The sequence below is a fragment of the Triturus cristatus genome, chromosome 5_1 (genome assembly GCF_964204655.1).
Source record: "Triturus cristatus chromosome 5_1, aTriCri1.1, whole genome shotgun sequence".
NCBI lineage: Eukaryota > Metazoa > Chordata > Amphibia > Caudata > Salamandridae > Triturus > Triturus cristatus.
The window spans coordinates 52,574,627-52,818,419 of NC_140587.1; the positions used below are offsets into that span (position 1 = coordinate 52,574,627).

At 47.6% G+C, this 243,793-nt stretch overlaps 1 protein-coding gene across 1 annotated transcript; it reads left to right on the plus strand.

The window, feature by feature from the left end:
• The first annotated feature begins 75,994 nt into the window (after nucleotides 1–75,994).
• Nucleotides 75,995–234,609, plus strand: LOC146830149 (butyrophilin subfamily 1 member A1-like). The gene is made up of 6 exons (XM_085604019.1): nucleotides 75,995–76,088; nucleotides 105,175–105,318; nucleotides 112,442–112,537; nucleotides 118,129–118,260; nucleotides 119,650–119,793; nucleotides 233,162–234,609. Exons 2-6 carry the CDS (start codon nucleotides 105,297–105,299, stop codon nucleotides 233,659–233,661), a joined length of 894 nt encoding a protein of 297 aa, XP_085460145.1. The 5' UTR covers nucleotides 75,995–76,088; nucleotides 105,175–105,296; the 3' UTR covers nucleotides 233,662–234,609.
• The last annotated feature ends 9,184 nt before the right edge of the window (nucleotides 234,610–243,793 follow it).

Below are 243,793 nucleotides of genomic sequence, written 5' to 3' on the forward strand. Positions count from 1 at the left end.
CTGGGTTATGAGCCCTAGTCAAGCAGTAACCATAATTCTAGTCATGGTAAGAGGCAAGCAAACCCTGAATTAACCTGTTCACCCTCTGGTAGCTTGAAACAGAGCAGTCAGGATTAACCTTAGAGGCAATGTGTAAAGTATCTATGCAATACTTCAAACAGTAAAACAGTGAAAACACCACAGAAAAAGATTCCACACCAGATTACAAAAATGTTACTTAATTTACTAAATAAATTAAGATCAAAACAACCTAAATCCAAAAATTAGAACTTGAGATATGAATTTTTAAATAATAAACTGTAAAAAAATACTTCGAAGGAATCGGCCTCATTCACAAAGGTAAACTTAGAACTGAAGTTTAAGTTTAGACCTAAAGTCTAACTTTACTAGTAGTAAAGAAAGGCAACACAGCAAGACAAGAGTCCAGCAAAGAAGCAGTCCAGCAGAATGGCAGTCCTTTAGCAGCACAGCAGTCTTTCTTCCTGGCAGAGTATTCACAGGTCCTGAAGTGTCCTGAAGTGGTGGTGTCTGAGGTCCAGTACTTATACCCAGTTTGACCTTTGAAGTGGCAAAGACTTCAAAGACAGGTCTTTGAAGTGCACAGACATTTTGTCCTTCTTGATGCTGCTCCAGACTCACTACAGAGGGATATGCAGCCATTTGTGAGGGGACAGGATGCACTTTATTCTGGTGTAAGTGAGGCTGGGTCCAACTACTCCCTCCCATCCAGCCAGGATAGGCCATCAAGTCACACCTAAGCTCCCATTGTCTGTGGCGGTCTAGGGGGAATGCACAAAGCCCAGCTGTCACCCTCCCAGATATGTTACAGAGACAGGCAGCAGGCACCAAATGGCTAAAGTAAGAAAATGCCAACTTTCTAAAAGTGGCATTTTCAGAATTGCAAGTTAAAATCCGACCTCACCACAAGTTGTGATTTTAAATTGTGATTCCAGAGACACCAAACTTAAAAAGTCAATCTCTTCACAATTGGGAATTACACTTATAAAATGTAATAAGTTAATCCTAATGTTATCCCATGGGAGAGATAGGCCTTGGAGTAGCAGAACATGAATTTGAGAGTTTTTCCCTACCAGGACCTATACAACTTTAAAGTTCATATCCTACCTTTTAAATACATTACACACTTCCCTATGGGCTGTCCAGGACCTACTCTAGGGGTGACTTATATGTATAAAAGGGTAGGGTTTGGGACTGGCAAGAGGTTTATATTGCCAGGTTGAAATGGCAGCTTAAACTGCACACGCAGGCTCTACAATGGCAGGCCTGAGCCATGGTTAGAAGGGTACTTAAGTGGGTGGCATAAGCAGTGCTGCAGGTCCACTAGCAGCATTTAAATTTCAGGCCCTGTGCACATGTAGTGCACTTTACTAGGGAAATGATTACTAAGAACCCTTGTTGGGTTCAACTATCACCGTCTGTTGTGGATTATTAAATAATACTCCAATCAAAAAAATTCAAATTTCAATGTCTTTAAATTGTAGGAAGCGTCTCTTTGGTAGGCCTGGGTGTAAAATTCCGCATCGCTCTCGGAGTCTGCGGAATTCGGGAACTTCGCGGAATTCGGGAACTCCCACTGCAGAGGTCCTGATATATTCTGCTTTACGCCTCTTGTGGAATTTTTTTCCAGTTGCTGCTCTCGAGTCATGTATTTGCACAGGCTGATGAGTGAGACTAGTCCACCCATTTCTCGCTTGCACCCATGAGATTTTCTGGCCACCCGAAGGGTCCCACGAGACGTGCCAATCCTGAGATTTGACACCCACTAGCACAGCTTCAGTTTGCGCAGGAAACATCCTTGTGAGAGCAGATTTTCTCCTCAAGAAGCCGCTAAATATACTTGAAAAGACATTTTCGAGTTATTCTTCTCCAACGGACTACTCAAGTTGTTTTTTGGTGCAAGGAGCCTTCTTTTATTTGACTTTTATTTTCAACAAGGATGAAGTGCCCCAGAGACTCCGACTTCCTGTTCTGGTCCAACAGGCTCCTCCCAGTGCTTTGTTCATCTTCTGGTCACTTTTCATTTGGATTTGGAGCTGAAAGGATCACTCTCTTTGTCTGCTGCATATACACCATTGAATTTAAGGACGGTGGGGCCGATTCACAAAACTAACTTAAGACAAAATCCTAAACTTACTACTTTTGGTATTCACAGAAGTTAGGATTTTGTCTTAAGTTTGTCTTAAGACAAACTTAAGACAGACTTAAGACAGACTTAAGACAGACTTAAGACAGACTTAAGACAAACTTAAGACAAACTTAAGACAGACTTAAGATAGACTTAAGACAAACTTAAGACAATATCCTAACTTAAGTCTTTCTTAAGTCTGTCTTAAGTCTGTCTTAAGTTTGTCTTAAGTCTGTCTTAAGTCTGTCTTAAGTTTGTCTTAAGTCTGTCTTAAGTCTGTCTTAAATTTGTCTTAAGACAAACTTAAGACAAAATCCTAACTTCTGTGAATACCAAAAGTAGTAAGTTTAGGATTTTGTCTTAAGTTAGTTCTGTGAATCGGGCCCTTAGTTTTTGTGATATCACAAGTAAGTTCAAAAACTGTTGTCTAAAGGTGTTGTTTATTTGATAGATGGCATTTACCACAATGTATTTGTACGATGTTTAAAATTCATTGTGGTGGGTGGCCTGCAGTTTCAGTAGAGCCCTAGTTATTTTTTGCATTTAATTTTTCTTCTTTTGTAAAGGAAAAATGTTGCACAGTTTAGTACATTGTCTCATGTTTTTTAATATATTTGCAAAGTTAATTTATGTGGCCTAGTCTTCCAATGGTCCACCCAGCCAGTAGGCCCACTACTAGGCATGGGTGCACGACACAACTGTTTCTGTGGTGCCTGTGAAACATCATTTAGGCCAGGAATGGCATTAGAATAAAAAAAAATGTTTAACCAATTGGGGGTACTTCACGTTTATTTCTTCAAAAAGTGTATAGGTGGGGTAATATATATTTGATGCCTTTGGAGGATGTGTGTTGTTATCAAATTTTACAGCTCAGTACATTTTCATTTTTGTCATTGTTGAATTAATGCTAGTGTTTTCTTCTGTGTTACCATGCTACATTTATCTGGCCAGTGTATGAGTGTGTTTGCCATAGGCCACAATTTGTGTTTGTTCTTCATGCCATTTGGCCAGGGGCCATTTTGTATAATCAGTGTCCATTGGCCTGCATGTGCTCTTTGTTTTCCATGCCTCCTTGCTTGTTGTTTGACCATGTGCCCAATGGCCAATCAGTGTAGTCAACCAGTGTGCTTTTTGCTATAAACCTGCACATATTCTTTGTTGGTCATTCCACCTTGCTTGGTGTTGTTGTTTCCATGTGTGGCAGGTGGTCATTTAGTGCAGCCATCCAGTGTGCTTTTGCTATAGGCCTAAATGTGTTCTTTGTTGTGGCCATGCCTTCTTGTTGGTTATTTTTGTTTGACCATATGGCAAGTGGCCATTTTGTGTAGCTAGCCAGTGTGATTTTGCCATAGGCCTGCATGTGTTCTTTGTTGTCCATGCCTCCTTGCTTGGTGTTGTTATTTGACCATGTGGCCGACAGCCATTTTGTTCAGCCAGCGAGTGTGCTTTAGCCACAGGCCTACATGTGTTCTTTGTTGTGGTCAGGCATTCGTGTTGGTTGTTGTTGTTTGACCATGTGGCCAGTGGCCATTTTGCGTAGCCAGCCAGTGTGTTTTTTTCATCAAAAAAAAGTTTTCATTTTCTTTTTTTTATTTCTTTTTAATTATTATTTATTTTTTTACATATTCCCACCATCCATTATTACTTTGCCTGCTATAGGCACACAGCCACACAACAACATTCAATTTCTAAGGATTATCCAATTTCCACCTGCACCTCCCTGACTGCCATTTGTGTCTCCCTAGATGATGCCCATAAAGCAAACAGTTACATATGTATGTTGTTGTTATCAATCCTGATTGCAAATGAAATATTATATTATGTTGGTGCGGTTTGACTTTGGAATGGATACACTATATTGTTGTTAATTATTTATCTTTGTCTGTACTATTTAAACAACAACAATTCCACATTTCAATAATGTTTTTCTTGCTTGTTTGCTTTTAGGCAAAGAGAACAATTGATGGACAGAATGCAGAACAATGTCATACATTCACCCCAGTACAGAGTTCTGGGCCTAAATCCATTGTTTTTTTTCTAATGCTTAGAAAGTGACCAGTGAAAAGAACCAGCTTCCCATCACTGGCATGTCAGCCCAAATCTTTTTCGGGCAATGTTGTGTGTCTTCCGCACCGGCCTTCGCGGAGCAAGCTGGGAGCAGAACTGCTTTATCAATGGCCCCACCCTAACCTAGGCCCAAGCCCATGTCTGGCATAGAGACAGCCATTGCAATCATGGCAATGCCGACAAGCAGAGACTTTGAATTGAATTTATCTCTTTCGCAAAGTAGTACCCAATCATTGCCGGAAACTCAGCTAAGCGGAGAACAGCAGCCACAGCCAGCAATAGTACATCTTCCCAAAGTAGCAGCAAAACAGGAGAGTGAGCTTAGTGCTGAGCAAGTAGAAACACCTCTTTCAGAAGATCCATTGGCTTCCATATCTCCAGCAAGAAAAAGTAAGGGTACACCACCATCTTCTTTAAGCCCCTTCTGTTGATCTTGATGTGGATTGGAACCCCCCTCAGTCTGCAACATGCCAGGAGAGGCAAGGGAGAAAGAATGTTTCAGAAAAAGCCTTAGAGTTATGGATGAAGAAGAGGAGGATGATGAGCCAGTCATCACCATGGACACTACACCAGCTCCAGAGGACCCCAACATTATCCTTCCTCAACCTGCTCCGAGGAATGTGGCACTGATACCACAACCACCGCCAGCTCCCATATTTGCAAGGTCCCTGCAACCTGCATCAACAACTAGCTCAGTAGAAGTACACACTGTAATCATGGACATGCCCACCTTCTACCATTTCTTCAGGTATTGACCTCCCCAGTTTGGGACTTCTTTATGGTTAGCAAGCAGGAGGATAGCATTGTCATATGCTCCATTCGCCATGCAAGTGTTCGACGAGGTAAGCCTGGTACAAACTATGGTATTGGAAGCCAAACAACCCACAATCCGCTGGGAAGCTTACCTTAAAAAATATGCTGCAGGTGGTGTTGGTAAAGGTGATGATAGCAGGGAATCTGCTCTGATCATGTCGGAAGGCGAAGGTGATGAGGAAGAAGAGGGTGACGTCTTTATGCAAACAACTCGGTCCCCTGGAGTGTGCTAGGATCACCCACATCTGTTACGTTGAAAACGGCACAAGACTCAGAATCAGATGGAGACACCACAGCAACAGCATACAGTGACTCCCCTGACACGCACATTGAGCCTTCCACCTTCTTCTCTCCAGAAGCCGCCTGTGTCAATGGCCCCAGAAAAATAAAAAAATTCCAGGCTACTATTACTTCTATGTTTAGGCAGGAGGGGCAGTACGAACATGACCACCCATTGGCACGTTTGTACAGCGGGAAGCTGGCTAAAATGTTTGCTTTGTGCGGGAAGGTTCCAAGCCACAACTATTTTGCCAGAGTTTCTGTTCCCTTGCTCATCACAATGTCCTGGCATTGGTTGAACAAGCTTTGCATCAGAATGCTGTTCACACTATCCAACTGACAACAGACATGTGGACCAGTTGCCAAGCCACTGATTACACGTGTATCACTGCACACTAGCTTTCTTTTGTGGAGGTTAGAGAAATTATATCTTCATGTTTGTGCTCTGATTACATTTTTAATGGTGCCTGGAAGCATGCAACAGCAGCCATGTTCGCCATGGAGAAATTCCATACAGCTGCAAACACCTTGGAAGACCTTAACAGCAAGGTCTTTGAATGGCTATGACTCAGAGGGCTTAATATTGGATTTGTTGTCATGGACAATGGCAGTCATATATTTAAGGCCTTGCCAGATATTGTTTATTCAGGTTCCTGTGTTTGGCACACTGCATCAACATCATTGAACAGGATTTTCTCAAGAAAGCAGACCGAGTCAGCAACTTACTGTCCACCTGCATGGGAATCTTCACTCATTTGTGCCATTCTTTTAAAGCCGTAAAAGCAGTTAAAACACTCATACAGAATGTGCCAACACATTGTAACTTGACCTATCACATGTTGCAATGCCTGTTTGGGCAGTACAGACCAATCCATAATTATGACATGCAAGGAGGGGATGCAATTGGGAAAGGCATGATCATTGAGATCAACAAATGGGGCCTTGTTAAATGCCAGTTAGAGATGCTGCTTCCTTTTGAGGTTTTCACACGAGAAGTCAGCAAGTAGGACAGTAAGATGGACCAAGCTATCCCATGGTTGCATATGCTCAGGAACAGCTAAAGAATGTGTCTGAAATGTAGGCAGCTGTGGACAAGAAGAAAGAAGCACATGAGTTGGTGGTCAGTTTAATCCTTCACTTGGCTGATGATACAAGGCTGCAAAGAGACATTGTGTCATCCAAACATTACATTTGTGCTACAATTCTTGATCCACAGTACAAAACATTTCTGGCCACTTTCATTCCTTTTTCCAAAGGGGATGTTTCACAATACAAGATGTAGTTTACTGGGGTAGCCAGCGACATGGAAGAAGATTGAGTGGAAATTAGTGGACTACTCCTGGCCAGAAGTTCTAGGGGGGCTGTCTTCATCTTCCAGAAAAGGCAGTCCTGTTGTCTCACAGCAGCCAACACCAGCAACAAGACCACCAGCAAAAACTACAACCACAGAAGCATCAGCCCTAACGTCTCAAATGGCTTGGTTTCAAGTCGCAGGTCTTAAGTTCCATGCAGAGGAGAAGGCAAAAGAGGTCAAGCAAGTTGTTGCACCAATGATTTTTCAGAGAATGGTCCAGGAATATCTGGATTACCCAACCGAGGTCTATGCACATCAAAACCCACTGGTGTATTGGTATGGGAAGAGGCGCCATTGGCCAGTGCTCAGCAGACTGGCAATAAAGTATCTGGCTTGTGAAGTAGTCAGTGTGTGCTGAGCGTATGTTCAGTGCAGCTGGTGCAGTGGTCACAGTGAGAAGGACCAGCCTCTTGCCTCAAAAAGTGGAGAGATTGACCATGATCGAAAAGAACCAACACTTTATGCCACTGATTTACACCATGCCTGAAATAACACAGGAGGAGGTTGAGGGTAATTGATCAGACCCAGATCATAGTAGAGTTAGATGACCAACTTCTGAGTGAACCTGCAGAGTTTGATGACAAACACTTCTCCCCTGACTGAGTATGCCTGGGCCACCATAGAACTTTCTATCACCAAACTGCTGTGCCAAAAAATAAAATGCATACAGCTAGGGGAACATTATATATTTTGTTTGTTTCTGTCTGACTTATGCAGACCCACCGTTTTAGGCACATATATGGCCGGATTGGAGTCTGACCAGTGTGCAGTGAAGAAGCCTTCCCCCATTCCCTTTAAGGACATTGGAGAGACAATGCCTGCCTCCATCCCTATCCTTATTCATCCCTTAGAAGAACGGCCCCAGAATGTTCGATTTACAATGGCTACCCAATGAATGTTGCATACATCACAGGGGAGTGATAATTGTGTACCACCGTGCTAGGTTTGGAACAGGTAACTATTGCACCAATGAGTGAAATATGAGTTATTGTGAGTGATGATTCATGTGTTGGCAAACAGTGAGGGAGGCTGTTCAACTGTAATTTGTAACCTTGATTGTGATGATTTACAATGTTTGTTGCCTGATGAATGATAACTTTTCCTGATGGTGATTGGCCCTTCCCTTTTAACACTTAGCGTGATTTGCTTCCCGGGTCCACTCCTTTGTTTGCTGGTTCACGCTCTTCAAAGACCAGACCAGTCTGTTTAGTTAACAAACACAAATCTACACAACAAAAATTGCTGAATGTTTTTCTTCTTGTTCATCAACAGCAGTGCAATACAGCCCGATTTCTCTCATTTGGGTCAGGAGACAGAATGAATTGTGCAGATGTGTTACTCAGAGTCAGGAGTATAATGGGAGGATTCAGGGCGGTACTACCTCAACAACAGCCAGAAAAAGGAAGTTATCAACTTCAGGGAAACCCTCATGATGATGATGACGACTCTAAGAGGCCTACTCAGCTCTGTGGAATGATGAGAGGTACATTAATTTGGCAAATGCACTGCTGGTGAGTGTGTGTGCTGGCTCCAATTTTAAACTTCTTTATTATGTGGTCAGGTTGGGGGGCTGTTGTTGTAAGTCACTGGAGACAGACATGTGATGTGACATCATAACAAGATACATGCGCTTTGCTAAATGCTAGGATGAAAGTCGTGAGATTAAATAGCCCGGTACATGCAGCCACTTGTGATTGGTTGTAATTTGCTCTCACTTAGAAGTGCTGCCGCATGGTATGGCCTTGAGATATCTGCACCCAAGCTCCTTGCTGCAGTGCTGTGCTAGCGCACTCGCCTGTTAGCCACAAACCTGCCTAACTGCTGCATTTCGGGGGTATCAGACGCCCGATGCCACGACGCATCTCCCTCACCTACCGATACAGCGTAAGGCCGCACGGCGCAGTAGATGCATGCAAGATATTGTAGACGCAGGAAGAAGTAAGCGGTATAGCGACCCGACGAGCGCTTGCTCCCCTGCTGGGCCCTGTAGCGTATGAGTGAGAGAATGTGATGTTCTGGGTGTTTCTAAGGGCAACGGCGACTTCCACTGCACCATCGGGAGCAATGTCCGCATTGCCTCCAGTACGCATGTAGTACACCCATGAACGCGACACTTAAAGGGATCATCTCTATGACCCTCGCAGGCGGCTGTGAGGGCTTCTTCAGTAAAGAACACCGAGTGTATCGCCGAGTCCTGTACCTGACTTCAAGATGGCGCCTGTTGCGATTGAAAAGGGATTCCTCTGTGAAGCCTGCAAAAAGGACCAGGGAGAAGCATTGACTATCCCACACATCTCAGTTGATGAGAAGAGGCCCCAGAAATCTCACCTCCTGACCAGACTGAAAAAGACAAGATGGCGCCTCGGGACTCCGGTGATCTCCTTCGAGACGACGGTGAGTGGGGACTCCTTGTAATTACCCAATGGGCCCATAACTATCTCTTGAGGTGGACTGGACTTGCCCCTGTTACCATAGAGCTTTCTCCTTTCTCTAAACAATTACTGATTCCCGCCCGCGCCTGACCCCAACATGGCACCCAGGCTGCTTTTGCTTAGGGCAGGACCTTACGGCTCTCTCCAACTGGTGACCTCCACCCTGGATCAACTTTTAGTCTCCTGGTTGACCATAATCTCTATCCATGGAACTGGCCTGTTTTTTGTAACAACAATAAGGCTTGCACAACACTCAGCGCCTGACCCTAAAATGGCTGCCACTGATCTCACCTGGACAAGCCTCGTGGCTGAAAACCCCCAGCGTCAGAGCTACAGTGATTAATAACCTCGAGCTATCCCTGTTCATCACCCTATGCCGGCAGAGTCCAAACCGCATGGCCGATTCCCGGTGGAGCTGCTCCGACAGCTATAGGGGAGACTGGCTCCAGCACACCGCTTTGGCCATCACCTACCCAGCCGGTTTTCGGACATTTGTTTTGTCTTCTCCTCTGCTGCTGTCTCCTTCCTTTGGCCTCCCAACTCTCCCTGATCTGTTTGGATCCTGCTTCTCGTTTTCGCTAATAACTCCTGTACTGAAGTATTCTTCCTCTTACCCCTTTACTCCACCCCCTTTCTCCTTTATGCTCCATTTATCCCTCCTCTTTGCTCCTTTCCCGTTGAGACCTAGCTGTTTGGCTGATGCCCGGTGGAGCTACGCGATAGCTAAAGAGGAGATAGGCTGTAGATTTCCTCCTCGGCCGTCTCCTTCCTAGCTGGACTTTGAGCAGACTCTCCTTCATCTCTCCATCCTTTCTACCTCCTACCCCTTTTCCCCACCCCTTTACCCTTCTAAGCTCCATGTATTTTGTCTTCTACTCTCTTGAAATGTTTTTCTAGTAACTGATGTAACGTGCAACTGATGTAATTTTGTAATTTAATAATAACTAATGTCTGTGGGGCCGAAGGACTGTTCACAATGCATTTAACTGAACTGTGTCATACTCATTCCTTCGTTCCCTTCCACAAAAGATTGATGATGTGCTGCTCATCGCCCAGATGAATGTTGTAGTTGTGTAGTGTTTCTCTTTGTCACAACATTCCCCAAATCCCCAATCACATCAATTCATCAAACACCTAACCTTCTTTCCCCGATTTGTGTGATTTATTGAGGTGTGACTTTATTTGTACCATTTATGGGTCACACACTTGGTGTGGCAGATGAGGTGATATCGACATCAACTCACTGTGGGATCTTCTTTTTCCTGAGCAATAGCCCACACTTACCCCATTTACCCACCCACACATAAAAGTGATCCATATTTTAGATATAGACGCACCAGATTTGTCAGCATCATCATTCAAGCCATGTGTTGCATAAACACTTAACCTTGTCCACTCCAGACTTTGAGTCCACTTTTCCTAACTAGAGGATTTTGTAACTTTAGGTTTAATTAAATAATTGCTCCCCATTGCTCAGAAGAAGTTACTATTGCTATTGTTTGTTATATTTTCAGGTATTCTTTGTTGTGTCATGGTGGTGGTAGTCTAGTTACGGTCGCAATCTTTGTAAAGCTATGATATAAATATAGCCCACTAACGTTTTTCTTTTGTGGGAGTGGGGCCTCGCTTGCAATGCTTTCCATGTTAGCGCACAAGCCCGCCACCATTAAGAATAAGAACGGCACCTTGGGAAACCCTGCAGTAACTAAGGTTTTAGAAGATTGAGAGAGGAAGCAGCCATTGATTAATTATTCAGGTAAGAGAACTATGGAGTGAAGTGAACTAGCGGAAATGCACTATAGCATCTGATAAAGACGTACACAGGTTTCATGAACAATTTGGAACTAAGAGTTAACAAAGGTAAATCATTTGTGTTAGTCACAGGCGATAGACCAAGGAAAATCCTAAAATGGAATATTGAAGGAAGAATATTGGAAGTAGCGGATTCATTTTCCTATCTTGGCGTTCTCTTTGATCACAAAAATACCTGGCAAGCTATGGTGGATAACAGATGATATATGATGGAAAGAAGTATAGGGGCAATGTCCACATTCTTGAAAAGATTGGGAACAAGGCCAGTGGAGGTAATCAAAAAGATCTACGAAGCAAAAGTTACATCTGTTGCAACTTATGGGTCTGCTATTTGGGGAATTGCCAGTACGCAGGCTTTGCAACAAACTGAGGACTGTTTCTGGAAGTGCTTGTTGGGCCTTCCAAAGTCTTATTCTTCATATATCTGTCACTTGGAACTGGACGTTCCTTTCATATCGGACCTGAGCCATATTGCTCCCCCACTTTTGTGGAATTCGGTGTGGAGAAGGGAAGATTTAACGTTCATACATGAGATACTAAATGATTTATTAAACCTTGATGGCGTAGCCAAAGTTAAATGGTTGCAATATATTAAAAATAGTTTTTATTCGGTTGGGCAAGCCAATCTTTTCGATGATCCCCTTGCATGCAGAGCTATATCAAGAAGCAAGTTGAAGGGCCTTCTCTTGGCTAAAGAGAAGAATTTACAAAATGACCTTAATGCTAAAAAGCCTAGGGCCAATTTATATCTTCTAGCACCTAGACAAAGCATACAGGACTGCATGTACCTGAACTTTGTGGCGAATCTTAAACATAGATTTCTATTAGTCAGATTTCGTATGAACTTTTTTCCACTAATGCTGGGCTATCCCCCTAATAAATTTTCTATGGGGGCACTCTTACCCTGCCCTTGTGAGTTATGCTCATCCCAATGTGACCTTAATTTTCTATTCTTTTGTAGATTTTATTGGGAGGGAAGGAAGAGATATATATTGCCACTCTTGCACAGAATGAATTTCAGACAGTATCGCCCAGCTTTATACTTTTTTAAAATTCTTCCGGATCCTTTTACATGCTTTTGTCTGGCTTCCTTTATACAATGTGCTCTAAAAAGGAGGAAATTGACTTTGTCATGAAAAACTATTTTGTGCCTGCTCTTAGAGTTTTTTTTTTTTTTTAAATTATTTCAGCTTGACATGACATGCAAGAGCACATGGTTGAGGAATCATGGCCATCAAATCCAAATATAAGTTTGCTTTACATATATAATTACAACAACAGAGAAAACAAAAAACAAAAGATTTACTTGTTATACCAATTCAAAAAGGGCGCCCATATCCTTGAACCCCTCTCATGCCTCTTTTTTCCGCTTTTTAGAAACACAGCTGATTCCAAATTATGAAGGGCGAGAATTCTTGCTCTCCAATTCAAAAAGGTTGGAGGTGACGGGTTAATCCAATCGGAGGTTATACACAGACGAATTAAAGACATTGCAATACAGAGAAGAGCAGATTCAAAGAATGGTCTATCAATGCATAGGTCAGTCTCGCACCACATTATTACTAATTCAGGCGAAAGTGCTACCTGAATTTTAAGTGAATTATTAATAAACAATTGGACATCTTGAAGAAATGTATATAATTTAATACAGGAAAAAAACATGTGTAAATCATTGGCTGCCGCCAGACCGCATCTTGGACAACCCTGAACACCACTCCCTCCCCATTTTGAAATTTTGGCTGGAGTAAAATATAAATCGAACAGAGCCATATAACTTTGAGAACGTAGACTCCCAAAAATCAATACAGCATTAGACAGATCCAGTGCATGAATAATATCTATACCTGTTTTACCAAATTTACCTTCCAATTTTGCCTTCTGAGAGGAAAGATCGTCAGGAAGGCCTTTTAATAAATTTTGATAAAGGGCACTTATTCGAGCCTTCCTTAGAATGAGTTCCATAAGAGTATTCTTAATAAATACATTAAGGGTGTTATTAGAAAGGCGATCTATATAGCTACGTAGCTGCAAGTACTTAAAAAAGTTACATGAGTCCAAAGCATACTTATCTTTTAAAAATGCAAAAGAGGCCAACTTGCCCTCATAAAGTAAATCGCCCAATGTAAGAATACCATGAGATCCCCACCTGATTGTAACTGAGTCTTGAAAAATTGAAGGTAGAAGCCTAGCAGCGGCCAAAGGAGTATAGAAATGTATTTTGGGTATAGACCATTTCCGACATACCTTCCTCCAAACTGAATACATAGCTGCAATAACCTTAAATTTAGTTTTTTTGTAGTAGCTCGGTTCAAGAACCTTCAGAAGAGACCCCTTGGCCTCTTGTCCTAAACTAATCTCAAAAATAGAGGGACTACATGACAAAGGAAGTGAACCTCGTGGGCCAAAAAGTGGGGGGGCCAGATGCTGAAGTAAAGCAGCCCAGTTATATAACAAAAGACTAGGGACTGACCACCCACCTCTATCCAATGGGAGGACCATCCATTTGGCGGCTCTACGAGGTATGCGATAACTCCACACAAACCTATTACAGCATCTTTCTGCACTACTAAGACTAGACTGAGAGAATTCAAGAGGAATGGTCCTAAAAATGTACAGAAATTTCGGCAAAATCAGCATCTTTAATACATTCCTCCTACCAAATATAGAGAGATGTAAGTTGTCTAACCTACGTAAGGTGGAGTTGGCGGTGTCTATAATAGGTAGAATATTCATATCAGGTATCTGTTCTACTGCTTCCGAGATTTTGACCCCCAGATACATTGCAACCGGTATTTCCATGGGAGCCATAGTTGATGATTGAATAATCTGGGTTTTCTGCACATTAAGTTTGTACCCTGAAAGTCGCCCAAAAGAGTGCGCAAGGGTCTTAATGGCCGAAAACGAAGATGACACAATGCTAGTTATAACTATGATGTCGTTGGCATATGCTAGCGCCTTAAAATCGACCACATTGATCTTAACAGGTAAAATCTTACTAGAAAGCTCTAATTTATTTAAAAAGGGATCGATATAAAGAGCAAATAACAAGGGCGAACAGGGGCAGCCCTGTCTTGTGCCCCTATTTATCTCAAACGGCCTTGAGAGTGTACCTGAAATTGACAAAGTTGCTTGAGGGGCAATATAAAGTGATTGAAGGGCATGTACAAAGTTAGGGGAAAACCCTTTCCAGAAAAGAACCCTCCACAAAAAATCCCAGGCAACCCTATCGAACGCCTTTTCGGCGTCCAACAGGATTGCTCCGAGGGGGGAATGAGTAGTTTGTGCCCAATCCAGAAGAGCAATAACGCGGCGGACATTGTCCACTGTGTCCCTTCCGGGAATAAATCCATGTTGCCTAATAGAGACTAGGGGGGGTATAACCAAAGCAAGTCTAGCCGCCAAGATCTTTGAATAGATTTTACTATCCGTATTTATTAACGAAATCGGGCGAAATGAGGCGGGATCCAACTCAGGTTTGTCTTTTTTTTTTAAACAAAATAATAGATGTATAACACCAAGAATCTGGAATAGTCCCAAGCTGGACATCTCTTAGGGTCATTAAGAGGTCCTCCTGAATTTCTGAACGAAATGTACTATAGAATTCCAATGGAATAGAATCAGGACCTGCTGCCTTACCACTAGCCAGTGAATTTAGTGCTAATTCCACTACATCCCATTGGATTGGGGCAGCAAGAACCATATTTTGGTGGTCCGAAATTTTGGCTGTATTGAGTCCCTCAATAAAAGCAGCAAATTCGAGATCTATAGTATAGGAGGTGACTTCCTCGGTGTATAAAGAACGATAGAATTCTGAGAAAACTGACAAGACCCCTGCAGAGGTCTCATAAATAACCCCCAAAGGATCCTGAATCCTAATAATATGGTTAGCTAAACCACGCTGCTGAAGGCGCTTGGCAAGGACCTGCCCAGATTTCTCACCATACTCGAACATTGTCGAGCAGTACCGCAGATATTTAGCCGCTAGATCTTGTCCAAAAAACTCAAGCACTGAGGCTTTGATTCGTGCAACCTGTGTCTGAATTGGAATTATATCACCACCCTCCCCAATCGTACTAGTAAGTAGGATTTCAGCACTACGTAGTTCGTCAATCCGATCCTTAGTATGATCCTGTATTTGCTTCTGCCGAAAAAAAGAGAAACTTTTGGTCTCCCCACGGACAGCAGCCTTGAATGAGTCCCAAACTATATTACTAGGGGCCGAGCCTCTATTAATATTTAAAAATTCAATTGCCCAAGGCCTCATATGATCGAGATAATTTATATCAAGTAACAGTTTCCGCTCAAAAGTCCAGGGTCTTGGGGTTCTTACAGCAGCTGTATAGTGCATTTGATAACCAAAGGATTGTGGTCTGACAAAATTCTAGGGAAGATTTCAATTGATGAAGTGAATGCCAACTGATCAGCCACAAAAAAATAATCCAAACGGACCATTTTCTTATGGGGGGCAGAGAAATAGGTGGAGCCGTCTTTATCTTTGCAATAACGAAACCATAAATCAGTCATACAGTGTTCTTGCACAAGGGCTTGCAAAGCTCTATATACTCTAGGTTTTGACCAAAATAAGTCTGCCCTCCAATTAAGTTAAAATCAGCTGACAAATTAATATTGAAATCCCCACAAAAACAAATAGGCTGGGGACATGAGGCCAGTTCGATATTTAGAAAGTCTAGTGGTACAGGATCGTCCAGATTTGAATTATAGACAGTACATACTGTCAGGGTTGAGCCATTAATCAAAAGCTGTGTGATTGCCCACCGCCCCCCCAGCATCTTGACTGCATCTTGAACACGAGCCTATCCCACGTTTCAATAAAATAGCCACCCCCTTATCATAGAGGTCTGATGAGAACATACTATCAGATCAAAACCAGGAATCTTGAGACGATCTCTATTGTTCCAAGGGACATGAGTTTCCTGCAAACAGAGTACTTCTAAGTGAAGAGCATAAATGACCTGTACAAATAAAGCTTGCTTCTTCCCATTGTTGAGACCGCAGACATTCCATGAGGCAATAGAGATTTTATCCGTTATCATTAGGAATTTTAGAGAAAGACATCGCAATTTTAATTCTCCGATTTAAACAAAAGTTGCCTTGATTAAGAAAATAAATGTCAAGCTTATCTTTTAAATGCACCCTGAACCCACCCTCCCAGCCCCCCCACGCCCCTGCTAACCCACCCCACCCCCATACCCAAACCTCCCCCAAAACAAGGCAGGGATCGAAATCCCGGTGATGGAAAAGCCGGTATAAGCAAGGACCCCCCCCTCCCCCCCAGGAGTCACTGCCCAAGGAAACCAAAAAAAAAATCTATTAGCTAGAGAGAAACGAAAAGATGCATCATTATAAGATTCGAAATATCAACAAATACATTATACATTCATTACAGCGTGCCCAAATATACTTTAGCTTGAATTTCAGACTCAAAAAATCTGGTCTGGCCTTGAAAAATAGTTTTAAGTTTAGAAGGGGATAACAAGAAAGCTTGTGCCCCCTTAGACTGAAAGGGAGCAATCAACTGGCGGAGCTGCCAACTCCGCTCTACTGTAGCTGGACAAAAGTCCGGTCTAACAAAGAACTGACAGCCCTTCCCAGACCTTTGCCTATCAGGCCTGGCCAGATCATAAAGTCTTTCTCTAGTTAAGAAATTATGCAGACATATTAAAATAGCGCGGGGTCTATTGTCAGACTGACCAAGACGCTGCTTTAGTTTGAAGGGAAAACGGTGGGCACGCTGGATCTCCAGCCGCCAGTCCCATTCCTTCACCTCTGGAAATGCTTCTGTAAATAAGTCGATAACAAACTGACGGATGTCTAGACCCTCCATGCCCTCGGGAACCCCAAATATTCTTAGATTATTTCTTCGTGCCCAATTTTCCATGTCGATCAGTTTCCCTTGAATGTCAACCCTCTGCGACTGAATTGATTCTATGGTGGATTTGTGAGTCACTAGATCGTCTTCAAGCGTAGAAATCCGAGATTCCGCTTCAGTGACCCTAGAAGCAATATCCGTACAAGTCTTGATTACTCTGCGCAGAGAGTTTTGGACCCTGCGACACGCCCCTTGCGCACGGGCGCTCTCCTGATGCGTCTCCTCACGGTGGGCCATTATTGTTTGATAAATTATGGCCAATGAAATTTCCCCGAGAGGGCTGGCCAGATTTAGGTTCCAGAGGATGAAGCACTGGGTCTTGAGAGGTGCCTTGGGGAGCCAATGAACCAGTATTTAAACCTGGGTCTATAGGGACCACTAAAGGTACCTATGAAATTCAAAGCATCGTTGGTGCGCCAGTCACCAATATCACTACCCTCATCCTCTGTCCAATCTTTATCTAATCCGACGTCTTCACCCGAAGAGCCCGTATGTTCGGAAAGTGAAAAAAATGTATCGCCATCTATGTCGACATCAGCAGCTGCAGGGGGGATGGAGGTCTGCGACAAAGCAGTGTGGAGAACATGGGGGCCAGCCATTTGTGAACTGGACACAAGGGCTGATGGAACTACATCTCCCAGCACCCCCTGCGATGGTAATTCCAGACCTAAACCCTGAATGGCCTTTAAACAGGGAGCTGACTCCACCAAAGTGCCAGCCGGTTGCTCCACTCCGCCATGGGAAACCGTAGCTGAAAATGTACCACCTTCAGTGCATCCAGACAACAGAACGTGAGAGGGAGAGGCAACAACAACATCCGCAGCCGGGGAGCCGACTGCAGGGGGAGCAGGAGGAAGAACAGAAAGTACCATTACAGCGGGGCTGAGATTCCCCCCGCCGGCCGAACTCACCCACGGCTTAAACATTGCTGGAACCGTGGCTGGGGGCTTGGAAGCTCTGCTAGCTGAAGTGGTGGCCACCTGGGTCTTTTCGGAAGCATCTGTAGTAGGCGCTGACACCGAGGGTGGTCGATGAGGCAAAGCTACCGTCTGTGCCCCTGCCGCGGACTTCGCAGTGCCCCGAACCGGTGCCTGCGCGTGACCCTTTGGAGGCATCCTGAATGTCAGACCAGGCCGACGCGGCTGGGAGCACCGCACAAGACAGTTCGCAAATGAACTCGCACCCAAAAAACGGCACACCAAGATCCGAAATTGAAGGTCGCGGCGTGAACACCAGAGCCGCCACAGCAACATCCGTCAGGTAGGTACCACGCGATGTGTAGATAGGCAGCTCCTGCTGGGGGGAGAGAACGCTAGCACCGGCTCACTCGGCCATGACGGTGGCCGCCATCTTGCCTTCCTAGATTTACTATTCCTAACTTCCAGAGTTTTCATCTGCTTTCTTTTAACTATTTATCTTTTTTTATCATGATGTGTAATTTAAATTGTATCTATGGATATAATGATCAATGTAATGTATTTTATCTTGTATTTATTTAGTATACTTTTTATACCATCGCTCTATCCGTTGGCGAAATAAAGTGAAATTGATTGATTAAACTAGTTTAGTTAGTAAGTAAGCAACTAACTGCTACTGATGATAAATAATTGTTTATCTAGGTTGCTGAAGGCAATATAAGTCATAGCAGCTTACCCCCTTAATGGTCATGATAGTTACAGAGGGTAGTAGGACAAGGGTATAAAACTAACTATAACTAACAGGTATACACTGCACAAAAAGGCAGCAATGCAAAATAAAAGTAAAACACAAAAAACTACTTAAGGCATAAAGTATGATAAAATAATGTTTCCCTTTAATATTTAACAACAAAAAAACACCCTCTCCTCCCACAACAGGCCCACCCCTCTCTCCAAACAAATCGCCCCATCCACAACCAATGCCCAAAGGAGAAAACTGTCCAAAACGTCTGCAAAAGCCCGGTCCCAATTCATTTCCCACACTCTCCAACGACAACAAAAGTCCATCCCACCAAACAAAATCCGTCTTTCAAATCAGTCCATCGGCTACAGAAGGCAGTGCTGGAATAGTTGGTCTGAATAGGGGGGGGCAGCAGTGGTGGTGGTTAGGGCCCCTGACAGCTGGCAGCAGTGATGTACTGGCCGGGAGGCTGCGGCTAGCTGGATGTACTGAGGCCCAGGGCAGAGGCAGATGCTTCCGCCTCCTCATACCCCAGGAGCTACCAGCTGCCAATATTCGGCCTGGATGGTCTCCAGCCTCTGCCGCCACAGCCGCATCGTTAGCGCCTGCTGTTTCAATGGTGGTGGTGAACCAGCAGGAGTAGCTATATCAATAAAAAACAAAAATTAAAAAAACGAATTGTAACTCATGCTCTATGCAAACAATTAAACAGTGGGTGGCTGTTAGACCTGGCATCTTTGGCGTCGTTTCCCCTGAATTTTTGCCTCTACCTCCTGTATTTTTGACGCTATGCTGGATTTCGTTTTTGCTGGTTTAGATGCTTTGGGCACTTTGCCACTGCTGATCAGTGTCAAAGTGCAAGTGCTCCCTAGGTAAATTGTTATATTGATTGGTTATCCATGATTGGTATATTTGTTTCACCTGTCAGCCCCTAGTAAAGTGCACTGAATGTGCCAGGGCTGGTGATTCAAATGCTACTAGTGGGTCTGCAGCACTGATTGTGCCACCCACAGGAGTAGCGCTAAAATGATGTCTTAGGTCTGCTTGCAGTGCCTATGTGCAGTCCAGGACTGCCATGTCGACCTGGCCAGTGCAACCACTGACCAGGCCTTATCCTTCCCTTTCTGAACATGTCAGGCATCCCTATGGTGGCCCTAGGTACCCCCCTGGGCTGGGTGCAGTGTATCTGAAAGGTAGGGCATGTACTGAGGTGTGTAACATGCCCTGGTAGTGAATTACAGCCATTTTCGTTTTTCACTGCTGAGAGGCTATCTTGCCCATAGCACAGAATGGGGGAGGCTGTTTACATGCCTATCTTCCCCTAAAGGCAAGATAGAAAATCCAAGTTTGGTATCTTTGTGTTCAGAATTTAATTATACATCTTTTTAGCAAGATGGTTTTAAATTCACTGTGTGAGAATAGCACTTTTTAGAAAGTAGCTATTCTCCGGTTTAACCTTCCTGTGTGCCTGTGTGCAGATTGGCTGACTGGTGTCATGTGATGGGCTAGGTGGCTCCAGGAATCTGGATGAGTCAGCAGCAGGGTGAATAGGGAGATCTGCTCTAGATGGGTGGGAGGAGTAGCCCCTGGGTTTGAGTAGGGCTGCCTCTGCCAGCACAATGCTGGCTCCACCCCCTGCTGGCCAGGCTGAGGACTCTGCCTCTGCCAGCACAAAGAAGGCTCCACCTCCTGCTGAGCGTCTAACGAACCTGCCCCTCACTCTGAAAGGAACCAGGTGCTCCAGGGCAGAGCACACCCGGGAACTGGTTTGAGCAGGGGAATCCCCCCACTGAAACAAAGAGAGACAAAGACTTGGAGGGGTATAAGAAGAGGACCCCAGACACCTAAACTTTAGATCACTGTGGAACTAAGAAGGAACCTCTGCCAAGGAGAAAGCTGGAAGGAACTGAAGAGGAGAAGACTGCCTGCTTGCTGTTTTGCTTTGCTGCCAAGGAGAGGGGAAGGACTGTGCTGTGTCCCCTTCTTTTGATTCTGATCTCTAAGGGCCTGAGGAGAGCTGGCTCCCTGTTAAGAAGTCCCAGGAACAAAAGGACTTCACCACCAGCTCCCCTGGAACTCTGCTGAGGGAGTTTTGACCTGCCTTGGAGTGCTTGCCTAGTCTGGGGGGCCTCAGGAGGTTGTTTTGCTGTGTTTGGGAGCTGGAAAGCAGAAGCGTGAACAAGAGTAACTGGTACCCATCGCATCATCCATTTGAAGGACGCATCATCCGGTTGCGAGTCGCAAAAGCGAGAGTGCGAGAAGAATTTCATTGCGGCGTCATCGCAGCACCCGGAGTCCCCGCATCGTCCCGGTGCGTGAAGATTCCGGACGCTGCGAGGGTTGTCGCAGAACCAGTTTGCGGGCCGCACCAATGCCGTTGTGTTAAAGTATCCGGTCGCTACGTGTGTCGACGCGGAGTCCCGTCCCGTGGCACATCGAGGGTTGTGGCGCCAGAAGTCAACGCCGCGCATCGCGCCCCCTCGAAGAGCGTCGCTTCATACCTGTGCGTGAAGCTTCCCCCTAAGAAACCTACGCAACGAAAGCCAAAGTCATCGCATCCTCCCCCTACAGATCGGAGCCGGCGCATCCACCTCTGCTGCGTGAAGCAGGGCTGCTGCAAAGCCTCCCCAAGGTCTCAGGAGTATCGCATCGCCTTTGCCATCTTCATTGTTATAGCTTTTGGGAACCTTAACTCAACTACAGGTACTGTTGGGCACGAGAGTGTCGCATTTTGTGCATTGAGAGTCGCATTGTGCAGGACACTGATTTTTACATCCTGGAGTACTTTCTGCAAACTCTTGAACTATCTTTAAAGTAACCTTTTTAATTGTATGTTGTTTTTTCTGTAGTATTTGGTCTTGTGAAGTTTTAGTAAAGATACCTTATTTTTCTAAATCTGGTGTGAAGTAAATCTGTGGTGTTTTCACTGTGTTACTGTGAGTGTTGGTACAAATACTTTACACATTGCCTTTGATAGCCTAGACTGCTCAGGCCAAGCTACCTAGAGGGTGAGCAGGGGTTATCTTAACAGTGTATCCCCCTTTCCCTGACTAGAAGCAAGGGTCCCTACTTGGACAGTGGTACCTACCCTGCCGACTAGAGACCCCCAGATCTAACATTGGTGGTCAGCGGTGAGGATTGAACTTGTATTTGTACTTGACCCACAGTAATTGCTGTACATCACTAGGAGAGCAGACCAATACGCAACCACATACTGTATTTTTGATTCTATTTTTGAGTAACTCTTCAAGAGCATCATGTCTCAGGTGGCAACAAGTGAGAGGGCAGAATTGGAGTTTTCCATTGAGGATCTTTATTCGTACAAAGTTGAGGATCTCAAGCAATTCTACAAAGACCTTGGTTGCCCTGTGAAAAGCGGATCTAGAAAGGATGTGCTACAGAAAGCCTTGAAGGCCTGGTGGGAGGCCCAAGATGGAAATGATGCAAATAGGGGGGATGGGTTTAAACCCAACGATTTGCCTGTTAGCAACCCAGGCTCAAGGGCTGGCAGCTCCCATTCCAGTAGGGGTCTCACTCCAGAGGAGTTGGAGGAGAATCAAAGAGTGAGGAACCATGAATTGGAAATAATGAAGATGAAAATGAAGCAATTAGAAGTAGAGAAAGAAAAGGCGGCGTAGGAGAGCAAGAATGCCCGTGCCTTGGAGGAGAAGAAATTGCTTCTGGCTCATGAGTTGAGCATGAGAGAACTGGACATCAAGGCCAAGCAGGCGGAGTCCGGTTCCAATGGTGGCAGAGCACAGCCAGTGCAGGGGGGTAAAGTATATATCCCCAAGGATTTGGTACAGAATTATAATAGGAGTGAGGATATCTAAGCCTGGTTTACCTTATATGAAATTGCGTTGAGAATGAATGGTGTGCCTGAACAGCATTGGGGGGCGGGCCTGTGGAAACATTTTGAGGCTTCTGGGAGGAGTGCTCTAGAGCCCTTGGAATTAGCAGGTACCATGACCTATCCCAATATGAAGGAGGCCCTATGTCTCAGGTATGGACTTACTCCAGAACAGTATAGACTGCAATTTAGGAACTCCAAGAAGAAAGAGTCTGAGACTTGGATGGAGTGTGTGAATCTGTACTCGCGCGCACTGGAAGGTTGGATGAAGGGCAGCAAAGTAACTGATTATAAGGGGTTGTTACATTTAATTAGTTGGGAGCACTTGAGTAGTCTATGTGTTCCAGAGCTGCGCCAGCATCTTTTAGACAGCAAGCTGACGGACCCCATTGAGCTTGCTAAGGAGGCGGACCGCTGGACCAGTACCTGGGTCCACAGAGGAATTGTGGGTACCATAGCCAAAGGTGGGCAGGGTCCCCAGCAAAAGAGTGGGGGGGACAAGGGTAACCAAAAGGAGTTCTCTAAAGGGCCCCAAAACAGTTCCCAGGGAACAGAGTCCCAACCCCCCAAGCCCAAACCGACCTGGCCCCCTAGGGGCAGGTGGGACCCCAGGGGCCCACCTACCTGCTATCACTGCAATGAGGTGGGACACATCGCCCCTAAGTGCCCCAAGAAACCTCCAACACCCACAGGTGCTCCTAAACCGGGTTTAGTGAATGTAGCTTTGGGGGAGGATTTAATTTCTAGTCAAGGGGCGGAACCAACAGTTATGACCCTTGTCTCTTTAGGAGACCAAGAGATGGTCCAGGAAACCTACCTGCCCGATAACACTAAGAAATACGGGCAGTGGGTGACCATCAATTGGAGGAGGGTGGAGGCTCTGAGAGACACGGGAGCCAGCGTGACATCCGTGAAGTGTCAGTGGGTGTCTGAAGAGCAGGTCATTCCCAATGTGCTTCACCCAGTAGTTGCAGCTGACAACTCGGTGCGCCTCTGTAAGGTGGCGCAAGTTCCCTTTGAGTGGAGGGGGTTCTCAGGTCTCTTGAAGGTTGTTGTGAGTCCATCCATGCCTGTAGACTGTCTGCTAGGTAATGACCTGGAGAGTTCCCCATGGAAGGAGGTGGAACGCCAGGCTCACATGGAGATGTTGGGTTTGCCTGAGTGGATCTGTGTGACCACTCGGTCTATGGCAGCCAGTAGGGGTGATTCAGCAGACCTGGAGCCTGAAACAGTGGCCCAGGAACCTGCCCAGAGAGGAAGGAGCAGAGGGCGTGGGAAACCCACCCCCACCGTTCCCACGGTCCAGGAAGGAGCAGAACCTGAGGGGGATGCCCTGGAACCTACAGGGGAACAGGTGGCCGAACTGGGGAAACTACCTGAGCTGACCCATTGGCAGCAAGAGGGTGGTCCCTCCAAGGAGGAGTTCTGCAAGGCGCCGGAGGAATGCCCTTCTCTCATTGGTGTGCGGCAGCAGGCTGCAGATCAGGCAGCAGGTGGAGAGTCCAAGGATCATCTCATTTACTGGGAGGATGGGTTACTTTATAGTGAGCCTAAGGTCGCTGAGCCCGGTGCAGCCCGTGTGCTGGTGGTACCCGAGCGCTTCAGGACCTTCCTAATGGGTCTGGCTCATGACGTGCCTCTCGCAGGACATCTGGGGCAAGACAAGACCTTCCAAAGGCTTGTCACCCACTTCTTCTGGCCCCAGATGAGGAAGCACGTTGGTACATTCTGTAGGACTTGCCAGACTTGTCAGGCAAGTGGCAAGAGCGGAGGAAAGTGCAAGGTACCCCTCCAACCCTTTCCTGTGGTGAGCACCCCTTTCGAGCGGGTGGGCATCGACATTGTGGGGCCACTGGACCCCAAGACAGCCTTAGGCAACAGGTTCATCCTGGTCTTGGTGGACCATGCCACCCGGTACCCGGAAGCTGTCCCTCTCAGGACAATCACAGCACCCGTGGTGGGCCATGCATTGATGGGGATCTTTTCCCGTGTGGGGTTCCCCAGAGAGGTGGTCTCCGACCGGGGTACCAACTTCATCTCTAGGTACATGAAGTCTCTGTGGGAGGAGTGTGGGGTAACGTATAAGTTCACCACTCCTTACCACCCTCAAGGAAACGGGTTGGTTGAAAGGTTCAACCGAACTCTGAAAGGTATGATTATGGGCCTAGCGGAGCCCATGAGACGAAAGTGGGACGTCTTTTTACCATGCCTGTTGTTTGCCTACAGAGAGGTGCCTCAGAAGTCCTTAGGGTTCAGTCCCTTTGAGCTCCTGTATGGCCACCCTGTTAGAGGACCTCTCACTCTGGTGAAGGAGGGGTGGGAGAAATCCCCCGGGAAAACCCCCCAGGATGTGTTCAGCTATATGCTGGCCTTCCGCAACCAGACACTGCGCTTCAGGAAGCTCGCCCAAGAGAACCTTGAAGCCAGCCAGGAAGAAATGAAAAGATGGTACGACCAGAATACCACTCTGGTCGAATTTCAACCTGCGCAGAAAGTGTGGGTGATGGCGCCAGTGGAGCCCTGTGCGCTCCAAGACAAGTGGACTGGGCCATATGAGGTGGTGGAGCGCAAGAGCGAAGTAACCTACCTGATTAACATGCAGACTCCCAGGCAGCCCCTGAGGGTCTTGCATGTGAACCGCTTCAAACCCCACTTCGAGAGGTCTGATGTAACCATGCTCCTGGCTACAGATGCTGGAATGGAAGAAGACAGTGACCCTCTTCCTGACCTCCTGGCAGCCAAGGAGCAAGACGGGTCAGTGGATGGTGTGGTCCTCTCGCCCACCCTGACCCTAGAGCAGCAGAGGGACTGTCGCCAGGTGTTGGGTCAGTTTTCCTCCCTGTTCTCCCTGACCCCAGGTGTCACCAACTGGTGCGTCCATGATGTGGACACTGGAGATAGTCTACCTGTAAAGCAGAAATTCTACAGGGTAGCTGACAAGGTCAGGGCCAGCATCAAGGAAGAGGTTTACAAGATGTTGGCGCTAGGGGTAATCTAGCCCAGTGGTCTTAGTTCCAAAAGCTGCTGTGCCCGGTGCCCCCAGAACTCCGGTTTTGTGTGGACTACCGTGGGCTCAATGCGGTCACCAAGACTGACGCATACCCCATCCCCAGAGCTGATGAGCTCGTGGATCGGTTGGGAGCTGCCCAGTACCTCAGTACGTTTGATTTAACGTCTGGGTACTGGCAGATCGCCTTAACTAAGGGGGCCAAAGAGAGGTCTGCATTTTCAACGCCAGAGGGGCACTTCCAGTTCTGAGTTATGCCCTTTGGATTGAAGAACGCCCCTGCCACATTCCAGAGACTGGTCAACAAGGTACTGTCCGGGCTGGAGGAATTCAGCGCCGCATACCTGGATGACATTGCTGTGTTCAGCTCCACGTGGGAGGAACACTTGCAGCACCTCTGTGAAGTGTTGAATGCGCTGCAAAGGGCAGGCCTCACTATCAAGGCCAGTAAGTGCCAGATAGGGCAGGGTTCTGTGGTGTACTTGGGACACCAGGTAGGGAGCGGCCAGGTGGCGCCTCTCCAAGCGAAGATTGATACCATCCTGGCTTGGGAGCCCCCCAAGACCCAGACAGAGGTGAGAGCCTTCCTAGGACTCACCGGGTATTATCGCCGATTTGTCAAGGGATATGGCATCATTGTTGCCCCCTTGACGGAGCTGACTTCAAGGAAGCAGCCCAGGAGAGTGAATTGGACCGATGCCTGTCAAACTGCTTTTGATGCCCTGAAAACTGCCATGTGCATGGCACCGGTGCTCAAGGCGCCTGATTTCTCCAGTGAGTTTGTAGTGCAGACAGATGCTCCAGAGCATGGTGTGGGAGCGGTACTCTCACAGATCAATGACGAGGGCTTGGACCAACCTGTAGCTTTCATTAGTAGGAGGCTTCTTCCCAGGGAACAGAGGTGGAGTGCGATTGAAAGGGAAGCTTTTGCTGTGGTCTGGGCTCTGAAGAAGCTGAGGCCCTACTTGTTTGGGACTCACTTCCGGGTTCAGACAGACCACAGGCCCCTCAGATGGTTAATGCAAATGAGGGGTGAAAACCCAAAACTGTTGAGGTGGTCCATCTCCCTACAGGGAATGGACTTTACGGTGGAACACCGTCCCCGTACAGAACACGCCAACGTTGATGGTCTGTCCAGGTTTTTCCGCCTTAGCGATGAGAACTCCCAAGAGGGTGGGTAGTTCTCCCCACTTTCAGCTAGAGGGGACAGTTGTTAGACCTGGCATCTTTGGCGTGGTTTCCCCTGACTTTTTGCCTCTACCACCTGTATTTTTGACGCTATGCTGGATTTCGTTTTTGCTGGTTTAGATGCTTTGGGCACTTTGCCACTGCTGATCAGTGTCAAAGTGCAAGTGCTCCCTAGGTAAATTGTTATATTGATTGGTTATCCATGATTGGTATATTTGTTTCACCTGTCAGCCCCTAGTAAAGTGCACTGAATGTGCCAGGGCTGGTGATTCAAATGCTACTAGTGGGTCTGCAGCACTGATTGTGCCACCCACAGGAGTAGCGCTAAAATGATGTCTTAGGCCTGCTTGCAGTGCCTATGTGCAGTCCAGGACTGCCATGTCGACCTGGCCAGTGCAACCACTGACCAGGCCTTATCCTTCCCTTTCTGTACATGTCAGGAATCCCTATGGTGGCCCTAGGTACCACCCTGGGCTGGGTGCAGTGTATCTGAAAGTTAGGGCATGTACTGAGGTGTGTAACATGCCCTGGTAGTGAATTACAGCCATTTTGTTTTTCACTGCTGAGAGGCTATCTTGCCCATAGGACAGAATGGGGGAGGCTGTTTACATGCCTATCTTCCCCTAAAGGCACGATAGAAAATCCAAGTTTGTTATCTTTGTGTTCAGAATTTAATAATACATCTTTTTAGCAAGATGGTTTTTAAATTCACTGTGTGAGAATCGCACTTTTTAGAAAGTAGCTATTCTCCTGTTTAACCTTCCTGTGTGCCTGTGTGCAGATTGGCTGACTGGTGTCATGTGATGGGCTAGGTGGCTCCAGGAGTCTGGATGAGTTAGCAGCAGAGTGAATAGGGAGATCTGCTCTAGATGGGTGGAAGGAGTAGCCCCTGGGTTTGAGTAGGGCTGCCTCTGCCAGCACAATGCTGGCTCCACCCCCTGCTGGCCAGGCTGAGGACTCTGCCTCTGCCAGCACAAAGAAGGCTCCACCTCCTGCTGAGCGTCTAACGACCCTGCCCCTCACTCTGAAAGGAACCAGGTGCTCCAGGGCAGAGCACACCCGGGAACCGGTTTGAGCAGGGGAATCCCCCCACTGAAACAAAGAGAGACAAAGACTTGGAGGGGTATAAGAAGAGGACCCCAGACACCTAAACTTTAGATCACTGTGGAACGAAGAAGGAACCTCTGCCAAGGAGAAAGCTGGAAGAACCTGAAGAGGAGAAGACTGCCTGCTTGCTGTTTTGCTTTGCTGCCAAGGAGAGGGGAAGGACTTTGCTGTGTCCCCTTCTTTTGATTCTGATCTCCAAGGGCCTGAGGAGAGCTGGCTCCCTGTTAAGAAGTCCCAGGAACAAAAGGACTTCACCACCAGCTCCCCTGGAACTCTGCTGAGGGAGTTCTGACCTGCCTTGGAGTGCTTGCCTAGTCTGGGGGGCCTCAGGAGGTCGTTTTGCTGTGTTTGGGAGCTGGAAAGCAGAAGCGTGAACAAGAGTAACCGGTACCAATCGCATCATCCATTTGAGGGATGCATCATCCGGTTGCGAGTCGCAAAAGCGAGAGTGCGAGAAGAATTTCATTGCGGCGTCATCGCAGCACCCGGAGTCCCCGCATCGCCGAGTGCGTCGAGCATCATCCCGGTGCGTGGAGATTCCTGACGCTGCGAGGGTCGTCGCAGAACCAGTTTGCGGGCCGCACCACTGCCGGTGCGTGAAAGTATCCAGTCGCTGCGTGTGTCGACGCAGAGTCCCGTCCCGTGGCGCATCGAGGGTTGCGGCGCCAGAAGTCAATGCCGCGCATCGCGCCCCCTCGAAGAGCGTCGCATCGTACCTGTGCGTGAATCTTCCCCCTAAGAAACCTACGCAACGAAAGGCAAAGTCATCGCATCCTCCCCCTACAGATCGGAGCCGGCGCATCCACCTCTGCTGCGTGAAGCAGGGCTGCTGCAAAGCCTCCCCAAGGTCTCAGGAGTATCGCATCGCCTTTGCCACCTTCATTGTTATAGCTTTTGGGAACCTTAACTCAACTACAGGTACTGTTGGGCACGAGAGTGTCGCATTTTGTGCATTGAAAGTCGCATTGTGCAGGACACTGATTTTTACATCCTGGAGTACTTTCTGCAAACTCTTGAACTATCTTTAAAGTAACCTTTTTAATTGTATGTTGGTTTTTCTGTAGTATTTGGTCTTGTGAAGTTTTAGTAAAGATACCTTATTTTTCTAAAACTTGTGTGGAGTAAATCTGTGGTGTTTTCACTGTGTTACTGTGAGTGTTGGTACAAAAACTTTACACATTGCCTTTGATAGCCTAGACTGCTCAGGCCAAGCTACCTAGAGGGTGAGCAGGGGTTATCTTAACAGTGTATCCCCCTTTCCCTGACTAGAAGCAAGGGTCCCTACTTGGACAGTGGTACCTACCCTGCCAACTAGAGACCCCCCAGATCTAACAGTGGCACAGTAGCAGTACATTTCTGGTCCATTAAGGCCTTTAGAATTTGATGTGATTAGGAAGGTCAGAGGCCCATTTTTTATCTACACATGCCTCACATAAAAAGCACTGACTGTCTAACTGAAAGGAATTAAACCCTTCGCTGCTAGGCCTTTAACCCCCCTGTGCTAAGCCTTTTTTGGGCTGTTTGGGGTAGTGCGCGCTTAGGCCCCTGTAACGTTTTGACCACATAAGGTATCCACGCCAAATTTGCGTCCTTTTCTTCCAACATTATGGGGATTCTAAAGGTACCCAGGGTTTGTGGATTCCCCTGGAGGGGTCCCTGAAATTAGCCAAAATACAGTAAACAATAATTTTTTGGGGGAAAAATGGACAGCAAATGAAAGCGCCTGGGTTTTTCTCTGCAAATGGTATCAAAAAAGGGTTTGTGGAGCTGAAATCACTGTTTTCCCAGCTTTTAGGGAATGACAGACTTTTGTCAGAAAACCAACATTTTTTACACAGTTTTGGCATTTTTCTGGGACATAGCCTTTTTTTGCTATTTTTTGTGCTTTCAACTTCCTCCCAGTTAATGGTAGAAATGGGTGTGAAAGCAATAATGGATCCTGGGAAGTTATACATTTTAGAAAAGTAGATACAATTCTGAATTCAGCAAGGGGTCATTTGTGTAGATCCATCAAGGTTTCTTTATAGAAACTAGCAGTTAAATATAGGAAACATTGAAAATTAGTTGGTAAAAACAGTGTTTTGTGTCAACATTTTTAGCTGTAACTTCTTCTAATTATGACAGCTCTTTGAAAGCAATATACCGTTACATCCGCTGGACCTTCCTGGTTGTGGGGATGTATATTACTTGTAGGTTCACTAAGAACCCGACAAACCCAGAGTCAAAAACTGAGCAGCAATTTGCAATGGTTTTTTATTATGTTCCGGGTATATAGCAATTATTGTGGGAAAATGTATACATGGAAAAATCGGTATGAAAGCCACCTATGTATTTCTGAAATGGGAACAAATTATAGAGTTTAGAAACAGTACATATTTGCACATTTTCAAAATTAGGAATACTCAATCTAGCATGAGAATTATCGGTCATTTTTCAAAAAGACTTCTTTTTTACACAATGTCTTTCATTTGAAAGTCAGAAATGTATCAAAAATCAATAGGTAATAACAGTTGCTTTACAAATCTGAATTACCCTAAGTCTCTCGATAAAAATGGTACCTCACTTATGTGGGTAGGCATATCGTCCACGACAGGAATTGGCTCAAAACCCAACGTGAACACATCACATTTTCACAATGAAAATGTACCCTTTTTTTGCGAAGTGTCTAGCTGTAGTTTTTGAACACTAGCTCTGCCGGCACCTAGGGAAACCTAGCAAACCTATACATTTTTTAAAACTAGACACTCAGAGGAATCCAGGATGGGGAGACTTGACTGCCTACCACCAGGTTCTGTTACCCAGAATCCCTTGCAAACCTAAAAAATTGTCCAAAAAAACAGATTTTCCCCACATTTCTGTGGTGGAAAGCTCTGGAATCTGTGTGGATCCACAAATTTCCACCCACCCCGCGTTCCCCAAAGTCTTCCGAGAAAAATGGTACCTCACTTGTGTGGGTCGGCCTAGTGCCCGCGATAGGAAACGGCGCAAAACACAACGTGGACACACCTCAATTTCGCAGAGAAAAATGTCCCTTTTTTGGCAAAGTGCCTAGCTGTCGTTTTTGAACCATAGGTCTGCCGGGACCTAGGGAAACCTAGCAAACCTATCAATTTTTTAAAACTAGACACCCAGGGGAATCCAGGATGGGGTGACCTAGCTGCCTCCCACCAGGTTCTGCTACCCAGAATCCCTTGCGAAATTAAATAATTAACCAAAAAAACACATTTTCCCCACATTTCTGTGGTGGAAAGTTCTGGAATCTGCGTGGATCCACAATTTTCCACCCACCCCACGTTCCCCAAAGTCTTACGAGAAAAATGATACCTCACTTGTGTGGGTCGGCCTAGTGCCCGCGACAGGAAACGGCGCAAAACGCAACGTGGTCACACCTCAATTTTGCAGTGAAAAATGGCTTTTTTTTTGCAAAGTGCCTAGCTGTAGGGTTTGAACCCTAGCTCTGCGGGCACCTTGGGAAACCTGGCAAACCTAAAATTGTCCAAAAAAACACATTTTCCCCACATTTCTGTGGTGGAAAGTTCTGGAATCTGCGTGGATCCACAAATTTCCACCCACCCCGCGTTCCCCAAAGTCTTCCGAGAAAAATGGTACCTCACTTGTGTGGGTCGGCCTAGTGCCCGCGACAGGAAACGGCGCAAAACGCAACGTGGTCACACCTCAATTTTGCAGTGAAAAATGGCCCTTTTTTGGCAAAGTGACTAGCTGTAGGGTTTGAACCCTAGCTCTGCGGGCACCTTGGGAAACCTAGCAAACCTATACCTTTTTGAAAACTAGACACCAAGGGGAATTTAGGATGGGAAGACTTGACTGCCTCCCACCAGGGTCTGTTACCCAGAATCCCTTGCAAACCTAAACAATCGTCCAAAAAACCACATTTTCCCCACATTTCTGTGGTGGAAAGTTCTGGAATCTGCATGGATCCACAAATTTCCACACACCATGCGTTCCCCAAAGTCTTACGAGAAAAGTGGTACCTCACTTGTGTGGGTCGGCCTAGTGTTCGCAACAGGAAACGGCGCAAAACGCAACGTGGTCACACCTCAATTTCGCCGAGAAAAAGGACCCTTTTTTGGCAAAGTACCTAGCTTTCATTTTTGAACCATAGGTCTGCGGGCACCTTGGGAAACCTAGCGAACCTATACATTTTTGAAAACTAGACACCCAGGGGAATCCAGGATGGGGTGACTTGACTGCCTCCCACCAGGGTCTGTTACCCAGAATCCCATGCAAACTTAAATAATTGTCCAAAAAAACACATTTTCCCCACATTTCTGTGGTGGAAAGTCCTGGAATCTGCGTGTATCCACAAATTTCCACACACCCCGCGTTCCCCAAAGTCTTATGAGAAAAATGATACCTCATTTGTGCGGTTCGGCCTAGTACCCGCCAAAGGAAACGGCGCAAAACGCAACGTGGTCACACCTCAATTTTGGAGTGAAAAATGACCCTTTTTTGGCAAAGTGCCTAGCTGTTGTTTTTGAACCCTAGCTCTGCGGGCACCTTGGGAAACCTAGCAAACCTATACATTTTTGAAAAGTAGACACCCAGGGGAATCCAGGATGGGATGGGGTGACTTGACTGCCTCCCACCAGGGTCTGTTACTCAGAATCCCTTGCAAACCTAAAAAATTGTCCAAAAAAACACATTTTCCCCACATTTCTGTGGTGGAAAGTTCTGGAATCTGCGTGGATCCACAAATTTCCACCCACCCCGCGTTCCCCAAAGTCTTACGAGAAAAAATATACCTCACTTGTGCGGGTCGGCCTAGTGCCCGCAACAGGAACCGGCGCAAAACGCAATGTGGTCACACCTCAATTTTGAAGTGAAAAATGACCCTTTTTTGGCAAAGTGCCTAGCTGTAGTTTTTGAACCCTAGCTCTGTGGGCACCTTGGGAAACCTAGCAAACCTATACATTTTTAGGTCTCGCCTATGCGAGACCCTAGTAAGGGGCTCCCAAAAGTGCTCCCAAAAGTGGATTGCATGGCGAGCACGCGCACAATCACGTGCATCGTGACGCCGTGCAATCCGTTTGGCATCGTACTTCAAAGGGTCCGCTCCCCCGCCTGGAATGTGCTCCCCCGCCCCCACCAAGCGCGCGTGCCACGCTTCGCCGGTTTTGTCTTGTTTTTCTTGTTAAACGAGCACCCTCCTTCATGTCCCTCGCTACCCCTTCCTCATGCCTCCATCACATCTCAGCTGCCCGCTGCTTCCTATTCAGCTTTACTCCTTCATGCAGTCACGTCCCTTCTGAATAACTCACCTCTACAGTCATTCCTTCCCTGACACCCTACGTCCCCACCAGAGCCAACACTTCTACAGACCATTGCACTCTCCTTCCTTTCCTCCCTCCTGCAGCCCCTTTCATCAGCAGTACCAGCCTCCCTCCCTGTTGTTGCTGGTTCAGCTGCCCAGTACTGCCCTTCCTGCTACAGTCAGCTGCCACCTTCGTCCTGCCAGAGCTCATGTCAGCAACAGGCTAAGAGATCAGTCTTGCATTTTAATTGGAAGGTAGACCTATCCGCTTTGCCAATGTTTGTTTATATTTAACATTGGCTGCCGATGTTTAACCCACACTAATTAAATTCTTATAATTAATGGTCGACACATCTTTAAAACTTTGATCACGTTATATTATTTCTGATATATTTTATCTACTAATTAATGCGTTGCTCACTCAAATTTTCTCTTTTCCTATGAAAAGTTACACCAAAGGCTGTTTATGAATATGCTGTAATTCCAAGTGCACACTTAAAATTGTTCAAACATGCACTGGCTTTGCCAAAGAGGAGAGGTATCAAAAGTTTTGTAGTTTTAATTTCCTGTTCACCAGTCAGTGTAAAAGGTCACAAGATGTCACTTTCACTACTGCTATTATTGTGCAGTAATTATGCCACTGGCAGATTCATTATCTGCGTTTTCTTGCACTTCTTCTACATACAAAACACAGTAGTACTGCGTGTGGCAGTGAGTTCAACGAAAAGAAAGGCCCTTGCAGTGCCTGTTGTATTATTTGTTTGGATTGCATGTTTACTAATTTAATGTACTTACTTTTATTAAAAGGGTCATCATAAGGGGTGGCCAGACTGGATATCATGTCCCGAGACCTGTGTTTTTCGGGACCCAACTTACTTTTTTTTTTTTTTAAAGCTTTATTTAGTTTTGAAGAGCATAACAATATAAAAATATCGGCTGTGCAGTCAGTTAATAGCCAGTACGGAGATACAACATGACACTCCCCTCTCATAAACAAAAAACAGCACATTATCAAGGCATCGGACCATAGAAAGACCCCAACCAAGAGCCCAACACCCTCATCCGCCTGAACTCGTAAATGAAAAGTACGCATTCAGGACCCACCATTCAAGCTCAGTGGTACCCCCCTATCTTCGGCCCATATCCCCCAATCCAGCCCACACCTATAGAATACAGCCTCCTAACGCCCAATAGGGAGGAAGACCAATCAATCAATCAATCAATGACACTTATAAAGCGCGCTACATACCCGTAGGGTCTCAAGGCGCTGGGGGGGGGGGGGGGGTGCCGCTACTGCTCGAACAGCCAGGTCTTCAGCTTCTTCCTGAAGGAGAGGTGGTCTTGGGTCAGGCGCAGGTCGGTCGGGAGGGAGTTCCAGGTCTTGGCGGCCAGGTAGGAGAAGGACCTTCCTCCTGTAGTCGCTCTTCGGATGCGGGGGACGGCGGCGAGGGCGTGGTTGGCTGATCGGAGGTGGCGTTTGGGAGCGTAGAAGTTGACTCGGCTGTTGAGGTAGCTCGGGCCTTGGTCGTGTAGGGCTTTGTGTGCGTGGGTGAGGAGGCGGAAGGTGATTCTTTTGTTGACGGGGAGCCAGTGAAGGTCTCTCAGATGTCCGGAGATGTGGCTGGTTCGTGGGATGTCGAGGATGAGTCTGGCTGAGGCGTTCTGGATCCGCTGGAGTCTCTTCTGGAGCTTGGCGGTGGTACCGGCGTAGAGGGCGTTGCCGTAGTCCAGTCGGCTGGTGACGAGGGCCTGGGTGACGGTTTTCCTGGTCTCGGTGGGGATCCACCAGAAGATCTTCCGTAGCATGCGTAGGATGTTGAAGCACGCCGAGGAGACGTTGTTGACTTGCCTGGTCATGGAGAGGGAGGAGTCCAGGATGAAGCCCAGGTTGCGTGCATGGTCTGTCGGTTTGGGTGCGGTGCCCAGGGCGGGAGGCCACCAGGAGTCGTCCCAGGCGGAGGGTGAGGGGCCCAGGATGAGGACCTCCGTCTTGTCCGAGTTCAGTTTCAGGCGGCTGGTCGTCATCCACTCGGCAACCTCTTTCATCCCTTCGTGCAGGTTGGCTCTGGCGGCGGTGGGGTCGTTGGTCAGGGAGAGGATCAGCTGGGTGTCGTCAGCGTAGGAGATTATGCTGAGGTTGTGTTTGCGTACGATGGCCGCGAGGGGGCTCATGTAGACGTTGAAGAGGGTGGGGCTCAGAGATGATCCTTGAGGGACGCCGCAGATGACTTCGGAGGCCTCTGACTTGTACGGTGGTAGGCGGACTCTCTGTGTTCTTCCGTCGAGGAAGGAGATGATCCATTCCAGCGCCTTGTCCTGGATTCCGATGTTGCTGAGGCGCCGTACTAGGGTGCGGTGGCAGACCGTGTCGAATGCCGCGGAGAGGTCTAGGAGGATGAGGGCCGCTGTTTCTCCATTGTCCATCAGGGCTCGGATGTCATCGGTGGCGGCGATGAGGGCGGTCTCGGTGCTGTGATTGGCTCGGAAGCCGGACTGTGAGGGGTCGAGGGATCCGTTCGTCTCGAGGAAGGCGGCCATCTGCTTGTTGACGGTCTTCTCGATGACTTTGGCTGGAAACGGGAGGAGCGAGATGGGGCGGTAGTTTTTGAGGTCGGTGGGGTCCGCTGTTGGTTTCTTGAGTAGAGCGCTGAGTTCAGCGTGTTTCCAGCTCTCAGGGAAGATGGTGGTGTCGAAGGATGTGTTGATGATGTCTCGCAGGTGGGGTGCGATGACAGCGTCGGCCTTGTTGAAGACGTGGTGAGGGCAGGGGTCGGTCGGTGATCCGGAGTGGATGGAGTTCATCGTGCGGATGGTGTCTTCGGTGCTGATCGGGGTCCAGGCGTGGAGGGTGGTGGTGGGGGGTGGTTGTTCGGTCATGGTGTGCGTTGGTTGGTTGTAGAAGCTGTTGTGTATGTCCGCGATCTTGTTGTGGAAGTATGAAGCGAGGGAGTTGCAGAGGTCTTGCGATGGGGTGATGTCGTTGTTTCCTGCGCTGGGGTTGGAAAGCTCTTTCACGATGTTGAAGAGTTCCTTGCAGTTGTGTGCGTTGTTGTCCAACCGGTCCTTGTATGCTGTTTTCTTGGCGGCGCGGATCAGCTGGTGGTGTTTCCGGGTGGCAAGTTTGAAGGAGGTCCTGTTGTCCGGTGTCGGTTCCTTTCTCCAGACTTTCTCGAGGGCTCGGCAGTTCTTCTTGGAGCTCTTGAGTTCGTCGGTGAACCATGGAGCCTTCTTGCTGCCGGGTCTGCTAGGCGGGGTCCTCAGTGGGGCGAGTTCGTCCGCGCAGTTGCTGATCCACTTCGTGAGGTTGTCGGCGGCCTGGCTGGGGTTCGCTGAGCTGGCAGGAGGGTGCTGGCTCAGGGAGGTGGCGAGCTGGTCTGCTGTGATCTTGTTCCAGCTTCTGTGGGCGGCCTGTTGCTGGTGTTGGTGGGTCGTCGTTCTCTTGAAGGTGAAGTGGACGCAGCTGTGGTCCGTCCATTGAAGCTCTGTGGCGTGGCTGAAGTCGATGTCTGTGCTGGAAGAGAAGACTGCGTCGAGTGTGTGTCCGGCGAGGTGGGTGGGGGTGGACACCAGTTGCTTGAGTCCCAGGTTGGCGAGGTTGTCGAGCAGGGTGCTGGTGTTGCGGTCGTTGTTGTTCTCTAGATGGAAGTTGAGGTCTCCCAGGAGGATGTAGTCAGCGGAGGGGAGGGCATGCGGGCTGACGAAGTCGGCGATGTCCTCGCTGAATTGTGTGCGTGGTCCAGGGGGTCGGTAGATCAGGGTGCCTCTGAGGGTGGTGTTCGGGTTGGTGTGGATCTGGAAATGCAGGTGTTCGGCGCTGGTCAGGGTGTTGTCGGTGCTGGTCGTGAGACGGATGGTGTTCCTGTGGATGATGGCGATGCCTCCTCCCATCTGGTTGGCGTTTCGGTCCCTCCGGACGATCTTGTAGCCCTCTGGGATAGCGATGGCGATGTCGGGAGCTGAATAGGCGTTCATCCAGGTCTCCGTGAGGAAGGCAACATCAGGGGCTGTGGCGTCTAGAAGGTTCCAGAGTTCGATGGCGTGTCTGTGGACGGAGCGGGTGTTGAGCAGGATGCACTTGAGGTGGGTGCTGCTGGTGTTCGACTTGGCGGGTGCTGGTGCGAGGCTGGTCCGGATGCAGGAGAACTTGCAGGCGTGGCAGCTGAAAGGTCCGTGGGTACGTCGTGGAGTGGCTTGATGGCATTCTGGGAGTCGGCCGGTGTTGAGTGCGGTGAGGGTGGCGGAGGAGTACGACAGGCGGGTCTTCATGGGCCAGGGGTCCTGGCGCTGGTCGCGATCCGGTCACGGACGGGCGCAGACGGGCTTACCTTTGGCGCGCCTTCGGCGCACAATCGGCGCGCCCGCTGCGCGTGACCGCTGCGCGTTCGCACGGTCGCCATTTAAAGGCGAAGTGCGCGGGTGGGCGGAGCAGCTGGGAGCGGGGAGGGAACAGAAGAGAAAAGGGGCGGGGCTAATGGCGGTGGCGGGAAGCGGGAGCGGGGAGGGAGAGCGGAGGGCGGCGAGGTAGGCGGGCAAACAGGAAGGAGACAAGCACAAATGCACAAATGGAGGGCAAAACACGAAGAAGAAACGGTACAAAAAATACAGGCAACAATGCAGGTCAAAACGGAGGCAAAACAGTTAACAAACGATCATACGGCATACAAAGAAAACAAGCACAAATTTCGGTCAAAAACCGGCGAAAACCAAAGGGGAGCGCTCAAGGCGGCAGCGAGGCCGGCGCTGAGGCAGAAGGCAGGCACTGGGGCACACGCAGCAGCTGGTGGCCGTGCGGCGCGGGGGTGTCCCACAAGTGGGTCACCAGAACTTCATGGCCCTCTCACGCCCACCCCAGAGGTGCAGCGCCGGCGCCGAACAGACTACCCTACTCCCGTAGGCACTATTCCGGAACTGGATCGCGGTGGGGAAGAGCTCGGAAGGGTAGCGATATAGGTCTTGTAGGGGCCCCAGATATCTTTGGGACGCGCCACTGTGGGGAGGAGACTGGCGTAGATCTCGCTATTTGTGCTGCAATAAGCCATAGAGGTGAGCCATGTCCCGGCCGTGGGGACCGTTCTACCGCCCCAATGTTTTGCCACCTCCCGCTTGGCGAGTAGCAGGCCCAGGGAGGCAAGCCTGCGAACATTCTTAGGGAAATTTACTGTGTAGCCCAATAAAGCAACCTCAGGAGTGGGAACCAGTGTGAGCCCCAACATAACGCCAAGGATCTCATGTATCTGCGTCCAATATGATTGCAGTTTGGGGCATGTCCAGGACATGTGCGCAAAGTCAGCGTGTGGTGCAGAGCATTTCCAGCATGTGTGTGGGCGCGCGGGATCAATGGTGTGGAGCCTATCAGGGGTCATGTAGCAGCGGCGAAGAAATTTATAATGGAGGAGCTTATGTCGACTATTGAGTGATATCGCGTTAGTGACTTTGCAACAAGCGGTCCATTGTTCATCCGTAATCGGCCTACCCAAGTCTGTCTCCCAGGCCGCTCGCAATCGGCCATCCACACATGGAACCAGGGCTGCACATGCCTTATAAAGCTTAGAAACCATATGGGCACCTGTGTCTTTGTCAATGAGGAGAGTTAGGGGCTCGAAGGATGCAGGCTCGAGAGGGAATCCCGCAATGTCCGAACGAGCCGCACAATAAAGCCGGCGTAAGACAAATTTGTCCATGAACGTGGCCTCACTGAAGCGCGCCTCCTCCGAGACAGAAAATATCTGGCCCCCAGGGCATAGGTCCCCGATCCTGGTGAGATGAAACTTAGTTAAAGTACGCAGCACAAGTGTCTCCCCCGTGCCTGACAGCAACCCGGGGTTGGGGAGTGGAAGAGAAGAGGAGTAGAGGAGAGGCTGGGCTAGATAGCGAGTAAGGCGATGCCATGCCCAGCTGGTGGTGGACACCGTTTGAATATCTACTGGGTCCCGGGCAACCCCCTTGGGCAACACAGCCGCCAAACGGCCCGGGAGAACGAAATCCGCCTCGGGACGAAGGAACGGAATACGCGCGTCAGGGTGGTACCAGGCATAGGCGTGCGCACACTGAGCAACCAGATAGTATAAATACAGAACAGTATAGTGTCATCTGCGTAGAGGGAAGCAAGCAAGGGACCCGTCCGGAACTGGAGACCCCTGTGGAGATGGCGCTCTTGGAAATGCCGGATCAAGGGGTCCATGGCCAAAATGAACAGTAGCGGTGAAAGTGGACAGCCCTGCCGCGTACCACGCGTTAGAGAGAAGGGACAAGACAGCGTACCATTGATACGCAAACGGGCCGTGGGGCGGCTATACAAAAGCCACGTGGTAGCAAGGAAGTTCTCCGGCATGCCCATACGTTGCATGACGGAAAGGAAGAAAGGCCATTCTAGGGAGTCGAAGGCCTTCTCGGTATCCAGGAGGACCGCCGCAGCAGGCGTGGCCGGATTAATTCTATGCAGAACCGTGAAAAGCGTCCGCAGATTCAAAGACGTAGAGCGACGCGGGACGAAGCCCGATTGGACGGGCGAAATGATGAATTCCATCAATTGGGAGAGCCTGTTGGCCACTATCTTGGCCAGGATCTTGTAATCAAAGTTTAAAAGGGAGAGGGGCCTATACGAGCCACACAACGTTGGGTCCTTGTTTGGTTTTGGGAGCAGAACTATTACCGCTTCGCTAAGGGTCGCCGGAAGAGATCCGCGCTCCAGCGCCTCCGCATACACCTCTATCAGCTGTGGAGCCAGCAGATCAGAAAAGGCCTTATAAAAATCCCCGGAGAAGCCATCGAGGCCGGGGGCTGAGGTCCCGCGAAGCACCTTAATCGCCCCGCGCACCTCCGCCACAGTTATAGGCTCCGCCATGAACTCCTGCATGCCCTTATCCAGGAACACAAGCGCGATCTCCGACAAGTAGGCCGCACGAGAGGCTGGGGATTCCCCCAGCTTGGTCGTGTATAATTCGGAGAAGTAGGTCAGGAATTCGTCTCTGATCTCGGCGGGTGTTGTGCGGAGCGAACCATCTACGCCCCGCACCTCAACTATTAAGGACTTACCATACAGAGGCCTCAGAGCGCTTGAGCCAGCGTGCGTCCCGGCCTGTCCCCCTCCCCATATCTACGCGCCGTCTGGTACTTCCCCAGATACAGAATCTCTCTGTCCGCTGCCTCCCGGAAGTCAGTCAGGAGGCAGAGCCGCCTAGCGGACACGTCACCAGCAGGCTCACGCTGTGCTTCAGCATCAATCGACTCTAGCTGTGTCTCCAGTTGCTTAATGGTCGTGCGCAGCGCCTTTAGGACCCCAGCATGTTTAGCTATGCAAATCCCCCTGATATAGGCCTTAAACCCCTCCCAAAGCATGGCCCGAGAGTCTACAGATCCTGTATTAATCGTGAAATAGTCCTCAATCGCCTCGGAAATCTCGTGGACAAATAAGTCGTCCCGCAGCGCCCTCCCAGGGAATCGCCATTGTCGCTCAAAACCCTCGGGGCGCGGAACATCCAAGCAGAGCGACACAGGGGAGTGGTCTGAGTACGTTCTAGGGAAAGTAAGTAGCCCACGAAACCAGGGGGACAGGCCCGGGGACAGCAGCCAGTAGTCAATTCTGGTCCAAGAGAAATGCGTGTAGTCAGTGGTGTTCGGGTTGCGCCTGCGCCAAACATCAACTAGAGAGAACTGGTGACAGAGGTCCAGAAGTGCGCGCCGCGCCCTGGGCTTGGACGGAGCAGCCCCCGACGTGCTGTCCAAACTAGCATCCAGCAATAAGTTAAAATCGCCGCCAAGAATGAGGCCTGCCGGTTCAAGAGTTGCAAGCTGGGCAGCCAGCGCATGAAAAAATTCCGGGGAATCAGTGTTAGGAGCGTACACACATACCAGGATGATCGCATGACCCATTAACACCCCTCGTACTATGCAGTAGCGTCCCTCTGAATCCCCCCTGAACATCTGGCAGTGAAACGGGACTCTCTTGTGAATCAGCACCGTGGTGCCTCTGGCATAATTGCTGAAATTGGAGAAGTATCTATGGGCGCCCCAGGAAGCTGCATAGCGCGCGGGAACAGAGGAGTGTAAATGCGTTTCTTGAAGAAAGGCAATGTCAACCCTATGCCGATTCAAATAGTGTAGTATCTGCTTGCATTTTCGTTGGTTGTTCAGGCCTCTGACGTTCCAAGACATGAGTGAAAGGCCAAGGGGGGCTTCATGCAAGCCTATGTGTACCGACGCTGCCATACCACTAGCAATGGGAGCAAGAAATCAGAAGCGTCTCCGTGTATCCGCAAAGTTACAATCTGACCAGCCATGTCAAGAATATCAAAACACCCCACCCCGTCCCCCCTCCCCCCACCCAGCCACATCACGCAAACGTGAGGCAAACCCCAACCTGTGGAAAAAAAACGAAGCTCCAAATAGCAATACCAATGGTGTACAAATAGACAAAAAATAAGCATTTTGAACCAAAAGTGTTCCCGGCGGTGTCAACCAAAGGGGAATGGCAACGACCCACCGCCGACCCAGCACCACAGAAAAAGCAATGACATAAAAAAGTGTTCCAAACTTCCCCATTGCAAACAGTCAGAAAAAGAAGTCTAAAGCTGGGATGCGGGTACCGACTCAGCCGGGCCCAGAGCCGGAAAACAGGTCCTGGCTAATCGCAGATCCACTGCGCGGAGGAGAGCGTCCATCTTCATCACCCCCCGAAGGGCCCCTGCGTGGCTTATATGTTCGGCAGAACTCCTGTACCGCAGTAGGATTGTCAAAGATCCGCGCTCGGCCATCAATCTCAACCCGCAACCGGGCAGGATAAAGCATACCATACTTGAGGCCCAGGTTGCGGAGCGCCGCATTCGCCCCAACATATTTACGCCTGGCCTCCTGGACCATGGCGGTAAAATCTGGGTAGAACGAGAGTCTCGAGCCCTGCCAGGTGATCTCGCCCTTCTCTCTAGCCAGCCGCAGGGCTGTGTCACGGTCTCGGAAGTTCATAATCCGGGCGATCAGTGGGCGAGGCGGGAGCCCCGGGTTAGGTCGCGGCCCCAGGGAGCGGTGCGCCCTCTCGACCACAAAGCCTGGTGTAAAGGAGTCTCTCCCAAAAATGTCCGATAACAATTGCACCACAAAAACATCCAGCCTGCCGGTAGCCGTGGATTCCGGAACCCCAGTGATTCGTACGTTATTGCGCCGACTGTGCGATTCCAAGTCCTCGTTCTTGATGGCCACGTCCTTTAGTATGCGCTCCAGTCGATCTAAGCGCTTGGTATCCTGCACTGCGCCATCTTCCACCGCCGATATTCGAGCCTCAGCCTCCACCAAGCGCTGATCATGGGCCTGGATCTTGGCCCCCATCGTTTCTAGCGTTTTGTTCAGGGCATCAAAGCGTCCATCGAGGGCCCTGAATCCAGCACGCATCTCTTGAAGCCAGTCAGGGGATGGAGCACCGGCCGCCGGGTCAGAGGACGGGCCCCCAGCAGGAGCCGGCATGTCCGGGCGATGTTCCGCCGGTTGATCGGGTAGCCTTTCAAAGGGCAGAGTCTTCTGCTTTGGGTCCTTCCGCCCCATGCCCCTGCACGGCCGGACAGCGAATCGCGGGTTGGAGGCCACAAGGCGGCTTCAAGGCGCTGTGACGACGGCTCAGGAGGATGGACGGATCTGCCACTTCTTTGGCCCGTAGTGCGGGCGATGCAGCGGCCCCCGCAGACTCCGGCCAGCCCCAACCACGTGGCACACCAGGCCCGGGCACCGACACGGGCCGCGCTGTATCAAGGCGACTTCTCCACGCCCAAAACCAGGGAGCGCCTTCACGGGGGCCCGAGCCCCGGACCAAGCAGAGAGGGCGGTCAGTGGAACGTCAGCAGATGCGACCAGGCGACCCAGGGCCGGGGAGAGGGAGACCGAACGGCGCAGGCCGCAAATCACAGGAGTCACCAAGCGAGGTCCCAGGGATGGGGGGCAGAGGCGGCCCGGGCGCTAGGACCAGCACGGAGCCCCCTCAGCCCACCCCCGCCGCCAACCAGCCGTTCCGTCGCCCCCCCCCCCCCCAGGCCCCTAGACCAAAATAGCCCGGAGACCCCGAGAGGAGACAACGAGAGAGGCCGCGACCGCGGCGCAGAGCAACGGCCAAACGCCCGGTCAGCTCCTGGCCAGCAGCGGCGAGGGGGGCGAAGCAGACCCCCACCAGACTGCGCTCCAGCGCTCAATACCCCCCCCCCCCGGCTCCCCCCCGGCCACCCGCATCACGACCGGCCGCCGCCGCCGCACTAACCTCCCCGGCCACCGAGTCAGGCCGCCATCTTGGTCCTCAGGTCCGTCGGTCGCTCCGGGCGCAGCCGGGGCCAGATCGCTACTCCGGATCGCTCCAGGGCCACAGGAGTTTCAGCGCCGGGTCCGGGCAGCCACCGCCCGCATCAGGAGGCCGGGAAAGACAGTATTAGCGCTGAGTCGGCTACGGAGCTTCAACACCGCGCGGCCATCTCAGCCCGCGGCTTGGCCACGTCCCGGGACCCGACTTAGTTCAACTAAATCTATTAATAGATATTAAAGTGCAAGTCTCCTGCACTTCTCTCTTTGGATCAGGAATCCCTCAAAGCAATCTTCAGACTAATACCTTCAGGGAGACAAGCCTGACTTTTGCAGAAAATGCTCGGCTGCACATGCCTCGCACCACAACATTTTTCCACTACCTTATGCTTCCTCACCAGTGGCTCCTGCTCCTCCTGCCACCACTGCTCTCCCAGGTCGTATGCCATGTTTCCAAACACTCTGCATACCACAATTAGGCCAAGACAGCACTCTGCAAAATTCAAAAAGTGCGCCAGCTACTCTCACGCGCGTCTGGCAGCTCAGTTTGTGCAGCTTTTAGTTTGCGTTCCAAACCTCTCCCTGGCTTCAGTCCCCACCTCTATTCATTTTTTTGACATTACACCGGGCAACATACCAGACCAGAGAACTAACTTCCCCATTTAATATATTGGCACTAGGCGCCATGCTGATAGACGAAATAATGCGCTAATCCTTCACTTTTATATTCAAAAAGGTAGATTAGCGGGTAATGTTTAGGCTTTAAACGTGTTTACTTAGAGCACACATTTACAGCAAAATACTTCTTCAAGATCAGGGATAGTTTATCTCCTTGTAAATAGCGGCTCACTAAAAGCTATTTCGGTACTCTTTATAGCACATATTATTATTACTACTCTCAACTGTACTAGGTTTATCACTGTAAAGAGGATAATAATCTGAGTGAGCCCACGGAGATTAAGTGATTTGCCCACAATAACAGGATATTCAGCAGATGCTGGGAATCAATCTGATTCTCAGTTCGGCAGCTCTGAGATTGTGGCCTATATTAATAACTAACTTATCAGAAGATGAGGGCTTACCTCTATTGTATATAATATAGGGCTGGAAACCCGGCCATTACTTAGCCATTTGTTGGAATCTGTCATTCTGCTTTACTGCATCCTAAATGGCCACCAGATCCCATGCGTCACTCCCGTTCATTACTTTTCATTGGTGTCCATTCGCTTGCGCATTCATTAAAGTGCTATTTAATTGAAGTGCTATTTTTTTTACACGTGTTGCTGCTTCCCAACCATCACTTTCCATGTTGCTGTCCGCTTCACTCCCTCACCACACCCCCAATCTTGCTTGTTTTGTTTTCATTGGGATAGTTGCACTGCACACAATTCAACAACTAATCATTCCAATCCAATCCACATACTTCCACTACACACCAAACCGCAAAAGAAAAACACATTGCCATATACAACGCCAATAACTCTAACTCTCACAAATGCGAGACCTATTGCATTGCAAATGCTTGTTTAAAACTAGATACTCAGGGGAATTCAGGATGGGAAGATTTGACTGCCTCCCACCAGGGTCTGTTACCCAGAATCCCTTGCAAACCTAAAAAATTGTCCCAAAAAAACAAACTTTCCCGACATTTCTGTGGTGGAAAGTTCTGGAATCTGCGTGGATCCACAAATTTCCACCCACCCTGCGTTCCCCAAAGTCTTACAAGAAAAATGATACCTCATTTGTGCGGTTCAGCCTAGTACCCGCCAAAGGAAACGGCGCAAAACGCAACGTGGTCACACCTCAATTTTGGAGTGAAAAATGACCCTTTTTTGGCAAAGTGCCTAGCTGTAGTTTTTGAACCCTAGCTCTGCGGGCACCTTGGGAAAACTAGCAAACCTATACATTTTTGAAAACTAGACACCCAGGGGAATCCAAGATGGGGTCACTTGACTGCCTCCCACCAGGGTCTGTTACCCAGAATCCCATGCAAACCTAAATAATTGTCCTAAAAAACACATTTTCCCCACATTTCTGTGGTGGAAAGTTCTGGAATCTGCGTGTATCCACAATTTTCCACCCACCCCGCGTTTCCCAAAGTCTTACGAGAAAAATGATACCTCATTTGTGCGGTTCGGCCTAGTACCCGCCAAAGGAAACGGCGCAAAACGCAACATGGTCACACCTCAATTTTGGAGTGAAAAATGACCCTTTTTTGGCAAAGTACCTAGCTGTAGGTTTGTGAACCCTAGCTCTGCCGGCACCTAGGGAAGCCTAGCAAACCTATACATTTTTTAAAAACTAAACACCCAGGGGAATCCAGGGTGGGGTGACTTAACTGCCTCCCACCAGAGTCTGTTACCCAGAATCCCTTGCAAACCTAAACAATTGTCTAAAAAAACACATTTTCCCCACATTTCTGTGGTGCAAAGTTCTGGAATCTGCATGGATCCACAAATTTCCACCCACCCCGCATTCCCCAAAGTCTTACGAGAAAAATGGTACCTCACTTGGTAAAACACAGGTGACCCCCCTTGCAAAACCAGATCGTTTTGAGATAATTAGTTGTTTGTTTCTACAGCGTGAGAATTTCGGCACAATATTGCAAGGAAAATGTGACAGACATTTTGACGTTTGCAGGACATTGTGGATAAAATAACTTTTTGGAATTCACAAGAGAGACATCACCATGAACTCCCATGGGTTTACAACAATATCTACAGTTGGTAGGTTATTCTTAGATGGAATATACACCTTGGCAGAGAAACTAAAAAGACAAAGATTCCTGCACAGCCATCTATTCCTCAAACACACAAACATATTGGTTGGATTTCGCACGAGGGCGAGTGATGGTTCAGTATATAAAATTTTATTAACAAGAGATTTCACAAAAATGAAATGCACTGTCAATAATTAAATGGAAAAAAAACCGAACCAATGACTCGCAGCTTGTGAGCTGTAAAGCCACGGCAAGGCACCAACCGCTTTACAGGCCATTCACACACCTTTCATACGTGAGACACACAAGACTATTCACACCACCAGGCACAAATATAACACATTACAACAATCACAAAAAGGGACAAGGTACACCCTGCTTCAGAAAGACAAATATTACTGCACAGCCATCTAATCCTCAAGCCCACACACATACTGGTTGAATTTGGCATGAGGGTGAGTGATGGTTCAGTATATACAATTGTATTAGCAAGTGATTTCACAAAAATGAAATGCACTGTCAATAATTGAAAGGGTGAGAAACTGAACCATTGACTCACAGCTCGTGAGCTGTAAAGCCACGACAAGGCACCAACCTCTTTACAGGCCATTCATACACCTTTCATACGTGTGACACATACAAAACCATTCATACCAGCCGCGGGCCCATCACATTACAACACTCACACCAGCAGACAGCGCCATTCAAGGGCCCATCACTTTCACACGCCCACATTCCTGACACAGCAACCACACAAGCTGATGGATTGGGTGGAGTGGCACTCAGCTAGCAGTGTGTGTAGTGACCAGCAGCAAGTCACTACACGCACACCGTCAGCCAAGCGCCAATCCACACACACCGCCAGCCAAGCGCCAGTCCACTCACACAGCCAGCCAAGTGCCAGTCCACGCACAACGCCAGCCAATCGCCAGTCCAGGCACACCGCCAGCCAAGCGCCAATCCATGCACACCGCCAGCCAAGCACCAGTCCAAGCACACCGCCAGCCAATCGCCAATCCATGCACACCGCCAGCCAAGCACCAGTCCACGCACACCACCAGCCAAGCGCCAGTCCATGCACACCACAAGCCAAGCGCCAGTCCATGCACACCACCAGCCAGGCGCCAGTCCACACACACCACCAGTCAAGCGCCAGTCCAGGAACACCACCAGCCAAGCACCAGCCCACGCACACCGCCAGCCAAGCACCAGCCCACGCACACCACCAGCCAAGTGCCAGTCCACACACACCACCAGCCAAGCCCCAGCCTACACACACCACCATCACATTTAGGATTTTTTTTAGACAAAAATAAAAACACAAACTAATTGCAAATAGATACAAATCTACTAACACAAAATCTGAAACCAAATACATTGCACTAATGCCAACCTTGAAACAGAATCACATTTTTTAAAGAATACAGACCAGGCAGTTCACTTTACTACTAATGGATGCTCCCAAAAATTATTTTGCGTGTGGTATGCTCTAAAACAAGCAGGGACACACAGCCCAGGGTTAGAAGGACACTCGGGCAGTACATACGAGTCTCCTTCCGCGTACCTCTTCGCCAACAGACTCTACATCTCCTAATGGGAAAGTCTTTTGAGGATGTGGGAGGAATGAAATCAGAAAAGTGGCAATCTTTCAATCGAGCCACATCCTCCACCACTCCAACTCTAGGAACACTTGCCTGTTCTACAACAACAAGGCTGCCTATCACCTCTGATCTACTCTATCAACACCACCCATGTGCTTATTGTAGTCTAAAATGCACACAGGTTTGCGCACTTCAGAAATCTGACCCCAAACAGCCACAGGTGAAGTACTCTCATCATGGATGGTAGTCAGCATGTACACATCCCTCCTGTCCACAAATTTCACAGCTAGTAGTTCATCACTACGCAAGGAACTGCACTGTTCCCTCTGAAGTTTTTTGCAAACAAGCTCTTTTGGATAACCTTTACGGTTAGAGCGGATTGTGCCACACGCAAAAGTGTCAACTTTGAACAATTCCTTAAACAATTGCACAGCAGTGTAGAAGTTATCAAGGTACAAATGGTGGCCTCTGTTAAACAGTCCTCTAGCAAGATCCCACACAATTTTCTCATAAACTCCAAAAGTGGACGGACAACCAGGGTGGTCAATAGTGGAATCCCTACCAGTGTACACACGGAAATTAAAAACATATCCTGTCCTACTCTCAGACAACATATACAGCTTAATTCCATAGCGTGCCCTCTTGCTAGGGATGTACTGCCTAAAAACCAAACGGCCCTTGAAAAGGACCAAAGACTCATCAATAGATATTTCTTTCCCTGGAGTATAGATCTCTGAAAATCAATCTACAAAGTGATCAAGAACAGGCCGAATCTTAAAAAGACAGTCACATTCAGGGTGATCTCGTGGCAACGCCAAAGAATTATCAACAAAATGCAGCATCCGTAGCAAAAGTAAATACCGATCACCAGTCATAACTGCAGGAAATATGGCCGTTGCCATCAAGGGACTGGTAGACCAATATGAAGCCATGGACGGCTTCCTTATCAAACCCATCAATAAAGTCAAACCCAAAAACTTCTTCATCTCTTCCAAATTTGTGGGAGTCCACCGAGTAGCTCTAGAGTGGGGCCTAAGTTTGTCACTGTTGTCCCTCAAAAACTGTTCAGCATACAAATTAGTCTGCTCAACCATCTCACCCAAAAATACATCATCCATAAACAACTTAAAAAACTGTATAGGCAAAAAATGTTCACAATCCACTCTACACCCTGCATCATCACTAAAGGCAGGCAACACCGGCTGCACCATGTTTGGATCAACCCAGAGTCCAGCACTTCCAGTAGGAAGCCTTGCAGCCTCAGGCTACAATCCAGATGCCTCTTGCACCATCGGCACAGCAGTATCCTCCTCTAAAACAGGCACTTAATCCGCACTGAGAGTAGCTTCATCTGCACTGAGAGTACCTTCATCATTCGATGATTCCATGTGGCAAGAAAACTCACTGCCTGAATCTTTCCCTCCCTCCTCTCCCTCAGACGCACTGTCAATCCTGCTCAGAGGAAGATTCAAGAAGCATACCAACCACCTGCTGAGCAGTCATTCTACGGCTAGCCATTCTGCTTACTAATAAAAGTAACTTGTCAAACAAGTCAACAACAACAAACACTTTGAACAGTAAGTAATAAACAAAATGTACCTTTATCAGAAATACCTATATACTCCAAAACGATACCACTCACTTGCAAGAAGCAGCTAAATTCACCACCACCACCAACTCTGCACAGACACAGTATGGATCAACAATATGCCACTAAAAAAGAAAGAGAAATGAAAATTACACATAAGACAATGCAAAACACATCGCAAAGAATTCCATGCACAAAACACTAACTAAATAAGCTGCCATTATGACACCACTTACAAAAAAATGCATCCATACATGACAAAAATACTAATTTGGAGAAAATACTACAACAATGTTTTTCTTACCAAAACTGCAGAACACCACTGTCGAAATCGCAAACAGGAATCAAAAGCTTTACACTAGAATGAAAAGGAGAATAAAACATTACAATCACATATGCAAATAATGCACCAGTCCACACACAATCCACCAGCCAAGCTAAGGGGTAGGTGGGCCTAAGAGTATAAATAAAATATTCACTCCCGTAAAAATGGAGCAACCCTTGCCCTTGAGGCCACTCCCAAACACAAAAATAAAAGATGGCAGATGGGCCTAAAAACATACTGCTATTCTGCCACCCAAAGAGGGCGGAAATGACCACAATCATCCTCCCATAAAGGGGAGCGACCCTTGTCCAAGGGGCCGCTCCCCAACATAAAAAAAAATACCTAGTGGCCCTACAAAAAAACAAATCAGCCGATCTGCCCCTCAGGGTGGCAGAAACGGACAAATGAATGCTTACCAAATGGGAGCAACCCTTGCCCAAGGGGCCACGCCCCACAAAAAAATCCCTGGTGGTCTAGTGGGCGATCTAGCCCCCTGCGGGGCAGACACAGCCACAAATAATGACCCCAAAGGAGAGTGACCCTTGCCCAAGGGGTCACTCTCCACAAATAACTCCCTGGTGGCCTAGTGGGCCCTACATTAAACGTGTATTGGCAATGCAAATCGGTCTCACTTTTGGGACCTTATATGTACTTAGCTATGCAGCACATTAGCCTGCGCCCTGAAACATTTGCTGTTCTTTGACATGGAGGAAAAGCAAGCACCAAACTGCATGACACGCCAAATATTGGAACACACGGGGAGAAATATTGCCTTTCAGCGGGAAATGGTATAGTCCAAAGCTCTGTTTTTAATATAAAATCTGGGCCTTCGGTGGTCATATCACTGAAAATACAAGATTTAAAAAAAATATTATTGTCTATGGGTGCTCATGGAAGACAATTTCTATGGACGGAAAACTAGAGAATGCTGAAGTGATTCTGCTACTTTACTGTCCTCTGCTGCATTTTTGTTTTAAAATAAAGAAAATCTGCCCCCCCAGGGGGGCAGACAACGCCTTAATTACATTGACCCCAAAAAGGGGAGTGACCCTTGCCCAAGGGGCCACTCCCCACTACATCAAGTTAAATGGCCAAAGGGCCAATTTTGAAATTTTAAAAATGTCAAAAAAGTAAGTAAATAGTACCCCCCAAAAGGGGGAGTGACCCTTGCCTAAGGGGCTGCTCCCCCCAAACAGTAAAACATGGTGCCTTTTAAAATAAAAAAAATCTCTGGAGTCTAGTGGGCATTCCTGCTGCACGATCGCACGATCGTGCAGCAGGAATGCAACAAAAGAGGCATCGAGGGAAAGGAAAACCCTTTCCTTTCCCTCGATGTCTCTTTTAAAGAAAATCCACTCCCTCCCCAGCCCCAAAACTCACCTCTTAGTTCACCGACGCGCAGGAAGCAAATGGCTTCCTGCGTGTCGGTGATCCAAGGGAACCCTCAATGATGTCAGCGCGCCTCGCGGGGGCGTGGGGAGGTAGGGGAAGGTCTTCCCCTGCCTTCACCTGGAAAACAACCCCAATCGGATGCCCACGGGGGAGCGCCAGCACTTCCCCCGTGGGTGGGTGTCATGACGAGCTGGGCTCGCCATGAGCACACGGCGACTGTGTGCCATGACGAGCCCAGCTCGTCATGAGCGCTGAAGGGGTTAAAGTAGAATAACACTAAATAAAATGAAAAAGATTTGTTTTTATTTTTTTCTCTTATAGGCTTTACTAGTTAAAAACAAAACAAAGACTTTGTGTGGAAAAATAAAAATAAATTACCTCTCATTAATGAGCAAGGCATTATGCACTATGGAGTAGAAGGTATTGCTAAATCAATAGAGGTATGCTAGCCACCACATTGCTGGGGCAGCTGTAATGGACAATTATATAAGTTTAATTCCAATGGCCCTGCTCTTCTTCAAATGCCTTTCAAATTCTACTCTGACTCTATAGAGGCAGATTGGTAACAAATAAGATGCTACATCACAGACGGCACGTATAAAATGTGTATGTCCTGTCTGCTGTAAGAAGACAGTGGGGAAAATGATGCACTACACTACAGGGAAAGGAACAGGATATAGAGATTGTATTTGGCACATTCGGCACAGAGTATTCCATCCGTCAAACATGAAATCAGGCACTTCGTCCCACTGTACTCCATGGCCTCGTCCTCCACATCAAATTATTTCCAACAAATTAATTTTCTTGGCAGTAAGGAAAGGAAACTTGACTTCCTTTACTGTCGGTGAAGTTAGAGGGATTAGGTAGGTAGGCAGTGCTCTTCTTATAGAATAGCAGGGTGTCACTGATCATCCTCATATGCCTAACTTTTGGCTTATTCAGTCACTGTGGTTGACAAAAGTCAAAAGGGAAAAATTTGAACAGGCATAAACCTGTTATGGGAAATCTTTGAATCACTTCACAAGGCCATAAACATGAGGCACATGCCAAGAATGGATTTTTAAATTTTTTGGTAGGCTGGGACGGAAGAACTTATGAAAGAATAAAGGAGTGAAATACTAAGAGGTGACTGAGTAGGTGAAGGGAAACACATCAATGCATTTAACATTTTGTAAATGCTGTATTAACTGAACCAGACGCACATTGCATAGCCAACACTACAGTCTCAAATTGAACCATACTGCACTTAGGTAATGGGTGGCACAATGCCATGGGCAGAGAGAAGGTGATTAATGATAATAGGTGGGATACATATCTGCCTCACTTAACAAATAAAGTAAGTTAAGGGAGTGGACCAAAAAGGCCTTTGGAATTTGATGTGATTAGGAAGGTCGGAGGCCCATTTTTTATCCACACATGCCTCACATAAAAAGCACTGACTGTCTAGCTGAACGGAATTAAGGTAGAATAACACTAAATAAAATAAAAAAGATGTATTTTATTTTTTTCTCTTATAGGTTTTCCTAGTTAAAAACTAAACAAATACTTTGTGTGGAAAAACAAAAATAAATTACTTCTCATTAATGAGCAAGGCATTATGCACTATGGAGTAGACGTTATTGCTAAATTAATAGAGGTATGCCAGCCAGCACATTGTATACTTTGCTACTCTCTGCAGTCTGCAGCTGGAGCAGCTGTAATGGACAATTATATAACTTTAATTCCAATGGCCCTGCTCGTCTTTCAAATTTTACTCTGACTCCATAGAGGCAGATTGGTAACAAATAAGATGCTACATCACAGACGGCACGTATAAAATGTGTATGTCCTGTCTGCCGTAATAAGACAGTGGGAAAAACGATGCACTACACTACAGGGAAAGGAACAGGATATAGAGATTGTATTTGGCACATTCGTCACAGAGTATCCCATCCGTCAAACATGAAATCAGGCAGTTCGTCCCACTGTACTCCATGGCCTCGTCCTCCACATCAAATTATTTCCAACAAATTAATTTTCTTGGCAGTAAGGAAAGGAAACTTGTCTTCCTCTACTGCAGGTGAAGTAAAAGGGATTAGGCGAGTAGACAGTACTCTTGCTATAGAATAGCAGGGTGTCACTGATCATCATTATATGCCTAACTTTTGGCTTATTCAGTCACTGTGGTTGACAAAAGTTGAAAGGGAAAAATTTGAACAGGCATAAACCTGTTATGGGAAACCATGAATGAAGTCTTTGAATCACTTCACAAGGCCATAAAAATGTGGCACATGCCAAGAATGGATATTTACATTTTTTGGTAGGCTGGGACGGAAGAACTTATGAAAGAATAAAGGAGTGAAATACTAAGAGGTGACTGAGTAGGTGAAGGGAAACACATCAATGCATTTAACATTTTGTAAATGCTGTATTGACTGAACCAGACGCACATTGCTAACACAACAGTCTCGAATTGAACCATACTGCACTTAGGTCATGGGTGGCACAATGCCATGGGCAGAGAGGGGGTGATGAATGATAATAGGTGGGATACTTATCTGCCTCACTTTACAAATAAAGTAAGTTAAGGGAGTGGTCCAAAAATATAAATACCACCTACTTTGAACCATAGCTTTCACAATCATAAAACCAAATAAGCGAAGTAGGTGAGCATGCCCCTCTCTAGAAGAACTCTCCTGTTTGTTAATCCAAGCAAATATGAATTCATTTTTTCATTCTTCTATATTCACCCATTAATAGCCACCCTGATTGAAGCTTTACTTTCTGTCATCCAGCCTTTCATCAAAATTTCCAATCTATGTTATCCATCTATATGTCCATCCATTCGGTATCCACACTTTCACCATCCTTACACCCATCCATCCATTTACCCAAAACCCACCCTTGCATCCTTTAACCCAACCACGCATCTTTTCACCCATGAACCATCTCACCCATCCTTTCTTATAACCTTCCATTCTTTCCCATTTCCATCAAGCCATATTTTTTATCGTTCTTTATGTTTTCTGAGTTGCAGATAGAAGAGACCATAAGAACTCAACCACTGCTGTAGCTGCTGAAGCTTGGAGTTCACAATCATGAGTCTCAAGAGTCACAATGCCCTTGTGGCTAGTGAGTATAACAGTAATTGTTCGCAAGCAAGTAATTTGACTCACCATCGCATGTCCCTGCCACCACTGTATTCCCCCATGCAACCACCTCCGCAGCAGAACTGGCCCCGGCACTGGTGGTCTGTGTGGCTAGCAAAAAACATTACCCATTTTTTAGATGCAAGATAGGCTAGCCATTATTTTCTCATCAAAAAAATACAAGTGCAACACATCACTGCAATTTGGTTAGCGGTATCTGCTATCAAAAATTTCACTTTGGGCATTTTGTTGGTTGACAAGGTTAGAAAAGCCAGGTAGTCAAGCCAACCAAAAACTGTTTTTAAATGAGGGGGGAGAGCTATAGACTATGATGATGATTCACTGAAGCTCAATAAATGGGTGGAATAATGGTCAATGAAGGACATATGGTTTTGGTTAACAAATGCAATGGGACCTCATACTTTCCAGCCATGGTGCATAGTCATGTTAACTGCTGATATACTGTATAAATGAATTACAGCACAACATTGGGGGGGGGGGGTCTATGAGCATGGCCACTCTCCTGTCAACTGTTGAAGCATGAGCAATAAAAAGTGATCCTTCTTAAAAAAAACCATGAGTGGTGAATATTATAATGCTATCTGACTTCGGCCGACGATGTTCACAGTAGACAATAGAGTACCAAAAATCTGTTCTTAGTCTTACAGAACCGCAATATATTTAGGGGAGAGAAAAAGTTTGGTAACAAAGCAGAATAAATCTATAGACTAGTACATACAGGAGAAAGTCAGGTACAGAAAAATATATGAAATATGGTAAAAAGGATAATGCAGGGATAGGAAGAATTAAGCAACAATTGGATAGAATAGTTAAAAAAAGGAGACAGTATAAAAAAAAACAAGGCAAAATTCAAAGTAGTGTAATAGTGGTCATAGGTAAAACTTAACTAAATAACAAATAATCGACCTTCTGCAGTGGTGCTGGTGGACAGCACCTCCTTGCCGGCTCCCAGACCCGCATCCAAGTTGTCCTTCTTCTTTTTGCCCTTGGATGCTGATGTAAGAAATAAAGAGGATACAAAAATAGATTAGTGGTTCAGTTAATCTCCCCAAAACTATATTTTGACAGGCAAACACAGTGGCATTACACATTTCTAAATCAGATTGCCTATAGTACTAGCATCAACTATCGAGTTTACCATACTAATCTTAAAATACGTATTCCAAATTTCATTAACAAAAGCTACAGTTAGAACTAATGCATAGCAATGAATGATCTTTGATTCTATTCTCCCTTCGCAGCGGAAGAAATGGACTGACTCAGTCTCTAATTTTTGCATTGCATAGATGCATACTGCACATCACTGTAAGAGTGTTTGAGACTGTACGAGCTACATGAAGAAAGTCAAAGAGTACGCTAACTCACTGATATCACAAATTCACTATGGTGGTAGGAGGTCAGAGGAGTCTGCAATAGCTTCTTAAATAATCAGCCAAAGTGAGCGCCCTCAAGTATGAATAAGTAGCGCCAAGCACCTGGCTAGCTCATATTACACCACATGATATTTTTAATGTAAACTTAACTTACCTCTGAGTGTTTGCACAATGCTATTTGAATTTATTTTTTAGCATTGTAGAACACAAATACCACAAATAATTACTCATCGAGCCCCACAATCTCCATGCCTAGCAGGCCCTGCTCAAGGTCTATGATATCCACCCATGGTCCATCAACTGCTGCTGTCTGCGCTGGACCGTAGTGTGCCGATGCATCCACTACCACAGCAGTTGATGCTCCCACAGGGGGTACCAGCTTCCAGGTCTGCTGCCTCCTGCCAGTATGGAGGGGAGGTGGGGCTGCTACGTCAGCCTCACATAAAATAGCGCAGGGCTGCATCCCTTTACGGTGCCACCGACTGCAAGGTAGGCGCTATGGGATGTTCAGGGGGGCCTGTCACAGCCACTCCCCTCCTCTGCCATGGTGCTGGGTGGGGGGAATAAAAGTAAAGAATCAGGAAACTAGGAAGAAATTAGGAGGTATAGGGAAAAAATGGAAACGTACACACGTCACAAAAAACATGAAAAAATTGACCAAAAACGTTAAATACCCAAACACAAAAACACACACTAATAAAAAAATAAAAATGAGGGGTAGATAAGTTTGATTGAGAGAGGACTGAAAAGATTAGGTAGGGATTGTAAAACAGGCCCAGTACCACGAACAGAACAGAAAACAAGAGGGCCGTGCCCATGCGAACCGTGTGGTGCCGGTCCCGGTCAGTTTCTGATGTGAGAATGCACTTCACAGGCTGCATGCAATGTAAACATCATTCGAACAGGAGAGGCCAGCAGCTCCATCCACTCGGCGAAGCGGGCTCCATGAAACTCATGGCTTAGGGCTTTGAGTGGCATTAAGAAAAAGGGGTTTCTTCCACAGCTTGCCACTGTTCACACATGTATTTCCCCTCCTTCCATGGTACCTTCTTTTCTTCCTCATTACTTTCTTCTTTTGTCTCTGTGAGAATGACCAAGTGATTTGCTCTTGGTGATGGGTGGCGACCTCCCTTTATGAATAAATGAATGAAGACGTTTATAGAGCATACAGCTACTCAACAAGAGTGTCCCGGCGCTAAAAAAACTCCCCATCAACCCAACTCATGCCCCTCGCAGCGGGAAACCAGGTTTTAAACTGGTTCTGGAAGATGGCTAGGTCAATGACAGAATAGCTAGGTTTTAAGCAGTTTCTTAAAAATGGCTAGCTGGGTCACAGTTCTGAGAGACAATGGAAGCAGGTTCCAGACCTGGGCTCCCAGGAACCTAAAGGAGCTGCCGCCTGACCGAGCACAGTGTATTCTGGGAACAGAAGCCAGGCTCAGGGTGGATGATCTCAAGGTTCTTGGTGGCACGTATTGGGTTACTCTCCTTCTGAGGTAGCCCGCGCCTCTCCCATGCAGGGCCTTCAAGATAGAACCAGAGCTTTAAACCTAATCCTTTTTTTTTACTGGTAGCCAGTGTAAGGTCTTGAGGTGTGGGGATATGTGGTTCCTAGGCTGAAGCATAAGAACCGCTCTGGCGGCTGGGTTTTGGGCCACCTGCAAGCGACTGAGCAGACATTCAGGAAGGCCCATGTACAGGACATTCACATAATCCAGTCTAGAAGTGACCAGTTTCATGGACCACGGTCCTCTTAAAATCAAGTGGCAGATGTGGAAGAAATGTTCTCAGCATACACAGGAGGCCAAAGCAAGTGCCTACTACCGACTGGACTTGGGCTCTCATTGAGAGAGTATCATCCATCATGATGCTCAAATATTTTACCGTCTATTGCCCAGAGAGAGGAGATGACATATCTTTAGGCCACCAGTGTCTCCAATCTTCCGTAGGTGGGGAGCCAAAGAAGATAATTTCAGACTTCACCGATTACATTTAGACCTCAGCCACTTAAACACCTTCATGAGGAGGCAGATTCTAATCTTTTCACCCTCAAAGTCCACTCCCCTATCACAGGGTAAAAAGAAGCTGAGTGTCGTCGGTATATGAAATTATTTAAGCATCATACGCTTCCGCTAGTGGCACCAGAGGGGGTATATATAAGTTGAAGAGAGTGGGGCTCAGAATAGACTCCTTCGGAAATCCGACTTTCAGACCAAGGATAGACGCCACAAAGGGGGGAGTCCACACCTCCTGACTTCTATCCTCAGTTAGGAAGGGAGCCATTTTAATGCAGAGCCCTCAATTCCAAGTTCCCGCAACCTGTCCAGGAGCCTGTCATGGGGAACAGTATCAAAGGCCACTGACAGGTCTAATAAAATGAGCATGGCTTTTACCACCCAGATCAAGCTTCTCCTTGATATGTTCCGAAACCTCCAGCAGGGCTGATTCTGTACTATAGTTGGCTGTGAAGCCCAACTGGCTAATGTGCAAAAGGTTATTCTTTTCAGCACAGTCCGAAACAACCGTATTCACATATTTCTCCAAAACCTTGGAGAACGCCGGCAGCAGTAAAATGGGCCTGTAGTTTGCTGACACTTTGGGGTCAGCTGAGGGCTTCTTGAGCAGCGGGAGGATTTTAGATTGTTTCCACAAAGAAGGCATATGGCCAGCGGCTAACTAAGAATTAAGTATCTTGTTTACCACAGGGTTTAAAATCGTGGCCACCACAGCCAGCAATTTTTCAGGACAAGGTTCGGAAGGGGAACCAGAATTAAGACCCGTAATAATATCAAGGGATACTTTAGGTTGCAGCCAAAGATACTGCAGGAGGACAGGGATTTCTCCAGATGGAAGCTCCGCAGTAGGAGCTAATTGGTCTGCATGGTCATCTGGAGACCCTCTTGTGAAAGACTCCTGAATAGTCTTAATTTTTTCATGAAAGAAAGTCGCTAGTTGGTGCGTCCATTCAGGAGAAAGAGGGAGAACCCTGACCAAAGATGATGGGGCCGAGAAGGCTTTTACGATTTTAAAAATCTCCTTATCTTTATTGCTAGATGACTTAGTTTTGTTTTGCAAATAGCTTTTTTTTGCCTCGTGAACTTTAGTATAATGGGACTTCAAGGCCAGTTTGTACTCGTGTTTATCATCAGGATTGAAGTTTTTCTCCATTTCCTTTCTAAGCATTTACAATCGCTTGTACTCATTCTCAGCAGGTCATTAAACCAGGGTGCTGAAGATCTGACTTTCTTAGGAGTAGGTGTCAGCAGTGGAGCTAGTAAGAGTGCATCCCGCTCGGGGTTCCCTGATAGCAGGGGTGGGGGGGGGGGGGGTGGAGGATTCCAGTGCCTCCCGTAAAGCAGATGATGAGACTCGCTGGAAAGGTCTGAACTTGCTTTCCATTTCATTTGCAGGAGTCTGGCCGACCCTCGCCAAACTAGACACCCTAAAGCTGATAAGGCAGTGGTCGGACCACACCAGAGGTAGAGGCAGATACACTTCAAGCTCTAAATTTGAGAAAATCTGGTCGAGGGTGTGGCCCATTTTGTGTGTAGGATGGGAGACATAGGGGGCAAGGTTAAGGACTGAGCGAGACTCAGACAGGGAAATAGCCTCAGACTCTGTGGGTATGTCCATATGGATGTTAAGATCATCCAACACTAGGCAGTGACCTGGGGCGCAATCGCCTCATTAATGAATTCAAAAATGAGCCCGCAGGGCCAGGGGCCCTGCATATCAGGGCACCCGCCAAGGAATGCTGCACTGATAAGGAGCAGTGAAAGCCTAGGCATTCTGCGCCCTCCAGCTCTCCTACGTGAATAGTGATGCAGACATATTCTTGATTAAAAATAATGGCTACTCCCCATCCTTTGTCAATCGGGCGGTCCTTCCTAAGAACCTTAAACCGGGGGAATAGCTGCTGCGAGGGTGGGGTTTGAGAATTGCAACAGCCAACTTTCCGTCAGAAACATTAGGTCAGGAAGTGAATCGTGCAAGAGGTCAAAGACCTGAGATTCATGTTTCTGCAAGGAGCATGTGTTTAGCAGCAGAGCCTTGTTGTGCCGGCAATCACGGAAGGACTCAGGTAATGGTTAGGTAAATGCGCGTTTATTAATTCCGCTTCACATCCAGATCATGCGTACAATAAGAGCCCACGAGGAGCGGCGATCCTGCTCTCGCCGGCTACGCTCTCCACTCTGTCTCGCCCCCCTCCGCGTCACGGAGCCGCCTGCCCTGATAGGCCGAGGCGTCACGTGACACAGAGGGCAACGAGACAATGCGTCTCTATGGTCAAGAAACACTAGCATGTACAACATCTCCCCCCTCAACAATATAAACAGCAAAACAGTATTCATGTCATAACAAAATCTTCAAAGCGCTTAGGCGCCCTAACAAGTCTGGTAGGCCTACTGGGAGTAACAAACCGAGGGTGTCCCTCAGAGCATGAACCGCTACTACATCGGGTAGAGTCCTGGGCACCCTGGATACCAGTACACTCTTGCATGGACTTCGTTCCACCCCTCCCACCGGATCCACACGCCTCAAATCGCACCTCTTCACGACAGGCAGCTTCGCCTTTGCTAGCTTTATCTATAGGCGAGGTGTCCAAACATCCATTATCCTCCCTCACACTCCTGTCCACAACCTCATTCTCTTGCCACTCTAGTACGCTATCGTCATTCCTGGCACCACTCGCACGGCTTCTATTCAAAATGATGTTTTCCTGGCCTGCTTTGAGCTTGACGATGTCGTCTTTGCTTCGCCATCCTCCACCTTCCAAGCACACTGCCCCTTTTCTAACCTCCTGCACACATACAGGGGTTTGAAAGGCTGACTCCCCCTTCATCACCTTATGCGGCTTCTTTACCAGCACCCAATCTCCCTGTTCCACGTCCTTTGCTTTAGCTCTATTCACTGTATCAGCGTATCGCTTGGCGCTCTCCTGTTTGGCCATGATACGCTCCCTGACTCTTAGCGTCTCCTCTTGCACGACCTCCGTGTCCTCTCTTACATCGTACCATTTGTTGTATTTGGGAGTAAGCTCGCTGGTGCACCTCCTCCTCCTCATCAGATAGAAAGGTGTGTGGCCTGTGACTGCATTCGGGGTGTTATGGTAAGTATGCACCTTGTCCGCAAGGAACGTCTTGACATCCAAATTGGACGCAACGGCCAGCTGGATGCCCTCTTTAAGGAACCTGTTCATCCTCTCCACCGGCCCGTTGCTCTTCGGGCTGTACAACGGGGTCTTCTCCTGCTTGATCCCTGATTTAGCCAGAAAATCCGTCATCTTCCTGGATACGAGCTGTGTGCCATTGTCGGAAACCATGATCTTCGGCTGCCCTTCTTGTGCGAAAACTTTCCGCAGCACCTGAATCACCCGGTCAGTGGTATCTTCCCGGACAAACTTGTAATGTATCCACTTGGAGTAGTAGTCTGTGATCACAATGAGAAATCTGCAATCCTCCGGCAGCAACGTGAACGGACCCGCGAAGTCGATGGCAACCTTGCTCCATGGGCCAACCGGAATGTCAACCCTCTGCAGTTCCCCTCTGCTGGTCTTCCAATGCTTGTCCGCCTTCAGACACTGCTCACACCGGTCTATGAAGTCGCAGACGTCGCTGGTCATCCCCGGCCACCAGTAGTACATTTTCAGCAGATTCTTGGTCGCGGTGCTGCCAGGGTGACCCTTGTGGGCAATCTTTATCAGTTTTCCCCTGAGGCCTTCCGGGGGAACGAACAACTCGTGCCGTTTCAAGAATCCGTTCTCAAGAGTGAGCTCCGCGCTCACCTGTTGGAAACTTCGGAGCGAACCTTGTAAGTTCCGAACAGGAGGCCAGCGGGATGTCATGTGATCCAACATGGTGCGGAGAACCATGTCCTTCTCCTGAGAAGCAAGCCACTCCTCCTCTGAGATGGAACCCTCGCACATCGTCGTTGCATCCACCAGAGCCACCACACACTCCGCATCATCGAGGGACACGTCATCTTCCACCGCCACTGGCACGCGGGACAGGCAATCCGCTCTGCAGTTGAGGCCACCCTTGATGTGCCGGATCGTGAAGTGATATTCCTGCAGCTTGGATAGCAGACGCAGCAGCCGCGAGCTAGCCTTCCCATTTCCACGGCCCTCGCCGGCCATCATGTAAATCAGGGGTTTGTGATCCGTGACGATTTCGAACATCTTGCCCCACAAGTAGTTCTTTAGTTTCTCCACCGCCCAAACACAAGCGAGCGTCTCACGCTCGATGGTGCTGTAGTGTTTCTCGGCGTCGCTTAAAGAGCGGGATATGAAGGCGATGGTGTTCTCTTTCTTCCCTTGAAACTGACAGAAAACCGCCCCAATGCCTTTTGCACTGGCGTCGACAGTGACCACATTCCGCAAGTCCTTGTTGTAAGGTTGCAGCACCGGTGCCAACGCGATGCCCCTCTTGATGGCCTCGAACGCCGCGTCCTGCTCCGCCGCCCAGACGTACTTCACATTCTTCCTCAGCAAGGCCCTCAGTGGTTCCACAGTGGTCGCGTATCCCTGCAGGAACTTCGAGTAGTACTCGCTGAGCCCCAGGAAGGACCGCAGGGCGTCCTTATCGCCAGGACATGGGGCTTCTCTGATCGCTTTCACCAGGTCATCCTTGGGAGCAATACCATCCGGGGTCAGGACATGCCCTAAGTATTCGATCTTGGTCTTCATAAATTTGCATTTGTCTTTGGAGACTGTCATCCCCTTCTCGCGCAAGATCTCCAATACCTTGCCCAACACTGCCAGGTGCTCCGCTTCATCCTTAGTGTGTATCAATATATCATCCTGGAACGCTTCGACCCCCTCCATGTCACAGAATAACAGATCCATCAACTTCTGGAACACCCCCGAAGCAGAGGCGAGTCCGAAAGGCAGCCGGACATACCTGTATGCCCCGAACGGGGTGACAAACGTGGTTAGTTTTTTGGATCCGTCGGTGAGGCATACCTGGTGGTACGCAGATTTCAGATCTATCAGAGTAAAGAACCGGGACCCTGACGTAGACGCCAAAATGTCCTGAATGTTGGGCAGAGGGTGACAATTGACCAGGATGTTTTTATTGAGGGATCGCAGGTCCACACATAAACGGATGTCTCCAGTCTTTTTCTTCTTTGACACGACAATCGCGGACACCCATTCTGAAGCACCGGCACCTTCTATCACACCTTCATTTTCCAACTTGTCCAGCACGGCCTTGAGTTCCGTCCTGACTGAGAGAGGCACGGTCCTGACTTTGTGTTTGATCGGCACAGCCCCTTCCTTCAGCTGTATGTCGTGTACGAAGCCTTTTACACGGCCTACTTCCTTTACGAAGACTGAACTAAATTTGGCAATGACTTCGGACAACCCACCCAGCTCATCGTCTGCCTGAATAGAGTTGACCCAGTCTGCCCGCAGGACTATGGGATCTGCTGCCCCCGGGATTAGCATCACTCCCAACTTCGCCAGATCCTTCCATCCTACAAGGCTCCTCCCCTTCTCGGCCACGTAAATTTTTGTAGTGATGGCCCTCCCCTTGAAAGTGAGTGTGTCAGAAAAATAACCTTTCATCACTATGTCCTGCTCCCCAAATGCTTTTGGATTCACATCCGTCACACGCAACTGCACATCATGCCACTTCGCATCAAACGTTGTGTCCGAAATTAAGGTAATAGGGGAACCTGAATCGGCTGTAAACGGCAGCTCTACAGTGCCGATCATAACGGAGCCTATGGGCCCCTTCACTCGCCCATCTTCCGCATCAATAGAGAGTACAATATCCCCAATCGCCTCGAGATCACCTTCGCTTACAGAACTCACTTTCACACTGCTAGTGACTTCCTGGTCTTGCACACGGCAGCGAAATGACCCAACCTTTTGCACCTTGTACACTTCCTACCAAGCGCAGGGCAGGCCTTGCTGTCCGTCAAGTGATCCAGCGCCCCGCACCTGAAGCAAGCGAGCGGCTTCCTACCCGCCCCCTTATCACTCGCCCCTCTTTCGGGAGGCTTCTGGGCAGACCTGCTCCTGTCCTGCACATAAAACACATTGGCAGCGTGGCTAGTACTAGCAAGTTCTTTTGTGGACACCATAGATCTCTCGATGGCCTTTGCAATCGCCACCACCTCCTGCAGCGTAGGATCACGGCACGTCAGTAACCTCTCCTGCACTTTTTTAGAATGGCAGTAGAACACCACCTGGTCCCTGATGTAAGTATCAGTCATGCCCGCAAATTCACAGTCCTGGGCCAGGACGCGCAAGCAGGCAATATATTCCTCTATAGTCTCCCCCTCTTCCTGCTTCCAAAGAGCAAATTTGTGGCGCCCCACCATAATGTTAGTTTCCTCAGCATATTGCAGCTCTAGCCTCTTCACCGCCTCCTGGAACACATTGAGCTGACCGGTAGTCCCGGGCAGATTTACGTACACGGGCAAACTGTCGAAGAATTCTTGCCCAGCCTTCCCCAGCAGTCCGAACAAAAGCGCCTTTTTTCGCTCCGCCGCATACCCTGCGCCATCAATGGAAACAATATAGTTCTCGAAGGCCCTCAACCAGCTCTTCCACTTCATGCTCGGCTTGCCGGGAACCTCCAGGAAGAGAGGCGGGACACAGATGTTGCTATTGTGCGCCATAGTGAACGAAGCACACTCCCCACAGTCGTAGCACGGGAAGCAGGCACCCCTATGCAGCGGCAGCACCCCAGGACTGGCAGGACCCGAACACAATGGAGAGGCACCAGACAGGGCTCGAGCACCGCCAGGCGAGACCCTGCAGAAACCGAAAGTACCTTGTAATCAGGGCTGGAGGACGCTGCAAGCAGGTCAACGAGGCCAGAGGGGGGGGGGGGGGGGGGGAGGGGCCACCAGCACAGAAAGGCTCCGGGAACAGCAACGGCAGGCAGGGGCACGTGGCAGGAAGACGAAGCAAGCGGCCAGAACGGCCGAAGGCAGGCAACAATACAGGCACCGGAGAATGCAGGGAGGGGCTTCAGCAGCAGATGCCCGCGTGGGAAGGCTCCGCCTCACTCGGCGACCGCAGCGTGCAGCTTCAGGGATCACACGCGCCGCTCCCGCCGCCGTCACCAGGTCACGGAGAGTCACTCGTGGGCCATGACATCAGAACCCTCGTCGCCATTTGTTGTGCCGGCAATCACGGGAGGACTCAGGCAATGGTTAGGTAAATGCGCGTTTATTAATTCCGCTTCACATCCAGATCATGCGTACAATAAGAGCCAACGAGGAGCGGCGATCCTGCTCTCGCCGGCTACGCTCTCCACTCTGTCTCGCCCCCCTCCGCGTCACGGAGCCGCCTGCCCTGATAGGACGAGGCGTCACATGACACAGAGGGCAACGAGACAATGCGTCTCTATGGTCAAGAAACACTAGCATGTACAACAAGCCTTGAAATTCCCTCCTAAACAGGCCTTGTCGCAGCCCCCAGCAACGTAAGCTGCCCGCATTGGAGAACTCTTTTCACTTCGAGTTGGAACCCAATTGCAACGCGCACATTTAAAAACAGCTCCCTCCCCCAGATCCGCGACATTACCTGAGCAATGCCTAGTTGTGCCAAGACTGAGAAGCGTAGCACCGTCGTACTAAATGCCTGGCTCAGGACCCCCGGCTGAACATGCAGCATGGCCAACGCTGGACGCCTCCGGGACGCTGACGGACGCGCAGCCCCTCTGCTTTAAAGCATGAAGACAAGAGCGCGCCCTATCAGAAATGGCGTTGCTCACCATCCAAAATCGAGTGGAGAGCATCAGAAACTGCTTAGTGAGAACCCGGAAATAGCAGTCCCCACCTCGCAGTTCACAACATATTCATCAAACAGTAGTAAAACAACGCACTGTCAGATATATAATAAAAAATTAAGATTCGGACGAAAGGTTAAAATGCAGGTTATCAGGGTGAGGTTTTAAGACACACGTGTAGCAGTGAGGAATGCAAGTAAAAGTTAGACTGAGGCCAATTCATCCGCGCAGCGCCTCTGCTTTTAAGCATGAAGACTAGAGCGCGCCCAATCATTATCATTTTCTTTGTTCAGACTTCTGCGCTCATTGTTAGCCTCGATTTGATAATCCATTATCCAAATGTTTAGGTGTGTCTTGTGTTCTTTGCACATGATGTGTTATGCCCTCTACTTGGGCGTCCGCTCCACATGAGAAGGTCCATCTGAACCGAATCTTGTTTTCATTCAGGGTCTTGGTCAAGGGTCTCCGTTTCTTGCACTTCTCTAAAGTGGACTGGGACACGTCTTGAAGCAGAATCAGATGAGAAGTGAAGATCCCTTGGTGCTTTTTTAAAAATGATTTTCTTTTGTGGTTATTAGGGTAGTTTTGTCTCTGGGTCTGTTGATATTTCATAGACTCCTGGGACATACTCGGTGCGCCTGTTCCATTGTAAATGTAAAATTGATACTTGTATAGCACACTACTCACCCGCAAGGGTCTCAAGGCGCTTGTACGAATACCGCTGTGGAACCCATCCTGGCTTTCCCTGTGAGGCGTCCACTCCTGGGCACCCCCAAGGTGGAGGCCAGGCATCCTTAGCGTTGTGGGGGCCGTTGTGGAGATTAAGCAAGCTATTGCCCAGAGTTGCAGAGTGGGACTCCATGATTGGAATAGGCACCGAGGCGAGAAATATCAGGTCCGTGGAATTTTTTGAGCCCAGGACCCGCCGAGGCGGGGAATTGAACCCTGGTCCCGGGCTAGACCTCTGCATCAGGGTCTGCCGCTCTAATCATTGAGCCACACTTCTCCACCATTCTGATGACACATGGCCAAACACCATTTGAATATGGGCAAGGATGTCAGATTTCTCCACCCCCTCTCTTGTGTTATGGATTCTGATGTTATCTCTTCTCGCTCTATTCTCTAAGTCCCCACACTTTAGTTCCAACAAGCTAAGTTGTTTCCAGCAATGTTAATTTGTTGAAGTTCTCCGTTGTCTTGTCAATGAGTTCTTGCTCAGATGTCTCAGTTTAAGCCATGCATGTCCCAGTCTGGCCCACTTCAGTTTCATTGTTATTGCTCATGGAAGCTCTTCTTCATATCTTCCTCTTCTTTCACAGGTCTTCTTTCTATTCTTTTCTGAGATTCTGTTGACATTGTTTGAGGTCCTTTTTTGGGAGGTTATTCTAGTCTTTTATGCAGCCATATTGATTGCACTTCCTGAGTTCTCATTAGTTCTGTTGGTTTGCGTTGCTCTTTTCTTGTGTCAGAGTCTATCTCCATGCTGTCTTTTTTTAGGGTTTTTCTTAGACCTTCAAAGCTCCATTGTAGAAGGAATACCTCTTTCCTGGAGTTTGTGGATTGCACTTGTTTTAATCTTTGCTGCTGTGCTTCCATTGTTGTTCACACCGTGCCAATAGGTACTGCACTGGCATTCTGTTTGGCACTGTTTCAGTGAGAGTTTCTGGGGAGAATGCCTTGAAATGTATTTGCTCTGTTCACTTTTCCCCTTCTACTTCACTGTCACAGGTTATTGCAGAGTGTTATTGTGCCTAACTTCTCTAATCTCTTTCCAACCCTAACCAGGATATAAGCAGGAGTCTTAATTAGTGCTGTGTCTGATCCCCCTAGTTGCTGTCAGACTCGAGGGCCTGGTCTATGTTTGGGGCTTATGCAGGCTTCCAAATCCTGTGCATGGGCCTTTAAGTCAGGGGTTGTTATGTCCTGTGGTCCCAATTCCCATCTCTGTTTCCACTGGGTTGCCAGGTCTCGTTTGTCATATGCAGAGGGAGAGGCTGGGGTGATCCTGACCACACTTATTTCGTGTCACAGTAACTCTACGGCTGCTCCAACGCACTCACTCAGCAGTCATTGCTATTTTGGATCTGCCTCGGGGGGTTGTCCTCCTGTTCTGCTCATTTTCAGAGAATGCCCAGGACCACACCCTGTTCCTCCTAGGTCTCATCAGCGTACACGTAAAGCAGCTGCCCTTATGATACCATTAATTTCACATTAAGGCCTCCACATCTGGTTTGCTCGACCAATGGTTCATAAGCTCATAGACTCATGTCTACCACACCCACTCAGAGCAGGCATTTTAGCTGCTGTGTCTCTGTTCCCGGTGTGAGGGCGCTTTGAGAACGTGTGGCCTTGCATAGGAGAAGTGAAGGCATAGGGGATGTGGCGGAGTATGATTTGGGGAGGTAGTTCGACTGTGGCCTAAGACAGAAATTGAGGGTAGACCAGTGGGTTCATGGATCCTGAGGTTGGGGAGGAGGGTGTGAGAGTTTTTTGTGGGAGGTGAGTGCTTCAGCTGCTGATGGCATGCTGCATTGAATGACGTGCTATGGGATCAGGGAAATGAGTGATCTGGGAACCTTTGTGCTTCCCTTAATCTTTAACTACCATCTAGCAAGTGAAGTTGTGTGTGTCCATTATCTGGATTGATGGCTTTCAGTGAGTGGGTTGTCCTTGGTTGTCTGATTTAGTTGTTTGTGATGGAGGTTGTTGTGGATGATGCTGGATTTGTGGCTTGGGTACTGGTTTGAGTTCCTTAAGTGCTGGCAAAGTGGTGGTTATTGGATATGGGGGGCTAACCGTGTACTGTAGAGCATCTGGGAGTAGGCAGATTAGGATGGTACCGGCGTCAGAATAGTGAAATGCTGGTCTTGGGGTGAGTTTTTACCAGTGGGATTGCAGATGGGTGGCATCTGGGTTGACTCTCTGGCTAACTGATCTAGTTGTGGTCTCTATACTGGAGCTGAGGGCCCAGTAGTTGGGAGTGGTCAGTTGTTATAGTCACCTGTATCCCAGTAGTAGTTATGTTCACTCTGTGAATGTACATGGGTACATGGCAATGCCGGTCCCTAACAGCTAGTGGTGAGTTGTTGCTTGCCCAGAGAAGGTGGAGAGGAGGAATGTATACTCATTGGCATTTTTTAGGCCCTACGAGTCCCAAACAGGTAGCACACTTAACCTGCCCCCCCTTACCTGGATGTCTAAAAGGTTATCTTTGAATAGTAGGGAAAGACTTAGGAGTCAGGTGATGGATCAATTGGATTCCAAACCAGTGGGACTAATAGAAGGCCTAGCCCCTGGATCAATGAGAATCATGACCCCTGGACCAATGAGATCTCCCAACTGCTGGACCAATGAGAACCCTAACCTCTGGACCAAGGAGAACCCCCAACTGCTGGAACAATAAGAACCGCAGCTCCCGGAACAATAGGAACCCTAGCCCTGGACCAATGAGAACCCCCAACTTCTGGAACAATAAGAATCCTAACCCCTGGACCAACGAGAACTCTAACTCCTTGACCAATAGAAACCCTAACCCCTGGGTCCAATGGTAGCCCTGGCTCTAGTTCATGAGTCATACATATTCACCTAATTTTGAAATGTGTATGGATAAAATCTATCCCCTGCGGCCAAACGCCTGTACGTGCAGTTTAGAAGTAACACACTACTTTTAAGATCGCTTACTTCCAGATAAGACAAAACTGGCTCATCACCAGCGTACTTTCTGTCCGCAGATAAAAGAAACGGAAGATTACTTCTTATTTTGTCCTAGATACACTCTGCTGCGTATGAAATGGATAATTGCAGTATGCAAGCTAAAGGGTGTAAGGCACTATTGGGAGGCACTAAGAATTTTAACAAGCATTTGCAATGCAATATGTCTTGAATTTATGTGAGTTTAAGCTATTGGCATTGTAAATGACAATGCGTTTTATTTATGTTTTAAAAACAAAAACAAAAATAAAAGGCAACCATACCTCAACACACTGGTGGCGCACAACCCAGGCTTCCCCCCAGCCCTGCAACCACAATCCTTCCCTGGAGAGAGGGACGATACCGCACATTTAGCGACCTCTTTGAGGGTGATAAGTTAAAAACCTTCAATCAATGCAAGAGAGAATACCGTGTACCTGAGGTGGCTAGATTACTGCAAAAAGAACAATTGATGGACAGAATGCAGAACAATGTCATACATTCACCCCAGTACAGAGATCTGGACCTAAATCCATCGTTTCTTTGCTCACCATGCCACTCCAGTTTGGACCCAGCCATATTCAAATCAGTCTTGATCCTGTGCCCAATGGGAACAGTCCCGCCCATACTGCCAGGCCAGGTCCTCCCTGGACTGGAAACAGGCACCCTAGGACCGGTTTCGGGCTTTCAGCCCTTATCAGCCAGGATAGCTTGACTCCAGTGGCATGGACAGCATGGGATTCATGTCTGGGCATACCCGTCCCACTCGGGGTGACAAATGCAAAAAGAACAATTGATGGACAGAATGCAGAACAATGTCATACATTCACCACGTTATCTGGGCTAACATCCATTGATGGATTCAACCCAGATCTGTGACTGGGGGTGAGTGTTTGCAATGTTTAGCAGTCCGTCCATTATCTCCTTGTGTTTGCTTTGTTCGCCCTAAATTGGCAGGGTATGCCCAGAAGTGGGTCCCTTGCTCACTTTGCCACTGGATTCAAGCTAGCCTGGCTGATGAGGGCTGTTAGCCCGAAACTGGTCCCAGGATGCTTGTTTCCGGTTCAGGGAAGACATGGCTTGGCAGTTCGGTCTGTACTGTTCCCATGAGGCACAGGGTCAGACTGATTTGCATATAGCTGTGTCTGAACTTGGGTGGCAAAGTGAGCTAAAGAACGATGATGGATTCAACCCAGATCTGTGACTGGGGGTGAGTGTCTGAAATGTTCAGCACTCCATCCATCATCTCCTTGTGTTTGCTTAGATTACAGTACTACCAGATCCGCCACTGGCTACACACACCACTAAACACTCAAAGGGAACTCAGCCTTTCACCCCCTTTGAAATGCTAGTGCACGCATACGATGGCTCGCGGGGCTTGATCTCCCACACCTATCAAGTACTATAGCACTCCACCCCGGCTCGATCCCACACATACCAAGTAAAATGGCAGACAGATCTCATTAGTGAGATCACCTCAAAGCAATGGCAGCAACTATGGCGCGACATACCGAAAATATACAAAAGCCCGCCCCAGTGAGAAACCGCGTACAAACTCAGGACGAGTTGATACTATACCCCCAATGCTTACACAAGATGTTCCCCACCTCCTCACCTAGTTGCTGGCATTGCCAAGCTGCAGAAGGGAACTTTTCACATATATGGTGGACCTGTCCATTCCTAACCCTGTACTGGAAGGAGGTGTTAAGCCACATCAAGGGCACTGTAGGCTTCCCCATACCCAGTATCCCCACTGTGACTATCCTAGGAATCAGGCTCTTGACGCTCTCAGCTATAACTCATGCGGACTGGCACCTCATCTCGCACATGCTTGGAGCTGCCAAACAACTCATAGCCCTTTATTGGAACAAGCCAAGTGCGCCGCCCATCCCCCTTCGGTTTACACGGCTCTGGCACACCATGGCGATGGAACTTCTGACATCCCGAATGACATGCACCAAACCTAAATTCCAAGTACATGGCAGCCTCTGCTGGACTACTTCTCTAAACTGGAACATATATGCTTTACCCCACCTAAGCTACGTGCCCTCCAATGATAAGGATGCCTTGAGACCCTATGCTTGAGACACCCCCCTACTCCCTTTCCATCTCTCTCTGTCCTGTGTTTCTCTCTTTCCTTGTTCTCCATTTTTATGTTTTACATTACAGCTACTGGTGAGCTGGTTGATTACTTAACTACTAAGATGACAGAAACGTGATGTATAGTAAAGATGCCATTACCGAAACTGTGTAATCAGATGATGACGGCTGTATGTTATGGTGAAATCTGTTCATTAATCTCTCATGTGATATAAGATTGAAAACTTTAATAAACAGATTTGAAAACAAACCCATGAGGGGCTCTAACATTGATAGTGAGGACCCCCACCCACCGGACAAGGACAAGGAAACAGCCCTCACAGTGTGGACCTTTCTACAGCTTATGATGCTGTGGATTAATCAACACTTCTGCACAAGCTTGAAAATTAGGTGGCAATGGCAAGCTCTCCTATACCCTACACTCAGTCTCACTTCATAAACCCAGGAGGGTACCCTTCCAAGGCAGCAGGAGGTAAGCCAGTACACTGGGTTGCGTGAAAACCTAGTAAATCTGCCCCTTCCTTTATCTGAATGAACCACTCTTCACATATAATGCCTACCAGTGTGAGGGACTACCTCCTAGCCCTTGTGGCCTTCATTATCTTATGTAACATTTCCTATACATTTGTTTACACAGTTACTCCATATTCTCTGTATTATTTATGTGTGTGTGATGTAAATCGTTCTCATACTTTACAAGATGAGTAGCGCTATTAAATAAATTAAATAAATGTGAGATGAGAGGCTAAAGAGAGATGAGGGGCACCATGGGGCAGTGGCTATGAGGAAATCTGTGGAGAAGTGCTCTACCGGGGCTCAACACCAACAAGCATTGGCATAGCCAATAGGTTTCGCCTTTGGAGCCTTATAAGTATTTAGTTATGCAGTACAATATCCTTGGTGCAACATCAACTGTTGCATGGCTAAACACTTATAAGGTCCCAAAGGTGAGACCTATAGGCTATGCCAATGCTTGTTTAATTTAGAACATTCTACCCTTAGAGGGTGAGTGAAGGGGAGGATGGACAGATGGATTGCAAGTGTGGGTGGATGGAAGGACGGATGAGGGAAAGGATGGATGAGTGAAAGGATAATTGGAAGAACGGAGGGGTGAGAAACTGGTTGGTGAGTGAAAGGGAGGATGGATGGATTAATGGATGAATGACAGGGTGGATGGATGAATGAAAAAGGATGGATGAGTGAAAGGGTGGATGGATGGTTGAGTGATTGGGTGAAAGGCAGAGCAAAAGGATGGATGAATAGATGGCTGAGTGAAAGAATGGGTGATGAAAGTGTGAAAAGAAAAATGGCTAGATTGAGTACAAGGATGGATGACAAAGGATGGATGAGTGAAAGAATGGATGAGTGAAAGGGTGGATGATGAGTGAAAGGGTGGATCAAGAGAAGGATGATTGAAAGGATGGACGGCTGGATAGATAGATGGATGGATGGATAGGTTTGGAGATGGATGCATAGATATGGATGGGCAGAAGGACGGAATGGTGAAAGAGTGAATTATAGATTAAAGAATTAATGAAAACAGAATGTAAAGATGAAATTGTGGATAACAGCAGGTGGATGAACGGATAGATGTTTGGATGGATGACAAGAGAGCTCTTCTGGGGAGGATCGTAGTGACTTGTTTCGTTTGCTTAATGCCATAACAGCCTTGGTTCAAAGTGGGGGATATTTGAATTGTCTGACTACCTCCTTGGCTAATGCAGTCTGTAGGCAAGACCTAAACAGGACCTCTCGGATTAGACTGGCTGCTGCCACCACTTCCGGAGTGCCCACCACTTTAAATGTATTTCAACAAATTCCAGTTTTCAACCATTCATGCACAAAGTTCGGAGTCTCGTGTACAGCAGTTACGCAGCATCAACATGTCAAACCGACGTGGAGGAGGAGCGTGTATGAAAGACACAGAGTGGGCTGATGGTGTTTTTAAATCTAAATATTCCAGAGCATTTGCAATTTCTCCAGCTCGCCCACGTGACAGCGCAGGTTGAAGCACCCAACCGTCTGCTGGGAGCATCTCTGTGAGAACCAAGGAGAGGCGTCAGTAATGCAAATGGCATGCAGCGGACAACCGTTCAAAAACAAGGTCACCTTTTCAATAGAGGGGCTTGGATGAAGAACGCTAGTGGAACAAGAGAATTTATTAACTATGCAGTACACCGAAAATGAAATATTAACTGGAGAAGTGCTTCACAAAAAGGGTGCCAATACATTCACTGCAATCCAGCAAGAGCGATAGAGACAGGGAAAATATAAATACAAAATGTAGAAAAGCTTCAGAGGACAGTTATGTAGCAGTAGAGTATGGGCATGGAGCAAGCCTAGCCCTGTGGTGTTGCTACAGCAGGTAGTAAAGAGGTAGACTGGGTGTGCTCCACATTCCTTAGCTCCCAAAATTGCGTCACTGAACTGAAAATTACTCAGCCTCCCTGCCTGACCGAGAACAAAGACCCGACAGTTCAAAAAAGAAAGGTCACAGCTTCAAACACCACAAGTGATTCTTCTAAGCAGGGAGCGTGCATACCTGAAGAAAGGTTTCTGAAGACGTCCCCTGAAAGCGCTCTTCTCGAGCAACAAAATAACAGAAGCATGAGTGACCTTTTGGAATCCGTCAGCTCTTTTCAAGCACTTGTGCTGTGGCGGCATTCACCTTGCGGGAGCGAGCAGACGCGCGCCCTCGCTAATTGGAAACAGATGGCCCCTGCGCGCCGCTGCTCGCTCCCGCAAGGTGGATGCCGCCACAAGCACGAGTGCTTGAAAAGAGCTGACCGATTCCAAAAGGTCATCTCCTAGAGCAGCGCGTGCGATTGCAAAGTCCATCAATGGTGCTTTGTCTCCTTTTTGTCTCCAAACTCTATATACAATTTTTGATAAAGGAATTGGTGAACGGAGACTATAATATATACAATTACGCTGATTCTCAGTTCATTTTTCACCTAGATCACTCGCCTAGCACAGACACTTTTACAATACCACAAGCTTCACTGCTCGCTGGATAGAACTAAAACACCTAAAATTAAAAAAGAAAAGACGGAAGTAGTCTCGTGCAGTAACATTTTTCCTGCTTGGAACTCATATTGCTGGTCCAGTGTTTTAGGCCCGCCCCTTTCTCTCTCAATGGCGGCAAAAAGCCTTGGGGGTAAAGATAGATGGGAATCTTTCAAGGCAGTGCCAAGTGCATCTAAATACTAATTACTGCGACAAATGCTGAGGAAAGCTGCTCCTTTTAGGACCATTGAAGCTCGCAAGATGATGGCTATCGCATCCTTGTCTAGATTGGATGAGACAAATAGGGCCTAGCCCCGCCCAGCACCAGTGGCCCGCCTCCCCCAGCATATGCCTATTGGGGCCTCCCCTCCCCAAGGCGCGGCCTCTCGGGAGAGATGGAACAGGGGGGGTAGGAGGCTCCGACGGGTGGCCACTAGAGAGCTGCCCTGCTGATGTCACCCTGCGTGGGACGCGGGCAGCGGCATATCTGCCGGTTCACTGATGGCGATGAAGAAGGAAGCAGCAAGGCTGCTCTCTGGGGTTCCTAGGCGCGCGCATCACACCTGTGGTAAGAAAGCTGCCCTGGCTCCTAGTCAGACGACGAATACAATTTAAAGTTTTACAGTATATATACCCCAGCGTTCAAAGGCATGTTTGATGGCCCCTTCTGGCTGGAATCTCCTGCCGATGATAACTCGCCAGAGTTGGAGGGTCTTTCCTTTAGTAAACTTCTGAAGACATGGCTTTTCAAACAAGCACAGGAAATGAAAATGTAATTTGTAGCGCACATTACTACCCGGAGGTGTCTAGCGCCCAGCATGGGTTCTAACCCTCCGAAGAGCCTGTAAACTATCGCAAAGAGGCCTTTGGTGAATGAGCGCGTTACAAGTTTAAGAGAGCCTTCACCCTCTCGTGCCTGTGTGGGCCTGGCTTACCTTGCCCGCTCATGCAGCAGGCCACGCCTCAGTGGCGTCACTAGGGGGGTGCGGGGGGTGCGGACCGCACCGGGTGACACCATCGTATGGGGTGACACCAGGGCCGCCGTGTTCGAAAGTTTATTATGCTTTTGAAGCACCTGCTGCAGCGTTTCTTTCCCCCATCAATTACCAGGCCTCACATAAATGTCAAGATAACTCGTGTGATTAATTATCTTCCTGGAGAGAGATCAGCATTTTGTATAGATGAGGTTTTGACTTTTATGTGAAGTTAGTGCAGCGGGTTAATGTGCCTGCTGCAAAGAACGTGTACCAAGTAGATTACAGAGTGCGTATGATGTAAACAGATCTGCAGGTTACTGCTTTCCAAAGAGACATCCTTTTGTTACTTGCAATTTATAACTTAAAGTCCTAATATAGGATAGTGAGCTATTAACTTTCATCCTAGAACTGCATACACACCGCAAAATATACATTATTAGAGCATTGATTAATGTTGCAAAAAGGGTTAATTTGGCTAGAAATCGATTCTTATTTTTAAAGAAAACTCCCAACTAGGCTGTTTCTTTTTCGACTCTGAGTTTGTGCTTCTCCACATCAAGCACTCTTAAACTATACTGCCTACCAGTATGGATGACATGTGACTCCTACACTTTTAGTCCTTTGGCTTATGTAACATTGCCTATACACTGATTTACACACGTATGATTGATTGTCTCTGTGTAATGTGTGTGTGATGCAAAGTGCTCGGACACCCTAAACTGGTATGAGTGGTGCTGTATAACTAATTCAATGCATCTGAGAGGGTGTGGTTATGGAGACTTGGTCACTGTTAAAGGGTGCTAGTGAGAGAATCCGAGGTGGAGGTGGTCATTGGGGGGGCGCCAACAAACATTGTCGCACAGGGCGCCACCAGCCCTAAAGCCGGCCCTGGGTGACACCAATCTGGTTACGCTGTGTAAGTGTAACACAGCTCTGCAGCCTTGCCTCTGACTGCTTTATAATCAGGACTCAGAGGAACAAATACTGCAGTGCACGCCAGCGCCACGCACTCACCACCTACTAGCATAGTGGTGATGGTGCGATGCGCGGCAGTGGCGTACCCAGTTTGTGGGTCCCAGGGCCGTCAATCTTATAGCGCTACCAATGACGGCCCTGGGCCAGCCCCCGCGCTGTGCTCCTCTGACGCGCACCATCACCACACGCTTAGACTGCGTGAAGACAGAGACAGTCTCGACAGGGGAGGGCTGCTGGGCGATTTGCAGAAGCAGAACCCATACGGTAGGGGCCCAGCCACCACCACAGTGAAGTCTTAAAAGGTAAGATGTTTCGTGTAATCCAATCAGGCTGCTCGTAGTACCCGGAAGACCACACACACTGCAGTTACAGTTCATGTAACATTACAGTGATTCACCTGGAGTCAGCTTGGATGCCCCTGGGAAGAGATGCATGCATGAGGGCTGCTGTCTGACAAAGGCAATGTCACCCACTCACGAGTACCCCTGCATCCACCCACTCACAAGTACACCTGCATCACGTGCTGATAGGTACTGAGAAAGGTCAGGGCGGTTGCGCCACTGTGCCATGCACCTCTTGTTATTAAACTACCCACTGTAAAAACGTCATGAAATGTATGCCTTTTAAACATAAACACCGCATACCTAAGGGGTTTATGGCGTGAGTAACCACATGCATATAAGGATTTTCCAGCAAATTTCAAGTCAGTTTATTTACTTTTGCTGGACCTATTAAAACGAGCGTTGACAAAGTCAGCAAGTCTGACTAGAACTTGCTAACGTATGTAAACAGAGGCATGCATAAACAAACACAGACAATGTATGTGGTCTCTCAGTGGAGCATGATTCTTTCTAGGTCACCCCAGACTGGACATTTTTTTATGCAGTTTTTTTTATAGCGTGAAACTGTCTCAAGGGCATTAGTGCACTTAACAACAAAACCATACTACGTACACATTTTTTCATTTTTTAAGCAGCGAAAGATTAAGTGATTTGCCCACAAAAACTGCTAAGCCTATACAAGGATTCAACCTCTGCTCCCTAGGTCAGCAGCTCAGTTCTACTAGGTATTCACCCCAACCCCATCATGTGGCAAGGCACTTGCACTGTAAACTGAGGAACAAAAAGAAAAGCAGCACCAGATGTTTAGGACAAAAAATCCAGGGCACAGACAAAAATACAAACAGAAAGTGACAGGTTACACAGAGGCACCGCACAAATAGTCTGTCTGCATTTGTGTTTCCCTACCTGTGGTTGCATGCCTTAGCAGCAAAGCGTTTCCCAAACTGTGGCTCAGGACCCACTGGAGGGTCGAGCTTACTTTTGGTGGGTCTTGAAAGTTAGTCCGAGCAATATACAAAGATGCTTGTAAATTCTGTATTTATCTTGTCACATTTCCTATGCTTCAAAGATAGAGGACATAACCTGACATTTGACTTCTGACAAATTGCTTCTTATGTTTTTTTCAACGTGAAGGATTGGTATTTACAAACTTCTCTCACGTTGTGGTCAGAGAAAGTAAAGTGAATTATATGACAATATTGCCAGGCACAGGGAGTGCGAAAGGGAAGGCTATCATTTTTTGTAACCCACAACAAAATGTAGATACCTGTAAATTAAATGTACACATTCACCTGTGAGAAAACCAAGCACAAAGCCCATTTAGTTCTGAAGAGTTATGGAAACACAGATTTAAATCGGGTTAAAACAAATCAGAACACGCAACTCATTGATGCACAAATGATGAATGGTCACAGAAACCCAAGCTCCACACATCATCATTTGTCACCAATATAGTTTTATCAGTAAAACTGAATGTCTGTGCAAATTTAGTGGCCATTTCAATGGGCAAACTAAAATGACACCCAAAGAAAACAAACAATAAGAATGGGGTTTTGTGACATCTCACTGAGTGCAGTGGGCACAGTGTGGTTTGGTGACATAAGGCCACAACAAGGAAGCATTTTATTTTCGGAGATGAGTCCGTGTGCATTGGGACGTTCAGCTTTAGAACATGACGGATGCCAAGCATATAATGCTGCATGTCTGCACGTGCCTCCACAATAAAGCAACATGTTATTGAGCAGACATTGCCTCTGGGAGTTTTTTGGTGCCCCACGGTAAGACCTTCCTCCTGATGACCTAAACAACATGAAGAAAAAACCTTCAGCAAAAGGCACAAAGTTTTTTATATGGCTCAATACATACACGTGGGCCCTCTTCCCACCCCTCGGTACTCACTGTGGTTCATGGGGTTATTCTCAGGTGATGCCACCAGGTGCAGGTAGGCGGTCCAAAACCCTTCTATGGCCTTTGTAAATAGAGGACCTACATTTACAAACGTTACTAAGGATTCTGTATGGTTCCGTTATTTGCCAACTGTGTCCACTAGTGGACTCGGAGCCGAGGAGGTCCATGCTGTAAGTCGTGATGGGGTGACACCATGAGTTACCCGCACCGGGTGACACCAACCCTAGTGACGCCACTGCCACGCCTTACACCCCGTACTGCCTCCTGTCCTTTTCTTCACACAGTCACCATGGTATCGGGTCGGATCATTCTGCTTTTCACGCTTATCACACTCCCAGAAGCCTGTATTCAAGGCCCGCTGGTGGCTTTCGACAAACAGGAAGAAGCTAACTTCCGGGCCAGCGTCTGGCTTCCCAACACGATTATTACCCAGACAACCACTTCAGTGTGTATATTTTTAGCTCCAGGGCCCCCATGGTTTACCGGCTCGATTGCACCCAGCCTCTATCCAAAGTTTGCTCTTGTTCTGCTCCAGTAGAGGAACCCCCAAGACAATGTCTTAGAAAAGCATACATTGTCCTAGACCTAACACAATTAATTAGTGTAAAAAAATTAAAAAATTTAAAAAATCGATCATACACATGCCCCACTATCAACATGGCTATTGTTTTTGGTGTGTTTTGTTGATACTCGAAGTTGTCAATTAAGAGGAGCTCCCCCGATGTGCATGGAATGTACCCGCCCACTTCGGAGCACCCACTCCTGTAAATTCATGTCACACTTTAAAATTGCATCATCTTGGCATATTGTGCGTCAAAGCTTTCTTTCTTCAATAAAGAGATTTGCTCCTGAAAATTCAGGGGTTAGTAATACAGAACCTTGGGAATGGGCCCGTTGTGCGTACATCATACAGGTGCAAATAAAGCCTGAATTAGTAACAGTTCATGAACGATAATAACTTTACACGTGCATTAATTATTGCTTTTATGCAGTTGGAATGCGCCCTTAATGTGACTACAGCTTTGGCAATAAGACCATACTTTTTTTGCAATATATTTTTGTCTCAATCCGATCTTATTGTGGAGAACGCGAAGACCCGTCAAATCAAAGATGGGCGTCATCGCCCCAGTTCACAAAGAGCATGACCTTTAGTTATGCAACTCATCCGTCCTTGCAGCCATTGAATCCTTCGGCCTGTGCACCTCCCTGTGAGACATCTGCCCCGGGGGAACTTATGAACTGCAATCCAGGGACTGCTCTGCCTCAATGCTGCCAGCCAGACTTGGCACCTGAAGCCCAAACGTGGCACTGCGGATCAGATTGCAGAGCCCAGTCATAAGTTAGGGCTCCCAAGGTTAAACTGTGACCCTTCAGCAAGGTTGGGCCAGATCCCTGCTAACAAGACGTGCTCAGCACACATGAAGAAGTCAGCTGCATTTACAAACCTGGCACGCCACCAAAAGGTTCCACCCTTGAGCAACCTTTCGGTTGCCAGCTGCAGTCGAAAATCTAATTATACCCGACTTGAGCACTTTACACAGTGCACTTGGTTTAGTCTGAATGTCAGAGCAAAGCTACAGCTGCAGCACAAGGCTAGGGGAGATTTTAGGATCAGACAATAGCCAACAGAAGCACGAGTGACCTTTTGGAATCGGTCAGCTTTTTTCAAGCACTCGTGCTTGTGGCGGCATCCACATTGCGGGAGCGAGCAGACGCGTGCACGGCCACGCTAATTGGAAACAGAGGGCAAAAAATCCGATTGGCTGCACTCTGCTCGTCCTACCAGCGTGTTACCCCAAGGAATTGTGGTCCATGAAGTAGCGACGGCGAATGCGCCTGTGCCAAAGTTTTAGGTGAAAGTAAGTGTCGCATTAGCCATCCCTGGACACGTGTTTCGAGGTAGTTGCCTCTCGTCAGCAGGGAGTAGGTATGTGTGTGGGGTTGCCGCGTAGTCTGCCAAAAAAGTATTCTCAGGTAAAGTACCACTCATGGCACGCAGGTGCTGGTCCAGGGCTCGTCAGCCCAACCGGCTCAAGGGAGCCTTAATAGAAAAAATCCGTTTGGCCGCACTCTGCTCGTCCTACCAGCGTGTTAGCCCAAGGAATTGTGGTCCATGAAGTAGCGACGGCGAATGCGCCTGTGCCAAAGTTTTAAGTGAAAGTAAGTGTCGCATTAGCCATCCCTGGACACGTGTTTCGACGTAGTTGCCTCTCGTCAGCAGGGAGTAGGTATGTGTGTGGGGTTGCCGCGTAGACTGCCAAAAAAGTATTCTCAGGTAAAGTACCACTCATGGCACGCAGGTGCTGGTCCAGGGCTCGTCAGCCCAACCGGCTCAAGGTAGCCTTAATACAAAAAATCCGATTGGCCGCACTCTGCTCGTCCTACCAGCGTGTTACCCCAAGGAATTGTGGTCCATGAAGTAGCGACGGCGAATGCGCCTGTGCCAAAGTTTTAAGTGAAAGTAAGTGTCGCGTTAGCCATCCCTGGACATGTGTTTCGAGGTAGTTGCCTCTCGTCAGCAGGGAGGAGGTATGTGTGTGGGGTTGCCACGTAGACTGCCAAAAAAGTATTCTCAGGTAAAGTACCACTCATGGCACGCAGGTGCTGGTCCAGGGCTCGTCAGCCCAACCGGCTCAAGGGAGCCTTAATACAAAAAATCCGATTGGCCGCACTCTGCTCATCCTACCAGCGTGTTACCCCAAGGAATTGTGGTCCATGAAGTAGCGACGGCGAATGCGCCTGTGCCAAAGTTTTAAGTGAAAGTAAGTGTCGCGTTAGCCATCCCTAGGCACGTGTTTCGAGGTAGTTGCCTCTCGTCAGCAGGGAGTAGGTATGTGTGTGGGGTTGCCGCGTAGACTGCCAAAAAAGTATTCTCAGGTAAAGTACCACTCATGGCACGCAGGTGCTGGTCCAGGGCTCATCAGCCCAGCCGGCTCAAGGGAGCCTTAATACAAAAAATCCGATTGGCCGCACTCTGCTCGTCCTACCAGCGTGTTACCCCAAGGAATTGTGGTCCATGAAGTAGCGACGGCGAATGCGCCTGTGCCAAAGTTTTAGGTGAAAGTAAGTGTCGCGTTAGCCATCCCTGGACACGTGTTTCGAGGTAGTTGCCTCTCGTCACCAGGGAGTAGGTATGTGTGTGGGGTTGCCGCGTAGACTGCCAAAAAAGTATTCTCAGGTAAAGTACCACTCATGGCACGCAGGTGCTGGTCCAGGGCTCGTCAGCCCAACTGGCTCAAGGGAGCCTTAATACAAAAAATCCGATTGGCCGCACTCTGCTCTTCCTACCAGCGTGTTACCCCAAGGAATTGTGGTCCATGAAGTAGCGACGGCGAATGCGCCTGTGCCAAAGTTTTAAGTGAAAGTAACTGTCGCGTTAGCCATCCCTGGACACGTGTTTCGAGGTAGTTGCCTCTCGTCACCAGGGAGTAGGTATGTGTGTGGGGTTGCCGCGTAGACTGCCAAAAAAGTATTCTCAGGTAAAGTACCAATCAGGGCACGCAGGTGCTGGTCCAGGGCTCGTCAGCCCAACTGGCTCAAGGGAGCCTTAATACAAAAAATCCGATTGGCCGCACTCTGCTCTTCCTACCAGCGTGTTACCCCAAGGAATTGTGGTCCATGAAGTAGCGACGGCGAATGCGCCTGTGCCAAAGTTTTAAGTGAAAGTAAGTGTCGCGTTAGCCATCCCTGGACATGTGTTTCGAGGTAGTTGCCTCTCGTCAGCAGGGAGTAGGTATGTGTGTGGGGTTGCCGCGTAGACTGCCAAAAAAGTATTCTCAGGTAAAGTACCACTCATGGCACGCAGGTGCTGGTCCAGGGCTCGTCAGCCCAACCGGCTCAAGGGAGCCTTAATACAAATAATCCGATTGGCCGCACTCTGCTCGTCCTACCAGCGTGTTACCCCAAGGAATTGTGGTCCATGAAGTAGCGACGGCGAATGCGCATGTGCCAAAGTTTTAAGTGAAAGTAAGTGTCGCATCTGGAAACAGATGGCACCTGCGTGCCGCTGCTCACTCCCGCAAGGTGGATGCCGCCACAAGCACGAGTGCTTGAAAAGAGCTTGTTGCAGGGATTCTGCTTATGCGCAGAACTATGCGCAGGAACTCAGGCCCTCAGTGAATTGCGGTGTACCAAAAACTCACCTCAGAACCCAGAACCCCCTATCCGGCCAGCATCAGAGTCCCATTCGTTATCCGAGGTTTAGCTCGGCGGTCCCAATGTATAGACAACCCAGAACAAGCGACTTAGTATATTTCTCAGGAATGGTGGGAATCAGAAACACCTTTTCGTAATTATTCTCATACCAGTCCACAACAGAATAAACAGAGACACGGGAAAAGTTTAAAGAGTTTATTTTATAAACCTTGTGTCCTAATATGCAGCAGTTTGGCTAACATTAGCAGACAAACGATTAAAATCAAAACCATCAGCATAGTTACAATACCATAGAAAATTAAAGGAGTAATCATACTAAAATGACAGTGGCTCTAGGCCACCTTCCTTTCTCTAACACACTAATAGTATTATTAGACTAATAAAAGGTCTCTAGGCTTGAATGGGGAACCCCATACCGTAAATATCAGCTCAGAGAGTTCACATCGCAGGATCAGCTATGCTCTGCTCCTAGGAACGCTCTTCTTCCGAATGTAATGAAAAACAAGCAACACTGCAATATTAAAAGCACTCGACTTTCAGGTATTTGCAGCTGCGTCCGTGTTATGGCTAAACTAGTGGGCCGATCAACCTGAACTCAACAACATGCACCATCTAGCGACCCAGACTGTTTCTGTTACACTGTGTACAGACCAAGGTCGCTATTCACTGTTTAAGATGTTAACAACAGACAGTTCTCATGTGAAGCAAAGTCGAGTAAGCATTTCTCAATTCTAATAACATGTGACTACAGTGTCGTGTGCAAAAGCAGCAAAAGCGGCAAGATGGATTTCTAACATTTAACGCGGTTATGCTAACTTAGCGTTGTACATAGGTAGATAACGATCTTCACTACAAGCTGACCAATTCCAAAAGGTCATCTCCTAGAGCAGCGCATGCGCGCTGCCTTGGCAAGACCTAAAAAAGATTCTCGCCCTAGGCGCGACCGACTCTAAAGTCGGCCCTGGCTGTAGGACTCACCCTCAATCTTTCATTAGGTTTTTCCCCATACACGCCTGGTACTGTGTACACTTGTGTGTGTAAAAAACATTCTTCTAGCGCCTGGGCCTGTTCTGTGAGGAATTGAAGCTTTTTTCTTGATGACATTAAGCCTGGACCACTGGAGCCCACTTTGTATTTTCATTCCGAGGGATGAAAGCTTGTTTATAACTACCCAAACTACAGCTCTTCTGTGCGGTTGCGCAGTGCGCACTGCTGCTAGAGACATCCTGGTATGAGCAATGTTTCACAAATCCCAAGTAGCCCCTTTACCTGTGTGACACCTTCTATCAGTCCTGGCCTTTTAGCTAAGGGCCCTTTGTGTTCTGGGATATTAAAACCCATGCCTATAATGTAAAAAACAAATCTAGGAATCCTGGAAATGCAGTGCACCGTTAGCAAAAACTCACACCTGGATGAAGGTGCCACAAATCATATTGTCCTTTTGACAGCTTCTGTTGATTTTGTCTAGTGAAACAGTCAGGCACAGTTTTTGAATGGATGGATCACTTTCTAAACTGTAAAAAGCGAAAAATATTTTGCTATATGATTTTCTGCATTATTGGAAGCCAATGCGCTATTCAGAGTAGGAGAGCCGGTAGAGACAGCTTTCAAGTGCAGCTGCTGGCCTCAAAATGTTAACAGATGGCCATTTGTTCTCATCGGAAACACATGGGCATGCTGACATGGCGTCTCGCGCAGCACCATTAGAATCCCCCAGGGTGGTGGTTCTAAGATGAGAACTTGCTCCTCCTCCATTGATAATGTCCCAAGAAGAGGCAGAGTCTGAAGGGAAAGCATGCCGCGTGCTTGTGCTGCTGCCCAGGCTGAACACGGGCTTTATTGTGAATTATTTGGCTGCACATGCAAGAGCGTCTGCAGTGTTTGGGAACGTATGTTCTTCTTCCCTATGTAGCGCTTTTGGCTAAATAAAAAAATGATGGGGACGTCGACTTCCATCAGTTTCCCCCTACTTAGACCTTAAGCTTATGTGAAAAATGTGGCCGTAGAACGGCATTCTGCCAGGGGCATAGGTTGCAGACACGTTTTCTGCACTACTTTTTGGCAGATGCGTAAATAATGTAGCATGGAATTGCACAGATCGGAAACCCGTCTTGATCGATGCATTCGGCCGTGGAAGCACAGGGCACGGAGCGCTAGGGGCGGCACACAGCACATCAACATAGCTACGGGAGAAGACTGGTTCTCGGGGCTCCGGACACGGTGTTGAAAATAGTGCTCACAATTGTAAATAACACATACCATGAAACACTCGAAGAAAGGGGCCAGTAGCCATGGAAGGATCCACATGATGACATGGCTTTCATAAGAAGGGACTAAAAGCCTATAAACCAATCGGAAGGCAGCATTTAGAAAGGACAAAGACACAACCCAATGAAAAAGATGGGCAGAGCTTCTACGGAGCTTCCACTCCATACTGAATACTGCATGCCTTGCAAAGCGAGCAGCGCATGTGCGCTGTCGCTATAGGCTCGACCTAAAAAGTGATTTGAAGGAAACTCTAGTTTTTGCATTGGCACGCTTCCTACAGAGGGCTTGGGTTATTAGATTGAAAAGGCTTTCTTCTGGGAATTTGTAACTTCTCATGATTTGAGAAGCTATTAATCCTATAAGGGTATACAATAAATCCTCCTAGCTATTGTGAGGCAGATGGAATGTAGTGGGTTATTAGATCACGTTGCTATTTATCAATTGCAGAGCTGCTGAGAATAGTGTATGTCCCTTAGTGATTACTCTGTTTTCATATTAGGTATTTATTATGCTACTGATCCATTGTATGCATTTTATCTGGTTTTAATTAACTGATTGCGGACGTGTTATACTGGCACGAGACCTCAGACTCTGAAAAGTTCTGACTGGTGTGGACTACTCAAACAACTTGGCGGCTCCTACTTAGTCCATTTCAGTACTTTCTAGAGGTTTTTGTTGTTAACGTTTCGCCGAGTCTGAGGAAGTCATGCCATATAGGTCCTATTTGATGCCTAGATATGTGATATTATACCTGTATTTTTTAATGTTTGAAATTTTAAAGTATATTTATTTGCACTTTGCACTTTTATGGTCATTTGACCAAAATACATTTTCTTTGGAAAGGGTGCATGAAATCTTTCTGATGGCATCAGTTAGAGCTCATTCAAAAGTCAATGTTTGCAGATGGAACTGCTGATGCAATGTTCGTCTAAGAACCCAGACCTGGCATCTGGAACACCAACATAGGAGCTCATATCATGGGACTGACTGCTCCCGGTCAAAGAAACGATGGGTGTGGCCAAACACATGACAGGTGACACCCACAGTACAGACACACCCCACTCACACTCAGAGTCAGGGCAGTGCATGATCACCACACTCACACTCTGAGCCAGGGCAGTGCATGCTCACCACACTCACACTCAGCACCTGGGCAATGCATGCTCTCCACACTCACACTCTGAGTCAGGGTAGTGCATGCTCTCCACACTCACACTCTGAGCCAGGGTAGTGCATGCTCACCACACTCACACTCTGAGCCAGTGCAGTGCATGCTCACCACACTCACACTCTGAGCCAGGGCAGTGCATGCTCACCACACTCACACTCTGAGCCAGGGCAGTGCATGCTCACCACACTCACACTCTGAGCCAGGGCAGTGCATGCTCACCACACTCACACTCTGAGCCAGGGCAGTGCATGCTCACCACACTCACACTCAGCACCTGGGCAATGCATGCTCACCACACTCACACTCTGAGCCAGGGTAGTGCATGCTCACCACACACACACTCTAAACAAGTGCAGTGCATGCTCACCACACTCACACTCTGAGCAAGGACAGTGCATGCTCACCACACTCACACTCTGAGCCAGGGCAGTGCATGCTCACCACACTCACACTCTGAGCCAGGGCAATGCATAATCACCACACTCACACTCTGAGCCAGGGCAATGCATAATCACCACACTCACACTCTGAGCCAGGGCAGTGCATGCTCACCACACTCACACTCTGAGCCAGGGTAGTGCATGCCTAGTGCATGCTCACCACACTCACACTCTGAGCCAGGGTAGTGCATGCTCACCACACTCACACTCTGAGCCAGTGCAGTGCATGCTCACCACACTCACACTCTGAGCAAGGACAGTGCATGCTCTCCACACTCACACTCTGAGCCAGGGCAGTGCATGCTCACCACACTCACACTCTGAGCAAGGACAGTGCATGCTCACCACACTCACACTCTGAGTCAGGGTAGTGCATGCTCTCTACACTCACACTCTGAGCCAGGGCAGTGCATGCTCACCACACTCACACTCTGAGCCAGGGCAGTGCATGCTCACCACACTCACACTCTGAGCCAGGGCAGTGCATGCTCACCACACTTACACTCTGAGGCAGGACAGTGCATGCTCACCACACTCACACTCTGAGCCAGGGCAGTGCATGCTCACCACACTCACACTCTGAGCCAGGGCAATGCATGCTCACCACACTCACACTCTGAGCCAGGGTAGTGCATGCTCACCACACTCACACTCTGAGCCAGGGCAGTGCATGCTCACCACACTCACACTTTGAGCAAGGACAGTGCATGCTCACCACACTCACACTCTGAGTCAGGGTAGTGCATGCTCTCCACACTCACACTCTGAGCCAGGGCAGTGCATGCTCACCACACTCACACTCTGAGCCAGTGCAGTGCATGCTCACCACACTCACACTCTGAGCAAGGACAGTGCATGCTCACCACACTCACACTCTGAGTCAGGGTAGTGCATGCTCTCCACACTCACACTCTGAGCCAGGGCAGTGCATGCTCACCACACTCACACTCTGAGCCAGGGCAGTGCATGCTCACCACACTTACACTCTGAGCCAGGGCAGTGCATGCTCACCACACTCACACTCTGAGCCAGGGCAGTGCATGCTCACCACACTTACACTCTGAATCAGGGCAGTGCATGCTCACCACACTCACACTCTGAGCCAGTGCAGTGCATGCTCACCACACTCACACTCTGAGTTAGGGCAGTGTAGGCTTGCCACACTCACACTCAGAGCCAGGGCAGTGCATGCTCACCACACTCACACTCTGAGTCAGGGCAGTGCAGTCTCACAACACTCACACTCAGAATCAGGACACTGTATTGCTCACCAAACTCACACTCTAGGTGAGGCCAGTGCAGGCCAGGGTTGACTTCAGGGCGGGTGGCGCACAATGTGACTATGTATGTTGGCGCCCCCAATGACCTCTTTCTCCATGAATTCCCTCACTACCACCCTTTAACAGCGACCTTCAAGTCTCCATAACCACTCTCTCTCACATGCTTTTCTTTTGTTTTATAGCATCACTCATGAGTGTAGGGTGTCAGAGCACTTTACATCACACACAAGTTACACAGAGACAGTCAATCACATCTGGGTAAATCAGTGTACAGGAAATGGTACATAAGACAGAGAGCTACAGGGTGAAGGAATCACAAGTCATCCATACTGGTAGGCAGGAGAGTTTAAGAGTGTTTGGTCTGGAGAAGCACAAACTCAGAATTTAAAACGTAACACCATGGGTAAGGGTTCTCTAGTAATAATAAAAATTGATTTCTCCCCTTTTTGCAATATTAGGATAATGAAATACTGGGAAAAATCTAAACTATACCTTGCAGTTTCCACGCAGCTGTTTGACAACAGTTCTTTATTAGGATGTTAATTTCTAATTTGCAAGTAAAACAAGCATTGGCATAGCCAATAGGTCTCGCTTTTGGGACCTTATAAGTATTTAGTTATGCAGCTCAATATCCTTGGTGCAACAATATCAACTGTTGCATGGCTAAACACTTATAAAGTCCCAAAGGCGAGACCTTTTGGCTATGCCAATGCTTGTCTCTTTTACGACCAGCATTCGGCTGAGAAATGTGCGGGTCAGTAAGTCAGAGACAACACATTGGTTTCATCAGTGAGCCATAAGCCAAAACAAACATGGCGATTGCAGTATGAACATTAATTCTATTCAAGTCTCTAACTTTATCGTAAACTCAGAAGAGAACCGAGCGTCTAGAAAGTCAACCGATTGTATCAATTCAGAGACTTACTTCCGGGTGGGCGGGGCGTGTGTCTGATCATTTCAGGATTACTTATGCGCTCAGTTTACCGCCATAATGGGGTGCTTTCCGCCTCCTAATAGCCCAATTTATCAATATGACAAACCGCACAATGGAGGAGAGCTGGCGTGGAATAAAGGAAAGGGGTCGTTATGTGGCAATATCTGAATGTTACAAAAGGTTTCAACCTCTTATCCGACCTATCACTCTTTTATCACCGGTAAGTACTCACAAAAAATCTTTTTTTATATATGTGCATCAACAATTCCCCATAAGCAAAAACAACTCATTTTCTATTAAATTTTTCCTTCTTTTGTTTTTTTATTTATCAAAATTGTTAATTTTTCGTGTTTGTCTTTTCTGTATTTTCTCTTTTTATACTCAATTAGTCATAAAACATTTATATACATACAACCATTAATGTGAACATTATACACATTATTGTCAAATCACAATTGTTGGACAAATGAGAAACCCCCAAATAACGCCATTAGTTCTGCATTCTCACCTCGCATACTATTCATACATCCTAACAGATAGACCACACAAAAAAATAATCAATAAAATACACATCTGGAAAGATCATATAGGATACATATTTTTGGTGACTTCCCAAAATCGACTATAACAAATATAACATCTATTTGTATGTCCTCCTTAGTTTTTTTCAGTTGATCCTTGAAAAGAGTGCCCAGATGTGTCGTAGCTGGTCTACGTACGTTTCGGTGTAATACATTTTAATATCACCTTCCTCAGGACCAATAAAAAAACATTTCTTTGATTCTATACAAGGGGGCTTCTGTTGTAGGCGGAACGCCTGAAGTTATCATGTTCACACGACCCTGCAATCTCCAAAGAGGCGGGTTATCTGAATGTGACTCCCCATCAGGAGATTTGTCTTGTAGGGGAGTTCAAGAAATTGCTTTCAAACTAACAAAGTCCTTATACGCTGTGCTTCAACAATTCGAACCGCGTTCAGAAGCAATCACAGGCGCTGATGCACTTTGAAAGCAAATATGTGATCTGAGGCACATGATTTACAAAGTGGGGGCTTGTCGTTTATGAACTCAGGTGACATTCATTCTGACATAAACTGAGACGGTTCTGTGGAGTCGTTAACATGCTCCCTCCCTCGCGCTAAGGCGTGAGGATGATGCTTTGATTTTCAAAGAAAATATTCTCAGATTTGTTTGTAAAAAATACATCTCCTGTGTACCTTCTTACTCGCAAAATGAACCACAAAAGGCATCAAAAAGCCTTACGCGTTACCTTGGGAATTTTACAAGCCAATTGTTGCTGCATGAGATTGAGTGCGCGTTGTATTGTCTTGTAATTGCATTTATTTAGCCCTTACTACCGCCAGCCGGTAGCTTGCTACCCTCGAACTATGGCTATTGCTATATAGAGTGTTAGACGGACCGGGAGGGTCGGCCGAGGACAAGGGGAGAGGTCTCCGGGGAGAGCCGTCTCCAGTGATCGTACCGACGAGTAACTTCCCCCCCACAGATGTACACCACACAAAGATAAGGTTTCGACGTTCTTTATAAGCAATCTTTAGGTACGATAGAATGGTACAAGGTGGTCAGGACTCAGGGGTCCCCTCGATTCTAGTCTCTTGGTTGGGAAAGGGGGTAGCGGGACAGTCTTGTTACCAATCTGGTAGCTGAGATGGTATGATGGATAGCTCACAATCCTCGAGCTCGGCGTTCTAGATGGACGGGCCGCGGCGGCGCCAGCAGGTCCCGGTGAAGGTGGTAGTTACAACGGTCCGCGGCAGCGCCAGCAGGTCCCAGTGAAGGTGGTAAGTACAACGGTCCGCGGCAGCGCCAGCAGGTCCCAGTGAAGGTGGTAAGTACAACGGTCCGCGGCAGCGCCAGCAGGTCCCAGTGAAGGTGGTAGTTACAACGGTCCGCGGCAGCGCCAGCAGGTCCCAACGAGGATGGAGGATGCAGAAGGCCGCGGCAGCGCCAGCAGTCAGGACGATAGTTCGCAAGGCAGGGCTACGGCAGCGCCAGTAGTCCGTCAGGGTTGAGTTCTTCACGGTGTCTCTCGACTCCAGGATACAACTGCCTTCCTGCTCTGGAGCTGCCCCAGTTATAGGTCTGGCGCCCTTTGATGTCCGGACCCTCGCACTTGGAGGTCGGGAGGTCCGGGATGAGGGAGTCCAGACACCCAGCAGGGGGGTGGAGCCAGCGCCCGGGGGAGCTGGGGGGCGATCGGCACCTGGCGGGGGAGAGCCATCGACACTTCTTTCTCCCATCGACCTGCCAAGTGGTCCGTTCACCTCCTGGGTGGATGGTGGTGCCGGGATGTCGGGGCCTGGCCAGGCCCAGGGTTAGGGTCGAGCTGAGGCCACGCGGCCTCGTGGTGCAGTGTCCAAGATGGCGGCCGGGCCGGGCGAGGGAGCCGGTAGTGGTTCGGCCCCATGATACAGAGAGGTCCGGGGGCAGGAGTCCCGTCTGGGGACGGGGTGCGGGTTGTTTCTGTGGGTAACACCTGGAGGGCCGGGGCTCGGGCCCTGTCATGCGGGGAGGGAGCAAGCCCTTAACGTGGCCTGTCCAACATAGAGCGACAACCAACAGAAGTAAAATTGCATCTAATTTCTTCACAAGTAATACAATCAAAAATGTTTGGCTAAACCCTCAGTTCCATGAGTCAATCAATTCAATCTTAAGAAATTATATCTACAAATAACAAGCATTGGCCGTGTGGCCGTGAAAGTGGGATGGCCGCGAAAGTGAAAGTGATCGCGATCGCTATCGAGCACGGTGATGGCGGCTGCGCACGGGCACGCTCGCGTGCACGCAAGCTTGAGGCCACCAAAAGCCTGCAGTGGCACTTTCAAAAGTCGCTTACTAAATGTCTCGCAGAGCAGCGCATGCGCTGGCTCAGACGAGACCTAAAAAGGATCTCTCCAACAAACGCAGTAGCCCTCTGAGCTATTTACATTATATGCACTTCTGAGATCTGCATGAAACACGTTCTTTGTAGCAGGCATATTAACGCTCAGCGCTACTTTATAATGAGTAAAAACTTCCACTAGACTCAATCTCTCTCCAGCAGGTCCATTAATCACCAGAGCTATCTTGACATTTTCATTGTTGCCTGAAAATTGCTGAAGACCAGGAACGCTGCATCTGGTGCTTTTAAATCCACTATACATTTTAACAACACAGCGCCCCCTGAAGTTAGCGCCCTGTGCGGTGGCATCAATAGCACCATCCTAGAGCCGGCCCGTGGTGCAGGCTCACCACGCTCACACTCTCGGTCAGAACACTGCATGTTCACCTAACTCAGAGTCAGGGCAGTGCAGACACACCACGCTCACACACTAGGTCAGGACAGTGCATGTTCACCTAACTCAGAGTCAGGGCAGTGCAGACACACCACGCTCAGAGTCAGGGCAGTGCATGTTCACCTAACTCAGAGTCACGGCATTGCAGACACACCACGCTCACACTCTAGGTCAGGACAGTGCATGTTCACCTAACTCAGAGTCAGGGCAGTGCAGACACACCATGCTCACACTCTAGGTCAGGACAGTGCATGTTCACCTAACTCAGCATCAGGGCAGTGCAGACACACCACGCTCACACTCTGGGTCAGAACAGTGCATGTTCACCTAACTCAGAGTCACGGCAGTGCAGACACACCACGCTCACACTCTTGGTCAGAACAGTGCATGTTCACCTAACTCAGAGTCAGGGCAGTGCAGACACACCACGCTCACACTCTTGGTCAGAACAGTGCATGTTCACCTAACTCAGAGTCAGGGCAGTGCAGATATACCATGCTCACACACTAGGTCAGGACAGTGCATGTTCACCTAACTCAGAGTCAGGGCAGTGCAGACTCACCATGCTCACACTCAGAGTGAGGGCAGTGCATGTTCACCTAACTCAGAGTCAGGGCAGTGCAGACACACCATGCTAACACTCAGAGTGAGGGTAGTGCATGTTCAACTAACTCAGAGTCAGGGCAGTGCAGACACACCATGCTCACACTCTAGGTCAGGACAGTGCATGTTCACCTAACTCAGAGTCAGGGCAGTACAGACACACTATGCTCACATTTTAGGTCAGGACAGTGCATGTTCACCTATCTCAGAGTCAGGGCAGTGCAGACTCACCACGCTCACACTCTAGGTCAGGACAGTGCATGTTCACCTTACTCAGAGTCCGGGCAGTGCAGACACACCATGCTCACACGCTCAGAGTCAGGGCAGTGCATGTTCACCTAACTCAGAGTCAGGGCAGTACAGACACACTATGCTCACATTTTAGGTCAGGACAGTGCATGTTCACCTAACTCAGAGTCAGGGCAGTGCAAACACACCATGCTCACACTCTAGGTCAGGACAGTACATGTTCACCTAACTCAGCATCAGGGCAGTGCAGACACACCACGCTCACACTCTTGGTCAGAACAGTGCATGTTCACCTAACTCAGAGTCACGGCAGTGCAAACACACCACGCTCACACACTAGGTCAGGACAGTGCATGTTCACCTAACTCAGAGTCAGGGCAGCGCAGACACACCACGCTCAGAGTCAGGGCAGTGCATGTTCACCTAACTCAGAGTCACGGCAGTGCAGACACACCACGCTCACACTCTAGGTCAGGACAGTGCATGTTCACCTAACTCAGAGTCAGGGCAGTGCAGACACACCATGCTCACACTCTAGGTCAGGACAGTGCATGTTCACCTAACTCAGCATCAGGGCAGTGCAGACACACCACGCTCACACTCTTGGTCAGAACAGTGCATGTTCACCTAACTCAGAGTCACGGCAGTGCAGACACACCACGCTCACACTCTTGGTCAGAACAGTGCATGTTCCTCTAACTCAGAGTCAGGGCAGTGCAGACACACCACGCTCACACACTAGGTCAGGACAGTGCATGTTCACCTAACTCAGAGTCAGGGCAGCGCAGACACACCACGCTCAGAGTCAGGGCAGTGCATGTTCACCTAACTCAGAGTCACGGCAGTGCAGACACACCACGCTCACACTCTAGGTCAGGACAGTGCATGTTCAACTAACTCAGAGTCAGGGCAGTGCAGACACACCATGCTAACACTCAGAGTGAGGGCAGTGCATGTTGAACTAACTCAGAGTCAGGGCAGTGCAGACACACCACGCTCACACTCTAGGTCAGGACAGTGCATGTTCACCTAACTCAGAGTCAGGCCAGTGCAGACTCACCACGCTCACACTCTAGGTCAGGACAGTGCATGTTCACCTTACTCAGAGTCCGGGCAGTGCAGACACACCATGCTCACACGCTCAGAGTCAGGGCAGTGCATGTTCACCTAACTCAGAGTCAGGGCAGTACAGACACACTATGCTCACATTTTAGGTCAGGACAGTGCATGTTCACCTAACTCAGAGTCAGGGCAGTGCAGACACACCATGCTCACACTCCAGGCCAGGACAGTACATGTTCACCTAACTCAGCATCAGGGCAGTGCAGACACACCACGCTCACACTCTTGGTCAGAACAGTGCATGTTCACCTAACTCAGAGTCACGGCAGTGCAGACACACCACGCTCACACTGTTGGTCAGAACAGTGCATGTTCACCTAACTCAGAGTCAGGGCAGTGCAGACACACCACGCTCACACTCTTGGTCAGAACAGTGCATGTTCACCTAACTCAGAGTCAGGGCAGTGCAGACATACCACGCTCACACACTAGGTCAGGACAGAGCATGTTCACCTAACTCAGAGTCAGGGCAGTGCAGACACACCATGCTAACACTCAGAGTGAGGGCAGTGCATGTTCACCTAACTCAGAGTCAGGGCAGTGCAGACACACCATGCTCACACTCAGAGTGAGGGCAGTGCATGTTCAACTAACTCAGAGTCAGGGCAGTGCAGACACACCATGCTCACACTCAGAGTGAGGGCAGTGCATGTTCAACTAACTCAGAGTCAGGGCAGTGCAGACACACCACGCTCACACTCTAGGTCAGGACAGTGCATGTTCACCTAACTCAGAGTCAGGGCAGTGCAGACTCACCACGCTCACACTCTAGGTCAGGACAGTGCATGTTCACCTAACTCAGCATCAGGGCAGTGCAGTCACACCACGCTCACACTCTTGGTCAGAACAGTGCATGTTCACCTAACTCAGAGTCACGGCAGTGCAGACACACCACGCTCACACTCTTGGTCAGAACAGTGCATGTTCACCTAACTCAGAGTCAGGGCAGTGCAGACATACCACGCTCACACACTAGGTCCGGACAGTGCATGTTCACCTAACGCAGAGTCAGGGCAGTGCAGACACACCATGCTCACACTCAGAGTGAGGGCAGTGCATGTTCACCTAACTCAGAGTCAGGGCAGTGCAGACACACCATGCTCACACTCAGAGTGAGGGCAGTGCATGTTCAACTAACTCAGAGTCAGGGCAGTGCAGACACACCATGCTCACACTCAGAGTGAGGACAGTGCATGTTCAACTAACTCAGAGTCAGGGCAGTGCAGACACACCACGCTCACACTCTAGGTCAGGACAGTGCATGTTCACCTAACTCAGAGTCAGGGCAGTGCAGACTCACCACGCTCACACTCTAGGTCAGGACAGTGCATGTTCACCTTACTCAGAGTCAGGACAGTGCAGACACACCACACTCACACTCTAGGTCAGGACAGTGCATGTTCGCCTCACTCAGAGTCAGGGCAGTGCAGACACTACCACGCTCAGAGTCAGGGCAGTGCATGCTCACCATGCTCACACTCTAGGTCAGGACAGTGCATGTTCACCTTACTCAGAGTCAGGACAGTGCAGACACACCACACTCACACTCTAGGTCAGGACAGTGCATGTTCACCTCACTCACACTCAGTGCAGAATCCATATGTTCACAGACTGGCTCTTGGGTGACTCACTTCCTGGTGGTGATCTCCATGAAAGCTTCAGTAGTTATAGATTCCTCTTCTTGCAGGAAATATCCTGGCAGACATTATGTTGTGCTTCATTTGCACACGTGGTGTGTTAATTCAACCTGTTAATACTAATTAATTGTTTCAAAACATGTCATCAAAACTAAACCACGTAGCCTTTGTGCAACCAGAGTATTGTGCTTTTATTCCCTCATGGATAGTAAATGTATATATAATAGTGCAGACGGTGCAGTGCTAAAAAATAGTAATAACTTGACTAAAAAATGATGATACACATGCACATTCAAGGATGTCATAGAGCTACATGGTGAACCAAGTCCAAGCAGTACGCCTTCTTTAAAGGCAACTGTCAAGAGAAAGCCCTTGAAAATATGTTGACATGATGTTTCAACCCAACGCTCTCATTCCATGGGTTTCATCAGGACAAATAACATGTGTCTATAACATGGAGAATAAAATGATTTTGCCTTTAGGATATGTGCATAGGACTGAGCTGTAGGTCACCTCTCACCTGTGTCAGAAAGTCATAATGGGTTGCATAGCCCACAGTGATTCAAACTTAACTGGAGGAAACTTAACTGGTGATTTAAACTTAACTGGACACCAGGGTGTGCAGTCTGAAATGAATGGCCAGTGACTGTAATTAAAACTGACACAGTGCTATGCGACTGTGTATCATCTATGGAAACAGCTACATAAACCCCTATGTCAACTGGTTCATAGGCCAAGTTTTGTCATAAATGACCGTCCAAGCCACTTCTCAAGTGGAGTTTTTTTACAGACTACTGAGGCTGAGATCACCTGCTCCTGTGTGCTAATGTAGAGTCAGTACAAGGAATCTATCAGCACCATGGCCCAGCCACTAAAAGACTACAGATAAATGGGGCTATGCATATTTCTCTTACGAGCAGTGGCGGATGGTGACATTTGAAAGCGGTGGGCGTAAAACAATTGTCGTACTTCACTTCGGCGAGCGAGCCTAGCGAGTGAGCCTGAACCACTTACGGGGATTCGGGTGGGTTCTCCTCCCGAGAAGATTTTGAAAAAAGAGTTGGCAAATGGTGCATTTTCAAGCAAATTTGAAAGTGCAATCCCACTATTCGGACTCCTGCCTCATATTCCCCACACGTCAAACTCAAAAGCTGTATGCAACAACACAAGATGGCCACCACCTATTGCATGAGTGAGCTTATGGGCAGTGTTTCTTAGAGAAATGACACCGTCCTTTAATCAACACAGCTCAGAATAACAGCAACCTACCACACACCGACACAAACCTCCAGCCTCTAGTACTTGGCAGCACCTAATTTGTGCCTGGCCAACGGCAGTCATTTCTGGGGACCAAGAGTTAATTCTTTCATCATCATACGTTGACCCTGGGAAAGAAAAAACTTATTGAGAAAGGGAGTGAATGAATGGGAGAAAGACAATGAAATGGCAATTAAGAGAGAAAGCAGGCAACACGAGTGAGATAAATGCACAGAAAGTGGAGCTGGAAGAAGGGGGCATCAGGTGGAATCGGGTCTAGGTAGCCCTGGCACTAGGAAATCACAGCATACGTATCACCCGTTACCACAAATGGCATTTCTGCAGGGGAATGACCACGCCTACTGTCCTCCGAGAACTGTATGCCCTATACTGTAAATGTGTGAAAGGTTACATATTGAACACATCAGAAGAATTATGTTTTATGCACAGTAATTGAGGCATCGCAACATTTCATACAAGTTCAAAATCAGACAAAATTCAGCCGATTTCGATATACTAGTGAGAAGACTCCTCAGTGGCATGACTCACGATTGCAATAAGCAATTCAATGAAAACATTAAAATTTAATTTGTGCAAACACAATCACAACTGTGAAGTGCACTGATGGAGAACTAGATCCAGGGAAATCCAGCCGCAGGATTAAGTTATTTATGGTCATTTTTCTCACGGCCTTTCAAAGGCCCCAAAAGCGCTCCCTAGCCACAGAAGCTCACAGCTTGGGCTGCTCTTGGAAAGTGTACCTGCCTGGGCTCGCATGGGCATATAATTGAAAGGCGTGGGAGTGGAAAAAAACAGGGAGCTCACGAGAGCGTGCACTCTTCAGACTCCTGGGCGAGCCTTGAACATGCGATTCAGTAAAGCTCACTAGTGTCACCCATAAAACAGTCAGCGGTCACTGTAGTTCATAAATTCACCTAATGCAGCAATGTTAACATAAAGATTCATGCTACTGTGACTGTCGCATACGTTCACAAATTGAATCAATCATTGGAAACCTTGGCACTGTGTGGGCAGTCCTGCAATGCCGGTAGCGTTGTCATGCCATACCTGGGCCAAATATTGCAGAATATCAAGAGAACATAACATATCAATGGGCATGCCAAAATACACATTTTAGAACAAATTTATAAACGCACGCTGACCTACTTATAAAGAAACAAGGCAAGTCTAAAAACAAACAAAGAAACATTTGTAAAACATTCAATTTTTCACTGCTGCTGCTGCGTCACGTCACTGGTAGGCCCTGGCCAGGAGGCCAGGGCCTACCAGTGACATGATGCAGCAGCAGCACAGCTGCAGCCACATCACTTGCAACAACACAAATTAATTTATAATTATTTATATGTATAATAATAATAAATATTAGCTCGTGTAGCAGACTCCGTACGTATACGGTACTCAGTACTACACTGTCGAGTGTGTGTTGCAGAGCACTGTGGTGTGTCCCGACGTTGATCCTTTTTCCACAGGCCCCGAGCCGAGTAGTGGCTGAGTCAGTCTGACTGCCTGTGCTCAGCGGGCCTCTCAGGTCGATGCGATGTTGGCGATGGCAGTGGCACCGTGGCACACACTGCTGAGCAGCAGCAGGGGAGGGGGCTTGTGATGGCTGACTCTCTCTCACTCGCTCACACTCCATCTCTGTTCTGTGTGCAACTGCCAATGGAACGTACGACTACCCATGAACGGAGGGGAGGGGAGCACCCCGAGCAGAGAAAGCAGGGCTAATGACGATGAGTCACAACTCATGACCATGTCCATGACCACCAATCACTGCACGGCCTTACAATAAAGCCATGCAGTGATTGGTCAATATGCCCCCTATGCTCCTGGACATGCCCCAGCCCCGACTTGACTAAAGGAGCCAATCCAGGCACTGCTATGCTAAAGCAGAGCTTGGATTGGCCTGCGGCAGGAGACCTTGCTGCTCCTTAGGAGGCTGTGTGGCTGCGGCTTCAGTAAGACTGCGCATGTCGGGCTGGCCAGGGAAAGGCACCCGGCCAACCCGACATGCACATTTTTGCTGCAACGTCTCAGGGATTGCAGCCGCAAGCCAAATTGCTCCAACAACTCCCCTCCCCCGTGAGTGACGTCATGAATGGCATGCCTGCCCGCAGCTGAGAGACAGCTGACTGCTGCCGTGCTGCCGTGCCGCGGGCGGCTGAAATTTAGTAAAACTTAGTCCTGCTGCTGGTGGACCCCTGGGGGCAAAATAATCAGTGGGCGATGCCCCAATGCCCATATAAAGTAACCGCCACTGCTTATGAGTCCCAAAATAATGCAGTGGTATAAGGGATTATGTAAGACCTGGGGTCACTAAGCCCTAAGGGGGTAACGTGACTCGAGCGGCTGGGCACCCAAAGGCTTATGTGTAAAGCGACCATACAACACACACATCCTCTGAAGCAGGAGATGCACACAATAAGGGACGCCACACAGTAGGATTTATGCAAAAGACTCAAGTTTATATAAGCAGTCAGATGTAAAAGCAGTTCATTAGAGGCAAATGCAGTTCATTAGATGTCAATGGCATTATTTACATCGTATAGCATTTGATTCACCAGCATTTCATAATGGTGCCCTAGGCAGTACCTGATTACATCAGCGTTATAATCACCAGCGATTCACTATGGGGCAATAGGTCACACTTGTATACCTTAGCACCAGTGGCAGGAGCCCTCCTTTATAGGTTCCGTGGTAATATCTGGCGCACCTGGGGGAGCGTTAAACACAGCGGTTAATCCTAGCGCTGCGCTCCTCCTCCCTCTAGTATTGCTTTCTGCCGTGGGCACCCCGCGTAGCGACTAATGATCAGCGCGGTAAAATATAGGACTGGGAATCGTAGCGCCACACCTGGGAACTAGTAGTGACTCAGGGCAGACTTCGCGGGCCTACCGCGACTCATGGCACCACTAGCGCTTCCGTGCGAAATCACAGCGCTTCTTGTAACACTCAGGCATGGGCACTTTCGAGCAGAGCCTACAAACACAGCGCTACTCGTAACAAGCGAGCCTTGAACCCTTTTGAGCAGAGCCTATGAACACAGCGTTACTCGTAATAATCAGGCATAGGACACTTCCGAGCAGAGCCTACAAACACAGCGCTACTCGTAATAAGCGAGCTTTGAACCCTTTTGAGCAGAGCCTATGAACACAGCGTTACTCGTAATAATCAGGCATAGGACACTTCCGAGCAGAGCCTACAAACACAGCGCTACTCGTAATAAGCGAGCCTTGAACCCTTTTGAGCAGAGCCTATGAACACAGCGTTACTCGTAATAATCAGGCATAGGACACTTCCGAGCAGAGCCTACAAACACAGCGCTACTCGTACTTGACAAGCCTCAAGTAGGCGGTCCACTGATACGCAGCAGTCTCCAAGGAAGGGGGCACTCCCTCGGAGGGGTGTCAGAGTCTCCGGTGAACGGGGGGAACTCCCACGGAGGGGAACCAGTGTCGTAGGGTGCGGTGCCGCTCCCGATCTGTAGGGGGCGCACCGGGTCCGTCCCACGCCTTCCGGGGAGCAGGGGGGTTGAGTCCCCGGACTCCGCAGTCGATACCTCAGCGACGGGGGACGGTCACGGCCTCTCACACCTCCGCCAGCATCTGCGACGGCAGCGATGGGGCCCCGGGCTTCTCCGCGGGCCTCGACGTGATGATGGTGCAAGCTTTCGGCCTCCGGGCCGCGGCGGTGAGCGCGCTCTGGTCCCCGCGTCAGGGGGGTGGGTCAAATTAAGCGGGAGCGCTCAGCGCTCAACGTGGATTGATGCAGGGGATCTCAAGCCAGGTCCGGGAGCGCAGGGGTCACAGCGCTAGTACCTGGTTGATCCCCAGCAGTCCAGCATTCAATCGTAACGTGAAGTTTCAGCATTCAGTTTTGGCATAAAGTTTCAGCATTCAGTTCTGGCATGAAGTTTCAGCATTCAGTTCTGACATAAAGTTTCAGCATTCAGTTCTTGGGGCGCAGATGTCACTGGCGCCCTTGGGGGGTTCTGTTCCTTGGGGTTAGGGACTGAGTTGGTGACTAGTTCCTTCCTAGTCAAGCTTAGCAGATGGCCCCTGGGTTCTCCTATCACTGGGCTAGATCAGTGGGCTGTACAGGATCCCTCACTCACTTAAAAGGCAGTACCTAAGTCCTGTCACTTTCAGAGGCATAAGTCCCTGGCTAGGCCCTACCGCCTAAACTCCTGCGTGGATTTTCCCCAGGTCTGCTTTACTCCCACTGGCCAACTGACTAGAAAATGTTCCCTCCCTCTGTTAAGTAGCCCTAGGTCAGGTGACCTCTATCCAAGGCGGCAAAAGTAAAAACCACACCTCCCTTCTAGAAGGTTCCAGCACCTTCCAGGAGCTTCCCCATTCTACCTATGGGACAAAAAAGGCGGGCTGGTGTCGCAACATTGTTGTGGGGTTCCAGCCAGCTCCTGGCAGCTAGGGTGCTACTAATAAAGACCACTCCGCAGTAGCAGGGGCCTGTGGCAGCCATCTTGGGAGAAGGGAGCACCTGCACCTTAACACTGATTGGCAATGAAAAGGCGCCCGGAGACCTAGGTCCAACATAAAAATTAAGGTGGAAAAAATGAGGCGCGATCAAAAATAGATGGGGAGACCACCCTAGGGCTGACAGGTCTAACAGATTACATGCAAATACACAAAGGAGTACAAAAGTAGCCCTAAATACAATGTATTCGCCTGAGGTTGCAACCAGATCTGAGAAAGCACCAGAAGAAGATAGACTGGCGAGCCCTTCTGACTCCTAGTGATCAGTAACAGTCAGCGGGCTAGCCGCAAACCAGATGTGTGGTCCGCCATCTTTGTAAGAGCAATTGTCTGGTACCTCAGCGTCTCACAGACCCCAAGATGGAGTGGATGCCCCTCACAGCTGTAATGACAATAATTAACAGAAGTGGTAGGCATCAATTCCTTGGACCTCTTTATTGCAGGGACCTCATCCGGGGAAAAAAACTGATGCCGAGTACCCTACATCACCATTCAGCTCAAGAAATTCAACCATAATCTGTTCATCTTTCCAGCAAAGTACAAATACAAAGGGGCAGATTTATCAATTATTCACGCAGCGCAGCAACCCACCTGTGCTGCATTAAGGACAGGAATGTACCGTATTTAATATACGGTGCCTTCCTTTCCTTTCCTTTCGCTGAGGCACAATGTGCTGACTAATGACAACACAGGCACCCTCGTGCCGTGATGTAAGGGGGCCTGCGACGGCGCAAGGGTTCCTGCGTTGCCGACAGAATAGAATGCAGCACATTTAGAAAGATGAAAAAACTAGGAGAAATAAATATAAATATATTTCTCTTCGTTATGATTCAACTGCAGAGATGTAACATTTTGATGCATTCTCAGGTCTACCAGTAATGGTAAATCTAGGAATGAGCCAAAATCCATGGGTGGGTGCGTGAGAACACCTACGCTCCACCCATGAAATGTTTTCCTGGGGCAGAGTAACGGAACGCAGCGATTTGAGATGTGCGGTGTTACTCTAGTATTATCCACCCACTCAGGGCCACGCAAGGTGGCCTTGCTTGACTTGATAAATCTAACTTAGTAGTTGCATTGCCCTTGCGCCACCTTGCATGGTGCAAGAGTGATGCAACTTAATGCTTAATCGGCCCCATAATGTCCATCTGTCTGAAACCATAGATGTGCAATGCTAGTCACTTGATCATACAATATCAGCTTATTTCATTGCATGCTCAGGATAGCCATATTATGTAAATGAAATACATCAGTAAGTCCCAAAGATGTCTCCATTCTCTTATTGTAATTTATTGAAAAATGTAATAAACGTTTTTAATTTTACCTATACTTTACTATTGGGAGATTTCCACCCGACTTTGGAGTCTCCCTATGGTAAAGTGTAGGAAAAAGTGAAAAAATATATTTAACTCGCAAAAAAAGCAAACATATTTCATTTTTATATTTATTTAAATCATAAAACAAACAAAAAATCTTTAATTATGTTAAATATTTTACATTAAATACAAAATATTAACACAAGGTTAAAAATGTAATTTTTTAATCTGCATTAATAATTATAAAAAAATGATGTATGGAGTTAATTTTAAGTCATTTAATTATATTTTAATAAAAACTAGTTGATTTATAAATGAAAAATGATTGTTAAAATATTTCTTAATTAAATGATAAATGTTTTATTTTAAGAGATTTTTAAGATTAAAATGTATTTATTTATATTTTTAACTATTTTAAATAATTTCGTTAAAGTTTATTTTTTTTCTGTCCCACCACTATTTTCTATGGGTAGGTGTTGCAGTGCCAGTGGTTGGCCATGTGTAGTGCTAGACTTACTCTTGCTCTGAGGTGGAGTAATTTGCTACTGTTCTGGGTGCCTTTTTGGTTGTAGTAAGAAGTGCAGTTTGGGAAAAGCGATGGGCAAGCCTCTCCCTGATCTTCGCTAAACCCATCCTTACTCCTTCCTAAACTTCTCCCATTTAGTAGTGCATGCACCCCTTTTCCCAGCAATTCCTCCCCATGCCTCCCATATGTCCTACTCAGTAGTAAGCTTAGATGTGTGAGGATCTACCCGCAGAAGAGATAGGAGAAGTGGAGATTTACACTCTTGGGTTTGTGAAAGGCATGCTGTGGTACTTTAGCAGTACTACTGCAGTACTTCTAAACGTACTACACAATAAGGTTTGTGAATATGGCCCACTATCTGTCTAGTTTTTATAATTGATGAACATGGTGCATACAGAATGTATGTATCCTTGAACAGTGCAAGAAGTGATGGATGGAATGCTTGAATTCATCTCAGCTGCTGGCAATTACTTGGGGCACACCCCAGTCCATTGTTTCTTTTGCCCACCATGCCACCTCAGATACTAACCAGCCATATGAAAATAACCTTGGTCCTGCTGTAATAGGAACAGCCCAGCCCCAACTTCCAGATGAAGTGACCTCTGAACCGGAATACAAGCAACACCAAACCAGTTGCACCTGAGTTGGGGCTCATAAGCAGAGTAGAGCTTGTTTTCTGCGGCAGATCATTTATCCTCAGTCTGATCATCTTCTCCTCCCTTTCTCTCTCTCTGTCGCCAAACACACACTCATGCACACACACACAGTCCACTGTGACACATGACTTAGGAGGAGTACAATTTATCCTTAGTTTGATCATCTCTCTTTCTCTCTCTCTGTCACACACTCACGCGCACACACACACTAACACACAGTCCACTGTGACACATGACTTAGGAGGAGTATAATTTATCCTTAGTTTGATCATCTTCTCTCTTTCTCTCTCTCTGTCACACACTCACACACACATACTCACACACAGTCCACGCTGACACTACTTAGGAGGCAGATCATTTATCCTTAGTTTGATCATCTTCTCCTCCCTTTCACTCTCTCTGTCACCAAACTCACAAACACACACTCATGCACACACACACAGTCCACTGTGACACATGACTTAGGAGGCGTACAATTTATCCTTAGTTTGATCATCTTCTCTCTTTCTCTCTCTCTGTCACACACTCACGCACACACACACACTCACACACAGTCCACTGTGACACATGACTTAGGAGGCGTATAATTTATCCTTAGTTTGATCATTTTCTCTCTGTCTCTCTCTCTGTCACACACTCACACACACATACTCACACACAGTCCACGCTGACACTACTTAGGAGGCATATCATTTATCCTTAGTTTGATCATCTTCTCCTCCCTTTCTCTCTCTCTGTCACCAAACTCACAAACACACACTCATGCACACACACACAGTCCACTGTGACACATGACTTAGGAGGCGTACAATTTATCCTTAGTTTGATCATCTTCTCTCTTTCTCTCTCTCTGTCACACACACACACACACACACACACTCACACACAGTCCACGCTGACACTACTTAGGAGGCAGATCATTTATCCTTAGTTTGATCATCTTCTCCTCCCTTTCTCTCTCTCTGTCACCAAACACACACTGATGCACACACACACAGTCCACTGTGACACATGACTTAGGAGGCGTACAATTTATCCTTAGTTTGATCATCTTCTCTCTTTCTCTCTCTCTGTCACACACTCACGCACACACACACACTCACACACAGTCCACTGTGACACATGACTTAAGAGGCGTATAATTTATCCTTAGTTTGATCATCTTCTCTCTTTCTCTCTCTCTGTCACACACTCACACACACATACTCACACACAGTCCACGCTGACACTACTTAGGAGGCATATCATTTATCCTTAGTTTGATCATCTTCTCTCTTTCTCTCTCTGTCACACACTCACTCACACACAGTCCACGCTGACACTACTTAGGAGGCATATCATTTATCCTTAGTTTGATCATCTTCTCATCCCTTGCTCTCTCTGTTACACACTCACGCACACACACACACACACTCACACACAGTCCACGCTGACACGACTTAGGAGGCATATCATTTATCCTCCATTTGCTCATCTTCTTCTCTCTCTCTCTCTCTGTCACACACTCATACATACACACCCTCACACACAGTCCAGGGTGACACATGGCTTATGTTGGGGTGTTGTCTGAAGCTTCACCACATGCACACACTCTTCAGGAGGGAGATATGGAGGTTATTCTAGGCTGTTTTCTGCACACTCGTCATTTCCCCCTCACACACAGATTGCACAATACCACCATCAGCTCTTTCTAAGTGCCTGTACCTGTTTTTATAGAACCCTCCCAGAGGCTGCTCATCAGATGCAGCTGAGACCCGAGTGCCTCTCACAGCTTCCTGCACCTCTGAGTATCCTGAGCATTAGTGGAGGCTCCGACAGCACCAAGGAGAGATCACAGAATGAATCAAACTTCACCTGCAGGTAATTCTGATGCAATCTCTCAGGACAGAGGTGATTAAACCTGATATGAAGGCAGTGGTTAGTGAAATGCAGTCTGGACAGGGGTGTTGAAGGCCCCCTCTCTTATCTAGTAGTGCGTCGGATGCAGTCTGGCAACTGACGGATCACACTTAATAGCAGCACATGCAATGCAGCAGACACATTTGCTGGACTGTGTAGGCAGAAGGAAGGTAAAAACTGTGTAGGGCCATATCAGCTATCACTGGGCTGCTGCTTCGTTCGTCCCCTGTGCTGGTGCTCTAATTAGGATTCCTTACTCGACGCACATCCTAGCACCAAGGTGCAGAGGTGTGTTTGTGTTGTATAGTGTAGTATATGTACTGGAAGCATCCCTTTCCAGTACAAATTCCTGTGCCTACACAAACTCAGAAGGATGACACGCATTTGGACTAGTTCTGTGTCCTGAAGCGCACATGTAATCTGTAGATGTTATGCATAAATAAATATTTTCTCCTTGTTAATTCCTGCTTCAAGGAGATATTAGCTTTATAATCAAAAAAACAATTGAGTGTGCGACCAAAATTAACGTTATAGGATTTGTCCCCCAGGCTCTGGAGTTTCTGCAAGCGCCATGAGACCTAGCGATGACATGCGCGCTATATAAGATTCTCTGACTTGACTTGACTTGGGTTGATCCACCCAAGTAACGCTCCAAGAACCCCCTCTTAGTGCAAAGCCGCACAAAGAGCTTTTGGCACTGAGAAAAGGCTTCGCATGGTTGCACTCAGCGTGGCTCTGCGTGGTTTAGTAAATACAGTGTAACACTAGGCAGCTCATTGGGCTGACTGGAGTTAGGAGTTACATGGGTGGAGAACGGGTGTTCCTGTGGCTCAATCAATATATTTTGATGCAAATCCAGATTTACAAAGACTTGCACACCTGGATTTACACCAGAATAGTGATCCTGAGGCATACCAGTTAGAAATATCTTTATTTCTCCTCATTACTTCCTCGTTCCATGTGTGCTGCCTTCTGGAGCACGCATAAAAAGTGGAAGATGCCTTTAAGGATTGTTTTTGTTCGGGAAGGTGTCTCTTACTGCACAATAACAATCCTGCCAGTAGTGCAAGCCCCCTTGCACTATGGAGTAAGGGTGCCTGCACTGCTGCTATGCAGCACACAGTGCGCCAGTACAAGAAGACAGCAGAAATACACCACATATGTGCAAATATTGAGAGTGAAAGTTGCATTACATGAAAAAACAGTAAATGTGCTCCATAGATTTTAGTAGTGATCTGCACAAATATCGACTCCACAATATTCTCTAAAAAAATATCGACAAGGTAAAACAAGGTAAGCAGATGTTGGGTTAGAACAGCAAATATGTATTTCTCTATGTATGTTTACCTTGATGATATGTTGGTAGCTGATGATTTGCAGTAGATGAATATATGTGAAGGCCGAGATCCCTGCACTCAATATCTTCATACACAGCCACTGACAATCAGTGACTAAACTTCACACTCAGTTAGAGAGCAGTCAATTCTTGGTGCACATTGAGTGGCAATGGCAAGTCTTTGCACTCACTGAGAGGCAATGGTCTGCGACTGACACACACCGAGAGGCTATGGTCAGCACTGACACACACAGAGGCTATGGTCAGCAGTGACAAACACTGAGAGGCTATGGTCTGCACTGACACACACCGAGAGGCTATGGTCAGCACTGACACACAGAGAGGCTATGGTCAGCAGTGACAAACACTGAGAGGCTATGGTCTGCACTGACACACACCGAGAGGCTATGGTCAGCATTGACAATCACCGAGAGGCTACGGTCAGCATTGACAAACACAGAGAGGCTATGGTCAGCAGTGACAAACACTGAGAGGCTATGGTCAGCACTGACACACACAGAGGCTATGGTCTGCACTGACACACACCGAGAGGCTATAGTCAGCACTGACACACAGAGAGGCTATGGTCAGCACTGACACTCACTGAGAAGCTATGGTCTGCACTGACACACACCGAGAGGCTATGGTCAGCATTGACAAACACCGAGAGGCTATGGTCAGCACTGACACACACAGAGGCTATGGTCAGCATTGAAAAACACCGAGAGGCTATGGTCAGCACTGACACACAGAGAGGCTATGGTCAGCACTGACACTCACTGAGAGGCTATGGTCTGCACTGACACACAGAGAGGCTATGGTCAGCAGTGACAAACACTGAGAGGCTATGGTCTGCACTGACACACACTGAGAGGCAATGGTCAGCACTGACACATACTGAGAGGCTATGGTCAGCACTGACACACACAGAGGCTATGGTCAGCATTGACAAACACCGAGAGGCTATGGTCAGCATTGACAAACACCGAGAGGCGCAGTATCAGACTCCGAGAGGCTATGGTCAGCACTGACACATACTGAGAGGCTATGGAAAGCACTGACACACACAGAGGCTATGGTCAGCATTGACAAACACCGAGAGGCTATGGTCAGCACTGACACACACAGAGGCTATGGTCAGCATTGACAAACACCGAGAGGCTATGGTCAGCATTGACAAACACAGAGAGGCGCAATGTCAGACACCGAGAGGCTATGGTCAGCACTGACACATACTAAGAGGCTATGGTCAGCACTGACACACACAGAGGCTATGGTCAGCATTGACAAACACCGAGAGGCTATGGTCAGCACTGACACACACAGAGGCTATGGTCAGCATTGACAAACACCGAGAGGCTATGGTCAGCACTGACACACAGAGAGGCTATGGTTAGCACTGACACTCACTGAGAGACTATGGTCTGCACTGACACACAGAGAGGCTATGGTCAGCACTGACACTCACTGAGAGGCTATGGTCTGTACTGACACACACCGAGAGGCTATGGTCAGCACTCACACACAGAGAGGCTATGATCAGCACTGACACACACAGAGAGGCTATGGTCAGCACTGACACACACCGAGAGGCTATGTTCAGCATTGACAAACACCGAGAGGCTATGGTCAGCACTGACACACACAGAGAGGCTATGGTCAGCACCGACACACACCGAGAGGCTATGGTCAGCATTGACAATCACCGAGAGGCTACGGTCAGCACTGACACACAGAGAGGCTATGGTCAGCAGTGACAAACACTGAGAGGCTATGGTCAGCACTGACACACACAGAAGCTATGGTCTGCACTGACACACACCGAGAGGCTATAGTCAGCACTGACACACAGAGAGGCTATGGTCAGCACTGACACTCACTGAGAAGCTATGGTCTGCACTGACACACACCGAGAGGCTATGGTCAGCATTGACAAACACCGAGAGGCTATGGTCAGCACTGACACACACAGAGGCTATGGTCAGCATTGAAAAACACCGAGAGGCTATGGTCAGCACTGACACACAGAGAGGCTATGGTCAGCACTGACACTCACTGAGAGGCTATGGTCTGCACTGACACACAGAGAGGCTATGGTCAGCAGTGACAAACACTGAGAGGCTATGGTCTGCACTGACACACACTGAGAGGCAATGGTCAGCACTGACACATACTGAGAGGCTATGGTCAGCACTGACACACACAGAGGCTATGGTCAGCATTGACAAACACCGAGAGGCTATGGTCAGCATTGACAAACACCGAGAGGCGCAGTGTCAGACACCGAGAGGCTATGGTCAGCACTGACACATACTGAGAGGCTTTGGAAAGCACTGACACACACAGAGGCTATGGTCAGCATTGACAAACACCGAGAGGCTATGGTCAGCACTGACACACACAGAGGCTATGGTCAGCATTGACAAACACCGAGAGGCTATGGTCAGCATTGACAAACACAGAGAGGCGCAATGTCAGACACCGAGAGGCTATGGTCAGCACTGACACATACTAAGAGGCTATGGTCAGCACTGACACACACAGAGGCTATGGTCAGCATTGACAAACACCGAGAGGCTATGGTCAGCACTGACACACAGAGAGGCTATGGTCAGCACTGACACTCACTGAGAGACTATGGTCTGCACTGACACACAGAGAGGCTATGGTCAGCACTGACACTCACTGAGAGGCTATGGTCTGTACTGACACACACCGAGAGGCTATGGTCAGCACTGACACACAGAGAGGCTATGATCAGCACTGACACACACAGAGAGGCTATGGTCAGCACTGACACACACCGAGAGGCTATGTTCAGCATTGACAAACACCGAGAGGCTATGGTCAGCACTGACACACACAGAGAGGCTATGGTCAGCACTGACACACACCGAGAGGCTATGGTCAGCATTGACAATCACCGAGAGGCTACGGTCAGCACTGACACACAGAGAGGCTATGGTCAGCAGTGACAAACACTGAGAGGCTATGGTCAGCACTGACACACACAGAGGCTATGGTCTGCACTGACACACACCGAGAGGCTATAGTCAGCACTGACACACAGAGAGGCTATGGTCAGCACTGACACTCACTGAGAAGCTATGGTCTGCACTGACACACACCGAGAGGCTATGGTCAGCATTGACAAACACCGAGAGGCTATGGTCAGCACTGACACACACAGAGGCTATGGTCAGCATTGAAAAACACCGAGAGGCTATGGTCAGCACTGACACACAGAGAGGCTATGGTCAGCACTGACACTCACTGAGAGGCTATGGTCTGCACTGACACACAGAGAGGCTATGGTCAGCAGTGACAAACACTGAGAGGCTATGGTCTGCACTGACACACACTGAGAGGCAATGGTCAGCACTGACACATACTGAGAGGCTATGGTCAGCACTGACACACACAGAGGCTATGGTCAGCATTGACAAACACCGAGAGGCTATGGTCAGCATTGACAAACACCGAGAGGCTCAGTGTCAGACACCGAGAGGCTATGGTCAGCACTGACACATACTGAGAGGCTATGGTCAGCACTGACACACACAGAGGCTATGGTCAGCATTGACAAACACCGAGAGGCTATGGTCAGCACTGACACACACAGAGGCTACGGTCAGCATTGACAAACACCGAGAGGCTATGGTCAGCATTGACAAACACAGAGAGGCGCAGTGTCAGACACCGAGAGGCTATGGTCAGCACTGACACATACTAAGCGGCTATGGTCAGCACTGACACACACAGAGGCTATGGTCAGCATTGACAAACACCGAGAGGCTATGGTCAGCACTGACACACACAGAGGCTATGGTCAGCATTGACAAACACCGAGAGGCTATGGTCAGAACTGACACAAAGAGAGGCTATGGTCAGCACTGACACTCACTGAGAGACTATGGTCTGGCCTGACACACAGAGAGGCTATGGTCAGCACTGACACTCACTGAGAGGCTATGGTCTGCACTGACACACAGAGAGGCTATGGTCAGCAGTGACAAACACTGAGAGGCTATGGTCTGTACTGACACACACCGAGAGGCTATGGTCAGCACTGACACACAGAGAGGCTATGATCAGCACTGACACACACAGAGAGGCTATGGTCAGCACTGACATACACTGAGAGGGTATGGTCAGCATTGACAAACACCGAGAGGCTATGGTCAGCACTGACACACACAGAGAGGCTATGGTCAGCACTGACACACACCAAGAGGCTATGGTCTGCACTGACACACAGAGAGGCTATGGTCAGCAGTGACAAACACTGAGAGGCTATGGTCTGTACTCACACACACAGAGAGGCTATGGTCAGCATTGACAATCACCAAGAGGCTATGGTCAGCACTGACACACAGAGAGGCTATGGTCAGCAGTGACAAACACTGAGAGGCTATGGTCTGCACTGACACACACCGAGAGGCTATGGTCAACATTGACAATCACCGAGAGTCTATGGTCAGCAGGGATACACACTGAGAGGCTATGGTCTGCACTGACACACACCGAGAGGCTATGATCAGCATTGACAAACGCCGAGAGGCTATGATCAGCACTGACACACAGAGAGGCTATGGTCAGCAGTGACAAACACTGAGAGGCTATGATCAGCACTGACACACACCGAGAGACTATGGTCAGCATTGACAAACACCGAGAGGCTATGATCAGCATTGACAAACGCCGAGAGGCTATGGTCAGCACTGACACACACATACAAATAGACATTGCCCAACTTTGAAAAATACCAAAGTTTCTTTTTCAGCCTTTGCAGCAACTGTTATTCAGTGTTAAGACTTTGAAAACATTCATAGACACAGTCCAGCTTTGGCACACACACTACGCTACAGTGCACAAATGTTACATACAGTGAGTAACAGTCCATCCTTATATATGCAGTAAGTGGCAGTCAAGATGCAGCACACTCAGTGAGGTATAATGCTGAATTGGTACATGCAGTAAGTTTCAGTCAAGACATTGCACACACTGAGGCTCACTAGCCAGTCTCTGTAGAAACACTGAGTGACTGACCTATCTTGCATTAAACTGAGACTTACATCCAGCCCAAACACTGGGCAAACCCTCACAGATTCTGTTCTCGCACCAATACACACTGATTTTTCAGGGTTCTCAGTAAGATTCATTGATCAATCTTGGCATGCACAGAGAGCCGATGGTCAATCCTGGCAGGTACTGAAAGGCACTTTCAGTCTTTCCACACACTGGGACTCAGTGACTGGTCTTGTCACACACTGAGACTCATGGATCAGTCTTGGCAGACACTGAGACTCAGTGACCAGTCTTGGTAGACACTGAGGCTCAGTGACCAATCTTGTCACACACTGAGACTCAGTGAACAGTCTTGGAACACAACAAGACCAGTGACCAGTCTTGGCACACACTGAGACTCAGTGACCAGTCTTGGCACACACCAAGACCAGTGCCCAGTCGTGGCACACTGTGAGACTCAGTGGCCAGCCTTGGCACACACGGAGACTCAGTAACCAGTCTTGGCACACACTGAGACTCAGTGACCAGTTTGCCTACACACTGAGACTCAGTGACCAGTTTTCCTCAGTAACCAGTCTTGGCACACACTGAGACTCAGTGATCAGTCTTCGTACACACCGATATTCATTGGAATGACTTGACACACACTGAGGACATTACAAGTCATCCTATGATCTGTTATGTAAAGTTAAAGACAGGATTCTGTGATTTCCTCTCCAGGTGGCCCGGAGATACCTCGCGTAAGGATGCAGGCAATAACCCTGGGAGCGATGGTTGCATTCAACACATTGATAAACATCGTGCTCTACCGGCTGGGTAAGAAGTGTTGAGTTGACTTTCAGACACCCTAAGACCCCCCCCCCCCCATGGCATGTGAAAGGGCCTCTCTGCCTCAGGTGGTTGTCTGCCTCAACAGTAATGTCTGAGTCAAAGCTTTGTCTTAAACATTGCTTAATATTGCACATTCTGCTGGATGATGAAGATGGAAATGCTGATGATGATGAAGATGATGTTGATTAAGTTTTCCGAACGCTGAGAGTTGCAGAAGACTCCTGAAGGGGTCACCGAGGTCGGTAATGGATAATGATGATGATGGTGATGATGATGATGATGATGGTAATGATGATTATTAAATGTTCTTAGTGTTGACATTTGTGGAAGAATCCTGAAGGGGCACCATGTTTAGTGATGATGATGATGATGATGGTTATGATGATTATTAAATGTTCTTAGTGTTGACATTTGTGGAAGAATCCTGAAGGGGCACCATGTTTAGTGATGATGATGATGATGATGATGATGATGATGGTGATGATGATGATGGTTATGATGATTATTAAATGGTCTTGGTGTTGACATTTGTGGAAGAATCCTGAAGGGGCACCATGTTTAGTGATGATGATGGTGATGATGATGATGATGATGGTGATGATGATGGTTATGATGATTATTAAATGTTCTTAGTGTTGACATTTGTTGAAGAATCCTGAAGGGGCACCATGTTTAGTGATGATGATGGTGATGATGATGATGATGATGGTGATGATGATGATGGTTATGATGATTATTAAATGTTCTTAGTGTTGACATTTGTTGAAGAATCCTGAAGGGGCACCATGTTTAGTGATGATGATGGTGATGATGATGATGATGATGGTGATGATGATGGTTATGATGATTATTAAATGTTCTTAGTGTTGAGATTTGTTGAAGAATCCTGAAGGGGCACCATGTTTAGTGATGATGATGGTGATGATGATGATGATGATGGTGATGATGATGATGGTTATGATGATTATTAAATGTTCTTAGTGTTGACATTTGTTGAAGAATCCTGAAGGGGCACCATGTTTAGTGATGATGATGATGGTTGTGAGGATGGTGAAGATGATGATGATAATGGTGAAGATGATAATGATGGTGACGATGATGATGGTGATGATGATGGTGGTGATGATGGTGGTGATGATGGTGATGATGATGGTGGTGATGGTGATGATGATGGTTATGATGATTATTAAATGTTCTTAGTGTTGACATTTGTTGAAGAATCCTGAAGGGGCACCATGTTTAGTGATGATGATGGTGATGATGATGATGATGATGGTGATGATGATGGTTATGATGATTATTAAATGTTCTTAGTGTTGACATTTGTTGAAGAATCCTGAAGGGGCACCATGTTTAGTGATGATGATGATGGTTGTGAGGATGGTGAAGATGATGATGATAATGGTGAAGATGATAATGATGGTGACGATGATGATGGTGATGATGATGGTGGTGATGATGGTGATGATGATGATGATGATGGTTATGATGATTATTAAATGTTCTTAGTGTTGACATTTGTGGAAGAATCCTGAAGGGGCACCATGTTTAGTGATGATGATGGTGATGATGATGATGATGATGGTGATGATGATGATGGTTATGATGATTATTAAATGGTCTTGGTGTTGACATTTGTGGAAGAATCCTGAAGGGGCACCATGTTTAGTGATGATGATGGTGATGATGATGATGATGATGGTGATGATGATGATGGTTATGATGATTATTAAATGGTCTTGGTGTTGACATTTGTGGAAGAATCCTGAAGGGGCACCATGTTTAGTGATGATGATGGTGATGATGATGATGATGATGGTGATGATGATGATGGTTATGATGATTATTAAATGGTCTTGGTGTTGACATTTGTGGAAGAATCCTGAAGGGGCACCATGTTTAGTGATGATGATGGTGATGATGATGATGATGATGGTGATGATGATGGTTATGATGATTATTAAATGTTCTTAGTGTTGACATTTGTTGAAGAATCCTGAAGGGGCACCATGTTTAGTGATGATGATGATGGTTGTGAGGATGGTGAAGATGATGATGATAATGGTGAAGATGATAATGATGGTGACGATGATGATGGTGATGATGATGGTGGTGATGATGGTGATGATGATGATGATGGTTATGATGATTATTAAATGTTCTTAGTGTTGACATTTGTGGAAGAATCCTGAAGGGGCACCATGTTTAGTGATGATGATGGTGATGATGATGATGATGGTTATGATGATTATTAAATGTTCTTAGTGTTGACATTTGTTGAAGAATCCTGAAGGGGCACCATGTTTAGTGATGATGATGGTGATGATGATGATGATGATGGTGATGATGATGGTTATGATGATTATTAAATGTTCTTAGTGTTGACATTTGTTGAAGAATCCTGAAGGGGCACCATGTTTAGTGATGATGATGATGGTTGTGAGGATGGTGAAGATGATGATGATAATGGTGAAGATGATAATGATGGTGACGATGATGATGGTGATGATGATGGTGGTGATGATGGTGATGATGATGATGATGATGGTTATGATGATTATTAAATGTTCTTAGTGTTGACATTTGTGGAAGAATCCTGAAGGGGCACCATGTTTAGTGATGATGATGGTGATGATGATGATGATGATGGTGATGATGATGATGGTTATGATGATTATTAAATGGTCTTGGTGTTGACATTTGTGGAAGAATCCTGAAGGGGCACCATGTTTAGTGATGATGATGGTGATGATGATGATGATGATGGTGATGATGATGGTTATGATGATTATTAAATGTTCTTAGTGTTGACATTTGTTGAAGAATCCTGAAGGGGCACCATGTTTAGTGATGATGATGGTGATGATGATGATGATGATGGTGATGATGATGATGGTTATGATGATTATTAAATGTTCTTAGTGTTGACATTTGTTGAAGAATCCTGAAGGGGCACCATGTTTAGTGATGATGATGATGGTTGTGAGGATGATGATGGTGATGATGATGGTTATGATGATTATTAAATGTTCTTAGTGTTGACATTTGTTGAAGAATCCTGAAGGGGCACCATGTTTAGTGATGATGATGATGGTTGTGAGGATGGTGAAGATGATGATGATAATGGTGAAGATGATAATGATGGTGACGATGATGATGGTGATGATGATGGTGGTGATGATGGTGGTGATGATGGTGATGATGATGGTGGTGATGATGATGATGGTGACGATGATGATGGTGATTAAGTGTTCAGAGTGTTGCGAGCTGTGGAAAGCTCCTGAAGGTGGCGCAATGGCCAGTGATGATGATGATGTGTCCGAAAGGGCCGCCGTGAAGAGCTGTAGCGGATGAAATGTACAAATGCTGTAAATACCCGCGCTGACGCCGACTGACTGAAATGAGTGCACACATGTACGGTGGGGCCTGGGGGACAAAGTCATCTCTGAGAAATAATTTTTACAACTAAATTGGCTGAAGAGCCGACAGTTATGAAGTGTCACTCGTGAAACAGGACAACACTTGTGTTGTGTGCCAAGCAAGCCTGACCCTTCCCAGGGACGTCCTGGGCCTCCCACCCCAAGAAAACTTTGGAAACACTGGTAACAGCGCAATGACCTCTCCTATCCTTATGCTTGTGCTTGACCCTGCGCAGTGCTCTGCTGCCTTCTTTGGCTAGGTTCATACGATACAGATACTACATACACACAGACTGACATGCATAGATACATACATACATATACATACATGCACGCGTACATACATGCATATATACATACATACAAACTAAATACGTTTCTAGAGTGGGCTCACATTGGTCTAGGTTTTGTTATTTTAAAAAGCAGGTGCAGGTCTTGCATCACGTGGAAGAGGACGCTCAGAGCAAGTGGCTTCCAAACACGGGGACAAGTGTCCTCTGCGCACAGCCATCCTTCAGACGCCTCTGAGCAAACCCTGTCTCTGCGAGAAGAGGGCTTCAGGTTAACAGCCCAACAAAGATGGCTGGCAGAAGTAACACACTAAACACAAGCAGAACTACGCATCCAAGCAGAAGCGCAGGCAGCAACATGTGCTTGATCCGACACGCCAGCAGGTTAGGGTTGGTAGATTAGCTATGGTAGGTTAGATAGGTATGGTAAGTAGGAGAGCTATGGCAGGTTAGGTCAGTAGGTTAAGTATGGTAGATATGGTAAGTATGCTAGCAATGGTACGTTAAGTGGGGTTAATTAGCTCGCGTAGGTTAGATAGGTAGGGTAAGTATGAGAGGTATGGCGGGTTAGCTTAGTTGGTTAAGTATGGTAAATACAGTAGGTAGATATGGTAGGTTTGCTAGTTATGGTAGGTTAGGTGTGGTGGATTATTTTAGGTAGGTTAGATAGGTATGGCAAGTATGAGAGGCATGGCGGGTTAGGCTAGTAGGTTAAGTATGGTAGATACAGTAGGTAGATGTGATAGGTTTGCTAGTTATAGCAAGTTAGGTCAAGTATAGCAAGTAAGGCAGTTCAGCAAGTGTAATTGGGCACAGCATGCAATTCGGCCAAAATATGCATTGGCTGCAGGCATGTACTTTCCTTTACAGGATTTTTCTCCCTTGCCTTCTTCCCACCACTTTTAGAGATTTTACCTTCCCATCAATATGAAGGAAATGGATTGACTCCTGTTCATATAATGAAGCTGATTTAAAGGTTGACGGACAGTCGGTGGCTGAGGACACAACCTCTGCCGTCTCGATGGACCGCCACCTGTCAGATTTAGAGATGAGAGCCAACCCAGAGAGGACCTCTTACCTTGAACAGAGCCTCTGTCATGCAGTTGCTGTTAAGGTACGGAAGGTTTTGTGCACGGCGCCGTTCATTTTGATGGCCATCTACCAAACTTTCAACATTATTTTATCCCAAAGTGGGAGTCTGTTTTTGAAAAACAAAAAACAAATGAACCCCACAGCCTGGACGTTTTCCCAATGGGTGTGAGCGTCATTACTGTCTCTTCTGTGCCACACCACCAGGTGGTGACAGAGAGGGAAAAAAGGACATTCATCTATCCACTTTACAGAGTGAGGACAGTGGCATGCCCTTTCTCTGTGGCCCCCTCTCCCTCGGGCCGCCGGAGGAACCTTTCCAACGCCAGACTCAACTGGGGCTCGACTGGTGGAACCCCTACAGCCTGCCCGTCTCTGAATGAGGGCGCCACAATTGAGCCCTCCGAACTCTATATCAGGCCATATTTTTATATTTTACCAGGTCTTAGTTTCCTGTGCTCAACACTAACAAACTTTTTACAACTTATTTAAAAGCACAGAATGGAGCTGAGTTCAGAAATACAGAATGTGTGTATCTTGTGATGAATAAGAAAGACGCACAGTATTAATAGCGCATTGAAGCTAAACATGTCTAACACCCTGCTATTGCGCTACTCGAGGGGGGAAAGTGCTGAAGTACTTCTTGTTTATTGTCAGTGAAGTAAATTAGGGCCCTGCAGTTTGGGCCAGAAAATAAATTCACCCCATCCTTCCTCACTTACTCCGATGTGTTTTCTCTCCCTCCTCTCCGCTCCCTCCTGGTTCTATCCCCCTGCAGTGGAGAGAGAAGTATTCTACAGCCCCAGGGCGCAGAGCTGTGCTGGTCTCCAACATGAGGCTGGAGATGGTCCAGGGCCTTCCCAGAATCCTCCGCTCTCTCTTCTGAAAACCTCTCTGTGCCTCCGTCCAGGTAAACAGCTTTTCATTCTGTTTCAATGACTTATTTCTCTCTATCTCTCTTAAAACAGCTTTTCCTCCCTTATTTCAACATGTCGTGGTACATGACATCATGTGGCATGGACTGGCCTTCATGTATGTCTGAGTTTCATCATGTTAGTGAGCGTCACTGTGGGAGAGTAGATGCTGAAAGTGAGGGCAGTGGTGTTGCTGACACAGGGGCGATTTCAACGTGGGTTGTGATGGTAAATGCATTCTTCTTGTTCCTACGGAATGCAACTTTTTAACATATCTGATTTATACCAGTGGTCCAGCAAGAATGTCAAGAGGAAACAAATAGCTACAATGCAGGGCAGTAAGCCCCTCACTCCCCTAGGACCCGGTGCTACTACACCTGCTGCACTAGTGATAGGTCCTTTCTCAATCTCACACTCTCATTCTCTCTGCTTCCTATGTCTCTTCCTCTATAACTATTTATCTTCATCTTTCTTTCCCTCCTCCCTCACTTTATCTCTATTTACCTGTCTCTCTCCCCCTCTGTCTCTCTGTATCTCCCCCTCCATCTCTCTGTACCTGTCACTCCTTCTTTCATCCCTCCCTCCATCTCTCTGTACCTGTCTCTTCTTCCTTTCTCCCTCCCTCCATCTCTGTACCTATCTCTCTCTCCCTCCCTCCATCCCTCTGTACCTGTCTCTCCTTCCTTCCTCCCTCCCTCCCTCCATCTCTCTGTACCTATCTCTCTCTCCCTCCCTCCATCTCTCTGTACCTGTCTCTCCTTCCTTCCTCCCTCCCTCCCTCCCTCCATCTCTCTGTACCTATCTCTCTCTCCCTTCCTCCATCCCTCTGTGCCTGTCTCTCCTTCCTTCCTATCTCCATCGCTCTGCACCTGTCTCTTTCTCCCTCCCTACATCCCTCTGTACCTGTCTCTCCTTCCTTCCTCCCTCCCTCCATCTCTCTGTACCTGTCTCTCTCTCCCTCCCTCCATCCCTCTGTACCTGTCTCTCCTTCCTTCCTCCCTCCCTCCCTCTGTACCCGTCTCTCCTTCCTCCCTCCCTCCATCTCTCTGTACCTGTCTCTCTCTACCTCCCTCCATCCCTCTGTACCTGTCTCTCCTTCCTTCCTCCCTCCCTCCATCCCTCTGTACCTGTCTCTCCTTCCTTCCTCCCTCCCTCCCTCCATCTCCCCGTACCGGTCTCTTCTCCCTTCCTTCCTCTCTCCCTCCCTCCATCTCTGTACCTGTCTCTCTCTCCCTCCCTCCACCCCTCTGTACCTGTCTCTCCTTCCATCCACCCTCCCTCCATCTCTCTGTACCTGTCTCTCTCTCCCTCCCTCCATCTCTCTGTACCTGTCTCTCTCTCCCTCCCTCCATCCCTCTGTACCTGTCTTTCCCTCCTCTGTACAGTTTCCCAGGACAACCTTCATGACAGACGAGGACGTCTCCCTGGACAGAGCTGCACCTGTGTGAGGAATGAACCTGGAACACAAGATTCCTCTTCATGGAGAGATTTACAGCCTTATCTGAAAGAGACTTTGTGTCTCCACAGAGGTGGGAATATCATATTCTTAAACTTTCAAAATGCACATTTGTTTTTGGAATACAAATATATATTGTTCATAGACATGTACATGACTTGCACAGAAGCATTTGTTTTCGATGTGTTTTTTGCAGGTTAATGCCTTTCATACATTGAAAAACACCTGTGCTCTTGCACAGACAAGAACACAAACTCTGAAAACACTTCAGGTTAAGGTTTATCAGTGATACACATTTAAGGAAAACGAGCACTTATTTTTCAGAGAAGTCATTAAGAGAGGGAGAGAGCATGGGGAGAGATTGCGATAGGCAGTGGAGAGAGCAGCCTGTAGGGATTTACAAAACTGCTATTCATCACTATGTTTGGGGGACCCAATGAATTTGGAAGAGGTGGACAATTTTGCCGATGCTGCCAACTTCCTGATGCTGTCCAAGGCTAACAGGATGCGCTAGAGGTACTGATGACACCAGAAGAGGTCCTGAAACCGATCGATGCCCTAGAGGCACTGATGACACCAGAAGAGGTCCTGAAACCGATCGATGCCCTAGAGGCACTGATGACACCAGAAGAGGTCCTGAAACCGATCGATGCCCTAGAGGCACTGATGACACCAGAAGAGGTCCTGAAACCGATCGATGCCCTAGAGGTACTGAGGACACCAGAAGAGGTCCTGAAACCGATCGATGCCCTAGAGGTACTGATGACACCAGAAGAGGACCTGAAACGGATCGATGCCGTAGAGGCACTGATGACACCAGAAGAGGTCCTGAAACCGATCGATGCCCTAGCCTCCAGGCACAGATAACATCAGAAGAGGTCCTGAAACTGATCGATACCCTAGCCTCCAGGCACAGATAACATCAGAAGAGGTCCTGAAACCGATCGATACCCTAGCCTCCAGGCACAGATAACATCAGAAGAGGTCCTGAAACCGATCGATGCCCTAGCCTCCAGGCACAGATAACATCAGAAGAGGTCCTGAAACCGATCGATGCCCTAGCCTCCAGGCACTGATAACATCAGAAGAGGTCCTGAAACCGATCGATACCCTAGCCTCCAGGCACTGATAACATCAGAAGAGGTCCTGAAACCGATCGATACCCTAGCCTCCAGGCACAGATAACATCAGAAGAGGTCCTGAAACCGATCGATACCCTAGCCTCCAGGCACAGATAACATCAGAAGAGGTCCTGAAACCGATCGATGCCCTAGCCTCCAGGCACAGATAACATCAGAAGAGGTCCTGAAACCGATCGATGCCCTAGTCTCCAGGCACAGATAACATCAGAAGAGGTCCTGAACCGATCGATACCCTAGCCTCCAGGCACTGATAACATCAGAAGAGGTCCTGAAACCGATCGATACCCTAGCCTCCAGGCACTGATAACATCAGAAGAGGTCCTGAAACCGATCGATACCCTAGCCTCCAGGCACCGATAACATCAGAAGAGGTCCTGAAACCGATCGATACCCTAGCCTCCAGGCACAGATAACAGCAGAAGAGGTCCTGAAACCGATCGATACCCTAGCCTCCAGGCACTGATAACATCAGAAGAGGTCCTGAAACCGATCGATACCCTAGCCTCCAGGCACTGATAACATCAGAAGAGGTCCTGAAACCGATCGATACCCTAGCCTCCAGGCACAGATAACATCAGAAGAGGTCCTGAAACCGATCGATACCCTAGAGGTACTGAGGACACCAGAAGAGGTCCTGAAACCGATCGATGCCCTAGAGGTACTGAGGACACCAGAAGAGGTCCTGAAACCGATCGATGCCCTAGCCTCCAGGCACAGATAACATCAGAAGAGGTCCTGAAACCGATCGATACCCTAACCTCCAGGCACAGATAACATCAGAAGAGGTCCTGAAACCGATCGATACCCTAGCCTCCAGGCACAGATAACATCAGAAGAGGTCCTGAAACCGATCGATGCCCTAGCCTCCAGGCACAGATAACATCAGAAGAGGTCCTGAAACCGATCGATGCCCTAGCCTCCAGGCACTGATAACATCAGAAGAGGTCCTGAAACCGATCGATACTCTAGCCTCCAGGCACTGATAACATCAGAAGAGGTCCTGAAACCGATCGATACCCTAGCCTCCAGGCACCGATAACATCAGAAGAGGTCCTGAAACCGATCGATACCCTAGCCTCCAGGCACAGATAACATCAGAAGAGGTCCTGAAACCGATCGATACCCTAGCCTCCAGGCACTGATAACATCAGAAGAGGTCCTGAAACCGATCGATACCCTAGCCTCCAGGCACTGATAACATCAGAAGAGGTCCTGAAACCGATCGATACCCTAGCCTCCAGGCACTGATAACATCAGAAGAGAACCTGAAACCGATCGAAGCCCTAGAGTATGGGTACTCACAATCTTTCTCTCAGGGGTCAAATTTACAGTGTGGTTTGTGGCCGAGGGCTGCATCTGTGGGGGCGGGGTCAGTGGGGGGTGGGGCTAGATAGACCATGAGGTCGAACACAGGCCACTGCAACGGACGCGTTAGTCCACTAAGCGACCAGACCCAGCATACACACACATGTCTGTCTATCTGTCTCTGTCTGTCTCTCTCTGTCTGTGTGTCCCTGTCACTGTGTCTGTGTCTCTGTCTGTGTGTGTCTCTGTCTGTGTGTGTGTCTCTGTGTGTACGTCTCTGTGTGTGCATCTCTGTGTGTGCGTCTCTGTGTGTGTGTGTCTCTGTCTGTGTGCGTCTGGTTCTGTGTGTCTCTGTCTGTGTCTCTGTGTGTGTCTCTCTCTCTCTCTGTGCCTCTGTGTGTGCGTCTCTGTGTGTGCGTCTCTGTGTGTGCGTCTCTGTGTGTGTATGCGTCTCTGTGTGTGTGTGTCTGTGTGTGTGTGCGTCTCTGTCTGTGTGCGTCTGGTTCTGTGTGTCTCTGTGTGTGTCTCTGTGTGTGTCTCTCTCTCTCTCTCTGCCTCTGTGTGTGTGTCTCTGTGTGTGTGTCTCTGTGTGTATGTGTCTCTCTGTCTGCGTGTGTGTCTCTGTGTGTGTGTTTCTGTCTGTGTGTGTCTCTGTGTGTGTCTGTCTGTCTGTGTGTCTGTGTGTGTGTCTGTCTGTCTGTCTGTCTGTGTGTCTGTCTGTGTGTCTCTGTGTGTGTGTCTGTCTGTGTGTGTGTCTGTCTCTGTGTGTCTCTGTCTCTGTGTGTCTGTGTGTGGGTGTATCTCTGTCTCTGTGTGTGTGCATGTGTCTGTCTCTGTGTGTCTCTGTCTCTCTGTGTGTCTCTGTCTCTGTGTGTCTCTGTCTCTCTCTGTCTCTGTGTGTCTGTGTCTCTGTCTCTGTGTGTGTGTGTCTCTGTCTCTGTGTGCGCCTGTCTGTCTCTCTGTGTCTCTGTCTCTCTGTGTGTCTCTGTCTCTCTGTGTGTCTGTCTCTCTGTCTCTCTCTGTCTGTCTCTGTGTGTCTGTCTCTGCGTGTCTCTGTGTCTCTCTCTCAGTCTCTGTGTCTGTTTTTGTGTGTGTCTGTGTGTGTCTGTCTGTGTGTGTGTCTCTCTGTCTCTGTGTGTGTGTCTCTATGGGTGGAGTAGAGGTTGCGGGAGAAGAGGACGTCGTTGGCAACACAAAACGAGAAGCTTCCCAAAAGGCCCTTTAAAACTCAGCTGTGAAAACGCTTACAGCTGACTTTTAAAGGGTTTTTTTACGAAGCTTTCCGACTGTGCCATGTGTGAGGTCACAGAGGCCGGCAGTAAACACAGAAGATAGCTGCAGGTGCATACATAGTGAATACGTATTTAATACGTATTCACTACGTGTGCTGCTGCGGTCAACTGGGTTTACTGTCGGCCTGACTGGCAATGTAAAAACGGCATGGCAAGGTCCACGGGCCGCCAATGAAGGGCTGTCGGGCCGCTGGCGGCTCGCGGGCAGTACTATGAGTACCACGGCCCTAGAGGCACTTATTACATCGGAAGAGGTCCAGAAACCGATCGATGCCCTAGAGGCGTTGATTACACCAGTAGAGGTCCTGAAACCGATCGATGCCCTAGAGGCGTTGATTACACCAGTAGAGGTCCTGAAACCGATCGATGCCCTAGAGGCAATGATTATATCAGAAGAGGCCCTGAAACCGATCTGAAACCAATTTGAAACCGATCAATGCTCTGGAGGCACTGATTACATCAGAATAGGCCCTAAAACCGATCGATGCCATAGAGGCACAGATAATATCAGAAGAGGTCCTGAAACCAATCTGATACCCATCGATGCCCTAGAGGCACAGATTACATCAGATGAGGTTCTGAAACCGAGCGATGCCCTAGAGGCACTGATTACATCAGAAGAGGTCATGAAACCGATCGATGCCCTAGAGGCACTGATTACATCAGAAGAGGTCATGAAACCGATCGATGCCCTAGAGGCACTGATAACATCAGAAGAGGTCTTTTATTCTGCAGTCCGAAAAGTTCAATAATATTGTATGTCGATATTTAGCATTAGGTTGCTTCTGTGCTGGGACCCTATGGGCCCTAGTTATTGTCAGGTCTCCTTGCAAATCTGGCATTACTTTCCTAAGTAATGACCCAGCCCATTCAACCATTTCTGTACTTTCTGATCCTTCCGGGATTCCCACTAGCCGCAGATTTGAGCGTCGACTGTAGTTTTCTAAGTCCTGAAGTTTCTGCTCTACTAGACTTTTACTTCTACTCAGAGCTGCCATGTCTTGATTTACAGCAGAGAGTTTGTCCTCCAGGTCTGAAATTCGAGTTTCGGCCTCTTCTAATCTTTTCTGTATGTTTGATGTATTCTCTTCGAGTTTAGCTGGTCTTACATGGAGCTGAGCAATCTTACTACCTGGAAAGCTTTAAAATCCCTGATCTCGTTCAGTATAGTTAATAGTATTTTTTGGATTGAAGCTTCTTCTCCTCTCAGGCCTTCTCTTGAAGTCTCAGATACTGATTCCACTGCATTTTCAGTACTGGCTCGCCCTTCGCTTAGCGCAGCCAGTGAAAGATCCTTTATCCCTAGGGTACTTTGAAGGGGAGGAGCGACTGCAGAGGTATCTTGTGGGCGGTTTGTCACATCTTGTGCTACCAGGCTAGGGTCATCTTTATCTTCAACTTCATTGTGATGTATCTCTAGGTTTGCTCACAGCCTGATGATTTGGTGGTTTGCAAAAGAGAGGATATTGCTTTGGGCTGAGTGAGCCTCACTATTCGCATCACAAGTCTCTTGTATTTGGAGATATACCTCTGTGCGCCTCTATCTGACCATCTGGTGAACCATTTTCCGTTTCCAGATCCGATATGTCCTCTTCATTGCCCGATGGATCTTTGGGGTCGATAGGATCCGTATAGTCATTCTGCTAGGGCCTTGGCCTTTAAAACCATTCTCTGTTGTGTAGTTCTCTGTCCTCTTCTTACTCCTCTTGGGGCCGGAGAGGGTGTGGTTGCTTGTCCTGACATCTCTGATGTTTCCTTTTTTTCACCCGGATGGGTAGTTTTGTGCGCATTTTGTTTTAAATGCAGACAGGGGCACAGCCGCTAATGAACCCAAAGTGCAAGAACACCCCTATGGGGGCAGACTATAGGAAGCTAACAAGTATTAGTTACTAGTTAATTAATAACCACCTTAGAACAGTTTCCGTCTGTAAGTAGTAGAGTTCAGTAACGCAGTAGTCGCACAATATCAGTACTATATTTGAGGATGACAGAGGAGATATAAAGTATGCTGTCTGGTGCTGAGCCTGCTATCTCTGCTGTTTTTCCACTAAGGTTTACCAGTAAGTGTTCCCCCTCCAGTGTCTACAATCGCAGTACCTCTGTATCCTTGCGCTTTCCTCCATTGCTCCACCTTTTTCACTTAATTGCCACTTAATTGCCACTTAATTGCCCCTATATTGCCTCTTAATTGCTTCCTTGGCAGCCTTCCAAGGTATGTCACAGTCCCAGAGTCTCTCACAGTCTCTTTATCAGCTGTTGAGTATAGTAGTATTTATTGCCGCCACTTGATTCCGCTCAACGCCCCTTCCTCACCTCCGGGCTTCCTCTGCCTGTAATAGGAGGAGGAAGGGAGAAGGAGGGAGGAGGGCCCTGAGGATTTGCCCCGCTCTCGGCACACGCAGGATGGGAGCAGCAGTGACAAAGTCGCCGGTCAAAGCCAAACCCAGTGCTGGAACTCTTATATGCCCTGGGGGCGGTAGGGCAAGGCCTCGCACCGCGAGCTGGGAGCATGAAACGTGTAAATCCTTATCAATAATGAAGAATAATCCAATGTAAACAGGAACAAAGTTGATGTTGAAGGTTTATTAAAGTTACAGCAATCACACCACTGGAGTGCGTCCTTCCTCTCTGAAGTGTGCACGGCAACTGTCTCCCGATACCGTTCATAGTTCAGAAAGGAGTTTGAACGCACGGGGATGCAGCTTCAAGAAATGCTTATTTTAAAAGATAATCACATAGCATGCGCGCGTAACATGAACCACGTGCACGCAAGTTACAGAATGTTGAAGGAACACAAGCTCACCAACAGAATGTGAGCTCGTGAATACATTGAGCAGCACGTAAAGGAAAACATACTGAAATACATACTGACAAAGCTATCAAAGACATGTATACAGTATATTACATCACCCTTCTCCTTTCACAATGAAAAACAAAATTGATGTTAATGAAAATAAAAATCTTCGTATTTTGAGGAAAATGTACAATTACGAATAGGTCTTGTGGAACTAGGTTCAGCAGACGTAGGAGTAACAACATTTTGAGTGTCAATAGGAAATGAAGATCTTGATACAGAATCTCCTGTAAAATCATTGCTGAACGACATTAAAGAGTCTGGTGAGATAGAACCATCTAAAAAGTATGAAAAATGTAAATCATCTTGAAGAACATTTCTTTTTTTAAGTAAAATTTCACTTGCTTGATGTGGAGTTAATTTGATTAACATTCTCTTACTCCACCAACCTTTATGACCAAGAAACACAGAACCTTTAGATCAGTGGTTCCCAAACTTTTGACTCCTGAGGACCCCACTGAGTCACCACTGGAACTCGGGGACCCCCAAGCAATTTGTATGATTTAAATTTCAAACGTTAAAACAGTAATTCGAAAAAAATAAACACGTGTGCACACAAAACAAATACTCGAAATACTAAGGATTTTAGGCGCATATTTACAAACCCCTACCACCATGGAAACATCACTTTTTGTAACGTTCGCGTGTCGATAGGGGCTTCGCCTTATTTATAAGGCAGCGGTAAGCCACTTAATATGGCTTAACGCTGCCTTGTAAATAAGGCCCCCTTTCGCGCAATGCTTAGCGTGAAAGGGGTGGGTAGTGGGCTTTGCAGTGGGCATTCCACCGCACAACCCATTGATTTTGATGCTGCCCCCTATTCACATGGGCAGTGTAAATAAGAGGCAGCGCCAAAATTAACACCAGGGAAAACCAGGTCTTAACTTGGTGAAACGAGGAGGAATGCTTTATTTCTCCTCATTTTTGCTTTTTCCATGTGTGCTGCCTTGTGCAGCACACATGGAAAAAGCAAAACGCCTTGGATTGTTTATGTTCAGGAAGGTGACCCTTCCTGCACATAAACAATCATTAAAAAAATGGCACTTTGTAACTTCCATGTGTGCTGCATTAAGCAGCACACACACAAGTGACAAAACCCCATTTCAAGATTGTTTATGTGCAGGAAGGGGGGACCTTCCTTTACATAAACAATCTTCCCATGCACACAGACACTCTTGCACTGTGTTGCAAGGGTGCCTGCGTTGGCGCTACACTGCTAAGTGTAGCACCAGCACAGGGCAAAATGTAGGGCTGCACCATATTCTTGTAAATATGGTGCAGCCCTGTGTTTCTGAATGGCGGCGCGTGTCGTTAAGCCACAGAGGCTAACGACACGCTCCACCACTTCTTTTGTAAATATCCCCCTTAGTATTTTATATTGAAAGAATTTGCAAACTAACATTTAAATGGGAAGGTTGGTGTTGCATATCTGTGACTAACTTTTAAATGGTTGGTTTTATTTCGCAGTACGAGGCTCCTACTCCTGCCAGGGCCAGACTGGAAACCCAAAGCAGCCCTGGCAAATGTTTTCAGACCAGTCCCCATACGGTGCACACCAAGTGCATTGAGTGTGCCTGACCACTACAAAGGGGGCTTTGGGAGGCTCTTCCCCCAAAGAAATTTAGGAAACAATGGTGCAGTCTACAACACGTTTATCATTTTACATCACACACATATAGAGACAATTAATCATAAGTGTAAATCAGTGTATAGAAAATGTTTCATAAGGCAAAGGGGACTACAGGGTGTAGGATTCACATGTCATTTATACTGGTAGGCATTTTTAAAGAGTGCATGGTCTCGAGAAGCACAAAAAACTCGGGATTCAGAACATAAGACAGTGGTTAGCATTGACTTTAACAATAAAAATGTATTTCCACCCTAATAAACCTTTTTAGCAGCATCGGGATAATGAAAGACAGGGAAAAAACATAAGTTACTAACTTGTACCATTCAGTTTGCTCGCAGCACTTTGATGACAGTTTATAGGTCACTGTGCTAGATTACGGTTGTCACTTATGTACTGCAGAGTAACAAAATATTCTTTGTGACAAAAGCAGTAACCCACTCGCCTATGCACATAAAATACTGCTATTTAAAATGCACAGTACACGTTCTTTGCAATAGGCATATTAACCCTCTGTGCTACATTAGGTAACTCAAAGCTGCCACAGGACAAAACTCTCATCTCTCTCCAGCAGGTACATTAATCACTGGTGTTATCTGGGCACTTTTATTGTTGCTGGAAAACTGCTAATTATACAAGTGCAGTGCTTTTTAAACTGCTGCCTGCGGACCCCTGGGAAAGTGTCAGGGACCCCTGGGGGTCCCCGGACCACAGTTTGGGAAACACTGCTTTAGATAATTTGAGAATTTGTACAGGAAGAGATAGTTTTAAAAAACCCTTCTTGACTTTCTTAGGAGATTTGATCATGACCCAGTCCCAAATTATAAAATCATTAGCATAGTTACAAGCTCTCGTGTCGAAGTTTTTCTTTTGTATAGCTTGTTGAACTGCAACTTTTTTAAGCATGTTTTGTTTGTCTTTGCAAGCCAAACATGAATTATCATTCTTTCTCAAGATACTAATCCATGACGGACAAAGAGTCCCATTTGGATCTCTCTTCTTGAGCAGTCTAAAGGGTGACACCCCAGTTGAAGAATGAGTTGTGAGGTATGACCAAATCTTTTTTTTTTAAAACATGTCTACAGCTATATTAGTTGCTAGAGCTGATTGTATTCCCTCTTTTATAAATCTATCCATTCGTTCATCTAAGCCATTGGCCGAAGTAGAATACAGAGCGACCTTTAAATGTTTAATAGCTTGAGCTGACAAAAATGTTTCCATTAAATTTGAGGTAAAGTGGGAACCATTGTCTGTGACTAACTCTCTTGGAAATCCTTCCGAAAGAAAAATTCTAGAGAGAAAATTAACCACAGATGAAGTGCAAGGAGAAGAACAAAATTCAACTTCCACCCATTTTGAATAATAATCTATTAATACTAATATGTATTTTCTGTCATTAGAGAGTACTTCGAATGGTCCAGCAAAATCCAAAGCTAATTTTGTCCATGCCTCTTCTGGAACTGGAACATTATGCAAAGGTGTTTTTACCGTTTTCCAGTGTTTATCAGATACTAGACAAGTTGCACAAGAATTTATCCACTTGGTAACATCTGAGTCTAAACCAGGCCACCAAAAATTTTCTTTCAACCTGCTTGAGGTAGCACCTATACCCAAATGCCCTTCATGTGCTATTTTGAAGATTTTCTTTCGCAAAGATGTTGGAGGGACTACGAGCTCACCACGCATGACCAAACCTTCAACTAGGGAAAGTTCTTGATTAATCTGTGCAAAGGATTTTAAAGGAGAGGGAAGAGAACGTTCTTTAGGCCAATCTGACACGATCATGTTTTTTACTGCCAAAAGAATGGAATCTTCCCCAGACGCTTTCACCCAATCATCTTGAGTAATATGAGGCAAGTCATTGACGAAATCCTCAACGGAAGCTACCACACATTCTACATCATCAAATCTAGAATATGAAGAGTTAACTTTTAATGATAACCTGGAAAGGCAATCCGCTCTTGCGTTACGACCACCAGGTATGTGTTTTATAACAAAGTTATATTCGTGTAAGCGTGACAATAAACGAACAAGTCTAGAGGAAGCTTTTCCTGTCCCATTTCCATTTAGTAGATGTATTAATGGCTTGTGATCAGAAAAAGTTTCTATTTGAGTACCCCAAATGAAAGTTTTAAATTTTTCCACAGCCCATGTACAAGCAAGAGCTTCTCTCTCAATTGCACTGTAGTTTGACTCTGCAATAGAGAGAGATCTGGAAGAAAAAGCAACTGTATTTTCCTTGCCATTGACCCATTGACAGAGAACAGACCCTAAGCCATTTTGACTCGCATCAACAGATAAAGTACACTTTTCACCAGGTGAGAATGGAGAAAGAGCAGGAGCTTGAATAATGAGTTTTTTAATTAATTCAAAAGCTTGTTGTGCTTCAGTCCCCCACGCAAACCATGCGTTTTTTTTTTTAACAAAACACGTAGGGGTTGCACAACCTGAGCATAATTTGAAATTAACTTTGAGTAGTATTCTGTCATGCCCAAAAATGACCTTAACAGATCTTTATTTTTGGGTACCGCAACTTCATCAATAGCTTGAGTGAGGGAAAACTTAGGCTTGATTCCTGAAGCAGAAATAGTGTCCCCTAAGTAGTCAAGGGATTCATCCATAAATGTACATTCATCGGTACCTAAAGTAACTCCATACTCTTTGAATTTATTAAGAACTTTCCTGAGGGTAGATATGTGCTCAAACTTATTTTTTGAAAAAATTAAAACATCGTCCTGATAGGCTTGGGCTGACTCAATACCCTTTAACATGTGATCCATAAATCTTTGAAATACACTTGCCGCTGAGGCTAAGCCAAAAGGCAGTCTAAGATATTTAAATGCACCAAAAGGTGTTACAAATGTGGTAAGGTCAGTGGACGATCTAGATAATGGCATTTGATGATACGCTGACCTTAAGTCCAGAATGGTAAAACAGGTTGCACCAGCTATGTTGGATAAAAAAATCCTGAATTTTTGGTAAAGGATGACAATCCACTATAATATTCTTGTTAAGTGTGCGCAAGTCAGCACACAGACAAATTGAATTGTCCTTTTTTCGTACTATTACAATTGGACTAACCCCATTCTGAAGATTCTGTAGGTTGAATAATACCTTCTTTGACCAGTTTATCTAGTAATATTTTAAGGTCATCTCTAACAGTTAATGGAACTGGTCTAGCTTTATGAGAAATTGGTATAGCATTTTCTTTTAGCTTGATGACGTGCTCTACTTTTTTGATTTTACCAATGTTTGGGGTGAACACCTCAGGAAATTCTGTGAATATAGTTTCAGGAATATTTGTAAAAATCAAGCGAATTATTAGAATTAATACCATGAATAGAAGCGATAGAGATTTCATTATTAATTTGAATAGGATTTTCAGAGCCAGGAACTAGTTTCAAGCCCATCCTAGCTAAATCCTGCCATCCAATAATATTCTTCCCTTTAGGAGCTACATATACTTTGGTAAAAACTTTGCGATCTAAACAAGTAATGAATTCCATAAAATACCCAAGCATGTCAATTATATGACCACCATATGCTTTTGGAATAATGACTAATGCTAGTAACGGTTTCTTGAAAGGCCATCACTCTTCCAAAAGAGTGTCCGAAACAATAGTGACTGGTGCTCCAGAGTCAGCCATCATATCAACCTTAACATCTCCAATAATGACTTCACATAATGGTTCCTTAACTTTCGGGATGGGAAAAGTCAAATCTTGAGAATCAATAGAAAGCATAAGTCTTTCAAGATTATCATCAAGTAACTGAATAGATTCAACATTAACATTTCTAGAACTCACATCAGTGTCAAGATTACTGACCCTGACCATTTTCTTGCTTCTACATACCGTATAAAAATGACCCATTTTCCCACATTTAGTACATTTCTTACCTAGTGCCATACAAATAGGACTATCACCTAAATGTGATTTCGAACCACACCTAAAACAAAAAGAGTTCGTTTTGACCTGCTTTTGTGAAAAAGATTTTACAAATTTTGGCCTGTAAGAAATATTGTTAATGTGAGGATCATTTTGAATCATGTTGACAGGTGAAACATTGTCATTGCTTAAACATTTTGACGTTATAATAGATCTCTCAATTCCTTTTGCAATGTCAATAACCTCAGCTAAAGAAGGATCTCTGCAGCTGAGAAGACGTTCCTGAATCTTTTTGTGAAAACAGCTGTAAACAAACTGATCTCTTATGTACGAATCTAGTTCAGTCCCAAAGTTACAATTCGCAGCTAAGTTTCTTAAAACTGATATGTAATCTTCAATGGATTCATCTGAATTCTGCTTTCTTTTCATAAAGTTAAATCTCTCAAGCATCACACTTGGTTGCTCTAAAAACATTTTGTTCAATCTGTTGACAGCATCAGTGTAAACGTTCCATCCATCTCCTTCACCTTGTGGTGGGATGGTAACAGGTAAATTGTCAAAAGTTTCACGGCCAGCACTGTCCAGAAAGCTGTAAAGAATTGCAAGTTTGGGTGAATATTCCTCAGCATCTATAGCCACCAGATAATTTTCAAAGGATTTAAACCAGAGTTTCCAAGGCTCTTTTGGCTTTCCTTGTCTTGGGAGAAACTGATCCAACTGACATATTTGCTGAGAGGCCATTGACAATGTACATAAATTGTGCTATTAAAAATGCTGTTTAAATCAGGGATGTAATAAAACGCTCATCTAAATTTTGTCTTGTTCACATACAAGAATAAAGTTGCACACGTGTGGAGCGTATATAAAAAACGTACTTTACTTAAAAGCGAGTCCCTGGTGAGCTTCCTTACTCCGTTACTGGTTGAAAACAACACACGCACGTGAGGCCAATAGCGGTGCGCGTTTAAAAGGAGCAAAGTTCAATTTTGTTCCGCGTACATGTATAAAATAAGCACACGCGCCTGAAGCCAATCACGGTGCGCGTTTAGAGTAACAACGGGGAGTTGCTATGCGGACCAATCAAAAAGCTCCTCTTATTAAGCAGGAAAAGGCGTAGCTCACCGTGACGGAGGTGTATCACTTGAGAGGATGATCCTTCGCTAATCCGGAAACTCGTCTTTTGATTCTGATACTGGATTTGAAAGAGAGTTTCCTTAGCGGGACGAAGGAAGCGAAAGGAAATGCCTTTTGATGGTAGCTTGAACAAAGGCAGGATTAATCCTCTGAAAGAATGACGATAGGATGCACAAGTCGTTGTGGTGTTGACAATTTGAAGATAAGTAACTCGTCGCCAAATGAAACGTGTAAATCCTTATCAATAATGAAGAATAATCCAATGTAAACAGGAACAAAGTTGATGTTGAAGGTTTATTAAAGTTGCAGCAATCACACCACTGGAGTGCGTCCTTCCTCTCTGAAGTATGAACGGCAACTGTCTCCTGATACCGTTCATAGTTCAGAAAGGATGTTGAACGCACGGGGATACATCTTCAAGAAATGCTTATTTTAAAAGATAATCACATAGCATGCGCGTGTAACATGAACCACGTGCATGCAAGTTACAGAATGTTGAAGGAACACGAGCTCACCAACAGAATGTGAGCTTGTGAATACATTGAGCAGCACGTAAAGAAAAACATACTGAAATACATACTGACAAAGCTATCAAAGACATGTATACAGTATATTACAGAGCATCAGTGGGGGTCGATCGCTTTAGCATGGTGGTGCAGCTGTATAGCTGTGAGGCCGTGTAGCACGTTGGAGCCAGGGGTTGGTGCGGGCAGTGAAGCAAGAAGTGAAAGCAAACTCGTCTATGCTCAACCAACCTCGTCCTCGAAGCTAGGATAATATGTGACAGAGGGCTTCACCGGAGCTCAGCGGGACTTGGCGGGTCTCAGCAGCAGAATTCTGCGGGCAGCAGACAGCAAAAAATACTTTTTCTCCCCATCCTCACTGTTAGGAGCAAGCGTCCAACGCCATCAGATGCTCGTGGAAGACCGGAAGCTGGAGCTTGGAGCCGGAAGTGGGAAGAGCATCGGGTGAGCCACAGGCGCTAGCAACTACGTGTGTGGGCCACATCTGCCATTTTTCCCCAGAAGAGGTCTTGAAACCGATCTGAAACAGATCGATGTCCTAGAAGCACTGATTACACCAGAAAAGGTTCTGATACTGATCTGAAACCGATCAATGCCCTAGAAGCACTGATTACATCAGAAGAGGTAATGAAAAAGATTGATGCCTTGAAGGCACTGATTAAATTAGAAGAGGTTCTGAAAACAATCTGAAACCAATTGATGCTCTAGAGGCACTGATTAAATCAGCAGAAGTCCTGAAATTGATCAATGCCCTAGAGGCACTGATTAACTCAGAAGAGGTCCTGAAACCGATCGATGCCCTAGAGGCACTGATTACATCAGAAGAGGTCCTGAAACCGATAGATTCCTTAGAGGCACTGAATACAGCAGAAGAAGTCCTGAAATCGATCAACGCCCTAGAGGCACTGATTAACTCAGAAGAGGTACTGAAACCGATCAATGCCTTAGAGACACTGATTACATCAGAAGAGGTAATGAAACTGATTGATGCCCTGGAGGCACTGAATACATCAGAAGAGGTCCTAAAACCTAGCTGAAACTGATCAATGCCCTAGAAGCACTGATTACATCAGGAGAGGTCCTGAAACCGATCAATGCTCTAGAGGCACTGATTACATCTGAAGAGGCCCTGAAACCGATCAATGCCCTAGTGGCTGTGATTACTACAGGAAAAGTCCTGATACTGATTGATGCACTAGAGGCACTTATTACATCAGAAGAGGTAATGAAAAAGATCGATGCCCTAGAGGCACTGATTACACCAGAAGAGTTCCTAAAACCAATTGAGGCCCTAGAGGCACTGATTACATCAGAAGAAGTCCTGAAACCGATCAATGCCCTAGAGTCACTGATTAACTCAGAAGAGGTCCTGAAACTGATTGATGCCCTGGAGGCACTGATTACATCAGAAGAGGTAATGAAACTGATCAATGTCCTAGAGGCACTGATTACACTAGAAGAGGTCCTGAAACCGATCGATGTCCTAGAGGCACTGATTACATCAGAAGAGTTCCTGAAACCGATTGATGCCCTAGAGGCACTTATTACATCAGAAGGGGCCCAGAAACCGATCAATGCCCTAGAGGCACTGATTACATCAGAAGAGGCCTTTTTTATTTATTTATTTTTGAGTTTTATAGAGTGCGAACATGACCCTTTAGGGTATCAGAGCGCTTTACAGGAATCAAGCAGTAGTATACAAAAGACTTGGAGGGGGGCGGGTGGTGGGCTGGATTCAAAGGGATAAAAAGGGACAAAATACAATTTAAATTTACATTTAACGAGAAACGAGGGTCCCTAGGTCCTTGTAGGGGTGCCCGGAGGTGCCAGGAGGATAGTGTCTGTGTACTCCAGGGGATGCATTAGGGAGGAAATAGAACAAGGTCTCTGTGTGAAATAGAGACAAAGTTTAGGCGAGGAATTTGCCCATTAGGAAGGCATCCTTTTTGAAGCGAGCCAGACAAGGGATTCTTCTAATAGCGGGCGCGAGTGAGTTCCATATTCCTGGTGCGGCCCCAGAGAAAGCCCAATTGTAAGTTTTCTTTTTCCAAAAACGTGCAGGTTGGAGCAAGAGGTCTCTGGAGGACCGCAAGTTTCTGGTTCCTCTGGATATCACGAGTTTCTGGGCAAGATATGCAGGGGAGTTTGAGTATAATGCCTTGTGCGTGATACATGCCTTTTTGAGTTGGATTCTGGCCTGTAGAGGAAGCCAGTTCAGAGCTTTTAGATGTGGAGGAATGTGATCGAACTTCCTTGAGCCTGTGAGTAGCCTAGCGGGCGCGTTAAGGCAGGCTTTTAAAGGTGCCAGGGAGATCTTGGGTAAACCCGAGAGGGTAGAAAAGCCATATCCAGTCTAGAGAGGACTGGTGCTTGAACTGCCATTTTTAGGTAGGGAGTATCAAGAAAGGGTTTCAGTTTACTTAGATAGCTCAGGTGGAATCTGGCTGATTGGCCATCGAGTTGATGTGGTCCCGCATGTTCAAGTTGCAGTCCAGGGTCATTCCAAGGGATTTGGCCGAGTCCACAATGGTCGGAGGGCAGTTTAAGGCTGTGATGTCCTTAATCCATACCGGAGTCTCTGGGTTGGTTTTGGGTGGGGAAATTAGAAGAAATTCTGTCTTCTTTGCGTTAAGTTTGAGTTGATTGGAGGAAAGCCATTGGACAGTCAATTTCAAGGCTTAGTTCATGGAAAGAATCTCCTCGAGAGAGGAGATCTTGATGTGGTATGAGATATTTGTGGTGTGTAGTACTTCGGCAAGCGGTTCTAGGTAAAGGTTGAAGAGGGTGGGGGACAAGGTTGACCCTTGGGGGACCCCAACCGTGACCGGGGAGTGAGCAGACAGGTTACCGTTAATAAGGAATCTCTGTGATCGGTTGTGGAGGAAGGACCTAAACCATTCAAGAACAGAGCCATCCATTCCAATCCTGAGTGTGAGGCGTTCAAGTTATTTCTCATGGTTGACCGTGTCGAAGGCCGAGGACAGATCTAGTGGGGTTAGGAGACAGGTTTTGACTTGGTCAAGTGCTTGAAGGGCATCATCAACTATATGGAGAATGGTGGTTTCCGTGCTGTGCCCTGGCCTGAAACCGAATTGGAAATCATCTAGTAGGTTGAAGTTGGTGATGTGTTGGCTCAGATGCTGTTGCACACATTTCTCTAGAACTTTAGCTAAGAGTGGGATGTTAGAAATAGGTCTGAAGTTGTCAGGGGAGGCAGGATCCAGCAACAGTTTTTTTTAAATGGGGATGACTTGGCCAGCTTTCAGAGAGTCGGATATGGATCCCGGAAGCAGGGAGGCGTTAATTATTGCAGTCCAGCTTGGAATGATGGATTGGGAGGCAGCAGTTAGGCAGTTAGATGGGAGTGGGTCATTAAAGTGGTTGTTCGGGTTTAAGGTGGAGAGAATTTTTGAGACGGGGTGGTCGTCGTAGATTTTGAAGTCGGTCCAGTGTGCTTGGTTTTTGGGTGAAGCCTGAGGAGGCGGCACGGAGGGAGGATGAAGATCTGGCAGGGGTTGAGAGTAAGTAGCGGATCTAAGTTTGTTTCCTAAAGATGTGATTTTGTCAGCGAAAAAGGAGGAGAATTCATCAGATGATATTGGTGACTTGGGGTTTTCTTTCGATGTTTTGGCCTGTGTGTTTTGAAACAGATCGATGCTCTAGAGGCACTGATTACATCAGAAGAGGTACTGAAACTTAGCTGAAACCGATCGATGTCCTAGAGGCTCTGAATACATCAGAAGAAGTCCTGAAATTGATCAAAGCCCGAGAGGCACTGAATAACTCATAAGAGGTTCTGAAACCGATCGATGCCCTGGAGGCACTGATTACATCAGAAGAGGTAATGAAACCGATAGATGCCTTAGAGGCACTGATTACATCAGAAGAAGTCCATAAACTGATCAATGCCCTAGAGGCACTGATTACATCAGAAGAGATCCTGAAACCAATCTGAAACTGATCAATACCCTAGAGGCACTGAATACATCAGAAAAGGTCCTGAAACCGATCAACGCCCTAGAGGCACTGATTAACTCAGAAGAGGTCCTGAAACCGATCGATGCCCTAGAGGCACTGATTGCATCAGAAGTGGTAATGAAACTGGTCGATGCCCTAGAGATACTGGTTACACCAGAAGAGTTCCTGAATCCCGTCGATGCCCTAGAGGCACTGATTACATCAAAATAGGTCCAGAAAACGATCAATGCCCTAGAGGCACTGAATACATCAGGAGAGGTCCTGAAACCAAACTATGCCCTAGAGGCACTGATTACATCAGACGAGGCCCTGAAACCAATCTAAAACCGATCAATGCCCTAGCGGCACTGATTACATCAGAAGAGGTCCAGAAACCGATGAATGTCCTAGCGGCACTGAGTACATCAGAAGAGATCCTGAAACCGATCAATGCCTTAGAGGCATTGATTAACTCAGAAGAGGTCCTGAAACCGATCGATTCCCTAGAGGCACTGATTACATCAGAAGTGGTAATGAAACTGGTCGATGCCCTAGAGATACTGATTACACCAGAAGAGTACCTGAATCCCGTCGATGCCCTAGAGGCACTGATTACATCAGAAGAGGTCCAGAAAACGATCAATGCCCTAGAGGCACTGAATACATCAGGAGAGGTCCTGAAACCGATCAATGCCCCAGATGCACTGATTACATCAGAAGAGGTCATGAAACCGATCGATTCCCTAGAGGCACTGATTAGATCAGAAGAGGTCCAAAAAACTATCAATACCCTAGAGGCACTGAATACATCAGGAGAGGTCCTGAAACCGATTGATGCTCTATAAACACTGATCACATCAGAAGAGGCCCTGAAACCGATCTGAAACCGATCGATGCCCTAGAGGAACTGATTACATCAGAAGAGGTCCAGAAAACAATCAATGCCATAGAGGCACTAAATACATCAGGAGAGGTCCTGAAACCGATCAATGCCCTAGAGGCACTGATTACATCAGAAGAGGCCCTGAAACCGATCTGAAACCGATCGATGCCCTAGAGGCACTGATTACATCAGGAGAGGTCCAGAAACTGATCAATGTCCTAGTGGCACTGAGTACATCAGAAGAGGTCCTGGAACCGATCAATGCCTTAGAGGCATTGTTTGCATCAGAAGATGTCCTGAAACCGATCAATGGCCGAGAGGCACTGATAACATCCGAAGAGGTCATGAAACCGATCGATTCCCTAGAGGCACTGATTACACCAGAAGAGGTCCTGAAACCTATCAATGCCCTAGAGACCCTGATTACATCAGAAGAGATCCTGAAACCGATTAATGCTCTAGATGCACTGATTACATCAGTAAAGCTGAAACCGATTGATGCCTTAGATGCACTGATTACATTAGAAGAGGTCCTGAAACTGATCTGAAACCGATCAATGCCCTAGAAACACTGATTACATCAGAAGAGATCCTGAAACTTATTAATGCTTTAGAAGCACTGATTACATCAGAAGAGGTCTTGAAACTGATCAATGCCCTACAGACACTGATTACACCAGAAGAGGTCCTGAAACTGATCTCGACCTCCATCCCAATAAGGGTTCCCGGGCCCGATGGACCGACTGATAGGTTCTATAAACACTTTCTGTCAGAATTAATCCTGCATCTTATAGAGATGTTTAATTCTTCCTCTCCACAATGATGGAGGTCCATATAACACTTATTCACAAAGCTGGCAAGCTAGTGGACTTGTGTGAGGTGTATAGGCCCATAGTGCTTTTAAATTCAGACATCAAAAACGTTACCAAAATTTTGGCAAATAAATGTAAGCCTTACTTGCCTTACCTAATGCACCTGGAACAATAGGGGTTCACCTCCAATCGACAGGTACAAAATAACAAACGGAGGGTACTGCACAGTGACACAATGAAATTTGAGGGGGCCCCCCTGCAAAGTACATAGCCCCCCCGATCCTGTCAGGAGCTTTCAGGCCAGGATCCCACTGCTCCTGCACAGTGCCGGAGGGGACCCCTCGGAGTTCGATCCCCCTGCACCTCAGAGGCTGTGAGGGCTAATGTTACTGGTACTGAAACTTCTTGAAAAGCGAATTGTGGGAACTCCCTCCTTTATATAAAACAGATTTTATTGTGTTTTTACAATGATCAACTTGCATCTTATATTTATTAATAACAGTACCTCTGTCACATTGGGCATGACATGGCACATTGCTGCCAATCAAATGTATAGAACCAAAGAAAAATTGTTCAACTTTCAAAACTTCCTTCGCCCTCCCACCCTTCTTCTTTCTGTGTTGCTCCCTAGTGTTTCATATGTGTCCTGCATCTAGATTTGTTCCTCTGGAGTCACATTAAATATCATATCAAACAATTCCGGGGTGGGAACTGCCTAATGCTATTCTGTCATTAGATGCTAAAAAAACATTCATCCAAGTGAGTTGGCTTTTTCTTCACCAGGACTTCAAGGAATTAGTCTTGGGCCAACACACATGCTGACTTGGATAGAGGCCAATTATAAAAGTCTGGGAGCTACAATATTAGTCAATGGAAAGAATACAATGTCAATTCCCTTACTTGGACAAACTCATCAGGGATGCCTCATGTCCCTTCTGTTGTTCACAATAGTCCTTTGACCTCTACCTGCCCTTATTAGATCTATGTATTTGCACAAATTATTTTATTGAGGAACTGCAAACCTCTGTTCCACAGGTCCTAGATGTGACAGAGCACTTTGGGAGACTTTCTGGGGTTCAGGGTCTTGGATAAAAGCCGAGCTACTGGGTGTGATATTGCCACAAATAATCAAAGATCGCATTCCGGCAATGACCACTTTTCACGAGGCCAAGCATAAATTCAAATACCTAAAGGTCTACATTACACTGAAACTCTTCTGTTCGTTTTTAAAAAACAGTTTTTATACTATTGCAGTGCCTAATTATAGACTTATTTTTGCCTTTACTTGTTCATTTTATTTCATAGGGTTTTTTTAACTGTAAGTTAAAATGTTATAACATTACCTGACTATAACGTCACTTTAACTTTGAAAACTTTATTGGTAGCTAAAGTGTACACCATGTAACATTTACCATACTGAATGAGGCTTCTCTCAAATACTACACGGTTTCTATTTGTGGAGCAATAGCTTAGATGATGTTATCTGTAATGTGATCAGTGATGTCAGCAATGATGTAATTCTAAATGTCATGAGTGATTTAATATGTGAGGTCATAAGAAGTATATGGTGGAGGCACAAGTTATAGTTACGTCAGTAAAGCATAAAAGGTGAATTTCAGCATTCTTTTTTTGTATGTTAGATTTTACCATTAATGAACAGATTCCTTCCCCAATGAAGATGCACCCTCCCAAGACTCTAACCATCATGGCCTGCCCTTCCACAAAACATTTTGGTCCTACTGAATGTCTACCCACGTTCTCTCTGTTTGGTCATATTGAATGCCATCCCACATTCTCATATTGACTTTGTTGTTCTTTTACAAATGTATACTAATATATGTTTACATTTTTGCTTTCCTGATGTACAGCACTCTTATACCCGAAAGGGTCTTGTTCTTGCTATATAAAACTCAATAACTAAATAAATAAATAAAAGTAAATAAATAAAATATTATGATAAGACCTAACTATAATGTCAGCTTTTTTTAGTGCACACACACACACACATACATATATATATTCTGTGAAAAAGCCAACTGTTACAGGGATGTTATAGTTAGAGTCATTTTTTTACACACACAAAACCATAGAAATTCAGCATCTATAGTTTTCTGAGCTTACACCCCTACAACGCACTGCTTATTACCTCACATATTACATCGCTCATCACATGGTCAGTGACATCACTGATGGCATCACTGATGACATCTCAAATGACATCACTGATGACATCAACCAGTCATTGTGAGTGTTTTCTAAAAGTTTATAAGTGTTAAACATATAGGCTAAGGTACTACAAAAGTTAAATTAATATACTTTGTGTAGTATTAATGAGTGATACTATTTCGAACATATATTATGTGAGTGGCTGTGTGACTGTTTTTATCTGTGTGTGAGTGGGTGTGTGAGTAGCTGTATGGGTTTGTGAGTGGGTGTGTGAGTGGCAGTACGGGTGAATAAGTAGGTGTGTGAGTAGCTGTATGGGTAAGTGAGTGGTTGTGTAAGTGGCTGTATTGGTGAGTTAATATGTGAGTGGCTGTATGGATGAGTGAGTGGCTGTGCTCGTTGCTGTATGGGTGGGTGAGTGAGTATGTGAGTGGCTGCGTGAGTGGCTGTATGGGTGAGTGATTGGTTGTGTAAGTGGCTGTATGGATGAGTGAGTGGCTGTTCGAGTGGATGTTTTGTTAACTGAGTGGGTGCTTGAGTAGCTGTTTAGGAGAGTGACTACACATGTAAGGGGTTGTATGGGTGAGTGAGTAGACGTGAGTACTTGTATGGATGTGTGACTGGGTATGTAAGTGATTGTGTGGCTGTAAGTGGGTATGGGTGTGTGAGGTACGGTCCGCCCGGGTACGAATAAGTGTCATTGATGGAGGAGTGCTGAGCCAAGGTTACTACAAGCCCCTCCACCCTGGCAGTCCATGAGGCACAGTGTTGCCAAAACAAAAATACTACGAGTCTGATTTCAACCGGATGTATTTAATATTGGTGCTCACATATTAGGTGTGCATCTGTCCTTTATTATATTATTTCTTTAGTATAGGATTGTTTTTCCCATGGAGTGGTATGCATGGGGCTGGTCCCCATGTAGTCCTGAAGAAGAGGTTTGGGGGACACCTCAAAACATGTCGACCAAATACTAGGGACAGTATACACATAACAGTTACACTTCCTCCCTACTATTAACCCCTTTTTATCCATACCAACTAGGAGCAGGAATAAATTAATCGCTCACTAGCTTGGTATTTTTAGCATCACCATCACCACTCCCCCATACACTGCACTACACATTTTTTCACAAAGAGTGCTCCTACGTAGTTCCGCAAGTTGCAGCAGGCCCCAGACAGTAGCTGTCTGGGATGGCCCCAATGATGAAGCACGTCACCTAGAGGCAACCCTTAGTGAGTGAGGGGACTCAAGAAGAGAACTTTCTCTTCTCAGATTCGGGGCATTGTTTCGCACATTTAGCAGAAGCCCTTCCCTTTGGTTATGTTCTCTGATCTGTCATTTACAGATTTGTTAACAACTATACACAGTCTGGAGGATGAACCTAACGTCTACCTCCATCTCCCCCCTTTTTTGTTTATAATGGGTGAGTGAGTAGACATGTGAGTACTTGTATGGATATGTGAATGGGTATGTAAGTGATTGTGTGGCTGTAAGTGGGTATGGGTGTGTGAGTGGTTGTATGGGTGAGTGAGTGGCTGTGTTGAGAGGCTGTATGGGTGTGTGAGTGGGTATGTGAGTGACTGGGTGAATAAGTGGATTTTTGAGAAGCTGTATGGTTAAGTGAGCGGCTGTGTGAGTAGGTGTATGGATAATTGAGTGGCTGTGTGAGTGGCTGTAGGGGTGAGTGAGTGGGTGTGTGAGTGGCTGTATGGAAGAGTGAGTAGCTGTGTGAGTGGTTGTATGGGTGTGTGAGTGGGTGTATGAGTGGTGTGTGGGTATATGAGTAGTTCTGTAAATGATGTCATGAGTGATGCCATTTGATATGTCATCAGTGATGTCACTAACCATGTCATGAGTCATAAGAAGTGCATTGCAGTGACATAAGTTATAGTTAGCCCAGGTAACTATATATGCTGAATATCTATGGTTTTATGAGTCTATAACCTGAGCCTAACTATAATGTCCCTGCAACCTTTGTTTTTTTCAGCAAATTTCTACGGTTTCTTTAAATTTCCTAACTATAACATGCCAGTAACCTTTGGTTTTTGTCAGTGAATTTCAATGGTTTTCCAAATTTTATTTTCAAAGCATTATGTCCCTGTAATGTTTGGTTTTTGAGTTAATTACTGGGGCTTATTTTTAGTACTAAGTCTACTACAATTTATTTTGCTTTTTAATTTACTAGTATATATTTTTTTAAATTGTAGATTTTTTATTAGTGAATTTACTTTAGACGCATTTTAAAAGGTAAAAATCTGAACATTTTTAAAATGATAATTTGATACTGTGGTACCTCTGCGGGTTCAAAACCATAGGCGGTACTACAAGTTCTCTATGGTTATTGATTCTTATCATATAAATCTGCAAAGTGCCATTGACAGATTTGCCAAAAGTTTGGAAAAACTATTTAAAATATATACATCCTTCTACTTTCATTAGTGACATCAATGTGACCATATTTATAAGTACATATATGGCACCATATATCTGTTTTTCAAGAAAGTTACTAGTTTTACAAGTTTTGCGACCTCGCCAATCTACGGAATGGAATCGCATATTCGCTCAAAGGCACACTCAAACCTTGCCTTCTGAATGGGCATATTAGGACCCCTCCTATGTACATGTAAAACCACACACAAAAACAGTTATTTCTCCATTGAACTCTGCAGCTAAAGGATTTAAAAGGAATGCGTTACTTACCTGTAACTGCAGTTATCCAGTATTGGTATCTTTCATAGATTCACATGCCTGAATCATTCCCCGTCGTCGGGATGGGAGTCCCCGGTACATAAATAAAGTAATGTCCCAATCGACATATATAGTAATAGGCCAAGGGCCTCACATTAGTAACATCTCCATGTCCTTTTGTAAAAAGGACCAAACTCTAGAAAAAAGCCAATCAGCTATCACCACCCTCTGGAACCCTCCAGGAAGGAGCTCTAGTCCCTCAGACTTTTGTAAGCACAGTGCTAAGAAGGTGTATCACTGAGAGAACAAGGTTAGCCCCTCCAGGGGAGCCGGGTGAGTTGCATGTGAATCTTTGAAAGATACCAATACTGGATAACTGCAGTTACAGGTAAGTAACGCATTCCTTATCCAGTATTAGGGTATCTTTCATAGATTCACATGCCTGAATCAGAGTAGTAAGCAATGATAAGCACATTTCGGATGGTACAGCATATAAAAATTAACCAGATAATAACATATCAATGCAAAACATAGAAAGTACCAAAGGTCAATCTAAGAAACCATTATGGAACACAATAGAGAAATGTGCGTATAAAAGAAAGGATGGTGGGATGAAAAAAAGGGCTCACCTCTATCGAAATAGATGACGCAACACCGCCTGTCCCACTGCAGCATCCTTCATGAGTTCCGTATCCAAGCAGTAATGCTTGGTAAATGTATGCAGCGCCTTCCATGTTGCCGCTCTGCAAATGTCTGTGATAGGGACACCTGCAAAGAGTGCCATGGAAGTAGACATCGCCCTAGTGGAATGGGCTCGAACCGTGGAACGCAAGGGTTTGCCCACTTGCTGGTGACAGAAAGTAATAGCTCCAGAGATCCAATGAGAGATACTTTGTTTAGTAAGACGAAGACCTTTCCTAGGTCGACTGTAAACCACAAAGAGTTGGTTGGATTTGCGGAACGTTTTTGTCCTATCAAGGTAGAATTTAAGGCAGCTGTTAGACCTGGCACCTTGGCGTGAGTCTCCCTTCCTCTTTTTGTCGCTGTGCCTCATGTGTTTTTATGGTGTTGGCCGCTCAGCGCGCTGTGCCACTGCCAACCAGTGTCGCGGTGCGAGTGCTCCCTATGTAAATTGTATATGTTGGTTGGATTCCATGATTGGATTGTTTGATTTACTGTCAGACCCCAGTAAAGTGCGCCAGGAGCGCCAGGGCATGTAAATGCAAACACCGCTGGTGGGCTTGCAGCACGGGTTGTGCCACCCACAGAAGCGGCCGGTAAAATATGTCTAAGGTCTGCCATCGCAGAACCTGCGTGCAGTCTGGTACTGACATGCTGACTGGCAAGCGCCCACACTTGCCGGTCCCTAAAACCTTCCCTTAGCTGCATGTTAGTCACCCCTCTAGTAGGCCCACGGGCAGGGTGCATTGTGAGCATAAGGTAGGACAAGCCTAGATGCGTGGCATGTCCTAGTAGTGAATTACCGCCATCTTGTTGTTCACTACTGCAAGGCTACCCTGTTCTCATAGGCCAGTATGGGCGGCCTGGATTGTTACACCCTATGATCCTAACCGACCCAGGGAACATGGTAGAAGATCGAGTTTAGTATGCCTGAACTCGGAATAATAAGGTACATCTTTTTCCAAGGTTTATTTTAATATTCCGGGTTTGCAAATGCCGCTTTTAGAAAGCTGGCCTTTGCTTGCCTAAACATTTCAGCCCGCCTCTGCGTGATGTGTATCTGATGTCTGGCTGGTGTGAGTGACAGGGCTGGGGGAACCCAGATGGGCAGGGCTAGGTAGCCTGGTGGTGAATAGGACGATCGACAGGTAGATGGGTGGGAGGAGTGCTCCTAGGCTCTGAATAGGACAGTGCTCTGCCACCTCAGTAGTTTCGTCCAGGCGCCGGGAAACCCTGTTGGGTAGCTGTCGCGCCATATAAGTTAAATAAATAAATAAAAAAATAAAAAAATAAGGGGCCCCCTGGCCTGGGAGGACAAAAGATTTGCTGTATAAATGTAGGAGCCCTGCTCCTGAGAAACTAGATCCGCTTTTGACCAAGAAGAATCTCTGCCTGAGGAGGAGGCACCGGGAAAGCTGTAGGAGGAAGACTATCCCTATCCTGAGGGATTGGCCTGCAGTGGTGACCTTGCTGCCAAAGGGGAGAAGAGAAACTGTTGCTGAAGACTTTGCTTTATTTTTACTTTCAAGACTTGTGCTTTTCCAAAACGATCTCCAAGGGCTTGGAACTGAGCTTGCCCCCTGAACTGAGCCCCAGGACCATTGGGCTCTACCTGATCTTCACTCGCCTGCCGCTAGACTGTGGTGTCCTTTCCCTCGCCGGAGCTGTGACCCTCGTGCCCCAGTCCCTCCCTGAGCCGTGACCAGGACTGCTTAGCCGCCCCCGCCTTGGGAAGAGCCTCGCTCGATCGGAGCCGCTCCCCCTACGCTGTGCTGGGCTGCCCCTGTCACCTCGCTCGTTGGAGGCTCGCTGCGCACCTTCACCCTCCCGCCGGAATCGGCGTTGTGAGCATCTCCAAGCCTCGGACGGCCCGGACGTAACCTGCGTGCCCGGCTGCCCCGCTTTGTTCACCCGCCACCTGCAACACCCCGCTCTTGTCGTGAGCCTGAAGATCAGACCCCCATCGTGAAGTGTGGGAGCCTCGGACGCCGCCTCGCCCTTCTGTCGAAGAGCCGCTGAAATCCCGCACCCACCTTTGCGTCAAGAAACAAGGTACTGTACTTACGAACTCGACCGCGAGCTCGCATCGGATCCAGGGTCCGCAACGTTCTGATTTCCCTGTCATCTGCCGTGTGCTTCCCGGGCGCCGCCTCAGCACGAAGTGCGCTGAGGCCCACAGTTACCTTGTGCCCGCCTAAAGAACTTTCCGTAACAAAGAGACTTTACCATATTTCCAAGAGTTGTGGCCCCATCAGTTCAACGTTACTGGGCCTTGTATTTGAATCTGCTGAATCTACATAAAAGCTTATTTTTATATACTTCCTGATTGGTGTCCGTTTGTGGTGCATGCAAGGGGTTTACTGTATGTGTAATTGCATTTGCTTAACCGTGTACGCCTGAGACTTAGCCTAGACTGCTCGCGCCACGCACCTAGAGGGTGAGCAGGGGTTATTCTGGGGAGTCATCCTTCGCCCTGACAAGAAGTAAAGGGTCCCTGCTTGTTGTGGGTACACACCTGCGCCAACCAGAGCCCCCTCATTTCTAACATTGGTGGCAGCGGTGAGGATTTACGGATTTGCATTTGTAGTTTGCGTATAGTGAATCACTGATCACCACGTAGTAAGAGCAGACCAGTAAAACAGCCACAAGACTAGCAATTGTTTTTGTTTTGCCAAGAATCTCCGTTGTTAGAGCCATGCCTGGTTCACTTCCCGCCGGAAGGGCAGCCTCTATAATCTCTGGATTTGAGGACATAGATTGGGAAGAAGGCGCACTTCAGAATCATACCAATGAAGAATTGAAAGGTTTTTGCTTCAAGTTCAGGATTGCCCAAACGGGATTGAAAAACAAGGCCCAACTCGTGAAGGCGCTGAGGGCCTGGTATGAGTCAAAGGCGCCAGAGAATCAGTTGGAAATGGTTCCACCAGAAAGTGTCCATGAGTTTGGCAGAGGCCTGTCGCCAGAAGAGTTGGCAGACAGGTCAGCAACCCGGGCACACGAGGTGGAGAAGGCAAAACTTCATGGGCAGATGGATATGGAAAAACAAAGATTTGCCATGGAAGAAAAGAAACTACAATTCAATTAGAGCATGACATGAAGCTGAGGGAGCTGGAGCTGAAAGCAAAAAGTTTGGAGCTTAATCCCTCTGGTGGCAGCACACCGCCAGTACCGGCGGAACCAAGAGTTTATATTCCCAAGGATGTAGTGAAGGAGTTCTTCAAGAATGACGACATCGGGCAGTGGTTCAGAGCCTACGAGGTAGCCATGTCTTCCCACCGGGTCCCTGAGAGAGATTGGGGAGCGGGGTTGTGGGGACGGTTCCTGAGTGAAGGGCGGGACACACTGTTAGATTTACCTGCTGATGTTCATAATTCTCATGCCCATATGAAGGAAGCATTGATGGCTAGGTATGGGTTGACCCCTGAGTTATATAGACAGAGGTTCAGGGGTTGCACTAAGATTCCCAATAGTACGTATGTGGAGTATGTGACTTTCTTTTGCAGAGCGCTGGATGGTTGGGTAAAGGGTAGTAAGGTAAATGATTATTAAGGGCTTCTTGATTTGATGGCATGGGAGCACTTGTCCAGTAATTGTTTTCCTGAGCTACGCCAGCACCTGATAGATAGTAGGCTGACTAACCCGAGGAAGCTTGCTGAGGAGGCGGACCGCTGGGTCAGTACCAGGGTCCACAAGGGTACCGTGGGAGATTCCGCCAAAGGTGGGCAGGGTCCCCAGCAGAAGAGTGGGGGGGACAGGGGTAAACAGAAGCAGTTCCAAAAAGGGCCCCAAAGTAGTCCCCAAGGGAACCAAGGGAAGGGTTCTCAGCCTCCCCCACCCCAGAAATCGACCGGGGCCCCGACAGGTCCTCCTGTTCAGAAGGGGCCCGTAAGATGTTACAGGTGTAACAATTTGGGGCATTTTGCCTCTGATGTAAAGTGTCCATTGTTTGGTAAACCAGCACCCACTGGTGCTCCACCCCGGCAGGTGACTAGTGTAGCCTTGGGGGAGGAGAGGGATGTCCAAGGTGGGTGGGGTCCCGCAGAGATGTCCCTGGTCTCGCTAGGAGACCGTGAAGTGGTCCCTCCAACCCAGCTGCCTGAGAACACTAAGAAGTACAGGCAGTGGGTGACCATAAATGGCCATAGGGTGGAAGCTCTTAGAGATACAGGAGCCAGTGTGACAGCTGTCAGGTGTCACCTGGTGTCTCAGGAGCAGGTGGTCCCCAATGCATTCTATCCCGTTGTTGCCGCTGACAACACAGAGAGGCACTGCAAGGTGGCTCAGGATCCCTTTGAGTGGGGGGGGGGTCTCTGGTACTCTTCAGGTAGCTGTGAGGCCCGCCATACCTGTAGACTGTTTGTTAGGGAACGATTTGGAGAGCTCACCTTGGGCTAAGGTGGAGCGGAGTGCTCACCTGGAGATGTTGGGTATGCCGGATTGGGCGTGTGTCACCACACGGTCCATGGCAGCCAGTAGAGGTACTCAAGAGGTCCTGGAGCCTGAGAGGGAGGCCCAGGAACCGGCCTCAGAGAGAAGGAGCAAGGGGCGCGGGAAGCCGGCCCTTGAAGTTCCCACGGTCCAGGAGGAAGCAGACCTTGAGGGGGATGCCCTGGAGCCTACAGGGAAACAAATAGCTGAACTGGGAGAACTGCCGGAGCTGACCCATTGGCAGCAGGAAGGGGGTCCCACCAGGGAGGACTTTTGCAAGGCACAGAAGGAGTGCCCTTCTCTCGTGGGTATGCGGCAGCAGGCTGCAGACCAGGCCGCAGGTGATCAGTCAGGATCACATTTCATTTACTGGGAGAACGACCTCCTATATACAGAGCCTAAGGTTGCTGAGCCTGGGTCAGCCCGTGCGCTGGCGGTACCCCAGGACTTCAGAGCCTTCCTACTGGGGCTGGCTCACGATGTGCCATTGGCAGGGCATTTGGGGCAGGACAAGACCTTTGAAAGGCTTGTCACCCACTTTTATTGGCCTCAAATGTGCAGGAGTTCAGATACTCACTGCAGGACATGCCAGACTTGCCAGGCAAGTGGAAAGAGTGGAAGGAAGCAGAAGGCTCCACTCCAGCCATTCCCTGTGGTCAGTACCCCATTCCAACGAGTGGGGATTGACATTGTAGGGCCACTGGACCCCAGGACAGCGATGGGCAATAGGTTCATCCTGGTCCTGGTGGACCATGCCACCCGGTACCCAGAAGCCATTCCTCTGAGGACAGTGACGGCCCCCGTGGTGGGACGTGCACTGATGGGAATTTTCTCCCGAGTGGGATTCCCTCTAGAGGTGGTGTCTGACCGAGGTGCCAATTTCATGTCCAAGTACATGAAATCTCTTTGGCAAGAGTGTGGTGTAACCTACAAGTTCACCACACCTTACCACCCCCAAGGAAACGGGTTGGTTGAGAGATTCAACCGAACCCTCAAAGGCATGATAATGGGCCTAGAAGAACCCATGAGGCGTAAGTGGGACGTCCTCTTACCATGCCTTCTCTTCGCTTACCGTGAGGTGCCGCAGAAGTCTCTGGGGTTCAGTCCCTTTGAGCTTCTGTATGGTCACCCAGTCAGAGGACCTCTAAGTCTGGTCAAGGAAGGCTGGGAGCAATCTCCCAGGAAACCTCCCCAGAATGTATATAGTTACATGCTGGCCTTCAGGAATCAGACTAGGCGATTCAGGCAACTTGCTGAGGCAAATCTGGAAGCCAGCCAGGAGGAGATGAAGCGGTGGTACGACCAGAATGCCACTCTGGTAGAGCTTCAGCCTGGACAGAAGGTATGGGTCTTTGCCCCCGTGGAGCCGTGTGCGCTCCAGGATAAGTGGACCGGTCCCTTTGAGGTGGTGGAGCGCAAGAGTCCTGTTACCTACGTGGTGGACCTGAAGTCTCCTAGGAACCCCTTAAGGGTCCTACATGTCAACTGCCTCAAGCCCCACTTGGAGAGGTCCCAAGTGGGCATGCTCTTGGCAACAGATGCTGGAATGGAAGAGGAGACAGAACCTCTTCCTGACCATCTGTCGGCCAAGGAGCAAGATGGGTCAGTGGATGGTGTCATCCTCTCTTCCACCCTGACCCCTGAGCAACAGAATGATTGTCGCCAGTTGCTGGGACAATTTTCTGATCTGTTTTCCCTGGTGTCACTGATTGGTGCGTCCATGATGTGGACACTGGGGATAGTCCACCTGTGCGGCACAAGGCCTACAGGGTGACTGACAGGGTGAGGACATGCATCAAGGAGGAGGTCTCCAAGATGTTTGCACTCGGGGTAATTGAGTCTTCTAGCAGTCCTTGGGCCAGCCCCGTGGTCTTGGTCCCAAAGGCTGCAGCGCCGGGAGCCACACCCGAACTCCGGTTCTGTGTGGACTACAGAGGACTCAATTTGGTCACTAGGACCAACGCACACCCCATTCCCAGAGCTGATGAGCTCATAGGGCGGCTAGGGGCTGCCCACTACCTCAGCACGTTTGATTTAACGTCTGGGTATTGGCAGATTGCCTTGACCGAGGGGGCCAAAGAGAGGTCAGCATTTTCCACCCCAGATGGGCACTACCAGTTCCGGGTTATGCCCTTTGGGATGAAGAATGCCCCTGCCACCTTCCAGAGATTGGTCAACCAGGTGTTGGCTGGGCTGGATTCGTTCAGTGCAGCCTACCTGGATGACATCGCAGTATTCAGCTATACTTGGGAAGAACACCTGCAACACCTCTGGGAAGTGTTGATGGCGCTGCGCAAGGCAGGCCTCACGATCAAGGCGAGTAAGTGCCAGATCGGGCAGGGTTCCGTGGTGTACTTGGGACACCAAGTTGGGAGTGGCCAGGTGGCACCCCTTCAGCCCAAGATAGAAACCATCATGAATTGGGAGGCGCTCAAAACCCAGACAGAGGTGAGAGCCTTCCTAGGTCTCACTGGGTACTACAGGAGGTTTGTCAAGGGGTATGGCAACATGGTTGCCCCCTTGACAGCGCTGACTGGACAGCGCTGTCAAGGAAGGCTGGGAGCAATCTCCCAGGAAACCTCCCCAGAATGTATATAGTTACATGCTGGCCTTCAGGAATCAGACTAGGCGATTCAGGCAACTTGCTGAGGCAAATCTGGAAGCCAGCCAGGAGGAGATGAAGCGGTGGTACGACCAGAATGCCACTCTGGTAGAGCTTCAGCCTGGACAGAAGGTATGGGTCTTTGCCCCCGTGGAGCCGTGTGCGCTCCAGGATAAGTGGACCGGTCCCTTTGAGGTGGTGGAGCGCAAGAGTCCTGTTACCTACGTGGTGGACCTGAAGTCTCCTAGGAACCCCTTAAGGGTCCTACATGTCAACTGCCTCAAGCCCCACTTGGAGAGGTCCCAAGTGGGCATGCTCTTGGCAACAGATGCTGGAATGGAAGAGGAGACAGAACCTCTTCCTGACCATCTGTCGGCCAAGGAGCAAGATGGGTCAGTGGATGGTGTCATCCTCTCTTCCACCCTGACCCCTGAGCAACAGAATGATTGTCGCCAGTTGCTGGGACAATTTTCTGATCTGTTTTCCCTGGTGTCACTGATTGGTGCGTCCATGATGTGGACACTGGGGATAGTCCACCTGTGCGGCACAAGGCCTACAGGGTGACTGACAGGGTGAGGACATGCATCAAGGAGGAGGTCTCCAAGATGTTTGCACTCGGGGTAATTGAGTCTTCTAGCAGTCCTTGGGCCAGCCCCGTGGTCTTGGTCCCAAAGGCTGCAGCGCCGGGAGCCACACCCGAACTCCGGTTCTGTGTGGACTACAGAGGACTCAATTTGGTCACTAGGACCAACGCACACCCCATTCCCAGAGCTGATGAGCTCATAGAGCGGCTAGGGGCTGCCCACTACCTCAGCACATTTGATTTAACGTCTGGGTATTGGCAGATTGCCTTGACCGAGGGGGCCAAAGAGAGGTCAGCATTTTCCACCCCAGATGGGCACTACCAGTTCCGGGTTATGCCCTTTGGGATGAAGAATGCCCCTGCCACCTTCCAGAGATTGGTCAACCAGGTGTTGGCTGGGCTGGATTCGTTCAGTGCAGCCTACCTGGATGACATCGCAGTATTCAGCTATACTTGGGAAGAACACCTGCAACACCTCTGGGAAGTGTTGATGGCGCTGCGCAAGGCAGGCCTCACGATCAAGGCGAGTAAGTGCCAGATCGGGCAGGGTTCCGTGGTGTACTTGGGACACCAAGTTGGGAGTGGCCAGGTGGCACCCCTTCAGCCCAAGATAGAAACCATCCTGAATTGGGAGGCGCCCAAAACCCAGACAGAGGTGAGAGCCTTCCTAGGTCTCACTGGGTACTACAGGAGGTTTGTCAAGGGGTATGGCAACATGGTTGCCCCCTTGACAGCGCTGACTTCGAAGAAGCAGCCCAGGAAAGTGATTTGGACTGACACCTGTCAGAAAGCTTTTGAGGCCTTGAAAACTGCTATGTGCACGGCGCCCGTGCTCTTGGCTCCCAACTTCTCCAAAGAGTTTATCGTTCAGACAGACGCTTCAGAGCATGGTGTGGGGGCCGTTCTTTCACAGATTAATGAGGAGGGCCTAGATCAACCCGTAGCCTTTCTTAGCAGGAGGTTACTTCCACGGGAACAGAGATGGAGTGCTATTGAGCGTGAGGCATTTGCTGTGGTCTGGGCGCTGAAGAAGCTAAGACCCTACCTGTTTGGGTCTCACTTCCGGGTTCAGACGGACCACAGGCCCCTCAGATGGTTGATGCATATGAGGGGTGAGAATCCAAAGCTGTTGAGGTGGTCCATTTCCCTACAGGGTATGGATTTCACGGTGGAACATCGCCCTGGTACAGATCACGCCAATGCTGACGGTCTGTCCAGATTTTTCCACCTTAGCGATGAGGAACTCCCTGGGGTAGGGTAGTTCTCCCCACTTTTCAGCTGGAGGGGACACGTGTTAGACCTGGCACCTTGGCGTGAGTCTCCCTTCCTCTTTTTGTCGCTGTGCCTCATGTGTTTTTATGGTGTTGGCCGCTCAGCGCGCTGTGCCACTGCCAACCAGTGTCGCGGTGCGAGTGCTCCCTATGTAAATTGTATATGTTGGTTGGATTCCACGATTGGATTGTTTGATTTACTGTCAGACCCCAGTAAAGTGCGCCAGGAGCGCCAGGGCATGTAAATGCAAACACCGCTGGTGGGCTTGCAGCACGGGTTGTGCCACCCACAGAAGCGGCCGGTAAAATATGTCTAAGGTCTGCCATCGCAGAACCTGCGTGCAGTCTGGTACTGACATGCTGACTGGCAAGTGCCCACACTTGCCGGTCCCTAAAACCTTCCCTTAGCTGCATGTTAGTCACCCCTCTAGTAGGCCCACGGGCAGGGTGCGTTGTGAGCATAAGGTAGGACAAGCCTAGATGCGTGGCATGTCATAGTAGTGAATTACCGCCTTCTTGTTGTTCACTACTGCAAGGCTACCCTGTTCTCATAGGCCAGTATGGGCGGCCTGGATTGTTACACCCTATGATCCTAACCGACCCAGGGAACATGGTAGAAGATCGAGTTTAGTATGCCTGAACTCGGAATAATAAGGTACATCTTTTTCCAAGGTTTATTTTAATATTCCGGGTTTGCAAATGCCGCTTTTAGAAAGCTGGCCTTTGCTTGCCTAAACATTTCAGCCCGCCTCTGCGTGATGTGTATCTGATGTCTGGCTGGTGTGAGTGACAGGGCTGGGGGAACCCAGATGGGCAGGGCTAGGTAGCCTGGTGGTGAATAGGACGATCGACAGGTAGATGGGTGGGAGGAGTGCTCCTAGGCTCTGAATAGGACAGTGCTCTGCCACCTCAATGCCGGCTCCGCCCCCTGTGGAGCGTCTGATGACTCTGCCCTGCACTCTGAAAGAAGAAGCCTGCATTGCGTAAACAAAGTGCTCAGAAACCGGACTGGACTAGGCAAGGGCCCCCCTGGCCTGGGAGGACAAAAGATTTGCTGTATAAATGTAGGAGCCCTGCTCCTGAGAAACTAGATCCGCTTTTGACCAAGAAGAATCTCTGCCTGAGGAGGAGGCACCGGGAAAGCTGTAGGAGGAAGACTGTCCCTATCCTGGGGGATTGGCCTACAGTGGTGACCTTGCTGCCAAAGGGGAGAAGAGAAACTGTTGCTGAAGACTTTGCTTTATTTTTACTTTCAAGACTTGTGCTTTTCCAAAACGATCTCCAAGGGCTTGGAACTGAGCTTGCCCCTTGAACTGAGCCCCAGGACCATTGGGCTCTACCTGATCTTCACTCGCCTGCCGCTGGACTGTGGTGTCCTTTCCCTCGCCGGAGCTGTGACCCTCTTGCCCCAGTCCCTCCCTGAGCCGTGACCAGGACTGCTTAGCCGCCCCCGCCTTGGGAAGAGCCTCACTCGATCGGAGCCGCTCCCCCTACGCTGTGCTGGGCTGCCCCTGTCACCTCGCTCTTTGGAGGCTCGCTGCGCACCTTCACCCTCCCGCCGGAATCGGCGTTGTGAGCATCTCCAAGCCTCGGACGGCCCGGACGTAACCTGCGTGCCCGGCTGCCCCGCTTTGTTCACCCGCCACCTGCAACACCCCGCTCTTGTCGTGAGCCTGAAGATCAGACCCCCATCATGAAGTGTGGGAGCCTCGGACGCCGCCTCGCCCTTCTGTCGAAGAGCCGCTGAAATCCCGCACCCGCCTTTGCGTCAAGAAACAAGGTACTGTACTTACGAACTCGACCGCGAGCTCGCATCGGATCCAGGGTCCGCAACGTTCTGATTTCCCTGTCATCTGCCGTGTGCTTCCCGGGCGCCGCCTCAGCACGAAGTGCGCTGAGGCCCACAGTTACCTTGTGCCCGCCTAAAGAACTTTCCGTAACAAAGAGACTTTACCATATTCCCAAGAGTTGTGGCCCCATCAGTTCAACGTTACTGGGCCTTGTATGTGAATCTGCTGAATCTACATAAAAGCTTATTTTTATATACTTCCTGATTGGTGTCCGTTTGTGGTGCATGCAAGGGGTTTACTGTATGTGTAATTGCATTTGCTTAACCGTGTACGCCTGAGACTTAGCCTAGAATGCTCGCGCCACGCACCTAGAGGGTGAGCAGGGGTTATTCTGGGGAGTCATCCTTCGCCCTGACAAGAAGTAAAGGGTCCCTGCTTGTTGTGGGTACACACCTGCGCCAACCAGAGCCCCCTCATTTCTAACATTGGTGGCAGCGTTGAGGATTTACGGATTTGCATTTGTAGTTTGCGTATAGTGAATCACTGATCACCATGTAGTAAGAGCAGACCAGTAACACAGCCACAAGACTAGCAATTGTTTTTGTTTTGCCAAGAATCTCCGTTGTTAGAGCCATGCCTGGTTCACTTCCCGCCGGAAGGGCAGCCTCTATAATCTCTGGATTTGAGGACATAGATTGGGAAGAAGGCGCACTTCAGAATCATACCAATGAAGAATTGAAAGGTTTTTGCTTCAAGTTCAGGATTGCCCAAACGGGATTGAAAAACAAGGCCCAACTCGTGAAGGCGCTGAGGGCCTGGTATGAGTCAAAGGCGCCAGAGAATCAGTTGGAAATGGTTCCACCATAAAGTGTCCATGAGTTTGGCAGAGGCCTGTCGCCAGAAGAGTTGGCAGACAGGGCAGCAACCCGGGCACACGAGGTGGAGATGGCAAAACTTCATGGGCAGATGGATATGGAAAAACAAAGATTAGCCATGGAAGAAAAGAAACTACAATTAGAGCATGACATGAAGCTGAGGGAGCTGGAGCTGAAAGCAAAAAGTTTGGAGCTTAATCCCTCTGGTGGCAGCACACCGCCAGTACCGGCGGAACCAAGAGTTTATATTCCCAAGGATGTAGTGAAGGAGTTCTTCAAGAATGACGACATCGGGCAGTGGTTCAGAGCCTACGAGGTAGCCATGTCTTCCCACCGGGTCCCTGAGAGAGATTGGGGAGCGGGGTTGTGGGGACGGTTCCTGAGTGAAGGGCGGGACACACTGTTAGATTTACCTGCTGATGTTCATAATTCTCATGCCCATATGAAGGACGCATTGATGGCTAGGTATGGGTTTACCCCTGAGTTATATAGACAGAGGTTCAGGGGTTGCACTAAGATTCCCAATAGTACGTATGTGGAGTATGTGACTTTCTTTTGCAGAGCGCTGGATGGTTGGGTAAAGGGTAGTAAGGTAAATGATTATTAAGGGCTTCTTGATTTGATGGCATGGGAGCACTTGTCCAGTAATTGTTTTCCTGAGCTACGCCAGCACCTGATAGATAGTAGGCTGACTAACCCGAGGAAGCTTGCTGAGGAGGCGGACCGCTGGGTCAGTACCAGGGTCCACAAGGGTACCGTGGGAGATTCCGCCAAAGGTGGGCAGGGTCCCCAGCAGAAGAGTGGGGGGGACAGGGGTAAACAGAAGCAGTTCCAAAAAGGGCCCCAAAGTAGTCCCCAAGGGAACCAAGGGAAGGGTTCTCAGCCTCCCCCACCCCAGAAACCGACCGGGGCCCCGACAGGTCCTCCTGTTCAGAAGGGGCCCGTAAGATGTTACAGGTGTAACAATTTGGGGCATTTTGCCTCTGATGTAAAGTGTCCATTGTTTGGTAAACCAGCACCCACTGGTGCTCCACCCCGGCAGGTGACTAGTGTAGCCTTGGGGGAGGAGAGGGATGTCCAAGGTGGGTGGGGTACCGCAGAGATGTCCCTGGTCTCGCTAGGAGACCGTGAAGTGGTCCCGCCAACCCAGCTGCCTGAGAACACTAAGAAGTACAGGCAGTGGGTGACCATAAATGGCCATAGGGTGGAAGCTCTTAGAGATACAGGAGCCAGTGTGACAGCTGTCAGGTGTCACCTGGTGTCTCAGGAGCAGGTGGTCCCCAATGCATTCTATCCCGTTGTTGCCACTGACAACACAGAGAGGCACTGCAAGGTGGCTCAGGATCCCTTTGAGTGGGGGGGGGGTCTCTGGTACTCTTCAGGTAGCTGTGAGGCCCGCCATGCCTGTAGACTGTTTGTTAGGGAACGATTTGGAGAGCTCACCTTGGGCTAAGGTGGAGCGGAGTGCTCACCTGGAGATGTTGGGTATGCCGGATTGGGCGTGTGTCACCACACGGTCCATGGCAGCCAGTAGAGGTACTCAAGAGGTCCTGGAGCCTGAGAGGGAGGCCCAGGAACCGGCCTCAGAGAGAAGGAGCAAGGGGCGCGGGAAGCCGGCCCTTGAAGTTTCCACGGTCCAGGAGGAAGCAGACCTTGAGGGGGATGCCCTGGAGCCTACAGGGAAACAAATAGCTGAACTGGGAGAACTGCCGGAGCTGACCCATTGGCAGCAGGAAGGGGGTCCCACCAGGGAGGACTTTTGCAAGGCACAGAAGGAGTGCCCTTCTCTCGTGGGTATGCGGCAGCAGGCTGCAGACCAGGCCGCAGGTGATCAGTCAGGATCACATTTTGTTTACTGGGAGAACAACCTCCTATATACAGAGCCTAAGGTTGCTGAGCCTGGGTCAGCCCGTGCGCTGGTGGTACCCCAGGACTTCAGAGCCTTCCTACTGGGGCTGGCTCACGATGTGCCATTGGCAGGGCATTTGGGGCAGGACAAGACCTTTGAAAGGCTTGTCACCCACTTTTATTGGCCTCAAATGCGCAGGAGTTCAGATACTCACTGCAGGACATGCCAGACTTGCCAGGCAAGTGGAAAGAGTGGAAGGAAGCAGAAGGCTCCACTCCAGCCATTCCCTGTGGTCGGTACCCCATTCCAGCGAGTGGGGATTGACATTGAAGGGCCACTGGACCCCAGGACAGCGATGGGCAATAGGTTCATCCTGGTCCTGGTGGACCATGCCACCCGGTACCCGGAAGCCATTCCTCTGAGGACAGTGACGGCCCCCGTGGTGGGACGTGCACTGATGGGAATTTTCTCCCGAGTGGGATTCCCTCTAGAGGTGGTGTCTGACCGAGGTACCAATTTCATGTCCAAGTACATGAAATCTCTTTGGCAAGTGAGAGGTGTAACCTACAAGTTCACCACACCTTACCACCCCCAAGGAAACGGGTTGGTTGAGAGATTCAACCGAACCCTCAAAGGCATGATAATGGGCCTAGAAGGACCCATGAGGCGTAAGTGGGACGTCCTCTTACCATGCCTTCTCTTCGCTTACCGTGAGGTGCCGCAGAAGTCTCTGGGGTTCAGTCCCTTTGAGCTTCTGTATGGTCACCCAGTCAGAGGACCTCTAAGTCTGGTCAAGGAAGGCTGGGAGCAATCTCCCAGGAAACCTCCCCAGAATGTATATAGTTACATGCTGGCCTTCAGGAATCAGACTAGGCGATTCAGGCAACTTGCTGAGGCAAATCTGGAAGCCAGCCAGGAGGAGATGAAGCGGTGGTACGACCAGAATGCCACTCTGGTAGAGCTTCAGCCTGGACAGAAGGTATGGGTCTTTGCCCCCGTGGAGCCGTGTGCGCTCCAGGATAAGTGGACCGGTCCCTTTGAGGTGGTGGAGCGCAAGAGTCCTGTTACCTACGTGGTGGACCTGAAGTCTCCTAGGAACCCCTTAAGGGTCCTACATGTCAACCGCCTCAAGCCCCACTTGGAGAGGTCCCAAGTGGGCATGCTCTTGGCAACAGATGCTGGAATGGAAGAGGAGACAGAACCTCTTCCTGACCATCTGTCGGCCAAGGAGCAAGATGGGTCAGTGGATGGTGTCATCCTCTCTTCCACCCTGACCCCTGAGCAACAGAATGATTGTCGCCAGTTGCTGGGACAATTTTCTGATCTGTTTTCCCTGGTGTCACTGATTGGTGCGTCCATGATGTGGACACTGGGGATAGTCCACCTGTGCGGCACAAGGCCTACAGGGTGACTGACAGGGTGAGGACATGCATCAAGGAGGAGGTCTCCAAGATGTTTGCACTCGGGGTAATTGAGTCTTCTAGCAGTCCTTGGGCCAGCCCCGTGGTCTTGGTCGCAAAGGCTGCAGCGCCGGGAGCCACACCTGAACTCCGGTTCTGTGTGGACTACAGAGGACTCAATTTGGTCACTAGGACCGACGCACACCCCATTCCCAGAGCTGATGAGCTCATAGAGCGGCTAGGGGCTGCCCACTACCTCAGCACGTTTGATTTAACGTCTGGGTATTGGCAGATTGCCTTGACCGAGGGGGCCAAAGAGAGGTCAGCATTTTCCACGCCAGATGGGCACTACCAGTTCCGGGTTATGCCATTTGGGATGAAGAATGCCTCTGCCACCTTCCAGAGATTGGTCAACCAGGTGTTGGCTGGGCTGGATTCGTTCAGTGCAGCCTACCTGGATGACATCGCGGTGTTCAGCTCCACTTGGGAAGAACACCTGCAACACCTCTGGGTGTTGATGGCGCTGCGCAAGGCAGGCCTCACGATCAAGGCGAGTAAGTGCCAGATCGGGCAGGGTTCCGTGGTGTACTTGGGACACCAAGTTGGGAGTGGCCAGGTGGCACCCCTTCAGCCCAAGATAGAAACCATCCTGAATTGGGAGGCGCCCAAAACCCAGACAGAGGTGAGAGCCTTCCTAGGTCTCACTGGGTACTACAGGAGGTTTGTCAAGGGGTATGGCAACATGGTTGCCCCCTTGACAGCGCTGACTTCGAAGAAGCAGCCCAGGAAAGTGATTTAGACTGACACCTGTCAGAAAGCTTTTGAGGCCTTGAAAACTGCTATGTGCACGGCGCCCGTGCTCTTGGCTCCCAACTTCTCCAAAGAGTTTATCGTTCAGACAGACGCTTCAGAGCATGGTGTGGGGGCCGTTCTTTCACAGATTAATGAGGAGGGCCTAGATCAACCCGTAGCCTTTCTTAGCAGGAGGTTACTTCCACGGGAACAGAGATGGAGTGCTATTGAGCGTGAGGCATTTGCTGTGGTCTGGGCGCTGAAGAAGCTAAGACCCTACCTGTTTGGGTCTCACTTCCGGGTTCAGACGGACCACAGGCCCCTCAGATGGTTGATGCATATGAGGGGTGAGAATCCAAAGCTGTTGAGGTGGTCCATTTCCCTACAGGGTATGGATTTCACGGTGGAACATCGCCCTGGTACAGATCACGCCAATGCTGACGGTCTGTCCAGATTTTTCCACCTTAGCGATGAGGAACTCCCTGGGGTAGGGTAGTTCTCCCCACTTTTCAGCTGGAGGGGACACGTGTTAGACCTGGCACCTTGGCGTGAGTCTCCCTTCCTCTTTTTGTCGCTGTGCCTCATGTGTTTTTATGGTGTTGGCCGCTCAGCGCGCTGTGCCACTGCCAACCAGTGTCGCGGTGCGAGTGCTCCCTATGTAAATTGTATATGTTGGTTGGATTCCATGATTGGATTGTTTGATTTACTGTCAGACCCCAGTAAAGTGCGCCAGGAGCGCCAGGGCATGTAAATGCAAACACCGCTGGTGGGCTTGCAGCACGGGTTGTGCCACCCACAGAAGCGGACGGTAAAATATGTCTAAGGTCTGCCATCGCAGAACCTGCGTGCAGTCTGGTACTGACATGCTGACTGGCAAGTGCCCACACTTGCCGGTCCCTAAAACCTTCCCTTAGCTGCATGTTAGTCACCCCTCTAGTAGGCCCACGGGCAGGGTGCGTTGTGAGCATAAGGTAGGACAAGCCTAGATGCGTGGCATGTCCTAGTAGTGAATTACCGCCTTCTTGTTGTTCACTACTGCAAGGCTACCCTGTTCTCATAGGCCAGTATGGGCGGCCTGGATTGTTACACCCTATGATCCTAACCGACCCAGGGAACATGGTAGAAGATCGAGTTTAGTATGCCTGAACTCGGAATAATAAGGTACATCTTTTTCCAAGGTTTATTTTAATATTCCGGGTTTGCAAATGCCGCTTTTAGAAAGCTGGCCTTTGCTTGCCTAAACATTTCAGCCCGCCTCTGCGTGATGTGTATCTGATGTCTGGCTGGTGTGAGTGACAGGGCTGGGGGAACCCAGATGGGCAGGGCTAGGTAGCCTGGTGGTGAATAGGACGATCGACAGGTAGATGGGTGGGAGGAGTGCTCCTAGGCTCTGAATAGGACAGTGCTCTGCCACCTCAATGCCGGCTCCGCCCCCTGTGGAGCGTCTGATGACTTTGCCCTGCACTCTGAAAGAAGAAGCCTGCATCGCGTAAACAAAGTGCTCAGAAACCGGACTGGACTAGGCAAGGGCCCCCCTGGCCTGGGAGGACAAAAGATTTGCTGTATAAATGTAGGAGCCCTGCTCCTGAGAAACTAGATCCGCTTTTGACCAAGAAGAATCTCTGCCTGAGGAGGAGGCACCGGGAAAGCTGTAGGAGGAAGACTGTCCCTATCCTGGGGGATTGGCCTACAGTGGTGACCTTGCTGCCAAAGGGGAGAAGAGAAACTGTTGCTGAAGACTTTGCTTTATTTTTACTTTCAAGACTTGTGCTTTTCCAAAACGATCTCCAAGGGCTTGGAACTGAGCTTGCCCCCTGAACTGAGCCCCAGGACCATTGGGCTCTACCTGATCTTCACTCGCCTGCCGCTGGACTGTGGTGTCCTTTCCCTCGCCGGAGCTGTGACCCTCTTGCCCCAGTCCCTCCCTGAGCCGTGACCAGGACTGCTTAGCCGCCCCCGCCTTGGGAAGAGCCTCGCTCGATCGGAGCAGCTCCCCCTACGCTGTGCTGGGCTGCCCCTGTCACCTCGCTCGTTGGAGGCTCGCTGCGCACCTTCACCCTCCCGCCGGAATCGGCTTTGTGAGCATCTTCAAGCCTCGGACGGCCCGGACGTAACCTGCGTGCCCGGCTGCCCCGCTTTGTTCACCTGCCACCTGCAACACCCCGCTCTTGTCGTGAGCCTGAAGATCAGACCCCCATCGTGAAGTGTGGGAGACTCGGACGCCGCCTCACCCTTCTGTCGAAGAGCCGCTGAAATCCCGCACCCGCCTTTGCGTCAAGAAACAAGGTACTGTACTTACGAACTCGACCGCGAGCTCGCATCGGATCCAGGGTCTGCAACGTTCTGATTTCCCTGTCATCTGCCGTGTGCTTCCCGGGCGCCGCCTCAGCACGAAGTGCGCTGAGGCCCACAGTTACCTTGTGCCCGCCTAAAGAACTTTCCGTAACAAAGAGACTTTACCATATTTCCAAGAGTTGTGGCCCCATCAGTTCAACGTTACTGGGCCTTGTATTTGAATCTTCTGAATCTATATAAAAGCTTATTTTTATATACTTCCTGATTGGTGTCCGTTTGTGGTGCATGCAAGGGGTTTACTGTATGTGTAATTGCATTTGCTTAACCGTGTACGCCTGAGACTTAGCCTAGACTGCTCGCGCCACGCACCTAGAGGGTGAGCAGGGGTTATTCTGGGGAGTCATCCTTCGCCCTGACAAGAAGTAAAGGGTCCCTGCTTGTTGTGGGTACACACCTGCGCCAACCAGAGCCCCCTCATTTCTAACAGCAGCGTTTAAGGTCTAGAGAGTGTAGAGCTCTTTCTGCTGCCGTTTGAGTATTTGGAAAAAAGGTTCGTAAGACTATAGGATCATTGAGGTGAAAGTCTGACAGGACTTTGGGCACAAACTTAGGATTAGTCCGCAGTTTGACCCTGTCATGTTTGAACTGAAGAAAAGGGTCTTGAACTGAGAATGCATGGAGCTCACTTACTCTCCTGGCAGAGGTAAGGGCTAGAAGGAGTGCCGTCTTCCAAGAAAGATATTTATGATCAGCTATGTGTATTGGCTCAAAAGGGTGTTTCATAAGCTGAGCAAGAACTGTGTTGAGCTGCCAAGCGGGGGGCAGAGACTTCACTGGAGGAAAAGTCCTGAATAGGCCTTTGAGCAATTCTTTCATCAACCTACTAGACCAAAGAGAAGGGCCTGCAGAAGATCTTCTGAAACGGGATATTGCTGCTAGATGAACTTTAATAGAGGTGTGAGCAAGACCTGAAGTTGCCAGAGAAGGTAAGGCAGTATTTGTTCTGGGGAAGATGAAAAGGGGTGTATTTTCGCTGACTTACACCAGATGCAGAACCTCTACCATTTTAAGGAATATGTCTTTTTAGTACGGTCGGTACGAGCCCGAGCCAGAACCGCCCTGCAGTCTGGAGGAATGTCTAGGCCATGAAACTCTCGGAACTCAGGAGCCAAGCCGATAACTTGAGAGACAATGGATCTGGATGCAGGACTTGTTCCCAGTTCATTGTGAGGAGAGAGGGAAACGGTTTCAAAGAGATCGGCGGTTCCAGAGAGAGAAGATGGAGCTCTGTGAACCAATGCTGACGCGGCCACGCCGGAGATATTAGGATTAGCGTGCAGGGTTCTGTCTTCATTTTCCTGCGGACCCTGGGAATCAGGGGAATCAGTGGAAAAGCGTCTGCAAACACGTTGAACCATGCGATCGAAAATGAATTCCCTAGAGATCCCCGTTGGGGATGCCAGCTTGCGAAGTTTTGGCATTTGGCATTCTGCTTGGTAGCAACAGGTCCAGGAGAGGACTGCCCCATTGGGAGAATATGCGGTTGAGAGTCCTCTGGTTCAACTCCCATTCATGGCATGTTGTTGGTTGCCTGCTTAGAGAATCGGCCAGTACGTTGTCTGTTCCTGGAACATATTCCGCTCAAAGGAAAATGTTGTGATGAAGTAACTATGAGAAGGTGGCCTGATATATGCTGTCCACTAGTTCTAGTGGGCACCTTGTATCAGTCCAAACAACCCCTTATGGTGAATGATTAAAGACAACCTTATGTGAAAGCTATCCTAGTGGTAGCTATGGAGAGCAACCTTCAGGCTAAGTCTTGAAGGAATGTAAAGCAGCTTGTTTTACCAGTCTATAATCTCTTGAATGATCAAATGAAAAGACAACCACACCAGGTATATATTCAAAATATATGTATTTAAGGTTAAACACACCCCTCTAGTTTCTTTATGAAACTGGAGTTCGAAGTTCTTAAGTTATCAAGCATCAGTAAAAGCACAAATACACATTTGGGCCCTAGGGGCGTACCAAACCATATACTAAAAAAGTGGTATAAGAACCACGACTGTAATAGGCACTAGGCCTATTGCCTCTAGAATTGCTGGGACCCCAAGGTAGTGACACAGGGGATCCACGGGAACTGTATGCAGTGTGAAAACACAACCATTGGTTCCTATTATCTTCTATGGGGAATGTCGCGGTTGGAATTTGAAAGATTAGGGACACTTCTAATCGAGTCAGGACCAAACCCTCTTGGACTTAGGTAGTTCTAGGGCTTGCACCCACGAGAGTGCTGGAGTACTCGAGTTACCTCACCCAGGGAAGCCGGGTGCATAGGTGTCTTTTGGTGTTGGGTCGCGTCGTTAATTTCAATGGAAGCCTGCAAGGAACTGCTGCTGCCGTGAAGAGGAGAAGTGTCCGGAGAGATCCAAGCCTGGATCTAGGATGTAAGGAACCTGAAAGCAGATGGGACAGAGTCTGGGTCACTTGCCAGTGACCGAGGGCAGGATGGACCAATGCCCACAGATGTCGGGTGCTTCTGATTAGTTGACGGGTGTCTTGACTCTTCAGCCACGAGGTCCAGGAGGCGTCGATGAAGTCCACGAGCCGGATTCGAGCTGTCCCACAAAGTCTGTCGAGTGCTGCGGTGTCGGTGTCCAGAAAGGACCCAATAAGCCTTGGCAACGGCATGTCACAGGAAATCAGAGAAAGGACTGCGGTGCAGACCAGCAAGGTCTGATGGACTCACCCAGCGAGGTTAAGTAAGGGCAAGTCTGGAGCAACCAGAAAAGCCCAAGCAGAAGTGGAGTTGCCTTCGTGGGGTCGCACTGGAAGCTGGCCCACGGGTCACTCGTGGAGTGGAGGCCAACAATCTTCGGTGCAGAAGGTGCTCAAGGCTGGGGCTACTTGGAGCCCAAAGCACAACTTCTAGGATAACCAGGAAGATAGTGTTGCTGCAAAAGTTCACGGTGTCCAGAGGTCACGGTTCCACATTACCTGCGATAGCCACAGGCCTCAGCTTTGTTGTGGACTCAGGGTAGCCTCGGGGAAGTCTGAAAACCTACCTTTTGGGATGCAGAGACTTCGGCGTCCGGCAGGAGCTTCAGAATTGCAGATGGGTCAGTTGCTTCTTTGGTGCCTGCCAATCAGGGGAGTCACTCCTGGACCCCAAGGGAGATTTCTTCCGTCTTCTAGTCGTGATAGAAAGTCGAAGGTCCAGGATATATGTTGCAGAGGTTCGTCCAGGGTAATTTAAAGTCCTAGGGACTGGATTCTGATACTTATACTAAGTTTAGGGGATGGACTAACTCTAAGGACCCACCTATGGGTGAACCTGGGGTGGGTGGGGTGGGGGCCCATCCTATGGGTGCCCCTGAAACCGGTTTGAACTGGGCTATGCACAGGGACACCTTGTGTGCCCCAGGCAGTGTCTCAAAAGCATTCTCTGAATGCACCCACCCTGCCCCAATACACATCTGCCTGTCTGGGGAGGTGGTTACACATCCCTGTAACAGGTAACCTATTGTCCAGGCCTCCCCTGCCGGAGTTTCCCTCAGCAGCAGGAGGCCAGACCTGTGTCTGTGGCAGTGGCATCCATTTTGTGATGCCAGGGCTTTGGAAAGTTTTAACCAGGTTAAGCCAGTGTGAACATGTCTCTCCCTCTAGAAGGGTGGAATGCTACCCCAGCTGCCAGGACTGGAGGGGGGGGGGGGGGGGGGGGTAGTATTCCAAAGCGTTTGACACCAAACACAAATCTACAACTTTATTGGAATAGTGACCTACAATATCCGATAATAGATTGTCACGGATTAATACTTACTAAGACTACAAGACTCTTGGTAGTCTTACTTCTATGTCTATCTCCACCCGGAAGTATATTCATTTCGATTGCTCGCCGCATTAGAGAGATTTTGGATTACGGATAGCTGTACTCGGCGCCACCACATTGATTGGATGGGAGGACAAAGATAACGGGATACCGACTGAAAAGTTAGGTAAGAAATTACACTGTCAGAGCAAAGCATGGTTAACGCCCATTCTGTTAGGGATATAGTTAGTTGTGATTTTAGCCAGTGAGTATAAGATATAATGGTAGATTCGGGACTAAGCTCAATGGTACGCAGTATGGCATGAATATGAGCAATTAGATTGTGACTTTTAGCTCATGCTAGCCGAACTGTTTACGACATTTATTGACTGTGAGATGTAACGATAGTTTTGGGAACTAGTTCCACGAGACCTAGCCGGCACAATTATGATAAATTAGGTTGCTACTTATCAACCCGTTGGTATAGAACTATTTGCAAATCACTTATTGGCATATTTATTACTTACAGACCAGCGCGACACGCACGCCACGTTGATTACGAGATCGTAGAATTTGACTGTCCCCATCCTGGATTTGACCCCCATGTGGTCTGGAATTTTAACCACATAATAAGTAGGTCTGGTTTGTGCATATTTATAGAAAGACAATCAATAACACCATATGGACAGAGCACTAACATATTGTGTCCCGATATTGTGGTTTTTTTTCCATATAATAGAAACCTTACTGGATAGAAAATAGGTAAATATGTTTGGCCATTGGCCTCGTTTCAAGTGGATCCACTCCGGTAGGCATGCTGCTTTGTCACTCACCTCGTCACTATAGCTTCGCTGTACGCGGCAACATAGTATCTTACTAGGCGGAATCAGGTCACGTTGTTCTCTCACGTCCATTTCCTTTTCTCTCCATCCGTTTTGGTCCTCAGTCTTACTAGGTACTCATAAATTGTTGATCTCATTTCACGTTTGTACACGTTTCTTAAACTACTACTTGTAAATACCTGTAACTTGTATTTCTTCATATTCGGATTACAATGGATTCATATTCATGTCTTATTGTAAATTGCTCCACCACACTTTAAACCCTTTTAATTTATTTTATCACATCAATGACCTGTAATGTATACCTTACATGACCTTAATTTCGCAAATCCCTCTTGTATCGGATTATAACGAGTTTATAATACTGTTGAATGACCCCCTCTCTTTTAGAAGCTCATGATGCCATTTGGTATATATTGTTGTTTTATTTGAACAGCCTTGAGGAAGTCGTGGGATTACTGTCCCGACACGACGAAACACGTGTTGGCTGTGACTAGGATGTTCCATTTGAAATAAAGAACAAAGAAGAAGAACTTCGCATATGATTTATTGATGTCAATATACGGTCTTGACCTACACGAGTGAAACGTTTGAAATTGTAATAATTACGAGTGCTGGGGATTCGATAATCTTTTATGTTGAGCTCCTGCTCTCCTTTGTAGAGTTGGTGGTTTCTCTACACCTTACAGCACCGTCATATAAGTGAATATTAACATATGAATGTGAATTTTCTTTGACGCGCTAACGTACCTATGACCCATACCGCATATTTTGACTAACTGATCCCAGATGTAGTCTATAATAGGTACTGATCTTACAGACGTTTTGAAAAGTTCTTTAAAGTCATAAAGGAAACAATCCTGTTGGTGACAAGGCATAGTTCCATGATCTGGAAACGCTGTGCGACTCTTTCCAAGACATTATGAAAACCCCCGATATCCTCAGGAGGCGAATCAGCTTGAGTAGGCACCGGGGACGCTGGACAAGGGATAACATAATCATCCCACTCATCATGAGTCGATTGAGAATCATGGAGTTCTCCCTCCTCTTGTTGCTTGTCATCCTCATCATCTGTGGAAGTTGGAGGCGGTAGTGTGACAGGCACAGACTGTGGAGGAATAGGTGGAGGCTGTAGCCTTGGCGGCGGAGAGACAACCGGAGCAGAAGACGTTGCAGAAGTAGGAAATCTCTGCTTGTAGTCAGTAATGAGAAATTGGAGGTCAGAAACCAAAGCCGCGGGCAGACAAACCATGGAAGGTTGGGGAGGATGGCTGTCGTCAGGATAATATGGCTGGTCTTCTGGTTCTTGTTCGTCATAGTCCGAACTCTCTTGGTATTTGACATGGAGTTCCGAAGGACTCGTTGCAGTTCCAAACATACCGCCATCGTCTGAATCTTCCTCCTCTTCCAAAAGGTGAATCGGAGGTAACGGCTGGACCCTGTTAGGAGAAGTCAGGGCAGGTGTCAACGTGCGTTTTGTTATTTTGAGATGGACATACGCACTCTCCACTTTGGACTCTGGTGTCGTCGACGAGTCCGTCGTCGGTGTAGTCGTCGACAGTGAAGCACCAACTGGCAAAATTGAAGGAAACGTCGACAAAGCTCCCGTCAACGGAGCAGTTGTCGACGGGGTCGTCATTGGTACCGTCGTCGACGGTGTCGTCGTCGTCGGAGCCCTCGTCAACAGTGTCGTCTTTGTCGTCGACGGGGTAGACTTTGACAAAACACTCTACGTCGACGTAGGCGTCGACGCGCTCTTCGGCGATTGCAGCGTCGACACTGGCTTGGACGTCGACGATGATTTTTTTAATTTAATCGTCAACGATACAGGTTTAGCAGCCGTCGACGATGAAGTCGTCTTAGACGACGTGGATGAGGCAGAAGATGCCAAAGAGGTGGAGGCAGTCGCCGTCGACAAAGTTATCCCCACAGCTGTAGACGGGGATTTTCTCACTGTCGACACCACCGTCGATGAAGTCGTCGTCGATGACGTGGAACCAGGCTTTTTAAAGGTGTGTAGAACCTCCTGTGGAGAAAGCTTTGTTGGTAAAGCCTTAAGGGGTGCCTCTGAAGACTTTTTGTGCATCTTCTTTTGAGGGGGCTGCGACGAAGGTCCTGGAGAAGCAACTCTGGGCCTTTTTTGAGAGGATTTTGAAGATGTAGAGTAGCCTTCGCTCTCCTCAGAGACAAGACTTGGTCTTTATCTTTAAGCCTCTGCAGCCAAATTAGAAGGCGTCCCTCCCGATCTTTAAGGGTCTTTGAAGAAAAGATAGGACATACCTTACAGTCCTTTGAGGAATGGTCCGGGTAAAGACAATAGAGGCAGTCTTTGTGTTGGTCATCAACATGAAACCTCTTTTTACCACAGGAAGCACAGGGCCTAAAAAGACTTTTCTTAGGAGTATCTGCCATGAAGATATTGAGAACTTCACACAGAAGAAGGAATCCTGAAGAAAAAAATCTCTGGAAATCCAGAAAACAGGGAAAACTGAGCACAGCTCAGGGGAGACTCCCTTAGCACGACTTGCGGTAGAAAATCTGAGGGACTAGAGCTCCTTCCAGGAGGGTTCCAGAGGGTGGTGATAGCCGATTGGCTCTTTTCTAGAGTTTGGTCCTTTTTACAAAAGGACATGGAGATGTTACTAATGTGAGGCCCTTGGCCTATTACTATATATGTCTAATGGAACATTACTTTATTTATGTACCGGGGACTCCCATCCCAACAACGGGGAATGATTCAGGCATGTGAATCTATGAAAGATACCCTAATACTGGATAAGCATTAGTATATGTTTTTTGTTCACTTTTGAGAATAATAATGATAGAATGTCTGCAGCTTCATCTTCTGTCCAGGATGAATATTCACAATCTGTTGAGGATGAGGAGGAAGATACACCACCTGCAAGAAAACAAAGTGATGTCTGTAAGCATTTTTCAATACCTCCAGGGGAAAAGAAAGTTACTGTTAAATATGTGCAGTATAGTATTTGCGGCAAGCAGTTATCCAGAGGCACTGTAAAGAAATGTTCACTAAGGACAATTTCCATATGGAAACATTTAAAAAAATGTCATGAAAGGGTCTACAGCCAGATGATGCAAGAGAAAGCAGGTGCAGCAGGACATTCGACCTCTACAGCACCCTCGGTAGAACCATCATCAGCTGCAGTCATTACTATACTAGGTGCCTGTGAAGAATTAAATGAAATGGTTACTCACTGTGCTAAATGCCACATGCTTGTTGCTGTAAAGATGTCTTCTGTTTGTGCCGTCTTTGATACAGTAAAGAAACATCTCTGTTCTTTTTTGCATTTCCTTACCTTACCCTTTTATTACCCTATTTAATTTTTGCAGAAAAAATAAAACAAGAAAAGAATACTGTTAAACTACCTTCAACAAAAGAGCTGTTCTTTTTAGAACCACCATCTGTTCAAACAGAGAGCTAACTCTGTGTTTTTAATGTGTCAGTGACTGTATCATTGTAAGAATGGGTGTGTCAGTGGCTGTATCGGTGTGTGCCTGGTGTGAGAAGTTGGCCTGATGTATGATGTCACTAGTTCTAGTGTACACCTTATATCAGTCCAAACAACCCTTATGGTGATTGGTTGTAAAGTCAACCTTATAGACCAGCTATCCTAGTGGTAGCATGGACAAGAGCAGTCTTAGGCTAAACTCTGAATGGCATGTGAAGCCAGCTGTTATACCATTTGTAACCCCTTGAATACCAAATGAAAGGACACCACAACAGATATATATATAAAATAAAGTGTATTTATTCTAGTCAAACCCTCAGCACTCTTTATGAGATTCGAGGTAAGTACAACACAGTCTTATTCAAGCATACATTAAGTCACACAGGTAAGTAATACAGTTAGGCCCTAGGGGGCACACAAACCATATACTAAGTAAGTGGTATAAGGACCACTGTCACGGAAATAGGATAGGCCTAGGCCTAGGGAATCGCTGGGGCTACACTATACTACCAAAGGTTAGGAAGTGGGAGGCCCACGGGATTCAGGTGCAGAGTGGAAACACTCACGCGTAATGCGTATAATCGATAGAAATAGTACAGTTTAGAATTAATAAGATTTAGGACACTTCTGGAGTAGCTAGGAAGTCGAGGCTGGAAAACTAGACACTAGGATAGTCAATACCCTGATGAGCACCAGAGTACCCAAGTTACCTAGCCCACGGGCTGCGGGTGCATAGGTGTGAAGTTGCGTCGGGTTTCGTCGTCGACTCCTATGGATGCCTGAAGGAAAGATGCTGACAGGCAGTCAGTGAAGAGTGTCCGGTGGATCCCAAGGCTGGGATCAAGAAGGAAGGATGCCTGCAAGCAGAAGGGACAGAGTCTGGGTCACTAGCCAGTGACCACGTGGAACCAGGAAGGAACCAGGCGATGTCGAGAGTTTGCAGGTGAAGAGGTGAAGCTTGTCGCAGTAGCCACGGGTACCAGGAGACGTCGAGGACAACCAGGACCAGGAGGCGAGCTGTCCCACGAAGGCTCTTGCTGTCGGCGGCGCCGAAGTCGAACTAGGACTCACCAAGCCTTGGCAAGCGGAACCCACGAAGAATGGAGGACTTGCTTCTGGTGCAGACCAGGAAGGTCTGGGATGCTTCTCTTTTTCAGAAGAGCAGGAGCCAGTCTGGAGGAGCCAAACCAGCAGTGGAAAGTTAAAGATGTGTCGTCGCAAAGGTTACTAGCCAACGGGCCAGTGACCGGACAGACGCGGCAAGCAGGAAAATGCAGAAGGGCCCCACGCAGGACTCGTGGAGTGTGGGGGGCTGATCTTCGGTACAGATGGTGCTTGGGGTTGGGGCTTCTCAATCCCCGGTGCACAACTTCGAGGGTGCCTCAGAAGCTGCGCTGGAAGATACTCGCCACTTTTCCCAGGTAGCCGGTCCCACGTCTCTCGTCGTCTCCACGGATCTCAGCTCGGCTGTGGATGTGGATCAGGGTCGGAGAAGTCTGGAAGTCAAGGCCCTGGTAGGGCTCTGCAGTCGGTCCCTCGTAGAACTTCAGCAAAGCAAAGGGTAAGTCTCTCGATGGTGCCTGTTTGCACAGGGTAGCCACTCCTTGGCCACAAGGGAGATTCTTCAGTCTTCTTCTTTCGTCGAATGTCGAAGGTCCAGAGTTTCTGTTCAAGTTGCAGGTTCAGGATAATCTAATCTCCTGGGGCCCAGCTACCACACTTATACTAATCTGGGGGGCTGGGTTGCCTGCTAGGTCACGCCTTATGGGTGGGACCTGGGAGGGGGGTGGTTACACCCCCTTCCCTTTGTCCAGTTTCGCGCCAGGACTGGGGCTGGAGTGCCCCAGCACCGATTTGAACTGGACTATGCATGGGACACCTTGTGTGCCCCAGGCAGTGTCTCGTTTCTTTCATCCCTCCCTGCCCCAATACACTGAGGCCTGTCTGGGGTGGTGCTCGCACCTCAAAGGCAGGAAACCTATTGTCCAAGCCTCCCGTGTCAGGATCACTCCCAGCAGCAGGAGGTCAGACTTGTGTCGTGGCAGCAGCATCCATTTTGTGATGCTGGGGCTCTTAACTTTAACCGGGTAAGTAGGTTTCAACATGTCTTCTCCCTCTAGAAGGGAGGGATAATATCCTCATCCCCAGAAATTGAATGGGGGTATTATTCCAAAGTGTTAGACACCTTACACGACATGTTTTGATAAAGCCAAACCATAGTTACCATAACCGTTACCATAACCGTTTAAGGTTATAAGGCACTTTAAGAGTATATGGTAGGCTATATCATAGAACAGCTATAAGGACATGGTTCCGAAAGCTGCAGACAGGCTCAGCTCATGCTAGAGCACCATCTCACATGTTACCAAGCACTCTGCCTCCAGGATTGTTAAGGCCTGCCATAGGAGTGGCTGTTAGGTACACATGTGTCTATATATAAGGTAGGTATTGGAATACTACACCTAAGCAAGGAGTGATTACACGACCTTGCCCCAGCTGAGTGATCAGCCAGTTGTGTCATAATGGAAGGCCAGGCCAGGGGTGGCATAATACATGCTGCAGCCCCTGGTAGGCCTAGGGTACACCTATGCCCTGGGTACCTAAGGTACACTGTACAGGGGGCCAATAAGGAGATCCTATCCAATTGGGTTATGCACCTAAAGTACATAGTATTAATTTAGAGAGAGAACAGCAGGGCTGTGGGTCTGATCAGCAGGCCCACAGCCACATCTAAGTCGAAAACCAGTAAAGCAAAAGCAAAAAGTGGGGGTGAACATAGAAAGCAGACCCTACTCTCCTACACAACCCCCCCCAAACTTAGGGACATTAAACTAACCTTGACCAGTTGAGTCTTCATGTTCTAAGTGGAAATATCTGGAGAGTCCATCTGCATTGGCATGGTCAGTCCCAGGTCTATGTTCCACTGTGAAGTCCATCCCTTGTAGGGAAATGGACCACCTAAGAAGTTTGGGATTTTCACTCTTCATCTGATTTAGCCACAAGAGGGGCTTATGGTCTGTCTGAATCTTGAAGTGAGTGCCAAACAAGTATGGCCTCAGCTTCTTCAGGGCCCAAACCACAGCAAAGGCCTCCCTCTCAATAGCTGACCAACGTTTCTCTCTAGGGGTCAGCCTTCTACTTATAAAAGCAATGGGCTGGTCTTGACCATCTATATTCAGTTGTGAAAGAACAGCTCCCACACCCAACTCAGAAGCATCTGTCTGGACAATGAACTCTTTGGAGTAGTCTGGACTTTTCAGAATAGGTGCACTGCACATGGCCTGCTTCAGGTCATCAAATGCTTTTTGACAGCTTACTGTCCACTGAACTTTCTTTGGCATTTTCTTGGAGGTCAAGTCATTAAGTGGTGTCACAATGGACCCATAGTTCTTAACAAACTTTCTGTAGTACCCAGTCAGGCCCAAGAAAGCTCTGACCTGAGTCTGTGTAGTTGGAGGAGTCCAGTCCTTTATGGTCTGGATCTTGCTCTCCAGTGGTTGAACCTGACCCCCACCAACTAGGTGGCCCAGGTACACAACCTTGCTCTGCCCTATCTGGCACTTAGTGGCCTTCATAGTGAGGCCTGCCTTTTGCAGGGCCTCTAAAACATTCCTCAGGTGGACCAGGTGATTCTTCCCAGGTGGAGCTAAAGACCGCAATATCATCAAGATAAGCTGCACAGTAGTCATCCAACCCAGTAAGGACTTGATTCACCAACCTTTGGAAAGTGGCAGGGGCATTCTTCAAACCAAAGGGCATTACCACAAATTGATAATGTCCTCCTGGGGTCGAGAAAGCAGTTTTGGCCTTTGCATTCTCAGCTAGTCTGATTTGCCAGTAGCCTGCTGTCAGGTCAAATGTGCTCAAAAACTTAGCAGCTGCCAGTCTGTCAATGAGCTCATCTGCCCTAGGTATTGGGTGGGCATCTGTCCTAGTGACAGCATTGAGACCTCTGTAGTCCACGCAAAACCTCATCTCTCTCTTACCCTCTTGGGTGTGAGGTTTTGGCACAAGAACTACAGGACTAGCCCAAGGGCTCTCTGAAGGTTATATGACTCCCAGCTCCAACATCTTTTGTACCTCAACTTTTATGCAGTCCCTGACATGGTCAGGTTGCCTGTAGATTTTACTCTTCACAGGCAGACTGTCACCAGTGTCCACCTCATGGGTGCACCAGTTTGTCTGACTTGGGGTCAGAGAGAACATATGTCTGTAGGATTGCAGAACTTGTCTGCAGTCCTGTTGCTGATGGACAGTGAGGCTGTCAGAAAAGACCACACCATCAACTGAGCCATCATCAGGGTTCTGAGTCAACAGGTCTGGGAGAGGGTCACTCTCTTCCTCCTGCCCCTCATCTGTAGCCATGAGTAAGCCCATGTCTGCCCTGTCAACATATGCCTTCAATCTGTTGACATGAAGCACCCTGTGGGGGCTTCTGGGAGTCCCAAGGTCCACCAAGAAGGTGACTTCTCCCTTTTTCTCAACGATAGTGTGGGGTCCAGACCATTTGTCTTGGAGTGCTGCTAGGGCCACTGGCTCCAACACCCACACTTTCTGCCCTGGCTGGTAAACAGTCAGCACAGCCTTTTGGTCATGCCAAGCTTTTTGGAGTTCTTGGCTTGCCTCAAGGTTTTTAGAAGCCTTCTTCATATACTCTGCCATCCTGGAGCGGAGACCAAGTACATAATCCACTATATCAAGTTTTGGTTGTCTGAGAGGTCTCTCCCGTCCTTCCCTTACTAAACATAGGGGTCCTTTTACAGGATGCCCAAACAAAAGCTCAAAAGGGCTGTAGCCAACCCCCTTTTTGTGGGACGTCTCTGTAAGCAAACAGAAGGCAGGGTAAAAGGATGTCCCATCTTCGCCTAAGCTTGTCTGGTAAACCTTTTATCATTCCCTTTAGGGTCCTGTTGAATCTCTCCACAAGCCCATTGCACTGTGGGTGATAGGGTGTGGTGAACTTGTAGTTCACACCACACTCCTTCCACATTGCAGTCAAATATCCTGACATGAAGTTGGCACCTCTGTCAGAAATGACCTCCTTTGGAAAGCCCACTCTGGAGAATACTCCAAGTAGGGCCCTTGCCACAACAGGAGCTGTTGTGGTCCTCAGGGGAATAGCCTCTGGATACCTGGTGGCATGGTCCACTATCACCAGTATAAATCTGTGCCCAGATGCTGTTTGTGGGTCCATTGGTCCTACAATATCTATGCCCACTCTCTCAAAGGGAACCCCCACCACAGGTAGTGGTATGAGTGGGGCCTTTGTGGTGCCACCTGATTTGCCACTGGCTTGGCAGGTGACACAGGAGCGACAAAACTCCTTGGTATCTTCTGACATATGGGGCCAGTGAAAGTGAGGGACAAGCCTGTCCCAAGTCTTGTTCTGGCCTAAGTGTCCTGCAGGGAAAATATCATGGGCCAAGGTAAGAAGGAATCCTCTGAACTTCAGTGGTATGACCAACCTCCTGGATGCACCAGGCTTGGGGTCTCTAGCCTCTGAATACAGCAGCCCTTCATCCCAATACACTCTATGGGTACCTTGAGCATTCCCTACAGCCTCAGCAGCAGCCTGCTGTCTGAGGGGTTCAAGAGAGGGGCAGTCTAATTGTGCCTGCCTCAGATCTGCCCTTGAAGGTCCCCCTGTCCCAAGAAACTCAACCTGATCAGGTTCAAGTTCTTCTAGGACAGTTCCTTCAGGGCTCTCCGAATCATCCTCCTGTGAGGATGATCCACCACCTGAGGCAGGGGGGAAGGCACAGCCTTAACCCTACTGCTCTTTCTATTGGGTTGTGACTGGTCCATGGTTCCAGGATCCAGCACTTGTTCAGTGTTGCACTTTTTGGCCTGTGACCTGGTCACAGCAAGGACATGTGCATCTATCCCCAGCATTTCTGCATGGGTCCTATACTCCACTTCAGACCAAACTGAAGTTTCAAGATCATTGCCCAGTAAACACTCCACAGGAAGGTCTGAACTAACAACAACTTTCTTGAGGCCAGTTACCCCTCCCCAGGAGAAGTTAACAATTGCCACACTATGGGAAGTAGTGGCATTGCTAGCGTTGGTCACTAGGTAATTCTCACCTAGTATGATCTTTCCAGGGTCCACAAAGGCAGGTGTCACCATTGTGACACTAGACCCAGTGTCCCTGTAGGCCTGAGCCATTCTTTGGTTGATAAAAGGAGTCTGTCTGTACTTGCCCAGGTTACTGGGGCCTATAGTAGAGGACAAAGCTATGTCCCCATCACAGATCAGAACAGCCTGAGTAGGTATCCTGACTAGGCCAGAATCCTCCTCAGTTCCCAGGGTTAACCCTACTACACCCTTTTGCTGGGAACCACCACTTACAGCTGAACTAGGGCGTACAGTTGCCTTAGGGGCAATGGGGGCTGGGGGCTTATCCTTTTTGGTGCACTCACTAAACCAATGTGAGTTGGACTTACAATAGTTGCACCATGGTTTCTTTTGGCCATCTTTCTTTTTATCCTTTTTGGGACCACCCTCCCCCTGAGCCTTTTAGGGGCCTGGTGAAGACTTCTGGTCTTTTTGTTTCTGATCATTACCCTTCTGGTCTGCCTTTTTCTGATCACCGCCCTGGTTCTGGTTTTTCTGCTTAACTCTAGTCCTGACCCATCTATCTGCCTTCTTTCCCAATTCTTGGGGAGAAGTCAGATCAGAATCAATCAGGTGTTGATGCAGTAGCTGGTTTTGACAGTTGTTAAGGATTTGCTCTCTCATGATCAAATTATACAATCCTGTATAGTCCTTAACCTTACTTCCCAATAGCCAGCCTTCCAAAGCCTTAGTGGCACAATCTACAAAGTCAGTCCAGTCCTGAGTCTGTGTCTTCTGGGTATCCCTGAACAACAACCTGTATTGTTCAGTGGTTAGGCCAAACCCATCAATCAGAGCACTCTTCAGGACAGTGTAATTGTCAGCATCCTCATCACTAACTGTGAGGAGCTTGTCTCTACCTTTCTCAGAGAAGGAGAGCCACAAGATAGCTGCCCACTGACTTTGGGGTACCTGCTGTAATTTGCAAGCTCTCTCCAAAGCAGTTATTCATTTGTGGATGTCATCCCCACACTTGTAGGGAGGGACAATCTTGCTCAGGTTTCTATTATCATAGGTCCTGTCTCTATCCTTAGGGATATTGCTGCCACCAGTGGGTTCTAACCCACTTAACTTTTGCTCTCTAGCCAGAGCAAGCCTCTCCTTGGCAAGGGCAAGTTCTTCCCTCTCAATCCTCAGATTAGCTTCCCTCATTCTGGCTTCATGCTCTTTTCTCTGTGGGGAAGTCATTCCCCTGTGAGAAGAGGCATTGGAGTTGTTAGAGACATGGGAGTGGATGGATTCCCTTGAAGGGGATCTGTCTCTCCTGTTTCTCTGTTTAAGTCCACTTGGGGGTCTGAATGGGGGGACCCCATGCAGACTCCCATGTAAGCTTACGTTAGCCTGGCTAAGTCTTCTTACTTCGACCAGACTGTCTACCTCCTCATCTGAAGTCCCATCTGACTCATCTGTACTGGGTAGACCCTCACCTGTACCTAGGGTACCAGCCTGGGAGGCCCTCTGAGCATCATACTCCTCTAGGATCTCTACTAGCTGAATGAGGGTAGGGTTTGCACCCTGTTTTAACTTTCTGGAGGTACACAATTGTCTCATCTCCTGAAAAGTTAGGGTATCATATCCAGAGGGGATCTTTTTGGGATCTACCCCTCCTGAGAGAGTATCAACTTGATCTCCTCCCAGAGACATGATCTAGTGAGGGTGTGGTGTGTGCACCTACCTACACTAGTTGTATCTACTAAACCTCTCTAGTAGTTGTAGTCAGGGTGTGCTAGGCCCTTCAACCTACAACAACTAAGTCCAGTAGGACTTAAGTATTATAATCTATGTTATATGTACCTAAACAATATCTGTGTGATCTTTCAATTTAGTATCTCAAGATTACAATGGTATTACAACAGCAAGCTCAGATCCCAACCGCTGCTCACCAATGTGAGAAGTTGGCCTGATGTATGATGTCACTAGTTCTAGTGTACACCTTATATCAGTCCAAACAACCCTTATGGTGATTGGTTGTAAAGTCAACCTTATAGACCAGCTATCCTAGTGGTAGCATGGACAAGAGCAGTCTTAGGCTAAACTCTGAATGGCATGTGAAGCCAGCTGTTATACCATTTGTAACCCCTTGAATACCAAATTAAAGGACACCACAACAGATATATATATAAAATAAAGTGTATTTATTCTAGTCAAACCCTCAGCACTCTTTATGAGATTCGAGGTAAGTACAACACAGTCTTATTCAAGCATACATTAAGTCACACAGGTAAGTAATACAGTTAGGCCCTAGGGGCCACGCAAACCATATACTAAGCAAGTGGTATAAGGACCACTGTCACGGAAATAGGATAGGCCTAGGCCTAGCGAATCGCTGGGGCTACACTATACTACCAAAAGTTAGGAAGTGGGAGGCCCACGGGATTCAGGTGCAGAGTGGAAACACTCACGCGTAATGCGTATAATCGATAGAAATAGTACAGTTTTGAGTTAAATAGATTTAGGACACTTCTGGAGTAGCTAGACAGTTGAGACTGGAAAACTAGACACTAAGATAGTCAATACCCTGATGAGCACCGGAGTACCCAAGTTACCTAGCCCACGGGCTGCGGGTGCATAGGTGTGAAGTTGCGTCTGGTTTCGTCGTCGACTCCCATGGATGCCTGAAGGAAAGATGCTGACAGGCAGTCAGTGAAGAGTATCCGGTGGATCCCAAGGCTGGGATCAAGAAGGAAGGATACCTGCAAGCAGAAGGGAGAGAGTCTGGGTCACTAGCCAGTGACCACGTGGAACCAGGAAGGAACCAGGAGATGTCGAGAGTTTGCAGGTGAAGAGGTGAAGCTTGTCGCAGCAGCCACGGGTACCAGGAGACGTTGAGGACGACCAGGACCAGGAGGCGAGCTGTCTCACGAAGGCTCTTGCTGTCGGCGGCGTCGAAGTCGAACTAGGACTCACCAAGCCTTGTCAAGCGGAACCCACGAAGAATGGAGGACTTGCTTCTGGTGCAGACCAGGAAGGTCTGGGATGCTTCTCTTTTTCAGAAGAGCAGGAGCCAGTCTGGAGGAGCCAAACCAGCAGTGGAAAGTTAAAGGTGTGTCGTCGCAAAGGTTACTAGCCAACGGGCCAGTGACCGGACAGACGCGGCAAGCAGGAAAATGCAGAAGGGCCCCACGCAGGACTCGTGGAGTGTGGGGGGCTGATCTTCGGTGCAGATGGTGCTTGGGGTTGGGGCTTCTCAATCCCCGGTGCACAACTTCGAGGGTGCCTCAGAAGCTGCGCTGGAAGATACTTGCCACTTTTCCCAGGTAGCCAGTCCCACGTCTCACGTCGCCTCCACGGATCTCAGCTCGGCTGTGGATGTGGATCAGGGTCGGAGAAGTCTGGAAGTCAAGGCTCTGGTCGGGCTCTGCAGTCGGTCCCTCGTAGAACTTCAGCAAAGCAAAGGGTAAGTCTCTTGATGGTGCCTGTTTGCACAGGGTAGCCACTCCTTGGCCACAAGGGAGATTCTTCAGTCTTCTTCTTTAGTCGAATGTCGATGGTCCAGAGTTTCTGTTCAAGTTGCAGGTTCAGGATAATCTAATCTCCTGGGGCCCAGCTACCACACTTATACTAATCTGGGGGGCTGGGTTGCCAGCTAGGTCACGCCTTATGGGTGAGACCTGGGAGGGGGGTGGTTACACCCCCTTCCCTTTGTCCAGTTTCGCGCCAGGACTGGGGCTGGAGTGCCCCAGCACCGGTTTGAACTGGACTATGCATGGGACACCTTGTGTGCCCCAGGCAGTGTCTCGTTTCTTTCATCCCTCCCTGCCCCAATACACTAAGGCCTGTCTGGGGTGGTGCTCGCACCTCCCAAGGCAAGAAACCTATTGTCCAAGCCTCCCGAGTCAGGATCACTCCCAGCAGCAGGAGGTCAGACTTGTGTCGTGGCAGCAGCATCCATTTTGTGATGCTGGGGCTCTGGTTAACTTTAACCGGGTAAGTAGGTTTCAACATGTCTTCTCCCTCTAGAAGGGAGGGATAATATCCTCATCCCCAGAAATGGGATGGGGGTATTATTCCAAAGTGTTAGACACCTTACACGACATGTTTTGATAAAGCCAAACCATAGTTACCATAACCGTTTAAGGTTATAAGGCACTTTAAGAGTATATGGTAGGCTATATCATAGAACAGCTATAAGGACATGGTTCCGAAAGCTGCAGACAGGCTCAGCTCATGCTAGAGCACCATCTCACATGTTACCAAGCACTCTGCCTCCAGGATTGTTAAGGCCTGCCATAGGAGTGGCTGATAGGTACACATGTGTCTATATATAAGGTAGGTATAGGAATACTACACCTAAGCAAGGGGTGATTACACGACCTTGCCCCAGCTGAGTGATCAGCCAGTTGTGTCATAATGGAAGGCCAGGCCAGGGGTGGCATAAAATATGCTGCAGCCCCTGGTAGGCCTAGGGTACACCTATGCCCTGGGTACCTAAGGTACACTGTACAGGGGGCCAATAAGGTGATCCTATCCAATTGGGTTATGCACCTAAAGTACATAGTATTAATTTAGAGAGAGAACAGCAGGGCTGTGGGTCTGATCAGCAGGCCCACAGCCACATCTAAGTCGAAAACCAGTAAAGCAAAAGCAAAAAGTGGGGGTGAACATAGAAAGCAGACCCTACTCTCCTACACCTGGGTGCTTCAGTAGTTGTATGGTTTGTGCATGAATGTATCAGTCAGTGTATCAGAGTGTGGCTGGGTGTGTCAGTAGATGTATCAGTGTGTGCCTGGGTATGTAAGTGGCTATATGGGTGTGTGCCTGGGGGTGTCAGTGGCTATATTGTTGTGTGCCTGGATGTCACTGCCTGTAACAATGTTTGGATGGGTGTGTTAGTGTCTATATTAGTGTATGGCTGGGTGTGGCAGTGGCTGTATCAGTTTGTGTAAGGGTATTTCAGAGACTGTATTAGTGTTTGTCTGAATGTCTTAGTGACTGCATCAATAATATGTGACTGGGTGTGTCATTGGCTATATGAGTATGTGCCTGGGTGTGTCAGTTCCTGTATCAGAGTGTGGCTGGGTGTGTCAGTGACTGTATCTGTGTGTGTACGGGTGTTTGAGAGACTGTACCAGTGTTCGGATGGGTGTGTGAGTGTGTGCATGAGTGTTTGACTGGCTGTGTCAGTATCTGTGTTTGTGTATAGTTGGGTATGACAATGTCTGCATCAGTGTTTGCCTGGGTGTGTAAGTGGCTCTATTGATGTGTGAGTGGGAGTGTGTCAGTGGATATATGAGTGTTTGGATGGGTGTCACAATAAAAAATAATGGTATCCCTCTGCTATAAATCACAGAAGGGTGGTTGATACATGCCATGCCTATGCACCAACTCAATTGGAGGTGGGAAATATGATAATTCATCCTTTTTTATAAGTGCCTGGATGTATCAGCGTCTGTGTGCCGGGGTGTGTTAGTGTTTGTATTAGTGTGTGGCTGGGCGTGTCAGTGGGTGTATCAGTATATGTATAGGTGTTTGAGAGGTTGTTTTGGTGTTTGGCTGAATGTCTAAGTGGCTGTATCAATATATGAGAGGGTGTGTTATTGGCCATATGCGTAGGTGCCTTGGTGTGTCAGTCTCAGTATCAGAGTATGACTGGGTGTGTCAGTAGTTGTATTACTGTGTGCCTGGGTATGTTGGTGTCTAACAATGTGTATCTGGGTGTATCAGTCTCTGTATCGGAGTATGTCTGCGTGTGTCAGTGGTTGTATCAGTGTGTGCCTGGGTGTGTTAGTGTAACAGTGTGTACCTGGGTGTGTCAGACACTGTATCAGTGTGTGCTTGGGTGTGTCAGTGGCTATATCAGTGTGTGCCAGGGTGTGTCTGTGGCTATATTGGTGTGTGTCTTGGTGTGTCAGTGTTTGTAACAATGTGTGCATGGGTGTGTTAGTGTTTGTATAAGTGTGTGGCTGGGTGTGTCAGTGGTTGTATCAGTATGTGTATAGGTGTTTGAGAGGTTGTATTGGTGTTTAGCTGAATGTCTAAGTGCCTCTATCAATATGTGCCTGGTGTGTCAGTGGCAGTGTCAATCTGTGCATGATTGTATCAGATTCTGTATTGGTGTGTGGCTGGGTGTTTCATTAGCTGTATCAGTGTGTGTCAGTGCCTAACAATGTGTGCCTGGGTGTGTAAGACTCTGTATCACTGTGTGGCTGGGTGTGTCAGTGGCTGTATCTGTGTGTTTATTGATGTGTGAAAGGCTGTATCAGTGTTTGGCTGGGTGTTTATGTGGTTGTATCGATATGTACCTGGGTGTGTCAGTGGTGGAATTGGTGTGTGCATGAATGTATTAGTCTCTGTATCAGAGTGTGGCTGGGTGTGTCAGTGCCTAACAATGTGAACCTGGATGTGTAACACACTGTATCAGTGTATGGCTGGGTATGTGAGTGGATGGATGTTGTGTGTGAGTGGCTATTTGAGAGGATGTATCAGTGTTTGGCTGGGTGTGTAATGGCTCTATTGATGTGTGAGTGGGAGTGTGTCAGTGGATATATGAGTGTTTGGATGGGTGTCACAATAAAAAATAATGGTATCCCTCTGCTATAAATCACAGAAGGGTGGTTGATACATGCCATGCCTATGCACCAACTTAATTGGAGGTGGGAAATATGATAATTAATCCTTTTTTATAAGTGCCTGGATGTATCAGTGTCTGTGTGCCTGGGTGTGTTAGTGTTTGTATTAGTGTGTGGCTGGGCATGTCAGTGGCTGTATCAGTATATGTATATGTGTTTGAGAGGTTGTTTTGGTGTTTGGCTGAATGTCTAAGTGGCTGTATCAATATATGAGAGGGTGTGTTATTGGCCATATGCGTAGGTGCCTGGGTGTGTCAGTCTCAGTATCAGAGTATGACTGGGTGTGTCAGTAGTTGTATTACTGTGTGCCTGGGTATGTTGGTGTCTAACAATGTGTATCTGGGTGTATCAGTCTCTGTATCGGAGTATGTCTGCGTGTGTCAGTGGTTGTATCAGTGTGTGCCTGGGTGTGTTAGTGTAACAGTGTGTACCTGGGTGTGTCAGACACTGTATCAGTGTGTGCTTGGGTGTGTCAGTGGCTATATCAGTGTGTGCCAGGGTGTGTCTGTGGCTATATTTGTGTGTGTCTTGGTGTGTCAGTGTTTGTAACAATGTGTGCATGGGTGTGTTAGTGTTTGTATAAGTGTGTGGCTGGGTGTGTCAGTGGTTGTATCAGTATGTGTATAGGTGTTTGAGAGGTTGTATTGGTGTTTAGCTGAATGTCTAAGTGCCTCTATCAATATGTGCCTGGTGTGTCTGTGGCAGTGTCAGTCTGTGCATGATTGTATCAGATTCTGTATTGGTGTGTGGCTGGGTGTTTCATTAGCTGTATCAGTGTGTGTCAGTGCCTAACAATGTGTGCCTGGGTGTGTAAGACTCTGTATCACTGTGTGGCTGGGTGTGTCAGTGGCTGTATCTGTGTGTGTATTGATGTGTGAGAGGCTGTATCAGTGTTTGGCTGGGTGTTTATGTGGTTGTATCGATATGTACCTGGGTGTGTCAGTAGTGGAATTGGTGTGTGCATGAATGTATTAGTCTCTGTATCAGAGTGTGGCTGGGTGTGTCAGTGCCTAACAATGTGAACCTGGATGTGTAACACACTGTATCAGTGTATGGCTGGGTATGTGAGTGGATGGATGTTGTGTGTGAGTGGCTATTTGAGAGGATGTATCAGTGTTTGGCTGGGTGTGTAAGTGGCTCTATTGATGTGTGAGTGGGAGTGTGTCAGTGGATATATGAGTGTTTGGATGGGTGTCACAATAAAAAATAATGGTATCCCTCTGCTATAAATCACAGAAGGGTGGTTGATACATGCCATGCCTATGCACCAACTCAATTGGAGGTGGGAAATATGATAATTAATCCTTTTTTATAAGTGCCTGGATGTATCAGTGTCTGTGTGCCTGGGTGTGTTAGTGTTTGTATTAGTGTGTGGCTGGGCGTGTCAGTGGCTGTATCAGTATATGTATAGGTGTTTGAGAGGTTGTTTTGGTGTTTGGCTGAATGTCTAAGTGGCTGTATCAATATATGAGAGGGTGTGTTATTGGCCATATGCGTAGGTGCCTGGGTGTGTCAGTCTCAGTATCAGAGTATGACTGGGTGTGTCAGTAGTTGTATTACTGTGTGCCTGGGTATGTTGGTGTCTAACAATGTGTATCTGGGTGTATCAGTCTCTGTATCGGAGTATGTCTGCGTGTGTCAGTGGTTGTATCAGTGTGTGCCTGGGTGTGTTAGTGTAACAGTGTGTACCTGAGTGTGTCAGACACTGTATCAGTGTGTGCTTGGGTGTGTCAGTGGCTATATCAGTGTGTGCCAGGGTGTGTCTGTGGCTATATTGGTGTGTGTCTTGGTGTGTCAGTGTTTGTAACAATGTGTGCATGGGTGTGTTAGTGTTTGTATAAGTGTGTGGCTGGGTGTGTCAGTGGTTGTATCAGTGTGTGTATAGGTGTTTGAGAGGTTGTATTGGTGTTTAGCTGAATGTCTAAGTGCCTCTATCAAAATGTTCCTGGTGTGTCAGTGGCAGTGTCAGTCTGTGCATGATTGTATCAGATTCTGTATTGGTGTGTGGCTGGGTGTTTCATTAGCTGTATCAGTGTGTGTCAGTGCCTAACAATGTGTGCCTGGGTGTGTAAGACTCTGTATCACTGTGTGGCTGGGTGTGTCAGTGGCTGTATCTGTGTGTGTATTGATGTGTGAGAGGCTGTATCAGTGTTTGGCTGGGTGTTTATGTGGTTGTATCGATATGTACCTGGGTGTGTCAGTGGTGGAATTGGTGTGTGCATGAATGTATTAGTCTCTGTATCAGAGTGTGGCTGGGTGTGTCAGTGCCTAACAATGTGAACCTGGATGTGTAACACACTGTATCAGTGTATGGCTGGGTATGTGAGTGGATGGATGTTGTGTGTGAGTGGCTATTTGAGAGGATGTATCAGTGTTTGGCTGGGTGTATCAGTAGCTGTATTGATGTGTAGCTGGGTGTGTCATTGCCTGGATCGGTGTGTACCTAGGTGCATGAGTGGCTGTATTAGTGAGCAGCTGGGTGTATACCCTGAGAATGTAATCTTATGAAACAGTGCTGAAAAAAGTTATTAGTAAAATACATTACTCCAATAGATGGCATACATCTGTATGAAAAGGAAAAAAAACACAAATATGAGTTAGTATTACAATTCATAAAATTACACAATATAGTTACAATTTTAATAATGCATAACTTCATAATAACAAACAAATGACTACACATTTCTTATGTTGTAATGCTACATTGCATTAAATTTAGGCATTTCATTTTCCCTTTTTTACTGTTCTCAAGTTCTATACTACCATAACATATCATACCATACCATACTACCATACCATAATACCATAAATGATGTACACCCGCAAATGGTAAGCCTTATAAAGACATCAACCCTGTTAGGCTGAATGTCATAAATACTGATAAAGGATCTAGAACAAATACAGTATACCTCTTTCAGAACTCTAATCTTACTTAGAAATGTGGTTCCAAAATCAAAAGATAAGAATTTAGTAGCATAAAATGCAGTCTTGCTTGAGTTTGAGGTTGCCATGAATACATTCTGTACATCCACTCTTACTGTTTATATACACAGTGTAGTGACTAGATGTAACAGTAACTCCTTCATGAAATATGATAGCCATAGTAGTATATGTTCTTCCAGAAATAGATATGTGTCCTGCTTTTAAATTTGTAATCTCTATTTCCATTTTACTCCATCTGCTCTGCATCGTTGTAGCATTAAAAGAAGATATTTCCCTCTTTTTCGTACACATAATGTTGACATGAGATCTGAGCGACAATTTGGACAGGTGTTGTTTTGTGTAGCTTGTTTGAACAGTCTGTCAAAAGACACAGTTTTGAGATCTGGTTGTCATAAAAAAAGAAATCGCCCCAAATCTATTTCTGTACTTGATGTGAATGAGCAATATCCACACTCATGAATCCATGAATAAGTAAGTCCAAATAACTCATCAATACATATTTCTTCTTCTTCTAATTCTTCAAAGATCTCCATTGTAAACTCCGGTGCATCCCGTTGAGGCTTTGGAGTAAACTGTACAGATCCACTACATATATCTACAAGATCTTCAATGCATTAAGCACAATGGGGCACATGCATCTAGCTAATTACCGGTCGCAAACGGGCCGATTTGCAGAATCAGCCCATTTGCGACCGGTAATTAGCATTTTGGGATGCATCAAGTCCAAAGCCATTCGCAAAATAGGTAATCGCAAAAGTTTTGATTACCTATTTTGCGAATGCAGTTAGGGAATCGCAATTTGCGATTAAAAAAAATCGCTATTAAGGAATCGCAATTCCTTACTTTGATGCAGGTGCCCCAATGTGTTGTAGTCCTATCAGTATGTAAATGTTGCAACAAAGCACACAGTGCAGAATGCAATCTCTTCTATGGTTTCTGTTCAATTGCAGATATAAGATGAGGTAATTAAAAGAGCACATTTAGAACAACATTTGCCTGAGGTGTTTGACAACTGGTAACCAAGAATATCTTCCTAACTACTTTCTTCTCGATCATTTCTTTCTTTCCAATGACAGCACTACACTCCTATGGAAGCTTTTGCTTTGGACAGATGATGTGTTTTTCATAAATGGGACACTGTCCTAAATGAGGAGCATAATCCAGACCCCCCAGGATATAGCGGCATGGATTAGCAAATTTAGCGGCACAAATATGGAAATTTAGCGGCACAAATATGGGAATTTAGCGGCAATTTAGCGGCGTTTTCTTTGGCAGTTTATCCTACAACAAACACAGATCTCTTTGTTTTTTGAGTTATTTAACACCATGAAGCTATGTATATTTGGTTTATTTACAATGTAGAGACTTTGTTTGTCTTCAAGACTAAAAATAGGACATAAACAGCATAGTTGGGAGTTTTGTTTAATAAAAAGAATCGATTTCTACCCAAAGAAACCCTTTTTGCAACATTAATCTATGCTCTAATGTTTGCTTTGCAGTGTGTATGCAGCTCTTTGATGAAAGTTAATACCTCGTTGTTCTATATTAGGACTTTAAGTTATCAATTGCAAAGAACAAAAGGACATCTCTTTTAAAAGCAGAAAACCTGCTGATCTATTTACAATATATGCACTCTGTAATCTACATGGTACACGTTTCTGCAGCAGGCATATTAACACTCTGCACTACCTTCACATAAGTCAAAACATTAACTATACAAAACTTTAATCTCTCTCCACGAAGAACATTAATCACAAGAGTTAACTTTACATTTTTGTGAGGCCTGGTAATTGCCGGAGAAAAGGAGCCCGGCAGCAGGTGCTTTAAAAACATAATAAACTTGCAAGTATGGTGCCCCCAGGAAGCCAGCACCCGGTGCGGTAGCACCGCTCGCACCGCCCTAGAGCCGGCCCTGGGTGCCAGATTAAAACAGGGTTTGATTGGTTGTGGTTTAAGACGGGGCAGGGTAAAGTGACATTTAGGGCTAGGCCAAGAGGATATAGGGCCTCTTCAGCGAAAGGTGGGTAGCGAGCCAGACCTGTTGGTAGGCCTTAGGTTTTTGTAAATGGCTATAAGAAATGGGCATGGCTTAGGGCCTTTTGTGGTGATGCTGATTAAAAGTGGGGGGTTTACATGCTGGTCAGGTAGCCTTAATGGGTCAGGTCCATGTTTATATACACACAGATATTTTAAAGATATTTGTAAAGTTAAAATAAGTGGATCAATCAATGTTCTAATAATGTATACTTTGCGGTGTGTATGCAGTTCTGGGATGAAAGGTAATAGCTCGCTGTTCTATATTAGGACTTTAAGTTATAAATTGCAAGTAACAAAAGGATGTCTCTTTTGAAAGCAGTAACCTGCTGATCTGTTTACATCCTACGCATTCTGTAATCTACTTGGTACACGTTCTTTGCAGCAGGCACAGAACCCTCTGCACTAACTTCACCCAAGTCAAACCCTGAACTACACAAAATGCTGATCTCTATCCAGGAAGATAATTAATCACAGGAGTTATCTTGACATTTATGTGAGGCCTGGCCATTGCTCGCGGAAAGAAACGCTGCGGCAAGTGCTTCAAAAGCCTAATAAACTTTAATTGACGGAGCCCCCAGGAAGCCAGCACCCTAAAGCCGGCCCTGAATCAGAGTGCAACGTATAACTATATACAATCTACAGCCCTTCTGCTGCGGCGGCCAGCACGGGTCGATCCTTCACTTTTATTGCCTGTGGAAGCAAATGTTAAGGGCGAGAGACGCCTCCCAGCTCACAGCAGCTTACCTGGGCCTCTGGGCCTCCCGAGACGACGACGACGACGATCCGACGATCCACCACCAGCCAGACAACGATACAATGACGATCCAGACCAGCAGCGCCGCTCCAGACCAGGTGAGTCGCGTCGTCATCGAGTCGTCAGCACTGCCTGCTGTGAGGACCCCCCCTTAACCCCCTTCTATTGGTCTATTGGACCCGTGGCAAGAGCCACTGGCCCAATAGAACAATAGAAGAGGAAGAGAGGCGCGTGATCTGCTGTCTGCTGCTGGATGGGGGTGGGATGCCGCCAGGATGCCAGGATTTCGCGGGCACTTTTGTAAAAATCGCGGCATTTTTACAAAAGTGCCGATTTCGCGATTTTTTTGCAAATCGCGAAATCGCGAAATCCTGGGGGGTCTGATAATCACTTCTTAATGGATTGCACTCTTTAACACAACTTGGATCAGCACTTATTTTGCTGTCATCAAATGCAACTGAATACAAATCGGACAATGTTTTAACTCAAGATAAGGCTACATATGACATTCCTTCATTAAACACTGTACTCCTAACATTAACCAATGCTGAATCTACACTTAAACCTTGAGGTTTAAGAATACTTAGAGCATATGCCAGCAAAACTGGAAACTCTTTCTGTCGTACATCTAAGTAACCCTGGGCGTAAAACTCTGCTCCGCTCACCGCGTTCCGCGTAAAACGTAGAGTTGCTGGAAAACTCTGCAACGGAGCGGAGTTTTTTTTGTGTTTGCACACCCAAAATGCATTTTTGCCACATGGGAGCAACTTATGAGATGCCTGCGATCGCCAACGAGATTTCCCATCCGTTCGCGAGTGCCACAGGATTTGCTAGGCGGCCGTACGGTCCCTTAAGAGTTGCGATCGCGAACACGTCATTCGGGCGCGCTATCAGAATCTGCAATCTGGAGAAGGTTCTCTCCCAAGCAGCATCAAACCCTTCTCGAAATGACAATTTGGATAAAAAAAACTCCTCAGATTGACATTTGGCTGTACATTTTTGTGCAAGGAGTCCTTTTTCTTGTTATACTTTTTTATTTTAAGAGAAAGGAAGTGCCCCAGAGTCTCCAACTTCCTGTTGCTGTCCAGCAGGCTCGTCCCAGTGTTTTGTCCATCTCCTGTTCACTTTTCATTTGGATTTGGATTTGGATCTGGAAGGATCACTCTTTGTGTCTTCTGCATTAAATATCATTGGATTTGAGGACTTTTGAATTTGAGATTTCACAAGTAAGTTGGGAAATTGGTGCTGTTTGTTTGATTGGGGCATTGCACCTTCTTTTTTTGTACTTTTCATCCTTTTTTTTATTTATTGTGGTGGGTGGCCTGTAGTTTCAGTAGTGACCTAGTTATTTCTCTGTAAGTAATATTTCTTATTTTATAAAGGAAACATGTTGCACAATTCACTACATTTTCTCCAACTTTTGAAACCAAGTTGCAATATTTATTTAATTCACTAGCCATGTAGTCTGCTAATAGTCCTTTCAGGCAGAAGGTCCAGAAAAACTCATGGTTGCATGAAACTACTGTTTCTGTGGTGTCAGTTGAATTTAAACATCATTTAGGGCATGGATGGCATTGGATTGAAATGCAAAATGTGTTTTATTTTGCTATTTCATGTGTGTTAAATAAATGCCTTTGTTGGATGTCTGTGGTTGTTGTGTAACTTGCAAACCTTTTTAGCCCTGTGGATTTTCATTTTTGGCATTGTTACATTGAAGCTGTGTTGTTTAGCATGCCTCCCTTGTATGGCCAGTGTGTGAGTGTGTTTGTAATAGTGGGCCAGCATTTGCCTTGGGTGAGCCTCCCCATGTGGCCAGGGCCATTTTAGTCTATGTCCATATAGATCTGCTTGAGTTCATTGTTTACCAGGCCTCATGCTTGTTGTTGTGAGTGACCATGTGGCTGGTGGCCATTTAGTGATGGTATGTAGTGTGCATTTGCCATAGGTCTGTGTAGGAAGGTGGAATCTGACTATATGGTTGCCCCCACTTTTTGCCTGGTGCTTTGCTGGTTTGTGACTAAGTTGGACTGGGATCCTGCTATTCAGGGCCCCATTCTATTTGCTTTCTCTATAAAATGGTTTGCATGTACATTAGGTTCATTTACAATTGGATTCTGGAGTGCCTTATAAGCCCCTAGTATATGGTATACTGTGTACCTAGGGCATATGTACCTCAGAGGCCTACCAAGGGCTGAAGCAAGTATTATGCCTCCCCTGGGAAGCACTCCAAAATGGCACCACAGGTCTGCTACTGCAGCCTGGGTAAGGGTGTGCTTGCACCCCTTACTGTGGTATAGGCTACCTATATCACTACCATTGCACCCACATATAAAACCTATAAGTCACTCCTATAGCAGGCCTTGACAATCCTAAAGGCAGAGTGCTTGGTTTTTATGTAAGAGGTTGCCCCTGCATGAGCAGAGCCCCTCAGCAGCGTTCCGAGTACCTCCTCTGATGCTGTTTGTGGTGCAGCCTGACCATATACTCTTAAGTGCATGATAACCTCACGGTAAATGCTAACTTTGTGATGGCTGCACGGAAACATGTCATGTGTGGTGTCAAAAGCTCTGGAATACTAACCCCCTGCCAGTTCTGGCGGCTGGGGTAGCATTCCACCCATCTAGAGGGAGAGACATGTTCACACTGGTCTAACCCCGTAGGACTTTCTTGAGCCCTGGTGTAGAAGAGTAGGATCTGCTTCACATGGGTACCCCCACTTTTTGCTGGTGTTTCACTGTTTTTCGACCTTAGTCTGGCTGTGGCCCTGCTAATCAGTACCCCAGCCTAGCTGCTTCCTCTCTAAAATGGTTTCCATGTACATTAGGTACATATCTTATTGGATTCTGGAGTGCCTTATAAGTCCCTAGTATATGGTATACTATGTTCCTACGGCATAGGTACCTCAGAGGCCTACCAGGGGCTGCAGCATGTATTATGCTACCACTGGGAAGCACTCCAAAAAGACACCATAGGTCTGCTACTGTAACCTGGGTAAGGGTCTGCTTGCACCCCTTACTGTGGTATAGGCTACCTATATCACTACCTTTTTTTTTTTTTTTTTTTGATTTGCAGTTTGTACAAATTAACATAAAATTACATCGAAACGTCAGCGGAAGAATTCGAAATTCAAATAATACCATAACCATACATCCTTTGTCTTCTCAAAGCCATCTATAGTGGGAAGAGGAACCATAAATCCAATTTATATACAACATTTTAAAATTCTAAGTTCTCTCCTCCTCTCTAGTTCTGGCCTCCCTCCAATTTGAAATAGGAGCCCAGATACTTTCCCCAAAATCCCCCAATTTCTTCCCTTTCTGTGCATACAGAGAGATCTCTATATTATGCATACCCAGTAGTCTGGAAAGCCACATTTGGAATGAAGGAGCTACGGTATCCTTCCACCTTGCAGAGATTAAGATCCGAAGTACTGCAACGGAGATGAAAACCAGAGCTTCCTCAGCTTTCCCCAATTTTAACCTATCGTCGATGCCTAAAACCATAAGGGTAGGGGATAGATCGATTTTTTGGCCTAGCAGCCCCTCCCAGAATTTTTCTACCTCCCTCTGAATTCCTGCCAAAGACCCGCAATTGAAAAACATATGGAGCAAATCTGCATGACCCGCCTTACATCTGGGGCAGCTATCATCTCCCCTTACCCCCCAGGCATATAGCTTAGCGGGCGTATGATATAGATTGAACAAGGTTTTGTAGTGCTGCGCCCTCAAATTGGTGGAGCGAAATATTTTCTTATTCAGAAGGAGGGCCAGATCCAGATCGACATCGGGATTTCCCAGTTTTATAGCCAGAGCAGATTCAGTTTTTTCTAAATCATCTTGAATTTCTCCATTAAGTAAAATATAAATATCTTTTATCTTCTTACACCCTTTAACCAACAAGTCTACTATGGGGAATTCAGCTAGCGATGATATCCTTGGTCTTAATGCCTTCAGCCAACATACTAATTTGACATACAACAACCAATGTTTTGAAGGAATACCGACACTGCACTGCAGCGCCTCAAACCCCAAAATCTCATCTCCCCTCATTATATTGCCTAATGTCTTAATTCCTAAATCTTCCCATACCTGCAGATTCCTATCAGCTGCCATCTGTGGGAATAAACTGGAGTTATATAAATGAAGATATTGGTTTACCTTGGGAATTCTGCAAAACTTTGAGATAGCCGTCCAGACCCCCCATGCGCCTCCCAATACCTTAAAATGAGCCTTCCTATAGTACCTACGGTCGACTTCGCGCATTAAGAGGCCAACTCCTTTTCTCCCTACTAATAACTCATAAATTGAAGGGGGCATCTGAATATCATGATTTCCTAAACTGGATTGTGGCTCTGACTGGAAAAGAATGGACATATGCATCAATAGACACGACCAATGATACAACCTCAAGTTCGGTAAGGCCAGACCGCCCCTATCCCTAGGAAGAGACATAAGATTAGTAGAGCGCCTAACCCTCCCGTACTGCCAGATGAACTTTATAAACATGGACTCCAGACTTTTAATTACTTTTTCTTCGATTAAAAGAGGTATGGCCCGGAACAAATAAAGAATTTTGGGGAACATCAACATTTTTAATACGTTAACCCTCCCTATCAACGAGAGGTGTAATACATCGATTCTTTTTAAATCTGCTTCTATAGATTTGCTCAGAGGGCCAAAATTCTCGGCTACTATTTTATCTATTGAAGCATTGATTCTGACCCCCAAATAGCTCGCTGAATCCACAAATCTAGTATCCGTTTTGGTGATATTTTTAGTACATATTATTTGTGTTTTAGATTAATTTAATAAATATCCTGATTGTTTACCAAAACCCTTTGCCATTTGTACCAAAACCAGAAGTGCCTGGTGCAGATCCATAGTAATCACGGCCAAATCATACCACGGGACTAATCGTTGGGCAGCCTAGTATCTTTTGGATAAACGGGTCGATATATAGAGAGAAGAGGATTGGGGAGCAAGGACAGCCTTGACGCGTGCCTCGATTTATAGTTATTTTGTCAGAGCTCTCACCCATGACCACCACTCGGGCGACTGGGTTGACATACATTGCCCTGAGTGCTCTTATAAGTTTCTCTCCAAATCCCCTCTCCGCTAGAATCCCCCAAAGAAAATTCCAAACCACTCGGTCGAAGGCCTTCTCTGCATCGAGCAGGATCATGGCCATCCCGTCCCCCACAGTGGACTGGGCGTCAAACAGAGCTATTGCCCTCCTAGTGTGGTCTGTGGTACCATGCCCAGGTACAAACCCATGTTGCCAAGGGGAGACAAGGCCGCCAATGATCCTGCCCAGCCTTTTAGCCCAAATTTTAGAGTAAAGTTTAGTATCCGCATTAATTAGCGAGATGGGGCGGTACGATCCCGGTTTCTCCCTGGGTTTCCCCTTCTTATGGAAAACCACTATATTTGTTTCCCTCCATGAATCTGGGACCACCCCTGTACAGACTATGCCATTAAATAGTCCTATAAGAAGCGGAGTAATCTCGGACTCAATGCATTTATAAACCTCCAAAGGGATCCCATCGGGGCCCGCGGCCTTACCCGTGGATAGTTCCTGCAAGGCAGCTATAATCTCGCTCTCGCCAATATCCATCTCCAACTCTTCCCTAACTATATTGTCGAGTCGGGGGCCATTGTCTGCATACTCTTCACCCTGATGACCGCCTAGATTTTCCTCGGTATAAAGGCCTTGATAGAAATTCTTAAAAACCTGCAGGATCTCTTTAGCTTCTGTGTACTCTTTCCCATTATCTTCTATCCTGGTAATAATATTTTTTACTCTTTCCTGCTTAATTTGTAGTGCCAACATCCTACCGGCTTGTTCGCCAGTTTCATATCATTGGACCTTTGAGGTTTGATATTCACATATCGCCCTCTGCATTACCAACTTCTGTAGATCGGCTTTAGCTACCAACAATTTCCTTTGGCTCTCAATGCTGTCCCTGCCTTGTGCTATATCTAAGATATGTTGTTCCTCTGCCACTAATAATTCCCTCATCAATCTTTCCACCTCGCTCCTATCCTCTCTTCTCAATCTGGCCGCACAACTTATTAAGGCTGCTTTAAATGTCTCCCAGACCCCATTTCGTGAGGTGCTATATCTATCAGCGGCAAAAAATTCCCCCACCCATTTCCTAATATGTTCTACAAACCTTTTATCCAGCAGTAATCTCCTTTCGAAGGTCCATCTATTGCTTACCCTTTCTGACCCATCCAATTCATAGTTAAAACCAACGGATTATGATCAGATAATAATTTCGGGAATTTGGATATTACTACCCTATTTATTTCTGAGGCTGACACAAAAAAATAGTCCAACTTAGTGTATCTCTGAAAAGGGTTTGAAAAATATGTGTAGCCTGGGTTTTTAGGCTCCTTAATCCCCCATACATCTAGCAGCCCATGCGAGCTGATAACTGAATACACTGCATTAGGACCCCAATCCGCTGAGATATTCAGGTCACCACAGAAAATTATGGGGGTTAACCATGTAGCTAACTCTATTTCAAGAAAATCATAAATCTCAGGATCGTCATTGTTGGATCCATAAACTACACACAACGTAAAACCCTTTTCCAACTCAACTAAAACCCATATCCCATTGCTATCCACTTTGGTCCGTCTGACCCCTCCCAAAAATGTTCTAACCAAGACTTCAACTCCCCTGTTTATCGAAGATTGCGTTGAACAAGCCACTAACTCATAACCACTCACGGACATGAGATTCCTTTTAGCCCAAGGGAGGTGAGTTTCTTGCAGACATAAGACGTCCAATCTATTGTACTTCAGAAAATGGGCCAGTTTTTGACGTTTCCTCCAAGCATTCAGCCCTCCAATATTGATTGAGTACACCCTAATGTTCGCCATCCTGAGGCTCTGCTTGAACATCTAGAACTACATGAAACCTTGACTGATTGTCGATTACTAAATCCTTACGCTGACTATTAAAACATCCATGATAATCCAAACTGCATCTTTTTCGTCCATTTCCTAGTTTAACCCCCCACCCAACCCCACCCACTCAACCCTCACCCCCCCTACACCACCCCAATATGTCCCCCTCTGTGAAGCGCTCAGACCTAGTCTGTGCACGTGATGGTCTAACGGTGCTTTGCAGTAAGGGCAGACATTTTTGAAACTATAAGAAAAGACCAGTACCACTATAAGGACCCTTAGTCCAATATCAGACAGGTACAACACGCACCGAAAAATAACTGCATAACATTCGACTACACCATCACCTGAGGAGAAAGAAAAAAAATAATCCCACCCAGAAAAATTGCTTAAAGTCTAATTGCCTAAAGAGTCCAAATACTCCTTTGCTTTAATTTCTGAAGCAAAAAATAGAATCCTGCCATCGTTGCTTACTTTTAGCTGAGCTGGATTTATCAGGAAGGCTTGGATCTTCTTGTCCTGAAAAGGCCTAATCATCTCCCTCAGTCTCCACCTATGCTCTACAGTCGAATGGCAATAGTCTGGACGAACAAAAAACGAAATCCCTTCACCGATTCTCCTAGCATCTGGTCTCGCTTTTTCCGCGATGGACTGTCTCAAGATAAAGTTTCCAAAAAACACCAATACAGCTCTTGGTTTATCGCCTTCCCTTGCATTCCTACGGAGTTTGAAGGGGGTACGGTGAACCCGCTGAATCTCAGTAACCCAGTCCCAGCTGGAGAGCTCTGGAAACGCTTGCTCGAAAAGCTTGATAATATAAGCCTTTATATCGGAGCCCTCAGACCCCTCCGGGATTCCCAGTACCCTCAGGTTGTTCCGACGAAGCCTATTTTCCATCTCCTCCTTTTTCCACTGAAGCTCGACCACCTGAGCGCAGTGGGCATTAACCTTAAGAGAAGCTTCAGCTGCCTCGGCCTCAGTTGTTACCAGTCTCTCTTCCAGATTCGAAACTCTGTCTCCAGTATAAGCACAAACCTTGGAGAGTTTCCTAACCACGCCCTGCCTCTTCCTCATCGCGGCCTGAGCTTTTCGATTATCCTGGCGGGTCTCTTCTCTATGTGCAATTATCTCTTGATGTATCGTCTCCAGGAGTGACAAATGGGTATTATCGACACCCGGGCTTCCCTGGGGAGGCAGAACGGAAGATTGATCGCGGCTTAAGTCCCAATTCATATGGCTCTGAGCCTGACTCCTTGCCGCCACAGGAGGCCTTACGGCTGTTGCCGGAACATCTAGTTCTGGGTTACTCCCTGAATCTCCCTCTGATTCTGAGTTGGAGCTACGTTCATCATCCTCGGACCAACCGGCCCCTTCAGATGTTGAAAAGAAGCACTCACTGGGATCCTTCTCCTTTTCGCTGCATGGACCTACCAAGTCTGGGTCTGACTCGGCTCTCGGGAGTCCCATATCAGGTAGAGCTCCTGATTGTATCTGTGACTGTGCCCCGACGTTAGTCATAATAGCATCTGACCCAGATTCGCCTGAATCCTCCGTTATTATATTCTGGGGTGACAGCACGTTTCCAACCTGGAGTGACTCATTTATCGCCTCCTGCACCCCTGCTTTAGATTGAGGCACGGGATCAATAGCCGCCATTGTATCTGTATCTTTAACCTGGCATGTTACGGGAGGGAATGCCTGGTCAGGGAGTTCATTGCCGCCAAATAGGGAATCCCCCTCGATATTATTCCCAGGTTTCAAATCCTCTATTCGACTTCTTGACACCGGTGAGATACTGCCCTCCACCTCTTTTATTACCGCCTTCTCCTTCCCGTCCTCCTTACCGGCTTTGGAGAAGATGTCCGCAATTGAGGTGGGCGCCTGGCGAGTCCTTCCCGTACTCTGCTGGCTCATTTTTGCTTTCTCAATAGGCATTGATCCTGCCAATAGAACCTCACTTCCCCCCGTCTCGATCCCGGCATCCTCCCGTAGTGCTTTCTTCCTTTGGGATGTCGATTTTAGTCCAGCCTCTATTTTTGGAGCCATCTCTCCCTTTCATCTCTCACCGGGCCGTTTTACAATACCCAAGCCGCTGCGACCTCCGCTGTCTCCCCTCCACGCCAGGCGAAAGTCCGCTCTGTTCGTCCCAGGCTCACCTCCACTCCGTCTTCCTCGAATCCGTACCGCTCCGCCTAGGCTCTGCCCTGCTGTATTCCCGCGGAGTCTGCATCCAAATGAAGGAGCTGAGAACGCGAGCACCACGGCCCCGGCTAGCCGATGAACAACACTTTGTGAGGTAGGTGCTATCAGCAGCAGCAGCATCCTAGCGGATCCACATCCAAATCCGAATCCGTGCGCATTAACCTTCCATCGGTCTTGTCTCCTCTGCCCTCACTGCTTCACTGCACCGACCGCTACGCAGCCGCCATCTTGCTTCCCCTCACTTTCAATGTTGCACACCCCTTATATAGACACATATAAACCTATAAGCTACTCCTATGGCAGGCCTTGACAATCCTGAAGGCAGAGTGCTTGGATTTATGTGAGAGGGTGCCCAAGCATGAGCTGAGCCCCTCTGCAGTATTCGGAAATACTTCCTTATGCCTGTTCTGTGATACAGCCATACCATATACTCTTAAGTGCATTATAACCTCGTGGTAAATGCTAACTTTGGAATGGCTGCATCAAAACATGTCGTGTTTGGTGTCAAACGCTTTGGAATACTACCCCGGGGTTAGCATTCCACCCTTCTAGAGGGAGATACATGTTCACACTGGCTAAACCCGGTTAAATCTTTCCAAAGCCCTGTCATCACAAATGGATGCCACTGCCACAGACACGGGTCTGGCCTCCTGCTGCTGGGCGAAACTCCGACAGGGGAGGCCTGGAGAATAGGTTTCCTGTCACAGGGAGGTGTAACCACCTCCCCAGACAGGCAGATGTGTATTGGGGCAGGGTGGGTGCATTCAGAGAATGCTTTTGAGACACTGCCTGGAGCACACAAGGTGTCCCTGTGCATAGCCCAGTTCAAACCGGTTGCAGGGGCACTCAGCCCCTGCTCTGGCGTGATACTGGTCAAAGGGGAAGGGGTGTAACCACCCCCACCCCCAGGCCCACCCATTGGTGGAGCCTTAGAGTTAGTCCATCCGCTAAACTTAGTATAAGTATAGGTATTCAGTCCCTAGGACTTTAGATTACCCTGGACGAACCTCTGAAACATATATACTGGACCTTCGACTTTCTATCACGACTAGAAGATGGAAGAAATCTCCCTTGGGGTCAAGGAGTGACTCCCCTGCTTGGCAGGCACCAAAGAAGAAACTGACCGGTCTGCATTACTGACGCTCCCGCCGGACGTTGAAGTCTCTGCATCCCCAGGTGTGGATTTCCAGACTTCCCCGAGGCTACCCTGAGTCCACAGCAAAGCTGAGGCCCGTGGCTATCGTGGGTAACGTGGAACCGTGACCCCTGGACACCGTGAACCTTTGCAGCAACAACACCTTCCTGGTCATCCTTGAAGTTGTGCTTTGGGCTCCCAGTAGCCCCAGCCTTGAGCTCCGCCTGCACCGAAGATTGTTGGCCTCCACTCCACGAGTGACCCGTGGGCCAGCTCCAAGTGCGACCGCTTGAGGCTCCTTCGCGATCACTAGCCCATTGGCTAGCAGGTCCCCGCGAAGGCAATTCCACTTCTAACTGGGCTTTTCTGGTTGCTCCAGACTTGCTCTTACTTACCCTTACCGGGTGAGTCCATCAGACCTTGCTGGTCTGCACCGCAGTCCTTTCTCTGATTTCCTCAGACTTGCTGTTGCCAAGGCTTGTTGGGTACTTGCTGATCGCCGACACTGCAGCACTCGACAGACTTTGTGGGCCAGCATGAATCCAGCTCATGGACTTCGTCGATGCCTCCTGGACCTCGTGGCTGAAGAGTCAAGACACCCGTCAACTCACCTGAAGCACCCGACATCTGTGGACATTGGTCCATCCTGCCCTAGGTCACTGGCAAGTGACCCAGACTCTGTCCCCTCTGCTTTCAGGTTCCTTACATCCTAGATCCAGGCTTGGATCTCTCCGGACACTTCTCCTCTTCATGGCAGCAGCAGTTCTTTGCAGGAATCGACGACGCGACCCGACACCAAAAGGCACCTATGCACCCGGCTTCCCTGGGTGAGGTAACTCGAATTCTCCGGTACTCTCATGGTTGCTAGCCCTAGAACTGTCTAAGTCCAAAAGGGTTTGGTCCGGACTCGATTAGAAGGGTCCCTAATCTTTAAAATTCCAATCGCGACATTCCCCATAGAAGATAATAGGAACCCGCGGTTGTGTTTCCCCACTACATACAGTTCCCGTGGGTTCCCTGGGTGGTTCCTTGGGGTCCCAGCGATTCTAGAGGCAATAGGCACACTGCCTATTTCAGTCGTGGTTCTTATACCACTTTTTTAGTATATGGTTTGGTATGCCCCTAGGGCCCAAACGTGTATTTGTGCTTTTACTGATGCTTAATCACTTGTAACTTAAGTACTTCGAACTCCAGTCTCATAATGAGACTAGAGGGGTGTGTTTAACCTTAAATACATATATTTTGAATATATACCTGGTGTGGTTGTCTTTTCATTAGATCATTCAAGAGATTATAGACTGGTAACACAAGCTGCTTTACATTCCTTCAAGACTTAGCCTGAAGGCTGCTCTCCATAGCTACCACTAGGATAGCTTTCAATAAAGGTTGTCTTTAACCAATTCACCATAAGGGGTTGTTTAGACTGATACAAGGTGCCCATTAGAACGAGTGGACAGCATATATCAGGCCACCTTCTCACAGGGTAACACTGCACCTGTGCATGAGAGCTGCTACATTAAACTTTATCTTAATTTAAAAGGAAGTGGCGATGGGAAGGGTAGCCTTACACTAGAAAACACTGGCCCTGAGCCAGTGAAACAGTACCTGCTTTTTGTAGTAATTTGTTTGGGTGCTTTAAAGTACTTTCTTTGAACAAAAGACAGGCACTGGTGGGGGACAAGATCAGCGGCAGCCATTTTGATTGGGGACATTTGGTCCTACACATTGTCTTTGAATCTGTTGGCTAATTGAGAGGTATGACCCATACCAATATTGCTGGCCCGTGTGTGTCCCTACTGCTTTGAAGCGTACTACTTCCATCAGAGCACCCATTGACTGACCTGATGCATGGCGGTGAGCCACCCATTCACTGACCTGATGCATGGCGGTGAGCATAGTGGTTGATGCCAAGATATTGCTCCTTCCCACTCCGGCACTATTCCCGGATTTCCCGGTCAGACAGTCACCTTGTTATTTGCCCCCGCCATGACTCCTCCCACATCTGCTGTGGCCAGGCAGTGCAGAGTCCGGTGTTCATTGATTCACTGGACAGTGCCATTTGATTCTGTGGTTGGTTGGACCTTGGACTGTCCCCATCCATGTTAACATACTAGCTTTTCCCTTACTGTCCTTCTACTTATTGGCTGCCTGCAAATGTCTAAATACAAGTCTACCTAACAGCTCCTCTTCTTGGAGGTGTTCTACACTCAAAAACGACAGTGGCCCCTTTCACAGGAGCCATGGCACAGGATTCTTCAACCATGCCGCCGTCCACTATGGACACTTTTCTCCAGGGAACTCTCTGAAATTAAGGTCTCCAATAGTTCGGCAATTAGGCAGTCTCAAATATGGCTAATGGCATTCAATCACTCCGTTCTGATATCATCTCTTTTCAACATCACTTGGATATGACGGACATTGGTGTGTCGAACCTAGAAACCCGTATCAATATCATCCCAAAGATCTGGGAGCTGAAAAGGAAAGTGGTCGATTTGGAGGACAGAAGCAGACGGGACAATATTCGTATCACCGGAGTACCAGAAAAAAATGAAGGGGTCGTCCATGGCAATGTTTCTCTGCAACTTTCTGCCAAAGCTCCTAGACCTGTCGTTTGCACCGCAGCTGGAGATACAGCAGGCCCAGAGGCTCAGATCATGCACTTCTTCCTTCATGCATCGACCCTGGCCTATCCCGGCTTGCCCCCTGAGGTACCAACAGGCACGGCACATCATATCAACAGCAAGGAAACACAGCCCCTATCAACACAAGAATTACCAAATCTTAATTTTAGCCAACTTCTTGCAGGAAAGCAACCTTGTGAGGAGGCAGTTCCTGGCTCTGTGACCACATTGTTTTTTTTTTATAAATCTTTTTATTAAGTTCAAGCAGGTAGGTAACATTTCATAGTAATACAGTTATTTACGTATATGATAATATCTCTTCTCACAATGTCCAGTAGGATTCACTCTTTGTTTATACATGGCATCCTAGAGCTACATCCCCATTGCTGTTTCAGTTTTTCATTCCGGGGCAACTGTGCTAGGGGTGGGTGGATCTAACTCCTCCAAGGGGGGCGTGCAGGGATACCCTCTGTACTCATTCCATTTATCCCAAATTTCCCCCCATTTTTTGTGACATCCCCTACCAACATAGACTGCTTTTTCTGCCACCATACACTAGTCCATATCTTGTTTCCATTCTCTTGGGGTTGGCAGTTCACTCGATCTCCATTTTCGGACAACGTTACGCTTCGCTACCATCAGGCCCAGGGTAACCCAGATCCGTTCTTATTGCCCCAAGTCGGAATCCTCCCACTCATTCTAGTCACCCATTGTTGATGTAGGTTGATATAGAAGAGAGCAAAAAGGAGCGTGCTAGATTCCTCTTGGGCGGTGTGCTACCTCCCATTAAAAATTATGCCAAGTGACCCCGGTGGATGGGATCTCAGGGGCCAATAACTGCTCAAGGAGGGGGGCTGTGCGGCCCCCCTTCTCTTTAATAATGAAGAGATGGCCCAGGGAAATGGCCCTATGACCAAGCCCCTACTGCACACACCCAAAGAACGTGCACAGTGTGGAGAGGGCTGTATAGAGGATGTTGGCTGCAGACTCGGCGGCAAACTCCCCACTACATACAGCCGAAGGCCGTGGCAGCAGGTATTGTATTTACATATGGAACTAAGTATCCATTATAGTAAAAAAAAATAGAAATTCCACTGTAAAAACAAATGTTAAGGTAATGTTATAGTGAGGTGAATATGTTAGTGATAGCATTAACGTTTTGAACTAAACAAAACGCAGAAATTCACCAGTTTAGTTATCATTATTATTATTATTGAGGAGTTTGTAAAGCGCACAGCTACCCTCAACAAGGGTGTCCTGGCGCTGAGGCAGATGGCAGATGACAGGCGTGGAGAAGAAAAACTAGATGCTGGTGAAGGACCAGGTTTTCAGAACACGCCGAAAAGTTGGTTCTGACTCCGATGAGCGAATGGCGAGTGGCAGGGCATTCCATAGTTTTGAGGTTGTAACCGCTAATGCTCTGCCACCCGTCCTGGCCTTATGAAAGCGGGGAATGGCAAGGAGACACTGGTGGTTAGATCTCAGGGTCCGGTTGTGATGGTAGTGCTGGAGTGTACCTCTCAGGTACGCCGGGCCTAGTCCCCGGAAAGCTCTGAATGCCAGGGTAAGGGCCTTGAATTCAATGCGCTTGATCAAAGGTAACCAGTGAAGATTCCTCAGGTGGGGATAATCGAGTGGCGGAAAGGTATTTTACAGATCAATCTGGCAGCAGCGTTTTGTATTATCTGCAGATGCGGTGTCAGATAGGTGGGAACACTCAGATAGAGACTGTTGGCGTAGTCCAGGTGGGATGTGATTAGAGCATGGATTACTGTTCGACGGCACTTCAGGGGAAGGAAGTGGAGGAATTTCCGCAACGTGCAAAGCTTCCCAGAGCATGAGGAGGAATCTTGCCTGATTTGGGTCTTACAGGAGATTTCATTGTCGAATCTGAAACCGAGATTTCTCACAGAGTCAACAGGCTCAGGAGGAGGATTCATCTCCAGTGGCCACCAAGGCACAGGGGGGCGTGATTTTTGGTTACAAAAAAGAGTATTTCGGTTTTGTTTGAGTTAAGCTTGAGACAGTTCAATGACATCCATGCCGAGATGTTACTCAGGCAATTTCTAAAATTGGCAAAAGCAGCTTCCGAATGCTCTTCGAAGGAGAACACCAGTTGGGTGTCATTGGTGTAGACCACCCTCACCCCGCAAGATTCTACGAACGCCGCAATAGGTGAGAGGTAGGCGTTAAAAAGGAGAGGACTCAAGGCAGAACCCTGTGGAACCCCGCAGAGCAAGGGTTTCTTGTCAGAGATGAAAGGACAAAGTAAGACTTGTTGAGACTGGTTTCCCAAAAAGGACCGGATCCAGGACAGGGCCGTACCCTGAATACCCAAGTCTCTTAACCTATTCATAAGAATGGGGTGGGCAACCGTATCAAAAGCCACGGTCAAATCGAGTAGCACAAGCAAGCTGCTTTGCCCAAATCGATGCTCTCGCGGATACTCTCGGAAACGTCAAGGAGGGCAGTCTCTGTGCTGTATCCTGCTCTGAAGCCGGATTGAGAGTCATGAAAATGATTTCTAGATTCCAGATGATTGGAGAGTTGCTCTTGGACTATTTGTTCGAGAATTTTTGCTGCTGCCGGTAAAAGGGAAATGGGTCTAAAATGTTTAAAAGCAGCAGGGTCAGCTTCGGGTTTGTTTACACACTGCAGGGAAAGATTCAGAGCACAACGAGGAATTCCAGATCTGATTCAGTTGGGCATTGATGCAAGGTGCCAGGAGTTTAAAAAACTGAGCCGGGCAGGGATTGCCAGGTGACCCAGATTTGCAAGTTAAAAGTTTTGCAGTGAAGCATCAAGAGAGAGAGGACGGAATGTGCTCATTGCTGACCGAAAAAGCCTTAGGCTCTGAAGTGGACTGTGGGGGGCAAAGGTAGTGTTTATAGCTTGGATTTTATCCTAAAAGAAATCAGTAGGAAGAACTGTACTGGCAGTGGCGGCTGGCTTGGTGAACTCATGTACAATTTTAAAAAGCGTTTTAGCTGAGTTCCCCGCTAAGCGGATCTTATTGGTGAAATAGTCTCTCATAGAGGTGCGTCTGAGTTTGTGAAAATCTTTTAAGGCTTTTTTATAGGCCATCCTAGCAGCGGGGTCATAGGATAATCTCCAGAAGTGCTCCAGTTTTTTGCAATGGCTTTCCTCAACATGGAGCTCAGGGGAGAACCAGGGGGCTGATGATCTCTGCCTAGAAAAGGAGACAGGTCTGAGGGGGGCAACAATGTCTAAGGTTGAAGATAACCAGCTATTAAAGCTTACTGAGTCTATGTCAGGGTTGCCTGATAATTGGAAGGGTGCTGTGGAGAGTGCAGGTGTCATACTATTTCTAGTGACGTTACGCCACATCCTTCTGTTTTCTAAGATTTGATGAGGTCTGGAAATACGGGAGTTCCGTTCCAGGCGGAAAGGTACTAAGAAATGATCAGACCAGGTGAGTGATAAGGGGTGCGCTGCTTTCAGATTAGGGTTATCAGTAAAAATAAGGTCCAGCATATGGCCAGCAGAACGTGTAGGGCCAGTAACCAGCTGTGTCAAGTTAAGGCCGCCAAATGCATCGGACAATTGACTAGCTTTGGTGCGGTTATCATCATCCATATGGATGTTGAAATCCCCTAAAATCGTACAATTTGCATGCTTGAGCGAAAGGTCAGCTGCGGCATCATAAAGTTCTAAAAGGTGACCGGCTGGGGAGTTTGGGGTCTGTAGACTAAGGTCCCGGCCATCGCAGGTCTGGGGCAATCTTGACACAGAAGAACATGGCTTCTAGGGGCCCCATATTCTCAATCTTCCTGTGTGAAATTTCCCAGCCCGCTCGGAGGATCACAGCCACACCTCCCCCTGTTTTGTTATCAACCCTGTTGACCCCTAGCAGCCGGTATCCAGCCGGGATGGCTAGTGTGTGGTCAGGGTTAGATCTGTCTTTGATCCAGGTTTCAGGGAGGAACATTGAATCCCACGAGTGCGCCGCCAGAAAGAGCCAAATTTTGTCCGCGTGTCTAGGGAGGGATCTGCAGTTAATCAAGCAGGCCCTTATAGGGGGAGGGGAGGGGAGGTGAGTCTGAGTCGGGTCAGTGGGGGAAGGGTTTAGAGATAGAACAGAGATGTGTTGCAGGGAATCAGACACAGGAGAGTATTGACAGATGTGACAGTCTGCTAGTGGGAGAGACCCCATACAGTCAAGTTTGAAGGTATGCTCGCAGTCCCTGATCTTCATATTCAATAATTGTGCCCTGGACCAGTGGATGCATCCACCGGGAGAGCCACAGGCAGCATGGCTGGCACTGGCCGCGGTCCGGGCGCAGACAGGCTTGCCTTAGGTGTGCCTTTGGTGCACCAGGGGCACACCCACTGCGTGCGCCCGCTGCGCGGCCGCGCTGCAGCCTCATTTAAATGTATGACCGTGAGCGGGAAAAAGCTAGTGCGCTGCCCCCACAATGCGCCTGCTTCTGCCCACACAGTGATTTCCGGAATGGGAGGGTCAGGAGGGAGAACCTGCCCCTGATCGGGTGGAAAATGGCCCAGAGAAATGCCCAATACCGATTCAAATTCAATCACAGTGAGTAGCGATGTGCATGAAACAAATTTACATACAGTTTAAAAGCCAGTGCTAACTATAACTTGCAACCACACCATGCGCTGCTTATGCCCTCACTATAACTGCTGAATATCTATCTATCCATCTATCTATCTATCTATCCATCTATCTATCTAACTAGCTAGCTAGCTAAAACAAAACCTTAGAAATTCACTGAAAAAAACAAAGGTTAGAGGGACATTATGGTTAGGAAATGGGATTATAAAAAAAGAAGTTTGATTCCAGTGGGAGCGAATTAGCCCAACGGGGAAAAAACTCCCTGGGCCAATCAGAACGTTTTATTTTTAAATTGGTGCTCCACGAGAGTCTCTCTGGCCTCTTGCTGACCCAACTGTCCAGATATTCAAATATTTTTTCACCTTATGGTCTTAAAAACTACTGAATGGATGTGCAACAAATCACAAAAAGCACAGTCTGCGGACCATGATCCAGCTTCCTGTCAAATTTGGTGTAATTCCATTTAGCAGTTTTTTTTGTAGCCTTTTCTAAAGAAGTCTCTGGGAAATGCATGAGGATTTTGCATTTTGGGATCCCTTTTTTCTCAGCCCCGAAACTTTCCATGCACAAACTAGTTAAAAGGAACACATTTTTGGAAAGTTTCGTGGAGATTTGTCAACTGGGGCCAAAGTTATTAGCAACACAAAAAACGCATTTCCAATAGAAAAGCTGACCTACATATATCTATCCAGTGGCTGAGAAAATAGTAAATCTCAATAAGTTGTTTACCCATGTTAATTCCAATGAGAAATTTTGGATAGCAATATAGAACAAGCATTGGCATCGCCAATAGGTCTCGCCTTTGGGACCTTATAAGTGTTTAGCCATGCAACAGTAGATGTTGTTGCACCAAGGATATTGTGCTGCATAACTAAATACTTATAAGGTCCAAAAAGCAAACCTATTGGCTATGCCAATGTTTGTTTTGTTAGGCATGGGGAGATTAAGTGATTTGCCCAGAATAACAGGATGTTCAGCGTTCTTGCCAAGACTCGAACTCGGTTTCCCAGATTCGAGGTAGACCGCCCTAGCCGTAAGGCCAACTCCTCCCCACAATAATAAAATTAAGAACTCTGCGCCCCGAAAGCCTATTCACGTTATAGGGTCCTAACTAGGGGTGGGCGGAATTTGCGGAATTAACCTCCGCAAATTATCGCGAGATTGCAGAAAATCTCCGCAAACACGCCGGAAATATCGCGAAGATGCGGAAGTTTTTTGACGCCTGTTCGCGGTATTTTTTGCGTGTTCGCGGGTCGCCAACTTACCCATGCGGTCGCTCATGGGCGCGGCCATCTTGTTTTCACTTGTCCCGCCCTCTGGCGTTGTTTACTTCCTGTTCCGGGTCGCGCAATGCATGTTCGCGGTCGATATTTCCTGTTCGCGATCGCTTTTACTTGATCGCGTTGCTTTTTGCTTGCTCAGGGAGAAAATATCGCGCGAACTTGCCCACGTGGTCGCAACGGGCGCGGCCATCTTGTTTTCCACTCTATTGCATGGTTCTGGGGCCTGATTTTCAATCCTCCCTAAATCTTTTCAATCCTTTGTTTATAGCCACTTTTTTCGGATCTTTATTACTTATTATTTCTCTAACTATTTTCCTGCCTCTATATTTTTGGTTTTTGTGTACCTTTTTTTTTGTTTTTTAGCTACTTTTTCTCTTTGTATTGCCTGCTATTTATTTCCTTTACTCCTTTATTTATTTTACCTTTTCTTTCCCGCCCCGTCCCCAGAACCATGTCCAAGGGCAGGGCTGTTCGCCGGCGCAGCCAGAGCCGCGACCGCCTTCCTTGCGGAAGGCGGCGCCCACAAGGGGTGCATGCACGGGCCTTATTTGGGGAGGCGGAGTTGGCTGCACTAATTTTCTTTGTGCAGCGCCACCTCCCCTCAACCCTGGCAGCAGGTGGCAGGCCTGGGTCCGGGTACGGCCTCCGGGAGCGTCGGCAGCGGTGGGGGAAGGTGCGCCGGGCAGTGTCTCGCATCTCTGGGGTCCGGCGCACCCAGGCACAGCTGACGCACCGGTGGTCCGACATCCTGGACCGTGAGCAGGACCTGCTGGACCTGCTAGGAGTGGAGGTCCCGGGGCTTGGTGAGTACCTATTTAATTATTACAACTTTGTGTCTGTTCTTCTGCTCTATGTTATATATTGCGAATATCTTTTTTTCCTTCCAACCAGATAGAATGTTGCTGCTTGCAATACATTCCAGGTTAATAATGTTTAAAAGTCTTCTGTGATTATGACACAGGTGCTCTTCTGCGCTACTACTAATCTTACTTGTTTGCAGCTTTGCGTTTGCGCTTGCTTAGCGTGATTCTTTACGAGTTTATTTTAGAGAAATTAAGTTACGTAATGCTACAGTGACTCATGTCCACTCCTTACTTTGTCCTGTCACTAATAGATAGGGGCGGATTGATACATAGGTTTAGGTACTTTGTATGAGCTTCTAATTGGTTAGTGGTATGCGTGATGCCCCCTCACTCAGTTACGTGACGTGCTGCTAGTACGCCAGTCTTTAGAACCTTTCTAGTTTGTTCAATGAGTGGAGGTAGGCTTTGCAGTTACTTCGCAGTAGCAGATGAGCATCAATCAAACCAAAATTGTGTATATACAAAAAATGTAGTCATGTTAATGTGTCCTCCATGATTGGATCATACACATTGTTGAGGAATACAGTCGAAATGCATACTTAATGTACAATTGGCATGCCTGGAATAGGTGGGCTAGGTTGGGTGGTAGGTTGTACTAATACTTAGGCTTACTTGTAACTTAGTTTTCTGGAATCAGAATGGAAGAATGGATTACTGTTGATAAATAGTAACTTAAGTAGTCGAACTGCGAATCCCCCGATATTACATGTTGACCAGATGAGATCGGTCAATGTAGTTATTGCAATTGTTTAGATAAGTGTTTTTTGACCGTTGTTGAAAAAAATTGTATTTGCTTAAGTTGACACCATCCATCAATGTTTGTCTTTCTTATATCTTTCCTGTTCATCAGCACCCAGGGGCAGACGGGCAGGGACTGGGCAGTCGGCGGGACAGGAACACCACGAGGAGGACACCGCTGAGGGCTCCTCTGCTGGCCCCAGTAAGTCTTCTTGTTTTTAATAATATTTCTTATTCCATAACTTTTACTGCCCCATTTCTCCCGAACTATAGTGTGTTTCCAAATGCTATTTTTTTACCACCAATTATCCTTCGATCTGTACGGTTTCAAAAAGCTTATCCCTGCCTCCGCTACGATGACTGAGTACTACTACATACTATCAGTCTGTCTGTCTGTACTGTAGTAGCTAGTCTTGCCCAGTGGCACTCTTTGTGAAAGGTTGTAATATAAAACTCATATTCACCAGTAGCTCGTACAATCCGTTGGGTCGTTGTCTTGTACTACTTTTTACTCTTGTTGATGTTTAGGCTTTGAAAATTCACAGCAACAGCCCTACCAGATTTCTTAATATTTTGATATGATACCCTATAGGACATACAACTGTTGTAGGGATCTTGCACATACATTTGCACCAGAAAATAGGATGTTGGTGATGGTAGGTTGGACCTTCCTTGCACACCTCAATCAGAAATTCCGCACCCACCACAATTCCACTGCTTGACTATAGTACTGTCTTGTCATACCTATTAGGTCTCGGAACCCTCCCCCCAAGACAACCAACAAGTAGACAACCCAGAACATTAACACACCCAACCTCTGTCGTGGAAGCAATTCACATGCACACCCTTACTTTAATTTGCTCAATCGTGTAAGTTAGTCCACTCCACACCAAATACCACGAAGTCTATGTAAGTTTAAAATTTTTATTTCAATTTGAGAAGGTCTGTACACTGTTATCTTAGCAGCACCAACCGGCAAATCAATAACATTAAAACAAAATACATTGTTACACTAATACAGTTGGGAATTAAATCATGATAACTGAAGTGGTGGAAGGCAGCACCACCATCCCATAGCAATTTAGTTTATATACATTTATAAATGAAGATGTGAGTGAAGGGACCCCTCACCTCAGAAGAACCTAGTACTGGTAGTTGGTGCATCGTTCAGAAGCTCTGGTTCGTAGAAGCGAATCTTGCGTCTGTAATGCGAAAAAAGAAATGGTGTGCGTTAGTATATTGCAACTTGCAAGCATTTCTCAGCCGTGCCAAAAAGTGTAGCATCTATGGATAAGCAATATGGACTAACAGTAACAGTAGTACACCAGTTCTTCCTAAAAAAGTGGCTGGTTAATGTTTGTTGACCGCCTGTACGCAGCGCGTAGACTAGACAGTAGCAGTGTGAGGCAGGTCATGTGGGCTCAAAGGTGTCTTAAGAAGCTGCAAGGTAAAGGTAACGTCACATGTGCATGGCTAGGGCTAATCAAGCAAATGCTACAATGATCATATAACTTAGTGTCTACTCTACTACTACCTGATTTGTACTAGTGATTTATGTTAGTATTAACTCATTTTTCAACCTTGCTACTGATCAATAGGGGGGAGGTGTATATGTTGCCTAATAAATGTGTAATGTTTTCTAGGCGCACTACCGACCACCATTGCTGGGGCCAGCGAAGGCGACGCCGAGGGCGAGGATGCGGCAGTTGCAGATAGCAACGGAGGGGGAGTGGCAGCACCAGTGGCAGGCGGTGGTAAGTTAGATTCATAATCTTTAACTATTGTTGAACTTGACAGCACACTCACTGCAAAGGTGTACTGTATGTCTATGTATACTGTAAAGTTGTGAATTAGGGCCCCATTAGGATGGTGGGCGTATTGCCCCCGCCGGGCTGGCTGGAATTCACTGCCGTCACAGCAGGGGCAAACCTCCCGCCATCCCTGTAGAAAATATTCAGACATGTCTAGGCGGAAAAGGGTTCAATATGGCGGTGGTGTCTCTCTCACCACACCGGCAGCCATATAATCTGCATTTTGGAATGCCTTTGCGTGGCGGCATTACCGTCCGCCACGGAAAGGCATGCACACATTGCAGAGTATGCTTGGGGGCCCCCATGGAGGGTACCTACCGATGCTATGGTACCCCCCGACTTTCAAAGCAAAACGTGACAGGCTCCGTGCGAGGCCCGTCATGTTGTGCTTGGAAAAGCAGCACAACATTTTAGCATTGCTTTCAGCAAAGCCAACCAGAATTTAAAATTAAAATAACAGGGTGCGCCCGCCACTGTGCCGGGCGCATCATCCTAATTAATTGTCCCCACGGGACCCCCACCCTTTTTAGCAGTCGGATGGCGGGCGGACAAAGTCCGCCCGCTATCCGATGTCGTAAGTAAGTATGAGTTCTTGGGGACGTTTGAAGAGTGAACTAGAAGACTAGAATTCCCTTTAATTGGTATAGGACTAGGAGCCAGAGTATTGAGTAACCAATGGCCTCATCTATCTGATTTCAACTCCGCTTTGAAAGTTTTATGGAGAAGAGCACCTGGTGCACTGTTCAACTAAAAAGTGTAAGACAGGTGGAAGGAAGAAGGACGGGCGACATTTAAAATGTTATGTACTACTGTGCTTTATTTTATAGTGCTACTCTACCATGCCACTATGTGTATAAATAATTACCTTGTCCTACTGTTTTATTAAGACTATATTTTACAATTGTCGTGTTTTTTTCTTTTTGATACACAGCTACTCCGAAAATCAACCGCAAGGAGTTGGCCGCCAAGGCACGGCGCCGGAAGCTGGAGGCAATCCAGCAGGAATACCGGCGGCTGGTGGTCCTAGCCGAGGAGGAGGAGGAGAGTGCAGCAGCAATTGAAGCCTCCTCCAGTGCCCCGGGCCCCAGCCACCGCCCTCCAGCGGTACGGCGCCACCGTCTGGCGGCTGCCCGCCGCCACCGTGCCATCTCCGGTGCCCCCCCCCACTGTGGTTGCAACTGCCGCGGCCTTAGACGCCGCGTCGCCCATTTAGAGGACCAGATTTGTGTCCTCCTCCAGTCCCGCCCCACCAGTTAGTCCCTGTCACTGCCCCTTTTTTAATTCCTGTTTGTTTCCTCACTCGTTTGGGCGTTCTCTATTTCTATGGACAGTCGTTGGGGTTAGGGAGGGGGGTGGGTCAGCTTTTGTGGGTTTAGTTTATTTGTTAGGGTCAATTAAATATATTTTTCTATGTTACATGCAATGTTGTTAATGTTTTGTAGGTGGGGTAACTGTTTTACATCACACTGTTTCTTTGCTGGTGCATGGCCGCCCATAGCGTGTGTTTGATTTCAATAATTTGCTGACTGTATAAGACACAAACAGATAGATGCGACACACCTCACTCATTGACTGGTCCTACTATGCATTCTTTGGAGTGGTGTTTGAAACTGACATCATTGACATGTCCATTATTGATTCTGCCTCCCCCAAACTTCTCTCTTACCGGTGCTTGATGTTTATGTCCAACTGTGGCACAGCACTGGCTGCATGGTGAAGATGGTTTCCTTTTTCATACATGCCATGATTGGGGTGGTGGTGGTAGTATAGTAGTAGTATACACTGGCAGGGTAGCAGCATTTCCAAAAAAAGAAAAGGAGATAGTCAATCGCCTTTGAGAGACTGTTAGAGGAGTAGTTGAATGAAGTACATCACAGAATTTACCGAGCAACAATTATATGTTCAAATATTTGACAAAAAAAATGAATGCTGGATATTATGAGGATAGCCTACTAGACAGAGTTACAAACTATAGTTTTGTCGACTTGGCTATGCCTACAGTCTAACAGTTAGTGCTGTATATGAGGAATGACAACAAACAAATCAAATCAATGCCGGCAATTCATGCTGAGGTATATGTTCCTTTGTTAAATAAAATAACCTGTGAAATATCCTACTCATGGGTGGGCAAGCAGAAGAAGATCATCGCTCTGCATTGAAATTGAAGTAGTGTTGCTTTCACCACATCCGCCCCAGCAAGTGTGTGATTAAGTATTGGTGTACTTTTAATTTAGTTACACCTCGACAATAAGTCACACAGCCCGGGGGAAGAGGGTTAGGGTCCGTTGATTGGATGGGAAGGGGGATTTTGGGAAAGGTTTGACATAGAAAAACAGTATGCATACATAGACAAACAAACGACAATCATTGAAGACTACCATACCATATCCATTCCATATGTTAAGGTATAAAAAAGGAAATGCATGCATGATGAGACCCGGATTACATACACTTCTATTTCTTGTTCTGTTCCGGCCTTAAAACTTTAACAGATAGCAAATAGAAATTTTAAATATTGGTAGTGAAGAATCGTAAACACAGAGAAAACGTAATGATGATTGATAATAACAACTCCAAGAACACACTGTTGTAAAGAATGTATACAAGATATTAATCAAATTTTTTAAAAGAAGTGAAAAGTGGATACTGTTACTGTCTTATCCTGGTCAAAAATGTGGACTGGTTTTTTGCATCTCGGCATTCCTCTTGCTCCTCTCGTCCATCAATCTAGGGTGTGTCGCCTCACCACTCGCCACTGCCCGGCTGGAATAAAAAGGTGATTGATTGGTAAGGTAATTAATATGCATTGTAATGTTTTACAAAGTTTTGGACAAGGCCCGGCCTGTAATTTTAGATTGAAAACCAAAGGGGATATTCAGAAAGAAAGTGAAAACAAATGCACAAGTGATGGTGTAGTGCAACAAGAACACTTTCCGAGGTGGCATGTATGCATATGCATCATCTCTACTGTAGTCTGTTTCCAGCATAGACCTTCAACAGTAACAGGAGAGATCAGGCCCACAGTGCTTACCATTAGCACATCCTACGTTACCACTTTAGAGTCCTTTTTTTTTTCTCTCAAAGAGTTGGACAAACGCAAAGCACATTATCCATTCCAGACATAGCATTTTACAGTTAAAGTTAGTAAAATCAATGCACTGCAGTCATCCCACCGCTACACTCTATTCAACTTCTACACAGACATTTGGGTGTGCTGTGGTTGTGGTTCACGTGTTTACCTTTAGGCTTTTCCGTTTTATGCCACTCATGAAACATCCTCCTGACTTCATCATCAGCTCTGATACTTCTACTGACTGAAGATCGGCCTGCAGTACAAGTGTAATTTTTAGAACACAACAAGAGTAGAAATATAAATATTACTGACTTGAGTCATTCTTTATTGTGTACAGAAAGATAGATTAACACTAGTACACTTTGACATCATTCACTTTGTGCACAACAAACAACGCCAACACAAAGATCAATAGCTCAGAGTCAGGTGTCCAATGCATGCCATTAATTATCATCATTTATTACCTGTTACTTCTCATCTTAAGTTAACGGGCCGTCTCTTTCGCCATCATCATGACGGACGGTGCTGTTTAAGTCACAGTCATTTGCATTGCGCAGCAGATTGAGTGAGTGCCCTTCCTGTATTGAATTAAAAGCAATGTATCACCAAGATGCAGGAGAGAAGTACACATTTCTTGTTTGCCAGAAGAGGAAAATTAGTAATTACTAGTGTGTTCTGTAGAAAGTTGATTAGTGGCAGTGCACAATTACATCAATTCATGCGAAACACACCACAAAATCTACATCATTCAGTCTGCTATTCTGCGGCCAATGCATGGCATCAATCATTACCTGTTGCATCTCATCTCGTTAACGCTGCAGGCCGTCTCTTTCGCCATCATCATGATGGACGGTGCTGTTAAGTCACAGTCATTTGCATTGCGCAGCAGATTGAGTGAGTGCCCTTCCTGTATTGAATTAAAAGCAATGTATCACCAAGATGCAGGAGAGAAGTACACATTTCTTGTTTGCCAGAAGAGGAAAATTAGTAATTACTAGTGTGTTCTGTAGAAAGTTGATTAGTGGCAGTGCACAATTACATCAATTCATGCGAAACACACCACAAAATCTACATCATTCAGTCTGCTATTCTGCGGCCAATGCATGGCATCAATCATTACCTGTTGCATCTCATCTCGTTAACGCTGCAGGCCGTCTCTTTCGCCATCATCATGATGGACGGTGCTGTTAAGTCACAGTCATTTGCATTGCGCAGCAGATTGAGTGAGTGCCCTTCCTGTATTGAATTAAAAGCAATGTATCACCAAGATGCAGGAGAGAAGTACACATTTCTTGTTTGTTCTGTAGAAAGTTGATTAGTGGCAGTGCACAATTACATCAATTCATTCATGCGCAACACACACAACAAAATCTACATCACTCAGTCTGCTTTTCTGCGGACAATGCATGGCATCAATCATTACCTGTTGCATCTTATTTTCAGTTAATGGCCAGTCTCTCTCGGCTCTGAAGGAGGATAGCTATAGAAGTCATCAGATTCATGGTCCACTTGTTTTGGAAGGACGAGGAAAGTTTGAATTTGTTGTTACCATCATCCAATCATCATTCATGAGGGAAATGGAATTGACCAGGAGATGCAGTATGATCGAGCGGAGGAGCTGGATTCTGAGGACTGTAGTGTCAAATGGCAGACACCTGAAACTTGTATCTTAAATTAGAAGATTAGAAGACGGTGATAATGCATTGGTTGCGATTCACAAGTTTATAACCGGAACAACAGACACAAACAAAGGGGGAAAAAAGGGAGGAAGACAGTAAGTGCGAGCCTAATTGTCAGGGAAGTATAGCTCGTCCTCAAACTCTGGGGGATCTTCCAGTAGTAGGTAATCATCTGACACAATACTACCGTCACCTGAGCCGCTGTCCTCATCTTCCTCTGTTGATTCATGCATTGTGTAATTCGGTGGTATGAAGTGCTGATTCATTTTGATCATTGTTAACCTCTCCACGTTTTTGGGAGATAGACTGGTCCTTCTCAAGGTTACAATGGAACCAGCAGCACTGAAAACACGTTCGGAAGAGACACTTGCGACAGGGCAAGCCAGATAGCTTATCGCCAGCCTGCTGAGCTGTGGCCATTCAGACCTTTTCCTATACCAATACTGCACTGGGTTTTGATCAACGTACACCTCTGTTGGATCGTCCAGATAGGCCTGGACCATCCGCTCAATGTTCAGGGTTGCTGCTGGTAAGCTTTTGTGCTGTTTTTTCTGTGCATCAGCACTGTGCTTACGGCCCATCTTTACATACCAATCTGATAATGATTGTACTCGGCCGAATGATCCAGTTATTGTTTTTGTAGTCGATGGTGATGGTGAGTGTTGCGATTGTGAGCCAACCGCACTGCCCTCAGCCGACGAAGTTGCACTTGATTCTGCATGGCCTGCTTCAGTATCAGTACTTGTTGTGGGTTGATGTGGCGGGCTTTTAATTAGCAGCCCTTCGTTTTCAAACTTGATGGCTGCTTCAGCTATACAACTTTTGTAGCGGGCAACATCAGTGTCGGAAAAAGAACGGAATAGTCCTAATTTTGCACGTGGATCCAGAATTGTGGCACAAATGTAATGGTCTTGTGACAAAATTTTATTTTGTATCCTTACATTTTCTGATAAGCGCCTGGATAAGCTCTCCACCAAGTCATGGGCTTGCCTTCTGTCCTCTACACCTTTGTAGGATTCAGACACATTATTCAGCTCATGCTCTAGCATTTGCAACAATGGGATCGCTTGGCCCATTGTACAGTCCTCCTTGCTGACTTCACGTGTGAAGACCTCAAAAGGAGACAGCATCTCAGTCAGGCATTGAATTAGGGTCCATTGCTCCCTCTGAAGGGTCATGCCTTTAACACTAGCATCACTGCCTTTGTACCAGACATAATCATTGAGTGACCTGTGCTGTTCGTACAGACGATCAAGCATGTAATACGTTGAGTTCCAACGTGTTGCCACCTCCTGGATGAGTGCCTTGACTGGCACCCTACGCTCACGTTGGAAGATCCTCAGCTGCTTCCGAGCTTTAAAAGAATGGCTGAAATGAGTGCATATTCTTCGGCAGATGGACAGTAAATTGCTTACTATGGGTTCTTTTTTCAGAAAGTCTTGCACTATAATGTTTATGCAGTGTGCCAAACACGGAACCCTGAAATAGGAACCAAGTTCCATGGCCTTAAGTACATTACTGCCATTGTCTGTGGCAACAAAACCAATACCAAGCCCTCTGGGCTGCAGCCATTCCAAAACCTTGGTGCGAAACTCTTCTAAAATGTTTTCAGCCGTATGAGATTTCTCCATGGCGAACATGGCTACAGTTGCATGTTTCCGAGTACCTTCAAAAATCGCAGCTGTGTCAACAACACCTCGTGCAGATAGTAGATCTTTAACCCCCACAAAAGAGATCCAGTGTGCAGTGATACACATGTAATCTGTGGCTTGGCAACTGGTCCACATGTCTGTTGTCAGGTGGATATTGTGCACAGCACTCTTCTGCAAAGCTTGTCCAACCAATTCCAGCACATCATGATGTAGTGCCGGAACAGCAATTCTTGCGAAATAGGACCGGCTTGGAACTTTCCATTTCGGGCAGATGGCAGACACAAATTCAAGGAAACCCACCCCTTCCACAAATGAAAAAGGAAGAAGGTCCAGCGCTAACATTTTAGCCAGCTTCGCATTGTACAATCGTGCCGTTGGGTGGTTGCGTTGGAACTGCCCCTCCAACCTAAACATGCTGTCAATGGTAGGCTGGCTTACTTTCCTTAGTGGTGCCATTAACCCACTAAGGCTCAACGACACAGATTGTCTCATTGAGGTACTCGCCGCCGGTCGCCTTGGTGTCTCACCCACACTCTGAGTATGGCTCTTACTGCGGTGCCACTCTGATGTTACTGAGGAGGATGTGGGCGTTACCACTGCAGTGACTGCACTACTGGAGACAGGGCTAGAAATGCCTCCCTGTTCTTCACCTGCCACCACAATAATATCGCTCCCTGATTCCTGACCAACTTCAAAGGGTTTAGTTTTCCTACTTTCTTTTAACTTAAGTAGGTGATCCTCCCACACAATAGTGTGGTGTGTTCTGAGATGACTTGCTTGTCCTCCGGTACCATAGTTTGTACCAAGCTTACCACGCCGAACACCTTGCCGACAAATTGCGCATATAGCAACGTTCTCCTCCTTGGCGCTAACAGAAAAGAAGTCCCAAACTGGGGAGGAGAACTTTCTGGCACTGCTGGATGTGCCACTTTCAACACCAGATGAACTTGAGGGGGTCCTTGAAAATATGTGACCCTGTCCACCTACACTGTGACTTTTACTACCACTTCCTACTGAGGTGGTTGAGCTGGATGTAGGTCCCTGCCGGGCCTTGGAAAATATGGCAGCTGGAGGTAGTGGTGGTGTAACCTGTGTTGGTGAGATCCGTGCTGCATCCCGCTCAGTAGCAGCCTTTCTGGATAGGGTTAGAATGTCGGTCTCCAATCCCTTTGGGGCGGGAGTAATGTGCGTGATGACTGGCTCGTCTTCATCAACATCATCACCCCCCTCTTCTACATCTACCTCCATAACTCTAAGTTTTTCTGGGACCTTCCTTTTCAGAAGCAATGTCTTGTGGCGTACTTCACTCTCAGACCGAGCTGGTGGGACCCAAGTGTCATCACGATCATCAGAAGCGGGGCTTGAAGAAGAAGATGATGGACTAAGCCTCCTTTTCCTTGCTGGTGGTCTGGAAGACAATAGATGTTCTGGAACAGTGGTTTGACTTCGCTCCGCTTTGTCTGCAGGAAGCTCGATTTCCTGAAATGCCCCTACGTCAGGAGCAACAACTACTATGGTGGGCTGTTGTGGCGGCTGCTGCTGTTCTGGTTGCGGCGGCTGCTGCTGCTGGTCTGGTTGCGGCGGCTGCTGCTGCTGGTCTGGTTGCGGCGGCTGCTGCTGCTGGTCTGGTTGCGGCGGCTGCTGCTGCTGTTCTGGTTGCGGCGGCTGCTGCTGCTGTTCTGGTTGCGCCGGCTGCTGCTGCTGTTCTGGTTGCGCCGGCTGCTGCTGCTGTTCTGGTTGCGCCGGCTGCTGCTGCTGTTCTGGTTGCGCCGGCTGCTGCTGCTGTTCTGGTTGCGCCGGCTGCTGCTGCTGTTCTGGTTGCGCCGGCTGCACACTGATCTGCTGAGTTTGCGCCTGCGTTGAACTTGATTGTGTACTACTTTGCGGTAATGACATTTCTTCAACACCGCTGCCCGTTAGTAGACTGGCTACCTCTGCGACAGTAAAGCCCTTGGGCCTAGGTTGGTGGGGTTGCTGGACCGCTGTGCTGCTCCCAGCTTGGTTCCCGGACAACGCTTTGGTGCCAAAAAAAACCTTGGCCGGCACACCACCAGTCGTGGTTAATGGCACTTCCTTTTTCTGTTCCTTCTTCTCACCAGCAACTTTCTTGGTACTGGACCTGGTACCTTTCTTTGGGGCCATCTTATTCCGACGTCAGGCAGGAGGCAGATGCACAACAAGTTCTGGTCACACGTGGGCGTGATGCGCAGCAGGACTTCTGTCTGGCTGGCAGTACAACGGGTAGCCAGGTGATGCCGATGACACCTCCTACTCTGTCTTTTGTGCACCTAAAAGCAAAGAAGACAGGAGAAGAACATCAGTGAAATGTTGCATTTGTTTTTGTGGTTCAGTTACTTAGTACTGTACTAGTGCAAACAAAAGATAGTCTAGCCATTTATGATTTTTTTTTAACTAGAGCTATGTTATACTACTAGTACTGTGTACAGCCACACTACACTCTCAGGAAGGTGATGTCTAAAAATTCAACAGATCACATAGAAAACACTTGATCAATAAAGCTGTGGCTACCTGCTCTGGTAGCAGTGGATGAAAGCAGGCCTGCTGGCAGACAAGGCCAGGCAAGCTTGCAGGCCTAGGCCTCAAAATGGCCACCAGCCACATGTCCAGGCCCAACAACATCAGCAAGGCCACCCCAAAAAACACACTTCCCCAACTCAATCCAATGCCATCCATGCCCAAAATGATGTCTAAAATCAACAGAACACACAGAAAACAGTAGATTACTAAAGCTGTGGCTACCTGCTCTGGTAGCAGTGGATGAAAGCAGGCCTGTTGGCAGACAAGGCCAGGCAAGCTTGCAGGCCTAGGCCTCAAAATGGCCACCAGCCACATGGCGAGCCCCAACAGCATCAGCAAGGCCACCCCAAAAAACACACTTCCCCAACTCAATCCAATGCCATCCATGCCCAAAATGATGTCTAAAATCAACAGAACACACAGAAAACAGTAGATTACTAAAGCTGTGGCTACCTGCTCTGGTAGCAGTGGATGAAAGCAGGCCTGTTGGCAGACAAGGCCAGGCAAGCTTGCAGGCCTAGGCCTCAAAATGGCCACCAGCCACATGGAGAGCCCCAACAGCATCAGCAAGGCCACCCCAAAATACACACTTCCCCAACTCAATCCAATGCCATCCATGCCCAAAATGATGTCTAAAATCAACAGAACACACAGAAAACAGTAGATTACTAAAGCTGTGGCTACCTGCTCTGGTAGTAGTGGATGAAAGCAGGCCTGCTGGCAGACAAGGCCAGGCAAGCTTGCAGGCCTAGGCCTCAAAATGGCCACCAGCCACATGGCGAGCCCCAACAGCATCAGCAAGGCCACCCCAAAATACACACTTCCCCAACTCAATCCAATGGCATCCATGCCCAAAATGATGTCTAAAATCAACAGAACACACAGAAAACAGTAGATTACTAAAGCTGTGGCTACCTGCTCTGGTAGCAGTGGATGAAAGCAGGCCTGCTGGCAGACAAGGGCAGGCAAGCTTGCAGGCCTAGGCCTCAAAATGGCCACCAGCCACATGGAGAGCCCCAACAACATCAGCAAGGCCACCCCAAAATACACACTTCCCCAACTCAATCCAATGGCATCCATGCCCAAAATGATGTCTAAAATCAACAGAACACACAGAAAACAGTAGATTACTAAAGCTGTGGCTACCTGCTCTGGTAGCAGTGGATGAAAGCAGGCCTGCTGGCAGACAAGGCCAGGCAAGCTTGCAGGCCTAGGCCTCAAAATGGCCACCAGCCACATGGCGAGCCCCAACAACATCAGCAAGGCCACCCCAAAATACACACTTCCCCAACTCAATCCAATGCCATCCATGCCCAAAATGATGTCTAAAATCAACAGAACACACAGAAAACAGTAGATTACTAAAGCTGTGGCTACCTGCTCTGGTAGCAGTGGATGAAAGCAGGCCTGCTGGCAGACAAGGCCAGGCAAGCTTGCAGGCCTAGGCCTCAAAATGGCCACCAGCCACATGGCGAGCCCCAACAACATCAGCAAGGCCACCCCAAAATACACACTTCCCCAACTCAATCCAATGGCATCCATGCCCAAAATGATGTCTAAAATCAACAGAACACACAGAAAACAGTAGATTACTAAAGCTGTGGCTACCTGCTCTGGTAGCAGTGGATGAAAGCAGGCCTGCTGGCAGACAAGGCCAGGCAAGCTTGCAGGCCTAGGCCTCAAAATGGCCACCAGCCACATGGCGAGCCCCAACAACATCAGCAAGGCCACCCCAAAATACACACTTCCCCAACTCAATCCAATGCCATCCATGCCCAAAATGATGTCTAAAATCAACAGAACACACAGAAAACAGTAGATTACTAAAGCTGTGGCTACCTGCTCTGGTAGCAGTGGATGAAAGCAGGCCTGCTGGCAGACAAGGCCAGGCAAGCTTGCAGGCCTAGGCCTCAAAATGGCCACCAGCCACATGGAGAGCCCCAACAACATCAGCAAGGCCACCCCAAAATACACACTTCCCCAACTCAATCCAATGCCATCCATGCCCTAAATGTGATTGAAAATGAAATATATTCAAAAAACAAAAGGAACAGTTGCTTCATCATGCACACACACACCCATGAGGCCATGCCCATGGCTAGCTCGGGCCTACTACTACAACCCACAAAATTAAAATAAATTAAAAAAAAAAAAAAGGAATGATGATAATTAATTATCAAAAATAAATTGTAGTTACACAACAACTGCAATGCCCACAATCAAACACAACAACCACTTACTTGTAAAATATCCTATTCCAAAAATCCTGAAATCCAATTGCAATGATGCAGCAGACAAAAAGAGAGATCTTTCCAGCTCCAAATCCAAAGGCAGAATGAGCAGGAGATGGACAAAGCACTGGGAGGAGCCTGCTGGACAGGAACAGGAAGTTGGAGAATCTGTGTCACTTCCTCCCTCTCTCCACTTTGTAAAAAAAAAATGAATCCTGGAGTCCTTGCACAAAAAAGGAAAGCCAAATGTGAATGTAAGGAGTTCTTTTCATCCAAAATCAGTATTTGCAGATGGTTTCATGCTGCTAGAGCCGATATTCCTCTCCAAATTGTAAATTTTACATTGTTGAGTTCTCCAGCTTCACATTACTTCCGCCGGCGTGTCGAAAACGATATGATCGCGTTCTCTTCTTTGTCCCTGTCGCGTTGGATATGACGTGTTCGCGGTCTCTTTCTCCTGTTCGCGTTCGATTTCATGTGCCCGCGTCCTCATTCTCTGGCTCGCGATGTAGAATGACATGTTCGAGATCTCAATCTTCTCATACTCGCGCGGTGCATGATCGCGAGAAGAAATACCTGATCGCGCGACAAATGACGTGATCGCGTGAAAAATGACTTGAATGCGGCCGCGAACTCTCGCGAGACAGCGCAAAATGGCTACCAAAATCCAACATCTCGTGGAGAACGCGACCGGGTCAAGAAAACTTGTCGGAGAACGCAGGGATTCAGGTAAGGCGATCGCGCGCGCGCGAGAATGTATTGTTTTACAGCGCGAGCAAGAAAAAAATTATCGCTAAGCTGCGGAATGCGGAAATTTTGACATTTTCGCGCTTTCCGCGGAACGCGAGAATGCCAAAATATCGCAACTTCCGCGAACGGAACGGAATTTTGGCCCAGGCCTAGTCCTAACATTTCTATTGAAAAAATAAAATAGCATGTTATCTGTACGAGTGTTATCCTAGCATTCAGTAGACATCCGCTGGGATGTTTTCCTATATTTAAAAGCATGTGATTCTTTGTGAACTCTGACAGTTGGGAAAACAGATATTATTTTACCATGGATACATGAATACTAATTTGCTGCAATGCAAGGCTCGCTGTGCATAGCTGACACAGGAACAAGAGATAATGGTCACCTACAATTCTGTTGCTGACACGCACCTCTCAATCAATGACAGGATTCTTTCGACCTCGAGGCATACGTTTTTATAATGGCAACAGGCACAGCCGTGGTGAACGATAGGAGGCAGCTGTGAACCTCACCACAAAACGCCAGTTAAAAGATGCACAAGAGTCCAGAACCAAAGGTGACAGGCCTGACGTCGTCAATTGGTCATGGGTATAAATACGTAAATGAAGTCTGTGCATGCCTGCGCGCGTGCAGTTCAGCCCTCTTTATGAGCAGCATGCGCTGTTCGGTATCTAACGGGAAAGTGAGAGCGACGTAACCCTCGCCAAAAGTCTCTGGGAGATGTGGTCCATGAATAATTCAGATTCTGTTAAAGGCTGGGTGGGAACTAGGTCAGAAAGGGAACTGAAGAATATCGTAGTGCATCCGCTGTTTAGTCAACCATAGTGTGCAGTGACGCGTTTTGCTTGATGTCAGTCTCCGTGTGGTGAAAGTGAAGCAGAGGTCGGTGCACGGGTGCTCCCTAAACCTATACGTGAGACGGCAGTACCCCATACCCTAACGGTGGAAGATACTAGTCAAAGTGAAGGTGAGGACTCCTGGCAGCTGCATTTGGTGGTGAAAGTTGGGGACGAGGAAGAAAATTAACTACCCTTTTGTAGAACTGCTTTTGAAGAATTCACATCTTGTATTTAAATAGATTCAGGTTCATGGTTCGTGATGTACTGTTGTCTGTAGTGGCACTGAGAGGATGTGACTTTACAGGCGGAGCTGAGGACCCATGTTCGAGCCTCGGTGTCGGCTCAGCATCTCGTGATTCTGGGCATATCACTTAATCTCCCCATGCCTACCACAACAAGTGGTCTGCACTTTTCAAGCACTCGTGCTTGTGGCGGCATCCACCTTGCGGGAGCGAGCACGTTAATTACATACAGATGGCCCCTGCGCGCCGCTGCTCGCTCCCACAAGATGGATGCCGCCACAAGCACGAGTGCTTGAAAAGTTAAGATCAATTCCTAAAGGCCCTCTCCTAGAGCAACGCATGCGCGCTGCCTAGGCGAGACCTGAAAAATGGCTGAACTGAATTGCACCACTTTTGGCAGAAATTTTGTATTTCATTCAGAAAGGGTGTTTTTCATTATTTGGTGTCAGTCAGTTAAGCGGTTTTCATGAAATGTGTCTTTAAAGAGCTGCTTGGAAGGTAAAAAAAACAATAGGTATATCTGGACAGTTGGTCCCAGGAAGTATTGCGGAACTCCCACAGTAATATAAAGTAAAAAACAAATGCTTCGATAGCCTGAGGCAGCTCTTTTTTCTATTGACCATTACCAGTCCCATGGTACTGAGTGATTTGATTGGCTGGCCACAATATGTAGAAACATTTTACGGTCACTATTACAGGACACAGGGACTCAGTCCCCTTGTCCTGAAGCTAAAAAACAAAACATATAAGAGAGCAGCGTACGGATACCCTGACCCCCGTCACTTCTGAGAGGGGACCCTGAGGGACCCCTCCCGGAGCCAAAGCTTAAAACAAGCATTTTTCGTCCGGCAAGTACAAAGGTACTACCATGGGACCCAGCATGTGAGGTACAGTGGGCACTGCCACACAAGCAACACCCCCATGACACCGCAAGGCTGTGCAAGCTTCAATAAGTAAAGCTTGCATGGCCCTGTGGTACCATGGGGGTGAAGCTTGACTGGCAGTACCACAGGAGTATAGCTCAAAATACAAAAAATAGTATAAATGTGAGTTGTGGGTTTGCAGGGATTGGCCACTTGCAAGGCTTGGTCAAACTACAGAAGGTTGTGCCCTGCAGGGTTGGGCACAAGACTCAGTAGCAGGCCATGCCCTGAGGGTAACCTGCAGCTTGATGTGGCCGGAGGCCATGACTTCGGGGTTGGCTGCCTGCGGGGATTGGGTATGTCATTAATTATTTTCCCTTTCTCTGCAGTGCTGGGGTCTCTGAGTCAGTGATATATCTGAGGTCAAACAAAGTGTTATTTACTCTGTTCCTGCAGTGCGTGGGTCACTGGGCTGGTCAGTGAAACATCTGAGGTCCCACAGTGTTAGTAACTCTCTCTCCTCTCTCTGCAGTGCTGGAGTCTCTGGGTGGGGCAGTGATATGCCTGCGGTCACACAGTGTGTTATTAACTCTCTCTCCTCTCTCTGCAGTGGTGGGGTCTCTGGGCTGGACAGATATATTTCTGAGGTTGTCATTAAGTCTCTCTCCTCTCTGCAGTGCTGGGGTCCCACGGTTGGGCAGTGATATGTCTAAAGTCGCACAGTGTGTCATTAACTCACTCTGAAGCGCTGGGGTCTCTGGGCTGGACAGTTATACACCTGAGGTCACAGTGCGTCAATAACTCTCTCTCCTCTACCTTCAGTGCGGAGTCCCCTAGGTGGCAAGGGGTACATCTGACGTCACACAGTGTGTCATTATCTTGCTCTCCTCTTTGTGCAGTGCTGGGCAGTGATATGTCTGAAGTCACACAGAGAGTCATTACCTCTCTCCCTCTCTTTGTGCAGTTCTGAGGTCTCTGGGCTGGACAGTGATACACCTGAGGTCACAGTGCGTCAATAACTCTCTCTCCTCTACCTTCAGCGCTGAGTCTCTGGGGTGGCAAGTGATACATCTGACGTCACACAGTGTGTCATTAGCTTGCTCTCCTCTCTCTGCAGTGCTGGTAATCGCTGGACAGGGCTGTGATATTCCTGAGTGTCATTAAATCTCTCTCTCTCTGTGCAGTGCTGGGATCTCTGCGCTGGGAAGTGATACGTCTGAGGTCACGCAGGATGCCATTAACACGCTCCTGTCTCTGAAGTGCTGGGGTCTCAGAGTTGTACAGTGATACGCCTGAGGTCACACAGTATGTCATTAACTCTCTCCTCTCTCTGCAGTGCTGGGGTCACTGGGCCGGTCAGTGATACATCTGATGTCACACAGTATGTCATTAACTCTCTCCTCTCTCTGCAGTGCTGTGGTCACTGGGCAGGTCAGTGATACATCTGAGGTCACACAGTATGTCATTAACTCTCTCTCCTCTCTGTGCAGTGCTGTGGTCACTGGGCTGGTCAGTGATACATCCGAGGTCACACAGTATGTCATTAACTCTCTCTCCTCTCTGTGCAGTGCTGGGGTCACTGGGCCGGTCAGCGATACATCTGATGTCACACAGTATGTCATTAACTCTTTCTCCTCTCCGTGCAGTGCTGTGGTCACTGGGCTGGTTAGCGATACATCTGGGGTCACACAGTATGTCATTAACTCTCTCTCCTCTCTGTGCAGTGCTGTGGTCACTGGGCAGGTCAGTGATACATCTGAGGTCACACAGTATGTCATTAACTCTCTCTCCTCTCTGTGCAGTGCTGTGGTCACTGGGCTGGTCTGTGATACATCTGAGGTCACACAGTATGTCATTAACTCTCTCTCCTCTCTGTGCAGTGCTGTGGTCACTGGGCTGGTCAGTGATACATCTGAGGTCACACAGTATGTCATTAACTCTCTCTCCTCTCTGTGCAGTGCTGTGGTCACTGGGCTCGTCTGTGATACATCTGAGGTCACGCAGTATGTCATTAACTCTCTCTCCTCTCTGTGCAGTGCTGTGGTCACTGGGCTGGTCTGTGATACATCTGAGGTCACGCAGTATGTCATTAACTCTCTCTCCTCTCTGTGCAGTGCTGTGGTCACTGGGCTGGTCTGTGATACAGCTGAGGTCACGCAGTATGTCATTAACTCTCTCTCCTCTCTGTGCAGTGCTGTGGTCACTGGGCTGGTCAGTGATACATCTGAGGTCACACAGTATGTCATTAACTCTCTCTCCTCTCTGTGCAGTGCTGTGGTCACTGGGCTGGGCAGTGATACATCTGAGGTCACACAGTATGTCATTAACTCTCTCTCCTCTCTGTGCAGTGCTGTGGTCATTGGGCTGGTCTGTGATACATCTGAGGTCACACAGTATGTCATTAACTCTGTCTCCTCTCTGTGCAGTGCTGTGGTCACTGGGCTGGTCTGTGATACATCTGAGGTCACACAGTATGTCATTAACTCTCTCTCCTCTCTGTGCAGTGCTGTGGTCACTGGGCTGGTCAGTGATACATCTGAGGTCACACAGTATGTCATTAACTCTCTCTCCTCTCTGTGCAGTGCTGTGGTCACTGGGCTCGTCTGTGATACATCTGAGGTCACACAGTATGTCATTAACTCTCTCTCCTCTCTGTGCAGTGCTGTGGTCACTGGGCTGGTCTGTGATACATCTGAGGTCACACAGTATGTCATTAACTCTCTCTCCTCTCTGTGCAGTGCTGTGGTCACTGGGCTGGTCAGTGATACATCTGAGGTCACACAGTATGTCATTAACTCTCTCTCCTCTCTGTGCAGTGCTGTGGTCACTGGGCTCGTCTGTGATACATCTGAGGTCACGCAGTATGTCATTAACTCTCTCTCCTCTCTGTGCAGTGCTGTGGTCACTGGGCTGGTCTGTGATACATCTGAGGTCACGCAGTATGTCATTAACTCTCTCTCCTCTCTGTGCAGTGCTGTGGTCACTGGGCTGGTCTGTGATACAGCTGAGGTCACGCAGTATGTCATTAACTCTCTCTCCTCTCTGTGCAGTGCTGTGGTCACTGGGCTGGTCAGTGATACATCTGAGGTCACACAGTATGTCATTAACTCTCTCTCCTCTCTGTGCAGTGCTGTGGTCACTGGGCTGGGCAGTGATACATCTGAGGTCACACAGTATGTCATTAACTCTCTCTCCTCTCTGTGCAGTGCTGTGGTCATTGGGCTGGTCTGTGATACATCTGAGGTCACACAGTATGTCATTAACTCTGTCTCCTCTCTGTGCAGTGCTGTGGTCACTGGGCTGGTCTGTGATACATCTGAGGTCACACAGTATGTCATTAACTCTCTCCTCTCTGTGCAGTGCTGTGGTCACTGGGCTGGTCTGTGATACATCTGAGGTCACACAGTATGTCATTAACTCTCTCTCCTCTCTGTGCAGTGCTGTGGTCACTGGGCTGGTCAGTGATACATCTGAGGTCACACAGTATGTCATTAACTCTCTCTCCTCTCTGTGCAGTGCTGTGGTCACTGGGCTCGTCTGTGATACATCTGAGGTCACACAGTATGTCATTAACTCTCTCTCCTCTCTGTGCAGTGCTGTGGTCACTGGGCTGGTCTGTGATACATCTGAGGTCACGCAGTATGCCATTAACTCTCTCTCCTCTCTGTGCAGTGCTGTGGTCACTGGGCTGGTCAGTGATACATCTGAGGTCACGCAGTATGCCATTAACTCTCTCTCCTCTCTGTGCAGTGCTGTGGTCACTGGGCTGGTCAGTGATACATCGGAGGTCACGCAGTATGCCATTAACTCTCTCTCCTCTCTGTGCAGTGCTGTGGTCACTGGGCTGGTCAGTGATACATCTGAGGTCACACAGTATGCCATTAACTCTCTCTCCTCTCTGTGCAGTGCTGTGGTCACTGGGCTGGTCTGTGATACATCTGAGGTCACACAGTATGTCATTAACTCTCTCTCCTCTCTGTGCAGTGCTGTGGTCACTGGGCTGGGCAGTGATACATCTGAGGTCACACAGTATGTCATTAACTCTCTCTCCTCTCTGTGCAGTGCTGTGGTCACTGGGCTGGTCTGTGATACATCTGAGGTCAAACAGTATGTCATTAACTCTCTCTCCTCTCTGTGCAGTGCTGTGGTCACTGGGCTGGTCTGTGATACATCTGAGGTCACACAGTATGTCATTAACTCTCTCCTCTCTGTGCAGTGCTGTGGTCACTGGGCTGGTCTGTGATACATCTGAGGTCACACAGTATGTCATTAACTCTCTCTCCTCTCTGTGCAGTGCTGGTGTCTCTGGGCTGGTCAGTGATACATCTGAGGTCACACAGTATGTCATTAACTCTCTCTCCTCTCTGTGCAGTGCTGTGGTCACTGGGCTGGTCTGTGATACATCTGAGGTCACACAGTATGTCATTAACTCTCTCTCCTCTCTGTGCAGTGCTGTGGTCACTGGGCTGGCCAGTGATACATCTGAGGTCACACAGTATGTCATTAACTCTCTCTCCTCTCTGTGCAGTGCTGTGGTCACTGGGCTGACTGTGATACATCTGAGGTCACACAGTATGTCATTAACTCTCTCTCCTCTCTGTGCAGTGCTGTGGTCACTGGGCTGGTCAGTGATACATCTGAGGTCACACAGTATGTCATTAACTCTCTCTCCTCTCTGTGCAGTGCTGTGGTCACTGGGCTCGTCTGTGATACATCTGAGGTCACACAGTATGTCATTAACTCTCTCTCCTCTCTGTGCAGTGCTGTGGTCACTGGGCTGGTCTGTGATACATCTGAGGTCACGCAGTATGTCATTAACTCTCTCTCCTCTCTGTGCAGTGCTGTGGTCACTGGGCTGGTCTGTGATACATCTGAGGTCACGCAGTATGTCATTAACTCTCTCTCCTCTCTGTGCAGTGCTGTGGTCACTGGGCTGGTCAGTGATACATCTGAGGTCACGCAGTATGCCATTAACTCTCTCTCCTCTCTGTGCAGTGCTGTGGTCACTGGGCTGGTCAGTGATACATCTGAAGTCACACAGTATGTCATTAACTCTCTCTCCTCTCTGTGCAGTGCTGTGGTCACTGGGCTGGTCTGTGATACATCTGAGGTCACACAGTATGTCATTAACTCTCTCTCCTCTCTGTGCAGTGCAGTGGTCACTGGGCTGGGCAGTGATACATCTGAGGTCACACAGTATGTTATTAACTCTCTCTCCTCTCTGTGCAGTGCTGTGGTCACTGGGCTGGTCTGTGATACATCTGAGGTCACACAGAATGTCATTAACTCTCTCTCCTCTCTGTGCAGTGGTCACTGGGCTGGTCTGTGATACATCTGAGGTCACACAGTATGTCATTAAGTATCTCTCCTCTCTGTGCAGTGCTGTGCTCACTGGGCTGGTCAGTGATACCTCTGAGGTCACACAGTATGTCATTAACTCTCTCTCCTCTCTGTGCAGTGCTGTGCTCACTGGGCTGGTCAGTGATACCTTTGAGGTCACACAGTATGTCATTAACTCTCTCTCCTCTCTGTGCAGTGCTGTGCTCACTGGGCTGGTCAGTGATACCTCTGAGGTCACACAGTATGTCATTAACTCTCTCTCCTCTCTGTGCAGTGCTGTGGTCACTGGGCTAGTCTGTGATACATCTGAGGTTACACAGTATGTCATTAACTCTCGCTCCTCTCTGTGCAGTGCTGGTGTCTCTGGGCTGGTCAGTGATACATCTGAGGTCACACAGTATGTCGTTAACTCTCTCTCCTCTCTGTGCAGTGCTGGTGTCTCTGGGCTGGTCAGTGATACATCTGAGGTCACACAGTATGTCGTTAACTCTCTCTCCTCTCTGTGCAGTGCTGGTGTCTCTGGGCTGGTCTGTGATACATCTGAGGTCACACAGTATGTCATTAACTCTCTCTCCTCTCTGTGCAGTGCTGTGGTCACTGGGCTGGTCTGTGATACATCTGAGGTCACACAGTATATCATTAACTCTCTCTCCTCTCTGTGCAGTGCTGTGGTCACTGGGCTGGTCAGTGATACATCTGAGGTCACGCAGTATGCCATTAACTCTCTCTCCTCTCTGTGCAGTGCTGTGGTCACTGGGCTGGTCAGTGATACATCTGAGGTCACACAGTATGTCATTAACTCTCTCTCCTCTCTGTGCAGTGCTGGTGTCTCTAGACTGGGCAGTGATACATCTGAGGTCACACAGTATGTCATTAACTCTCTCTCCTCTCTGTGCAGTGCTGGTGTCTCTGGACTGGTCAGTGATACATCTGAGGTCACACAGTATGTCATTAACTCGCTCTCCTCTCTGTGCAGTGCTGGTGTCTCTGGACTGGGCAGTGATACATCTGAGGTCACACAGTATGTCATTAACACTCTCTCCTCTCTGTGCAGTGCTGGTGTCTCTGGACTGGGCAGTGATACATCTGAGGTCACACAGTATGTCATTAACTCGCTCTCCTCTCTGTGCAGTGCTGGTGTCTCTGGACTGGGCAGTGATACATCTGAGGTCACACAGTATGTCATTAACTCGCTCTCCTCTCTGTGCAGTGCTGGTGTCTCTGGACTGGGCAGTGATACATCTGAGGTCACACAGTATGTCATTAACTCGCTCTCCTCTCTGTGCAGTGCTGGTGTCTCTAGACTGGGCAGTGATACATCTGAGGTCACACAGTATGTCATTAACTCGCTCTCCTCTCTGTGCAGTGCTGGTGTCTCTGGACTGGGCAGTGATACATCTGAGGTCACACAGTATGTCATTAACTCTCTCTCCTCTCTGTGCAGTGCTGTGGTCACTGGGCTGGTCTGTGATACATCTGAGGTCACACAGTATATCATTAACTCTCTCTCCTCTCTGTGCAGTGCTGTGGTCACTGGGCTGGTCAGTGATACATCTGAGGTCACGCAGTATGCCATTAACTCTCTCTCCTCTCTGTGCAGTGCTGTGGTCACTGGGCTGGTCAGTGATACATCTGAGGTCACACAGTATGTCATTAACTCTCTCTCCTCTCTGTGCAGTGCTGGCTTCTCTGGACTGGGCAGTGATACATCTGAGGTCACACAGTATGTCATTAACTCTCTCTCCTCTCTGTGCAGTGCCGGTGTCTCTAGACTGGGCAGTGATACATCTGAGGTCACACAGTATGTCATTAACTCGCTCTCCTCTCTGTGCAGTGCTGGTGTCTCTGGACTGGGCAGTGATACATCTGAGGTCACACAGTATGTCATTAACTCTCTCTCCTCTCTGTGCAGTGCAGTGGTCACTGGGCTGGGCAGTGATACATCTGAGGTCACACAGTATGTTATTAACTCTCTCTCCTCTCTGTGCAGTGCTGTGGTCACTGGGCTGGTCTGTGATACATCTGAGGTCATGCAGTATGTCATTAACTCTCTCTCCTCTCTGTGCAGTGCTGTGGTCACTGGGCTGGTCTGTGATACATCTGAGGTCACACAGTATGTCATTAGCTCTCTCTCCTCTCTGTGCAGTGCTGTGGTCACTGGGCTGGTCAGTGATACATCTGAGGTCACGCAGTATGCCATTAACTCTCTCTCCTCTCTGTGCAGTGCTGTGGTCACTGGGCTGGTCAGTGATACATCTGAAGTCACACAGTATGTCATTAACTCTCTCTCCTCTCTGTGCAGTGCTGTGGTCACTGGGCTGGTCTGTGATACATCTGAGGTCACGCAGTATGCCATTAACTCTCTCTCCTCTCTGTGCAGTGCTGGTGTCTCTGGACTGGGCAGTGATACATCTGAGGTCACACAGTATGTCATTAACTCGCTCTCCTCTCTGTGCAGTGCTGGTGTCTCTGGACTGGGCAGTGATACATCTGAGGTCACACAGTATGTCATTAACACTCTCTCCTCTCTGTGCTGTGCTGGCTTCTCTGGACTGGGCAGTGATACATCTGAGGTCACACAGTATGTCATTAACTCTCTCTCCTCTCTGTGCAGTGCTGGTGTCTCTGGACTGGGCAGTGATACATCTGAGGTCACACAGTATGTCATTAACTCTCTCTCCTCTCTCTACAGCGCTGGTGACTCTGGATCCAGACACAGCCTTTGAATCTCTCACCCTGTCTGAGGATGGGAAACGTGTGAGATGGACAGACACACCGGAGACCCGGCCGGACAATCTGAAGAGATTTACTCTGTGGCCCATTGTGCTGGGGCAGGAGGGGATCATCTCGGGGAGGCATTACTGGGAGGTGCAGGAGTTGGCGGGTTGGTGGTATGTGGGGGTCGCGCGAGACTCTGTGGGAAGGAACTATATCTATACGTACCCTGAGGAGGGGTTCTGGGCTGTGGAGCACTGGGATGAGGAATACTGGGCTCTCACCTCCTCTCCTACCCACCTGCACCCCCATCAGATCCCCCTGAAGCTAGGAGTGTACCTGGACTATGAGGGGGGGCAGCTGTCCGTGTACAACGCAGACACCTGGGAGGAGCTTTTCACCTTCCATGACACTTTTACCGGGGTGCTGCACCCTTTCTTCTGGCTCGATGAAGGTGCTGATCTGCGCCTGGTGTAATAAAGCGCACCCCCAGAAATTCAGTAACAGTGCACAGAAAGATATACACAACCCCTCCTGCTCTTTAACTTCCTGCGTCTCGTGGTTTCAGCTACCTTCTCACTAGGGGCTGTACCCCGACTTCTTGTTCTGGCCAGTGACAGGCCTGTGCCTCATGTAATAAACCAACCCGTCTGCCCTAGGGCCTTTCACCAGGGGGTGCACCTCTATTTCTTGGTCTGGTCAAGGATGGACCTGCACCCTTGCTCTCTTCCCGGGGATCCACTCCTACTTCCGGTTACTGACAGACCTTCACCTGGAGTAATCGCTAGAGCCCTCATCTCCCCCATAACAATCCTTTACCTTAACATCAGGGAGGCACTGAACTGCGCTTCGCGTGGAGGGGTGGTAGGGTTGGTCAGAGCATGGGTGTTGGAAGGAGTGACTTCAGTTGGGGTGGTCGGGGCATGCTGGATGGGTTGGGCACAGCTAGGCCACATCAAGTGCCCTGGAAACTTCTGCAGGGTGCTGTGAAGAGCTGGCATGTGGAGAGGGAGAGTCCAGGATGCAAATAAAGGTGATGTCTCCTCTAAGTGTATGTGTCTATTGCCAAGAGATGGCCAATGTTGGTGTGCATTTTTACTGATTTCTCATGTTTTATGCCAGAAACTAATGCCTGTGAATATGTTTTAAGATTCTGCAAAAGGCTCCAACATAATTCTGAAGTAGACCTTCCTATGAAGTTGTCTGTATTCATTTTTAACATGGCCTTTCTGTCTTTGTTTACTTTAGTTATCGGTCATTGGTCATTAGGGCAGCTGTAGAAAACAGTTTAAAGTGTTTTCTTCTCAAATTTGCTGTTTAAAGTATGTAGTGATGAGGGGAAAAATACAATCTGAAGCGATTTTTTCTATTTTTTATTATCATCATTTTAAAATGAGTTATTCGAGTGGATGAAATTAGTTTCTCTCTTAATCAGTTATTTTGTTGACTATTCATAACTAAATTGTACATACGAAGAGTTGTTTTTAATATTCATGCTTTAATCCATTTCGTAGTATACTTTCATGTTACTGAAAAGTATAGAATAAAGTTATCACTAACTGACTGACTGATTTTTCTAGTTTTTGTACAAGCAGGGACATTAAAATACCAATCGTACCGGTATAAAACCAGCCAGGTAATAACCCTATAAGTGGCTAGCGCCAAGAAGCCACTAATGGTTTATTGTGTTTTACCAATAATATACACTCACTAGTAGTTCGTGTTTTACTGAATTCGGATGAGTTACACAGTGTTGCGTTGCTGTGTCTCGCATTTATAGTGCTGTATTCTGTGACATATGGCTAGCGCCAAGGCTCCTGATTGGCTGGCTTATACAGGGTGAAGAAAACCCAGCACTGACAGTCCAGAATGTAAGTAAGTGTGAGGACTGGGATTAATTCAAACACTTAACTTTTTGTTTTGCCTTTCTTACATTGAGGCAGCACCTTTGCTTCTGCGTGGGGTAGAAGTTCCACCCCCTCATTTCACAAGGAGAGCGCCCACCCCCACTTCTACAACTGAGCAGAAAGAGGTGTAGAAACCACAGACCCACTGATCCCCTTCTTTTCCCACTCTTGGAATGTCAAAGCAAACTCCTCATTCTAAATAAAGCATGGACAAACACAGTTGTAAGCAGTCAGGAAGTAAAGCTTATTTGCTTTAGCTGGAGTGAGAACAGCCAGCGACCTAATGCTCTGTTCTACTGGGGGTTACAATCAGCAGCCTTGTATACATTTTGAGCCCAGTAGGAGAACATGAGACTGAGGACAGTTGGCAAACAATAAATCATTGTGGTCAGGCGATAATCAGAAGGCTTATACAGGTGGCACACCCAGGGTGCAAGCACATTCCAAGACAACCCACAAGCTAAAAACATCCTGCACCTGCCATGAACTGAACAATGACGTACCACATATCAAATGGATGAACAGATGTTCACAGGATATAGCAACTTTCACTGGAATTACTGAGTCTTGCGTAAGACCCCTCTTCACAGCCCCACCTCAATGGGGGCTGTACCCCTGTTTCTGAAAAGATAGGGAGACCACACCCTGTAAGAGGCTGCACTCCTTACTTTGAGATCTTGGGCCATTGTCATCACTGGGTGTTTGTTGGTGAGTCTAGAACGGGAGAGTGGGTCTGGAGTGCATGGGTGATTGTGGCTGGTCTGAACTTGGTAGGAGGGTGTTTCTCAGTGGGTCTTCAGGAGTTAGTGTTTGTGGGTAGGTAGGCAGTGGGAGGTGTTTGTGGATGGGTCTGCAGTGGGTGGTGTTTGTGGTTGAACCTGGAGTGGGTGGATCTTACTGGGTGGTTGTGGACTATGTGGGTGGGTGGTTGTTGGTAGGTCTGGAGTGGGTGTGTGTTTCTGGGTGGGTGTTTGTGGGTGTGTAGGGAGTGGGTGGGTGTTTCTGGGTGGGTTTGAAGTGGGTGTGTATCTGTGGGTGAGTCTGAAGTGGGTGAATGTTTATGTAGTGGGTGGTGGTTTTCTGGGTGGGTTTCAAGGAGGTGTGTGTCTGTCGATGGGTGTTTGTGGGTGACTGGGGTGAAGGACTGGCTGGACTGCTGCTACCAGTAAAACAAAACTTTCACAGTGTGAGGAGGGGGCAGGGCCTTGCAGGGGGTTGGGCCTTGTGCTGAGAAGTGCTTCAGAGACATTTTTCCCTGTGCTCTTCCTTAAAACCCCTTCGTCCAAAAAAAAAGAAAAACAAGCATTGGCATAACCAATAGGTCTCGCCTTTGGGACCTTAGAAGTGTTTAGCCATGCAACACTTGATGTTGTTGCACCAAGGATATTGTGCTGGATAAATAAACACTTACAAGCTCCCAAAGGCGAGACCTATTGGCTATGCCAATGCTTGGATGCAAGTGCAAATGCAAATGACCGCACCCATCTGTATGTGCTTCCAGGCTCTAAATGAATCCCTTGTCTCTGCTAATCTTAGGTAATTATTAGCCTTATCATCTGCATTGTTAGCATCATGAAAAGTGTGTGTGTGGAGGGGGGCCGGGGGGGGGGGGGGGGAGGGTGTTGGGGGCAGGGCCAGGAAGAGAAATAAAAATAAAAAAAAGAAAGTTATCTGAGGTACTCAAATCCACATCCGTGAAATATTTTTTTAAAAGGAAGTCTTCTGCTCATCAAGCCATTCCCTTGTTTCGAATTTTCAAGTGTTGAGCCCTATCATGGTTCCCGCCGCACCAATGAGGGTCCACTTTTCAGCCAGAAGCACAGTTAAGGGTGAGCCCTGGACATTTCCATATGAAAACGAGTGACTAGAAATGCAAGCCAGGCACTGACAGGGTAGAGGTGGAAAATAGTAAGCAAAGCCCTGTTGCCTCCCGAGAAGAAGGTAAACAGCCTGGCTGAATTCCAGGCATAGCGTTCTGGGATTCAAGAAGGCAAAATAAAAAAAATGTCTGTGCGGATGAACATCTAACACAAAAGAAAACCCTGAGATTTAAAATCAAACACTGATGAGTTACAATAACAAAAGGAGGAGCCTAAGAGCCACCTACATGAGGAGACTCCGAAGGCAGCAGCTAAAAGGAACCACTTTCTCACCCAATGCCACAGTTCAATGCAACCGTGTATTCTGCTCTTCATCCCGCTGTTGTCATGGCTGCCAGTGAAGCAGAAGCCTAGAACAGCAAGACTGGACATGGGGTCCATGCAACCTCAGACCTGCAGGTAGAAATCTTTGCATTAACTGCAAGAAGTGCATCCTAAAACAACCAAAAATGCATATGCAGCTAGGGAAGGCACCTCTTGATATCTTTTTATGACTCTAAATTAAGTCTAAATAACGAGATTTTGCCTAATGGCACAATGCAAGGCATTTACTTTAATAATCGTAAAATGAAATTCGGGAAATTGCATGAGATTACTCCAGCGTAAATAAAATTTCTCCCAGGCCTGTGGGAAATTTAATGACGAGAGGATGAACTGGATCCATCTTTGATCGTTGAGCAAGATGAAGTTTTGTAGGTTGGCTGAACCTCGGAAGCAGTCACAAAAGCTTGGAATGTACCATTGCTGACTGCGGGGGGGTTGGGCCACGATTTTAGGGTCCCTAAAGATCAATGAAGATGGGCAGGGAGAAAATGATTCTGAGCAGTCACATCATAATGTGGTGTTCTGAAGACAAAATCGGAGGAGGAGAGAATGGGTGAGCGCAAAGAGGAAGGCAAAGCGTTAACAACAATAAAACAAGGTCGAAATGAAAAGATGCGTGCTCTCTTAAGCAGGACAAAGAGAGATTAATATCAGCACAGCAGCATAGCAGCCAGTTGGGCGAATATAGCCCAATCCCATAAAAGTAACGCAGCGGGCACTGTTGTAAACGAGATGCTCCCAAGTCTGTGAATGGGAAAGCAAAGAAAGAGTGAACCTCTAACTTGGGAGTGGTCGTGGTGAGCGGTCACGCAAAGCGGTCCAAAAATCTGCCAAAACCCACGGAGATCGCTGCTAGCACTTTGCCTCTCCTCTACCTCATGCAAGAGCACCTGGAGCAACTTGAAGGCAGAAAAGAGCTATAAAAATGGTGTGACATGGCATTTCAGTGCAGTGATGCGGAGATCTGCACTGAAATGAACTTGTCTAAAATGTGATGCGTGACACTTAGCAGTACTGACGAGTGCACTGAAGGTGTGATTGTGATCAGTAATCCGCCACAGCACCAAGTGCAGTGAAAGTCTGATCATATGATCTGCATACAGCGCCGTGTGCGGTGACAGTATAATGATGTAGTTAGTTATCCCTGTACAGCGCGAGCGCACCGCGTGTTGTACAGTGAAAGTATGATGATTGGTGTGCTCAGTTATCCGGGTCGACTTTGAAGCTGGGTCTGGCTGGAGGTTCAAGCATCCAGTGATTCGGAACAAATCACATTATCTACTGTATGTCCATCTGTAACGCAACTGGTACTCTTGCGAAGCGCTCTGATATCTTGGGATCGAGTTCCCGCTATGTAAAACAAAAACTGTAGGGACGGCATGGAAGGTGCGAGATTGAGGAAAGAAGACTCGCCTTGCAATTACCGGTGACCAGTGCATTTATCACCCGCCTGCACAGCCTCAAACTTAGAAAACAAGTACCATGTGAGGGAGTAGAGAAACGGAACCGGAGGCGCAGGAAGAGATGCTGCCAAACCTGGGCACCGTAACAGCAGTAAACAAGACTGCAAAAGTGAAAGCAGGGTTGCGCGCACAGCAGCGCCAAAAGTGAAAGTTATCACGCTCCAGATGGCGCCTCGGGCGCTGAAAGCTGGCAGCTGTGCATGTTCACACGCGTGAACGCAAGCTTTAGGCCAGCAAAAGCCGGTGGGTAGCACTCTGAAAACCCACTTACTAAATGTCTCGCCTGAGCAGGCAAGACCTAATAAGCTTGCTGAGGCTGGTGCCAATATCCTGTGGTGTTTTCACACCCCCTTAATGAATGTCAGCAATTCAAGCCATCCCCCCTCCTCCCACCACCCCTCCCCCCCCCCCCCAGAAATGGGCTGGAAATCCACTGTTACAGTAGTTATCTCTCAGCTCATTTTTCCATCCATCCTGTGGTATCGGCTTCTTACCAGGTGACCATGTGAAGGGAGCCCACACCTTGTGTTACACTGTGGCACCGAGGGTGATGGCAGGCCTGCTGCTGGCCACATCACGTGATCCAGGACACTGCCTGGCGGGTGAACACATGGGTAGGAGACCCATAGAGCATTGATGCTTCAGCTACAGACCTCCAGAGCCCAGAGAGAAAATAAATGTGAGCACAAGTGCCACCTCCTCCTCCAGGTATGTGCAGCGCCTAGAGGCCAGCAGTGCTTACTCTCTCCTTGCAATCATTTACAACTAAATACACACCCCTTTCTTACTCTTCTGGCACCCCCTGCTGGCTCCCTCGGATACAACCGCAGGGCAGATCTGCAAGGGGGCGGGGCAGAGCTTGTCTTTCATCCTAGGAGCTTTTGTGCCCTGACCAAGCCTGGGGGACCTGATATTTACAACCAAACGCTGGGCCATGAGTACAGGTTTTACTGATTCATGTTCCACACAGCGCCAAGTGCTGTGGCCCTACTTCACAGCGCAGCGACTGCTGGGTTTGTGATCTCAGGCCCACTTGTTTCCTAGAATTCTGAGACTTTTAGTTTTATTTAAGCCAGTATGAAACCAGGACTACAAGTCCCAGAATTCTAAGAAAAAAAAAACAGAACTGGACTGTCTAGTCACACATGGACCTGCGAAACTTGACATTTATGCCCTCTCACCCTCCTCCTCCCCCTAAATCTAGGGGTACATCTGGACTATGAGAGGGGCGGCTGTCTGTGTACAAGTCAGACACCTGCGAGCATCTCTACACCTTCTATGACACCTTCACGGGGGAGCTGCACCCATACCTCTTGGTTCACGCAGGGACAGGCCTGCGCCTCATGTAACACAGCAGCTCTCTCGACCCCATTATTTCGGGGGATTCACCCATACTTCGTCTTCTGACAGACCCCTGCCTGGGGTAGAAGCTGCAGCCCCCAGATCCCCCGTTATAGGTTGCACCCCCTTACTTCAGCATCAGGGAGGCACCTACCTGTTTCTGGTGCGAAGGTGGGTGGTGGAGTGGGTTTAGCTGGGAATGGACGGGGTGGGAATGCTGGAGAGGTGGGAGTGCAGATTGGCTGAAAAATGTGACGTGTGATCAGGAATATTAACCCTTTCCTTTCTGCGGGGAGCTGTGAAGAGCTGAAATGGGAGGGCTAAATGTGTGTGTGTGCCAGGCCCGGTTCTAGCGGGTGGGCCGGGTGGGCCAGGCCCACCCAAACAGGAGCCTTGGCCCTCGCAGTGAGGGCTTGAAGGCAGGCTGAGACAGCCTCCCGGGCGCACACACACACAGACAGTTTTTGAGATTATCGCAGCCGCACCTGAGTACTTCACAGGTCTTTTAAAGACCATTTACATCTTAACGAGGCTTTGTTTATTTTTTCACCCCTTCATCTCCACATGGCGAAAGGCGACAAATCCTTTCTTTGACAATGGTAACCTTTGCCTACTGTTCTGCTGCGTGGATATTTCTTTTTCTATGCAGCACAGGAGAAAATAAGTTTGTTTATTCCTATTCACCTTTCCTGACCCCTGCAGCCAGCTGCTTATCACATCAGGCTGTGACACAAAGTTTGACTAACGGAGTAGGTAAGAGAATGTGTTACTACTTGTTTTTCTTTTTAAAATCTGCACAGGCCCAGCCGGACACATACTTCGTGAGTGCTTCAGTTTTTATCCTTATCATGGCTGATGCAGGACGACAATAAAAGATGCCCCGATAACGCTGGTGATTAATGATCCTGCTGGAGGGCAATTATTTGTCTGTTAGTAGTTTTTAAATGCAGATGAACTGTATTTTATGTGGAAGCTCAGTGGGTTACTGTCATTGTGACAGAGATCCTTGTGTTACTTGCAGTTCAGAAGTTACAATCCAAACATAGGACAGTGACCAATGAACTGTCATCAAAGAGCTGCATACAACGATGAATGGTATAGTTAGAACTTCGCTTTCTTTTTTTGTGATATAGTTAGAACTTCCCCAGTCTTTCATTATTCTAATGTAGCTAAAATGAGTATGTTTGGGCAGATATACATTTTTATCAGTAAAGCTGACCCTCATGGAATACTCTTTAAATCCTAAGGTTGTGTTTCCCCAGACCAAACCCTCTTAAAATATACTGCCCACCAGTATGGATGACATGTGATTCCTACATCTTGTAATCCTCATTGGCTTATGTGACATTCCCTGTAGACTGATTTACATACTTGTATGATTCATTGTCTCTGTATAATGTGTGTGTGTGGTGTAAAGTACTGACACACACTACACTGATATGAGTAGCGCTACACAACAAATGAAATGCATATGAGAGAGGGGCTACGTAAAGATGAGGGGCACTGTTGGAGGGTGGCAGTGAGGGAGTCTGAGGAGGAGGTAGTGGGAGGGGCTATGGAGCGATGAGGGGCACTGTTGGAGGGTGGCAGTGAGGGAGTTTGAGGAGGAGGTCATGAGGGGGGGGGCTACAGAGAGATGAGGGGCACTTGTGGCATTTGTCAGTGAGGGAATCCGAGGAGGAGGTCAATAGGGGGGGCCATGGAGGGATGAGGGGCACTGTTGGAAGGCGGTAGTAAAGGTATTTACGGACAAAGAGGGTATTGGTGGGGCGCCAAAAAAGACTTTCGCACCAGCTCTAAACCCGGCCCTGTAATGGCCTTTCTGTTTTTGTTTATTTAATTAGCAGTCGGGTCATAAGGGCTACTGTGGAACATACTTTAAAGTGTGTGCTAATTTTATTTACCGCTATATTCAATGTTTTAAGTTTGAAGGTGATTTTACTAATGTTTTTACCGGGAAAAATGAAAGTGGAGCCCAATGGTGCCGGATATGGGGCTGGGGCCCAAGGTCAGCTGTGAGATAAGGTGCACTGGAGAGGAGTAGTGGATAAACAAGCCTGTAAGGGAGTCCGTTGCAGAGAACGGGGTCAGGTGGAGGTAGTAATTAAGAGGGATTCCCCCTGAAGACTTGCGCAGAGGGAGATTGAGTAGTGTCACTTGTCATCAAAGCAACATTACATGGAAAAAACACTTTTTGAGAGTGATAACATTTAGAAAGAGATTTGGAAAAGAGTGCATTTTACTGGGCCTTTTAAGACTAAGAAGAGATAAAGGAGGGCCCTGAAGCAGGCCTGCCTAGACATATATGCGACAAATCGAGCCTGCAGTGGCCCACCCAAATGCACCCTTAGCCCACCCAAATAACAATTCCTGGAGCCGGGCCTGGTGCGTGCCACCGAGCTGTCTAATAGGTCTGCAATTGGAGAACAGGTGCTAAGTAAATGCCTTGGCATTACAAAGACTGGCCTGTCACCTTTAGGGGTAGACATCTCCTGGAGAGAGGAACCATCCTCAAACAGGAGCGGTGAAGGGTCAGTGCCACTAGCTCCCCCCTGCCCCCCACACACACACGAAACTGTCAGGTGGGCTGGTCCTTGTGCCAGACTATCACCACTGATAGGAAACGGAGAGGCATTGATAAAGCCCCTAGCTATACCCTGCCCCCACCCCACCTCAGTGCTCCCCCGGTGAACCGGCAGGGTCGGGACAGGTTATGCCTCTTTAGTACAGGATGGTGGGTTTTATAAAAAGGTGCCCTAGCGCCTGGAATGAAAATAGGAAACTGCAGGCACTCGCGTTTGGTAACGATCAGTGCTTTCACTGCCACCACCCCGTTAAAAACACTGCACCCCTTCCTTGAAGTGCAGGTACTCCAAATGAATGAAGTGCTGGTACTCTCCCTTCCAAGTGAATAGCTGGTATTCTCCCTTCCAAATAAATGAAGTGAGGTACTCTCCCTATCAAATGAATGAAGTGCTGGCACTCTCTCTTCCAAATGAATGAAGTGCTGGTACTCTCCCTTCCAAATGAATGAAGTGAGGTACTCTCCCTATCAAATGAATGAAGTGCTGGCACTCTCTCTTCCAAATGAATGAAGTGCTGGCACTCTCTCTTCCAAATGAATGAAGTGCTGGTACTCTCCCTTCCAAATGAATGACGTGCTGGTACTCTCCCTTTCAAATGAATGAAGAGCAGATATTATACGCTCCTTTTCAAATGAATGAAGTACCAGTACTCTCTCTTTCAAATGAATGAAGGGCAGGCACTCGGCGCCTGTACAGGTAAAGCACTGCTGGTACCTGGAAGGGAAACAAGGTGCTGAGAGAATATCCATAATGCAGGAGGTGCAGGACTTTCATGAAAATAAATGCAGAAGTGGCCCTATAAGTGTATACAATGGGGGTTTCAGCCACCCACATACATGTGCACATGCAGAATACGTGCACCTTGTATGGGGGACCCATCGCGCGTTTCCCATGCAGTCTGTCTAGATATGATTGTAGCAGTCCCTGTGTACCTCTGTATAATATGACATGATGGTACCAGCTCATGTGTATCTCTGTATGACATGATGGTAGCAGCCGTGTGTATCCCTATATAACATGACATGCTGGTAGCAGCCAGTGTGTATGCCTGTATAATGTGACGTGAGTGTAGCAGCCACTTTGTACCTCTGTATAATGTGACATGCCGG

Bases quoted from the DNA above. Each gene is read 5' to 3' on its own strand.
- LOC146830149 (XM_085604019.1), top strand. From the start codon at position 105,297: ATGAATCAAACTTCACCTGCAG. The intron at 105,319-112,441 runs GTAATTCTGATG...TTTCCTCTCCAG, and splicing joins GAATCAAACTTCACCTGCAG to GTGGCCCGGAGATACCTCGC. The intron at 119,794-233,161 runs GTGGGAATATCA...CTCTCTCTACAG, and splicing joins GACTTTGTGTCTCCACAGAG to CGCTGGTGACTCTGGATCCA.